Raw genomic sequence first — 288,358 nt, 5'->3', positions numbered from 1 at the left:
GTCCAAAACAAACCCATCAAATGAGGAAAAGTGTACATTCACTACAAGTACATTTACATCCAAAGCCAAAAACCCCCATCAATAACTGTAGTTGGAAAGTTGCTCTGAATTCAAGCATCTGCAGAATAGATTGATGTAAGAACTGACCTAGTTCAGGAAGGCTAGCGGCCCGACCTGGCGACACACACACAAAGACCAACAAAGTCCCCCCCCCCCACACACACACACACACACACACACACACACACACACACACACACACACACACACACACACACACACACACACACACACACACAAAACATCTCTCTCTCTCCCTCTCCCTCCCTCTCTCCCTCTCTCTCTCCAGCTCTCGGGTAAGGCTTAGACTCGGCCTCCCTGGAATACGGCGGGCGGCTCCGGCCACAACTCCCACTGAGCCGGAGCGTGGTGCAGAGATCGGCTGGAATGGGAATAGACAGTTAATGGGCACTTAGAGGATGGTGAAAACATTTTCCTCTGGAGAGGCAGTGGTTTGGAGCCATCTCAGCGGGTACTGGTCTGGCCAACTCTCTGACCTCTCTCTCTCTCTCTCTCTCTCCCTCCCTTTCTATTTGTCCTCTACCTCATCGTATGTCTCAGCCTCCTCTCCCTCTCGCCTCCTCATTATCCTCTTCCTCTTCCTCATCCTCTTCTTCATCCTGTCCATGATTTTACATCATCCTCCTGTTTGTTTCGTCTCTGCTCTTTCTACCTACTAACATTCTCTTTCCCTCACCTTGTTCACTTTCATCTTTGGCATCCTCTTACCTCCTCATCCTTTCCTCCATTCTCTTCAAAACCTCCCTAGTGGACAGTGGAGATGGGGTGCCTTGGCAGCGACCAGGCCCAGTCTGCTCATGGTTCTCTGTGAGGCGTAAAGTGGAGGAGGAGGCCGGAGCCTGTAAGGCCGATGCCCAGCAGCAGTGTCTGGTGATGGGTACTGGCTCTGCCTCAACCCCCTCCCCTCCACAGTCTGGCCAGTCCAGACATCTGAGAATGTTGTTAAAAGAACTGGTGTCACCTCAGGATAATCTGAAGTCCTGCAGCCCATTTTCCAACCCATTCACTCACTCAGGCCTCACCGAACCTGCTCCACTGCTGTCCTATTGCTATTCAACCCACACCTCATATAACTTTGGACCCAGCTTCTATTTACAGCATGTTTTACTGTGCGTTTAGTTTATATGTTTTCTTTTCTCCTCTTTCCCCTGTCTGATTTCTCCTCTTCCTCCTAAAAGGTTTGCTTAGACTCGAAGCTCCATGGAAAATGGAGGACAGTGAAGATGAAGATGAAAAAGTGGATCCTTTTCTGAGACAAGTGAGACACCAACCGACGTGACAAGAAAATTAACTCTCTAATCTAATTTAGGCTACATTTCTTTTAGATTCACTCCAGGGAGCCATGCTCTAAACCACATCTAATGTTAGTTTAAATTTCCACAAGCTCTATAGCATCATCACGACCGAGCTAAGGTCTTATAGCCAGTTTGTCATTACGGCAGTGATCACATCAAGAGCATGTTCTTCTGAAGAGGGTGCCCACTTATCCTGCTGGTCCCCCCGCAAACACACTACTGCAGGTTTCACACTTTAGAACACACACACCCCACATCACAACTCTATTGTTCTCAACATGTTGACGTCACTGGCCCAGCTGTCACGACTACGGTAGTGAAGACGCCGGTAAGTCTTTCTAGGCCTGGCTTTTCTGACACAGGCCATATGGATAAAGGGCAATGGTGGATACGGGGCAGTGATACAACTTGTGCACATTAAAGAGACATTTATTTGACAATGATGAAATGCATTTGGTAGTACCCTGATGTAGATCAACATATCTACATATATATGGTTATCCAATGCATTGCAAAATAGAACTCTACACCGGTCTCAAACTCTTGTCTGAAAAGGAGCATTACAAGTACACAATGTGATAGAGATGAGGTAATTTATATGGGACCATGGACTGTACAAGAGTAATGGAGAAGAGGTGTCTTTTCTTAAGGATGTATGGAGAGAGACAGAGAGAGATGGACATGCTCTCAGAATGAGCAGAAGGGTCTATCTGGGGGAGGGCAGTAGAAATCTGCCATGGGAGGCAGATGTGTCCAAATGTGACCCCCTCAGCAGACCCATCCAGCCCTAAAGACTATCTAATTGACTGGCTGGTCTTCCTCCTCCTCCCCCTTACCTCCTCCAAGTCCCTCTGGACTGCTGGATGGATGGTGTTAACTCCCAACTGATCAAGCCCCATTCACTGCTAATGAGAAAACGCTTAATGACCATAGAATGTGTGTGTTTGTGAGTGTGTATGTATATGCGTGTGTGTGTGTTTGTGCACTTATGCATGTCTGTTTTTGCACACACGTGTGCGATGCAATGTGCCAGGGTGAGGTTTAAGATGAGGCTTGACCTAATACCCTGTACAATTCCACCATCCCTAACTTATGTTAATTACCCCCCTACACCCCTACCCCCTACGCCCTCCACCCAATCTCACCCCAACCATGGTGAGGCACAGCATGTTCTGTACAGCTCATCAATCAGGATGAAATAGCTGTGGACCACAGAGTCCATCTGGTTCAACAGGTTAATATCATGTACCTCAGAATATTATCCCTTGGTTGAGATCAGCCAGGGATCTTTTACCATTCATTACGTGACAGTTATAAAACATTGCAATGGTTACAAAACAAAATCCTAGATCTACACAAATTGACAATTTGTCAAAAAGACAAATTGTTCCAAACAATATCTCTAAATTCAAAAATGGGACAGTTCACTTCCATGTTTGATGTCGCCACTGAGACCATAGAGGACGAACAGTACTGACGATTGTGTAATAACCAATGGGTAAAAGGCAGAGACCTCTGGGACAGTGTGTGTGTGTGTGGGGTGTGAGACTCCTCTGGAGGTACTGACTGTAGATCCTCTATGCTGCAGTGTTCTACTGTTCCATATCCAGCTCTCCCAGTGCTAGTGTATGCCTCTGCACGCCTCCACCCCACACAACACAGAGTCACCCTGGGAGGCCCACTGTCCTGGGGCTGGGGGAACCACCACAAATAACGCTCACCAGAACACGCAGAATCGTATTATGAAGTACTACATCAGTGTTGGAGAAAGAAAGAATTTGATTAACATAATCAGTGTCTATTTGTATCAAGAAAGAGTTGGCTTGACGGGAAATTAACGTCTATGTGCATGAGAGAGAGAGAGAGAGAGAGAGAGAGAGAGAGAGAGAGAGAGAGAGAGAGAGAGAGAGAGAGAGAGAGAGAGAGAGATGGTGTGTGTGTGTGGGGGGTGGGACTTCTCCCTCATCCTCAATGAAGGTCTCCTTCCCAGCAGATCTATTTATATCGGTTTCAAATTGGAAACATGGAAGTCGGTCTCTGACCACCAGAACCTAAGGAGACCCACAGGACTCCATCTAGCTCTCTTCTCTAGTTTGCTCAGTATCCCCATGAGGGAAAGGAACCAGACACCCATTAAAAAGACCCAGGACACCCAGTTAACAGCCACAGATACCCCCTTTTAGTGCTCCGGATCCCCCCTTAAAATCCCTCATTCCCTGGATGATAGTGTGTCAACTTTGGTGGAGATCAGACAGCAGGCAGCTGGTGGCGGTGGAGGAGCAGCCTGCCCCCTTCTGCCGCAGGAGAGATGGCTGAGAGGAGTCATCCATCACTGCCTGGTGCCTGCCTGTGTGAGGCCCATCCACACAGGGACCCATGGCTAATGATTGCCTGGCTGACTGGAGCTGGGGTTGGGGCTGAGGCCGGGGTTGAATCTTGGAGTTTGGAGCTGGAGCTAGGGCTGGGGTTGGAGTTGGGGCAAATCAAATGTTATTGGTCACATACACATGTTTAGCAGATGTTATTGCGGGTGTGGTGAAATGCTTGTGTTTCTAGCTCCAACAGTGCAGTAATATTTAACAAGTAATATCTAAAATTTCACAACAATACACATAATACACACATTATCTAAAGTAAAGGAATGGAATTAAGAATGTATAAATATATGGACGAGCAATGTCAGAGTGGCATAGACTAAAACACCGTAGATAGATAGAATACAGTATATGCATATGAGATGAGTAATGCAAAATATGTAAACATTAGTAAAGTGACTAGTGTTCCATTATTAAAGTGTCCAGTGATTTCAAGTCTATGCATATAGGGCAGCAGCCTCTAAGGTGCTAGTGATGGCAATTTATCAGTCTGATGGCCTTGAGATAGAAGCTGTTTTTCAGTCTCTTGGTCCCAGCTTTGATGCACCTGTACTGACCTCACCTTCTGGATGATAGCGGGGTGAACAGGCACTGGCTCGGGTGGATGTTGTCCTTGATGATCTTTTTGGCCTTCTTGTGACATCGGGCTCAGTAGGTGTCCTGGAGGGCAAGTAGTTTGCCCCCGGTGATGTGTTGGGCAGACCGCACCAACCTCTGGAGAGCCCTGCGGTTCCGGGCAGTGCAGTTGCCGAACCAGGCGCTGATACAGCCCGACAGGACGCTCTCAATTATGCATCTGTAAAAGTTTGTGAGGGTTTTAGGTGCCAAGCCAAATTTCTTCAGTCTCCTGAGGTTGAAGAGGTGCTGTTACGCCTTCTTCACCACACTGTTTGTGTGGGTGGACCATTTCAGTTTGTTAGTGATGTGTACGCCGAGGAATTTGAAGCTTTCCACCTTCGGTGTACACATCACTGACAAACTGAAATGGCAAGGGTTCAATCTCAGGCTTGAGAGGGGGGTTGGCGCTGAGCTGGGGTTCTGGATGGGAATAGAGTTGGAGTTGAGGATGGGGCTGAGGATGAGGGTAGGTTTGGAGGCTGGGGATGGAGCTAGATTTGGGTTTTGAGAATCCAGAAAATCGTGGGGGTCAAGCTAAGCTCTGGGCATGATTTAGTATTGGTAATAATTCTGTGGTTTGAGACCACTCTGAAAAAGCTACTTAATCATTCTGCAGTCTTCAGAGGTACACAATATACAGTAGATGTCAGTGCCATATTAATTTGGTTTGGTTTGAGCTTTAGTAAAGGTCCTAGGTATTTTCTAGATATGTGTTTGAGCCAATGACTATATGAGTAGAGTAGTCTATATACTCTGGAGGGTTAAGCAGTGAAGAGTGTCTCTTCTTGGAAGGTGTCCTGTTCCACTCCTCCTCTGAGGCTGAGAGGCTGAGGGGCCGTGTATAGGGGGGAGGGGAAACGGGAGATTTATATCCTCCACTGACACGCGCTGCTCTGGGTCTCATGTTAATGGAAAATGAGATGTTTAAGAGTCCAGGGGAGAAATACAGATCTTCTTAAATCCTGTCTGTCAGCCTATGTAACAGCATCATAAGTATAGCCTAGCATGTTAATGCCATTAATGCCAGTAATATGTTACATTTTCAGCACAGTTTTATCCCTCGATTTCTATATTTTACAGTCTTCTCAGCACAGCTTACATAAAGCCTTATGAATGTCTATGTCAGGTTACGTTCTCTACATAGACTGAGACTGGATGTAGGCCCTAGTGCATCAGGCACATCCATCGCCAAGAGGCCTACAGTAGCCACGGTAAAGAAGAAAAGTCTCCTTCATGTATTTGAAGTCATTGGTATGCAACTAGCGACCTGCCATTTCAAACCAGATCAAATTCATACGCAATGGATACCCAGTGTATCGCCACTCAAACACTGTCTTCCCCCTCACCACCCAAACACTGAAAGGTCTGCCAATGAAACACATTGACAAGGCTCTACCTAAGGTCTGGGGGGAAAATACTTGGGTCACAATCCTGTATTCTTTTCCCAGAGAGGTCTGATTCATATTTATTGTCCAATCACAGCCACTCTTTGTTCGTCCGAGCTGACATTCCCAGAATGCCCACATGCCTCAGATGCCTCCCTCTTCCTTGTTTCTTCAATTCTGTGTCTGTTTACTTTCTAAAGGGCTTTTTCTGCCCTCTTTTCTCAGCCCCAACGCCCAGACCTCTGTAGGAGGGGACTGGCTGGCCTCTACCTGATGCCCTGCCACTGAGTACTGTGGTAATATAAGGTTTATCTGTGTCCCTTGCACACTATGATTGAACCTAGAGTATCTAGCTAATATAAGCTAAGTTTCTCTAATAATGTCAGTATCAAGATTTGCCTCAATACAGGCATGTACATTTTAATATTACATATTCTACTGCTCTCCCCTAGATAGACCCTTCTGCTCAGTCTATGAGCATGTCCATCTCTCTCTGTCTCTCTCCAATATGCTGCTGTCATGTCAGAGGCCATACTCTATTCTAGGACCCATAAAACACACCAGTTATGTCATCACTAATGGCTAACCCTTCCGTCACCACCCCCAAGCCTGCAATGACAAGCCTGGAGATGCTTATCACCGGACGGCCCTGTTGGCCAGGCTCTCCCCCCACTAACCCCCCAACCCACCCAGACTAAACCCAGAAACCCTAAAGACCTAAATCAACAGTAGGACAGACAAACGCAGGCCTGTATAAACCAACGCAGCCTCCCTTCCTCCTGAACACAAAACCCAATGGCCTGCCTTTCCATGTTAGAGAATGCATTAGGATTTCCTCCAGGAAAGGATGAGTATTCTGTTAGCTAATCCTGGTTCTGTGGTTTTAGCTGGCTAAGCCAGGCTCTAAGTCAGGGTAAGAGTTAGCATCGTGGGGCTGTCACAGAGGAAGAGGTTGATTCTGGAATAAAGATTCACTCTGTTATCATTTTTTGCTGATTAATTCTAATAAATTGTTATAATTGCAAGAGTATCACTGCAAATTGTTTACTTCAGCCAATATATGAATGCACATGACATAAATAATAAGTCTAGCAATTAATTTAATTTAATTTCCCCCTAATTCTTTCCATTCTGGGCCAATTTTTTGTCACTTGATCTGTTAGACACAGTGGAACAATATTCAGGCAGTACTTAGTAAGCGATTTGTAACGTTATAGCCTGCAGATTATGCTGTTTGTACAGCACACAAGGCCTCCTTATTAAATCTCAAACAGAACAGCCCATATCATGTCTTCCCCTGCCTGGCACTCCTCAGAGATACACTCTGCCTCTCATATCTGGTCTGGATGGGGCCCAAAATCCTGCGGCAAACCCAAATTTGTGTAACAAGATCTGGACCCCGAGACGCACGCCTGCCACAACAAATTGGCCTCATGTATAGAGGGAGAAAAGAAGAGAGGGGTGGAGGAAGGGATGGAGAGGGGGAGGCTAGTGAAGATGTAAGCTAGCGGAGGGAGGTAATCTTAGAGCTGCCGTGGCCTGGAGGGGCCCTGCCCCCTGATGCTCCAGCGTTTGGCCCCGGCTCAAATCACAGCCCCTGTGAAGACAAACATCACGTCTGCTTCGATTAGTCTTGTAGCACAGCGCTCCTCTACTGGTAGGCAGAAGCAGAGAGTGGGGGAGCATGGCAGGGTGCGGAGCTCTGTGTGTAGAGAGAGAGTGGAGATCTCTTTCTGTTTTCTATATTTCAAAGTGAATCTTTCTCAAACCTGTACTTAGATTCACTCGCACATACACTTTGTAGTGGCGTGAGTTGAAGGTGTTTTCAAACAGTGTGGAATCAGATGAGTAAAGGGGCCACAGGGGGATAGGGGGGTTACTGTACCCATTGAGGTTTGGGTGGTGTTGTTCCTTTTATTCTCCAGATGTGTAATGAAGTAGTGTTTTTGACCTGCATGTTTAGAACAGCTCCAAACCAAATGGGCCTTTTGGGGCAAATTTGGCTACCTTTTTTGGCATATCCCTAGTAGTGTGCTTTTAAACTGACATGCACACACACACACACACACACACACACACACACACACACACACACACACACACACACACACACACACACACACACACACACACACACACACACACACACACACACACATAAATTACCTTTCTCTCTGTATTTCTTCTCTCTCTCTCTCTGCTTTCCTGTTTGTGTCTGGCAGCAGGTGTGAGTGTGAGATGTATGTGTCCCCGTAACGTGAAGCGGCGCTGCCTGCAAATGTACTGTTTCTCTGTAAATCACAGCTTTCTCTTGTCTGCCGTCCAACACACATCCACCTCCACCGTATAATGTTTTCATTTCCCTGGCCATGTTTTCTCTACAATAAAGGTGCGAATGAAATCGCTTGTCCACCTGCCAAAAGAATTACAGCAGCACTGAGAAGTACAGTCTGGATGGCATTGATTTTTGTGTATTTCTTTCCCTCCATCCATTTCTCTCTCTCTCTCTAGTTTAGTTTTTATTTTACTTCAGCCTTATTTATTTAATCATTATGTGGTGCTAATTGGCCTCAGCTTCCTGTCCCTTCATTTCAGGGGAAAAATAAAAGGGGGCTAGAAAAACCTCCGTCAGAGTGGGACTGCATGTGTGGAGACGGACAGGCTGCACCCAGAGAGGGTGCACCGTGCCAAGGCTGCCATCAGCAGCCAGCCTGGTCAACAGGCAGCTAGAGATCAACAGAACTGGTCAAAGGGGGCGCAAGCACACCTCGTTCACTTTAAATGGCTGAATCCATTCATCCATCCAACCATCCATCTGTCCATCAATCCGTCCATCAGTCCCACAATGTCACCCTTCATCCCCTCACAGCAGTAGTGTCACCAATCCCTAACTGCTCTTTATTTGACCTAGATCATGCACTCTTTCCTCACAGATATGAGACACATCTCTAGATCTGGTTCATATGAACCTCACCCTGATCTCCAAATAAGGGAAATCCTGCCACAGGAAGTGTGTGCTATAAATGAGTTGAGTGCCTGCCTGCTGTTAGGTGATTAGAAAGCCTCTTCAGCGAAACACACATCACATCTCCACCTCACTGAACTGGGTCAGGTCAACTACCAAGCACAGGAAATCAGTCATTGATTTGGATTTATTTGGTTTAACAGACATATACAACAATATGTACAACGTGGACCCAGAGGATAGCTCTTTAAAGTATTAATTAAAACATTTGTTTCCAAAGTGATCCTCGACGGTAAAAACAAATAACGCATATACATTAAATGAATTTATATTGTCATCCTAAAAAGTAGCACTAATTCCTAACTTAGGAAACAAGCTATAAATGTACTGCATATCATCCCTATCTTTCAAATAAATACAATCAGCAGCCGGTGTTATAGGACTTTGTAGAGCTACTTTGGTCACCTCAGATGACAGTCAGGTTGACTTTGACTTGTACCTTTGATAAGTCTGGCACATTACAGACTTTTATTGTAACAGACACAGACTTGAGTCATAATAAATCAGTGATTGCTCAATTAAACCAAATAGACATTCCTTGTTCCTAATTCCTTCCTTTTGTGTAATTTATTGTAGGTTTGTGTTTACATGTTCCAGTGGTGAATGGATATGTTTGGAAAGACCCAAATTGATTGAAACAACTATAAACTACCACTGTAGTAATTTTACTCTCTCAAAGGCAAACTGTCAGTACATTTTTCTATGAATTTAATGGATTTTAATGGAGGGATTTCTTTGCCAAACCAATCTAGTTTTATTGTGCGTGTATTAAAGACATAAGAGAGTTGACGCACTCAGAAACGGCTACCCATGAAATTCACAGACACAATTGTCCCAGTGACGGCAATGGCCCAACAATTGATTGGATACACACTGTACAGACTGAGCTTAATTTAGTTAAGTGATTTGAGTTTGAGAAACAAATAATATTGTTTGGTGATAATGGGCTTACACAAGAGTAAATACCCACATAAACCTCAGCATCTGTACCAATGTGACATTCTTATTGAGCGTCTCAAACTGTTAGCTTACTGTTAACCTGGTTGACACTAAACTACACACAATATGATATCACTGTAGTACACGTCACATCACAGGGGTGGAACACCCCACATGTATCATCATACATTGTATATGGCTCAGAGTACCAGTGCCAGGGTGATTTGGGTTTGGATTACAGTGTTGCTCACCCTGTTGTTAACTTTTATTTTCCCATCCATAAAGGCATCCCTCCCCCCTCTCTCCACCCAACACTGCCACCCCAGCCCCTCTGGTCCCCCCAGCCCTTCGGCCATGATCGGTCTAAACAGGATCAGAGGAACCAGAGTTGGCCATGGATTAAAGAAGCAACCCTCCCATTCAGGCGTGACACTGCAGTCTAAGGGCTAATTTAAAAAAATGATATCATAAACGTTAGTGTTTGTGTGGCCCTCATAGGCTTTGGTTTTCTCAAGTCAAGCAATGAGCTTTCAATTATACTCTATACCGGCTGTCCAATTTGTGACACTAATAACTCCTTTAAATAGGAGATCCAGAGATATCGCTGTCCTCTGTCAAATGACCCCTTGCAAGTCAATGGCCTACATGATTATCACCATTTTGACACCAATGTAGCGATACTTGGAAGCAGTTTACTCAAAAAGTAGTTGGGAAGCCATTAAACATCAAACCAACCATCTAATGTACACTACCGGTCAAAAGTTTTAGAACACCTACTCATTCAAGGGTTTTTCTTAATTTTTACTATTTTCTACATTGTAGAATAATAGTGAAGACATCAAAACTATGAAATAACACATATGGAATCAGGTAGTAAGCAAAAAAGTGTTAAACAAAAAACAAAAAATATATTTTATATTTGAGATTCTTCAAATAGCCACCCTTTGCCTTGATGACAGCTTTGCACACTCTTGGCATTCTCTCAACCAGCTTCATGAGGTAGTCACCTCATGGGGGGGGGGGGTTGGGGGTATACAGAAGATAGCCCTATTTGGTAAAAGACCAAGTCCATATTATGGCATGAACAGCTCAAAAAAGCAAAGAGAAACGACAGTCCATCCTTACTTTAAGACATGAAGGTCAGTCAATACGGAATATTTTAAGAACTTTGAACGTTTCTTCAAGTGCAGTCGTAAAAACCATCAAGCACTATGATGAAACTGGCTCTCATGAGGACCGCCACAGGAATGGAAGACCCAGAGTTACCTTTGCTGCAGAGGATAAGTTCATTAGAGTTACCAGCCTCAGAAATTGCAGCCCAAATAAATGCTTCACAGAGTTCAAGTAACAGACACATCTCAACATCAACTGTTCAGAGGAGACTGTGTGAATCAGGCCTTCATGGTAAATTTGCTGCAAAGAAACCACTACTAAAGGACACCAATAATAAGAAGAGACTTGCTTGGGCCAAGAAACACGAGCAATGGACATTAGAGCGGTGGAAATTTGTCCTTTGGTCTGGAATCCAATTTGCAATTTTTTGGTTCCACCCGCCGTGTCTTTGTGAGACGCGGTGTGGGTGAACGGATGATCTCTGCATGTGTATTTCCCACCGTAAAGCATGGATGAAAAAGTGTTATGGTGTGGGGGTGCTTTGCTGGTTACGCTGTCTGTGATTTATTTATAATTCAAGACACACTTAACCAGCATGGCTACCACAGCATTCTGCAGTGATACGCCATCCCATCTGGTTTGGGCTTAGTTGGACTATCATTTGTATTTCAACAGGACAATGACCCAACACACCACCAGGCTGTGTAAGGGCTATTTGACCAAGAAGGAGAGTGATGGAGTGCTGCATCAGATGACCTGGCCTCCACAATCCCCCAACCTCAACCAAATTGAGATGGTTTGGGATGAGTCGGACCGCAGAGTGAAGGAAAAGCAGCCAACAAGTGCCCAGCATATGTGGGAACTCCTTCAACACTGTTGGAAATGCATTCCAGGTGAAGCTGGTTGAGAGAATGCCAAGAGTGTGCAAAGCTGTCATCAAGGCAAAGGGTGGCTACTTTAAAGAATCTCAAATATAAAATACATTTTGATTTGTTTAAAACTTTTTTGGTTACTACATGATTCCATTTGTGTTATTTAATAGTTTTGATGTCTTCGCTATTAATCTACAACGTAGAAAATAGTAAAAATAAAGAAAATCCATTGAATGAGTAGGTGTTCTAAAATTTTGACCGGTAGTGTATATGCTAAATTTGCTGAATTTAAATGAGGTAGGACTTGTATTTCTTAACGTAACACACAGCAAAAACATTGAGGGGACTTCCATTGTGGAGAACATGCTGCTTCACAGCCATATATAGTCACACTGTCATGTTTTGGGTTACAATGTTTTTGTCCACAAGGAAACTCTGCACTCTATGTGGCTCCAAATGACTGTTTAACCTCAAAGTGGCTTCTACCTCAGCCACAGAATGTCTGCCTGGTCAACTGAAACACTTCAGCTTTCTGTTATTCATCACAATAGCGATATTATCTTTACTGGAATGACAAAGCCGGCCCTTTGTAACATAGTGGATATGCTCACCATCATCTACTAAAAGAGGTTTGATGTCACATTCAGTATTCTAATTATGTTATGAAGACACACACAGAGACAGTTTCGTATCTGAAATGGGTTTACAGAGTAGTGAAGATAAATAGCCAAATCGACACATCGTGCATTATGACAATCAACCCACAATGTACAGTACATGTAGCTTTTTCATTCAGCCTCACAAAAGTCTGCATCCCTCTTTGAAGCAGTTTTTCATCTTTCTCTCTCTCTCTACACACACACACACACACACACACACACACACACACACACACAACACACACACACACACACACACACACACACACACACACACACACACACACACACCACAGGCCTTGATGGTGTTAATTAATCATTTGTGACTGTGAGCATGCCAACTGAGCTATATTACAGCCAAATGGGCCAGTGCACGTCTCCAAAAAACACCTTGTGTACACATACTCACACACAATGTGTGCACAAACATACACATCTTCTAACTAAGACACATGTGCATTAAGCATCCACAGACACTTACACACCACCCACACAAGCATGAGCAAATGCACAGACACACACACTATGCTTTACCACACTATATGCTTTACAGTCACTTCATTGTGTGTGCACAGAGTAAAATATCTCCCAGAAAAGGAGCATTCAGGGTTTTCTGGCCTCTTATGTTCTGCTGGTTTTGTAATAATCCTGTTCTTCTCTCACAGGGACAGATATCATCAATCTCCAGGCCATCAATCTCTCTGCTGTATATTTTCTAAAGCACTTACGCAACTCTGAACTTGTCTCATTGTCTGTGTGAATTCTGGTCTAAGGTGCAGGTTCTTGCCACCAGCTGTAGAAGGCAAAGTGAAGTTGGCTGGGGCGAACAATGCAGTGACTGTAAGATTAACCCTTAGCCTCCTCTGCAAACCTTCCCCGCTCTGCTTTGTACCCTTGGTGCACAGGTGGGTTATTAGCTGTGTCTCTCCCCGGAGCGTTTCCAGAACACAAGGAGTTAACGAGGACACTTCCTGTGTTGGCAGCGGGCCCAGGTTCAGGACATGCCTCTGCTCGGAGAGGTGCAGGCTGGGAAACATCTGTGTGGCAGTGTCATAAAGAACACACACACACAGAAAGACACACAGATGTACGTGCGCACACACACACACACACACACACACACACACACACACACACACACACACACACACACACACACACACACACACACACACACACACACACACACACACTGTACAAATAATTTCTTTCTCTATTTTCCCATTTGAAGACGTAAAGATATGGAGATGTGTAATTCGTCAGGCTATGTCAAGTCAAGGCCATAATGTTCCAAATGTAGTACAAACTGGCCTACTTCTGAATTATTGCTGGGTTGTATGGTTTAGCCTGTTGGGGCTACAGGTTAGCAATGAACCCCGAGCCGGGATTGCTAACAAGGCTGGAAATTCAAAACATCAAAAATCTAATAATTTCAATTTCTCAAACAATCAACTATTTTACACAATTTAAATGATAAACATCTCCTTAATCTAACCACATTGTTCAATTTTCAAAGAGGCTTTACGGCAAAAGCATAAAGTTAGATTATGTTAGGACAGTACATAGCCACAAAAGTACAAACATCCATTTTCAATTCAAGGTCAGGCGTCACCAAAAGCAGAAACCAGCTTGAATTATGCACTAACTTTTGTCAATCTCCATCAGATGACACTCCTAGGACATTATGTTATACAATACATGCATTTTTTGTTCCATCAAGTTCATATTTATATCCAAAAACAGCATTTTACAGTAGCGTGAAATTCAGATTTTTTTCTTCTCTGAAATGCTTCCGGTGAACATAACAAAATTACTATTCGAAAACATTGGTAAATTATAATATTGTCATTCAAAGAATAATATATTATCATCTCGTAATTGCTACCGAATGGCCAGATCTCAAAATAACTTTACTGGGAAATCACATTTTGCAATAAACGGGGTGCTATGCTAAGAACAACAGGCTATGCTATACAGTTAGCATCATCTAAAATCGATAATAACATTGTAAATATCCCCTTACCTTTGATTATCTCCATCAGAAGACAGGCATCCCAGGTCCGGAAGGCATCCCAGGTCCGGAACAAATGTGGTTTCTTTTGACAAAGTTCATAATTTATGTCCAAATAACACCAAGTACTTAGCGTTCATTATGCTCCCACAAAACGTGGTGGGGGGCTGGTAAAATCACGCCGAAAAGCTAAAAAAAACTAGTAAATAATCTATTTATGTTCGTTCAAACATGTCAAATGTTGTTTAGCATTAATCTTTTGGTCCATTTTTAACGTTAAACATCAGTAATATTTTCACACAACCTATCCTATGTCTAGATAAAAAATGATGACAAACTCACGTTTCTCAGATTTATGCGCAGGCGCAAAAAATGAAGTGATGACATGTCAACTTCCTTGGATTCTAATTTGCTCTCTGTTTATCATAGACGCTTCAAACAACTTTATAAAGATCGTTGACATCTAGTGGAAGCCGTAGGTGTTGCGAAATGAATCCTTTCTCACTATGGTATCTATAAAACAATGACACTAAATAGTACAGTCACAAAATTCACATTTTTTTGGGATCTATTTTTCACAGGTTTTTGCCTGCAATATGAGTTTTGTTATACTTACAGACACCATTCAAACTGTTTTAGAAAATTCAGAGTGTTTTCTATCCGAATGTGTTAATAATATGCATATCCTAGCTTCTGAGTTGGTGTAGGAGGCAGTTAAAAATGGGCACATATTTTTTTCAAAATGTCTCAATACTGCCCCCGAGCCCCAACAGGTTTTAAGGGAAGACGGAACTGTAGACTGATGTCACATGTCAAACATAAAATATCCTTAGATGCTAGAACAAGTGGAACCTGCACACAGCTTTCTCCTTGGGTTGAATGAGACAGATTTTACGACTTTCCATGGCTTTGATTCAGTCACTACGACATTACGTCATAAGGACTGCATTCGTATAGGCCATAGTACCATTATGTCAACACACTTTCAACTGCATTCTACATTTTGAATTGAGTCTTAAGCTCTCAATTGCATATTCTTCTACGTTATTACTGTCTCTCAGTCGGGCCTATAATGAGTAAATGGATGTAACCCACAAAGTGTGGCCCATTCACATACCCATACACCATAATGTCTATGTAGGAGTGTAACCCTGTTTTGGAGCGAAGCCATTGGTATATGACTGGAATTGAATGGTTAGTCCCTGTAGAAACTTTACTGCCCTTCTGCTGGTGGAGAGATTTATTTTTAATATCTCTCTCTCTCTCTCTCTCTCTCTCTCTCTCTCTCTCTCTCTCTCTCTCTCTCTCTCTCTCTCTCTCTCTCTCTCTCTCTCTCTCTCTCTCTCTCTCTCTTGAATGATGTGTTGCTTGGTGTGTTACAGGGACCCTTTGTTTATTTAAGGCCTGGGTTGCCAGACGCAGCGCGGTGCGCCACACTAGACGCCTGCTGATAGGTCCATGCCCCAGAGCGGTCGACTAAATGAAAATCAAAACACTTCAAAACAGCAGGGACAAAACATCTGTTGCACATAAGCGGTGCTGTGGAGATGTGGAGAGAATCATACTGTAACTACAGAGGGGGGGTGTTGTATACAGAACAATAGAATCAGAGAAGAATAGAACAGGATTGATTCAGGCTCAGTGATTTTGATTCAGAGGAACACGTTGCTCTCTCTTTCTTTCCTCTTTCTCCTCTCTGTCCTTGTGCTAAGGTGTTGACTGTGTTCAAAGTGGTTGTGATTACAGTGGAGAGGTTACTCAGTAGAGACTGAGAGAGGGTAGGTACTAGGTAGTGCAGAGTGGTGCCTCTGGTGTAATGGCTGGGTGGGATGGATGTAGTTTACTGCCCTGTGCCCATGTCATTGTGCCCACTCATCTGCTGCAGGTGTGACTGACTCCCCTAGCTGTCTGAAACAGTGAGTCCTCTCTTTGTGTACCTCCTCCCCCCATCGCTTTGTGACTCTTCCGGCAAGGGTACGCCTTTACCAGTAAAACATCTCTTCTATGCATCACGCCCCTATCTCCCCAACTAACCCTATCCCCATCCCCCGACACTCCTAACTGTGGAGAGTGTTTTTGGTCATTAGCTATGGCAACTGCAATCCTCTAAATCAATACTGTTTTCTCTGCTTTTGCTGTCCTGCTACAGAACTTCAACTGGCAAAGATAGAACTCTTACACAAGACAAACAAACGTGTGAAAATGAGTAATACTGAGGTGTGTCAATTAACTGTATCTTCAACCATTCTTATGTCATCATCCCACAGTATATCTAAGCACACACTTCTCACACACTTCAATCTTATCAAAATAATTAGATGCAAACAAACCCATGTGTGGTTTTATTTTACCTAAACTGATGAAAGGCAGTCAGGTGACAGTGAGGTAATATTCATTTACGTGGTTCATATTTGCTCTATTGTTGAAGCCAATCTCACTGCAAAAGAGTGCAGATGGTCTGCCGAATGTTCCACATTTACAAATATCAAACTATCTATATACTGTAAATACTAGTTTACATTGCCCCTCAATCTCAGTAGAAATAATTGATCTGAACAATGGCCTGGGGGAATGATTTGAGTGTGACACCGTGTCTTTCAACCATCCCAATGACACTAATTTAATGGATCCATTGACCCTCTCTCTCCTTCATAACAAACTGACAGTTACCCCAGTTCAAGACACAGAGAAAACAGGCTGGGGAGATACTGGCCAGTGCAGATAAAGTAAAGGCAGCTAGAGTATGTAGACCTAGGCCTCTGTAGAGGGGACTTGAGTTCAGGGAAAAGCAAACCGGGTCCATATGGAGTTAATCTTGCATTGCCATACCTCCAAAATCACATTGTTGTCACGCCTCCCTTGGAGGTCTGGAGAATTTTCTATTGCAAAAACAGTTTGAATGAAGCGATGATTTTGATTGGATGTTAAATTTCAACCACCCTCCCCCCACATGCCTGTGGAAGGGTTGTTGTGTGTTATGTGCGTCACTGTTTCCCGTCCGGGTAGTTGTTGTTGCCTATGCTAGTTCAAGTGCTAATTTTCAAGTTATTAAGTGTGTGATTTATTGAAATTGAAATTGAAAGTGGATTACGCTGGTAAAGTCAAACGTCACAACACAACATAAACCGCTCTGGTGACAAACACCTTTTTTCTTGTCTCCATTCGTCCACATGGCTGCTGGCTGTGCTTTGCTACCAGTGAAAGTATTGTGAAGATTGCCCAGTATTCTGTTTTTGTAAGGACCCAAAAAACAGAGGCAGTGGGACAACATATTCAAGTAAATACATTATTTAAATGTAAAAACAACTATATATTATTAGCTAGCTAGCTAGCTGGATACAGTAGGCCACTTTGTAGGCTAACTCAACTGATCTGCTACCTAGCTCGCTAACTTTACACACTGTTTAGCTAAGTGAATTAAATGTAATCAGCTAGTTAACTTCCTATTAGCTAGGTATTTATTTGATTTGATTTATTAGTATCCCCATTAGCCGACGCCAATGGTGACAGCTAGTCTTACTGGGGTCCGATGTATAACGAAAAATACTTTACAGACAAAATACTTTACAATTTACATAGATTTAAAAACATTAACATGCAGTGTATGTGTGCATCTATCAGTTACACATACAGGTCAGTATATATACACAACAAGTAGGTCACATGGAAGAGAGGAGTTGTGCCATGAGGTGTTTGCTGTTCACTTGCGCTATATACGATGGAAGAGAGTTCCATGCACTCATGGCTCTGTATAATACGGTACATTTCCTTGAATTTGTTCTGGACCTGGGGACTGTGAAAGGACCCCTGGTGGAATGTCTGATGGGGTAAGTGTGTGTCAGTGCTGTGTGTAAATTGACTACGCAAACAATTTGGAATTTCCAACACATTCATGTTTCTTATAAAATGAATGTGATGCAGTTAGTCTTTTCTCAACTCTTAGCCAAGTGAGACTGGCATGCATAGTATTAATATTAGCCCTCTGATTACAATGAAGAGCAAGACGTGCCACTCTGTTCTGGACCAGCTGCAGCTTAACTAGGTCTTTCTTTGCAGCACTTGACCATATGACTGGACAATAATCAAGATAAGTTAAAACTAGACCCTGCAGGAGTGTGGTGTCAAAAAATCTGAGCATCTCTTTATTACGGACAGACCTCTCCCCATCTTATGTTTTGAACATGACAGTTTACAGTCTAAGGTAACAACCACACCATTCATTACCAGATTCAGCTAAGGTCTAGAACTTAGGGAATGATTTGTACCAAATACAATGCTCTTAGTTTTAGAGATCTTCAGGACCAGTTTATTACTGGCCACCGATTCCAAAGCAGACTGCAACTCTTTGTTCAGGGTTTCAGTGACTTCATTAGCTGTGGTTTCAGATGTATATATGGTTGAATCATAAGCATACATGGACATTTTGTTTAATGCCAGTGGCAGGTCATTGGTAAAAATAGAAAAGAGTAGAGGGCCTAGAGAGCTGCCCTGTGGTACACCACACTTTATATGTTTGACATTAGAGACACTTCCATTAAAGAAAACCTTCCGGGTTCTATTAGATAGATAACTCCATGACATGGAAGAGGTTGAAAAGCCATAACACATACGTTTTCTCAACAACAGGTCATGGTCAATAATATCATAGGCTGTACAGAAATCTAATAGTAAACTCCCACAATCTTCTTATTATCAAATTATTTCAACCAATCATCAGTCATTTGTGTCAGTGCAGTATAATGTTGAGTGCCCTTCTCTTTAAGCATGCTAAAAGTCTGTTGTTTATTTGTTTACAGATATGTACCATTGTATTTGGTCAAACAGAGACATTTAACTAGCTAGTAGCCAGTTAGCTACTTCTTGTCACTCGTGCTAGCCTTTACAGTCAAATATCACTTCAGATACATAAATATAAAACATTTTGATATAGCCAGCATTGCAGACCATCTCTCCCCTCTTGCTGCAGCTTTAGCTCAGCTCAAAATAACAGAGAAATACTGTGAAAACTAGAGTGCTGCAAACGTTCTAAAAGGTTTTGTCCACAGTGCTTGTTTTGTTGAAATGTTTTGTCTTAATGGTACTAATCTGGTGAGCACCATTGCAGCTCTGCCCAAGCAAGGCATTTGCTTGGTTTGACATGTTGTGAGGCGTCAGTGATTTACACTGGGTTCCGACCCCTGTTTAGCTGATTTCTGCCATGGAACTTCCCCAGGCTTCCCATTTCAGGGAAGCCTGTTTAGTGACAAGGTTAATTTGGAGTGGACAGGGATGAATGGACATGGTGAGTTTTTCAGACAATGTAGAGGGGTGAGTGATTATTAAGATGGAGTTGAACTAATGGCTGACTTAAAGTGATGCAAAAAGGTGCTATATCAAACATTAAATAAAGAAATATCAATTTTATTCAATTGATTGATTAATTGGCTGGTTGGTTGATTGAGTGTTTGTGTCAGTAAATTACAGCTGCAGAGGAAGTGTTGTGTGGTTTTAGGTTCGTAGGAATGAACAGTGTGCCAGACATTGGGGTTGTCAGCGTGAGAGAGCACAATGGGGAACCCCAGGCCCACAGGATGTTGTCAGCCCAAGAGAATGAGGATGATGTGACATCACATCCTGTCTTCCCCTCACTGCTTCAACGTATCAAATGCAGAAACGCGCACACACACACACACACACACACACACACACACACACACACACACACACACACACACACACACACACACACACACACACACACACACACACACACACACACACACACACAAAAGGATGGGTTAAGTGGTTTCCTGCTCAGGAAAACACAGATGTGTTGTCTTTGTTTTCCTCACATCCTGTCTTCTGTCTTTACTGTATTTCACCTGCTCTCTAGGCATTTCATTTCATGCAAACGTCTTTGCAAAAGCTCCCTTCGATGCAACCTTAGCTTGCTCTTTCATAGAACATTGTAGACTGTGACCCTAATCAGCATTACACTGAAGGTTAAATTGTTGCTGTCCCTCTTGGCAAGGTTGTGCTTGTAAATGAAGATTGGTTCTTAATTGACCTTCCTGCTTAAAATGAGGGATAGAGTGGATTAGGAGAAACTAATGGAAGCTCAAACGCGAGTCTGATCATGCTTTCTTAAGTCACTTTTTCCATGTGAAGTCTTAGAAAACTTAAGGCAAGCATTCCTACTCTAAAATAACAAAATTGTCCATTCTGGATTTTCTGAAGTCCAGTATCCATCTATATTTCTCTATCTCTTCCCTCTACCTCTCTCACTCCAAGTCCAGTGTAAAGCATTAATGACAGAAGTACCCCACACAGCAGCAGGAAGCCAGCAGGATAATGCACTCCCCTCCTCTCCCAGACCCTTTCTGCTCCTCCTCTCCTCCCTCTCTCTCTTCTCTCCTCTAATTGAGGAGTGTAATTTGATGGCACTCGTAACAGAGTTAGAAAGCAATTAGCGTTGGGGCCCGTCGGCATGAATGGCGCAGAGAGCCCACCTGTGGGCCACTTTTTAATTTGGTGGAGTGCTGAGTGCTTAGTGCAGGGGCCCCAGCTTTGATATACTCAGTAGATGGTAAATCCTGTTAGCGATAACTCCGCAAACTCCCCCGCCGATCAATTTCCATCTAATCCCCTGGTTAGAGACACACCATGGCGGGCAACAAATTATTAGGGTGTCATCTGGCCGAGGATAAAAAAAAACTGTCTCCTTCACGTAAAAGAGGAGAGGAGTGGAGTGGAGGAGAGGAGAAGGATGGGTGTTTAATTAAAGAGGCTGATCCATGCTGTTTGTTGAAGAACTAATTGTCTGTGCCCCTGAGGAAGCACTTTCCTCAAGGAGCCTCTCCAAATTACACTGGCGACGGTAAATCCTCACACGTTGCATGGTGGACACCACTACACTAACAGTAGACAAAATAATTAAAAGCAATATGTTTATTTAAAAAACCAAAACAGTAAAAAAATGAATATATTCTCTCTGAGGATATGTCCACATCTTGGAGTCTGTGAGTACTCGTTCTAATTAGTCTGACGTTCCCAATCCGGTCGGAAACCGGGGTGATTCTCCGTGCCCTCAGGGGAGTGTGTTTAACATGTAATCCTGAAGAATGACACTTGACCCAGAACAACCTCTGCCCCCTCATTAAAGCGGCCCCCAATTGCCCCGCCCCCCCCACATACCCCCCCAGGCCCCTCTCAGTTTCAGGCCTGGCTGCCTGGGTGTGTAACCCAACCTACTCTAGAGCATTGCTTCACGAAGCTCCTCACAGAAAACGCATCATCACACAGCGCCTACGTGTCACTCAGTAGCCAACGTGTCAGTGTACCCCTGGGGTTCCGTTTACAGGAGCTATTTAATCTATCTGATTTAAAAGGTAGTAAACTCAGGTTATAATGTTGTTATATTCTAGTCCACTCGCGACGACTACACTACGATCTCCCATCCACCAAACAACCCCCACCCCCGATATCTCCCTAGGATCTCCCTAGTTTGTAGCTGCATGGACTTCACGGCAGCACCAGTGACATAGTCAATCACTTTATTTATTACTGGAGGTCTTTGTGGAAGGGTGATTCTAAGGTAAAGGTTCTGTCTCAGTATCCTGTGCTGTGATGGTGACTCACCCAGACCCGGCGCCAGGATAAAGTGACTAAGGGGGCAGTTGAAATCGCAGAGGTGACAACATTTGGGATGGGGGGGGTTCTTTCATTTGAATTATATTCAATTCTACTTATATCATGGAATACCACAATAAACATAAAGTTAAAATGCAGAGACTCCGAGATCATCGAGTGCTTTTGAAATCTGTAGTCTCTGCTGCGTTGTAACAGCTGGTGCGTGATCAGTCAACGGCTTCATCAATGAGTGCATCGATGAGGCTATAGGCCTATCACACAGTTGAACTCAGAAAGTTTACATACATTTGGAGATATTAAAACTCGTTATTCAACCACTCCACACATTTTTTGTTAACAAACCTTAGTTTTGGCAAGTCGGTAAGGACATCTACTTTGTGCATGACACAAGTCATTTATCCATCAATTATTTACAGACAGATTATTTCACTTATAATTCACTGCATCACAATTCCAGTGGGTCAGAAGTTTACATGCCACTAAGTTGACTGTGCCTTTAAACAGCTTGGAAAATTCCAGATAATTATGTCATGGCTTTAGAAGCTTCTGAAAGGCTAATTGACATAAATTGGGTCAATTGGAGGTGTACCTGTGGATGTATTTCAAAGCCTACCTTCAAACTCAGTGCCTCTTTGCTTGACATCATTGGAAATCAAAAGAAATCAGCCAAGACGTCAGAAAAAAATGGTAGACCTCCACAAGTCTGTTTTATCCTTGGGAGCGATTTCCAAATGCCTGAAGGTACCACGTTCATTTGTACAAACAATAGTACGCAAGTATAAACATCATGGGACCACGCAGCCGTCGTACTGCTCAGGAAGGAGACGTGTTCTGTCTCCTAGAGATGAGCGTACTTTGGTGCGAAAAGTGCAAATCAATCCCAGAACAACAGCAAAGGACCTTGTGAAGATGCTGGAGGAAACAGGTACAAAAGTATCTATATCCACAGTAAAATGAGTCCTATATCGACATAACCTGAAAGGCCGCTCAGCAAGGAAGAAGCCACCGCTCCAAAACCACCATAGAAAAGCCAGACTACGGTTTGCAACTGCACAAGGGGACAAAGGTCGTACTTTTTGGAGAAATGTCCTCTGGTCTGATGAAACAAAAATAGAACTGTTTGGCCATAATGACCATCGTTATGTTTGGAAGAAAAAGAGGGAGGCTTGCAAGCCAAAGAACACCATCCCAACAATGAAGCACTGGGGTGGCAGCATCATGTTGTGGGGGTGCTTTCCTGCAGGAGGGACTGGTGCACTTCACAAAATAGATGGCATCTTGAGGCAGTAAAATTATGTGGATATATTGACTGCAAATGGGTCTTCCAAATGGACAATGAACCCAAGCATACTTCCAAAGTTGTGGCAAAACGGCTTAAGGACAACAAAGTCAAGGTATTGGAGTGGCCATCACAAAGCCCTGACCTCAATCCTATAGAACATTTTTGGGCAGAACTGAAAAAGCGTGTGCAAGCAAGGAGGCCTACAAACCTGACTCAGTTACACCAGCTCTGTCAGGAGGAATGGGCCAAAATTCACCCAACGTATAGTGTGAAGCTTGTGGAAGGCTACCCGAAATGTTTGACCCAAGTTAAACAATTTAAAGGCAATGCTACCAAATACTAATTGAGTGTATGTAAACTTCTGACCCACTGGGAATGTGATGAAAGACATAAAAGCTTAAATAAATCATTCTCTGTACTATTATTCTGACATTTCACATTATTAAAATAAAGTGGTGATCCTAACTGACCTAATTTTTACTAGGATTAAAAGTCAGGAATTGTGAAAAACTCAGTTAAAATATATTTGGCTAAGGTGTATGTAAACTTCCGACTTCAACTGTACATATCCCAACCAGAAGCTGTGGATAACAGGCAACATCCGCACTGAGCTAAAGGGTAGAGCTGCCGCTTTCAAGGAGTGCGACACTAATCTGGACGCTGATAAGAAGTTCTGCGAAGCCCTCTGATGAACCATCAAACAGGCACAGCATCAATACAAGACTAAGATTGAATCCTACTGCACTGGCTGTTCCGGGCGACTGTGTTATCACACTCTCCGTAGCCAATGTGAGTAAGACCTTTAACCAGGTCAACAGAATGATCACCACGACGTGTACTCAGAGCATGCGTTGACCAACTGGCAAGTGTCTTCACTGACATTTTCAACCTGTCCCTGACCAAGTCTGTAATACCAACATGTTTTAAGCAGACCAACATAGTCCCTGTGCCCAAGAACGCCAAGGTAACTTGCCTAAATGACTACCGACCCGTAGCACTCATGTCTGTAGCAATGAAGTGCTTTGAAAGGCTGGTCATGGCTCACATCAACACCATCATCCCAGAAACCCTAGACCCACTCCAATTCGCATACCAACAGATCCACACACACCCCACACTGCCCTTTCTCATTTGGACAAAAGGAATGCCTACGTGAGAATGTTGTTCATTGACTTCAGCTCAGCGTTCAACACCATAGTGCCCTAAAAGCTGATCACTAAGATAAGAACCCTGGGACTAAACACCTCCCTCTGTAACTGGATCCTGGACTTCCTGACGGGCCACCCCCAGATGGTTAAGGTAGGCAACAACACATCTGCCATGCTGATCCCCAACAGGGAGCCCCTCATGGGTGCATGCTTAGTCCCCTCCTGTACTCCCTGTTCAACCCAAGCAAGACTCCAACACCATCATTAAGTTTACCGACGACACAGAGGTGGTAGGCATGACAACAATGAGACAGCCTATAGGGAGGAGGTCAGAGAACTGGCAGTGTGGTGCCAGGACAACAACATTTCTCTCAACGTAATCAAGACAAAGGAGCTGATCGTGGACTACAGAAATAGGAGGGCCAAGCAGGCCCCATTCACATCAACGGGACTGTAGTGGAGCGGGTCCAAACACACCAAGACAGTCGTGAAGAGGGCATGACAACAACTATTCCCCCTCAGGAGACTGAAAATATTTGGCATGGGTGCTCAGATCCTCAAAAAGTTTTACAGCTGCACCCTCGAGAGCATCCTGACTGGTTGCATCACCGCCTGGTATGGCAACTGCTCTGCTTCCGACCTCTAGGCGCTACAGAGGGTAGTGCGTAAGACCCAGTATATCACTGGGGCCAAGTTTCCTGCCATCCAGGACCTCTATACGAAGTGGTGTCAGAGGAAGGCCCTAAAAATGGCAAAGACTCCAGCCACCCTTGTTAAATCAAATCAAATCAAATTGTATTTGTCACATGCGCCGAATATATGCGCCGAATATATGCGCCGAATATTTATTTTTCTTCTTAAAATGGCGCGTGAAGAAATGGCAGCAGTTTTACTGGTGCCCAACCAATTGTGCTATTATGTGTTTTTTTCCGCGTTATTTGTAAATTATTTTGTACATAATGTTTCTGCTACCGTATCTTACGGCAAAAAAGAGCTTCTGGATATCAGGACAGCGATCACTCACCTCGGATTAGACAAAGATTATTTTTACAACAAGGAGGATGCACAGGACATTCTCCAAACACCCCACATGGCCGACATCCCCGTTATTTGCAAGAGGAAGCGATCCAGGTTCAGAGGACAAAGAGCCGGATGCCTTGTCAGGACCCGGGGAATGCGAGTGGGAAACCTGACGTTACCTTCAATATTACTTGCTAACGTGCAATCATTGGACAATAAATTAGATGAGGTACGATCACAAATATCCTACGAACGGGACATCAAAAACTGTAATATCTTATGTTTCACGGAATCGTGGCTGAACGACGACATGGATATTCAGCTAGCGGGATATACGCTGCACCGTCAAGATAGAACAGCACACTCCGGTAAGATGGGGGGGCGGTCTGTACATATTTGTAAACAACAGCTGGTGTACAAAATCTAAGGAAGTCTCTACATTTTGCTTGCCTGAATTAGAGTATATTGCGATAAATTGCAGGCCATACTACTTGCCTAGAAAGTTTTCAGCTATACTTTTCTTGGCTGTTTATTTACCACCACAGACAGATGCTGGCACTAAGACCGCACTCAGTCAGCTGTATAAGGAAATAAGCAAACAGGAAACCACTCACCCAGAGGCGGCGCTCTTAGTGGCCGGAGACTTTAATGCAGGGAAACTGAAATCAGTTCTACCAAATTTCTATCAACATGTTATATGTGCAACCAGAAGGCAAAAAATTCTAGATCACCTGTAGTCCACACACTCTTATTTAGTACATATTTTCTAAACTTAAATGTTTCTTAAAACTACATTGTTGATTAAGGGCTTGTCAGTAAGCATTTTACAATAAGGTCTACACCTGTTGTATTCGGCGCCTGTGACAAATAACATTTGATTTGATTTGTATCAGCACAATGGACAGCGCCCTACAGCTAGGCCGTTTTAGTAATGAATATACTGTAGGCTACAAGATAGATAGGGCAATTCACCAATTACAAACAGCGTACACATAGCTGTCTTACCAAAAGAATGCAAACTAAATGCTTAAAGTTGTAGGCTAGTTATTCATGCATGCAATCCAAAATACTGAATAGCCGTTTGGCTTAGAATACTGACAACTTCAAATGCGAACACCCGTAAATGCGAACGAATGGAACAGAACAAAACAGAGATCCAGGTAGTAGGCCTAGTAAACAAAATATTAGATCCATAAAGGCATGACACAATATATATCTAAATGCTGCAAACAAAAGGCGAATGAAGATCCAAATAACCAAAACATAGCCTACAGCCTACTACAGTGAGATGCAGCCTTGCACAGCTGTCTTTCCAAATAAATAGGCCTATACAGGCCCACTTCAAACATGGAAAATCATTTCCTGAGTAATCGATCATTCCAATTCTCTCCGAAATATTCTTGTAAGGTCCCCCTCAAATGCCAGTTGGATTTATTGAGCTTCCCTCGGGTGTAGCATGCTTCTTCTTTGCTGACTGAACACGTTTGTCAAAGTGGAAAATTAGTTCTCCCATGTAGCTGTGGACGCCCCAAAAGTCAGTCCATGTTTCAGTGCAGTAAGCACGGTCGGCATAGCGGAGAGAAGTCCAGAGAATCATTGCAGGATACCAAGTGGGGTCCATTTTTCCCATCTAAAAAGTCATGGCTCTCTGGGTCAAGGGCACACAGGGCCTCCACCAGTTGGCTGTTGCGTTAGCTGAATGATTCTGACATTTCACCAAAAACAGCATCCAAAGTGCTGAAGAACAATCTTTTAAACTCAGTTTTTTCTCCTCTCTTCTGCTGGCCTGCTGTACTGTCTACCATGTATTGCTGGAGATTTGTACTTAGATAACATCGTCGTTTGCTCTGGTGGTGCATCAGTGCCACTGGCACTGCACTGTGCCCAAATGTCTTCGAACTCATTGTCGCACCTCAGCTTCTCAACACACTCCAACGCACTGTGGACCACTTTGACTCCAGTGTAAAGATCTGTTGCTTTCGCCTGGACTAATATGTTTGGAAGATGGAGAAGACTGAGGATTCTGTGCACCATAGTGGCTGTAAACTTAAGGCTGGTATAGATAAACTTAAAGAGATACATATTCCGTCACCACCTTCCGTCACCACCAGCCTCAAGTCTAACTTCTGTGTTGTAGAAATGCATGTGTTTTCCCCCGCATTTTATGGAACCAAAGGAGTCACACTTAACTGCCCAGTGGCTTTCCATAGCCCCACTACACAAACTGTGGCGTGCCCTGTCATTGTGCTGACACAGCGCAGCAGAGATACAGATTTCTAACCCTAACCCTAAAACTGAGGGGGCTAAAGTCTGAGCTGAGGGGGCTAAACCCCCTTTAGCTCCTTTCTGGAGCTGGGCCGGGCTTGCCCTTCAGTGTCCCCACATCCCGTTACGAGGGGTGTTCCTTGGCGGTCCCCTCGCTCTGCCTCAGATTGGCGCAAAGTGACAAACTGCAGCCAGGGGTAATGGAGCCCATCATCCAATGGCTGAGTAATGAAGAGGAATTATGGATAATGAGGAAAGATAGACCGCTTTACCTGAGAGGACAGATCTCAAAGGACTCTCACCTCCTCCCATCCTCACAGCGGTAAATCTAGGGGAGGAGGAGGCGGTGGTGGAAATGGGGGAATGACAGAACTCACACATGAGAAAGCACACTCAAACGTGTACATTTACAACCTCTTCAACCTCTGTTCTCTGATATTGGAAGTTATCAAGTTGCTGCATTAGAAGGAACATGATAAAATTGGTCTTCTCCACAAAAAAGAAAACAGCAAACAAACCCAAACACGGAGACAGTAACAAACCCAAACACAGAGACAGATAACAAAGATGTAGTTCCTCATACTTCAACTACCAATGCATAACTCTCATATGACTGTGCTTTTAAACCTGAAGTGAAGGACAAAATGTTTATGTTTGTCTCTGAGGCCAGTCAGTGAACTAATGAAACAAATCCGGGGGATAGATTTACTTGGCTGAACCATCAGGGGAACTTTTCATCTGATGATTCCCAGAGATGGTGTCTGATGATGGATGACCAGGGTGTCCAACCAAATACTTACACAGAGTGAGCCAGCATCCCACTGCCCTTTCACTTTGCCTCTCTGGCAGAGAAGTCACTGTCTTTGGCTGGCCTCTTATTCTGGATCGGCGCCCAACCCAAGCACAAATCCCCATTGGCTCACACAAACTTGTCGCTAGGCAGTTTAAGCCAGTGAAGTTTCTCAAACCTCCCACAACTTCCCACAAGCCCCACCTCTGGCCCCTGCTTAATCAAACAAGAGAAGAAGAAAAAAACAAATTGGAGCTATCCCACATCACTGGACAATGACAGGGGGAAGACAGATGGGATTGTCCTAGTGTGAATGTGCCAAAAAACAGGGAGCTAACAGAGCAGACGTATACATGTATTTGAATTCCCCCTCCATGTCACTATTCTTTGTCCTCTTGACATCTTTGCTTGTGTCCACAGCCAAATATATTGACCAGTATTTACAGTACATTGTCTCTGAGTGCATTGTTTCTGAGTGGATGGTCAGTTACAGCATTAATCAGCACAACACAAGTAGCTCTGATGTTGAAACGCTTAGATACTTCGCTATCAATAAAACCCTGGGCTTGTGACCCGTGTGAATACCGTAAATCTGTTCCACTGAAAGTTCTTCTCTCTCCTTCTCACTCACAGCCTCCTTTCTCATGTCCCCATATTATATATGCTGTCGTATTCCTGATTCTTGGTCCCTAGTTCCTGAGACCTAGCTATGTGTGTCTGTTTGTGTGTCTGTAAGGATGTGTGACTCTACCTGGCACCATCACAGCATTTCCAGGCTGTGCTAATGCCTTTAGCATCCAGCTCCAGCTAGACTGGGACACAACAGGAAACACACTGCTCAGCTGTCACCAAACACTGCCTCTGGTGGCCAGGGGGGTCACGCCAGAACGAAAATAAGAAAAAAGACAACGCTTTAATTTATGCTGCCATTATTTTTCATGATCCCAGAGAGCATTGGACTAGGAGGGATGGGGAACATGGGGGAAGTTGAGGAGGAGAGTGTTTCAAAATCAGTGAGGCAAAACCATTCCAGATACAGAGCGACCGAGGGGTGCTATCATGTCCTATCCTCGGCTCTCTGTTTAAGGAGTGGGAGCGGTGCAGTCGCAGTCTCGCAGATGGTGAACAAATGTTCTTTTGAGGCGGCATTGCACAAGACTTGGTTCTCTTGCGAGGCCCAGCAACGGGCTGGCCTGCTGCAGATGGCCGGGAAAACAAGAGACAAACAGTCTGTGACAAAACATGGCTGCTGATAGTGGTGCATGATGCAATGTGGTGGGAGGTAAATGATCGTACGCATCCAGCCATCTGCTTCAATGGGTTTTCCCTTTTGTTTGTCAGTGACTGTGCATTACCAAATCACTTTACGTATTGATCACTATGCAGCAAAACATTTCAGACTTGGCCCACTTCATAATCTTCAGCTTCTTTACTCGTCATTTCATCATCACTTGAAATTCCATTTAGTCTTCTGTTGTTGTCAGCATAATTGCTTGTTTCTAACAGTACTTATTTCCAAGACAAGACCACAAGACACAGTTGATGTCAGAATCACACTAAAGCCCACTTACCGTAAGGTTATTATATCTTGTTACAGTAATTGTGAGTAAAGAGCACGGAGTCTTTTTGTGTCAGAGCAGCTTGCACCGTTTTCAGAAGAAAGTCATGAAAATGAAACAAAATCTTGAGTAGAGCAAATGTTATTTCCATTACATCTGGGATATTTCTGAATTTACAACCCAGGTTTCCCTCACAAAATGGTGGTGCAGACTATTAACACATAATTACGTAGTGCGAAAATAGAAGCATTAGACCAGTGTTCACCCTCAATACTCTTTTAGTTTTATGTGCCTTAAAGAAACTGTGAAAATTGATGGAATACGCCTGGAAATTGTCAAACATAAAGTGGAGTCTCTGTACATGAGTAGACGTGAGAGATTTCTTGTCACCAAACTTCTGGCTGCCAGTTCTTAAGAAGACGGGCCAGATGTCTTCACATAACATTATCATCGCTTAGCACTTCAGACTTGAGATCACCAGTTCTCACTTTCATTAACCTTTTATTGCAGAGGGCTAAATCAGCGTCACACAGAGTGATTCATGGTAGTCTTAACAAATCTACTTTGAAACAAAAGTATATACCTCACACACGTTTAAGTGCTTAATAAAAAGAAGACATCTGTACTGTCAGATGTATTACATTTTGAGTTTGATCCCAATATTACACTTTATATACATCACAGAAGAATGAAATATAACAACACTTTTTGACATAGAAACACCGGATTTTCACCTGTTTTTTCACCTGATCTTTATTAATTATGAAATTATACCACCTATGTGACCAAAGAGGGTGCTTTTGGTCATTGACTGCAGGAAAGGGCTACCAGCTTTGTGGGTAGAGCATTGATTTGGAACAGGCACGCTTTCTCTCTGTGAACTGCTGTGTTTGGTATGTCATCTCTTAGAGTCCAAATCAAATTGAGCCTGTCGCATGTAACATGGAGCAGAGGAGAGAAATTCATCGTCATAATTGTGGGATTGCGAGAGAAAAGAGTTTCACACATCATATGGCCTCCAATCCACCCTGAACAACAAGCTCATGGTACCTATAACTGTCCCCCTTCTATTGTTTTCTCTCTCTTCCTCTCCTCTCTTTCACCCCCCATTATAATGACTATTCCATTAACGTGAGAAGTGAGACTACCGAGAACTCTTACTATTCATTGAGTTAACTTTAATAATAAGATTGGACCAGGAGCTCTGGGCGATGGAGGGTGGCCGAGAGGAGAAGGCCCAGAGAGGGTTGCCCTTGTCTGGGAACAGTCGTGTCCATTGTCTGGGGTGAGTAGGTGTTTTGGTCTGGATTGGCTGGTCCCAGTTCTGTAATTGCGGGCTGGAATGTGAGCCCGGTTAGGGGACATTTTCTGACTACTGGCTGTCATTGTTCCAGAGAGCCTCAGAGCTAGATCTCAGCGTTGAGATCTCAGCGCCACTCCGGAGTCATGGCCGGCAATTTGCATGATGTATTTTTATTAGTTCATTGAGGCCCCTCGGGCTCCATTGGAAGATAGGAGACACTGAGGATCATTTGATTGACTGGTTATCTGACTGGTACAGAGAGTACAGATAACAGCCATGTGATGGGACATCCGCCATGAGAATACTGCACATGTTCATGGGTGATTGTGTACGTGAATGTATCGTCACGCACATAGTAGGGTATACAGTTCTGATTTCAAACTTAAACCTTCCTCAATTCCTTCAGTGTATGAATGCCTGTTGAGATCTACAGGACATGCAAGGGGTACCAATATGTGCTTTGATTTGCATGGCATTTGCATGAAACAGAGAAAGAGAGCAAACGAGTAGGATGAAATGTCCATTCGGTGATTTGGGAAGGGATGGCAGCTTAGTCAACTGTCTCCAGACTTTCAGACATACTGCCAGGAGGCTGAAAGCTTGCTTAGTGGCTGTCTACCCCTCTCTTTCTCATTGATCTCCCATGCAGAACATGTTCTCTCAAGATTCACACACCATCTACATATTCACCTCACATTGTGACACTATTTTGCTGTCTGGTGTTTCATCTCGGAGTGTGCTGATTAGAATCTCCCTTCCACACCGCCCGTGTGAGGAGTCGAGAGCAGAAATCAAGGAAAGGTTCTTAGAAGTTTGTGTGTGCGTGTGTGTGTGTGTGTGTGTGTGTGTGTGTGTGTGTGTGTGTGTGTGTGTGTGTGTGTGTGTGTGTGTGTGTGTGTGTGTGTGTGTGTGTGTGTGTGTGTGTGTGTGTGTGTGTGTGTGTGTGTGTGGGACATGCCAATGGAGGACAATCATTCTGGCGATCTTATCTCACTAAACAATCATTATCTCCGAACCAATCTTACATGTAGGCCATCACATCCTGCGGATCAAGGTTTTACCTTACAACAGGACAATGGCTTTTCATTTAGACATTCATTTCCTTTTAAAATGTTCATTATCTAGTGTAAATGAGTGTGCATTGCTCTGTTGTGTCCACAGCTTCCTCAAATTACACACATTTTCTTCTGCTAAACATACACTGAGCGTACAAAACATTAGGAATACAGGGCATGGACTACAAGATGTTGAAAGCGTTCCACAGGGATGCTGGATGCTGGTCCTTGTTGACTCCAATGCTTCTCACAGTTGTGTCAAGTTGGCTGGATGTCCTTTGGGTGGTGGACCATTCTTGATACAACACAGGAAACTGTTGAAAAACCCAGCAGCGTTGCAGTTCTTAACACACTCAAACCGTGCACTTGGCACCTACCCTATTCAAAGGCACTTAAATATTTGGTCCTGACCATTCACAATCTGAATGGCACACATACACAATCCATGTCTCTATTTCCTTCTTTAACCAGTCTCCTCCCCTTCATCTACACTGATTGAATTGGATTTAACAGGTGACATCAATAAGGGATCTGTCACGCTCTGACCTAGGAGAGCTGTGTTTTCTCTGTTTAGCTAGGCCAGGGTGTGATAGGTGGGTGGGCATTCTATGTTTTTGTTTCTATGTTTTGGCCGGGTATGGTTTCCAATCAGAGGCAGCTGTCTATCGTTGTCTCTGATTGGAAGCCATACTTAGGCAGCCTGTTTTTCCCTGTGTTTTTGTGGGATCTTGTTTTTGTGCAGCGGTGTGTGTGCAGCCCCAGAAGGTCACGTTTGTTTCAGTTTTCACCTGTTTCTTGTTTTGTTCGGGTTCACTAAATAAATATATGGAACTACTGGCACGCTGCGCCTTGGCTGATCTATGACAGGGAATTTGAAGATAGCACTCGTGACAGGATCATAGCTTTCTCCTAGATTCAACTGGTCAGTCTATGTCATGGAAAGAGCCGGTGTTCCTAATGTTTTGTACACTCATTGTATATCTCTTGGATTATTGTTCAGCTGCATGTCACATACTAAACATTATCTCAAGACTTTGCTCTGCAGACAGTGATTTGCACCTCTCTCTCTTTATCTCTCTCAGTCCCCCGTACACGTGCGCACGTACACAACCACACACACACAGAGACATGCACACACACAGGGGAGACTCATTGTTCCACAGGAAATGCTCTACCCACACAGACAGTAGGCTTGTCTACTCTAGACTTAACCTTATAATAAAGGCCCTACCACTGGTTCAGCTACAGTATGCTTTATGGTAGGTCCTACTTTCATTAACAAGATATACCTTGACTATAGTCACTGGCCTGGGAGAGGAAGAGAGAGAGAGAGAGGGGACCTGATATACAGAAAAAGATTCAGTGGTCTGTTATCCACATAGGGCAGGCACATTGGTCCTATTGAGAGAGAGAGAGAGAGACCTGATAACAGATATACAGAGAAATATTTAGTGAAGGAGTCTTTAAATTACAGTTAGTCAGTACCAGAGTAAAGACAGAGCTATAGCTTCAGCCTGAATTGGCCTCTCTACCCTAGAGGTCTTTGGGTTTGAGGAGGCCAGAGGGAAAGCAGCTGCTTTCTCTGCTTCTCGTAAAGACTGAAACAAACACATACACGCACACAGAGACACACAGAGACACACACACTCACACACATACACTGGAAGGGAGGCAATGAGACTCCCAGTAATGGATGGTGCAGGTGTTAAGATGTTTCAAGTGGGAATTTCCCGAAGCCCATGAAGTATTCAGCAATGGACCACCGTAGTCCCTTCTTAACTACATGTGTCCAGGGGAAGGGTTTTTTACCGTCCAAGCCCAGCACCTGCCCTGTTAATACTGTCTTCCCTTCATGTAACCCTACCCCTCAATTACATCATCCACCCCTCAACTCATCCACCTCCCTGCAGAGACAGTAAGGATACATACATGTTGTCATCTGACAGTGTGAAACATGGAGCACTGCAGGTGGCTTGGTTTTTTGGTGGTCAAGATTCAATCATTCTATCCATTGGATATGAGATGGTAGGTCAAATTATAGTACTGTACAGTGTTCAGATCAATAGTCTAGAAGTGTCTCTACATTGTCAACTCTGCCTTCTGATATGTTTTAGTGTACAAACAGGGCTAAATTCAGAAAATAATTCTCCTTTGAAGAATGAACCTTCCTTGGTCCAAACTGTCAGAAGCAATGGGTCTATGATTCCAAGGTTCTAATCTCACTGTGAACATTTTATTTCACATATAAAACCATCTATAAAATGTCTCTATCTTTATTTCTGTTATAAAAGCAGAGCAGGGGCCTGAGTGCCAGCCCCTATATTCTGCCATGTCTACTGAATGTCTCCCCACCAGCCTACTCATTTCATTAGGAACCAGCCACCAGACACTTCAGAGAAACATTCAATTACACTCCGACTGTAATTAAATGTCCCTCAAATGAGTTCATTTAAATCATCTTCTTCATTTGGGCTTCACACAGGATTGCTTGGCTCTGAATAGGGCTCTCAAATGAACATTAAGTCCCTCACCCACTGGGAGTGTTTCAAGGGGCTATGTTCACAATCGCAGTCAGACGACATTTTCTCAAGCTAAGCAAGCTAACAATGGATGGTGGTTTAATAGGGATGGATACACACACACACACACACACACACACACACACACACACACACACACACACACACACACACACACACACACACACACACACACACACACACACACACACACACACACACAAACACACACTAAAACACACATGGATAGACGCAAAAAAACACACATGGACAGACACGAACACACACACAGAAACACACACAGGTAAATTACAGCTCACACAATGACATTAGGTTCAATATGGGTTAATTTGGTAGCCTTTGTATTTTCAACGTAGCGATTAGTCCTCTAGCACAGGAGACGTCGCGTGACATTAGCTTAAATTATGTCTGATTTAACACTCATAATGGGGCGGATCTGTGAGGTGCCAACATCTATCTCCTCACGTCCCCATGTAGGCACCAGACACAGGTCTAGGTTAACCATTTAAAGGTTTGAAATACAAAGCAATAAAAGACTAAAATATCACCTCAGATCCCATGATTAGTAAAGGTTGAGATTAGGGACAGTGAATAACTAATAGGCTCTCTTCTAGTAGACACACATGACTAAATAACACAGTGGAGCTTTAGTTGGCCTCCTCTTGAACTGTCTCTCTTTCTCTATACAATATGTCATGTTTACAAGGACCACAATGCCCACAGGTAACAGAATACAACAAAACACACAGTAAACAAAGACAGGAGTTACAGAAGTAAATAAAGTAATATGTAGATACTGTATCAAAGTACAGATCCCGGACGAGCCCCCAACAATGTTACGATGACGAAAGCATGAGTCTAGCAGCCATCTTAGCTAGAGCTGAGCTTCTGACTCCTATTCAACACATACAGTATAGGTCAATAGCAGTCTTGAAAAACCAAAACAACTTCTCTCTCTGTTCCACTCTGTTAAAAGGGTTCACCTCCCACCACACTGGCACAGCCCAGCACAGTCCAACATAATTAATATGATAATTATTTGTGTATGAAATAACTGTCAATCATGTAATGACCCCCTAGTTATTTTTAAAAGAGGATTCATCAATATTCTCCTGGGGTACATGGAGAAAGGTCAGAAAATCTCTCATTAGGATAGGAGAATGAGTGTGTGTGTGTGTGTGTGTGTGTGTGTGTGTGTGTGTGTGTGTGTGTGTGTGTGTGTGTGTGTGTGTGTGTGTGTGTGTGTGTGTGTGTGTGTGTGTGTGTGTCTGTGTCTGTGTATGACGATATCTGAGAGTACACTGTATCTCACCACCAAAGGCAAATGCCAAGAGAACCACTAAAGGGAGATTCTCTGAATGAAGGAATAGGGACAATCCATGTATTATATTTTCCTTACACAATCCAGGTAATGCCACCTCTGCTTGCCTGGCTCTTACAATCAGGTATACCTCACTTCAGAAATGTTAATTCTACACAATCTCTCTCTCGCTCTTTGTCTCTTCCTCTCTCTCTCCATAAAAGCCTTTATAGGCTAGAGATTATCTATCGGATTCCAGACTTGGACATTACTGACGACAGGGGATGCCTATGTTGCAGTCAAGCCAGGATAAGTGTGCACTTCCCATAGTCAGCGTTGGGCAGCCCAACCCCTGTTCCAGTCTGTCCATGGTTGTTATCAGCCTAGGTCTCATACAAGTGGAAACAGACAGTCAGTGCTGCTGTCAATACTTCAATGGAATCCATTGGCTGTATTGGCCTGTTAGTCAAACACATATATTGTTCAACGTAACAAGACGATCTCATTCTGTTTTATGGAAAATAATCCAAAGGTTGAAGCAATGGTTCAATGCTTAACCAAAAGTTGAAATAATCTACTCTACCTCTCATTTCAATACAACGTGCAATAACTTAAGGGACTCTTTCACAGGACCACTCTGATATGGCGCAATGATCTCCTAAAATGATCTCACAAGGATATTCCTTACAGTTGTCATTGATGATATAAGAGGTCATGAAGTCACAGAATGAGAAAACATCCAGTGGGAAAGTCATTGTTGACTCATCAGTCACAAAGACATTACCAGATAAACTCTGTTCGGTGTTGTTGACAGTGATGCTGATTTCTCACTAAGACTTACTTGTGACAGGAGGTGATGACTGCCGATGCCATGACGTCCTTCAGTATCAAGTAGCAACCATGATCAAGCAACAACAACACACACTCATGCATCGGCGGGAGCGTTCAAGGAAAGCTCTTTAGTTTATCTATCTTGCAAATTAGGCTAATGGTGAAAACCCAATGTAGATGTAAGGCCATCTTATGAACGAACCAAAAGTGCAAGTCACCAAAAAGAGAGGATATCGGTTAACCCTGGTAATATTTGTCACCCTATCCATATTACTGTAAAACGAACTACATTTCTCAGAAATATGCATCCTCCAAATGCCTACAGTTGTAAAAGTGATGTTACTGCATCTGTAACAAAACATGAGCAGTTCAATCCAATCAAAAAGATAAGCTGACATCTGAATGAAAAAATTGTCTTCAGTGAAAGTGAATCATATGAGATGACCTCAATGCCCATTCCAATAGTTAATGTGTCATACTATTGCGCTTCACATTAACCCTTGAGAATGACTAAACTAATACATCATGTCATTTGCATGTCATTATGGGTAATACACACTCTCCCCTTGGTTGTCTCTGTCTAATACGATTGCTCTACCTTTGCATGTGGAGATGTGACAGTGGACCCCGCTATCTGCAGACCAGAGGACTATCTAATTGCCACAAGTCTGCAAGGTCATATTAGGCAGGAGGAATATTCAGTTGGTAAAATATACTGAACAAAAATACAAAACGCAACATGCAACAATTTCAACGATTTTACTGTGTTGCAGACAATTGAAATAAATGAATTAGGCCCTAATCTATGGATTTCAAATGATTGGGAAGGGGCACAGCCATGGGTGGGCCTGGGAGGGCATAGGCCCACCCACTTGGGAGCCAGGCCCACCCACTGGGGAGCCAGGCCCAGTCAATCAGAATGAGTTTCCCCACAAAAGGGCTTTATTACAGACAGAAATACTCCTCAGTTTCATCAGCAGTGCGGGTGGCTGGTCTCAGACGATCCCACAGGTAAAGAAGCAGGGTGTGGAGGTCCTGCGCTTGCGTGGTTACACGTTGTCTGTGGTTGTTAGGCTTGTTGGACGCACTGCCGAATTCTCTAAAATGACATTGGAGGCGGCTTATGGTAGAGCATTGAACATTCAAATCTCTGGTAACAGCTTTGGTGGACATTCCTGCAGTCAGCATGTCAATTGCCTTTTATTGTCCCTAGCACAAGGAGCACCTGTGTAATGATCATGCTGTTTAATCAGCTTCTTGATATGCCACACCTGTCAGGTGGATGGATTATCTTGGCAAAGAAGAAATGCTCACTAACAGGGATGTAAACAAATATGTGCACAACATTTGAGAGAAATAAGCTTTTTGTGCATATGGGACATTTTTGGGAACTTTTATTTCAGCTCATGAAACATGGGACCAACACTTTACATGTTGCATTTATATTTTTGTTCAGTATAGTTTGGGACATAGATGTAGTGAAACCTGACACAATACACTATATCACTGGAACACAATGTCTATGTATATTACCTGCAACATATCCCAGGGTCAGAATGAGTATATCAGTATAATACTATGCTCCTGTTCTAAGGACAAGTAGAATGGAAAGGAAATCATGTGACTCCACTGTGCTGAACTAAGATGACTTCTCATATGGATGTGACTCACTACTCACTGGCATGGAGAAACATGACGAATTTCAGTTTCTTCTTCAATTTTTTCTTATTTTTATTTTCCATTCCTTCCTATTCCGGCCCATTCCTTGGCCTTCTGATTAGGAGGCGGGCCGCTATTCTAGTGATGGGGTTTGTCTCTTTTCACTGACTCTGATCTTTTCGACTCGTTCGCTCAAAAGAAGGAATATTTCGACTCATTACGTTCATTGGGGTCAGTAAGCCCAGAGCACGCTGGACCCCCTACTGGCCAACGATGTACTGAAAACTCGATGATTCTACGAGCCTTTCGTTCACATGTCGTTCACTATACGGGGCTTATTGGAGATGTCCTTTATGACTGAGACTTGATTGCTAGGCATACAAATATGATTATTTATTGATACATTTGAAACAAGTTCTAGTTGTGGCCGCAACCAGACTAGATTGTGAGCACAATATTGTTTGCGAACTGCACCACCCCAAACGAATTGTTCTCGAGTTCGAGTTTGTTGAGAAGAGGCTGTGTGTATGTTCTGGTTCAACAAAGCTGTGTCCATCATCACATTCAATAATCAGTTGCATTCATTCTTGCACCATGCGAGCAATTACCAGTTATCAACATGTATTTTACTTATCTATGCTGCCAGCAGCATGATTTGTTTTACAGTTGTTGGTCGGGGCACATCTCTGGAGCCGCTGAGCCGGAGGAACGAATATTAATCCCGCTGTAGTCATTGCGGACAGCAGGTCCAACGAACAAATAAAATGAACGGGTCACTGAGGAAAAAGAATCATGAATCTCGAGTCACTAAAAAGAGTCGTTCAAAAAGAACGAATCACTACTGTAGTCCAATAGACATGCATATCTGACTCAGTCTTTCACATGTCTGACTCAGTCTTTCACATGTCTGACTCAGTCTTTCACATGTCTGACTGTCTTTCACATATCTGACTCAGTCTTTCACATGTCTGACTCAGTCTTTCACATGTCTGACTCAGTCTTTCACATGTCTGACTGTCTTTCACATGTCTGACTCAGTCTTTCACATGTCTGACTCAGTCTTTCACATGTCTGACTCAGTCTTTCACATGTCTGACTCAGTCTTTCACATGGCTGACTCAGTCTTTCACATGTCTGACTCAGTCTTTCACATGTCTGACTCAGTCTTTCACATGTCTGACTCAGTCTTTCACATGGCTGACTCAGTCTTTCACATGGCTGACTCAGTCTTTCACATGTCTGACTCAGTCTTTCACATGGCTGTGATAGATTCGCTGGTTTACTGCTGGAGCCGCGCCATGCATCTCACCATGGTGTCAATGTCAAAATCAAAGCCAACAACGCTGACCCCTGGCTTCAACCCCCTGGTCTCCGTATGGCCTCCCTCGCTCCCCTGTCAGACAATGACTGTTTCCTCCTCCGTGCGCCACCAAATATCTTCCCCCTACGGTCACAGCGGCTGTCCTGGAGACCTCACAGTGGAGAGATGGTAATGGTCACCTCTGACCCTGTTTAGTCTCCTCTGCCTGCCCCTCCACTCCCTCTACCCCCTCTGCCCTCTCTCGCTGGGTGACAGATGGATTAAGGTAATTACAGCTTGGCTGTGCCCACATTCTGGTGGCAGGGTGAAAATTGAGATTCCAACGGTGGCTCTATCACTACACTGTTGATGAAACGTCTTGCCCTTCTTAGTGCTTGTCAGTTGGGGTGGAGGGACTTGTGTACTGGACTGGACACCCTATTATGAAACCGTAATGCTGCATTCAGACAACATTCATAGTACTTGCAGCAGACCCTATCAGCTCTCAGACTATAAACAGTAGAGACCTGGATAACACATTCAGATTGGTGTGTGTGAGTATGTGTGTGGTACAGCTCAGTTTTGGGACGCCTAAGTGACTGATTAAATGGCAGCTCTGTGCCTTATCAACCCCTGGCTGCCTCTCACTAAACTGTTGTTGGTTTAATTCACAACCCCTCCCCCCTTCTCCTGCCACTCCGTCTATTGCAGTCCCACAGCAAACATCTCACTGACCTGCCCACTCAGTCTCCTCGCTATTTATCACAATACATTCAATTGAAGAACACATTATTAAACAAACCACGCAAGATCTATCAAATTTATATGTCAGAAGTTATTTGTTTAACTATACAAAAACAACTCTGAAAACAACCACAAACCCCCATATCCGTGCTGTTCACGATTGATAAATGAGGGCCAGTGTGTGTAAAAATGAGACAAATACAGTCCTGATACAGTACCTGATCTAACCCACTCTGATAGTCTATGTGTAACTGTGTAACTATTCAGTGGAGCTGTTAATTCCTGCTCTACTGTGTGTTTAGGGTTAATGATGTTTAAATGTCGAAGAGAGAGAGAGACCTGATACAGGTTCAACTGTTAAATCAGGATCAGAGGGAAGATGGTTCAAGGACTTAGAATAGAACAATGACCAATCAACAGCCAAATGTTGTGCGTGTGTGTGTGTGTGTGTGTGTGTGTGTGTGTGTGTGTGTGTGTGTGTGTGTGTGTGTGTGTGTGTGTGTGTGTGTGTGTGCGTGCATGTCCTAACAGTTAGATTAGACAGGTAAATAAACAGATGATGAAATATACTTTTCCAGCGTTTAGCTGGAAGATACTGGATATAATACAAAAAAAATCACTATTATCATAAAACCCCAAGAAACATCATAGAACACACATTTGCCTTAGGAGCTAATCATGCAGTGTTAAAGTGCCCCTTAAGGCTTTAGTTCTAAGGGTCCAAAAAGGGATATGTTAATTCTCCCCATGAATAGTCATTCCAATGAGGGGTCATGTTGACATGTTTTGGTGCTTCAGAGGCTGTGCTTTCCATGACTTCTCCTTATCTTCCATTGTCTAAGACATTCCTAGAGAAACTTCTCTGTACCCAATGAACTAATTCCTACTAAATGCATTTCTAGACAGTATCTTATTGTGTGTACATACATCAAATACTTTTAATGAGCATTTAATTTAACATGCTTCTTCGTCCAATAGAGAGTAGCATTCATGTCATCGATTCTCCATAACTCACTGATGCTCTAATAAAAAGCTGGAGCTGGAGCACAATTATTTTGTGTGGAGGTGCTGACTAACAGCGAATCAACAGGGTGACCCTGAAGAAGGCCCAGTGATGCCGACACATTGGTGTTTTACCCAGAAAATGACTGTGAGTTTATATATACAGTGTGCGAATCTCTCTATTTATTTTTATAGCTCACTGATACTCCACCAAAATATATATTTTATCACACATTCATTACGCTTTTAAAATTAAGGCGTCTTCACCTGATTACATATCTCCACCTACCTATCTGTATTTCCCCTCCATTTTGTCCGGTAAGACAACCATCTTCCTCCTCTCTCGGTCTTTTGATCAGGCTACTTGCTGCACAGTGGTGCTATCCCTTCCATGTAGATCTCTTCCTCTCCGCACTGCATCATCAATAACTTCAAAGACACAAAAGCAGCTAAATTAGGTCTGGCACTTTGTTCTTTCATGACTAATGAGCTTTGCCTTCGCTTGTGTATTAGTCTCGTTGCACTGCTGTGGCTCTACCCCAGGGAACGCCACACTGCCTTACCGTGCTGTGTCTTTCCATGAGCAGGTAACCCCAAACAAAAGACTAGAGGGAAAATATGGGCATAGACTCTATACAATCATTTTTGGGTTTATTTGTATACAAGCGTATGAGCTGCTATGGATATAATGGCATCGTTTGAGATCACTGGAAACTTGTTTCAGGGTCAGATGACAGAAATCATGTTATTCTATGGGGTCCATATGCAGAATTAGAAGCTAGAGTATGTTGCTTTTGTTTTGTAGCCAGTACTCATGGCCACCACTGTGTGTGCAATTACATCTGCTAAATGGCATATACATTCTTATTATTATATACTGAATATATACGTATGGTCTCCGATCCTATGCAGGCAAGAATTCATTACTGTTTAGGCATATGCAATGTCCTGCACAATAACCCACTGCGCACACTGACCAAGAGCATCTGAACTCAGGTTCAGGCTAAGGCGAAGCATCGGAGAACAGGGTACCTATCTGTTTTCACATGTATTGAGTGGTTTCATAGCTTGCGGGTTAGCGCTTTCTGAAACTGTACCGCCTTGATCTGTTTCACCTGTCTCTACCCACCTCCAAGTGTCACTCGTTTTCACCATTAGTTCCTGGGTATTTATTCCGGTGTTCCCTGTTTGTCTGTTGCCAGTTCGTCTTGTCTGTCAAGTCAACCAGCGTGTTTTTCCGTGTGCCTGCTTTCTCTTATCTCTCTTTTGATAGTCCTTCCCGGTTTTGACCCTTGCCTGCCTTGACTCTGAACGCGCCTACCTGGTGCGCGCGTGCATGTGACACTGGTGCGCGCGTGCATGTGAAGACTCCATTTTCTATTTTCAGTGTTTGAACGAAAACAACGTCTCCCGGTTGAAATATTATCGCTATTTTATGAGAAAAATCGCATAAAAAATTGATTTTAAACAGCGTTTGACATGCTTCGAAGTACGGTAATGGAATATTTTGACATTTTTTGTCACGATACGTGCCGGCGCATCACCATTCGGATAGTGTCTTGAACGCAAGAACAAAACGCAGCTATTTGGATATAACTATGGATTATTTGGAACCAAAACAACATTGGGTGTTGAAGTAGAAGTCCTGGGAGTGCATTCTGACGAAGAACAGCAAAGGTAATTTTTCTTATAGTAAATCTGAGTTTGGTGAGTGCCAAACTTGGTGGGTGTCAAAATAGCTAGCCATGATGGCCGGGCTATCTACTCAGAATATTGCAAAATGTGCTTTCACCGAAAATCTATTTTAAAATCGGACACCGCGATTGCATAAAGGAGTTCTGTATCTATAATTCTTAAAATAATTGTTATGTTTTTTGTGAACGTTTATCGTGAGTAATTTAGTAAAATCACCGGAAGTTTTCGGTGGGTATGCTAGTTCTGAACAAAACATGCTAATGTAAAAAGCTGGTTTTTGATATAAATATGAACTTGATTGAACAAAACATGCATGTATTGTATAACATAATGTCCTAGGAGTGTCATCTGATGAAGATCATCAAAGGTTAGTGTTGCATTTAGCTGTGGTTTTGGTTTTTGTGACATTATATGCTAGCTTGAAAAATGGGTGTGTGATTATTTCTGGCTGGGTACTCTCCTGACATAATCTAATGTTTTAGATTATGAGCTGCTGTACTTCGCCCAGAGACTGCAGACAACCCATTACACTTTCTGGCGCCTTCTGAGAGCCAATGGAAGCCTTAGAAAATGTCACGTTACAGCAGAGATGCTGTATTTTCGATAGAGATGCAACTGAAGGACAACAAATTGTCAGACAGGGCTCTTCCTGTTTGGAATCTTCTCAGGTTTTGGCCTGCCATATGAGTTCTGTTATACTCACAGACACCATTCAAACAGTTTTAGAAACGTTAGAGTGTTTTCTATCCAAATCTTATATGCATATTCTTGTTTCTGGGCAAGAGTAGTAACCAGTTTAAATCGGGTACGTTTTTTATCCGGCCGTGAAAATACTGCCCCCTAGCCCCAACAGGTTAACTGGACTGCGGGTTCAATCCTGGGTTGGAGCCCGTTCTGCCATTGACATTATCTGAAGATGGCACAGCCTTCCCCGGAACGTCTGCCTCCAGGGTTGAATATGGCCTCGGATCTCTCTGCTGTTCCCCGCAGAGTACCATGACCTCCTGGAGGTTTTCAGCAAGGCTCATGCTACCTCCCTTCCTCCACATCGTCTTTACGATTGTGCTATTGACCTCCTCCCGGGCACAACACCGCCTCAAGGCCGGCTATATTCCCTCTGGTCCTGAGACCAAGGCCATGGAAGAGTACATCGAGGACTCTGGCTTTTGGGAGCATTCCTCCTTCTGCCTCTCCTGCTGGTGCAGGATTCTTCTTTGTGGGGAAGAAGGACAAGACCCTGCATCCATGTATTGACAAGACCCTGCATCCATCTCAATGATGTTACGATCAAAAATCGGTACCCTCTACCACTCCTCTCCTCGGCTTTCAAACCTCCCCAGGGGGGTCTTTTCCAAAGTGGACCTTCGGAATGCCTACCACCTTGTGCGGATACACGAAGGAGACGAGTGGAAGACAGTGTCCACTGGCAGTGTTGAAAGCTATGAGTACCTGGTCATGCCGTTTGAACTCACCAACGCGCCCGCTGTCTTCCGGGCCCTGGTCAACGATGTGCTCCGGGACATGTTGAATCATTTTGTTTTTGTCTACCTTGACGACATCCTGGTTTTCTCTCGTTCTGCCCAGGAACACATTCTCCATGTTCAGATGGATCCGGAAAAGGTGAGAGCGGTGGTGGATTGGCCCCAGCCCACAACCAGGGTGCAGCTACAGCGGTTTCTGGAGTTTGCTCATTTCTACCGGCGTTTCATTCGGGGCTACAGCAACCTGGCGGCTCCCCTCTCTGCACTCACCTCTCCCAAGGTGACCGTTCACAAGGTCTCCAGCAGCGGACAAGGCTTTTGGGGATCTAAAGCAGAGATTCACTACTGCCCCCATCCTCATCCATCCGGACCCGACTTGTCAGTTTGTGGTTGAGATTGACGCTTCCGAGGTGGGAGTAGGGGCTGTCCTTTCCCAACAATCCGTCCAGAATCAAAAACTTCATCCCTGTGCCTTCATGTCCCATCGTCTCAACCCTGCGGAAAGGAACTATGACGTTGGGAACCGGGAACTCCTAGCGGTTAAGATGGCTCTGGAGGAGTGGAGGCACTGGCTGGAAGGGGCGGAACATCCATTTTTGGTATGGACGGACCATAACAATTTAGAATACCTCCGCTCTGCCAAGCGCCTCAACCCAAGGCAAGCTCGTTGGGCCCTGTTACTTACCAGGTTGAATTTCACCATCTACCGCCCAGGGTCCAAAAATGTGAAGTCGGACGCTCTCTCCTGTCTGTACAGTTCCACTGCCAATCCCTCTGAATCTGAGACCATCCTCCCTGTCTCATGTTTGGCGGCTTCGGTTGTTTGTCTCACAGTCCTTTGTCTTCTGTTTCTAGGCCCATCCCTCCCCCCGTGTCATTGACGGTCAGCCAGCGTACACGGTGGGACGCCTCCTGAGGGTTCGACCATGGGGCAGGGGTTTCCAGTACCTTGTTGACTGGGAGGGTTATGGCCCGGAGGAGAGGTGCTGGGTTCCCGCTAAAGACATCCTGGACCCAGCCATCATCACCGACTTTCACCGACAGCACCCCAGTCAGCCAGGTATGGGTCCAGGTAGGACGCCAGGTGGCGCCCCTAGAGGGGGGGGGGTACTATCACGCCCTGATCTGTTTCACCTGTCTTTGTAATTGTCTCCACCCACCTCCAGGTGTCACACGTTTTCCCCATTAGTCCCTGGGTATTTATTCTGGTGTTCCCTGTTTGTTGCCAGTTCGTCATGTTTTGTGAAGTCAACCAGTGTGTTTTTCTGTGCGCCTGCTTTTTCTTATCTCTCTTTTGCTAGTCCTCCCGGTTTTGACCATTGCCTGCCTTGACTCTGAACCTGCCTGCCTGACCATACTGCCTGCCCTGACCTCGAGTCTGCCTGCCACTCTGTACCTCCTGGACTCTGACCTTGTTATGATCTTTTGCCTGTCCACAACCATTCTTTTGCCTGCCCCTTGTATTATAATAAATATCAGAGACTCGAACCATCTGCCTCCCGTGTCAGCATCTGGGTCTCGCCCTGTGCCCTTATAGAAGCAGTATTATAACACGTTTTGTGTAATCAATCTTTCACAATCAGTCTCATAATTTCTTTGTGACTTTCATGCTTTTTACAATTGAATCTCTATGAAAATGTCTTGCTGATAAGTTCTTGAGAAAGAAAAGCAGGCAAATGTTTTCTACAATTTGCAAAACCAACAAACTCACACACACACACACACACACACACACACACACACACACACACACACACACACACACACACGAAGCCAGCCAGCCAGCCAGCCAGCCAGCCAGCCAGCCAGCCAGCCAGCCAGCCAGCCAGCCAGACAGACAGACAGACAGACAGACAGACAGACAGACAGACAGACAGACAGACAGACAGACAGACAGACAGACAGACAGACAGACAGACAACACTAAATAAAACTGCCTGAATGAAAAAGTGAAAAACTAATACCTTCTGTTTTCAAAATCAGTTAGTGGACAACAATCTACAGAGCTAAAACCACACAAGTTTCCATGTCTCTCCTTGTCTGGATCTATGCCTGTACAGTATATACAGGGCTGTGGTGTTATCTGGTTATATCTCCACTTGAAATAACCCGTTTTGAATATTTTCAAGAGATAGATTAGATATCAACACCTTTGTCTTGGCTTGCCTTGAGTACATACTACCTTGGACCAACTAACAAAAGCTGCATGGTAACCTTTGTTAATGTGAAATAAAAATGAAATGATATGTGTGTTAGCGATAACAACATTATCAAATGACAGGGGAATAAGTCCTACTGAAGAAGGTATCTGGGGCATTGCTATATGAAATCCATACTGTCACCTATTTTAGCCTTGTAATGATTCCTATGAAAACATACACAAGCTCTGTTCATCTTGAACGATCTGTAGGGATCAGCATCATCCCACCTGAATGACGAATCAAAAACCATTGACATGAGTCGTCATAGTGATTATGAGTTAGACAGGTACAGTATGACAGCTAACAGGGGGATTTTCCATTGACCATGATCCCACAGCTATCAGGGCTAGGGGATTTCATCTCACCTTTGACCCCTTGACTCATCGCCAATAAACAAAGTTCAGATGGTAACATTCTAAACACGCATTGATCCACATCCCACAGTGACATAGCAACAGGATGAGTCCTAGGCTATCTCTACTTTACTAATTCCTATCTCCACTATTTGACTTCACTGTATTGCCAAAGTCTGTGATAGGGCCTTGTGTGTGATTGTGTTTGTAGATCATTGGTATTTCACTTGAGTAACACTGTGGTTTTGTGTTGTCATTGTCAGGTGACTAAACTTAATCAGGGATGGCGTTTGAATGACTTCAAACGCATCTCCACTCATCAAACTGGTTATTGTGCAATGAGCTTTCTCATACATTGGAAGCACTCCCACACTGAGTTTAGACAAAGACTACATTAGTGAAAATGGTGAGGAGAGGGATAGAGAAAGAGAGAAAGAGAGCGAGAGAGAGCGAGAGAGAAGGGGACAAGGGTGTGTGTGAAGAGGGTGACACATAGGAAGCTCTATAAAAAGTACCCAAATAAAAAATAAAAACAAATACCTTTATGGAAAATGACTCAAGTAAACATGAAAGTCACCCTGTAAAATAATACCTGTGTAAAGGTCTACAAGTATTTGGTTTTATATATACTTAAGTATCAAAAGTAAATGTAATTTCAAAAATATACTTTAGTATAATGTCACATTCCTTATATTAAGCGAACCATACGGTACATTTTTCTTGTTATTTTAAATTATGGATAGCCAGAGGCACAGTCCAACAATCAGACATAATTTACAAACCAAGCGTTTATGTTTAGTGAGTCCGCCAGATCAGAGGCAGTAGGGATGACAAGGGATGTTCTCTTGAGAAGTGCGTGAATTGGACCATTTTCCTGTTCTGCTAAGCATTCAAAATGTATCGAGTAATTTTGGGTGTCAGGGAAAATGTATGGAGGAAAAGGTATCAAATTTTATTCAGGAATGTAGTGAAGTAAAAGCAGTTCGGTGAAGGGGAAATTAAAGAAAAATCTGACCTGAAGTTTGGAACGGAAGTTGGGAAGAGTTGAACTCGCTGAACGGTTATAACAACATCAGACTGATTGGCACTATCCTCTTTCACATAGATTGGCGGCTGGGACGTGAGTTATTTGGCATATAATTTCACTGTGTGCACCCGGGAAGCTAAAAATACCCAGTCCTAGGGATGAGATCATAGTCTTGGAGTTGGAAAGAGACAGAGACTATGATTATAGGCTTTTTGTCACAGGCATGAAACGGCTATTTGTCAACGCCGTGTCAAAAGCGGAGAAAAAGCTTCCCTCCAAATAGTCCGAGGTATGAAGCCCGTGGTGGATCTTACATGATCACTTTATCTATGGACGGTGTTATTATGCATGATTTACCGGCACGCGTAATTAAATATTGTATCATTGCCAAATTTTGCGACAATTTCCTAAAACCAGACTTTTGACCTATAACTTAGGACATTTGCGCACCACGAAGTGTTTATGCTACTAATGTAGACGAGTGAGGCTACACTTGCAGACTAAATGCAAAATACATACAGCTAGACTTTAGGGTAGCAAATCTCCAGAGTTGATGTTAGGTGCTGTGAGTTACTCTATACGTTTAGCCTACTTTACAGGCTTGCATTTGTTGGTTGGCCTATGAGTAGCCCAAACTGTATAGGTAAACGCACAACAAACTTGTGGCAGTGGCCTAAGTAACCAGGCTGTGCTTTAGACCGGGAAACTCTGGTGAAACATAATTTGGTTGGTGAAAACAAAGTCCCTCCTATTGCAGTCAAATAGCCAATGTTTTGCTGCGTTTATAACAAAATGGGAAGGTGGTAACTACAATTGTCAAGTCGTAAATATGAGTCAGGTGCATTGAGGTTTTGATGGGACACGCCATCAAACACGGAGGACATTAGGCTTGTGATTGTTTTGCTATGTTTTGCACATGACGTCAGAGAGGTGCAAGTGGGAAACTCAGAGCACGCGGATGATAGGCCTACACGATTTTGGCTCTAGTAATTACCAGTTGGATGGGCGTTGAAGGGGATTTTTCCCAGTCGTATGCTGGTATTTACTAAATTACGAGAAATTGTGAAAGAAGCATTATATCACTGATTAGACTGAGTAAATGAGGGTAGGAGGAGAGCATTGTTAAAATAGTTGTAGGGTGGTAATTTGGCTGGATAGTGTAGTATAAAACTACATGTTTAAACTGCCGTGCGCAGCCAAGGTTCGTCTGTGCAATAGACTTCAACAAGTGAGTTGCTCATGACACACAGTCCATTAAAATCAGAGGAAATGTCTGACCTCTGAACTGTCGAGATAAAGTGCAATGTACAAGAGAGTGGTTTAACGTATGACTTTGGAGCAAGGCCCGCGGAATCACTGCTTTAGATAAAGTTTTTGTATATATAGCACTGTAGTGCAGGTAGGTAAATCTCCGCCTGGTTGGAACACATTGTTCATTACTGAATGACTCCCATGTAACCACTGCTTAATAGCAGCCTATTGAGGGGATGATGATTTGATTGGACCACTAGGAAGTACATGTTTACTTGTCTTATGTAACGAATGTTCTACACAATCTATTGTATACAGCTGATGGAGTGGGGAATGTTGTAGCCTATATTTTCTCCCCCAAAAGAACTTGCAATTGACACGTGATTCATGCGGGATATGCCAGAAATATGCACCATTCACTCCTTTGACTATTCCCCGGCCAATGTATCCATACTGTCGTTCTAAAACAAATGTACCATACCTATACATACATTGAAGTATTATTCTTTCCAATAAATAGTCTGGTGCGAAATTGTCTAATTTTACTTCCGCTGTGAATGATTCTTTCAGATGAAGCAGTTTATTTTGGAGAACGGTGCTTCGATGTCCCCAAAAGGTGGCACTGTTGAGTTTTAGAACGGCAGATGTATGTCTGCTCTCCACAAATCCTTTGTAATTTTATTTCATAGAACTTCAGCACAGAATCATATGTATTCCTGTATTCTGTCACATACTAATACTGTATGAGCCAACGATGTTGTTCATGTAACTAAGATGATCGTAAAGCATGCTTATGCATTTTGCTTAGGCTACTGGTAGATTTGACCACTTCGAATTTCAAGTAACACGAACTGTGAAAACGTGTGCATAACCATTCCCCCAATATTTGCACATTATAAATCATGAACACTATGTTTTGATACTTTTGAAACTAATATAAATCCTACCACAATACAAAGGCGTTATTACGCATTTATTTTATGACAGCAACTAATAATATATATTATTGCTTCAATAACTTCATATTTTGCATATTGTAATTTACATTTGGATATTAAAATGTTACCATTGCCACTTGCAATAACACTAAATCGAACCATAATGTGCACACAGCCTACTGTCTTTTCCCAACCATGAGCGCAGTGAGATAATTGAATGCATATTTTTTTGTCCAAATGGTAGAATAAACGCCCATTAAAATAATATACCTAAAATGGAGAGGCGAAAGAGTTAAGAGGTTGAATTGCAGCTGACAGTCAGCTGATAGCCTTTGACAGTTGAGAAAAGTTTTGTTTCTGGACTAATATGTTAATTAGCCCATAGATTGTGCGAGCCCATTGGCTCTTCGTCCGAGTCAATTTCCCATTTCCAAACTGACGTCAGGGCGGCTATAAAACTCTGCAATGCTTTTAAACTCATCTGCTGTGATCCTTCTAAAAAATCGCCTACAAGTCAGAGGCATTTTACGTGCGAGGCTACATTTACCCCTCTCCTTCGACATTTCACCCTCTCCGCTTTACGCAATGTAGGCCTATCCATGAAGAAACAGTAATGTGTTAAATGTTAAAAATACCAATTCGCCGAATTTCTCATGCTGAAAGAGGACTCCGCAACTCGCGTGCACGGCTCTGGTGCGTCTGTGCAATAGACTCTGAAAAGAAAACTATTAATTTACAGTTGGAAACACGTCGCTGCAAAAAGGACATTGAAAACCTATTTTTTAACTTTAAGACAAATACGCTTAAAAAGCAAACTGGCTCACGTTCTTCCAAACCAACCCAGTTTGACAGCTGCTCTTCACCCCCTTTGGAGGACTGTCGGCAGCAAGAGGATGGCATCAGAACTGGCAATGAGCAACTCCGACCTGCCCACCAGTCCCCTGGCCATGGAATATGTTAATGACTTCGATCTGATGAAGTTTGAAGTGAAAAAGGAGCCGGTGGAGCCCGATCGCAACATCAGCCAGTGCAGCCGCCTTATCGCCGGGGGATCCTTGTCTTCCACCCCGATGAGCACGCCTTGCAGCTCGGTGCCCCCTTCTCCAAGCTTCTCGTCGCCCAGTCCGGGGTCGGGGAGCGAACAGAAGGCACACTTGGAGGATTTCTACTGGATGTCCGGTTATCAACCGCAGTTGAATCCGGAGGCGCTGGGCTTCAGCCCCGAAGACGCAGTTGAGGCGCTGATCAACAGCAGTCACCAGCTCCAGTCCTTCGATGGCTATGCTAGAGGGCAGCAGTTTGCCGGCGGAGCCGGAGGAGGAGGCACCATGGGCGGGGAAGAGATGGGCTCTGCCGCGGCGGTGGTGTCCGCAGTTATCGCCGCCGCAGCAGCCCAGAACGGGGGGCCCCACCACCACCATCACCACCACAACGGCGGCCACCATCACCAATCACCCGGGGTCTCGTCCAACGGCAGCTCCGGAGGAAACCACCCACACATGGGACATTTGGACGACCGGTTTTCGGACGACCAGCTGGTGGGCATGTCGGTGCGGGAGCTCAACCGGCAGCTACGGGGAGTCAGCAAGGAAGAAGTGATCCGGCTGAAACAGAAGAGGAGGACCCTAAAGAATAGAGGCTATGCGCAGTCCTGCCGCTACAAGCGGGTGCAGCAGCGGCACGTCCTGGAGGGCGAGAAGACGCAGCTCGTCCAGCAAGTCGACCACCTCAAGGCGGAGATCTCCAGGCTGGCCCGGGAGAGGGACGCATACAAAGAAAAATATGAGAAGCTCATCAGCAACGGCTTCAGAGAAAATGGATCCAGCAGTGACAACAACCCTTCCTCCCCGGAGTTTTTCATGTGAGTCTCGACATTATCATGAAAACTGAGTTTGTCAGTTCCCTCATTAAAAAGTTTTCATTGTGATTTTTTTGTAATGGGGCTTACTAGACCAAGAAAACTAATTTGCAAACATTTTTTTCGGTTTTAATTTTTTTGACAACAGGGGTTTACTCAAGTCTGTCAAATAACGGCTTTGAGTTTTGGGGCTTGCAATAGAAAGATGGAACTTTGTCATAATTGTCCTTCATTTTGGAGTAGAAACTGAAACCTGCCATCTTTTTTTTTGCTACCATACTTATTATTTGATGCATATTTTTGTCAAGCTCTTTTTCATCATTGTTCATTTTACTTGCAGTGTTTTGAATATGAACTATCATTTATTATTGTTCGAAGTTGTTTTAACTTTACAATGTTGCTGTATACTATGTGTGCATGCAAGCACTAAGTATACCCCTTGGAAGTTCATCGACTTGCCTTTTTTCACCTTTCGACTTTGAAATCCGTGTACAAATACCGGTCAAAAACTGCATCCATCTACAGTAAGAAGACGTTTTTGGCCTTTTTCCCTTTCTGTTTTTGTTCTGCCAAACTCGGAGGACTGCGAGCCTGCCATTTTACCCCACCTCATCTCATGCGTTATGCTTGCTATTTTGTGTTAAGCAACAAACAGACTATATTACTCATAAGAAACAATATCCATTATTTTAAAATAGATATGTTATTGAACTGGCCTGCATGCTGGACATGTACGGGTTTTCTTTTCTTTTTGTGCTTGAAAATGTACTTTTATCGGATGACTCCAGCATGGCATTCATACTTGTTTTATGACCTGATCACTTTTTTGGGACAGCAACAAAAAAGTGACAAGGACTCTTATACCACCCCCTTCCCGTGTACGTGCATTTCAACTGTGTTGAATGATACGACTAAATGCCCATTTCTATACAGTGAATGACGCATTCCTGATGGAAGTTGTGCGGCGGGGATCCATGTAGCGAGGGAGCAAAAAGGACCTCAACTATTCTAAAAGGAATTATCTATCCCTATATGGGACTAAACTGTATGTTGCTTAAAAGCAGTTTGTGTATTTAAAAAAAAAGAAATACCCCATCCTTGTGCATTTAACAACTCTGGAATGCTATGGATTATAATTGAAGTATATGTAGACCTACAGTAGTTGGTTGTATACTCTGTAAATCTAAAAGAGAACATGGATGTGCTACACGTTGACATTTAAAGAAGAATGTGATGTAGATGATTAGGATCATTTAGCTGTAGGTTTCATAAAGTCCTGTGCTCTAAATTGTTTTCCTGTCATTGGGTAGGAGAGGTTGGGGCGGCTCCAATTTCTACAATTTAACAGTATTGTTTCCATGCATAAGCAGCGCTTTTTGCAGCATGTTCTTGCAGTTCAAGCAGTAGTTTGACAGCTGTAGTAGTGTTTGTCTTCACCTACCACTCACTGTATTTTAAACCAAAGTATTAAATGAGTAGAAACTTCAGCCTAAGTCAGCGTGAACCATGCATTTTGATAATGTATTTTGGACTGAATTGCACTAAAATGTAGTCTGCAATATATCACAGAATGGTTACTCGATTAAGCTAAATCAAAAACGCAGATAGATACCTTTTGGCATTGCTGGATAACTTAATTTTAATAGTTTGTTGTCAACCAGTACTAGATTATTTTTTGGCTCAAACAAACTCATTATTTCCAAGGCAATAATATTATTATAATCAATAATGTCTGGACATTGTTAAATAGACAGGGATTGACACCCTGCTTGATCAAAATGGGGAGATACCATTCATCAATAAATCTTTAAGACATATGTTAATTAAACTTTCCTGTTATATATTTTGCTGTGCAAAATTATTTCCCTCACTAACCATATTATGTGATGTTCATATGTGCTCTTTTTTTCATTTCTTACAATTAAATGAAATGCAATAAATGTATGTAATCGGCCTTTCATTAAGTTTCTCCGTTTTCTCTTGACATAGACCTGCAGAGATAATGATTGAATGTGAATTTCACAAACGAATTCAGAGTAGTTCATGTTAATGTGAATAGACACGAGGAGTTACATTTGGGGGATTGACTTAAAGTACGCTATATATGAATTGCTATCCATCCGTTTTCGTCAAATTTTCCTGAAGTTGTTCTAGTCTGTGGGATTTGTCTTCATCTGTGCAGATGAAAGGAGGCATGACTCATGCCAGATAATCACATCAGTAACAATTTGTTTGGCTAGGTAGCAACCCTGTCTAATATGAGCCTCATTCAAAACCTCAAATAACATCTTAAATGTGGAACACAATTTAACTTTGAAAATACATACACGTTGTATTTTTGTTAGAGATAAAATCAGTTTGGAAGTTGATGCACCTTAACATTTCTGTGAGCATCTTTACAGGTCAGTAGTAATAGTATTACTACTAAGTTATTCCTGTTTGATTTAAAAAGAAAGAAAGGTGTAAGATAGACAGTCTCATTACTAATTAGACTTTGTTTCACTCTTCAATATTTATTTGAACTAAATACAATTTCATGTAAACAAAATCCCTCAAATTGAATAAACACAATGAAAGGTATAGTTGAGGTAAGAGTCAACATTATTTGCCATGGATCAAGCCTCCTGGGTATGTATTTACATTCCATAATTATTTTCAGTATCAATCTATCATTCATGTCATTGATGTAAAGCTTAGTACAATGCCAGTAGCATACGTGTGTGCATTGTACATTGTGATTACACGTTTTATTAAAACTGAAGTGATGCATTTCATCCTCAATTTGAATGATTCATAACAAAAAGGTGAGCTTACTTTTTGTTGTGCTTTCATGCAAAACTATATTATTTGCACATTTATGATTTTGGGAACATCTGGATTTGTTGTAGTTCCACATGTTAGTAGGGCAATGGAAGTATGTCCTTGCATTCATGTGTGTTTGTCTGTGTCTGTGTGTGGGTGCACACAGTCTATATGCCAAATATGTGCTTGTGTGTGACTATTTTTGTGAGACTATACTCATATGTTCCTGTGTTTCTATAGATATCTATGTGTGTGTGACATTCCATGTGTGTGTGTATGTGTGTATTCTGCAACTGCCCAATCCCTATGTACCCCTTTTCACCGTTCTTTCCTCCCTGCCCTCCTCCCCCCTTGCATTTGGCCTAGAACAGAGAACAGACCATGCTCCGAAAGACAGGGGTACACCCAGCAGGCGAAGAGGGCTCTGTCGTGCATGTGAGGGGGCGTAGGAGATGGAGCCAGCGCGATGCATAATGAGTCACCAGGGTAGGCGTGGGCAGATGAGGCACAGTAGCGCTTCTCCCAACCCGCTGTTGGTTTGGCGTTTATCTTATGACCTTTGAGACCTCTTCTGAGGATGGATCTTAATCTTAGTGTCCCCGAGGGGACAGTAACTGAAGATCCCTCTCAATGTGTTTGTCATGTCAAACTGTCCAAGAGACTTGTGTAGGAGAATGGAGGGCATTTTGCTTTAGTGTTCTACAACAATTGGTTAATAAGGACAGAGATGTGACAGTGTGAACAAGACAGCATTTTAGGGATTAAATTAAATCTCACTCTCTTTCTTTCCTTTTCGTTTTTAGCAGCACACCAATGCAGCAGTGTGCACATTAAGGTGTGAATGGAAGGTTTTGCGGGGGTGAGGTCATCTTTTCATAATGTTTAAATCACATTTATAGTGGTTGGTGTCTCTTTTCTCTTGATAAGGGACAATTTGTAATTTACTGGGGTGGGAGGTAACTGGGGTGGGAGGTTACTGGGGTGGGAGATTAGTGGGGTAGGAGGTTAGTGGGGTAGGAGGTTACTGGGGTGGGAGGTTACTGGGGTGGGAGGTTACTGGGGTGGGAGATTAGTGGGGTGGGAGGTTACTGGGGTGGGAGATTAGTGGGGTAGGAGGTTACTGGGGTGGGAGGTTACTGGGGTGGGAGGTTACTGGGGTGGGAGATTAGTGGGGTGGGAGGTTACTGGGGTGGGAGGTTACTGGCGTGGGAGGTTACTGGGGTGGGAGATTACTGGGGTAGGAGGTTACTGGGGTGGGAGGTTACTGGGGTGGGAGGTTACTGGCGTGGGAGGTTACTGGGGTGGGAGATAACTGGGGTGGGAGGTTACTGGCGTGGGAGGTTACTGGCGTGGGAGGTTACTGGGGTGGGAGAATACTGGGGTGGGAGGTTACTGGGGTGGGAGGTTACTGGCGTGGGAGGTTACTGGGGTGGGAGGTTACTGGCGTGGGAGGTTACTGGCGTGGGACGTTACTGGGGTGGGAGGTTACTGGGGTGGGAGATACTGGGGTGGGAGGTTACTGGCGTGGGAGGTTACTGGCGTGGGAGCTTACTGGGGTGGGAGACCCTGGGGTGGGAGGTTACTGGGGTGGGAGATACTGGGGTGGGAGGTTACTGGGGTGGGAGATACTGGGGTGGGAGGTTACTGGGGTGGGAGGTTACTGGCGTAGTTACTGTGGGAGGTTACTGGCGTGGGAGGTTACTGGCGTGGGAGGTTACTGGCGTGGGAGGTTACTGGGGTGGGAGGATACTGGGGTGGGAGATACTGGGGTGGGAGATACTGGGGTGGGAGATAACTGGGGTGGGAGGTAACTGGGCTGGGAGGTTACTGGGGTGGGAGGTTACTGGGGTGGGAGTTACTGGCGTGGGAGATACTGGGGTGGGAGGTTACTGGGGTGGGAGGTTACTGAGGTGGGAGGTTACTGAGGTGGGAGATACTGGGGTGGGAGTTTACTGGGGTGGGAGGTTACTGGGGGAGAAGTGTTGTGTGATTTTTTTTGATTGTGCACAGGGGAAGTAGTGCATTTTTTCTGTGGTTTACATTCCCCATTTTGCAGGTTTTACTATATCATTTCTTCCATATAGCCACATTTCCTCATCTTCTTGCATGTGCCCCCCACTATCAAGGTTTTCTGGTACTTCCCTTACTACGCTTTTCTGCACACTTACTATACAGTCAACTCTATCCTGCCCTCTATCCATAGTGACAATAGTGGTAGGTGGATCGTTTGTCCAGATCTGCAATAGGTTAACTAGCAATCATACCACACATCAAGTCATTGAAATCTGCACCAATTTTCTACAGAAATCCACAAGAACATAGAGGAATAGCTGATAGGCATCGGAGAGGCCAGGTGCATCATTGCGCATGAAAGAACAGTAAAGCCATGAGACACGCAGTAAAAAAATATCCCCTATTGATTTTGTTTAGGCCATACAAATTTAATTTACTATATAACAGACGCCCCTCTTCACATTTCTCAGAATAGAAAAAAATAAATTGTGATTCATTTAATTCATATGAAACTATTCTTTTTAAATCATTATTTTTGACGAATTGAATGATGTGCTTTGCCATTGTAGTAGTTGTGGTTTGGTTAAATTGCGGTGAATCAAATCATAGGAATCAAAAGAATCATTTGTGAATCGCAAACAATGAAAGGAAAAAACATAGCTGTAGCGTTCCTTTCGGATTGTGTTGCTGCCAAACCCATTTTGTAGATCATTTAAGTTGATTTGGATATTCAATTATCGGGCATTGCAACTCAATAGATGTTATTAGTCAGCCTGAAGTAAACACTTCTAAAAGTAAGAGATACTGATTCTACAAAACATTAGGAACACCTGCTCTTTCCATGACGTAGACTGACCAGGTGAACCGTGGTGAAAACAATGATCCCTTATTGATGTCATCTGTTAAATCCACTTCAATCAATGTAGATGAAAGGGCGGAGACATGTTAAAGAAGGATTTTAAAGCCTTGAGACGATTGAGACATGGATTGTGTATGTGTTCCATTCAGAGGGTGAATGGGCAGGACAAAATATGTAAGTTCCTTTGAACGGGGTATGGTAGTAGGAGACAGGCACACCGGTTTGACTGTGTCAAGAACTGCAACCCTGCTGGTTTTTTCACGCTCTTCAGGTTCCTGTGTGTATCAAGAATGGTCCAGCCAATTTGACACAACTTATTTTTTCAAAAACTTTCCCAGTTAAATGCTGAATGCAAAGTAGGCCTACCTCGCAGAATGATATCATGAATATTTGTATCAATCAGGTACACATTTGTTTTGTATACTCTGCCATCTCATGTGCAGTACAGAAACCTGACAGAAACACTGCTAGCCTAACACAAATGTACTAAAACTGTACTAAAATGTGCTAAAACTGGGACATGCTTTCAGTGGTGCTTTCCAACACCTGACACCAATATAGTGGATTAGGGAGGAACCCTGACTGGGACTCAAACCCTGGTTCCTGTGACTGTCATTCCAAAACCATTATACTGTCACAATCCTCACTATATGAGCCGTGATGAGAGTGGCAGGTAGCCTTGCGGTTAAGAGCGTTTTGCCAGTAACCGAACGGTTGCTGGTTCGAATCTCAAGCTGACTAGGTGAAAAATCTGTTGATGTGCCGTTGAGCAAGGCACTTAACCCTAATTGCTCCTGTAAGTTGCTCGGGATAAGAGATACTGCTAAATGACTCAAATGTAATGATACTACTCCTACCAAGTGAGTTAACCCTATTGGCACGATGCATAGGGTGTTCATGCCAGTGACCTGGTTTCACTTCCTTGTCCTGCCGTTTGGTACACTGGTCTCAGAAGTGGGATGGTGGCCATGTGGCCAACGGCTCGGACGTGCTAGGGGCTGAGTAGTCGAAGCACAGGGACGTGCCATCAAGTACGGAGGGGGCAGTGTAGAAAACCTTGCTATATGAGCCACGTTACAATTCCCAGCATGTGGGTTAACCCTATTGGCACGATGCGTAGGGTGTTTGTCTTTCACGCCAGCGACCCGAGTTGTATTCCCTGCCCCACTGTTCGCTACAATACCAAAAGGCTGAAATCTCTTGGTGAGGTCCCTAGGTGTTGTACAAAGGTTGTTTGGTATTATTTCAAGGGGTACAACTTTAATTAGATGTTTTTATTAGGATTTTCTTTTTAATCGCTGCCTTGCCTCACTTTATAAATAAATAGATCTGTTATACAGTTAATTACATGTGTATGGCCTTAGGGACAATATAATTATCCTACCTAGACCAGCTTACAACACCACAATGCAATTCATATTTGTATTATTGTTTTCAAGTGAGTACAATTCTACGCTAGGCTGTAAACTGCAGTGAAAATGTAATTTCAATAATGCCGCAAAAGCCCTGTGATTGAATGTTTCATTCCATTTGGATCAGTTGTGTGTCTACTCTCGACAGATAATAAGGTCTAGAAAGGCACAGTACAGGACAGTCTGGCTGTATTTTTACTTCTGGTACTGATGCGCTGTCTGTTGCCGATCATCATTCTCCCAAGTCGTTCTATATAGTGTGAAGACATAGGCCTATGCTCCCAGCAGGCCCAGTTATTCAGCAAAGCTCAACACGCGTTCTGCCTAGTTTCCAATCCAAGCGGCTATTCCTTGACCTACAACCTAACGCTTCAATATAGCATAAATATTTGTTATTTCACTTTTAAAATGTATTGCCTTTTATGGGTGGCATAAACACAACCAGTCACAATGTTTTAGTCTGATTAGGTTACTTCAAAAGTATCCCGTAGGCTACCTGCGCACGTTCATCCACTCCACTCTAACATAATTCCAGCCTCCAAACCATGATGAAGCGCTCAAAGTCGGTACTAGGTATGCAATTATGTATTGCTCATGGGTTGTGTGTGGTGCATTGGCACAGAAACTTGTTAGTGAAAAATCGTTGCATATATTTATAATAGTTATAAATATAGCATCAAAACGTTGAATATCTGATTTCCCCCTAGCTGATCATTGTCTGCAGCCGGCTCTGATCATAGTGTAATGAAACAGACAGGGAGCGAGAGCTCATCCGTGGTGGTCAGAGAAACCTCAACCTTCTGGCCTGTTGCCCTGCCTGTGCCACATTGACTGTGCCACAATACCATGCTGAAGTGGACAAGTCCATATCCACAGTTATCAGCACAGGATTGCTACAGTTATTGTTATTTGTGGTGGTAATCATTGTTTTAGAGAGAATTTTATGAGGGGGGGAGGGGGTACATTTGTTTTTACAGTACAAGGGGAGGGTCATGTTGGGGAGGGGGGGCGCATATTTTGTTATGACACCTCCAGTTTAAATTCATGATCTTCTCACATTGATGAAACAGTTTGCATTGTATCTCCTCATAGTATCTGTTAAAACTAAGCAGGTGCAGTTTGATCACTGTTAAACGCATACAAATGAGTTAGTTGAAATTAAAATAACAGAATCATTGCATTTCTTCATTGATAGAAAAACGGAAGCATCCACCCTGACATAGACCCGCAAGCCGCCTGATCTCGCTTACATGAATGTTCGCTGCAAGATCAGGCAGGCTTGCGAGGCTACCCTTAACAAGCTTCTTCAATAATTTACCCAAATAACCTCCAATGTGCAAGTGATGATGTGTTGCCCTATTACACAGACGAAGAGCCTCTTTAATTCCTTCACTCCGATGGTTATGTGTGAGGAGGAGGGTGTGTGTTGCTTCTGCTGTGGTGGCTGATGTGCCCAGAGCGAGGGCCGAGAGGGGGGCGATGGAGGGGGTAGAGAGAGGGGGGGACTGAGACAATAGTTGGAGCCGGGGCTGAATGAAATGATTTTGCTGATGATTAATAGCGGAGTGGGCCAGCGGCTCCTGCGATGTAGAGATGATAAATTGTGAGTGCGGCTCTCTGCAGCTGTGCCAGGCCTGTGTCTTAGCATGCACACACCACGCAATTTACAGCCAAGCCCCTCTCCTGCTTACTTAGGAGAAACTACTCAATTTATCTAATTACATACGTGTTTGATCCCCGGCCATGGAGATGCCATGTATTGATATATTTCATATTAGCCACACAAAACAACCAACAATTATTTGCATAATTTTGGTAGGATATTATTTGGCTTTTTGCATCTGCTATTCTGTTCACTGGATTTGAACATTGACTTCTTAATATTTGGCTCTTTATCTTGGCAGAGTGTTGCTTTGTGTATAAGGAGCCTAATTCCTATCATTTTGGGGAAGTGTTTGGAGCTGTATGTTGAGAACGACTCAACCCTCGCTTTCGCTCTCTCTCTCTCTCTCTCTCTCTCTCTCTCTCTCTCTCTCTCTCTCTCTCACTGTGTGTGTGTGTGTGTGTGTGTGTGTGTGTGTGTGTGTGTGTGTGTGTGTGTGTGTGTGTGAGAGAGAGAGAGAGGGACAGCCTTCACTGTGTCTTGCCAGATATGAATCAGTCTTAGCCCCCCCCCCCACACACACACACACACTCTCTCTCTGTAATTGATTGTTCTGTTCGAATAGAATCAGATGTAGTGAGGATTAGTCCTCAGCTATTGTTTTTTGGATCATGTGATGGCCATTGTCCATAATTAATGATTGTAAATCTTTGTTTTTATATTCTTTGATTTAACCACAATATATTGAATCTTGGCACATTTGACTGAGGACTGACAGATAAGTGATAGATGCTGTTGCTAATTTCCCCTTGCTACAGTGCATGGTTATCTGAGTGATGGTTCTATCTGCTCTCACTGAGGTGTTCATTCAGAGCGATGCAACGCGTTGATGTTTTCCACCTACGGAGGTGGGAGGTGGACAGGGCGGGGTGTTCGCTCAGGGAGCAACAGATCCTAAAATAGGTAGGCAGGGTTCCCGATTCCTCCAGGGGCTCAAAAAGGGCCCCCCAGGAGAGGGGCTCAGGTAGGTTTGTGTGTGTGTGTGTGTGTGTGTGTGTGTGTGTGTGTGTGTGTGTGTGTGTGTGTGTGTGTGTGTGTGTGTGTGTGTGTGTGTGTGTGTGTGTGTGTGTGTGTGTGTGTGTGTGTGTGTGTGTGTGTACATTTGTCCATGCATGTGTCTGTGTGTCAGGCTGTCTTTCAGAGGATGTATGGAGGTCAAAAGTGAGAGCGCACAGGGCCATACACAAAGTCATTAGAGTAATCCCTAACCCAGGGGAACACACTCATTTCCTCTTCTTAGAGAGACAGCTCCGTGTGTGAGATACACACAGCTAACACTCTACATTATTACTGACTGAATAATATATACTGCCATCATAGCAGCCACTTAGCTCCAGACTGTGTATGTGTACAGAGAGCTCAACACTCACTGCAGTTTTACCGGTCTCCAAATGTGTGCTTGTGTGTTCCAAAGAGTGTAAGAGGGTTTTGCTACAGCTTGTCCGGTTAAGTCACGTGTGTGTATGAGTAAGCACAGTATGTGTCTATGTGTCATTATTGGTGTGTTAATTAGAGAATCAGGGACTGGTGACAAACCTCTCCTCTGTAACAATATTCCCCCTCTGGGTATTAATGTAATAATTCCTAAATCACACTGATTCCTATATCAACAGGCTAATGATTTAAATGTAGAACACCACACTGCCCTTAACCTGCTTTGGCTCTGTGTGTTAGAGAGGAAATGAGAGGAGATAGGGCTGAGACTGAGTGACATGCCCCTAGTTTGTCCTTTTTACCAAGAGACATTAGTGTGTGTGTGTCTGTGTGTGTGTGTATGTGTGTGCTTATGAGAGAGATATATATTGTAGTGTGTGTTTGTGTTGGTCTGCGCAGGCGTCATGACCTTTCACCTCTCTGAACGTCTTAGTTTATCTATGCGTCTGTGTGTGTGAAGGTGCAGAGACAGGGTGCAAACACACACAAACACACACATACACACACACGGACAGACGCTAGAGTGAGGAGGGCAGACAGGAAATGTGGGGTTGGCGTGCTAACCTGGATTCTCTCTGGGCCAAACAGAGTCCAATGAATAATAGAACACACAGCTTTTGTTTATGCTTTATTTAGACAGCTTAAGACGACCTACCTTCTAACAGGTAAAGGCCATCAACTCTATCCTTGACAAGAACAACCCAGGAGGGTAGACCTAATTGTTTGGATAAAACAGACTCCCCAAATCCAAATCAGACTTTTTATTCAATAGCCATGACACAGTAAAAATGTGCTTTACAAGCATTATTCATGTTGAGTCAAATAAAACAGTACACTGTATGTCATGTAGATTGTATTGAAAAATAGTTGTTTTATCCCTTCACAGAGTGAATGGTGAGGCCTATCCCCTCCCTACTAACCTTCTTATAGGGCCTGCCCAGGTTGGTAGAGGACGCTGGGAGAAAACAGGAAACAGCAACATTACTCACCTCCTATCCTCTCTGAGAAGAAAAGCTTTCTCCCTCCTTCAGGGGGATATGTGCATCAGGGATCAATTAAGATGAGCTTATTTTACTGGGAAATATTCCTCTCATTTTATCCTCTTTGGGGCAGCAGAAAGTCGAAACTTTGTGCTTCAAATAGATATTTTAAAGGGAATAGGCATGTGACTCATTAGAGAGTTGTCCTTGAGAGTGGCTGGCTGCAGGTTATGTTGATAATGAAGTGTAGCCGTACTCTGAGGGGTAATTTTATATGTCTGCAAATGGAGCTAAAGCAAAGGGACTGGGACTTAAATGAATCCAACACCAGCTCTCTGAGGTCCGGTGGCACAGAGGATGGCAGGACAGAGACAGAAAGAGAGAGAGAGAGGAGAGAGAGCAGCGGACTTCTACTTTAAAATACTTTCTCTTTCTCTCCGAATGACATCTGCTTTTCATTCTAGAAAAAAACTCACTCAGAAAATAATTCTTAAACAGTATATGTATATATATATATTTTAATCATAATAACTCTGATGATATGAATGTGTTAGGCTTCTCCAATTCCCCCAAAAGTCTGAATAATCTATACGTTTTTTTGGAAACACTTCAAGCCAAAGTAGCCTAGCGCCTCGTTATCCTCATGAGTTATTTCAATTCATTTTGGAGGCTGAATGTATGTATCTGTTTATATGCTCCTGTGTGAGTCAGAAGCATAAACCCATTATTGCCAAATATACTGTACACCGATATGAATTTAGGAAGTTATTATTAACTCTTCATTACCACCTGGTTTTTGAAGGTTGCAGGGAATCATGTTGACTAAATAAATAGCACTTCTAAATGGAAGGTCCTTGAACGTACCCATCCCCTTCTTCACAGCAGTTAGGGGCTAGTTTGGGTTGCGTTCAGGCATAACATATCTGCATCTCTCTGATAAACGTTTACACGTGCAGTGATTTAGACGCGCTGACTTTATGTCCTGCTGTGCTCTCTACATCAGCAGACTGCGTCACCGCTGTTTTCCTGGAGTTTGTCAGAGCTCAGTAAAATTGAGTTACGTGGCATTTATTTGAAAACCCAATAATTTCAGATTTTCTCCACTGCAGTGTAGAGATGAAGTATTTCTTAGACTGTCATTTTTCCACCACTGCTTATTCAGATGTTTCAATTGTAGATGGTTTGTATAAAAGTAAAAAAAAATGTCAATAATTGTGAATAATAATTTTGACAGAATAAATACGGTGGATTTCGATTTTTTTTATCCTCTACGATGCGGAGTGACACCGCTCAGAATTTTCATACTGATGAGACCCAACACACTCACACACGCACACACACGCCACACCACTCGCTGCAAGTCAAACGGACATTGATCTCTTAACCAAGCAAGGTGACCTCCACTCCTCCCAGAGCTTCCATCTCTCTTTCTCTCCTCTCTATTTCATACCCATCTCATTCCAACAATTTCTCTCTGTCCGTCTCTGTTTCTGTCTGTCTGTCTGTCTGTCTGTCTGTCTGTCTGTCTGTCTGTCTGTCTGTCTGTCTGTCTGTCTGTCTGTCTGTCTGTCTGTCTGTCTGTCTGTCTGTCTGTCTGTCTGTCTGTCCAGACCCAGCCAGTGTGAGTTTAGAGTGATGCTAGGTCCAGACCCAGCCAGTGAGGGCTCAAAGTGATGCTAGGTGTGGGCCCAGCCAGTGAGGGCTCAGAGTGATGCTAGGTGTGGGCCCAGCCAGTGAGGGCTCAGAGTGATGCTAGGTGTGGGCCCAACCAGTGAGGGCTCAAAGTGATGCTAGGTGTGGGCCCAGCCAGTGAGGGCTCAGAGTGATGCTAGGTGTGGGCCCAGCCAGTGAGGGCTCAGAGTGATGCTAGGTGTGGGCCCAGCCAGTGAGGGCTCAGAGTGATGCTAGGTGTGGGCCCAGCCAGTGAGGGCTCAGAGTGATGCTAGGTGTGGGCCCAGCCAGTGAGGGCTCAGAGTGATGCTAGGTGTGGGCCCAGCCAGTGAGGGCTCAGAGGGATGCTAGGTGTGGGCCCAGCCAGTGAGGGCAGGGCTGTGGACCTCTCCAATGGTACCAGGAGCCAAGTCACCATCATGAGCATAAGGCTGTGTACTACTGTAAATGCCTGTGTATCTCACTTTCACATTCTCTCTCTGTGTGTGTGTGTGTGTGTGTGTGTGTGTGTGTGTGTGTGTGTGTGTGTGTGTGTGTGTGTGTGTGTGTGTGTGTGTGTGTGTGTGTGTGTGTGTGTGTGTGTGTGTGTGTGTGTGTAGGTGTCTGCATTAGTACACCATATGCTGTTGGGCGTGTAGATACCCAGCTGAGTTGACTGAAAACTCACTGGCTGCGTACGTGAAGATACCGGCAGAGTGTGTGTGCGTGTGTGTGTATTCATGGTGTGTGTTTTGACTGGGTCTTCTGCTATCTGAATTTTCAGGTCATCCAGAAAATTCCTCCATCTGTGATCGAGAGCCTCGCCCCTCTGCGCCCTTGGTCTTGATGTCTGAGGTAAAACACAACTCTCTTTCTCTCGCTCTCTTTTTCTTTCACTCTCTTTCTCTTACTCTCTCTTTCTCTTTCAGTAATGATGTAGTGAGTAGTGTTGAAAAATATGATTATTAATCATATCATTATTATTACCATTATTATTATTAATTTGAAATATTTACACTTTTACAGTCGCAAAACCAGTGTTTTTAATGAATCAGTTTAATTTAATGAATTGTTTTTCAACTTTTCACTATCAACACATTTGAAACTTAATGCAATTTAACATGTATTAAACCAGTCTATACTGTATGTTATCATAACATAATGTGTGGTTCTCTGAAGGGTCCATTACAGCTATGTAATAATGTTTGTCATTCTTTATTCATGAATCTGATGCCGCCACCATGTCACCTCTACAATATCTCTCTCAATATATTTCTCCATTTCATCACTTTATGATGTTCATGGAGCAGTACTCCAGCATGTTCATGTCCCATCCTCACTCTTAATGTACATCTGAGAAATGTAAGGGCCGCCCTGGAAACGTCTGCCTGCTGGAACTATGTACTTATCCCAGCTCCTGGGTTCGATGGCACTTTCTATTCTATTCTACTGAACCTGTAGCAACACCCAGAGTAGGGTTCATATACAAAAGGGATCCGACTAAAGAACATTTCTGCACTCGTCTGTAATTGATGCACAGAGATGAAGGGAAACTGAGGCCAATGTTTATCACAAAACCAATTGATTCTGTAATGGCTTCGCTGATTGTGCCGTGCCGAAACCCATCGACTAATCTGTTAGGAGGGACGCTTCGTTCGTGACTCGTCAGCATGAAACTTGAGCTGCTCTGTCTATGTGGGTGCCCACTGTGACAGAGAAAACATGCTAGTGTGTGTGTGTGTGTGTGTGTGTGTGTGTGTGTGTGTGTGTGTGTGTGTGTGTGTGTGTGTGTGTGTGTGTGTGTGTGTGTGTGTGTGTGTGTGTGTGAGAAACAGTGTTTTAAGGAGTGTGTATTGACAATTTTATTTGGTGGTTTGTGCCGTGTTTACATTCAGCTGTACTGATCATATCCCGTTCCATCATAAAAGGAGTCACTAATAGCCCCGAAACCCTCCATACCCCTATATGGTACACTATACATTACAACCCCCTTCATACCTCCAACCATCTCCCCGAAACGCCCATGTTCCCTCTGCAGGCAGCTGCTTCTCATGCCCCCCCCAGGCAGCTCCTCAACGGGAAATCCCTCTCATCCCCCAATCCCCAGTCTGTGTCCGGGGACCAGTGACCCTACTCAGCCCTCAGTCACTGGGCTTACCCTGTCAACAGGACCAGTAATAGTACACTACCTGGTGCTCCCCTAACTGGAACTCTATTCAGACCGAGGGAGTGATTTGTTATGAGTGAGTTACAGATAGTTAACACACTGCACAAGCAGAGAAAGACACATACAGTGAATGGACAAATCATTAGGTGCTCTTTACATGATATAGAATGACCAGGTGAATCCAGGTGAAAGCTATGATCCCTTATTGATGTCACCTGTAGATGAAGAGGGGGAGACAGGTAAAAAAATTAAGTCTTGAGACAATTGAGACATGGATTGGGTATATGTGCCATTCAGAAGGTAAATGGGCAAGACACAATATTTAAGTGCCTTTGAAAGGGGTATGGTTGTTGGTGCAAGGTGCAGACATTTGAGTGTCTCAATTAACTACAACGCTGCAGGGTTTTTCACGCTCAACAGTTTCCTGTGTGTATCAAGAATGGTCCAACACCCAAAGGACATCCAGCCAACTTGACACAACGGTGGGAAGCATTGGAGTGAAAATTGGCCAGCATTCATGAGGAACGCGTTTGACACCTTGTAGAGTCCATGCCCCGATGAATTGAGGATGTTCTGAGGGCAAAAGCGGGTGCAACTCAATATTGAGAAGGTGTTCCTAATGTTTTGTACACTCAGTAATATATGTATATATATATATATATATATACAGTTGAAGTTGTAAGTTTACATACAGTTAGGTTGGAGTCATTAAAACTCGTTTTTCAACCACTCCACAAATTTCTTGTTATCAAACTATAGTTTTGGCAAGTCGGTTAGGACATCTACTTTGTGCATGACACAAGTAATTTTTCCAACAATTGTTTACATACAGATTATTTCACTTATAATTCACTGTATCACAATTCCAGTGGGTTAGCAGTTTACATACACTAAGTTGACTGTACCTTGAAACAGCTTGGAAAATTCCAGAAAATGATGTCATGGCTTTAGAAGCTTCTGATAGGCTAATTGACATCATTTGATGTCAATTAGTGTACCTGTGGATGTATTTCAAGGCCTACCTTCAAACTCAGGGCCTCTTTGCTTGACATCATGGGAAAATCAAAAGAAATCAGCCAAGACCTCAGAAAAAAAATTGTAGACCTCCGCAAGTCTGGTTCATCCTTGGGAGCAATTTCCAAATGCCTGAAGGTACCACGTTCATCTGTACAAACAATAGTTCGCCATTATAAACACCATGGGACCGCGCAGCCATCATACTGCTCAGGAAGGAGATGCGTTCTGTCTCCTAGAGATGAACGTACTTTGGTGCGAAAAGTGAAAATCAATCCCAGCACAACAGCACAGGACCTTGTCAAGATGCTGGAGGAAACAGGTACAAAAGTATCTATATCCACAGTGAAATGAGTCCTATATCAACATAACCTGAAAGGCCGCTCAGCAAGGAAGAAGCCACCGCTCCAAAACCACCATAAAAAAGCCAGACTACGGTTTGCAACTGCACAAGGGGACAAAGATCATACTTTTTGGAAAAATGTCCTCTGGTCTGATGAAACAAAAATGGAACTGTTAGGCCATAATGACCATCGTTATGTTTGGAAGAGAAAGGGGGAGGCTTGCAAGCCAAAGAACACCATCCCAACCGTGAAGCACGTGGGTGGTAGCAACATGTTGTGGGGGTGCTTTGCTCCAGGAGGGACTGGTGCACTTCACAAAATCGATGGCATCATGAAGTAGGAAAATTATGTGGATACATTGAAGCAACATCTCAAGACATCAGTCAGGAAGTTAAAGCTTGGTCGCAAATGGGTCTTCCAAATGGACAATGACTCCAAGCATACTTCCAAAGTTGTGGCAAAATGGCTTAAGGACAACAAAGTCAAGGTATTGGAGTGGCCATCACAAAGCCCTGACCTCAATCCTATTGAAAATGTGTGGGCAGAACTAAAAAAGCGTGTGCGAGCAAGGAGGCCTACGTGATTCAGTTACACCAGCTCTGTCAGGAGGAATGGGCCAAAATTCACCCAACTTATTGTGGGAAGCTTGTGGAAAGCTACCCGAAATGTTTGACCCAGGTAAAATAATTTAAAGGCAATGCTACCAAATATTAATTGAGTGTATGTAAACTTCTGACCCACTGGGAATATGATGAAAAAAATAAAAGCTGAAATAAACCATTCTCTCTACTATTTTTCTGACATTTCACATTCTTAAAATAAAGTGGTGATCCTAACTGACCTATGACAGGGAATTTTACTAGGATTAAATGTCAGGAATTGTGAAAAGCTGAGTTTAAATGTATTTGGCTAAGGTGTATGTAAACTTCCGACTTCAACTGTGTGTATATACACTGCTCCAAAAAATAAAGGGAACACTTAAACAACACAATGTAACTCCAACTCAATCACACTTCTGTGAAATCAAACTGTCCACTTAGGAAGCAACACTGATTGACAATACATTTCACATGCTGTTGTGCAAATGGAATAGACAACAGGTGGAAATTATAGGCAATTAGCAAGACACCCCCAATAAAGGAGTGGTTCGGCAGGTGGTGACCACAGACCACTTCTCAGTTCTTATGCTTCCTGGCTGATGTTTTGGTCACTTTTGAATGCTGGCAGTGCTTTCACTCTAGTGGTAGCATGAGACGGAGTCTACAACCCACACAAGTGGCTCAGGTTGTGCAGCTCATCCTGGATGGCACATCAATGCGAGCTGTGGCAAGAAGGTTTGCTGTGTCTGTCAGCGTAGTGTCCAGAGCATGGAGGCGCTACCAGGAGACAGGCCAGTACATCAGGAGACGTGGAGGAGGCCGTAGGAGGGCAACAACCCAGCAGCAGGACCACTACCTCCGCCTTTGTGCAAGGAGGAGCAGGAGGAGCACTGCCAGAGCCCCGCAAAATGACCTCCAGCAGGCCACAAATGTGCATATGTCTGCTCAAACGGTCAGAAACAGACTCCATGAGGGTGGTATGAGGGCCCGACGTCCACAGTTGGGGGTTGTGCTTACAGCCCAACACCGTGCAGGACGTTTGGCATTTGCCAGAGAACACCAAGATTGGCAAATTCGCCAATGGCACCCTGTGCTCTTCACAGATGAAGCAGGTTCACACTGAGCTCATGTGACAGACGTGACAGTCTGGAGTCTGGAGAGTCTGGAGACGCCGTGGAGAACGTTCTGCTGCCTGCAACATCCTCCAGCATGACCGGTTTGGCGGTGGGTAAGTCATGGTGTGGGGTGGCATTTCTTTGGGGGGCCGCACAGCCCTCCATGTGCTCGCCAGAGGTAGCCTGACTGCCATTAGGTACCGAGATGAGATCCTCAGTCCCCTTGTGAGACCATATGCTGGTGCGGTTGGCCCTGGGTTCCTCCTAATGCAAGACAATGCTAGACCTCATGTGGCTGAAGTGTGTCAGCAGTTCCTGCAAGAGGAAGGCATTGATGCTATGGACTGGCCTGCCCGTTCCCCAGACCTGAATCCAATTGAGCACATCTGGGACATCATGTCTCGCTCCATCCACCAATGCCACGTTGCACCACAGACTGTCCAGGAGTTGGCGGATGCTTTAGTCCAGGTCTGGGAGGAGATCCCTCAGGAGACCATCCGCCACCTCATCAGGAGCATGCCCAGGCGTTGTAGGGAGGTCATACAGGCACGTGGAGGCCACACACACTACTGAGCCTCATTTTGACTTGTTTTAAGGACATTACATCAAAGCTGGATCAGCCGGTAGTGTGGTTTTCCACTTTAATTTTGAGTGTGACTCCAAATCCAGACCTCCATGGGTTGATAAATTGGATTTCCATTGATTATTTTTGTGTGATTTTGTTGTCAGCACATTCAACTATGTAAAGAAAAAAGTATTTAATACGATTATTTCCTTTATTCAGATCTAGGATGTGTTATTTTAGTGTTCCCTTTATTTTTTTGAGCAGTATATATATATATATATATATACATATATATACATATATATAATTAATTGTGAAAAGCCTGAAATGGGATGGCACAATCTGTGGTCTCTATCTCTATACGCTATACTGCTAGATCGAGACATTCCATTATGGCCCTTAGTGTGTCCAGTGTTATTTCCCTGATTGTCTCTAAGTGGGGCCTGGGATCAGTAGCTGGCCTGTCTCCAGCTCCACTTAACTTCAGCAAAGAGGGAGAGTGAGAGAGTGAGAGTGAGGGAGGACAAAAGGCATCAGGGGAGACAAGGACAAATCATCTTTAGATGAAGTGTTTTAAATGCTCCTCTTCTCCTCCCATGTCACCATTGTGAATCAGGTGACCTCTGCTCACCTGCACAGGATATAAACAACGCCATGTCAGAGAACGGACGGTTGGCGAGTGGAAGCGAGGGAAAGTGGAAAACAATGAGGGCGTCCATCTTACTCGCCACCATGTGTTAAAACATCGTACCGCACCCTGACTACCTGCCAAACCTCTTACAGCTCGGCTTGGCCCGGTCCGGTCGATGGCCGACAGTCATCTTGGTTTCCGTCTCTCCTCAGACGACTCCGGCTAGGCCGTGTCTTTGTTTTATGCAAATCCATGCATATGAGAAGGGATGGGGGAGGAGGGGGAGTGCAATGAGCAGTCTGGCCACGTAGCTCCAGGAGGACAGGCTGAGTGATGGAAACAAAGAGCCAGGGTCTGACTGTCCTTGCCTGGGGAAAGAGAGTCCTGACTGGCTGGAGCGGGCCAGTCACCACCAGCCACCAAAACACAGGTGTCACCATCTGAGCCTCAGACACCATTGAGTGAGTGAAAGAATAGATAGAAAAAAAAGAATGCCTTTCGTGAACTAACACTCACACTTTAATTTGTATCTTTTATTTTATTGTATTAATACAGTAGCTCTGACTTTGCTGATAGCTACTTTATTGAGGAAAAATGTACTTACTATGGCTGTGATATGTGGCTGTCCCTCCTAGCTACCTTAAGATGAAGGCACTACCTGTAATTCACTTTGGATAAGAGCGTCTGCTGAATGACTAAACTGTCAAAATGTACATGTAATGAATACAGGAGGAATCATGGAATAAGGGCTACTGTGTCTGTGTGAGGAGAGGGGTCATGGCTGAGACGAGTTTGTCCTTTTTACCAACAGATGTTCTAGTGTGTCTGTGTGTGTGTGTGTGTGTTCAGACCTGACTGGGAGGACAGCAGGCAGGCACCTTACCCTAGTGGTGGCCCTGGCAGAGGGGGACTGGAGTTCAACACCCAGCAGGGGGAAAGAGACCCAGAATCTGCTGACAAGGACAAAGTGACAGGTGTGTGTGTGTGTTTCTGTGTGTGTGTTTCCATGTGTGTGTCTTTCTGTGTATGTGTGTGTGCACGCACTCCCATGCTTATGAGTTGAGGGCTGAGGAGGATGAATAGGTTGGCTTATGTGCCATTGAGTGTGTGTGGTCAGATGTGGAGCAGGGTCTAACGGACAGGGAGGGCCACCACCCGTGGCTGTGTGACCGTGTGACAGTAGGATGGCTTGGGTCAGACTCGCTGACTCAGTTTCAGCCACACACAGCACCCCTTTCACAAAGACACCCATCTCACGATCACTACAGAGTGAGTGTGTGTGCCTGTATGAGTCAGTTTATCACCCACGCCACATGCCTGATTACATGTGTGTGTATGACACAACACCATCCTCTCACCCTCACCACTTCTCTCTAGCTGCTCAGCAGTGCTCTCCTCCCCTCCCCTCCTCTGTCCCAGAGCGCTCACTCTATTTCTAGTTGCCATACAGGATGTTGGCCTCCCTAGACGAGGGAGGGCAGATGAAATCCATCCAGATTGACCTGTCACACGGAAGAGGGGAAAGTGATGGTGGGAGAGGGGGCAGAGAGGTGGGGGGGAGCAGAGCAGGGGTACGAAAACAACCCCTCCAACCCCTTTCGCTACACACGGGTCAACAGTTGAGGGTGATTTATTTACATCAGGACCGGGGCAACATGTCCCCCCCACCCCACAAACCCTATCCATCTCTCTCTCTCTCTCTCTCTCTCTCTCTCTCTCTCTCTCTCTCTCTCTATCTATCTATCTATCTATCTATCTATCTATCTATCCCTCTCTCACCCTCTTTCTCTTCCACATGCCTCTCAGAAAGGAGTGAGAAACTGGAGAAGTGTGCAGTAGGAGTGAGTCTATATTTAGCCTGGATAACCAAAGACACTGTGGTCTGGCTTTAAGGTTAAAAATATAGATCTCCATGTACAGCCAGCTGGGTACAGTAGACGTCACCCACTGTCAGGCACCATGAATCATGATTACTTTTCCCCTCGGCCCAGCCTGGCCCAGCCTTGGGCTCTGGGCTCTGTTATAGGCTCTGTGGTTCTCTTTAGTCTCTACATCATAGACTGAGAAACGTATTTTAGACCCTTGCCTTCAGACTAGCGTTTTATAATAGGCTCTGGGAATCTCTAGACCTTTATCTCTGTCAGAGAGCGCAGGGCATAGGATTTAAAGACTATAAGACTGTACTCAGTGACATTAGAGACAGAAAATGTTTGACAAAGGGTTAAGAATGTTAGCAGTGTGGCACATACACTGAGTGTAAAAAACATTAGGAACACCTTCCTAATATTGAGTTGCTCCCCCTTTTGTCCTCAGAACAGCCTCAATTCGCCAGGGCATGGACTCTACACGGTGTCGAAAGCGTTCCACAGGGATGCTGGCCCATGGTGACTCCAATGCCTCCCACAGTTGTGTCAAGTTGGCTGGATGTCCTTTGGGTGGTGGATCATTCTTGATACACACAAGAAACTGTTGAGCATGAAAACACCAGCACTGTTGCAGTTCTTGACACAATCAAACCGGTGCGCCTGGCATGCACTACCAAATCAAATCAAATCAAATTGTATTAGTCACATGCACCGAATACAACAGGTGAAATGCTTACTTACGAGCCCCTAACTGATAGTGCAGTTTAAAAACATACGGATCAGAATAAGAGATAAAAGTAACAAGTAGTTAAACAGCAGCAGTAAAAAATAGCAGTGTATACAGGGCCAGTACAGAGTCAATGTGCGGGGGCACCGGTTAGTTGAGGTAGTATGTACATGTAGGTAGAGTTAATTAAAGTGACTATGCATAGATGACAACAGAGATAACCTGTTCAAAGGCACTTACATATTTTGTCTTGCCCATTCACCCTCTGAATGGCACACATACACAATCCATATGTCTCAAGGCTTAAACATCCTTCTTTAACCTGTCTCCTCCCCTTCATCTATACTGATATGAAGTGGATTTAATAGATGACACCAATAAGGGATCATTGCTGGATTCACCTGGTCAGTCTATGTCATGGAAAGAGCAGGTGTTCCTAATGTTTTGTATACTCAGTCTATATCTTTCTACTGTAAATAGAGGCAGAGGGAAAGAACAAAGGAGTACTGTTCAGTACCACCAGGGTTTCTGCTTCCCCCTCCTCTAAGCTGGACTGGGCTTGGTTGTGAAGTGGTGCTAGATTTAGCCCAGGGCGTATGGGCATAGCTACACTTTGCAAATGATTTTCCTGTGACATAATTCTCCACATGGCACTCCTCTCTTCTTTCCCAAGCCTAATAACAAAGACTCAGCAGTAATATCCTAGTCAGCCCCACACAGTGTGTGAAGGACCTGGGTAGTGTAGTGTAGTGTAGTGTAGTGTAGTGTAGTGTAGTGTAGTGTAGTGTAGTGGAGGAGGTATGGCAGGGGTGTGGCAGAGCAGGCTAGGGAGGAGGTATGGCAGGGGTGGGGCAGATCAGTGTAGGCCCAAAGAGAGAGACACACATATCACCTGGGTGGGAGGAAGGACACAGGTGGCGGACAGCCACTGTGTCTGCACAATAACACTACCATTTGCTTGTTAGTATTGTTTTGTTTATTCAATTTACATTTACACGCAGCTAAAATAGCACCAATTGCGGATACAGTCCCTAGCATGTAGAGGACTGAGAGGGGAAGGCGTACTAGACAGATACATTTGTTTGTATCAGATCAGCATCCTGCCCAGTGGGCTAAACTGTGGAGAGCTACTGGACATCAGAGGTCTCTTCAAAGAGCACTTACTGGTGAAGGCCTTGGAACAGACACCACTATTAGTGGACACTGCCTGGAAGCCTGTACCTCAGTCTATAGCTATGCAGTCCACACATTAGCCATTGGCAAGGAAACTCTGTACATGGTTTTAAAATCCAGAAAGACGTCCTCATATAAACTCTCTAATATGAGAAGGACTCTTACCACAGTCTCTCTGTCTGTCTCTGACTATGTCTGTCGGTCTCTCTCTCTCTCTCTCGCTCTCTCTCTCTCTCTCTCTCTCTCTCTCTCTCTCTCTCCCCTCTCTCTCTCTGTGTCTCTTTCTCTCTCTGCATCTCCCTCTCTCTCTTTCTCTCTCTGTATCTCTCTCTCTGTCTCTCTTTCTCTCTGTCTCTCTCTCTCCCTCTCTGTCTCTCTCGACTGAGTCTCTGTCATTGCCCCTTCTCCTTCTATCGTTGTTACATCCTCCTCACACCTCAATGACAACCCTCTCCTTCTTCCTGTTGTGTACTTCTTTTAGAACAGTACACCCTGCCTCCTTACCCCATCACCTCCAAACGTCTTCCTTCTCCTCCTTTTCCTCCTTAGCAAACAGTACCTCCCTCCCTCTGCTCCTTCCCAGAAAACCTTCCATCCGTCCCCTCCCTCACTACCGCCCTAGACGCCACCTTTCTCTCCTTCCTCTTCCCCTCCAAACCGCACCTGCCTCCCTTGTCCTCTCTTCCTCTCCTCCACTCCAAACATCAGTTCTCCTCCTCCTCTCCTTCCCCTCTCGTTAGCTTGATGAATGGCTTCACTGCAGGGAAAGTGCTGATTTTCCTCCCTCTGTCTGATTTTTGCTGGCTGTTATTCATTTCAAACACTCAGAGAAAAGCAAGTGAGTCAATCAATAAGGAAATGAACACACTGAACAGCATTGGCTCTCACAGTTATTCCCCCTGTGCCCATGTCCTCCACAAGCCCATACTGCTGTTTACACACATGCTGTATATGTGTGTACATATATGTTTCTATAGATTCCCTCTATAGCTGCTGCACACTTCACAGTGTATTATACTCATATGAATGAGATTGTATTGGGCAGGTTGACTTAACCAATTATAAACCTCTGTACACAAGATTATGGCATGGTATTCGTGATCGTTCATAAATGTCAATGCGACTTAATACGACTGACCCAAACCTAAGCAGAGGATTTCTTAAGATGATATATACAGTGTCTGGTAATGTGGAGTTCATTAAGACACACTGAAGTGACAGAGTCCGTGTGTAGACTAGTGCATATGTGGACTGTTGTATCCTGCACTTCCAGGGAAGGAGAGGTGGTAGCACGGAGATGTGGCAGAGCAGAGCAGAGTAAACAGACATAGAGAGAGCTACAGTGCTCTCTGTCGTAGTTTGTCTTTCACACTAACACCATCTAAAGCCATCAGATGACCTCCACGCGTCACAGAAACTCCCTCAGCCATTCCTGAAGGAGGAGGACATTCAGACGGTGAAGGAAGGGAATGAGGGAGGGGAGAGAGGAAAGTCTGCTTCCAGGCCAGAGTTATTACGGCACATTAAAGGGGATGGTGTACACAATCCGGCCATAGCTTTATGTCTAAGTGCACATTAGTTATAGTCCACTGTTAATGTTTTGTGCACAATCCTTTATGTAATAACCCCAAACACATAATGAATGGCCTAGCCGCTTTAGTGTGGTCCGACATTTTTAGTGAGGTCAGCTCATTTAATGCATTGCTATACAATTTTAAAACTCTAATATGCTATTTGGAGAACACCTAATACTAGCAAAAATAACCCCAGCCATTATGACATTGATTGCTGTAGCTTCAATCTCCTCAGTCGATCTACAAACACATAGCCTGCTAGTTATACAATTAGCTTCTACACATTAACTCACATGAACTCAGCACTGGGATTAAAAACTATCATTTAAAACATACTGAGGGATCTGTTAGCAGAAAAAGTATTTTATTAACACATTTCCTGCAATTCTACACATTTTGCGATGACTTATGCCAGGTTAATATGATATCTGAGTTAGAGTGACTAATAAAATGAATGTGAACCCCCTGGAGGGCAGGGGGTTCACATTCAGGGCCCCTGGGCACGTGGCCTCCATGCCAATGTAAAAAATGTGAACTGACATGAGCTAATTGAGGGACTATCAGTGAGTGACATATAACAAGAGGAAAACTGCTGCAACCAATTGCACCTTGTGTTTTCTAGTGTTCTAATTCTCAACAGTAAATTGATAACCTGACTTAATGAAATTATTTTATACAAAATGGCCGAGGTCTGGACCTCATATGTAGCTACGGTCCTGCCTGCTTCTCATAGGTGATAGAGATTATGCAAGAGGTGAAGAGGGCATTCGTCAGCATTATTTATTTCATTTTCTAATTAACACTGTTGTCAAAAAACTCAATATTATCCTGCCCTCCGAGACACGAAAACACAACTCGACAGATATCATCACCGTATTTACAATGCGTTGAGATAAACGTAATCTCGTCGTCTGTAACTAAAAATATACGCTGTAGAATCACACGCTCTTCTCAATTGTGTGGTCTGGCTAACACTCCCATTCCGCTACCAGTCTTGTCTTTCAGGTGGTTTCTGTAATGATAACAATATTTGGTATCAAATTAATAAGCGTTCTGCTTGGTTGAAGCCAGCACTCTGCTGCCCAACCCGCTATACATTTAAAACAAACAATTCACTGGTAATGCATCTAAATGAAGTCATATTGTTATCAGCTCGTATATTTCGGAGGCTCAGCTCGTAAATCAATGTGTGTAAATTCAGCAGAATGGGCTACTGAGGGGACGGTGAACACCCCAGGATTCTAGTTAATAGAGTAAACAGAGCGAGAGAAAGAAGTGGATAGAGAGAGGGAGAGCGAAGGAGAAGAGTAAAGAAGATTAAACAGAAAAACAGAAATCAAGAAAGATTAAAAGAAAAAGAAACATCATAGAGAGGGAAACAGAAACAAGATTTTGAAATGATGACACTTTGGGTGTTCATGCAGCAGGCATTTGTGAGGGAGAGGCCTAAGAGAGGGAGAGGAGTGGGGGACAGGAGGGAGGGAGAGAGGGAGAGGAGTGGAGGACAGGAGGGAGAAGAGTGGGGGACAGGAGGGAGAGAGGGAGAGGAGTGGAGTGGGGGACAGGAGGGAGAGAGGGAGAGGAGTGGAGTGGGGGACAGGAGGGAGAGAGGGAGAGGAGTGGGGGGACAGGAGGGAGAGAGGGAGAGGAGTGGAGTGGGGGACAGGAGGGAGAGAGGGAGAGGAGTGGAGGACAGGAAGGAGAGAGGGAGAGGAGTGGGGGACAGGAGGGAGAGAGGGAGAGGAGTGGAGTGGGGGACAGGAGGGAGAGAGGGAGAGGAGTGGGGGACAGGAGGGAGGGAGAGAGGGAGAGGAGTGGAGGACAGGAGGGAGAGGAGTGGGGGACAGGAGGGAGAGAGGGAGAGGAGTGGGGGACAGGAGGGAGGGAGAGAGGGAGAGGAGTGGAGGACAGGAGGGAGAAGAGTGGGGGACAGGAGGGAGAGAGGGAGAGGAGTGGAGTGGGGGACAGGAGGGAGAGAGGGAGAGGAGTGGAGGACAGGAAGGAGAGAGGGAGAGGAGTGGGGGACAGGAGGGAGAGAGGGAGAGGAGTGGGGGACAGGAGGGAGAGGAGTGGGGGACAGGAGGGAGAGGAGTGGGGGGACAGGAGGGAGAGGAGTGGGGGACAGGAGGGAGAGAGGGAGAGGAGTGGCGGTCAGGAGGGAGAGAGGGAGAGGAGTGGGGGTCAGGAGGGAGAGAGGGAGAGGAGTGGGAGACAGGAGGGAGAGAGGGAGAGGAGTGGGCGACAGGAGAGGAGTGGGGGACAGGAGTGCAAGAGGGAAAGGAGTGGTGGACAGGAGAGGGAAAGTTAGAGCCCTGATGCCTTTTCCCCTTTGACCTACTGCTGTCCTTTCTATGACCATGACTAATGGAAAACAACCCCCTCCACTGGAATGCCTGCCTGCTACTGTTGTGGACCCTGGGGAGTGGAGAGGTAGAGAGAGATGGATGGAGGGAGTGGTAGAGACAGAGGAGGAGAAGATGAGCAGGGAGTGTTTTGTTGAGGGAGAGATAGAGAGGGAAGAAGAGAATGGTAAGAGGTAGAGAGGGAAGAGGGGAAGAAGTAGAGGGTGTGTTTTGCAGAGGAGGGTGAGAAGGAGGGGGGAGGAGAGGAAAAGGAGGGAGTGGTAAACAGAGAGGAGGAGAGGGGAGGAGAGTGAGGGGAAGGGGTAGCCTATATGAGCAGGACCAGCGGGGGTGGTGGAGCCTGTATGTCTGCTTCATGCCTCTCTGAGCCCAGACATAACCATTGTGTTTACAAGCCTCAGTTGCTCTTACTGTTAAATTATTGGTGTGAGGGACGCATGGAGGGGAGGGAGGGAGGGAGGAAGGGGGAAGGGGGGGAGTAAATACTTATCTTCTCTCTCCCTCTCTTTCATAGTTCTGGTTAACCAGGCTTAAGAATGCTCTTTGTGTTTTCTAATGATAGACTCTGGGTACTGACTGACTGAGCCTATGAGAGACCCTAAAGACCATAGAGAGACCATAGCCTCAGTGACTGAGCTCTCCAGAGAGAAGGAGGGAGAAGGAAGGCTCTGTTTTGAACAGTGGCTTTACTGGACCTCAACTGAGATAGAGGGGCTATGGAGGGCCCATGTTGTCTCCCATGCAACTAGGGCAGGCATGCCATGTAGTGGAGAAAGACATACATGTACACTAAATTACCAAAAGTATGTAGACACCTGCTTGTCAAACATCTCATTCGAAAGTCATGGGCATTAATATGGAGTTGGTTCCCCCTTTGCTGCTATAACAGCTTCCGCTCTTCTGGGAAGGCTTTCCACTAGATCCGGCCGTGATTGGGAGTCCCATAGGGTGGCCATTAAAACACATGACCAAAAAGATAATCATGGGAGACTGAGACTCAGGGCTGAAGGAAACCTTTCACTGTGTGTTTGTATCTGTCTCTCTCTCTCTCTCTCTCTCTCTCTCTCTCTCTCTCTCTCTCTCTCTCTCTCTCTCTCTCTCTCTTTCTGTCTCTCTTTCTGTGCTGGATGATGCTCTTATCATCATCTACTCTGGCCTGGACATTGACTATTAAAGGAGAGCAGTGAGTTCACCATCTCAGATACTCTCCGGTTGCGAGGAGAAGAGTGGAGTGCAGCCTAGAATGACATTTTCGTTAACAAACCAGAATGAATTCTGGAAGAAAGAAAAACAGAAGGAGATACCACTCTGGCCGAAAGTATCTCTGTCTTAACATCTGTCTGTCTGGTTGGATGACACTGATAACTCCTGACAGACCATAGTTATCTCAGCTGGTCTCTATGGATATGAGTTGTCTGTTTGGGTTAGGGTTAGGGTTAGGGTTAGCTTTATTCTTCTTTACTTGGTACGACTCCTGTTTGTAAACACAAATGCATCACTTCCTCTAGGTGTGGCCTGGAGGGAGAATGAACCACGCTCCGCACTGCTTTCTTACTGAAACAATCTGCCCCATGTCTTACACACGATACAAACTCCCCTCTTATACACACTGGTCTCCACACTTCCAACTCAACTTACACACTACCTGTTCGCCTCGCCTTGAGGGCACATTATAGGACTCTGCACAGACAATAGCCACACAAGCCCCTGTAGATCCCTCCCCCAGTCTTACACACATCCAATCTGTATACACAGACACATCCTCCCTATTGGTAATATCAGTCGGCTTCACCATCTCAGTCTTACAGCAGGGGATTGTCTCAGGACAATGAGTGCTCAATATTGCTGCTCAATTTGCACTTACTGCTAGGGTGTAGGAGAACACCACCTTGGGTAGCTAGCCATCTCTCTCTCTCTCTCTCTCTCTCTCTCTCCTCTCTCTCTCTCTCTCTCTCTCTCTCTCTCTGACTATTTAGACTCTCCCATCTCATCTGATTAGATGCTGTTGGGAGAGGCGTGTATGTCCCATCAGACATTTAGATCCTTACTGGTTAGATGTGTACATGTTGTAAACAGTTGTTGTGTTCAAGTTAGAGAGGAAGAGAGGGAGGGAGAGGGAGAACGATAGGAGGAACAAACATTTCCTCAGTTCCTGTGGCTGTAGTGTAATAGTTGTGGTGATGACTAGTGACAGCTGAAGGAGCAAGGGAGCCGGAGAGGAGTATCACTCCAAAATCCCCCAACAACAGAATTTTTTACATGTATTTTTTATTTCACCTTTATTTAACCAGGTAGGCTAGTTGAGAACAAGAAAGGAGAGGAGAAGAGAAGGAGAGGGATTTAGGCTAAACTACTCTCTCCTAGCCTGTATCTCTCTCTCATTCTCTCTCCCTCGCTCTCCATCTCTATCTCTATCCCATACGCACACATGTTCACACGTTTGTAGTTTAATACTGTTTATTGTAAAGAGTGTTTCATTTATGAGTGAGTTATGCATTATCATAGTCATCTGGCCAATCAATAATCCTGAATATTACCTCTCTGACTGGACCCTAGGTTCTGTATTAGAAGCATATTAATCACATACTGTACCTCATGCAGGGGAGACTAATGAGGGGACAACCGCTCATAATAATGGCTGGAACGGAGCGAATGGAATGTCATCCATTTGTTTGATGTATTTGAAACCATTCCACTCATTCCTCTCCAGCCATTACCACGAACCCGTCCTCCCCACTAAGGTGCCACCAACCTCCTGTGGTGTATATGTACATTCAGATCTCATCCTCCTCTTCCTCATCGTCTTCTGGTATTATCTCTGGCAGAATGTTCACCTCCTATTACAATAAAGAGAGGGTGCGTGTGCGTGTGTTTGTACAATCCGTGTGGGCCTCTTTATCTCCTGGCCAGGGTGTGAGCACATGGAGGTCAGAGGCAGGGCTGGCTGTGTCTCCATTCCCATGGCTGCTGTCTCACAGCCACATTGGTCACAGGAGGATGAAAAGACTATGGATTTTTCCTCTTCTTTGCATTCTCCGGAGCAGGCAGATTAGACAGGAGATAAGTGGAGCCTGGCCCATTCAAAGCAGCTCTAAGCTCAACACTGTAGTGCTGCCTGACCCGCCTCTCTGGTTCTGGGAGCAACACACAGGTAGGCAGGCACATCCGCAGAGCATTCAAACACACACACACACACACACACACACACACACACACACACACACACACACACACACACACACACACACACGCATGCATTCAAACTCACACACAGGTAGGCAGGCACTCATGCATTTAAACTCACACACAGGTAGGCAGGCACGCATGCATTGAAACTCACACACACACACACACACACACACACACACACACACACACACACACACATACACACACACACACACACACACACACACACACGCATGCATTCAAACTCACACACAGGTAGGCAGGCACTCATGCATTTAAACTCACACACAGGTAGGCAGGCACGCATGCATTGAAACACACACACACACACACACACACACACACACACACACACACACACACACACACACACACACACACACACACACGCATAATATGCACACACACACATGCATGGACACCACACTCACCGACACACTCTCTCTCTCTCTCTCTCTCTCTCTCTCTCTCTCTCTCTCTCTCTCTCTCTCTCTCTCTCTCTCTCTCTCTCTCTCTCTCTCTCTCTCTCTCTGTCTAATAAAGCTTACTTTGGTTCAAAATGTGGGCAAACTGTATATGGGTGAAACACTGACCTTGTAACCTTGGATGTGAATTTTTAAGTGAGGAAGCTGAGCTTGCTGTCAACACATTCACACACACTGACTGTACACACACATACAAAAATACACAAACATTCCCTAGCATACACTTATGGAGACTGACACATACTGCATGTCGGCAGACACACAAAATGGGAAAAACATGAGTTATAGAGAGAGAGAAAGGGGAGGGAGACGTATGGGGGAGGGAGAAAGAAAGACAGAAATATTGAGGGAGGTAGGCAGAGACAGAGCAAGAATTCATAGGCCCGTTGCCCTCACAAGCAATTAGAATAATTTCAAATTAATATGAAAGCATCCGCTGCAGTCTTATCTGCATCCCGAGGAGAAGGCTCTCCTCCTCCTCAATCAAAATGCATGAGTGGCCTCCCTGACGGAAACACTGACACCCTGCCATATGCTGGGTTCCTCTCTCTTTTCCCTCTCTCTTCAGCTCGCAGCTCTCGCCCTGTAACAAATACTACAAATCCATGCACATAGACAGGTTGTCATACAGAGAGAGCTAGGGAGATGCTGTAATGTGGCTGTAACTGAACTGTCTCTGAGCTGTCTTGTTCCGAATTGTATTGTTCTGTCTTTTTTGTAAATCTTGCTTTCACCTCAGCTGAAACTATTTCTGACTGCAGGCTGTTCGGTTGACCAGTGTCAACATTGTCTACATAGCATTGGCGTGTATTCATTGATGCCAAGGGAAGCCAGACTTCCCCAAAACATTGACCAAGAAAAAAAAAAAAAACATAAATAATGTATCTTTCGCCTCTGTGTTTCATAAATGACCTTAAATTCGCAAGAGGCTGAATGTATCTCACCGGAGAAAGCATCCGAGCAAACGAATCAACGCCCCTCTGTCTCAGTAAGTGTAGCGTATCTATCTGATGCTGTCTGGTCAGAAAGAGTATGACATTGTTGCTGCCTCTAGCATTGAATTCAAGGGAAGTCAGCGAGCATTAGGCCTCCCTTAAAAAAAAAAAAAAAGGTATAAAATAATAGCCAGTCAGCTTTGAGCTAAACTGAGTGAGCTCAGCTGTGAATGTCCTGGTGCACCAGACCAATCACATAACAAGCCAAACGTCATTATTGACAGAAAAAAACTTGTATTGTTGTATCTCGTTGTGTTGTTGGCCTCCGGTGGCTAGCTTGCTAGCTAAAATCGTCTCTTACCTAAATTCGCTATGGATGGAGATAGGGATTTGGACTTGTGGTTTTACATAATTATCTGTATTGGTCAGTGATTATAACAGCGATTCTGATCCAACCATAAATTCATGCACTGTGCCCTTGGCCTGAGAGGATGGAAGTTCAACATGTAGCTAGATGTAGTATGCTAATGTTAACTAGCTAGCCTGGCGTATCGTTGCCACTGAAAGGAAGTTAGGCTAGTGAGCAAGTATTTTAGCCATAGACCGTTTAGGCAACATGAAAGAGGAGGATGGTATGGCGTGATCTCTACAAGTAGGGTGAGTCAACATGTTTTTTCTACTTGCACGCACACACACACACACACACACACACACACACACACACACACACACACACACACACACACACACACACACAAATCAGTACCATGGACAGACACATCATATTTAGCTTACATTGATTGGACTAAATAATTTTGGGTATCTTTTAGTTGTCACTGTATTATACTAAGCATACTGTAGGTGATTTGATGATGTTGAAATGTTGAAGTTGAAATGGTGCTGGAATAGTGGAGGCAGCTCCTGTTTTCTTTGTGACTTGCGGTATCTCTCTGTGGTTCTAAATCAGTAGTTGTTTAGTAGTCCGAAAATGTTGGAAACTTTACCTTCCTTGACCATGCTGTAGGTCATGTAACTGTTTGTTACATGCAATATGTTTTGTGTATTTCACCGGACAGAGGTTGCTCTCCTGTTTTGTGATTAAACAAATGTGTGGTTGAATTTATTCTGCCACTGTGTCTTCTTATTGTCTCGGACTTATGCCTATATATCACGGTGTCAAGGAATATGAACTAACAGGTTATAGAGCAAACAACACAGTTATAACAACACATAGGTTGTTACAGTGAGGGAAAAAAGTATTTAATCCCCTGCTGATCCCCTGCCTTGAGATCATTGACAAGATCCTCCCGTGTAGTTCTGGGCTGATTCCTCACTGTTCTCTTGATCATTGCAACTCCACGAGGTGAGATCTTGCATGGAGCCCCAGGCCAAGGGAGATTGACAGTTATTTTGTGTTTCTTCCATTTGCGAATAATCGCACCAACTGTTGTCACCTTCTCACCAAGCTGCTTGGCGATGGTCTTGTAGCCCATTCCAGCCTTTTATAGGTCTACAATCTTGTCCCTGACATCCTTGGAGAGCTCCTTGGTCTTGGCCATGGTGGAGTGTTTGGAATCTGATTGATTGATTGCTTCTGTGGACAGGTGTCTTTTATACAGGTAACAAGCTGAGATTAGGAGCACTCCCTTTAAGAGTGTGCTCCTAATCTCAGCTCGTTACCTGTAAAAAAGACACCTGGGAGCCAGAAATCTTTCTGATTGAGAGGGGGTCAAATACTTATTTCCCTCATTTAAAATGCAAATCAATTTATAACATTTTTTACATGCGTTTTTTCTGGATTTTTTTGTTGTTATTCTGTCTCTCAATGTTCAGATAAACCTACCATTAAAATGATGGACTGATCATTTCTTTGTCAGTGGGCAAACGTACAAAATCAGCAGGGGATCAAATACTTTTTTCCCTCACTGTATATGGCTTTTTCTTCTGGATTGGCTTACCCACTCACCACTAGATACATAGTAAAGAAGATGTCAGCCATTTACAGTAATGTAACCGTTATTTCAACATATCCACCATGTAAAATGGTGACAGTCATGTGATAAAGTTGCAGGGTGAGGGTATTGTTGATGGAAAGATAAATTTTTGTAATCGTGTGTGTGTGTGTGCAGTATGTGACCGTGTGTCTGTGTTTGTGACTGTGTGAAGTGACCGTTGCTGGTTTCTGGATGTTGGGCGACGTGTGAATCACTGGTCGGATGTGTCGTTCACACACCACTCAAAACTGCCATCATCGGCGTTTGTGTGTGTGTGTTTGTGTCAGGGGGGTAGGCACTGGGGAGCCAGGCTCAACTACTCAGATTGAGCAAAAAAATTATAATATATATATATATATATATATATATATATATATATATATACAGAGTAGAGTACACACTGGGCATGGACATTACCTAGAAGTGTCAGGGCATACTGAACACAATCTGATGTCACAATCTCACCCACACACGCACACGCACACACATACACATACTCAAACCAGTGGCGTAGCCAGAAACTCGTTGGTGGGTGGGCCTGCAGAAATGTTGGTCCAGTTTGGAACAGTGACAAGTAAAGATCACAATATAAACACATGCAAAAGGCTCTTCTGAGTGTATGTCTTTTCGACTACTAGTAGACCTACACATTCTAGCACTATCTCTCTCTCTCCTGTGAATCCTTCTGTCTTTGTACCAGGGCAGGCGGGCAGGCAGGCAGCTTGTCTCCGTCTGCGTCATTAGGGATCCTGCTCGTTGTCACGGACACACAGAGGGCATTCGCTGCCATGCGTGGGACAGGAAGTGTGTGTGGCGAGAATGACATAAGCAGAGCGCAGTGCTCTTCCCTGGCACTGTCATTTCACTACACCTAGAGTACATATGAGGGGTCAAGGACGACACACACACACACACACACACACACACACACACACACACACACACACACACACACACACACACACACACACACATGCATTACTATTGATACAAGCGAATGCGATCACAAATAGTCTGTATGTGTGAGAGTGTGTGTCTGTGTATGTTTTGTCTGTGTGTATATGTCTGTGTCCACACACTCTTGGCAGCGGCGGGCACACACACTGTGTGTGTGCTGTAAATAGGCGGTGTGTGTTGTGGGTCTCTGCTGTGTTGGGGCCAATTTTAGAGCTCACGCAGGAAACCAGGCCACTCTGACAGCCATGCACCCTGCCAGCCAGTACTGAACACAACACACCAGCTCCAGAACCTTCTGTATCACTTACACCGATACATAACACACACACACACACACACACACACACACATTTTTATAAATGTTCCCTTCTACTGTACCACCGCTACTCCACAATATCCTTCTACCATTTCATTTCTCTGATATTCAATCATATATTTTCCCTGTTGCCTGCAAATGCTGTAGCATGGCTCTACTGTAATCCTGCTTCTCTGAGCTGTGCAGAATCCTTCCCTGGAAGGACCTTGAACTAGAGGCCCCCTGCTGAGCCACTCTGGGGTCCCTGTCCCCCACCTGTCTCCGTAGCTGCCTTTAGTACTGTACATGGCTTTCTGCTCCTGCCTCCCTGCCTGGGGATTTATTAAACATTTATAGCCTCGCTAGCCAGGATGCTTTAGTCAGTGGCTTTCTCTAGTAACCTACCAGACTCTACCCTCACAGTACCACAGTGAATTTGTCTGCACCTCCAGGTTTGCCAATTATCTGACGATCAGCAAAAAATGTATGTAACTTTGTATACGCTTGTAATGGTTAAAAACCATAGCTGCTAGAAAGCTGTTTTAGTTTGGTACAGCATGGTCACAGAATTTACCAGTTTTGAATATTGTTGAATATTGTTATCTTGTATTATATTGTTCCACCCCTCTAATACTGTGGCCAGTCATACTCATGTGGCCAGGACAGGCATTGTACTGCAGCAGAGAATAATTCCCTTGGAGAAATTCCTTCAGAACACAGTGACACACTGATCTGAGCTCAGTCGGATTGGGGCCTAAATGAAGCGAGTCAAAAGAGTCCCATCCTAAAGGACACCACAATGGCTGCTCGTCTACATCAGAGTTGTGGTAGCGCTAGCACACAGCTCTTCAAAGGGACAAGAAGTGGAGTTCCAGTCGCCAGCCTCTCATATTTGGGTGGGAGATAAATTCTCCTCGCCGCTCCTGCCTCTCTCTGTAATTATGTGCATGGTGATGTGCTTTTTACAGGCTGCCTAACAGTGGGAAATTATCTGGTAGGAACAGAGCCCAATTAATTGTGGCACTTTGCAGGCGTACTTGTGCGAAAACATTGTAATGACACTTACCGGGAAATTGGCTCCCGTTGAATATATTGAATAAATAAAGTCTGGAGGTTAAACAACCTTCACGACGTCACAGAATAAAACGGCTTCAGAGTATCTCTGTCTATCATTCTCTCTCCTTCTCTTTTTCTCTTACAGTCTCTCTCTGCATATGGAGAGAACACAAATCCTTTCCATTTTCCCTACAAGACTGCAGTGTGTATGTGTGTGTGTGTGTGTGCCTGTGTGGGTGTCTGTGTGTGTGTTTGCATGTGAGCGTTTGTTAGACACAGAGACGGAGATATATCTATATATATCTTCTTTGTAAAAAAAGTATGAATTGGCTATCAGTGGAATGCTTTAGGGTAACTGAGAATGATAGCAGAGGTTTATAAAAGGAAACAGGACCTGTTTGGGGGTCAATGACAAGCTATGTCACGCCACAGTGAGTGCCTATTGTGGGCCTGTGAAACAGCGATGCGTCAGCACTTTGAGAGAAAAGCACCTTTTGTTTTTGGCCTCACTGGGGGACAGTGTGGGGATCTGCCCAAGCTCACAACTTTGCCCACACTCCACAATCATCCCATTCAGAAATATTTTAATTGATCCCAAGTATGTGTGACATGATATTTAATCAACACGTCATGTGATGTCATTTTTCTCATTTACTTTTGAGATATTATTCATTTACACTAAGTGGCCTCAGTTGAAATCTCAAGTGACTTTGTTTTTTAGTATTTGTATTTGTACTCTTGTAACCATGAGACTCAAATGATGATGTTATGCAGGCTATGGAAACATTGACCTTTGGCCCTGGCCTTCTCCCACAACTACTGTACTGCCCCATTAGGTCCTTGTAGAAGTCAGTGATAATCTCTATATATGTGTGTGTGTGTGTGTGTGTGTGTGTGTGTGTGTGTGTGTGTGTGTGTGTGTGTGTGTGTGTGTGTGTGTGTGTGTGTGTGTGTGTGTGTGTGTGTGTGTGTGTGTGTGCATGTGCATATGTGTGCATGCATTTGTGTATGTGCGTGTGTACCTACTTACTGCTCTTACTTCAGCATGTTTATTAGGTGTTCATTTGGGGTATTTTGATGTGCTCGACAGCAGACGACAGATAACTGGTCAGTGTGTGTGTGTGTGTGTGTGTGTGTGTGTGTGTGTGTGTGTGTGTGTGTGTGTGTGTGTGTGTGTGTGTGTGTGTGTGTGTGTGTGTGTGTGTGTGTGTGTGTGTGTGTGTGTGTGTGTGTAAGATAAGGGCCCACCATAGGCCCATTCCGCCGATCGGTATCGGCATGGCACGTACAGTAAATGGCAGAGGAGTGGCGCGGCTGTCAGCCGGAACGTGTGCTTGGCAGGCGGCGGCTACGCTATTAACGAGCGCTAACAGTTTTATTATTAGAAAATAAACGGTGCGCTGCAAAACTCTGAATGTTATTAGCACCTCACCATCTGGGTCTGACAGCTGTGTTCAGACACCACCATGGCTGTAGTGCTGACGGTGTAGTCTGAATTTCCTCTTTCTATCTATGTCTCTCTTTCTATGTCTCTCTATCTATGTCTCTCTCTCTTTCTATCTATGTCTCTCTCTTTCTATCTATGTCTCTCTTTCTTACTGTCTCTCTATCTATGTCTCTCTCTCTTTCTATCTGTCTCTCTCTCTCTCTCTCTATCTATGTCTCTCTCTCTTTCTATCTATGTCTCTCTCCTTCTCTCATTCTATCTATGTCTCTCTCTCTTTCTATCTATGTCTCTCTCTCTCTCTCTCTCTTTCTATCTGTCAATTCAATTCAATTCAAGGGGCTTTATTGGCATGGGAAACGAGTTAACATTGCCAAAGCAAGTGAGGTAGATAATATAAAAAAATGAAATAAACAATAAAAATTAACATTACACTCACAGAAGTTTCAAAAGAATAAAGACGTTACACATGTCATATTATGTCTATATACAGTGTTGTAACAATGTACAAATGGTTAAAGTACACAAGGGAAAATAAATAAACATAAATATGGGTTGTATTTACAATGTTGTTTGTTCTTCACTGGTTGCGCTTTTCTTGTGGCAACAGGTCACAAATATTGCTGCTGTGTTGTCACACTGTGGTATTTCACCCAGTAGATATGGGAGTTTATCAAAATTGGGTTTGTTTTCGAATTCTTTGTGGATCTGTGTAATCTGAGGGAAATATGTCTCTCTAATATGGTCATACATTGGGCAGGAGGTTAGGAAGTGCAGCTCAGTTTCCACCTCATTTTGTGGGCACATAGCCTGTCTTCTCTTGAGAGCCATGTCTGCCTACGGCGGCCTTTCTCAATAGCAAGACTATGCTCACTGAGTCTGTACATAGTCAAAGCTTTCCTTAAGTTTGTGTCAGTCACAGTGGTCAGGTATTCTGCCACGGTGTACTCTCTGTTTAGGGCCAAATAGCATTCTAGTTCTGTCTCTCTCTTTCTATCTATGTCTCTCTCTCTCTCTCTCTCTCTCTCTCTCTCTCTCTCTCTCTCTCTCTCTCTCTCTTTCTATCTATGTCTCTCTCTCTCTTTCTTTTCATACCTATACAGGTTGTATTATACTCATGTATCATATTAATACATATATAAATAAATAATAACAAGAATACTACTACTACTACTACGAATAATAATTATAATTATTATAATCAGTATATTATCATTTGTATTGGTATTACACACATCAAGGCACACAGATAACAGCATTATTTTAGTAGGATCACAGAGGGATATTGGTATGGTGTAGGTATTTCGCTGCCTGTGACCCCCCAAAAAATCGAAACCAAACTGCAGGCTCTCTTTAAAAGGCCCATCGTCCTTTGTTTTTTACAGGCAGGCTGTGAAAATAGAGCGCTGTGATGTTTTGTCTGTAAAGCCCTACTAAAAACTCTAATACTGACATTTAGAAAAAAGTGAAACTGCAGAAGCAAAACCACAATAAATGATCAGGGCTGTTCCCACTGGAAGCCCCATCTGCTGTGTGTTAAGGTTACCAGTGTACCACTCTCAATAAAACACATTTACACAGACAACAAACACAGCCAAACATAACATGTTAAAGATGGGCAAAAAATGTATTTATCTTGTTTATTTTGATGGAAATGGCACCATAAACTATTTTAATCAAGCTGTAAGCAAGATGATGTTTCTTGATATGATGAAGGAGTTCAACGGTAACGACAGGTTATGGACAGGTTTTAAATGACATCCACTGTCGTCTTGACAAGAAGTTACATTCTGTGTCTGTCTTTATTGATTTGTCGAAGGCATTTGACACCGTGGACCATGCTGTATTAGTGCAAAGGTTAAAATGTTGTGGAATTACTGGTCATGCTCTGGATTGGTTTATAAATTACATGTCAAATCGTACACAATGTGTAATGGTGGATGGTTGTAAATCTGAGTCCATAGAGTTGTGCTCAGGTGTTCCGCAAGGTTCTATTTTGGGTCTACTGTTGTTCATTTTGTATATCAACAACATTGGGGATCATATTGAAACAGTGGATGTTCATTTTTACGCAGATGATACTGTTCTTTATTCAAGTGGTAGCAGTTTATCTTTAGCTTTTGAAAATGGCCAAAGGGCATTTAACACCATACAACATAATCTGTATGATTTAAGCATGGTATTTTCAAATGCCAGACATGTTACTAATAATGTCATTGCTACATTGGCTGGACATACTATAGAGCAAGTCAAAGTGTACAAATATTTGGTTGTGTGGGTTGATGATAAGCTGAGCTTCACTGTTCATGTGGAGAACTTGATAAGGAAGCTCAAGTTCAAGCTCAATCGGCATAAGGCTTGTTTTTCTTTGGAGACCAGGAAGGAGCTGGTAAAATGTACATTACTGGCGGTTTTAGATTGTAGTGATGTTATATATATGCAGGCCTCAACCACTACCCTGAGAGCACTTGATTCAGTATATCATGCGGCCCTCAGGTTCAATATTAATCAAAAACATCTAACATGTCATTGTGATCTCTACAGCGCTGTTGGCTGGTCATCATTGCCCTTGCATAGGCTTAAACACTGGTATACACTGATTTATAAGGCCATACTGGGTAAAATGCCATTTTATCTCTCTATTCAGGTCGGTAAGTAAATCTCAATTACGGTCCCATTCTCATTTGCTTTTAACAGTACCAAGAATTAGAACAGGTCATGGTAGAAATAGTTTTAGTTACTCAGCTCTACGGTCCTGGTATTCTCTCCTGAACATTTAAAAATGTGATGATCTAGTTTCATTGGTGGAGTTTAAACACTTGATCGATGTAAATATCGTAGAAGAGTGTAATTGTCTTTAGGACAGCTGTTTTTTAGTCAAGACATTCGTGTTATTTTATCGTAATTGTCACGTCCTGACCAGTAATAAGGGTTATTTGTATTGTAGTTTGGTCAGGACGTGGCAGGGGGTATTTGTTTTATGTGGTTCGGGGTGGTGGTTTGTTTAGAAGGGTGTTTGATTTATTATTTCCGGGTTTTGGGTAATGTTCTATGTTTTTGTATTTCTATGTTCTCTCTAGTTTAGTATTTCTATGTCTAGGTAATTGGGTGTTGGACTCTCAATTGGAGGCAGGTGTTTTTAGTTGCCTCTGATTGAGGGTCCTATATAGTGTTTTGTGGGAGATTGTTTCTGTGTATAGCTTCAAACCTTACAGGACTGTTATTCGTCGTTGTTTCTTTTTGTGTACGTGTTTATTTTTGGTTCACCTTCTTTGCCAACTAAATTAAAAAAAGAAGATGAGTGCACATTTCCCCGCTGCGTCTTGGTCCACTTTATCCGACGACAACCGTTACAGTAATATGTAATTGTTGTACTGTATGTGTGTCTGTAGTTTTGTTTAATGTTGTGTTAGTGTATGTAAGTTGTTTTGTCTGAAACTTGGTTCCCCATGCTGCTTTTGGACTGGGTCTCCCTTGAAAGAGAGATGTTATCTCAATGAGAAAAACCTGTTTAAATAAAGGTTGAATAAAAATACAAAAATAATATGATGACAGGTCATGACCCAATTGGGTGACTATGTCAGACGTCTGTTCGTGCAGCGTGGAAAGCCCCCCTATAGGTTCCCATCTCGGGCTCCATAGAAGAGTTGCTTGCAGTATGTTGGGGCAAACCCCTGGTGCCCTATAGTGCCCGTAGTACCCACCTGATGGTTTCAGGAAGTAAAGGCGGTAGGCGTACTATCAAACGTCCCGTTACAGGTTACACCCACAGTGGCATCACTAGTGGCCTCATCACTATCAATATAACTATCACTTCTGTTTTCTCACTCAGTGTTAGTGTGTGAGACACATATATAGTATGAATTTAAATTGCTTTTTTTTTGTCGCTCCATTGCATTCTGTGTACAGTAAGTATATTTGCATGTGTATACAAACCTGTGTCTTTGTGTGTGTGCGTGCAATGTGAATGCAACCCTGTGTGTGTGTTTGTGTTATCCCTCCCGCGCGTGTGTCCTATCCTCCTATCCCACAGCATCTCAGGGCTTTATTTAATCAGATAACCTGCTACCACTGGCCTGCAGCGAACCCCATGATTCTCCAGGCTCCTCATGTTGCCCCCCGGTCCTCCAGAGAAACCCCAGCTAACGTAGATGCCTCCAGACACACACACTCTTACTGCAGACGCTGCACAATACACTCCGTGTCTTCCTCTCTCTCTCTCTTCCTCTCCTCCAGGAGAAGAAAACACGTTTTATCTTTCTCCGCTAACTCTGCTCCCACTCCTCGTATAGGTATCGTTCTCTGCTTAATCTACATGCATAGCTGCTTACTTTTCTCTTATTTAGGAATGTCACGTCCATGTAGCGTGAAGAACTCTGGGATGCCATAGAAATCCATTTCACATACAGATGCACAGGGGTAGAGAACAGTGAAGGGAGAGAATAGGACATGAGAGAAACAGTGTATTTTCAATTTCAAGCCGACTTTTTCCTATTCTGCTGTTGTTATCGTCTTTCTGATTATATTTTTTTGATAGTTTTGTCTCTGTCTGATACTTTTGGAGTAATGCTGTATTGGTAAATCCAAAGTGGATCTGTAACAGATAAAAAGTTGAGAATACTGAAGCAGGGTTTACCCGAACAGCTTCTACCCCCAAGCCATGAGACTGCTAAATGGTTAACCAAATAGCTACCAGGACTATCTGCATTGACCCTTTTTCCACTAACTCTTTTAACTCATTACATACGCTGCTGCTACTGTTTATTATATATCCTGTTGCCTAGATACTTTACACTGTAAAACAAATCTAGTTGTTTCAACTAATTATTGTTAAGTAACTATTATTATTATTATTATTAAGTTTACTTAACCATTTGGTCCAAGTGTTACCTGAACTAAAAATTATTAGTAGCAGAAAGATCGGAACGTGATGAACCAAGAGGTTATGAGTTCAAATCCCAGGGGAGGACATGTTGAATAATAATTACTGTATACATGCACAATGTAATCATGTGTGTCAAATATGTAAGTTGAAAGCATTGTACTGTAAAATAAATTGAACACCCCCCTTCCTAAAATGATCTCAAAATAATGTTTACCACCAAAAATATGAATTACTGTCGTGACCCAGTGTTTATAAACGTCGAAATCGACTTGTCCACTTCAGCATGCTTTTGTGACACAGTCGATGCCATGCAGGGCTACGGGCCAGAATGGTTGAGGGTTCGCCAAACACCACACACGAGCTCACTCTCCCTGCCTGTTTCCTTATACTACGATCAGAGCTGGCTGCAGGCAATGATCAGATGTTCTACATTTTGATGCCATATTTATAATTGTATAAAATATATGCAACAAATTTTCCACCAACAGGTTTCGGTGCCAATGCACCACACAACCATTAAACAAAGCATACCGATTTCGGGCACTTCAATATCATGGTTTGTGTTTTCAACACCACAGTAAATAGACTATGTCAATCTCGACAAACAGGAAATACTTCCTACCTTGTAGGCTTACCCAGCACTTGGTTTGACAATCTCCTATTGTCATTCAACTTTTTGGTGTTTTGTGACAGATGTCTCTTTCCTTTCATCAATTGGCCACTGCACGGATTGGATTGATTGACAGATTTTATTTGTCAGTAAAAAAAATATGTAAATCAAATGTATATATTTTTTTACAAGTGACCAGGATTGCACAATAAAGTCGGGGACTTCCATTTTGGTCCCTATTTTGTACATAAACACATATATCATTACATAGATACAGACACATTACAGAGATAGAGACGAAAAATGCTCAACCTCCAGATGAGTATGAGGCTGGTAGCTTATTCTTTAGATGTTTGTGGCTGCTGGTGAATAAGGCATAGTCAAAGTGACACTGAACTAGCGCAGCTAGGTTGGCATCCAGTTGGCAACAGATTTTCATGCGAATATTCTAAAATCTTCATAAAAACAATATGCCATTTCAGAGTTTCCTTTAGGAAAATTTGGCGCCAGACAACATGACAGGGAAGATTTTAATTTACCGGACATTTTAGGAATTTCACGGACATCCATGTGCATTCAGATCCGACCTGGCATTTATGTGTCCTTAAAAACAGCTATAACAAATGACAAAAACACTATTCCTTGTGTTTCGATGTTGAGCATTTAGGCTACCTTCCTAAAATAATAATTGTCCACCTCATGGATCAGTTGTCAGAGATTTGAGTATTAAATAGATACTATATATATATATATATATATATATATAGAGAGAGAGAGAGAGAGAGAGAGAGAGAGAGAGAGAGAGAGAGAGAGAGAGAGAGAGAAGCTTAGGCCTAACCCTAACTATGTCAGATGGCTACTGCCTCTGCTATACAGATATACAGTTGAAGTCGGAGTTTACATACACTTAGGTTGGAGTCATTAAAACTCGTTTTTCAACCACTCCACAAATGTCATGTTAACAACCTATAGTTTTGGCAAGTCGGTTAGGACATCTACTTTGTGCATGACACAAGTAATTTTTCCAACAATTGTTTACAGACAGATTATTTCACTTATAATTCACTGTATCACAATTCCAGTGGTTCAGAAGTTTACATACACTAAGATGACTGTGCCTTTAAACAGCTTGGAAAATTCCAGAAAATGATATCATGGCTTTAGAAGCTTCTGATAGGCTAATTGGCATAATTTGAGTCAATTGGAGGTGTACCTGTGGATGTGTTTCAAGGCCTACCGTCAAACTCAGTGCCTCTTTGCTTGACATCATTGGAAAATCAAAAGAAATCAGCCAAGACGTCAGAAAAAAACTGTACACCTCCACAAGTCTGATTCATCCTTGGGAGCAATTTCCAAATGCCTGAAGGTACCACGTTCATCTGTACAAACAATAGTACGCAAGTATAAACACCATGGGACCACGCAGCCATCATACTGCTCACGAAGGAGACGCGTTCTGTCTCAGAGATTAACGTATTTTGGTGCGAAAAGTGCAAATCAATCCCAGAACAACAGCAAAGGACCTTGTGAAGATGCTGGAGGAAACAGGTACAAAAGTGTCTAAACGAGTCCTATATCGACATAACCTGAAAGGTCGCTCAGCAAGGAAGAAGCCACTGCTCCAAAACCGCCATAAAAAGCCAGACTACGGTTTGCAACTGCACATGGGGACAAAGATCGTACTTTTTGTAGAAATGTCCTCTGGTCTGATGAAACAAAAATATAACTGTTTGGACATAATGACCATCATTATGTTTGGAGGAAAAGGGGGGAGGCTTGCGAGCCGGAGAACACCATCCCAACCGTGAAGCACGGAGCTGCCAGCGTCATGTTGTGGGGGTGCTTTGCTGCAGGAGGGACTGGTGCACTTCACAAAATAGATGGCATCATGAGGTAGGAAAATTATGTGGATATATTGAAGCAACATCTCAAGACATCAGTCAGGAAGTTAAAGCTTGGTCGCAAATGGGTCTTCCAAATGGACAATGACTCCAAGCATACTTCCAAAGTTGTGGCAAAATGGCTTAAGGGTAACAAAGTCAAGGTATTGGAGTGGCCATCACAAAGCCCTGACCTCAATCCTATAGAAAATTTGTGGGCAGAACTGAAAAAAGCGTGTGCGAGCAAGGAGGCCTACAAACCTGATTCAGTTACACCAGTTCTGTCAGGAGGAATGGGCCAAAATTCACCCAACTTATTGTGGGGAGCTTGTGGAAGGCTACCCAAAACGTTTGACCCAAGTTAAACAATTTAAAGGCAATGCTACCAAATACTAATTGAGTGTATGTAAACTTCTGACCCACTGGGAATGTGATGAAAGAAATAAAAGCAGAAATAAACCATTCTCTCTACAATTATTCTGACATTTGACATTCTTAAAATAAAGTGGTGATCCTAACTGACCTAAGACAGGGAATTTGTACTAGGATTAAATGTCAGGAATTGTGAAAAACCGAGTTTAAATGTATTTGGCTAAGGTGTATGTAAACTTCCGACTTCAACTGTAGATGTACAGAAAGAGGCTAATTTGTTCATTTTCTATCAGAATATTTTTTATATAGCTAAGCATTATATTGTTAGATTGTAGGAGTAACTCTGGTAGGCCTGAAACAGACTTCCTCACCTCAAGTCCAACTGTTGGAGTCAGTTGGAGTGCTGGAGCATACTGCCTTCATATCATAGGCCTGCAGTAGCTAAAGCTTAATAAACGCCACACCATACCAAACCTTCACAAACGTCTCTAAACTTTATTAGGGTAATATCAAAACTACGAGCAGAAGATTGAATATAAACCAGGGGGAAAAAGTTTGACAACCCTCCCCTATTTTGGCCCACCCCTCCCCCCAGGTACATTTGACTGAATTTTTGCCTACGTTTTCTCAAGTTGGAGCTAGGTTTGAGCCAACTCATTTGTTTTAGTTCAGGTAACACTTGGACTTCAAAGAGGTTTATGAGATCTGTCATGATTTTCGCTGAAGTCGGTCCCTCTCCTAGTTCGGGTGGCGTTCGGCAGTCGAGGTCACCGGCCTTCTAGCCATCGCCGATCCATCTTTCATTTTCCATTGGTTTTGTCTTGTCTTTCCTCACACCTGGTTTCAATTTCATCAATTACATGTTGTGTATTTAACCCTCTGTTCCCCCCATGTCCTTGTCCGGAATTGTTTCTTGTAGTGCTTGTGTACGTTATGCTGGTGGATACTGTGTTTTGTTTGACCCATTCATTGATTGTTCTGTTTACGGTGGTTTTTATGTTTATTAAACGACACCGTTGTCAATCAGTTTTCCCTCTCCTGCGCCTGACTTCTCTGCCGCCAGTATGCACCCTGTTACAAGATCACACTGCTGCTAGTCTGACAGATCTCCAGGATCTCCCAGGCTCTCCCAGGCCCTCCCAGGCACTCCCAGGCCCAGTTTGGAGAACAGGCCAGGGGGAGCCCAGCCCAGCCCTCCACAGCTCCACTTACCTGGCATGGTGCTGGAGAACAAGTCCACGGGTCAGAGGTTATGGAGGTCAAAAGTGTGTGGGCGGGGATGGAGAGGATGGTGTGTGTGCAACTGTGCGTGTGTGTACACACATATATGTGTGTGTGTATGTGTGTGTGTACGGTACATGCATGATTGTGTGTGTGCGTAAATGTCTGTGTATGTATAAAGTGGGACTCCAGGAGGCATTGTAAAGACGCAGGCAGGGAGGCAGCCCAGGAAAGGGAGAATTCACAGGTTTGTCTCAGAGAGAACATAGACCAAATGAGTCACTCTGGCAGCAGACAAAGACAATGCAGTACCTCAGAGAATAATGGGAGATGGTATTTCCCCAAACACAACATGATAGACTGCAGGCAGAAAGGCTTTTATGAATGACTCTATCAAAACACCAACTAGCCCACCAACCACTTTCAATTAAAACACCAAAGTCATTGTGTGGTTATACAGACATTATCAAAGGCACCTCTGTGTATTATCAATCTCCATCTAATGATGGGGAGAGAGAGAGAAAACATAGTGTGTGTTTGTGTGTGTGAGTGCCCAAGCACATGCATGAGTGTGTGTGTGTGTGCAAGCTTTAACGTGCACACGTGTGTGCGTGTACTGTGTGAACTGTAACTCTCTCTGCGTACAGTATGTGTGTGTCTGTGGTTAATGTGCTTAACTTCACTCAGACCACATATCAATGTGATGGCTGGTGAATACCACATAAGAGAGGAGATATAAAGCAGATAATTGTTGAGATCAAACAGTTCTTCCCCAGGCTAGGCAGTAGACAGGCTAGGCAGTAGACAGGCTAGGCAGTAGACAGGATATACAGTAGACAGGATATACAGTAGACAGGCTAGGCAATAGACAGGCTAGGCAGTAGACAGGCTAGGCAGTAGACAGGATATACAGTAGACAGGATATGCAATAGACAAGCTAGGCAATAGACAGGCTAGGCAGTAGACAGGCTAGGCAGTAGACAGGATATACAGTAGGCAGGATATACAGTAGACAGGCTAGGCAATAGACAGGCTAGGCAGTGGACAGGCTAGGCAGTAGACAGGATATACAGTAGACATGATATACAGTAGAAAGGCTAGGCAATAGACAGGCTAGGCAGTGGACAGGCTAGGAGGTAGACAGGATATACAGCAGACAGGATATACAGTAGACAGGCTAGACAATAGACAGACTAGGCAGTAGACAGGCTAGACAGTAGACAGGCTAGGCAGTGGACAGGCTAGGCAGTAGACAGGCTAGGCAATAGACATGATAGACAGTAGACAGACTAGGCCGTAGAGAGGCTAGACAATATACAGTCTAGACAATAGTCAGGCTAGGCAGTGGACTGGCTAGGCAGTAGACAGGCAAGGCAGAGGACAGGCTAGGTGGTAGACAGGCTAGGTGGTAGACAGGCTAGACAGTAGACAGGCTAGGCAGTAGACAGGCTAGACAGTAAACAGGCTAGACAGTGGACAATAGACAGGCTAGGCAGTAGACAGGCTAAACAGTAGAGCGGCTAGACAATAGACAGGGTAGACAATAGACAGGCTATGCAGTAGACAGGCTAGGCAGTAGACAGGCTAAGCAATGGACAGGCTAGGCAATGGACAGGCTAGGCAGTAGACAGGCTAGACAATAGACAGGCTAGACAGTAGACAGGCTAGGCAGAAGACAAGCTTTAATGTGGAGTGGTTGTAAATCAGCTGACCTCAGATCAGAGCTTGGTCTTTAAAAGCAGTCCACATGGACCAGATTGAGATACACATGGATGAGGAATGGCATTGATGAGAGGTCTGTGTCACTGTCTTGGTGGAGGGCCAGGGAGTAGTGTGAATTGTGTAGTGTAACTCTGACAGGGCTGAATGAACACTGTCAGTCTGACAGGCTGTACCTTCCTCTATATCTGACTCTTTCCCCTCTCTCCCCTCCCTCCCTTCCCTCCTCTCCCTTCCCTCCCCTCCCCTCCCCTCCCGGGTAGGTCTTCCCACACAATAACCATAGTGAAGTAAATTATTCTGAGTTTACAATGCACTATTCAATCACCCTCTCAATTCCTTCTAATCTTTCTATGTACCAGCCTAACAGAAATGCCAACAGAGGTCAATATTAGGGTCAGCCAAGCACGTTCAGACTTTTATAACCCAGCTTACAAAGGCCTCTAACTAACGATGCAGTAGGAAACTCTCTCAGTTCTCTTTCAGTTCTCTCTTTCCTCTTCCTTTCCTCTCTTTCCATATCGCCTCCCCTTTTCTTTGTTGATACCCATTCTTTAAGATAAAACAAATCTTTCTCCCCCTCTTTCTCTCACTCTCTCTTTCTCTTGCTCTCTCTCTCTGTCCGTGGAACATACTTCCCCCTGTAGCTGATCTGCTGTGTGTGTGTGTGTGTGACAGTCTATTAATGATGGGGCGGCAGCTCCCCAGACAGCTTTATAACAGTAATTCCTCCCTCTCTCCACTACTGCCAAATTGTTCTGGGGAAGAAATAGGAACTAATCTTGTCCACTGTCATCACAGTACAAACTTAGCCACACAAAGCCAGGAATCCAATCTTACCTTCTACACTTGAAATAACTCTGTGTGCTATATATTGTATTAATCTCTGTGCACTTTTCTATTATCAGTGTAATACCTCAGACAATATACTTTTTGTTTCTTTAGGAGTATTTATCTAATATTTGATTAGATGGAAAAAAGAGAGGGGAAAAATGTTGCATAGAGAAAATGTTATTACATAAATGGACTATGCAAGACAAAGACATGCGTATTATCATAATTAAAGTGAAACGGGCCATATGGCGAGGGAGAGGAGCTGCACGTAAACAATCACAGTGAAAGCCTCTAAGTGAACAGAAAAGCAGGAAAGGCTCATTTTTCAACCCGGGATGGAAGGAAGCACTGATGGAGCTCCCAGAGCACAGGGAGTGGCTAACTAACCTACACTTCTCTGCAACCTTCTCCTCTCTTCCCCTCCCTTCCCCTCCCTTCCCCTCCCTTCTCCTCTCTTCTCCTCCCTTCCCCTCCCTTCCCCTCCAAGCTCCTCTCTTCCCTTCCCCTCCCCTCCCTTCCCCTCCCTTCTCCTCCCTTCTCCTTCCCCTCCCTTCTCCTCTCTTCTCCTCCTTCCTCCTCTCTCTCCTCCTCCTCTCCTCTCCTCTCTCCTCTCCTCTCCTCTCCCTCTCCTCTCCTCTCCTCTCCTCTCCTCTCCTCTCCTCTCCTCTCCTCTCCTCTCCTCTCCTCTCCTCTCCTCTCCTCTCCTCTCTTCTCCCTCCATCCCTCTGTCCACTCCTTGCCCTGGTCCCTGGGTTATGTGTGTCTCCAGGAATAGCTGCCACGTGGGCCCTGCAGCGCTGGGATCTGTTCCCTAAACAGGAAGCTGTTATATGGTTACAGTTATTTCTGTTGTCTGTCTGGGGATAGTTTTTACTGCGCTCCGGAGGATCAATAATTGTCATAAAAAGCCTGCATCACCCCGTGCCCTCTGCGAGTGGGACGGCCGAGTTGCTGTGTGTAGGTTAGGATGGTGTGTGTGTGTGTTTGTGGTGATGTGTTTGTGGTAGGAGGGTGTATGTGTGTAGGTTTGGCTGGTGTGTTGGGGAGGGTGGTGTTTGTAGCACATAAAAGAAGCAGATATTTCCTGATTTCCCCCTTCCCCGCTGATAAGTTGTCTCAAAACATGCCATGCTTTGTGTATCATGTGTATTTGTGTATCTTGTAGGCTCTTCCTTCTGCTATAGGCCATGACCTGTCTATGTCTCCTTGTCACTCCTCTAGCTCTTCTCTGTTGTTCCTTCAGTCTGCTTCTCTATCTCACAATCTGTATCTTTTCTCTGTCTGCATCTCTCTGTCATTGTCTGTCCTGTAGTTTCATGCTCCTGCCTCTCCATGTCCTGTCTCAGCCTGTCCTGTATTTATCCTATAAGCTGTCTGTATGTCTATCTATCCCTTAGTCTGTCTGTATGTATGTATGTCTATCCTATAGGCTGTCTGTATGTACGTCTATCCTATAGGCTGTCTGTATGTACGTCTATCTTATAGGATGTATGTATGTGTGTGTGTGTGTGTGTGTGTGTGTGTGTGTGTGTGTGTGTGTGTGTGTGTGTGTGTGTGTGTGTGTGTGTGTGTGTGTGTGTGTGTGTGTGTGTGTGTGTGTGTGTGTATGTCCTATAGGCTGTCTGTATCCCTCAGGCAGGGCACTGTGCTGTACTTTATCTCTCTGTCTCTACTACTGCTCCCAACACTACACATACACACACACACACACTCCACCCCCAGCACTGGGTAGAGACGATGGTCGAGGTAACCCCCCCACCAACCTCCTACTAACATGGTTCCTAATGACAGAGGAGGCCGTCCTTGGTCCAGGTAATCACAGCCTCTGGGCCTGTGTGTGTGTCGTAAAGCGGTGCATCTGTAAAAGGGAAGGGGTCCCTCCCTGTGTGGCGGGATATTAGCCTAAGGGATGGATGTGTTTTCTGGAGGTGTATTAGCCAGAGTGGTGGATGTGCTCTCTGGAGGTGTGTTAGCCAGAGTGGTGGATGTGTTCTCTGGAGGTGTATTAGCCAGAGTGGTAGTTGTGTTCTCTGGAGGTGTAATAGCCAGAGTGGTGGATGTGTTCTCTGGAGGTGTAATATCCAGAGTGGTGGATGTGTTCTCTGGAGGTGTGTTAGTCCGAGTGATAGATGTGTGGTAGATGTGTTCTCTGGAGGTGTATTAGCCATAGTGGTGGATGTGTTCTCTGGAGGTGTGTTAGCCAGAGTGGTGGATGTGCTCTCTGGAGGTGTGTTAGCCAGAGTGGTGGATTTGTTCTCTGGATGTGTATTAGCCAGAGTGGTGGATGTGTTCTCTGGAGGTGTGTTAGTCAGAGTGGTGGATGTGTTTTCTGGAGGTGTATTAGCCAGAGTGGTGGATGTGTTTTCTGGAGGTGTATTAGCCAGAGTGGTGGATGTGTTCTCTGGAGTTGTGTTAGTCCGAGTGGTAGATGTGTGGTAGATGTGTTCTCTGGAGGTGTATTAGCCAGAGTGGTGGATGTGTTCTCTGGAGGTGTGTTAGTCAGAGAGGTGGATGTGTTTTCTGGAGGTGTGTTAGCCAGAGTGGTGGATGTATTCTCTGGAGGTGTGTTAGCCAGAGTGGTAGATGTGTTCTCTGGAGGTGTATTAGCCAGAGTGGTAGATGTGTGGTAGATGTGTTCTCTGAGTGGTGGATGAGAGAGGACAGGGAAGAGGGACAGAAGGACACAGGAATTAGCCCCTCCCCTCCTCCTGTACTGTGACCGTTGGCTTCATGCCTGGACAGAGACAGCAGGTGTAGTTATGATGGTAGGAGATCTACTGTCAACCTACTGTGGTAGGAGACCTACTATCCACCAGTGTTTCATGGTAGCTAGTGGCATCTATGTTTAGAAGTAAATGCAGCTGTCTAAATGCAGCTTATTTTAGTTACTCATATTTATATAGGGGTCTTACCCCCCACCCCCCCCCACCCCAGGCCACCAGACGCCTTGTGTGACAGCTCTGACTAACCCTCCTCTCGTCACCTCGTCCCTGTGGTCCCCATCCACCTCGGTGGCTCCAGTGTTGACCCCCTGTGTCAGCCTGCCAGCCCAGGCCAGGGCCCCACAATGGCCCCAAAACATTAAACATTCATGGGGGAGAGAGTGAAGGCGAAAGCCAGGCTCCGAGTGTGGCCTGCATTGGCCTAAAGACTGCCTGTAATACTACACCTCTCCTCACACTCTCCTCTCCTCCAATCAGATAGACTAACTGTGTCTGAATGATGTCTGTGATCAATCAGAAAGAACAACTGAATCTATTCAGATCAATTGGAGGTTGATAAGTAGGTTCTTGTTGCATCCTGACAATCACACACAGGACAACGTGACTTCCTGGAACTGGCTCTGTGTGTGTGAGCAAACGTGTGAGCGAACGTACACACGAGTGTGCGTGCATGAGCCCTGTCGCAGCACACGGCTGTGTGAGAGGATGTGGTGGGAGGTAGGAGAAGACAAGTTACATGTCTTTTATTATTGGTTACCTCTCCAAAACGCTCAGAGATAAGACCAATATCACCCTTTCTCACAAAAAAGGTCTCTGTAGTGCAAATCAATTCTCCTCTTCCTGTTCTTCTCTTTTAGACAAACACACACGCACGCACGCACACACACACACCATCAGAACTACTAGTGGTTATAGTTCTTCTGTCAGTGTCTCAACAACTGGTTGTTTAGGGGACAGATTTGTTTGGGTTCAGTTCTTATACTCAGTGTTGACGAAGAGACCTTAAATATATATAGCTCACACTTTACAAGTCTATCATCAACTGACTTACGTTGAGATTCATTCAACACAGCTAATTGTTGATTTTCTGTTTGCACTCGAAGCACAGAGGAATGCTCTGTTACTGGCTTTTAATGTTTGGGATTTATTATCTAAAGGGCTTCTACATATCTGGATCAGCTGTCTCTGGGCTTATATTGCCTCCCTGCTCCTAGCTGAAACCTTAACATGTTTTATCCCTTTCATTAATTAAACTCAGTGTAAGTCAAATACCAGAACTCAGTTCAGGGCCAGCAGAATGTCCGACAGAGAGAGAGTCAACAAAAACATATCAGCTGAGCGCCAAAGAGAATTGGGCCAAGGGAATGTATTTTCCTCTCACCCTGCCCCATAGCCCTGCCCCATAGCCCTGCCCCATAGCCCTGCCCCATAGCTCGTCTCCTTAGCCTTGCGTCACAGGCCACATGTGCTGGCGTCCAGCCGTGCGAGGCCATGCCAGGATCTGTTAAGTCCATGCTGTAAATGTATTTATAGAGTGAAATGATGTGAGCCGTGCCCGGGTATCAAGCCCGTGAGAGAACGGATGACTGTAATGTGTGTGCTCCTTTTTATGTCTGTGTTCTCCATTGTTTATGTGTGGCTGAAGCAGGCTTGTGTTAATCAGGATCATGGCTGATTATGCTGCCGTAGGGCATAGTGGGTTTATGGCTAGTGTGGGGCTGGCCGTGGGTCATGTTGGTTGAGGGGAGTGTTGGGTCCTGGGAGTGTCTGCTGGCATGGGTTAGACCAGACCAGGCTCCCTCTCTCTGCCCTGCCAATGGCTATCACCAGCCACAACACCCTCAGGACTACTGCCCAGGAATACTGCTACAATGTTCTCTTCTACACTGGTCCGGGCACTGTACTTAAAACAGGGGCCACACATATTCTTTAGGGCTCATTTTACTACTAGAAAAGCTTAGAAAAGCACTTCTAATAATACAGACAAAAATATGGTTGTAATAATGAAATTGAATAGGAACTTCTGGCAGCTGGGGACTGGACGGGACGGGGGTGGGGGACGGGACGGGGACGGGATGGGGCGGGACGGGACGGGGGGATGGGACGGGACGGGACGGGGACGGGGACGGGGATGGGACGGGGCGGGACAGGGGGGACGGGACGGGGCGGGACGGGGACGGGACGGGACGGGACGGGGGTGCGACCGTTGAAGATAGATGCTATCTCAGGGGTCAGTAGGACCTAAACTAAGCAACACAGAATGTGAGAGATGAAAACCAGTACTAAAACAACTCAAACTAATCAAAAATAACAAATAAAGAGACTATATAAATATAAGTAACTAAAATAAGCCATATATATTCAAATATAAATACATTAAGAAATATCATCTCACTGCTACATTATTGTGAAGTTCCTATGATATAAGTTGTTTTATTTTATATTTCAACCAATCTGATAAAGTAATCTGTAAAAGAAACCTCTTCATTCTACATGCCATTTAGCAGATGCTTTTATCCAAAGCATTTCTGAGGTCTAATAAAACTCCATCTTTGGAAATGAGCTTGAATCCGTTTCCCCCATAACGAGCTGCGTGGAAATCACATGAGAATATCATCTAATCACAGTGCCTTATAATCACACCTCAGAGCAACACAACATGCCAGGCAGAATAAATAAGAAGGACTAAATAAATGATCAGTGATTGTTTGGCTCTAAGTGCAGTTAGCTCAGCTTCCTGATTTAGTCGAAGCCTTCAGCCATCCCTCAGCGGAGGACTGGTCTTAGCGGAAGAGAATCGGCTAAAAAGACCCATTTGTCTTTATACCTTCAATATTCGATGAGAGACGTTAATTGCACCGTGCTGAAAGAAATGGAGGGAGGAGGGGAGGGAGGGATAAAGGGAGGGAAGAGGGAAGGGAGGGATATACTGGCTAATGGTCCGTAGGGGGAAAAGAAAGGAGGGAGAAAAGAAAAGAGGATTTATATTAGAAAGTTAGAGCATATCCTCGGGAGGTTCCTTTCTCCTCACCCCGTGTGTGTTTTTCTTTTACCTGTGTGCGTCTCTAAGCGCTAATGCTCATTAGCCAGTCTGTGTGATGATAGCTCAGGATCACTGGTAGCGTCAGCTAGCGACCATCACCGCGAGCACTCTGGCTAAGGAGAGAGGCTTCCAACGGTTACGCACCACTCGGCTCTTGTCACCCGGAATTGAGCACACTCCTTAATTCAGTCTTTCTTGGGTTTTTTTGGGTGGGGGGTTTTACCTCAAAAGTTTGTTGGAAAGATATCAACGAATGAAGTCGCTCAAGGTGCACCGCTTTTCATTTTTAAGAGGAATTTAGAGGATGCATATGCATTAGAAAAGTCTTTGTGTGGAGAAAGTGCCAGCGCAGCACTTCATTTTTCCTTCTTCCCATCCTTCCTCTTCTACTCTCTTCTTTCTCTTTAATCTAGGGCTTAGTCCTGATATCTCACTCTGTAATTATCATATCTCCTGGTCCTCACTGATCTGGAAACAGTGGATAAGCATTATCAATTTGGCCTAAACGTATGCAGTGATTCCACCTGTCCAATCAGTTAGAGCAAGGACATTGGACATATTAGACAAAGGGACACCTTTCAGATATTCCGCTTCACCCAAGCGTTTTCAATTATGAAGCCCTCAGGTCCTCACAGTGCTGTAAAGGTTGGGTGCAGTCGCACTTACCGACCACACAGGGCAGTGTATCTGATCCCTCCACCCTAGGGCCTCAGGGCAGGGACTTGCCTCCTGTCAGCTCAACTCCACCCCCCACACCAACCCTACAATCAACCCTTCACTGTCCGCCTGTCTACAGCATACTACTGGTCATAAGCTATCTTCATTAATCATGTGTAGTACAGACGAAAGCTATAAAGACGGGGTCCTTACCACTAAGGGAACAGCGTTACCTGTATTTAGCTTTGAGCAGTGTGTGCGTGCGTGCGTGCGTGCATGCGTGTGTGTATGTGTATGTGTATGTGTATGTGCATGCTTGTGGTTTGGTCAAATTAGATTACAAGGCAGCAATCATGCAAGTTTGTTTTATAATTTTTTCTTCGACATACGCATGCGATAGCGATATTCATAAATACACAATCACAGCTCACAATTACACAAAGACATTCCCTTTTGATGTATGCATGAGTGTGTCCATGTCTGCTTGCAACCAGCATTCAATATCCTATTGCCTCTCGATGTGTGTGTTTGAGTCTTTTTATTAAGGTGTGTGTGTGTGTGTGTGTGTGCATGTGAGTGTGATTCTGTGTGTGTTTGTGTTTGTGTATGTTAGTGTGTGCTCACTACTGCTCCGGTTTTGTCTTTGGGGATCATTTACAACTCTCAACATTTTTATAACAGCCCATTTGGTGCTATTTATATTGATCACACAGGCTGCCAAGCACAAGTACTGGCTCTGAATACAGGCTTCTCCTGAATCACACCATTTCTCTGCCCTCGGCCCTGGACTGCACTGTTATGTTATGCTCTCTCTCTCTCTCTCTCTCTCTCTCTCTCTCTCTCTCTCTCTAAAACAACTAGCTTCCTCTCTGTTGCTTACAGCCCAGTATACACGGCTACATTGCATCACCTCTCTCATAAACCTAGTGTGTCTCCAATGGTCTCAATGACCCTGTATGTTTGTCTCGAAAGGGGAAAGGAGAACGTTACACTTTACAGATGGCAGAAGGATCGTGTTGTGGCTTGCTGAGACGATTTGTCATAGATCAGCTTGGTCTTCGTTTGGCATAGAGGCATGCATGTAGGCTGTTGCACTGTATACCACTCAGCCCTGTATCATGTTCACTAGAGGTGCTGTACGTCTGTGCCTGTCTGCCAGTGGCATGTCCGCATGTGTTTCACTCCTTCTCTTCTTTTATCTCCTTCGTTTTCTTTTTCTCGCTCTCTCTTGTTCTTGTTCTTTCTCTCCCTCTCGCTCTTGTTCACTCGCTCTTTCTCGTTCTCTCTCGTTCTCTCTCTTGTTCTCTCTCTTGTGATGGGCATATAATTAAATGTTCCACATCCATGTCCCTGCTGACATTCACTCTGGGTCTAAGTGTGGATAAGATGTACGACATCAAAAGCTCCTTTTTATTATTCTTAATTGAATTATATGTTCACACTGTTGATTGAGTCACACTCACATTTAACTGCAGCCATGTATGGAAGTTGTGAAAATAGATGTCTTTATTTGTCCGGGGTCCATATGCTGTATGAAGTGACAATTTGAATGGCATGAATGTGTTATGGTGAACTCAATACCAGTCTGGACACATACCTGTATAATACCCTTTTCCCCCTCACTAATTGGGGAGAAACCTAATACTGGGCTCTATTAATAGGACACTCTGCTCAGCTGTGGATGAGTGTCCCTGTGGTGGGGAAACAACATTCCGTCCTTAAGCCTGACCCTGGTACAGTGGTTAGTGACCACATTATAAATCCTGCACTTGGGCCCTGCTACAGTACCTTGAGTGCCATCGGACGCTTTAGCATGTGTGTGTGTGTGTGTGTGTGTGTGTGTGTGTGTGTGTGTGTGTGTGTGTGTGTGTGTCCGTTTGTCAGTTCCACTGTAACATAACCTGGTGTAGAGGGTTCTGTTTTGGTCAGGCCTCATGGCTCGCTGTGGTCCTGGTGGCCTTCGAGCCTCCTCCACTTGTCCCGAGCCGGAATGTGTGAAGAGTTTGGAGTGCCTGGAGCGGCTGGCTTAGAGCTCCCTCCCTGTTGTGGAGACACTCAAGGAGGCCCTCAATGCTCCTGTTTCTCCCAGTGGAAAAGCAGAGGGAAAACAATGAAGGGTTGGGCACCCAGGGGCAAGGCAGGGCGAGGCATCGTCAGCACTGGTGAAGGGTGTGGGGTCAAAGGTGAGGATGAGAGGGGACAGAGGCAAGGGAACAGAGGAAACTAGGTTTGGCACCCTCTTAGATCCCAAGAAGACTCTTAAAGAACAGCAACATCATCTTTGTTTCTTTCCCCTCTTTCTGGTCTCCTTCTTTACTATTTTCATTTCATCTGGACTGAGTGCATGGTGCAGGGTGTCTCTGGACTGAGTGCATGGTGCAGGGTGTCTCTGGACTGAGTGCATGGTGCAGGGTGTATGTCTCTGGACTGAGTGCAGGGTGTGCGTCTCTGGACTGAGTGCATGGTGCAGGGTGTGTGTCTCTGGACTGAGTGCATGGTGCAGGGTGTATGTCTCTGGACTGAGTGCATGGTGCAGGGTGTGTGTCTCTGGACTGAGTGCATGGTGCAGGGTGTGTGTCTCTGGACTGAGTGCATGGTGCAGGGTGTGTGTCTCTGGACTGAGTGCAGGGTGTATGTCTCTGGACTGAGTGCATGGTGCAGGGTGTGTGTCTCTGGACTGAGTGCATGGTGCAGGGTGTGTGTCTCTGGACTGAGTGCAGGGTTTGTGTCTCTGGACTGAGTGCATGGTGCAGGGTGTGTGTCTCTGGACTGAGTGCAGTGTGTGTGTCTCTGGACTGAGTGCATGGTGCAGGGTGTATGTCTCTGGACTGAGTGCATGATGCAGGGTGTGTGTCTCTGGACTGAGTGCATGGTGCAGGGTGTCTCTGGACTGAGTGCATGGTGCAGGGTGTCTCTGGACTGAGTGCATGGTGCAGGGTGTATGTCTCTGGACTGAGTGCAGGGTGTGCGTCTCTGGACTGAGTGCATGGTGCAGGGTGTGTGTCTCTGGACTGAGTGCATGGTGCAGGGTGTATGTCTCTGGACTGAGTGCATGGTGCAGGGTGTGTGTCTCTGGACTGAGTGCATGGTGCAGGGTGTGTGTCTCTGGACTGAGTGCATGGTGCAGGGTGTGTGTCTCTGGACTGAGTGCAGGGTGTATGTCTCTGGACTGAGTGCATGGTGCAGGGTGTGTGTCTCTGGACTGAGTGCATGGTGCAGGGTGTGTGTCTCTGGACTGAGTGCAGGGTTTGTGTCTCTGGACTGAGTGCATGGTGCAGGGTGTGTGTCTCTGGACTGAGTGCAGTGTGTGTGTCTCTGGACTGAGTGCATGGTGCAGGGTGTATGTCTCTGGACTGAGTGCATGATGCAGGGTGTGTGTCTCTGGACTGAGTGCAGGGTGTGTGTCTCTGGACTGAGTGCATGGTGCAGGGTGTATGTCTCTGGACTGAGTGCATGGTGCAGGGTGTATGTCTCTGGACTGAGTACATGATGCAGGGTGTGTGTGGGTGAGGAAAGGCCTTCTCTGGTTTGTGGTTATCTCCTAGAACAGCACAGTGCAGTTAGAGTGGCATCAAAGACCAAGCACCTTGACTTGAACTATTGTATCTCTGTCTCTGAAGTGCAGTGGGTTTGCACATGCTGGCAGTTTAAAAGCCCTGTATCCTGTCCTATCAAAGCTTTATGAGCCCAGGGGGACCGTAAAAAGACAAAGGCCTCCTGGCCTTGGGCTGGTCAGAGGGCCAGAGAGGGCTGGGGAGGACTTGGAAGGGTTGAGGAAGGCTGGGGAGAGCTGGAGAGGGCTTGGGAGTTTTGAGGAGGGCAGGGATGGGTTGTGGAGGGCTGGAGAAAGCTGGGGAGGGTTGGGGAGGGTTGAGGTTTGAGGAGGGCAGGGGAGGGGAGGGTTGAGTAAGGCTGGGGAGGTTTGAGGAAGGCTGGGAAATGTTGAGAATGGCTGGGGAGGGTTTAGGAGAAAGTGAGGACCGGAGAGTTCAGTCTCATCAGTCTTCCCAGATGAACTGACATGATAATGGATTGTAGGATCACTTATATAACACACACATCCAACTCCTGTCCAATCCCACACACTCCCCATAACTCTGTTGACCACCTTGAGCTTCCTGTAACATTCCCAAACTATTCTCACTTCCAAGAAAACATGCACATGCATGTGCAAGCACGCTCACACACACACACACACACACACACACACACACACACACACACACACACACACACACACACACACACACACACACACACACACACACACACACACACACACACTCTCTCTCTCTCTCTCTCTCTCTTTCTCTCTACTGTGATTGTTTCCAGCCTGAGACATACCTGTGTCCAGGTTGCTGACAGATACATGGGTTGGTGTGCGTGTTTGTTTTCTCAGTAGGGGTCTTTGGGCTGCAGGAGGAAGCCATGCTAGAGATATCTATGTTTGGACAGACATTAGTGGAGCTGAGAGAACACACACTACTCTAAAGACCACTGATATTACAGGATGTGTGAAAGGCCACAATAACATTCTCTAAAGTAGGGATTGTGCAGAGAATGTTTTTTATTCAATTTCTTTTGAGCAAAGAGAAAATGTGGTCTGTTGTGTGCACTACAGCAGATGCATGACACATCTTCACACAAATTCATGCATTTTCATTTGATCACTACTTAATTATGATTCTAGCTGGCTGACTTCCCTAGCAGGTTACGTGTAGTGTTATAGTGAGTGATAATAGCCGGCTCATCCTCTCAGCTAATGAGTTAATGGGAGCAGGGTGATGGTGATATCCATCCAGTACAGGGAGACGTAGAGCCGTGTACAGCCCACAGACAGCTTTAGACACAATGGGAACACTCACAGACAGGCCTGCCTGCCTGGGCATCTGCTTCCATAGGGATCCCACTGAGTGAGAACACACATTTAACCATCTGTAGCTCATAGACACACAGGGAACAGAGGAGGAGGAAAGTGTGGAGAAATGAGTGCTATTTTGGATGAGTTGCAAGAGGTGACGTCTTTAATCTGTGTCTGTGGGAAGAAAGTTTATGAGAGTGGATTATTGAACGTGTGGGATGGTGTGTGTGTGTTTGTCTCTGGGGGGAGGTGAAGTGTGTGTGTGAGTGTGTGTGTGTGTGTGTGTGTGTGTGTGTGTGTGTGTGTGTGTGTGTGTGTGTGTGTGTGTGTGTGTGTGTGTGTGTGTGTGTGTGTGTGTGTGTGTGTGTGTGTGTGTGCGTGTATTCCTTAAAAGTCTAAAGTTTTAGTCTCGACTTACAATGCATTTGTAGTCCGCTATGGATGAGCCAAAACTAGGTACTAAAGACACAATGACAAAGAACTAGTAAAACACAGTAGAATCACACCCAGCTGTCATGATGAATGAGATTGACCTAACTGAAACACTGAAGGCCACATGACTCAATGGCCTGTACTGAGCAGTGTGTTCACACACTGTTTCTGGAGAGGATGAGCGAGCTTTCCTTTGAAAGCCTCTGACAGTAAGATGTGAATCATCAGTCGTTTCATCAGAACATCACGCCCACCAGGGACCTCGGGAAAGCGTTGTGACCGATCCCGCTCCCTGTATTCAAGTAATCCGTGGGCCAACCAAAACCTCACTCCCTTTTCTACATGACACAGCATTGCTGCATAACTTCGGCTTCTGGAGAGTGCAGCGTTCAAGTGAAGAGTAAATGGTAAAGCCAGTTCCCTCAGTTACATTTACAGTATTTACATGATCATCAACCATGACCTTAATTATATGAAGTAAGTAGTTGTTTTTACTCTGCTTGTAACCTTAACAAAGGTCAACTCTAGCGCTCCCGTTAACCCATCTCTTTCACACACCTCTGAAGCTCTTAAATAAACAGACAGTGGATTTCAAGGTGTGTCTGTGGTGGAGGTGGTCATATAGAAGCTCAGAGGTGTGTGTGTGTGTGTGTGTGTGTGTGTGTGTGTGTGTGTGTGTGTGTGTGTGTGTGTGTGTGTGTGTGTGTGTGTGTGTGTGTGTGTGTGTGTGTGTGTGTGTGTGTGTGTGTGTGTGTGTGTGTGTGTGTGTGTGTGTGTGCGTGTATTCCTTAAAAGTCTAAAGTTTTAGTCTCGACTTACAATGCATTTGTAGTCCGCTATGGATGAGCCAAAACTAGGTACTAAAGACACAATGACAAAGAACTAGTAAAACACAGTAGAATCACACCCAGCTGTCATGATGAATGAGATTGACCTAACTGAAACACTGAAGGCCACATGACTCAATGGCCTGTACTGAGCAGTGTGTTCACACACTGTTTCTGGAGAGGATGAGCGAGCTTTCCTTTGAAAGCCTCTGACAGTAAGATGTGAATCATCAGTCGTTTCATCAGAACATCACGCCCACCAGGGACCTCGGGAAAGCGTTGTGACCGATCCCGCTCCCTGTATTCAAGTAATCCGTGGGCCAACCAAAACCTCACTCCCTTTTCTACATGACACAGCATTGCTGCATAACTTCGGCTTCTGGAGAGTGCAGCGTTCAAGTGAAGAGTAAATGGTAAAGCCAGTTCCCTCAGTTACATTTACAGTATTTACATGATCATCAACCATGACCTTAATTATATGAAGTAAGTAGTTGTTTTTACTCTGCTTGTAACCTTAACAAAGGTCAACTCTAGCGCTCCCGTTAACCCATCTCTTTCACACACCTCTGAAGCTCTTAAATAAACAGACAGTGGATTTCAAGGTGTGTCTGTGGTGGAGGTGGTCATATAGAAGCTCAGAGGTGTGTGTGTGTGTGTGTGTGTGTGTGTGTGTGTGTGTGTGTGTGTGTGTGTGTGTGTGTGTGTGTGTGTGTGTGTGTGTGTGTGTGTGTGTGTGTGTGTGTGTGTGTGTGTGTGTTTGTTGGCACACTTACATTACCTCTCCCCACATCAAAAGTGAGCAGCACCTGCTTTTGCTTTAACTGCCACTGTGCTGCCAATGTCAACAAACACACACACACACACACACACACACACACACACACACACACACACACACCTCTCTCCTTGCACAACACTACACAGGGTAAAAAAACCTGCAAAACATACTCAGCATTATTCAAATTAAATTGACACCTGCGTGTGTACCCCTTAGCTAAGTATCCCAGACAATAAAGCATGGGTGGGTTTGGGTATATTTTCTGTCTAAATATGCCAGGCTGTTTTGGCATCAGCCAAACCAATAATGTGACGCACATCAAGGATGCACCTCCCCCCATGCAGTGTGTGTGTAAATAAGAACAGTTAACATCAAGTAATGGTTAAAGGAAGAGACTAAATGAGTAACGACCACAAAAAGGAGTGCAGGTAAATCAAATCAAAGTTTATTGGTGGCGTACACAGTTTTGCAGGTGTTATTGCAGGTGCAGCGAAATGCTAGTGTTTATAGCTACAACAGTGCATTAATATCTAGCAATACAATAACAATACACACACTATCCAAAAGTTTGTAAAAAATAACAGTTGCAGACACTTGCATTGATGGAAGCCACAATCTATCTGCAAATTAGGGGTACTAGACAGAGGCCGGCTAGTGATGACTGTTTAACAGTCAGATGGCCTGGAGATAGATAGGTTAGGTAGTCATATTACAATGGATAAATAGAGAGAACTACTCTCTTCCATTCTAAAAAAGGACAAATGGGACAGATCATGATCTGATTGACCAGACAGCTCTACTCTAACCCCTATGTTCCTGTAATGTTCTAACCTCAGTGGACTGCTCAGGCCCTGCAGGTCCCCTCCCAGGCTCCCACACACTGCAATCACAGGTAGTGACAGAAATACACTCAATGCAACTGATCCATGTACTGTAGTGGTTCTGATCCCATTTCAAACCAGCCCATACAGTTACTGTATCGGATGAAGATGGAACACATTTCAAGCAGAGCCAGGTTTACTCATACAGCAGCCTAAAGCTGTTTGACTTTGCGCATGTATCGTAGCGTATATACTCCTATTACATCAATGCCAGTGTGACTGACCCGGGACGTGAATGTCCGATATGAGCAGCATTTTCCCGGAAATGCAGATGAAAAGGAATCTATTTCTGCCTCTCCTTCCTGCTATGCTCGGGCAAATGGGCACACTGATGGTTCCATAAACCCAGATCACGTCTATCTCAATAGCCCAAAGATTCATGATTTTCAAACTGTCCTTCCTGTGTGGTTTCGGTACCTGTGCCAACCCTGTAGCATATGACTGTCATTGGCTGCTGTTGCGTTGTGTTTGACCTTTGACCTCTCTCTACAAAAAAAACCCCATATATAACAGCCCTAGTCACCCCTCTGAGTGACAGGAAATGATGTGCTGCTGCCGTGGCCTCTGCGCTGCTGAGCGGTGTGGTTAGGGGTGCTGTGAAACAGGCAGCTAGGAAGAATTACCAGATAATAAACGATTATCATGGCTCAGGAGTGAGAGAGAAAGAGAGAGAGCGAGAGACAGTTGTATGTTTGTGTAAATGAGTGTATGTGAGAGAGAGTTTATATGAAAGATAGAGACTGAGACAGAGAGAGAAGGAGTGAAAAATGAGAATCAGATTAGAATACAATATGTTCATCATTATATACTTATGTTACATTATTGGACATCATTTTGGCCTTGTCGATGGACTACTTTGTGCACATTTATTTATTTGTTGACACTCAGCACTGGATATACAGATGTATCCAGAATCCTATCTATCCACTGTCACATACATTATACAATACAACTTGTACTACCACACACATATTAGAGCCTTGTCATAAGCCTCTTTGTGCAGTTCGTCTGTGGTGCCACCGATCTTCTCTCCTTCGCCCGTACATGTTTTCTGTTTGACTGTCTGTTCTCTGTCATCCTTCCTCCCTCTCTGCTCTACTCTAAACCACCACACTCCCACACAGAACACTGACTGCAGCCCAGCAGCTGAACAGAGAAACAACAGGCGACCTCAAGATTTAAAGAGACAGGAAGCTGAAGTAGCTGAGAGCAGGGTGCCCATGTAAATATGCATGTTACATGTCAACCATACATTCATTTGAGAAGTATTTGATAGCTTATGTTTTGCCTGTGCATCCTGGTTTCTCTTCAGCACCTCTCAGAAGACTTCCAGGTGAAAGGAAACTTTTCAGGTTGCTTTTGTGCTTGGTGTAATGACTCTACTGGAAGAGACAGGGACTCCCTCAGTTACTGTGAGTTGAACTTTCACAGACACCTTGCAGGGGCTAAGTCCGGGAGCTGTCTTCCAATATCTGATCTCAGAGCAGTTCATTAGCGCGGCCTGTAGTTAGCTATCCCCACATGACCTGGGTTTGACTAATATCTGGTTCTGATTTGGATCAGACATATCACACACTCAGTTTTCATCCACAGACACAGCTGATGATAACACAAGCCACTGTTGTTGAGAGAAAAAGAGACAGAAAGAGAGATTGAAAGATAGATAGAAAGAAAGAGTACGAGAGACAGCGATAGAGAGAGACAGAGCGAGACAGAGTGAGAGAAAGGGAGTTAGGGAGAGACAGGAGATAGTAGAGTATAGCTCATGTGTGTCTAAGGGAATGAGACTAGCATGGTCTCTATCACAGCCCATAATAGCAACATGCACTGTCCCATTATGGGCTGAGTTTGAGAATAAATCAAATCCCCCCCGTTCAAAGCATTACCCTGTCAAACCTAATCTAACCTGCTCTCCCCTCCCCCACTGCCCTCGCCCCCCTCCCTTGGCGGACAAAGCCGTTCGCTGCCTCAGGCAAGGGCTGGGAACACAGGAGCAAAGTTACAGCCGAGAGAGCGGTAGACTAGCTCTAGCGTTGACAGGAAACCTCACCAGTGTCTGTATCTCTAGTCTGTAGAACCCACAATTCCCATGGATAACCTTAAGATCTGGACATGTGAAATGACTGCTCCGGGGTCACCCAGCATTGCTTTGGAAGCCAATTAAAATATATTGCCCTGTGAAATGATACTGTTGTTTGTTGTTCCCAATAGCCTTTAGAAGAGGAGGGAGATTGTAAAATAGATGACAAATTCTTCAAGTATCAGCCTTTCGACTGAGAACTTTAGTGCCATTAAGAATATGGCTAAGAACAACAAGTGAATGGCCTTTTTAAAGCGACCACTGGTAAAGAGAACATATCTGTATGATGTCTTCTGCATGTCTCCTCTGTGTCTGTCACTCAATGTGGTTTCCACCACAGGACACAAACACCTATTCCCATAGGAACTATAAGGCTTGCCTCCATGACAGCACAGCTAGGGGACAAACATACCAGCAGACATTCAACACAGACCTAGAGTCAGTTGGGGGTTTTACTATGGCTTTGAGGTGTGATACTGATCTTAGAACAGTGCTTTGACTTAACATGTAAATTAATTCTAGTCTGACAGGCCTTGAGTGGGGCCAGACTCATTGTCTTGGGAAATAATTACCTCAAGCATTCAGACATGATTTAAAATAAGAAAACATCCTATAGAAATGATTAAACCTGAACCAAACACTGTGGGAAGCAAGAGTGCCTACCTATAGTTATATTGATTTAATATGCTCACAAGAAATGATGAAAATACTCCATAGATTCTGTCTGACACTAGCTGTCAACTTCAAACAGGGAACTAGTGAGCACATGCAGAGTGAGTGCACCAGAGAGGCTGTTACAGGATCTGCAGGTGTAGACATGTACAGACTCAACTCTCTCAATATCATTTATTATATGCATGACTGCACGTTTTAGTTGTTAGTGGGCATTCATCTCAACATTTTTCATCTAATGAAGGTAGCCCATTTTGATTGAGTATGACATGTTAAAATGATTACACCAATCACAGATTCATTGTAATGTGATATGCGATTCAATTTACAGTCTTTAAGGGCCATGCATCCGCAATGCATCTGTGTTCTTACCTATTTAGTAAAGATAAAAGAGTTAAGTCCCCTTCAGCGACAGGGACAGGGACAGTGACTCAGTGACAGGGCTTGTGTTACGTGAGAACTGTCTCACACCAGGTTTGTACTTCCGTTCTCACTTAAAGACAAGCCCCATTGATCCGTTGGAGAGGAGGGATAGAAGCTGTGTGTTTTTCCATGGCTCCCTCCAGTGCTGAGGCCTGCAGACTGCTACTCTCTGTGTGGAGCTGCGGCTGCAGTCGGGTGTGAGACAGCCCTGCCCGTGATGACTGACAGGCCTCGAAAAGGGATAATGTGTCTGGCCTCAGTGCCAGTGCAGCACAGTACAGCTCCAAGTGATCAACACTGGCAACCTGATCCAGAGACAAGAGAAGCCTCTGCTCTGCTCCTCCTGACACAATGCAAACGTAATGCACCTCCGCAACGCCTCACTCAGATCTGACCAGACTTGCTTAAACAGTTCCACCTTGATCTAGCCCAGATCTAGTTCACCTCAGCTCATTACAGCCCAGCCCTGTCCGATTCAGCTAAGCTCAGCCCAACTGGGCTCGTCTCGCCCCCTCAGAGGAAGCCATCAAATCTTACCACCATCTGTCTGCTGTCTCCTGCTTCACGACAGGGACTCTCCACCACTATTATTGTAAAGGCCCTCCCTATTCAATATTCCCATTCAGATGACAGGACTTTTGCATTCTCTCCCTTTAGGAATATTTATTGGAAGTTTATTTTATTTTATCTGTTTTTTATTACTCGTCTTGTGCAAATAGGCCCCCTCAGAGTGGCTGGGCCCCTGCCCTTGCCGTAATGCCAATGTAAACATGGGGAAGTAATTTGAATTCTAACAAAGTATAGATTAGCTGGTGACAGTTTGTGGCATGGGCGATTATTTCGAAAATAATCCTGTTTTGATATGCATCGGCGTCCCGGCAGGAATTTTCAATTTGTTTTCCCATTGCCGGATGTAAACAAGCTCCCAATGTCTCCTTATCACTGAGACGCACGGACGGGGAATGAACGTGCGTCTGTCTCCCACCTCTCCCCTCCCCCCTTCCTTCCCGCCCCCCCCACATCCTTCTCCTCCGCTATACTGCTCAGCATCTGGTTTGAGTCGCTAAGAAGCAGACTCGCTTGTCTGGGTTTCAACAAGTCCCTTTATCACGTGCAGGTAGAGGGGTTTATGTATGTACCTGCAAGTCATTTGCAAACATGAAGTCCTCAGAAACGCTCCTCCTGAATATGTTCTGCTTGAGGAGTTTCTGCCCATTTCCCTGTGTGAATAGGCAAATGTGCAGCCTGGCAAAATGGCCCCCTGTAACTCAAAAGAAACGGGCGTACCCACAAGCCTGGTGTATGTGATAAATGTTTACAGAGTTGATTGTCGACTGCAAGTTATGGAGAGAATTGATTGTTTATTTGAATAACAACAACAACAACAAAAAACGGTCAACTTTAAATTAAAGTTCCAAACTTAGTCAAAAAATATTGAGAAATGATGGCGGTGTAACGGCACTATTTGTGGTTCTTTGTTGCTGGTAATATCTCGCATTTGGCTCTTCGTCATACCCTCCAACTATTTAGGACGTGTTGACTCATTTCATAATTTGCAGTCTACCTGAGTGCAGGACTTAAAACCACAGACTAACAGTGTCAGAGAGAGAGAGCCACTGTGGCGCTAGAGCTGTTGACTTTAACCTTCCTTCATTTGGCAGGAATGCCAAAGGGGCTATTTATCTCGCTTTGTGATTGATTGCTCCTGCCTGAAGCTCATCAGCATGTTGCTCGTCATGTCTTAATGTTTATCGGGATTATGCGAGGATAAACATTGTAATCCTCAACGTGGTCCGGGACTTCCAATTACCCACGCTCCTTTATCAAAAATAAGGTCACCATTGATTTAACCTATTAATACAACATAAGCCAACTGGCATCCCTCTCCTGCTAATTTCACCGAAGTTAGGCCTGACTGCGGTTGAACTGCACCCACCCACCAGACACCCATCAGCACCCAGGGCTGGAGCATGGGGACTCGAGGTGACCCTCTAGATGCCCCTGCCTCATCGGGAGTGGGCGTTTGATTAGAGGTGACCAGGCACGCAAGCCTGCGGTCACTGCTGTTACCCAGCCTGGCCACCATAGTGTTAGCGATAGTGCCGGGGTGGACGTCCAGTCCGTGCTGACAGTCTGGATCGATGGGGGACAGATCGCTTTCTCCTCCTGCGATCGTTACGATCCCGCCCCTGCGCTCAGGTAGCTAGAGAGGGGAGCTGCAGGGGGTAACAGGACTGACTGAGGGACACACAGGAGACTAGAGGTGATGGAGCTGATCACCCAGACATACTGTCTGCTGTCCTTACATATTTGAATGTAACATAGTGGAGGTACAGTAGTTATGAAGAGGAAAGAGTCATCTGCCTGATGACACCGTTACCTACTGAGACTTTTGATCGTTTTTATTTAGTGATAAATCACAATCACAAAATGTATATTTTTATTCTGTTTTTAATGTTGTGTTCTATATATTCCAATCCACACTGCTGTTAGCATATTTACCCTTAGTGGGATGAATCAAGTATCTTGAATCTAATTTAATTAAACACATTATCTGTTCGGCTGAAACATGATAGAGCTTCATGGCCTGGCACATAAGTAAAGGCTACAGAGCAGACTGACTCCGTATCAGCCCTTCGTTAATCTAGTCTAATACAATCAAAGCCAAGCGCTGCTTTCACAGGCAAGAGTAAGCACGCCTTAAATTACAATACAGAGGAGTGGAAATCATTACTACCTTTAATGTTCCCAATCTAATTGAGGCATTAATTTAAGCAGAGAACTCCACTGAGGACGATTCATAACTGCTTTTTAATTTAGAGGGGCCTTCAGCAGGAATGAGGAATATCACAGGGAATAGCCAGTCAATGTTTCCCGATTTTTCTGGATATAAAAGCCCCTTGACGTTCTGGGAGGCTAGAGAGGGGAACTGCACAGCGGGAGAAAACCCTTGCCTGCCCGAGAATACGCACACATACACATACATACACACATGGGTGCGCATACACACACACACACACACACACCCACACACAGACACACACGCACACACACACACACACACGCGCACACACACACACACACACACACACACACAAAGGCTGTGGCTCCTCTGGTGATTTTTGATTTGTTTAAGCGTGTGTGTTTGTGTGTGTGAGCATGCGTGTGTGTATGTGCTGTTGGCGTGCCTCGAGGCTCCTCTGTCGCCTTATCAGTCTCAAAGTAAAAAAAACATGCTTCTCTAAGCTAGAATCAAGCGTTTAAATATATCTCAATTACTGCAGAATCACTGCACTTTCAGGGGAATGTGCTTGGGCAGGTGTAGTGAAGACTGGCTTGATGATGTCTTTACAGAGTGGCAGTCAGTATGTATCTGTAGGGAGGCTGATTGAACCTGATGTCTGACTGTTGTCTCTGAGTTGTGGTTATGAGCAGATTTCTTCTCTCTCATTCTTCTCTGATGCAGTTCTGGTGATTTCATTCACACACAGTACAGAAGAATCTAATATTCCTCTGTACGACAGCGCATCATGAAAAATAACAGTTCTAATGAGTAGTGAAATATAATGTATGACTTTTGACATTACATTTAGTAAGACATTTAAAAAAACATATCTAATCAATTTAGATTAATTATTAAGACTTGAGAATTATTTGAATATGTTTTTAGACAGGCTGCAATCTCTTGTATCAATTTCATACCCATTGCAGGGACCAGTTACCCCACAGAGCCAGAAACCTAAGGGACCCTCTCACACACACACACACACACACACACACACACACACACACACACACACACACACACACACACACACACACACACACACACACACGCACACATACACACACGCACACACACACACGGACCTCTAGGGACTTTGTCACACTGATACCGTCACGGTTCCCCTGTGGCATTAGTGTCACGCATGGCATGCCATCTGGAGTGGGGAGAAGGGTTTGTTCAAAGACTGTTTGAGCTGAGTGGTATATGCTTTGACCGTGCGGTTGACCATCTGGGTTGGCACGGTGAGTATCACTAACTTTGAGCTGCCTGTTCTGCAGAAATGGGAGGAGGGGGGAGAGCGAGAGGGAGATAGCTGCAGGGTTAAGAGCAGTCAGGAGCTTAGTGGACATATTGATGAATGTATTAGATAACGCTGGCGTTCCCTTGCCTGCCTACTGGGGTTTTTGTCATTTTCTTCCAGAAGCTGTCCACAGTGCAGAGAGATCCTTTATTCTACCTCTAGTATGAGACATAGAACAACTCTGTATCTCTTCCTCCCATACTGTACCTGTTGATTCTGCAGCAAATTTACAAAGGAAAGAAAAGGCATTTTGGGGGGGAAAAAACACATGGCAGAGTGTTTTAACATTATCAGCCTCACTGGTGCAGTCTGTATAGACGGGTTAGCTGACAACGTCACGAAAACGACATGCATGCTTCAATGGGGCAGAAATCCTTGTGTTGTTGTGATTCTGGATGGCCAGATAGCTAGCAACAATGACAAGAAGCTGCCATGTGGGGAATCCTAGGTGTCTCGTTACAGCTAGTTTTACCTTGTTCTTGATACCATAACTTGTTTTGAGGTGTTTTGACTGTTGCCACGTCTATGCTAATATGGCAAAAAGATTACTAGCTAGCTAACCAACAACTGTACCGACGTATTTGAGAGACAACGAGTGCTCATTGTGCAAACGAAATATAGTTTGCATGTTGTCAACAATCTAAGCCAACCTCATCTGTTTTGCCCCATAGTTGCGCACGACTCGGTTTTGTTGCTAAACAACCAACCCGCCTATTGAAGAGTTGTTTCTATTGTTGTGTATATTATTTTATGTGTGTATGGATTCATCCTCGTCCATGCTGATTATGTATTAGTTTAACAGCGCTGGTGAACTGTATAATAGATACAGGAGCATGATCTAAGAAGCCATCTTATTTCTTCTTTTCACTGTGAGCTGGCGATAGAAATGTACTGACATCAACACTAATAGTTCATCTTTAATTTGCATATCAAGACACCATCCGATGTTGTTTGCTCTTTTAGCGTGCGGGCAGAAAAAAGTCTGTAACAAGCCGCTTATTGGATTTAAGGCCGTTAAAAGAGGAAAGGGGATTTTTTTTAATGCTAGAGCAGGGATGATCAAAAGTAAGCCCATCTTATTATTCAGTCTCAACTGCTAAGGGTTGGTTTTACTAGCGGAGATGAAGAGGAGGATGGGGGAGAGGGGGTTGGAAATGGTAGCAGAGGAGGGTTACATCTTAGGAGGGTTACATCTTAGGAGGGTTAAATCTGTACCAAAGTCCAGGACTCATGCTTTGACCCCCCGGGCCGACGGGTGTGCTTACCCGGCAGGAACACTTATCCTGGCAGGTGTGTGTGTGGCTCTGAGTAGGGCTGTGGCAGTCACAAAATGTTGTCAGCCTGTGATTGTCAAGCAAATAACTGTCAGTCTCTCTGTAATAGACTGTTAATTAACATTAATACATTTAGCATCTCCTGGCTTCCACACATAGCCTACAAGCCGCTGATGCAGACCTTTGGAACATCTACATTTTAAAAAGTATAATAAATCCATGTAATATAGCCTACACCTTCACAATAAATCCATTATTTATTTTAGACAGGTCTAAAGAAGCATGATATAAAGAAAATGTAGTCTATTTCAGAAGAACAGAATAGCCTACTCTGAGCTGTCCTTATGTTAGGTCCTGATCTGGCTATGCCAAATGGCTGTGGGCTACATTAGTTCATTTAGCAGACAAGATTTGATTAGAATTCTGTGGCATTATTTGATAGTATGAAGAATACAATTGAACAAAGCATATTTTCCAAACGATTTGAGGAAGTGCACATTCGGCTATTCTGTGTTGAGCGGTTAACAAAGAAATAGGTACTCCTATATGCTTAATTTAGAGTTATTAATGTAACTTTAGTTGTTCTACAAACATTGGGCTGTATGTTTTGATTTTTAATACATTGTAAGGCCGCATGATGCGACTCTAATGATGATTTGAAAAAAGTATCTTGAAAGACATGAACTCTGCTTTGTTTTTTGCGCAAGTTGTACACACTACATCAGTCACTCATTCACAATTTGACAAACACTTGATAATGCCTAGAATTTCACTGCCTGGTATGGCAGTTGTGGGATGCGCTAGATCCCAAATTAATACAACCACTAGCATCCCCCCCAAAAAATGTACGCAATGTGGCTGACGCAATATATCAGAACATTTTGTTTAAAATGTTGATAAACTATCATGATATTTCTTCACATTTTAAGTGCAGCAATGCGCACATGGTAGTACGCTATAAGGGCACATTTTAGCGGAAAACACCATTATCAAAAGTGACCGCAAATGTATTTTTCCATGTAATGGTGCATTTTTATGGTGAAAATTATCTTCCCCAAACTTGAAACTCAAACGCTGCTTATGTATGCCAGTTAGGTTATACACCCCTTGTAAAGCGGATTAATGTGATTAATTTAAAGAAGTTATTTGGCCACTAGTTGTGATACAAACCTTATTAAAACCTATAGGCCTATGGGCTAGGCTACATGAGGTGTGCGACTATAATTAGAAAAAGTCGCAAAAAAAGGTATTGCTTCCTATGCTGGGCATCATCCACAAATGATAATATAGAATTCACAAGTGATAGGCTAATATTGTCACCCATCAGACTATTCTTGATTTAATATTGTCTTTACATGTACTAAATAATATATGTGTGAAATTCGCTTTGATTTAGAATGGACCATTATCATGCACCTGTATCGAAACAGGGTCAGCGAGAAAAAATACATGTAATCTATGCACTTAAATCTGGCTTTTCCCCGTGGTTTATTTTCATGCCAGCCAGCTAGTCTACACTCCTGTTGTAAATATAAGCAATGTGCTTAATATTAGGAAAGTTGAGAAATAAATATAGTAGGTCTAGCCTATAGAAAGCTGATCCTCTTATTTTTAGTAGAGGCCATCTCTCTGTTTTCTCTTGCAATTGCATAGCCTATTGAAATGTTGCGCAACATGTGCTCATGGGCTCTCATGAAGTGTTTGATTAGATTTTTGAATACATTTGCATTGATGTCAGAGTGATTAGAGGGACAATAGAGTGCTGAGTACCAAGCAGTTAGGTAGGCTACGAATGACCATCAGCAGCATCAGAGTTTGGAGAAGCCTAATTACCGTGACTAAACGGTGTGGCGGTCACGAGAGAGAGAGTGCAAGTGCTACAGGGAAAAAAGAGATATCTCACACCACTACGGTGGGTCTACAGGTGGCCAGATCAGCTCCCACCCACATGACTTTAGTCAGCCGAGAGGAGATATCCACTTCCCCTTAATATTTGATAGTTTCCTTCAAAGGTGTCCAGCTGCCTTTACTGATCTCTGCTCTCTGCTGCTGTGTCTGGGCCGGGCTTGGCGCTAGTCGTTCAGACTTCTCGCCTGTATCCTGCATGGGGATAGTGTTACACTTCTCCTCTACCTCTTCTTCTCTCCTCTCTCCTCTCTCCTTCCTCTGCTCGCGCTATCGCTTCTATCTCCCCTGGCCTTCATCGATCATCACAGAACGCACAGTTAAGCTCAACAGAGGAACGGTCGCCCCCCCACCATGCCCCTCGGTTAGCGGGTGTCTACCAAAGGGAGAGACCCTTGGCTGGGTCAGGCGTAGGGGGAATTCCCAGAGTGGGTGGATGGAGGGAACCAAGGAATGAAGGGTGGAGAAGGGCTTGTCGGGCAAAGCTACGGCTGGTCAGATCGTATTCCCGGCATCCAAGCGTTCTTGATTCCCCAGGAGGAGTTGAGTCCAACTGGCATTAACATACAGTATGAAGGCATTCTGGCTTCTCCGACCGTATGCAAAGAAAACCAATAGAAAACCAACAGGAATAAAAATATATATATAGCCAGTGTCCAATTACTGACGAGCAAATGGACGGAGGCTTTTTTGGAGAAGTGGATGAAATCTAGGAGACTTCAAAGACAAGGCAGGGTATAAAGTTCCCAAACACTTCATGAATATTGCAGTATTCCAAAGTCACTCATCCTGATCTGAAAGATAGAACTTCTGAGGATCGGGGCCCCCTTCCTTACTTACAGTAGCAGAGTGTATGGCTAGTCCATGAACTATTTAAATACACACCGAGATGTGAGGAGGCAGTGGCCAGCATGCTAATGAAAACCAGACTGGATCCATAGAGAAGCCCTCTGTTACTGATTACCCACTCCTATCCTCTCCAGCGCTGCTCTCAGGGAGTCAAGCTTGGGGTGGAGTCAGAAATATATTGATATTCTGGACTCTCGTTTTATCAGTTATAAAATAATTTTCTGGACTATTTTCTTCTTATATCTCACAGATGCACACACATAAATGTTTGTGTGTGCATCTGTTCACATACATGTATGTTTGTGTGCTTGAGTTGGTGTGTGTGTGTGTGTGTGTGTGTGTGTGTGTGTGTGTACATACAGTACTATTACGCCTTGATGTATGGATGTGTATCTGTGTATATCAGCATAATGAGCACAGCTGTTTGTAACAGAAGTGTCCCAGAGTCTGAAAGTCAAGACAAGTGACAAAGGGACTAAAACTCACTCTAGAAGTTGGCCAATACCACAGTGTCATCAACCCCCCTTCATGTCCCCAGTGAGAGTCCTCTACCATCCACTCTTGGCTGTCCTATCTTAGGCACTGTGCTAATGAGAAACAAACCATATTTTTAACACTGTGAGGCCCTGTGGAAGGATCTGGTTCAAGGCTGAAGGAGCCACTCCCAGGGCGTGATGCCAGTTTTTAGTGTGAGGGACGGGTGACAGTAGAGATTTAATATGTTTGTTTTTATGCGTTGTTTGTTAGAGGTTGGCAGGGTGTGATGGGTGGGCTATGGTGTGCTGGGGATGTTAGTGAGGAGTAGGATGTCTTGGTGACTGGTGGCACTCTCACCGACACCCTATATGGGCATGGTGGGTCACAGGGGTAAGTCAAGTCTGGAGAGACCCAAGGCCAAGGCCACCACATGGTAAATATAGAGATAATATATTTGTGGGACCAGGACTCAAAGCTTCTACCAAATTGTCCCATATATACAAAGCAACAAGTGTATTCAGTTGTTCTGTGAGACTGCAACATATTTAATTACTTATGCTATGTAGCTGGCAGTAATGAACCAGTCTGCTCCTCTTGTCTCCATATATACATAAATAATATGACTCATACAAAAACTGAACTGCAGTTGACAAATCCAGTGTTATTCCTAAGTGTTGTTGTCCTATGTGATTTAAAGCCCTGTCTTTAACTCTACAGCTCTGTATCCTCAGTCTCCAGACCTCTAGTATGTGAGACCATGTCACAACAGGCCCGTGGTACCCACAGGGAGAGAGGGCTAAGTGGTTGTGAGGACTGGGAAAGGGCCTGGGTAAAAGACTAAAGACTTTTCAGAGGAGCTCGCTGCTTTGCACTGCACTGCTCCCACTCTTCTCTTCAGATCAGCGCTCAGTCGCCCCAGCAGAGTCAATAAGCTGTTTATTTTAAGTGCCTCTCTCGCTTTCATTCTCTCTCTCTCTCTCTCTCTCTCTCTCTCTCTCTCTCTTTCTCTCTCTCTCTGTATCCCTCTATCTGTATTTGCTCTCCTCTCGCTCTCTCTCTTTCTCTTTTTTTTCTCTCTACCTTTCTCTCTCTGACTTTCTCTCTCTGACTCTTTCTCTATCTATTCCTCTGAAGCGGTGTTCAGTCTTGCACTGCGGCGTGGTGCTACAGGAAGCCGTTTAGAGTTCCCATCCTCACCATTGTTCCAGCCTGTTCTACTCAGAGGCGACTGTTATCCTTCTAACCAAGCTCTCTGCCAGGGGACAAATAAAGATTTGTTGATAGTTTTCCCGCCTCTGTTTAAAATTGCACCCGGGAGGTTTGCACGCTTAACTTGTGGAATGTGTAATAAATTAAAAACAACAATTTTGCTGACATGGTGAGATAGACGGGGAGACAGGGAGTACATGTGTGTGAGGGATGGGAGCGGGGTCGTGTGTGTGAGGGATGGGAGCGGGGTCGTGTGTGTGAGGGATGGGAGCGGGGTCGTGTGCGTGAGGGATGGGAGCAGGGTCGTGTGTGTGAGGGATGGGAGCGGGGTCGTATGCGTGAGGGATGGGAGCGGGGTCGTGTGTTTGAGGGATGGGAGCGGGGTCGTGTGCGTGAGGGATGGGAGCGGGGTCGTGTGTGTGAGGGATGGGAGCGGGGTCGTGTGTTTGAGGGATGGGAGCGGGGTCGTGTGTGTGAGGGATGGGAGCGGGGTCGTGTGTGTGAGGGATGGGAGCGGGGTCGTGTGTGTGAGGGATGGGAGCGGGGTCGTGTGTGTGAGGGATGGGAGCGGGGTCGTGTGTGTGAGGGATGGGAGCGGGGTCGTGTGTGTGAGGGATGGGATGGGAGCGGGGTCGTGTGTGTGAGGGATGGGATGGGAGCGGGGTTGTGTGTGTGAGGGATGGGAGTGGGGTCGTGTGTGTGAGGGATGGGAGCGGGGTCGTGTGTGTGAGGGATGGGAGCGGGGTCGTGTGTGAGGGATGGGAGCGGGGTCGTGTGTGTGAGGGATGGGAGCGGGGTCGTGTGTGTGAGGGATGGGAGCGGGGTCGTGTGTGTGAGGGATGGGAGCGGGGTCGTGTGTGTGAGGGATGGGAGCGGGGTCGTGTGCGTGAGGGATGGGAGCGGGGTCGTGTGTGTGAGGAGTGATGGGAGCGGGGTCGTGTGTGTGAGGGATGGGAGCGGGGTCGTGTGTGTGAGGGATGGGAGCGGGGTCGTGTGTGAAGGATGGGAGCGGGGTCGTGTGTGTGAGGGATAGGAGCGGGGTCGTGTGTGTGAGGGATGGGAGCGGGGTCGTGTGTGTGAGGGATGGGAGCGGGGTCGTGTGCGTGAGGGATGGGAGCGGGGTCGTGTGTGTGAGGAGGGATGGGAGTGGGGTCGTGTGTGTGAGGGATGGGAGCGGGGTCGTGTGTGTGAGGGATGGGAGCGGGGTCGTGTGCGATGATGGGGAGAGGGACGGGGGTGAAGCAGCTTCCTCCTCTCTCTCGTTCTGTTATCTCACGATTCCCTCTCTCTGTCTTTCCTGTCGCTCTCTCTCCTTCTATCTGTCATTCCCTCTGTCTTTCATCTCCTCCCGCTCTTTTGGAGCTCTGATGGAGGAGTACGTAACGGCTTTGCTAAATGGGTTCCCCTCCTAGCCTCCTCGCCTCACTTAGATAAAGATTGCATTTCAATATTTCAGGAGAGACATTTTCATTCATCGTCCTTGCTAAGAGATAACGATTAGATGTATATTGCTCCGGTTCACATAAATCAACTTGTTTTGGGTGCACTCCAAGTACCCCCCGCCCCTTCTTTAGGCACATTCTCACTCCTCAGCCAGCATTGTGTTCAACTGATTTTGCATTGACCATTGACTGTTGGCTTTAGGTGCAGTTAATTTAGGGTGTTGTGAATGGCCAACTTTGAAGGGCAATTGATCGTTACAATCAAACGTTTCAGTCTTATACATGATAGTAATTATAGCAATTGATAATGAACATTGGAGACTATTTACAAAAAGAGAAAGGCTGGGCCAGTTGTCTCCTTTGAATATCATAAAGTATGTCACTCAGTCCATCACAACATCCACTTCCTACCTGTCTGCTGACATGGTTTTACAGCCCTATACTTCACAACTGAAGCTCTCTGTCTCTCCACCTGCCAATATCCAGCATCGCTGTGGCCTAATGGACACACAGTAAAGACTGAGCCCATTAGATCCCATTATAGAGCCATGGGAGAGAGGAGAAGGGAACAGCCAGAAGCATCCCCACTATGGTCCTGTGATCTTTCAGGTTTAGTACCAAACATTTCAGAAAGTTTACTAATCCTGTCTTGAACATAATGACATGGTGAAACAGGTGGTAGTGATTTGTAGGGGAGAATCTGGGTATCACAGTGAAATGTGTCCGCCTCCATCACCACCACCATCTCCCTTGTGAAATATGAGCCAAAGTGGCTGTATGAGGTTCATGGAATTGTAGAGACCACAGTATGGACGGAAGTAGAACTTCTGAATAGAAGAGACTGATAGGAGGTAGGTCGATGGATAGTGACACACGCACACGCACACGCACACGCAGTTGAAGGGGGAAGGGTAAACTGTACCCAGTGAGCAAGTATTTTAGCCATAGACCGTTTAGGCAACATGAAAGAGGAGGATGGTATTGGCGTGATCTCTACAAGTAGGGTGAGTCAACATGTTTTTTCTACTTGCACACACACACACACACACACACACACACACACACACACACACACACACAAAACACACACACACACACACACACACACACACACACACACACACACACACACACACACACACACACACACACAGTTGAAGGGGGAAGGGTAAACTGTACCCAGAACAGACCTCTCCTCTGCCCTCTCTAGCTGAGACTCTAGCTGTTCCTTGACCCTTGCCAGGATAAGCTGCTTTTGGATAATCAATGGACACCAGTTAAATGTAATTGCCATGTCACAATGTCAGGGACACCATTGATTCACCATTGTAGTTGTTGTGGGGACTGTCCTGGTAAGAGGATTATGGAGACCAGATGTCCTTGTTTAGTCCTGTTACAGTCTTACTTTACCCCAGACATGTTGAGGCCAGACAGGCCAATTTAGTCATTTAACGTACTTCTGCTATTGCCAAATCCCAAATCGACCTCTAGCCTTTACCCTGTAAGAACTTTCAGTAGCTCTGAAAGGAGTGGGTAGGTGTTATCAATATTCACAATAGGATAGCCACAGCTAGGCTAGGTGTCAGTTTGCCTATAATGCCTACACATATACAACCTGAATCTAAACAAATGTATAGGGGTTAGAGGCTAGGGGTCAATTTAGGGTCTAGGGTCAGGTTTGGGTCTAGGGGCATTGGACTGTATGGGTGCATGTTTTCTGAAAAATGGAGGCGGCTTAGATCACTGGAGATGTCTGTTAGGGTCTATTAACATGGTGAGAGACCCTGGTGCTAAAGCTACAGGCCCAGATGATTACAACTGTAAGGAAACCCATATAGCAGCGAGCGAGAACATGTGTTACAGCAACATTACGTTATCATGTGAGGTTAGAAACATGGCCCCATAATCAGGAGACAGTGCTGCACTAACCTACCGCGTCGCTGTTTGCAGAACAGTTCACTATAACCTTCATGTAAATAATTGAACTGCTATTGTGAATTATTCATCAAAGTGCCTGTAAAACGAAGGTAGCAGCTCTCCATAGGGCAATATATTATTTTGCTTTTATGTTCTTTACAGTAGTGACTACATGTATTTATTGTAAATGCTATTAAGGCATTGATTTACAATATATTGTTTATTGGTGGCAGGCTTAATGCATATTGCATGTTTGTTCATGGACATGTATGGGCCATTTACATAGTCATAAAGCACATTTCTGTTGCCAGTATGTCTACAGATATGTAAATACATACAGTTCACAAAGACATTAGAAAATAAAGGTAGCCACACATACAGGACTGTATATGGTAGCAAATTACTTTGCAATGTAGTAACAACTTTTCTGTTTGGATCAATAAAAAAATGTCATAACATGAATTAATTGTATAAACCGGTAACAGGTCAGGAGAGTGGGTTTCAGTTCAGCTTCTCAGGATGAATAGAGGTGTACTGTAGTGATTGTCATCGTACTGTAACGTTCCTGTACTACAGTAGGTTGGATGTTTCTGTGCAGCAGTGAGAGCTGGTCCTCAGGGCTCTATGCAACCTGTGTCCTGTGGGGAGTGGAGCAGCACCAGAGAGAGAGGAGGTTAAGATTGATTTGCACCTCTTTATAAAGCTGCCGTGTAGGCCTCCGGCTCACACCACTGCAGGGCAGAGAGAGAGAGAGAGAGAGAGAGAGAGAGAGAGAGAGAGAGAGAGAGAGAGAGAGAGAGCTGTGATAGTGATGAAGAACCAGATAGTGAAAAGGCCATGCGGGATATGAACCAATCTGCTTCCTCTTTAAACCCCCAAACCTCAAGCTGTCAAGCTTTTAACATTCATCATAAAGCCCCTACCTGCCTCTCTCCCCTACCTGCCTGCCCCCCCCTCTCTCTCTCTGCTACTCTTCCAGGCTTTTGTCGCTGTCACCATCTCTCTTCGCCTTGACTTATGTCCCCCCAGGCATCCCAGAGATTCCATTACCTCTGCGTGCATTGTGGGAATGTTAGGTTCTCCCTGTACGGAGTGCACGCTGCCGTCACCACGCCGTCTCGGATTGATGGGCTGAGGTCCGACAGTGACCTGGCTGACTTTCACTCTTAGCAGGGACTCAGAGAGACAGATTTACATGGAAGAGAAATAGAGGGCTGATGTGGTATGGGCTAGCCGGCGCTAGCAAGGCTAGCAGACACCACATCAAATCATATTTTATTTTATCTGGGTACACAGAGAGGAATGGCTTATTTTAAGGGTTGCAGTCAGGAGAAAAGAAGATGGGGTGTTGTGGAGGTCTGGTATAGCTTGGCATGCTGTGATTAATGAAATAGTGTTTTGTTTGTATATATTTCTTTCATTTACCCAGCAAGCTTACCATTTCCGAGAACTTCTTTACACACGCCCTCGTGCACTTACTTCCAGACTCCAGTTGTCTATGAGTGTGTAGAAGCTGTTTTTCTTCACCGGGGCCCAGAGAGCTCCTCGCTTTAACGCTGTAATCAGGGCCTTGCCACTGTCTGTGTTTGTGTTAGTATTGGACCTGACAGCCTCTCCACGGGGGAGGGGCCTTGAACCAAGAGGCTCCGAGTCTCCCTCCTCGGCCTTCACCTTGCCCCGTCCTCACCCACCTCTTCGTTCTCCTCCTCGGCCGCCCTCCTCTGCTCCCTCTTCGGCCCCCTCCTCTGCCCACTACCTCGGCCCCCTCCTCGGCCCCTTCCTCGGCCCACCTCCTCACCCACCTCCTCGGCCCCCTCCTCACCCACCTCCTCGGCCCCCTCCTTGGCCCAACTCCTCGGTCCACCTTCTCGGCCCTCTCCTCGGTCCACCTCCTCACCCCCCTCTTCGGCCCCCTCCTCGGCCCCTTCCTCTGCCCACCTCCTCAGCCCCCTCCTCGGCCCCTTCCTCTGCCCACCTCCTCACCCACCTCCTCGGCCCCCTCCTCACCCACCTCCTCGTCTCCCTCCTCGGCCCACCTCCTCGGCCCCCTCCTCAGCCCACCTCCTCGACCCCCTCCTCTGCCCACCTCCTCGGCCCCCTCCTCGGCCCACCTCCACGGCCCACCTCCTCGGCCCCCTCCTCGTCCCATCTCCTCGGCCCCCTCCTCGGCCCACCTCCACGGCCCACCTCCTCGGCCCCCTCCTCACCCACCTCCTCGAACCCCTCCTCGGCCCACCTCCTCGCCCCTCTCCTCGGCCCACCTCCTCAACCCTCTCCTCGGCCCCCTCCTCGGCCCACCTCCTCGGCCCCCTCCTCGGCCCACCTCCTCGAACCCCTCCTCGGCCCACCTCCTCGGCCCCCTCTTCGACACCCTCCTCGTCCCCTTCCTCTGCCCACCTCCTCGCCCACTTCCTCGGCCCCCTCCTCGACCCCCTCTTCGACCCCTCCTCGGCCCCTTCCTCTGCCCACCTCCTTGGCCCCCTCCTCGGCCCCTTCCTCTGCCCACCTCCTCACCCCCCTCCTCGGCCCCCTCCTCACCCACCTCCTCGTCTCCCTCCTCGGCCCACCTCCTCGGCCCCCTCCTCGACCCCCTCCTCGGCCCCCTCCTCGGCCCACCTCCTCTGCCCACCTCCTCTGCCCACCTCCTCGGCCCCCTCTTCGACCCCCTCCTCGGCCCCTTCCTCTGGCCACCTCCTCACCCACCTCCTCGGCCCCCTCCTCACCCACCTCCTCGTCTCCCTCCTCGGCCCACCTCCTCGGCCCCCTCCTCGGCCCACCTCCTCGGCCCCCTCCTCGGCCCACCTCCTCGGCCCCCTCTTCGACCCCCTCCTCTGCCCACCTCCTCGGCCCACCTCCTCTGCCCACCTCCCCGGCCCCCTCTTCGACCCCCTCCTCGGCCCCTTCCTCTGCCCACCTCCTCACCCACCTCCTCGGCCCCCTCCTCACCCACCTCCTCGTCTCCCTCCTCGGCCCCCTCCTCGACCCCCTCCTCGGCCCCCTCCTCTGCCCACCTCCTCGGCCCCTTCCTCTGCCCACCTCCTCTGGCCCCCTCCTCGGCCCCTTCCTCTGCCCACCTCCTCGGCCCCCTCCTCACCCACCTCCTCGTCTCTCTCCTCGGCCCCCTCTTCGACCCCCTCCTCTGCCCACCTCCTCTGCCCACCTCCTCGGCCCCTTCCTCTGCCCACCTCCTCTGGCCCCCTCCTCGGCCCCTTCCTCTGCCCACCTCCTCACCCACCTCCTCGTCTCCCTCCTCGGCCCACCTCCTCGGCCCCCTCTTCGCCCCCTCCTCTGCCCACCTCCTCGGCCCATCTCCTCGGCCCATCTCCTCGGTCCACCTCCTCGGTCTACCTCCTCGACCCCCTCCTCGTCCGCCTTTAACACAGCCCACTAATCACAGCATAGGAAACCTGACCAACCAAAAACAAACATTCACTGCAGGAAATACTGGGAAAAGAGGGTCGGCCCCTAACGGCATAGGTCACTGGGGCTTTTTCTTTTACAGCCGGGCCTTTATGGAGTCGGATGCCAGAGATGGACAAATAGCAGGACATTAGCTGTCAGCAAGCCAGGTAGGAGCCAGCGGCTGACGGCCCGTTAATAGTCTGTTTGTTAGTAGGGAGGAAGAGGCTCGTAAAAGTGGAGACTCTTATCTGTCGAGGACCCTGTGTGTGAGTGTTTGTGTCACAGACGCAAAGCCGAGCAGTCTATAGACTGCTCAGCCCAGCGGCTGCAGTTCATTAGATCAACATAGGGCTTCAATTGCTACTCTTGGTCCTCTAGCTGGACATATCTACAATCAGATATTTTACTATCCCACTAATGGTTAAAGTTGGGATTGTGCTAGTCTAATCTGATCGTAGAGCTGTGTGTTAAAGGCCACCTCTACCTTGAGCACTGAACAACCTGCCATGCACCCAGCCTTCCCACCGGAGGCATCCATTTCATATGTGTCTAAAATACTGAACAGATGATTTGTCAACACACTAAATACATCTTCAGAGAGGGAAGTTGGGTGAAATGTGTGGGTGGGATTTTTCTGAAAGCATAATCAGTTCATCCAGCCATGTTTTATGTCCTGACAGCAACGGCGGTCTCTTTCCGCCTGAGGAGCGCCTTTGGCCACGTTCTCCTGGTCCCTGTGCACACACCTTTAACGACTTCTGAAATGTCACTGAATGTCAGGCGGAAGGATAAAACCAGTGTGAGTGTGTGTGTGTGTGTGTGCGTGTGTGTAAGCGGCAAGGACCTGCTTGCTAGTGATCCTTGGTGGGGTTTTAGTGCAGTATTGAGGTGATACTGCTGTTCAGGGTATCTCTGTTCAGGTGTGGCCCAGATTTCACCAGGCAAGCTGGTTGGCTGGGGCCATGATTGCATGAACATGCTACTAAGGAGCAGACTGAGGGAAGAGCCTTATCAGTTGTATAACAGTGAGTGAATACCGCTTTCATTTTAGCTACACAGAGGTAGTTATTGTATTTCTTCTTGTAGAGGGTGTAAAATGACCTGCTACACATAGTGAGATTTTCTAATCATATCAGCTTAAAGCTGTAACTTTTTGGGGCCAGCCAACCAAATTCACATAGAAATGTGAATTCTAGATATGCATTCTCATTGGTAGGTCTGTTCTATAGGCACTATTTCTATGCTTACCATTCTTAAGTTTAATTTTTGCGTCTTTTACTTTCAGTTTTGTACACCAGCTTCAAACAGCTGAAAATACAATCGTTTTGATAATGGAAAATATATTTCACAGCGGTTTAGATGGTACAATGATTCTCTATACTTTACTTGCTTGTTTGTCACATAAACGTAAATTAGGCAAACTATTAGAATTTTAGCAACCAGGAAATAGCAGAGCGATTTCTGCATAGTGCACCTTTAACCAATGTCCGATAAACCAACCAGGCACCCCTCTCTATCTCTTACCATCTCCTCTGTGTCTCTGTGGCTGTGATCTCGCCAGCACGCTGTGTATGATCTTGTGTGAGCTCTCCCTGTCTGTACTGTGAGCCCTACAGCTGTGTGATCTCAGGCTGTGTGCAAACACGGCAGGGTTTCTGTTAAGCCCAGCAGCGTGAGCCTGTATCAATTACGCTGCCGCAGCGATACGGACACAGCCGGCAGTTGCTCCGCTCCTCACAGACAAAGAACCAGCGTCAGTGTCCGCTCAGTGTCCACTCTCTCTCAGCTCTATGACCAAAGGAGTGGCCCAAAGACTGGCTAACCTTCAGCCCAGTGAACAATTCACTTAAACTACAGTAGGGGGGATGCGATGGAGGAGAGTGGGTATAGAGAAAGAGAGGAAAGGAAAAAGTGAGGTGGAGAGGGAGGGGGATTGGGGGTTAAATTAAATAGAGAAGGAGGGGGAGGGAGAAAAAGAGAGAGGTGGCCAGAAGAGATGAAGAGAGAGATAGGCGGTAGAGAGGAAGATGTAGGAAGGGAGGGAGGAGGAAGAAAGAGAGGAAGAGGAAAATAAAAAGAAACAGAAGAAGAGAGAAAAGCAGTGGCTTCAAAGAGGAAGGTCATGACCCGTGGCCGCTTTCACCCCGTACCGTTGGCAGTAAAACTGATAGGCCCAGTTCTCCTCAGAGAGACATAGATCTGTGTCTCAGACCAAAGCCTGGTGCTATAGATGTCCTTTAAGCCATGCAGCTCACTCTCTACTATCCAACTCAATCCAATACCTCTGTTCCTGGCCCTTTACTCAATACTACACCACTGGGCAAACTAACATCATTGAATCTTAAGAATGGATGTGTGCGTTTGAGAGAGGTTTCTTAGGAAAGCACTGTCATGCATAATATGTATGTTATTACCTTGGTGAGCTCATGTTTAGAGGCAGGGACTGGCTTATCAACCAGGCAGACTGGGGGTTTAGGGTATGTTAATGAGAGGGGTAAATGGCAGGGTTTGAAGCACTACTTCCTATTGCAATTTCACACTTGTCAGCTCCCGTGAGGAAACTTCACCTTTACTGGGGCGAGCAGAACAGAGACGAAGAGAGCAGACCACTCGATGGAGAACCCACACAGACAGTATGTCTAGATGGTGTAGGTGAGTTTTATAGTTTTCTCTCAGGTGTTTCCATGTAATTGCAGTGGATTCTGAGGCTCATTATTAAAAAGGTAGACATTTTACTGGCCAAGTATGTTTCTCTTGACATTGGAAAACATAAGGATACTGTATTGTGAGGCAGTCAATATGGCTTAGTGCATGGACAGGCATGTCAGATCTGTTATTCCTAACTGCTGTAGGTCTTGGTAAGGTCAGAATAAGGTCCATTATTCTAGTTGCCATGGTAAACATGGCAGATTAGTAGTTTATCTCTACAGTGACCTTCAGTAGTCATCTGTTGTCAATCTCATCATGTAAAATAGCCTGAGATTTTAATAGCATATGTCTAGTACATGATGAGGCTGTAAAGTCACAGTCAGGTGTTGTTAGGATTGGAAGTGTTCGTCTCTAAATCACCCCTAAATATGTGTGGGTGAGTATTTGTGCGCGTGTGTGTGTGTGTGTGCATGCATGTGTTTGTGTGTGCGTGTGTGTCTGTCAGTCAGTTCTTTTACACAGTTTGTGTCGTTAGTGAGCGGTCACCGTCAGGGTCATAAAGAGGGCGCTGTGTAAATATTACCCCTCCATGGCGGGCTGGGGAGGGGATGGAGGGAGGAGAGGGTACAGCTTGCCCTGCGTATAGATCATCCTCGGCCTACACACTACACACTACACACACACACACCGTTCCCCCTTCGCCCGGTGTCTTCGCACAGACGCAGCATTCTGATGGGTGTATTATAATTAGTGTCTGAGGTGGAGAGGTGAGGAATACAGACGCATCCTTGTGACATTCATTACACACAGCCCTAGAACATATGCTCATTATGGCCGTGATTGAATTCATTAGGCTGTGATGTGGACAACTTGTGATTAATAATTTATGTGTGTGTGTGTGAGTCTAATGCACCCATGTATTATGTGTGTGTGTGTGAGTTTGTGTGAAAGGGCAACTCCCTCCTGTCCTCACACATCTTCCTTGCACGTACCACACAAGCATATCTGTGTACGCGCACATGTACACAAGACAAACCAATAGGACACTGGGTTATTTCGAATGCATTTGTGAAGTATTTTGGGAATGTGCCAGAGCATGTTTGTGGCTTGTAGAAGGTGAGGTCTGTGAGTGCAAGTGACAAGAGTAAAATATTCAATCATTCAACACTAGTGGGAGAAATATTTGAGAACTGATTCGACCATTAGCCCACTTTTTGATAAAAAAAAAATCACATTCATATATTAACATAAATACTATATTTTGTGTCAGTCTGACACAATATGAAGAGGATTGTTGAAAGATATTATCTCATTATTAGACTGGGGTGTATCTAATTGAGGCAGACACGTTGTTTCAATAATATGTAGCCTATTTCAAACTGAAATATAGTCTTGAGTGTAGAACACTAGTCTACTCCGCTGCCTAATCCTTTATGGTACCGTTGTCCTCGCTGCTTCTATCAATGAATCATGCTCTCACTGTATTGTCTGCAGCCTAACAGGGAGGAGAGCGCATTTGTATCTGTGTTTGGGTGTGTGTGTGTGAGAGAGAGAGATGGAAAGAATAAAACAAAGAGAGAGAAGTACAGATAGAGAGCGTGAAAAAGAGAGAGAGGGAAGCTCAGGAGAGCCTTCTCGGAGGACCTTAAACAAACTGACTAAAGTAGGCCTGTTTTCTGATCAGGCACAGACAGGAGAACACTTAGCGCTGCTGGAGACACTCTGAACAGCCACTGAGGAATTACCCAGTTACTGTCTGTGGAACTGCAAGTGCTTTTGGGACTGTGGAGTGTCCCCAGCTAACAAACCCCACACTCACAGACAGACAGAGTTGCTAAATGGCATACAAATACTAGTAGTAGACACACTCTTTGACTGATACAAATGATAGGCATGGCTAAATCAAACTCTGACGTACAGATGAACACACATACACACACACACACACACACACACACACACACACACACACACACACACACACACACACACACACACACACACACACACACACACACACAGTAAGCCAGGTAGATCATGATTAGCTTTGTCTCAACCCACTGAGTGTCTCAACCAGGTAACTTGAAACAAGCACCAAACAACACATTCTCACTGGGGCGAAGCAACCACCTTATTCCTTCTACTGGTTGATATTTAGTTGTGTCTGTGATCTACGTACTGTAACCAGGTTTCCCCAAGTAAAGATGAGCTCAAAGTTAGGTCTCATGATGTTGCAACACAAACACACCCAGAAAATTCACCTTAATTAGGTATTTCCCTCCCAAGTAAAGTTCATTTCAATTAGTCCCACCTGGGCCCCTCTTCCAGCTCCCTGTGATTTGTCAATGCCCCAACTTGTATTTAGTGCATATGTGGCGGTCACAGCACCATACACTGTGTTTGTGTACATGTGTTTATTTGCGTGTGTGTGTGTGTATGTGCACGTTTGTGTGTGACCTAGGGAGAAGGGACTCCTGTGCCCTTGACATTTCCTTCTTGTACTTGTGATAAATTGCAGAGGTTATTTACTTGTTCTAGAGAAGGATAATCTTACAGTCCTGCTTTTTTCCCAAACACACACAGAAGATGCACAACGTTTCTGTTCCCCAACTGCTCTGTTCTGAAACACTGTGGAAATCCACTCCCTCTGTTTGTTTCTCACATTTCTTTTTAGATTTCAGCCATTCAGTTTTCACTAAATGTTGTGCCTTTCTAAACTGTAATTAGTTCCAAAATAAAGAAGAAGAATTCCTAGTTTGGGGAATATATTAAAAGAGACAAGAACAGACAACGCATATGATTATTTTTGTGTTCAGAACAGTCGATCATTCTGACTTTAGTCTAAATACTCTGAAGATGGTTCTGTGCGTGAAAGCGTTAGATAGCCTACAGTATGTCTTATGTTGGCCGCTGAGGGTGTACTGAGGGTGTACTGAGGGTGTCCTGAGGGTGTACTGAGGTGGTACTGAGGGTGTACTGAGGGTGTACTGAGGGTGTCCTGAGGGTGTACTGAGGTGGTACTGAGGGTGTCCTGAGGGTGTCCTGAGGGTGTACTGAGGTGGTACTGAGGGTGTACTGAGGGTGTACTGAGGTGGTACTGAGGGTGTACTGAGGGTGTACTGAGGTGGTACTGAGGGTGTACTGAGGTGGTACTGAGGGTGTACTGAGGGTGTCCTGAGGGTGTACTGAGGTGGTACTGAGGGTGTACTGAGGGTGTACTGAGGTGGTACTGAGGGTGTACTGAGGTGGTACTGAGGGTGTACTGAGGGTGTACTGAGGGTGTCCTGAGGTGGTACTGAGGGTGTACTGAGGTGGTACTGAGGGTGTACAGAGGGTGTACAGAGGTGGTACTGAGGGTGTACTGAGGGTGTACTGAGGTGGTACTGAGGGTGTACTGAGGTGGTACTGAGGGTGTACTGAGGTGGTACTGAGGGTGTACTGAGGTGGTACTGAGGGTGTACTGAGGGTGTCCTGAGGTGGTACTGAGGTGGTACTGAGGGTGTACTGAGGGTGTACTGAGGTGGTACTGAGGGTGTACTGAGGTGGTACTGAGGGTGTACTGAGGGTGTACTGAGGGTGTCCTGAGGTGGTACTGAGGGTGTACTGAGGTGGTACTGAGGGTGTACAGAGGGTGTACAGAGGTGGTACTGAGGGTGTACTGAGGGTGTACTGAGGTGGTACTGAGGGTGATATGAGGTGGTACTGAGGGTGTACTGAGGGTGTAATGAGGTGGTACTTAGGGTGTACTGAGAGTGTCCTGAGGGTGTACTGAGGGTGTACTGAGGGTGTCCTGAGGGTGTACTGAGGGTGTACTGAGGTGGTACTGAGGGTGTCCTGAGGGTGTACTGAGGGTGTACTGAGGGTGTACTGAGGGTGTCCTGAGGGTGTACTGAGGTGGTACTGAGGGTGTACTGAGGGTGTCTTGAGGGTGTCCTGAGGGTGTACTGTGTCCGCCCGTCCGTTTTGTGACACCCTCACATGGGCAGATCAATCTGCTGAAAGGAAACCCATCAGGTCACCTTTGGAATTCATCATTTTTGTGCACGTAAAACGAAACGGCCCATGATGGGGCGTATGCTAAATTTAGATTACCTATATGCTAACGTATCTCTCTCCTAAAAAAGGTTTCATGGATTATGCTGAGAGGCCAAATCCATGTTCCTGTCCTTGTCAGGTCATTTCAAAGACCCAGACTGCTCTGTACTTGGCAGCTTGGGTGACTCTCTAGTCAATAGATTTAAGAAGAATGTGTACAGTATGCATTTATAATTGTGATCCTTTAAAAATCTACAAAACATATTGAAATGCAAGTCAACAAAACATGAATGAAATAAAATACAAAACTGAAGTTCATTCATAGAGGGAGAGAGGGTTTCAACATTGGCATGTAGAGAATTGAAGTATCTCCTTTGGTTCCTTCAGAAAAAAGGAAGGAAAGAAGGCAGGATATCAAGTAGAGAAGTTTATAAGGTAAAAAAAAACAGGCATTGAGCAATCACCTGAGTTTGACTTTGTTTGTGTGTGTGTGTGTGTGTGTGTGTGTGTGTGTGTGTGTGTGTGTGTGTGTGTGTGTGTGTGTGTGTGTGTGTGTGTGTGTGTGTGCGCTAGAGCGTGATAAAAACTGGTTTAAGAGATTTATTACGTCTTGTTTGCATGTATGTATATGTGGGTGTGAGTGTGTGTGTGTTTGCGTCGCTTGCAGAGGTTTGAGATGCTTAGCGTCTCTTGTTTGCACACAAGCCCCCTGTGATTATTGTGAGCTCTAGACGATGCACACGGTGCTGCCTCTGCTCTCAAACAGATTCATTTGCATAGCTATCACTACAAAACCCTTGAGTCTTAAGTGTCACATTTGTGTTCCAGACGAGAGATCATAACGACAGATCATCTTCATTTGTGTTCCAGACGAGAGACCGTATCAGTGCATGCAGGCACAGGGTAAAAGAAAACAGCTCTACAAGTCAAACGTTCAGTACAGTACCATCAAACGTCTGTGTTTGTGAGTCCTATGGGGGTGTATTTGCGGCAGTGAGGTGACTTTTCCACAACAGTCAGGAATTTCAGAGCAGTTAGGCCCAACTCATGCCCCACCGCAATCAAAGTCCGGCACTACGATTTTTCTGCAGTTGGCACACAAAAAGTGCCTTATCCGAGCATTTGCTAAGGCGACAAAATGAGCCGTTTCTTATGTTTGTTAATTAGTTTATTTATTTATTTTGTTGTTGTTGTTTTTTTTCTGCTGAACACAGCTGGTCAGGCCCCTCCATGCAGAAAGGACCAGTATGGCTCTGTCTGTAAATGGGAGTCCAGGGGCCTGAGACAGAATGCAGGGAGAACCACCCGCAGAAATTTAGCATGCGATAGCTCCCAGCGGGTGTCATTTGGGGACCAGAGCAGAGAGTTGCTTTTTTTCTCTTTTATTTCCTGAAACTGTGAGCAGGTTGGAGAGCTCAACCCTGGCAGCGGTGCTGACACAACCACTCAGGGATGGCTGTAACAGCTTTCTTAGCACAGCACCTGCTATTGAGCAGTCAGAGAGGGAGGGAGGGAGGGAGGGAGGGAGGGAGGGAGGGAGGGAGGGAGGGAGGGAGGGAGGGAGGGAGGGAGGGAGGGACAGGTAGGGGGGAGGGAAACTCAATTGTAATCTCAGTACTGTCACGGTGCTGAACGTTGGTAATTCGGCTGCTGTGTCGGGGAGCATCCCAGACTGCCACTACCTCAAGATTGAACACGCTGTCTAACGCCACGCTATATCCACCAATACAGAGATGTTACACCAGGCTAACTGTACAGATATGTTACACCAGGCTACCTGTACAGATATGTTACGCCAGGCTACCTGTACAGATATGTTACGCCAGGCTACCTATACAGAGATGTTACACCAGGCTACCTGTACAGATATGTTACACCAGGCTACCTATACAGATATGTTACGCCAGGCTACCTATACAGAGATGTTACACCAGGCGACCTGTACAGATATGTTACACCAGGCTACCTGTACAGATATGTTACACCAGGCTACCTGTACAGATATGTTACACCAGGCTACCTGTACAGATATGTTACACCAGGCTACCTATACAGAGATGTTACACCAGGCTACCTGTACAGATATGTTACGCCAGGCTACCTGTACAGATATGTTACGCCAGGCTACCTGTACAGATATGTTACACCAGGCTACCTGTACAGATATGTTACACCAGGCTACCTGTACAGATATGTTACACCAGGCTACCTGTACAGATATGTTACACCAGGCTACCTGTACAGATATGTTACGCCAGGCTACCTGTACAGATATGTTACACCAGGCTACCTGTACAGATATGTTACACCAGGCTACCTGTACAGATATGTTACGCCAGGCTACCTGTACAGATATGTTACACCAGGCTACCTGTACAGATATGTTACACCAGGCTACCTGTACAGATATGTTACACCAGGCTACCTGTACAGATATGTTACACCAGACTACATGTACAAATATGTTACACCAGGCTACCTATACAGATATGTTACACCAGGCTACCTGTACAGATATGTTACACCAGGCTACCTGTACAGATATGTTATATCAGGCTACCTGTACAGAGATGTTATATTTGGCTTCCTATACAAATATTTTACACCAGGCTACCTGCATAGAGAAGAGACAAATCTCTTAATTTAGATAGGAGACACCAGGCTACCTGTAAAGAGAGAGACAACGCTCTTCATATAGATAGGAGACACCAGGCTACCTGTAAAGAGAGAGACACATCTCTTCATATAGATAGGAGACACCAGGCTTCCTGCATAGAGAAGATACACATCTCTTCATATAGATAGGAGACACCAGACTACCTGTAAAGAGAGAGACACATCTCTTCATTTAGATAGGAGACACCAGGCTACCTGTAAAGAGAGAGACACATCTCTTCATTTAGATAGGAGACACCAGGCTACCTGCATAAAGAAGATACACATCTCTTCATATAGATAGGAGACACCAGGCTACCTGCATAGAGAAGATACACATCTCTTCATATAGATAGGAGACCCCAGGCTACCTGCATAAAGAAGATACACATCTCTTCATATAGATAGGAGACACCAGGCTACCTGTAAAGAGAGAGACACATCTCTTCATATAGATAGGAGACACCAGGCTACCTGCATAGAGAAGATACACATCTCTTCATATAGATAGGAGACACCAGGCTACCTGTAAAGAGAGAGACACATCTCTTCATATAGATAGGAGACACCAGGCTACCTGCATAGAGAAGATACACATCTCTTCATATAGATAGGAGACCACAGGCTACCTGTAAAGAGAGAGACACATCTCTTCATATAGATAGGAGACACCAGGCTACCTGCATAGAGAAGATACACATCTCTTCATATAGATAGGAGACACCAGGCTACCTGTAAAGAGAGAGACAACACTCTTCATATAGATAGGAGACACCAGGCTACCTGTAAAGAGAGAGACACATCTCTTCATATAGATAGGAGACACCAGGCTACCTGTAAAGAGAGAGACACATCTCTTCATATAGATAGGAGACACCAGGCTACCTGTAAAGAGAGAGACACATCTCTTCATTTAGATAGGAGACACCAGGCTACCTGCATAGAGAAGATACACATCTCTTCATATAGATAGGAGACACCAGGCTACCTGTAAAGAGAGAGACACATCTCTTCATTTAGATAGGAGACACCAGGCTACCTGTAACGAGAGAGACACATCTCTTCATTTAGATAGGAGACACCAGGCTACCTGCATAAAGAAGAGATGCATCTCTTCATTTATATAGGAGACACCAGGCTACCTGTAAAGAGAGAGACAACTCTCCAAATGTCTTAATTTACACCAGCCAGGATAGAGCTTCTCTTTCACACCAGTATCTGCTCACTGTGGCTTCCTTCAAAGGCCTTTTTAATTGTTATTTTCTGCTCTTCCAATGCATAGCATTGCCTTTTCAATCATGCTTTAAATAACATGTGTATCTTTCTAATTCCCCTAAGTAGCATGGGCTCTTGGAGGGAGACTTGTCTGCAAAACTATGTTTAAAGCTGTTACTTAAGCAATGTTTTATAATGATTGCTTACAGTATCTGAGACCTTACTTTCAGATAATAAAATCTGTAGAGAATGAGGAGGAAATAATAGAAAATGTATGTCTTAAAGATGTTTTCCTCTCAGGATACAGTATCAGACAATAGTTTGCCATGTGTGGCGGAATGCCAAAGATTTTTATATGTTGATGTACTGTAATGAAGACATAACAGAGATGGGAAAATATTGAAGTAAGTAGCAATATTGTAATTCATCTCCACAGCTAGTCATCTGAGTATCGCACGCACCCACGCACGTGCGCACGCACACACACACACACACACACACACACACACACACACACACACACACACACACACACACACACACACACACACACACACACACACACACACACACACACACACACACACATACGCACACAGCATGCAGCTGTCCATTCAGCCGACACTCAGACGTCCCACTGCAGAGCAATCAAAATGGATTGAACCAACTCCGCTCCACCCCCACCCCCCCAATCAGATATGCCTGCGATTGGTGTTTGTGATGATCAATCCATAGTAAAATAACAGAGCATAAATCTGATACTGTTGTTCCAACATTTTTAATAACATAGATTTGAATATTGCCATGTGCGTTGGAGTGATTCATTGGTGAAAAAGTGCTATCAGGCTTGTATACTGTACATGTCCAGAGTCCTGGTGGCGCGCCAATAATGCCATTAACTGCATTGTTCAAACTCATTATGAGATGAGGAACACAATAATAATCACGGGACTACAAACGCATCATTTCTCCCACTGAGCTAATCACTTCTACTGTTATTAGTCTCTCTCTTTCTCCCCTTCTCTCTCTCCATCTCTCTCTCTCTCCCTCTCCTTCTCTCTTCCCTCCCTCCTTCCTTCCCTCCCTCCCTCTCTCTCTACCCTTCCCTCTCTCTCCCCCTCTCTCTCTCGTAAATTGCAGGGTGTCTGCTGTATAAATCCCATGGTGTTGAATTAGTATTGTAATTTCTGGGTATCCCTGCATGCCTTGCCAGGGCGGACCTTGGAGTTATTAATCTGAGGAGACAGGTGCCATGGAAACAATATGCTGAGCGGACGCTCGCTTGGCCAGGCGGTGGGTACTGGAATGACCCTGCCCGTGCCAAAGTCCTCAGTGCATTCAATTAGAATTACAAGGCGTGCATTCAATTAGAATTACAAGGTATGGACGCGGGCCCAGCCTCAGTGAATATAAACCAGCTATAGATCACAGATCGGCTTGCTGCTGTTCATGTTGAGAGGAAATGGTTTTAGATGAGTAGCTGATCACTGTGGCCATAGGGAAGTAGAAAGTAATTCATGTACAGTACCAGTCAAAGGTTTGGACACCTACTCATTCAAGGGTTGTCTTTATTTTTACTATTTTCTACATTGTAGAATAATAGTGAAGACATCAAAATTATGAAATAACACATATGGAATCATGTAGTAACCAAAAAATATTAAACAAATCAAAATATTTATGCCAAGAGTGTGCAAAGCTGTCATCAAGGCGAAGGGTGGCTACTTTGAAGAATCTCAAATATAATTTTTGGTTACTACATGATTCCATATGTGTTATTTCATAGTTTTGATGTCTTCACTATTATTCTACAATGTAGAAAATAGTAAAAATAAAGAAAAACCCTTGAATGAGTAGGTGTCCAAACTTTTGACTGGTACTGTATATTTCAGAATATACCTTTATAACACATTACTGACAGACACACACACACACACACACACACTCAAATACACACGCCTAAATGTGGCCCACAAGATAAGCTACGCTCACAATTGCAGCAAGCTTTAAACATGAAACAGCAGTAGCCAAGCATTAACAGTGAATCGTTGTGCTTCTGCTGCCTTCGTTGACTGCACTGAGTGTTATTTGAGCTCTGTTGTTTTCTGGACGGCCATAATGTGTGATATGGAGTGGATACTTCAGTCGTTTACCTCCTCTCTGATAGAACAGCTGTTAGAATGCACATATGGCCCACTGACGAACATGACAGATGAAACACTTTGTCTGTTTGCTTTTGTTTAAGCGACGGCTCCTCTCCTAATACCAGCCTTTTAAGTGATCAAAAAGACCCAGCGATATTTGATGTTGACTCCGGAGAGAGGGAGAGAGAGGGAGAGAGAGGGAAAGAGAGATAGAAAGAGGGAGAGAGAGAGAGGGGGAGAGAGACCGTGTCACCCATTGATATACAACTCCAGTCTTCTGTCACACAAGCGCAATGTCTGTTGGGAAATAATGTGACAGCTTGCGCGCCACACAGCTCTGTGACATGATAGAGGGAAGAAGGAAAGGAGGGGGAGGAAGAAGGGAGAGAGTGATGGGTGAGGGAGCGAAGAGACAAAAGAGAGAGAGGAATAAAGTATCAAGGGAAAAATGAAAGACAGAGAAAGAGAGAGGAAATAGAGAAAGAGAGAGAAAGAAAGTGACAGAGAGAGAGAGAGAGGGAGAGGAGCAGGGAGAAAAGACTGAATCAATTCAGTTGGCCTGTCCCTCCAGTCTCCAACATGTCATCGCCTGTCAGGATGGATTTAGAATTCAGGCTTTAGAGAGAGACCTTTCACCGATGGCCTGCATGAACACATTCACTAAAGTCTCAATGACAAACATCAGCCACGCGGTCAGCAGACGCTTCAACCCCATTGTGACCAAATCACTGGGAATTACTGTGCCACAGACCCCTGCCTAGATTGACTTGCATGTGATCTGTGTAATAGTGTTTGGTGAGGGCTTGCATGAGTGATTCAAGTACATTCGGTTTGTCAAATGTTCTATTACGGTTGAACAGATTTTGTTCCACCATTAATCATTTTGAAAATACATCACTAGTAAGTCTAACTTTTCAACTAAATTTGAAGAGTATTGATTTGAAAGACATGTCACAATATAGAACTATAATTGTAGTACTTGAAATCAGTGCTGAATTTCACCCAGGTCTGACACTTACAGTACACACAGCATGCCTTCACATCCTCCACTAGAGATCCGGGCTGAGCTGGGACTACCAGGGGAGTGTGGCAGGAGTCCAGGCCCAGAGCGGCACACTTTCTTTGGGAAGGGGAGGGTGAGGTGTCAGGCTGCCTGCCTGTAGAGGGGGATGAGTAGAGGAGAACAGAGAGCAGGGTGCGTGAGAGCTGGAGTGCCTATGGACAGGGCCATTAGGAGAGAGGAAGAGAGCCAGAGAGAGAGAGGTATGAGGAAAAGGGGAAAGAGAAAGAAGGAGAGAGAGCAGGAGAAATAGAGAGAGGAGAGAGGGATAGTGAAGAGGGAGGGAGAGAGAGAGCGGGTGAATATATCGAGTCATTAGGCATGCGTTTGTGGGAGACTGACTCCCATATGACATTGCAGGGTGGCAGTACACAGCTAGCTTCTGTTCCTCTTCCCAGTAAACAGACAAACAGATTGGTTCGTTTGCATTTCACTCCTCTGGGCGGCCCATCATTAGGGTTCTGGGGAACACTTTAGGCCTTTCTCCTAGCTACTCTCTCTTGGCTCTCCTGAGAAAGAATATTGCTCATACTGTATTTATTTAGTTTTCTGTGTTTTGAAGAGAGTTTCCGATTGAGAATCAGATACACTATGTTGCCTCCTGTCTCTGCCATTGACAAGCAGAGAAACAAAATGGGGAAATGATAATAATCATGAGAGAGGCTAGACAGGACCCAGGGCGACTGTGCATGCGTGCGTGTGTGTGCATTCGTGCATACATGTGTCAATGTGTGTGATGCACATGCATTTGTGTGTGTTTATGAGCGTCTGTGTTGAGGGCCAGAGTCATTGTTTACTTTCGTTGTGAATTTTCTCCATGACACTTCAGCCAGTATCTCTCCCCATTATGTTTTATTATGTAGTGTTTACCTTGGGCCGAGGTGTGGAGACTACAACAATAGACAGTGTAGAACAAGAGGCAGAAAGTGCTGCTCTTGGCCCAGTATCAAACACACACACACACGTCTCATTGAGGTAAGATTGGAGAGTCCGACACGTTCCACATTATATTCCTGTTCTTCACCGTCAGACATTGATGGTCCTGGCTGGCCCTATACTACATATCACCAGACTCTTCTCTTCTCATGGCACCGCTGGCTGGCTTGATTCGTTTATTTTATGAGGTGGGATTTTTTTAGTGTGAAAGAAAATATGAAATGTGAAATTGTGAAAGGGGAGGTTATAAGCTGACATATGGAATTGTTTTAAGATGGTCATGCCATGGATCACTTAGTTATTTGATTTAGAATTTTAGGACCCCTTTAGGTATCAAAAAATAATATGCCATTTCTGTGTTTTTATTTTTATAAATTTGCAAACATTTCTAAAAACCTGATTTCACTATATCGTTATGGGGTACTGTGTGTAGATCGATGAGGCTAAACATGTATTTCATCCATTTGAGAATAAGGCTGAAATGTAACAAAATGAGGAAAAAGTGAAGAGGTCTGAATACTTTCCCGAATACACTGTACTGAACAAAAATATAAACGCAACAATTTTAACAATTTGACATATAAGGAAATCAGTCAATTGAAAGCAATTCATTAGGTCCTAATCTATGGATTTCACATGACTGGACAGGGGCACAGCCATGGGTGGCCCAGCCAATCAAAATGCGTTTTTCCCCAGAAAAGGGCTTTATTACAGATCCTCCTCAGTTCCATCAGCAGTCCGGGTGGCTGGTCTCTGATGATCCCGCATGTGAAGAAGTCGGATGTGGAGGTCCTGGGCTAGCGTGGTTACACGTGGTCTGTGGTTGTCAGGCTGGTTGGACGTACTCCCAAATTCTCTAAAATGATGTTGGAGGCAACTTATGGTAGAGAAATGGACATTCAATTATTTGGCAACAGCTCAGGTGGACATTCCTGCAGTCAGCATGCCAATTGCACGCTCCCTCAAAACTTGAGACATCTGTGGCATGGTGTTGTGTGACAAAACTGTAGATTTTAGAGTGGCCTTTTATTGTCCTCAGCCCAAGGTACACCTTTGTAATGATTATGCTGTTTAATCAGCTTCTTGATATGCCACACCTGTCGGGTGGATGAATTATGGGTTTTGTGGACAAATAAGAGAAATACGCTTTCTGTGCATATGGCAAATTTCAGGGATCTTTTATTTCTGCTCATGAAACATAGGACCAACACTTTACATGTTGCGTTTATATTTTTGTTCAGTATATATATATATAAACAATTTTTTACACATATTTAACCCCATTTTTTGGGTAGGCACAAAACTACCTCCATACTTCCATTCATTTTTTAAACCGGTACCGGTTACCTCCAGACAAGTCCCTTTTCACAGTGAGGTCACATTAGTTTGTAGCCCAAATGGTTCGGACGCTACAAATAGAAGTTGGCATATCGACGGTTCCGTCTTTAGACGAGTCCCGCGGGGCTTGTGGGGATCGTAGAGCATAACGGTGATCATGTCACAGGCGTCAAAGTGAGTAGACCAAGGTGCAGCGTGGAATATGTTCATCTTGAGTTTAATGAAAGAAAAGAATGAACACTTTACAAATTAAACAAAAATTGACAGCAGACAGTTCCGTCAGGTGCTTACAACTAAACGGAAAATAACTACCCACAAAAAAACAAAGGAAAAACAGGCTGCCTAAGTATGGCTTCCAATCAGAGACAACGATAGACACCTGCCTCTGATTGGAAACCATACCCGGCCAAAACATAGAAACAAAAACATAGAATGCCCACCCACCTATCACACCCTGGCCTAGCTAAACAGAGAAAACACAGCTCTCCTACGTCAGAGCATGACAGACCACCATCGTGTTTCTAAGAGTCTCATCTTTCCATGGAGTATTAGTTATTAGTTAATAGGCTATAGCCGTTTTTGTAAGAAGACGGATTTTCAGGATGTGTCATGGTCTGACAAATATCGCTGTAGCTCGGCCACCTTCCACTGCAGATGCAGAAGACAGCCATAGGTGGATGCGGTGGATTGAGATGCAGCCCATGCACAACACAAAATGTATCTCAAGCTTAAACTTGATGGGGTCTTTTTTATTATGTTACTTAAATTGACGCACCGGTGCGTCAATAGACTCTAGGAGGTTTTACACACTTCCAGATAACGTCTAGATGAAGTTGTTTTTAGTAGAATTTTGAGCTCCATCTAGAAGTACAGTTATTGAAAAGATGATTATCGCTGGGCCTTGACACATTTGAGAGCTATTTAGGGATGAAATAATGATGGAGGAAGTGCTAAGAGGCAAAACTGCCAGTTGGGTGGAACACATTTTCCTCTGTTCTCCAGAAAGGAGAGAACCAAAGTCTGTGTCCTAAAAGGCACCCTAGTCCCTATATAGTGCATTACAAAGGTATTGCACTATATTGGAAATAGGGTGCCATTTTGGACGCATACATAGTGATTCTGTCACCACTAAGGAGAGGAAAAAACCCACCATGGGGATTAATCAGTTCAGAACCTTATCATGACCCGACTAACACTAACTTTAGCACCTACTATAACTCTCTCTGTTTTCTATCCCTCTGTCACCTGTACTCCCTCTTTTCAAGTGTCTATTCAGTTTGCTTGCTCTCTCGTTCATGTCATCTCTCTTCTCTTTCTTTTCATGTAATCTCTTTCTATCTCTCTCTCTCTTTCATATCATTTATCTTACTCTCGCTCTCTCTATCTTTCTCTCTTTCTCTCTCTCCCTCTCAGTTTATTCTATGTCTGTGTGGCTGGCTGTTGCAGGGTGAGTGATGGTGTCCATCAGTGTAGTGTGTGTGTTGTAAAACAGTCAGCCGCTGACAGATTGACTGAGACGTCCAGCCCCTCAATCACCAGGCTCACAGAGAGGGAGAGAGAAAGAGAGATAGGGAGAGAGGAAGGGAGAGAGAAAAAAAGAATGAGAGCTACGCAGAGAGGAAGGGAGAGAGAAAGAGAGATAAGCAGAGAGGAAGTGAGAAAGAGAGAATGAGAGATAGACAGAGAGGAAGGGAGAGAGAAAGAGAGATAGGCAGAGAGGGAGTGAGAGAGAAAGACAGAATGAGAGATAGGCAGAGAAGAAGGGAGAGAGAAAGAGAGAATGAGAGATAGACAGAGAGGAAGGGAGAGAGAAAGAGAGAATGAGAGATAGACAGAGAGGAAGGGAGAGAGAAAGAGAGAATGAGACATAGGCAGAGAGGAAGGGAGAGAGAAAGAGAGAATGAGAGATAGGCAGAGAGGAAGGGAGAGAGAAAGAGAGAATGAGAGATAGGCAGAGAGGAAGGGAGAGAGAAAGAGAGAATGAGAGATAGGCAGAGAGGAAGGGAGGGAGAAAGAGAGAATTAGAGATAGGCAGAGAGGAAGGGAGAGAGAAAGAGAGAATGAGAGATAGGCAGAGAGGAAGGGAGGGAGAAAGAGAGAATGAGAGATAGGCAGAGAGGAAGGGAGGGAGAAAGAGAGAATGAGAGATAGGCAGAGAGGAAGGGAGGGAGAAAGAGAGAATGAGAGATAGGCAGAGAGGAAGGGAGGGAGAATGTGATGGAGAAAACAAAGAAAACAGGTGAACATGGTCAACATTTTAATGAATTTAATTGCCCAAATAAAACGGACCTTTAAGCTCCAGCCACAATAAAACAAGTACATAAAAAAAGAAAGAATGGAGAAAAAAAAAGATTGATAGGGAAAGAAAGTGTTGTTCTGTGTCATTTCGACAGCTGTTGATTCAAAGAGAAAAACTTTATTGGGTCCAGATGGTCCCAGTCAGTGGCAGAATGAGAGAGCTGACTCCATTGGCTCCAGCCATGTGTTTCTCCTCCTGATCGAAATTAAAATGGTAGTTCGTTTGTCACCGCTCACTACACAGCTTAAAATGTAGCCCTGAAACGTTACTTAGCGATAATGCACCATTCTTACTCAAAAGCCTGTTTTTTTTACTTTTACAGTTGGAAGACAGAAGGAGTATTTCCTTTTAGATGAGATTTAAACTAAAGACATGCAGAGTTTGCCCAACTTGAAGCAATACTATTATTCTAGTTTCTGAGGCAATATAAGTATTGTTAACCATCATTATCCCTTCAAAACCAAAAAACATGGCACCTTGACCTTTTCACTGGTAATGATATCTCTGTAGTCATTGAGTCAGTGAATTGGTCTATCTATGCTCCCAATCAGAGGTAACATGCAGGAGTAGTGTGACTGTAGTCAGCCTGTATCATGGTGTGATGAATGTATTTATTGATGCCTATTGATCCTCACAGCCCCTCTTCTTAAAGACACAGTCAGAGATCAGCTCAGGACTGAAGCAGTGTGTGCTAACTAAGGCTCTGCTACCACATAACACACACACGGACACACACACAGACAGAGGCACAGACACACACCGCAAACTAGGTGATGAACACACTCACTCATCGGTTGAGGCGTGGAAAGGTTAACTGTCACAAGTCAGAGACGACACACACACACATACACCCACAAACGCACACACACCCAAACACACACACACACACACACACACAAATTAGAAAGGCAGTAGCTTACGGGAAATGAAAGATCAGACTGGAGGGTTGAGAATATGAACAGTCACAAATTTAAATGATCACAGGAATGAGAACTTGACTCATGGTGACAAAGAGATCACACTGAACTGGCCATGATCACAGTCAAACACACACACATGCACACACACACCCACTCACTCACACGGAGGGCATGTTAAACAGAGACGTGTCCGTGACCTGTGCTTGTCTCACTCTGTGGTACCTTGGAGATACCACGGCAACCTCCAGCTCCTAGTAGCGCCACGGTAACTGTGACCTTGACGACCGTGGCATCGCGTAGCGCTATGCAGCCGAGCGTGTTAAGACATATTATTAATGTTTCATTACAACTGCCCTAACCCAGGCCTCCACTCCGCTCCCAAGGAGTTACACATATCCTTTATTTTCCTCTTAATCTCTCTCTCTCGTGCTCCCGCACTCGTTCTGCTGTTCTCTTTTTCTCTCTCTCGTAGAGAAGCAGAGTGATGGATCGCTCATCCAAAACGAATGATCACATTTCTGTGAGCTCTCAATCTTACTTTCTCTTTTCCTCCTCTCTCCACCTCTCTCTTTTCTGAGCTTTTCTATTTACCCTGTCTCTCTCACTATCTCTCTCCCCTTTCATGTAATATTTGACTTTTGCTTAATTCTCAGAGAGGCAAGGGAATAGTATAATACTTTAGGGATGTTAAATGGTAAATTGTTGCATAAAAAATTGGATTAGTGTATTGTTTTTTCACAAATTAAATGAACAAAAAAAATGTCAGCAGGAATTTCATCAGAAAACAGCACTGATCCAGATATCAGAGAATGTATTATTATCCGTTTGCATAACAGTCACTCAGAATTCATGTGCTACTTTTTAAGAGCAAGGTTTCTTTTCCCACTCTGACCACAACATGCTTGGAGAATCCTCAGTAAAAGAGAAATCACTGGCCCAGATTTGACTAGCCTGTATGGGGAAATGAGGCACTGTGTGGAATGGGGTAATTGTTTGCATATGGGTCATTGACTGTGAGACTGGTTTAGATTTTCAAGAGGGCCAATGAGCAATAAGCCAATATAATTGACTTATTTCACAACGATACTCATTCTGTGTACTGGCCATGCTAACAACCTATGAGCAATCTCCAAATTATATATTTCAACAGTTTTATTATGACACGCACAATTTCATTTTAACAAAGTGCCTTTTGAGAAGGTTCCACGGTTCATGTGTTGTGGAGTTTTAGAGCTGGACGGCTTCTTGACATATTTTAGTTCCCAAATTGAAATTATAAATATTTCCACTCGGTTCAATTCAGGTGCCGGGTCACAACCATACTGTAGTATCAGGACATCAACAATAGTATTGTAAGAATGGAAATTAAGATGTAATTTCACAGATATTTTGTCCCATAAACTCCTCATCCTCTAGTCTACAGCCTGATGACGGTCCCGACGTTTGATTGAATTGAATGTTTTGTTTTTGTTAGATCTTTCGCTAGGTGAACTCTTTCAGATATGAAGTGCACTTATGGTCATCTACTTCTCAATTTTGAGATGTTTTGGTATTTAGGTTAATCAATATTAGTATTTTCAAAAAGTAGTATGATTGGATTATTATACTACCGTCATCAAAATGTCATGAATTGTAACCACTTTTAAATGGGCATACATCCATAATTTCAAAGTCTCACTACATTGAATCACAAATCATTTAAAAGCCCATTTCATAGAGAATGTTACAAACTGGACTGTATGTCAATGACTTTAAAGAGATGGTGATTGGGACTAAGTACAGGTAAATCGTTCGCGTTCAGTGTCTAAATTCAGTGTCCTTGTCTTTGACTGCCATTTCCCAAAAGTCAGACTCTTCCCAAACGCCAACAAATTTTTCTCAGACTCAGAAGCATCTGCATTCACCAAATGTTGTGTGGTTATACTTAGGCGTATTCCCCAGACGTATACTGTAACATAGGTCATTGTTGATATGTTGTAAATGTTTTATTCTATATTTACATTTTCTTCTGAAAAATGAATTATCCACAAACAGTCCGGTCCTGCAGTGTCTTAACAAAACGAAACCAAAATATTTAGTCTGACTTCATCCAGTGTCCAGAATAAAGGTATTTGCGTGAGGTGCAAATATGCGCATATTTAATTAGATGTTGCCTAATTCGCATATTTTAATACAACATTTCATGTTTTTATATACAAAAATGTATATTTGTGTCTGGTTAAAATTGACCCTATTAGGGTGTGGTGCCTGGCCTTAAACCTATGAATAAGAAAACATGATTCGGCCATTAGTTCATTTTATGCACTTTTGCAACTCATACTGTTCATCTGATGTAGAAACCACAGCGGTTGAAACAAAATGCATGAAATATGCACATAAGGTAGCATTTCTTGCATTCATTCTGATAGTAATCTTTTCCGAGTTTAGCAGAATTCCTGCAATTAAAATGTTCAAAATTGAACTTCTTTTAGACTCACTGGGCAGTAAAATGTTATTACGGTTGGAGAAGTAATCTATACTAGACGTGTACACATCAATATGAGCACATATCCATTCGTTGATTTGAGCGTATTTCGTGTGTGTGTGTGTGTGTGTGTGTGTGTGTGTGTGTGTGTGTGTGTGTGTGTGTGTGTGTGTGCATGCGTGCATGCGTGTGTGTGCATGCGTGCATGCGTGTGTGTGTGTGTGCATGCGTGCGTGCGTGCGTGCGTACTGTGTGCGTTCTTGTGAATCTGTGTGTTTATGCGTGTGTGTGTCTACATCGGTGTGTATGTTTCCGAACAGACACTGGTGAACAACTGCAGATTGTGAAACACCAAGTGGGCGTGCTACACTCTATGATCTATGGTACGGAGCTCATTGTTACTGTGTTCTAAAAATACAGGATCTGATTGGGTAATGTGTGTCTCTGCTCTCTGTGGTCTCACTAACAGTACATTTAGTCTGGCCGACAGAACCACACTTCTCCAGAGTGTTCTACTTTCAAAATATTCCTGAATTAGGGAAGATAAGTCCCGTGTAGTTCCCCCTCCCTCACCAAACATATTAGCTGAACATTTCCACACACCGAATACCGGCTGCTCTGCAAAGGCCGTGCAGAGTTTTTTGTGGGTTTATCATTGTAGTAACGTAAGATACTGTAATCAAATGTATGTAAGATTATTGCTTGAAACATTAACGTTAAGGTCATTATTGCAGTGCAGATAGATTTTATAAACTGTCAGACCTGCATAATGTGTTACAGGAGCTAATTGTATGTAGATGTAAATGCATGTGTGAGTGGTTGTGCTTTCTTCTCCATGTGTGTTTGATTAGGTCTGAGTCTCTGACACACAGTGTTTGGGTTATGTGTTGAGAGATGAGCGGACTGGCGATGAGATGGATGACTAACAGCCACACACAGGCCCACCTCGCTCTCCTCTACCTCCCATTGTACAAACACATGAGTCACACAGGACAGCGACTCAGGGCCTGGTTCACTGCTCGCTGAGCCCAGATCAGTGGAGGGACAGTCCTCTACAGTCTACCATAGCAGGGGCAGAGGAAAACCTGATTGGGACGTGGATGTGTTTTTTATGTCTCCAGAAAGGGTTTCAGCACTAGCTTTTGTTCTTTCTCCTAATAATCTCAATTTGACTTAATTGTACCTTTCCCTTCTGAGCTTGATATTTTAAAATGGAAAGTTGAGAAGTATCATAACCTTTCAGATGAACAGAGCTGTGTGTCAAACCCCTGCCATTTTGGCTTTGGCTGTGTGCAGTTTCCTTGGTTGTAATGAGCTGTGATATTTATCTGAGGCAACTCTTATCTCTGGCTGGTTGTAGGTGTTCCTACATAGGCCTCTGGGTCACTCACTCCCCAACACCTACACCAAGCACTGTGAACACAGCCACTGAACAGAGGCAAGGGAGCGTTACGGCAAAATAAGACTCAGATAAGCAGAAGGTCATCTGGAATTTTCCACAAGTCGAATCCTCTGTTCCGTTAACCTTGTAGGGTGGAAAAGAGCACAGTGTTCTCATCGCAGCCGTACGCCGGCCGCACTCGTCTATTTCTCTTTTGTTTTCTCATCTTTCAATTGTGTTTTTCTGCCTCCGGACATCACATCCCACCAGCACGTTTCATTCATCTTTGGATCAGGGACAGGAACAATGCCAAAACAGGAGAAATCATTTTATTGTACACTTCTGCAATTTAATTCATGAACAGTTTTTGTGTAGAATGCATTACGTTTCTGTATTCAAGTAAAAACAAATATGAAGAAAAAAATGCAGTTCAACTTAAAGACGTATGTAGTTGTGCTAAAACACCAGAATTGTGTGTGTGTGTGTGTGTGTGTGTGTGTGTGTGTGTGTGTGTGTGTGTGTGTGTGTGTGTGTGTGTGTGTGTGTGTGTGTGTGTGTGCGTGTGTGTGTGTGTGTGTGTGTGCGTGCGTGTGCGTGCATGCATGCATGTGTGTGTTTGTAGAGACAGAAAGAAAGAGAGAGAAAGAAGACAGAGAAACAGATGCTCTGTACTTGGTGGCTATCTGCAGTTAAACCACAGGCATTTGCATCGCAGGAAGTGTGACATCCGTGTGCATATGAGAGGGACAGTCCCAAGGCAAAGACAGTCAACAACCCACTTCGATTTTTTAAACACACAAACACATACACACGTACGTAACAATGGTGTGGGCATGATATAACACCACCTCCATGTGGTATCTGGTGCGTTTATAGTGATACAAGGTGGTGAGAAGTAAAAATGGCTTACATTACTGTGCCTAGGGCTGTTACAGTGACCGTATTACCGCCACACCGGCAGTCACAAGTCATGAATTGCAGTCAAATTCCACATGACCGTTTAGTCACAGTAATTAGGCTTCTCCAAGCTCTGATGCTGCTGATGGTCATTAGTAGCCTACCTAACTTGCTAACTGCCTGGTACTCAGCACTCTATTGTCCCTCTAATCACTCTGACATCAATGCAAATGTATTCAAAAATCTAATAAATGTGGACCGTTCTTCCAATATCTTCAATATGTACCTTGGATTTGGATAAGGACGCTCGCAGTTGCGTCCCCGATGTGTCTGTCTTCACTTATAGCCTGTGAGAAAGACCCGATCACGTGACGGAGAGCCATGTGAGGCGCTTCGTATTGCGCAGCACACTCAGGGAGAAGGGCACAAGGCAGCACTCCCGGCCGCAAAAGGCCTAGATTTTTTTAGGGTGCAATGCGGCCACAAAGGGGATGCCGCCGTGAAATTCGAGGATTATCAAGTGCTTGTCAAATTGTAAAAAAAAAACAAAGTAGAGTTCATGCCTTTCAAGCAACTTTTTTCAAATCATCATTAGAGACTCATAATGCAGCCTTACAATGTATTGAACATCAAAACATATAGCCCAAAGTTTGTAGAACAACTAAAGTTACATTAATAACTCTAAATTAAGCATATAGGAGTACCTATTTCTTTGATAACCGCTCAACACAGAATAGCCGCGTGTGCACTCCCTCAAATCATTTGGAGAAAATATTTATATTTTATTCAGCTTTGTTCAATTGTATTCTTCATTCTATAAAATAATGCTATGGAATTATAAGCAAATCTTGTCTGCTAAATGAACTAATGTAGCCCACAGCCATTTGGCATAGCCAGATCAGGACCTAACATAAGGACAGCTCAGAGTAGGCTATTCTGTTCTTCTGAAATAGACTACATTTTCTTTATATCATGCTTCTTTAGACCTGTCTAAAATAAATTATGGATTTATTGTGAAGATGTAGGCTGTATTACCGTGAAAGTGAAAGTTATTTGCATGACATTCACCGGCTGACGAAATTGTGTGACCGCCACAGCCCTAACTGTGCCTCAAGATTTCTGGTAAATGTGGCACACTGGACATGATGCAGACAAATTAATAACACATCCGGTCGAAAGAACATTTAAGTGGTTTCAATTGATTTAGTTTAAATCCTCAGACTGTGACAAAAAAGTCCAGTTCATACGTCCAGTGTTTTATGTTAGATATGATATCAAACCCATTTTCACTCCCTCCAATAATTATGTATCATTTCTCCAATCTGCTTATTACAGGATATCCCGGCCACTTGCCATCTTTCACAGATCAAGACTTTATGGACCTTTTTAGATGAAAAATTATCAATACAGGAAGAAACGTCAGCAGAAATGCGGTGACACATTGGCAACGCCGAGCCACTATCCATGCCAGCATCAATAATTTAGCCGCCAGCTCATAACTTATTTTTTTTAATGCATAATTGAATCTGACCAATGTTTTCTTCAGCCGTTAAAATGTAGAGCAATTTTTAAACAATAAAAGGAGTGCTCCATTAAGTATTTTATTGGCTTCTCTTTCTCTTTTGCATAGCATATGTACAGTAGATATATAGCGCTAGACACTGTAGCAGCCATTCCTACTATAATCTGTGCATCTTAGCCTACAGAGGTAAAAGGGGTTGTATTTATTTACAACTGTTTGCTTTCTCCAGTACCTTAACTTGCTATCCATGTAGAAAGTGTGGTGAGATAGATAGTCTGCACTCACCTTTTTATATCTGTGGTTGAAAAGGGGAAGAGGGTCTCGTTGAGGTGAAGTGTGTGGGTGTGTATGTATGTGTGTTTGTGCGTGAGTGGGTAGGTGTTTGTATGTGTGTGCACACCAGTATGTGTGAGAGCGCCTCTGTGTGTTCCTGTGTGTGTCCGCCTCTGTGCACCTGTGTGTGTCTGAAATAGGAGGTGGAGGTGTCACAGTGTTATTTTAGGCCCATTAGTCTTGGGTTTGCGTGACTAGGGCTGGAAGTGGGGCCTTGGAGGGCTGACTTAGCTGAGCTGGGTTTTGGGTACAGTAGGGGAGGATTGTCTGACCTCACCCTGGGTTCTCTCTACTGTAGTCTGCCCTGCTGTGCTCCAGACAGACAGACAGACAGACCGTGTGACAGTGAGCAGCCAGCGCTGCTGAGATGGTTTTATGCACAGTGAAGTGTAACGTGAGCAGAGTTATTCTCAGCTACTCCGTTTACAGAAGAACAACAAGCGCTGAAGGACGAGTGAGAGAGAGAGAGCTCACCTTCAAGTGCTCCCCCCCCTCGTCCAGACGCAAGCACAAACACACAGACTAAAGCATACACACAAATACAGTATAGCTATGCACACACCTGCACATACGATTGCACACATACACACACATACACACACGCACACACACACACAAATGTATTATTACATTTGTTTCAACAATTGATTGAGAGAAAGGTGATGTATGCATTTTACATTGTCATTATAAATGAAATGAGGTCATAGTGGGTGCATTTTATGCTGCAATGTTTTATATGAAGCTGCTAGTATAAGAGACAGAGAGAGAGAGAGAGAGAGAGAGAGTTGAACGGCAAAAGGAATCGTTGCTCTCTTGGCCCCGGCAGGCAGTGGCGACCCTGCAACAATTCTCATTTGTTTTGCAACAGAGCTTAATAAATATTGATTTACTATTTTAATTACATGCTAATCTCAAAACACATAGGTGCCAGCTTTATGGGTCTCTCAAGACATATGGAAAATTTCCTCTTTGCAAATATTTATTAGTGACGTGGTCCAGAGAGGGCTATAAAAGTGAATAGTGATCATTAAACAGACAGTAACTGTCTACAAGTGTCAATATCAGCCATGCCAGTGGACAGGCCAACCAATCAATTGTAACATAATTGCGCTGCCCCTTTAAGGACTATGTAAATCAAGTAAGGAGATAAAACTGCTCCAAAGTTGTTACTATGGAATAGTTATGATGATTAATAGTGAATATGCTGCATAGGTAGGTTGAAGACATTACATTACAAATATGTTTTAAAATTATGTACTGAGGAAGTCAGTTCAGCTGTGTAAAAGAATTATGAGTTTTTATCTCAGTCTAATTCCAATAAAATGCTACATTAAATAAGAAAACAATTACTAAAATACAAATATAACAAATGTGAAGTATGAAATAAATTTGAACGCAGGGAAACAAATATATTTGTTAGCAATTGTTTCTCTCCTCTCTCTCTCCTTTCTCTCTCTCTGCCTTTCTCATTTTCTCCCTCCTTTCCTAATCCTTCCATCAGTGAGATATATTGAACCTGAGACTGCATTAAGGTGATTAGAAAGCCGAGATATTAAGGGGAAAGCTTGTCTTTTTCAAAGGGGAAAAGCCATGAGTGAGTATGAGTAAACAACTTACTATTCATCTCCTCAGTGTTTCATTTGAACTAAACAAAATGGACATCAATTAGTATAGTATATAGTATTTTTGTTGTTGGTATTACGTATATGTGAGTATATTTGCGTGTGTGTGTGACGTGTGTGTGAATATGTGTGTGTTTGGGAATAATCTTTGCGCTGTGCAAGGTTTGCATGGTTTGTTCCTCAGATCAAGGTTACTAGTTTAATTGAGCCTTAACTGGACCCAAAGCTGAAAGAGCAGAGAGAGCTGCATTGATTAGCTATGAAATGGTTCCAATATGGCCGCTCAATCAGGCTTCGCGAGCAGCTCCCTCAGGACTTTGATTTCTCTGTCAAACAACAATCCTGGACCCTGGCCTTCAAAGAGAAACGCCATCTTTGTTGTTGTTTTCCCCAATGTTTGAGCGATGTCACCCGGGTCGATGTTATCCTTGTCCATAAAGACTCTCCCACACCGGAATAGCCATAGAAACAGCTCCAGCTGGCCCTCTCCACGGCAACGGCCAATACTGGTCAATCCCCCATGGTGACGGATTTGCAGTGTGCTCCTAAAGAGGCCTGTGCAACACATTGACAACATTTAATTCTGTAACGCAGCTCACATTCTACCCAGTGGCTTCAGCAGCACATCATTACATTCTGCAGCTTTCCCTCTCTCCTTATCTGAGTGTTGACCAGGACCACTCTGTCAACAGTGTCTATGACAGGACCTGGTGCAGCTTAGCGTAGTGTCAGAGGAGTGGTGCTAGCGAGAGGCTAACCGTCTAACCGTTTCTGCTAATTGCCTCATTAATTATTCGCCGGTGTGAGCCTGCTCTAGCACTTCGTTGTGGGGAGCAAATTGTTCTGATTGGTTTGCCTCTGTCAATTATTGATGAGGCAAGCGAACTCAAGTGCTAACACCTGGCTTTGGTGCTGCGGAGTGGCCCACTGTTCCCATCACTGGGTAGCTGTATTGTTCACACTGCTAGAGAATTTTGTTGCTCCCAGACGCAGCTTACCTCTTAGCCAGGGGTGTATTTAGGACTGTGTTGGTTCTCTCAGAGTGCATGAGTGTAGCCCTGGGGCAGTGACTGTGATATCTAGTTCTATGGATACAGCACAGTGAGGTTACTGGATGGAGACTTTACTGGGTGATTCCACACAAAACTAGAACAGAAAATTACTTTATTTAGGAGGCCTGGGTCAGCCCAAAATGCCACAAGTGTTCCAACTTCAGTTCATTATTTATCAATTATGCTTTAAGATACAAATGTAATATATGTCAACAATACTTCCTCCAAAGGACCTTTCTATGGGTCCTGTTTATTCTAGTTTTGTGAGGAATCACCCTTCTGTACTGGGACAAAGCAGTAGTTGTTTTTTCTGAATCTGGTATGTAAGCAGTACACACTGTATCCTCACAGGGAAGGCCACGTGTGTGTGCTGCCCTGAACCACCTGCGTATGTTGGGCCTCAGCCGGAGAAAGAGAGGCTTTGTTTGTGAACAAGTGACTCACCCGGGACATACTGATATGGTAGTACACACTGAGGCCTTACTCTCTCCTGTTTTCATGTAGGAAATCATGCCTGACCATTTTGGAAAATGTAAAGAGATGATGATGAAAGTAGATGGGAGGCAGGCAGTGATAATTATTACCACCTGAGATTAAAGCTAAATTATAAACTGGGTGGTTTGAGCCCTGAATGCTGATTGGCTGACAGCTGTGGTCTATCAGACCGTATAACACAGGTATGACAAAACATTTATTTTTACTGCTCTAATTCCGTTGGTAAACAGTTTCTAAAAGCATTAAGGCACCTCGTGGGTTTGTGATATACTGTATGGCCAATATACCACAGCTAAGGGCTGTGTCCAGGCACTCCGCGTTGCGTCGAGTATAAGAACAGGCCATATACCACACCCCCTCGGGCCTTATTGCTTAAATATCACACATGGTATACAGTAACCACATCATTATAGGTTATCATAACGAGAACAGGGATTTTAGGATCCTAGGATTTTAGCTAAGAGTTGTTTCGAATAGCTGTGTGTGTGTGTGTGTGTGTGTGTGTGTGTGTGTGTGTGTGTGTGTGTGTGTGTGTGTGTGTGTGTGTGTGTGTGTGTGTGTGTGTGTGTGTGTGTGTGTGTGTGTGTGTGTGACTTCTAATATTTTTCCACAGTGTACTGTTCTCCTGTCCTTGCATTAGGGTCAGTAAATGGAGCTCCAGTGCCAGGTAGCTGTGTTCTCTGTCTAATGGCCCACCCACACACAGCCCGTATTAATCATCCCAAACCTCTACTCTACCTGGGGGGTAGGAAACCTTTCAAGCGTTTTTTCAGCAAAATATCAACCCAAAACACTCTCTCACAGTGGCGTGACGGACTGGCTTTAGAGAGTAAACACAGGTTAGATAAAGGAACTGATGTGTCAGTTATTGATGTGTAGTGCTCCTTCACCGTGGGCCTGTGTGTAATCCCTTTGTTGTTGGTCATGTTGTTATACACTGAGAGTAGAAAACATTAAGAACACCTGCTCTTTCCATGACACAGACTGACCAGGTGAATCCAGGTAAAAGCTATGATCCCTTATTAATGTCACTTGTAAAATCCACTTCAATCAGTGTAGATGAATGGAAGGAGACATGTTAAAGAAGGATTTTTAAGCCTTGAGACGATTGAGACATGGATTGTGTGCCATTCAGAGGGTTAAATGGGCAAGACAAATGATTTAAGTGCATTTAAAGGTGGTATGGTCGTGGGTCCCAGGCGCATCAGTTTCTGTCAAGAACTACAACGCTGCTAGAATTTTCACGCTCAACAGTTTCCCGAGTGTATCAAGAATGGTACACAACTGTGGGAAGCATTGGAGTCAACATGGGCCAGTATCCCTGTGGAAAGCTTTCGACACCTTGTAGAGTCTATGCCCCGACAAATTGATAGGTGTTCTTAATTCTTAATGTTTGGTATACTCAAGTGTTTTTTTTGTGTGGCTCAATAATGGCTCAAGGACATCAGAACTGACCAAATAGATACTGTAGGATGCATTCTAGAGATGAATATCTCATAAAACTATAAACTTCATGAATATTATTCTAAAGACTCAAACCCAGAGAGTGATCTTTGACTGAGGGGTTGTGTTTAATCCAGAGGTTAGACTCATCCGTGCTGTTAGTGAGCGGCCTCTGTAGCCATCTCTGTCTCTCTGGCCTTAATTGAAGCTGATGAAGGAGTCACCCCCCATGCAGCCACCGCTGTCGCTCAGAATCTCAGCGTCGATGCAGTCAGACCGTACACACTCACAGGGTGGTCACCGGCCCTTTGTTTTTACACAGGCACCAGGAAGGGCACCACCGTCCCAAATAACAGTGAGTCAGCCTGTGTCATGGCTGTGACATGGTGGGCCCAGTGTCTGTGGAGGTTATGGTGGGGTCCCTTCGATGCGGGCCTCTCGCTCTTTCACTAACAGTCATGGTGTGTGTCTGTTTGTGTGTGTGTGTGTGTGTGTGGGGGGGGGGGGGACACACACACACACACACAAATGGGTGGTCTGACTCATACACATTTAATGACCTCTACTGTCTCTCTCTCTCTCTCTCTCTCTCTCTCTCTCTTTCCTTCTCCTCTCTCTCTCTCTCTCTCTCTCTCTCTCTCTCTCTCTCTCTCTCTCTCTCTCTCTTTCCTTCTCCATCTCTCTCTATTGTTTTCTCTCCATGTCTGCAGATAACCTGGCGACTGAACGCTGATGACTTAAGAGTGACTGACCAATGGCATGAGGAACCTCACAAAGCACAACAACATTTAAAGATGACTTCACTGGAGAAGAAGAAAAGACCCCCTAAAAACCTTGTAGAGAAATGCTTCAGAGCCTCTTCCTACTCCCACTTCCCTCTCCGCTATTTTACCTCCAGCTTTTTTGTAAGAAAACAAAAACAAAAACAAACAAAACACTGACTCAAATGATGAATCAAGATGATTGACAACATCAGAAGAATATTATGGGAGAAACCATTTCCTTTGTATGGGGGGGAATCAAACTTTGATGCATGTTACTGTAAGTAGTTCATCTAAATCCTTTTCCCCCAAGTGGGATCCTCCACTAAGAAGACTCGTCCAAATCCAGTGGTCCTGATTTAGGATAAAATACACAAGCAACCCACCTCCTCCCTCTGAAATCCCTTACTCTATCTTCCCTATCAGAGGTCATTGTAACTACCATTGACAATATGTTCCTCGTTTTAGAGAACTTACTTCCTGTATCATGTTGGAGTTAGTTGGACTGTAAGACTACTATAATGTATACTATTTGCATAATGAACCAGTCTTCCTTTCCAATGGACATGAGTGATGTACTATAGCATGGATCTGACTTTACTGTATTCCTCAGTATGCTTGTAGATCACAAAACTCATAATTGTGGATAGTACAACAATTACACCATTTTAATCCTAGATTCCTATCTTTACCAGGCAGTATTAACTTACTGTATACCAAGTAGGGCATTTTGTTGACCTGTATATTTGACTAAATGCATAGAAATGCAAGTAATAGCTCATTGTATTATTTGAATACCTGCAGACATATTAGGGAAACATTTCTGTCTATAAAGACAATGGGCCTGTGACTGAGTCATATAGCGTTGACTATATTATGAAGGTATAACCCAGAATAAAGTCTTAGAGAGTAAACATACTATAGTATCCTCAGCAGGGGCCCCGCTGCATCTATGTCATGTGTCAACCTGAGATCCGTGGGGGGCCAATCTTGTATTTTGTTTGTTTCTTTGTTGTTTCCTCATCCCTTTTGAATAGCTTGTACCAATGGCCCCTCTGGGCTCTGTACTGTGGCCTCTCTCATGGATCTCTCATAGGGCAACACATGTCCTCAGCTAAGGCAGGTGTCTCTATCTCTCTCTCCCACATCACCTGGCATGGTTTACCCAGGGGCTTCTCTGTATGACCAACAAGGAGAACGGAACATCACAGTATGATTTCAAGGTTGCAGAAACCATATTGACTTTTGACCTATCTCAAACGGTCTACTGAAGACATAACAACAACCAGACAAACTACAGCTGGTGGTGCAAGAGAGGATACTGTGCATGGAACGCAACGCACGCAAGATAACCTGAAAGCATCTTCATCCTCTTGCATCCTCTACCTATCGATGTGCTTCCAGGACAAACCTGATACCTAAACAGCCCCTCGCCTGCTCCCACAATCCTCTCTGCTCCTCCTCTCGCCCATCCCAGAGACTCGTGAGGCGAGCGCCAGTTGATCTGTTTATAAACGTTACGGATGGACGCTCATCGTGACGGTTAAAAACAAACAAACACATACACATACACACGCACATACACCCACCCACACATACATAAACACTCTCAAAGGGAGACAAGTGGAATACAGTGGTGTATGTATGTATATTCTGTATGTATAGAACCCTCAGCTGTAAGTAGTACATGTTGACATGTTGATGAAAATATGCATTGTGATCATAATACCTACCGTAGACAGGCTGGTGGCCGTTGATTCAGACAGAGGAAGAGACACTCTCTCTAATCCGATGGAAGCACTCTATCCTATGTTTTCAGGGTACATACTCTAAGTTTCCTTAATGACAGAAAATATAATGTGATGGAAATACTGTTCCTTTTAAAAAGGACCTCCTAAGCAAAACCACCGAGCTGAATGGGTTTTAAGCACTTTGATGGGATGCATAACCCCCCCCTTTGATGTCAGAAAGAACCTGGCCAGAGTGAGAGAGCAGGGGGTGTGGAGGGTGTAGGGGGCAAGGGGAGGGAGGGAGGGCAAACTGGGGCGCTCCAATTAAGTGGCAGTGCACAAAGTGGCGTGGGGCGCCCTGCCAGGAACTGTCTATTCATCCTATGTCAAAGGGATTTACACATCTCAATGAGTCAAGAGCACTGCCAGGGCCTAGCAGCATGATGAACAAGGGAGGAGAGGAATACAGGAAAAGAGGAGTGCAGAGGAAATGAGAGATAAAGGCAGAGATGTAGATCGACAGAGAGGAGAGAGAATGGCAGAAATGTAGATTGACAGAGAGGAGAGAGAACAGCAGAGATGTAGAGTGACAGAGAGGAGACAACAAGGAAACAATGTGACAATGTTGAAGTTAAATGGTTCCCACATTTAGGAATGAAGGGCAGCATTTCAGACAAAACCCAACATTCTCTCAGCTAGATCTGACCAGACAAAATCTGCTCTTCTCTCAGGTCATCTCCACAACTTCTCTCCTACCCTTCAGCCACAGAGTTCACTGACCCCTCCACCCCAGCTAGTGCCACTTCCCCACAGCCCTTTGACCTCACGTCCTATCTGGCGTTGACTCTGTGTTAATGAACAATAGCTCTAAGCTTAACCAGATGTTCAGGCTAGCCGTTAAATACCTGTTGCCCTTCCACCCCAGCGATTCCTTTATCCTTCCCCAGTGCAGCTGCACTCTCCCTGGGCTGGGCTCCACGTGCTTCAGCCCCTCTATGGAGGGGGCCTCCACACAACCTGACTCTGCTCTGATCTGCTCTGCTGTCATCATCTAACAATAGCAGTGCTCACTGACTGATGAATCATGGCTTTAACATAGGGACTGATGAGGATTGATGAGGATTCATGGGCTTCGGTGATGACAGGTCTGATGCCAGGGGTGTTGATGGTATGGCAGAGACATCATAATGAAGCAACTATTTGGGTTTACATTGGCTTATATTGTATGTTTCATAAAATTATACACAGACCAATCAATGCAAGTGAATCATGTACAGTGGCTCTCCAGTGTAAAGTATTACCAAACCCAAAACAATATTTAACAGTGGATTAAACAATGGGAAGACATCAGAGACGGAGAGGGATGGACATAGACTGTGACCAGGGACAGTTAAGGAAGAGTTGGCCCCATTAGGAAAGTAGAGTAGAGATAGAAACCAGTTCAATTTGGTAAACCATCTTCTTCCCTTCTCCCCCGTCTGTGTGTGTGTGTGTGTGTGTGTGTGTGTGTGTGTGTGTGTGTGTGTGTGTGTGTGTGTGTGTGTGTGTGTGTGTGTGTGTGTGTGTGTGTGTGTGTGTGTGTGTGTGCGTGCGCCTGCCTGCCTGCCTGCCTGCCTGGTGGGGAAGCAGTAGTAGTAAAAGGCGTTTGATGTGTGTATTAGCGCCCGTCCTTGCGGTCAGCGCGTACACAAACACAACATCAAAAGGAGGATGGGAGCGGCGCTGCTACCTGGCTCTGTGGTGATAAGTTAATGCAGATCTGTTAGGCAGAAACATATTAAAGGATGAAGATGTCAGTCACACACACGGCAGGAGACATCACGTTGAGCTACTGTTGATGTCCTCCCGAGTTTGAAGCTTTCTGATTTCGCCAATATGAAGCAAAACCATTTTTCTGAGGAGTTAAAGAAGGTATAAGTGACAGAGACAGTTGTGATCCCCCCTCGCCTGTTTGAAGAACACGGTTAGTGTGTTTTTCACTGAGATAAACTAGCAGACTGCACACATGCCGTTTTATCAGAGTATGACCCTGACCACAACATTTCCCAGAAGCCTCAGTGTTATTCACAGGTTTTTGTAGACGCTCACACAGTCACACGCATGCACACATGCTCTTATACACAAACACTTACACACACACACACACACACACACACTCACACACACACCCGTACACACACTCAGACTAATCTAAACAATCGGACTGTATGTAAACAGATCTGCAAAATAATGGATTCTTCAGTGTGCAAAAAATAAGTTGTTAGCGTATTCACAGGTCAAAGTTATGTTACCCAGAGTGCCACGCTGGGGGTATATTAACATGAGGGATATTTGGGAGGATGGACGGAGGGGGGGATAGAGTGCTGTCCTGATTCAGATTTACCCCTTATTGGGCACCCCTTACCTCTTCCTTTATTTATTTCTCTCCTCCACTCCAATACATACACAGACCCTGCATTTAATCAGGCTCACCCCTCCCCCTCTTACTTTATTTTCTCTCTCCTCTCTTCTCACTGCTCATTCCTTATTTCATATGTCTTCTCTGTCTCAATCCCCTTCCTCCTCTCTTTCCTCTCCCTCCTCCTTCTCTCTATCACCTTTCCCATTTTCTTTCCTCTCTTCGCTTCACCTCTCCTTTTCTCCTCTTTTTCTGCTCTTTCCTCTCTTCTCCCTTTCTCCCCCTATCCCAGACGGAGGCAAGCTATTGAGGTGAAGCACTCCATCAATCTCCCTGGAGAGAGAGAGAGAGAGAGAGAGAGAGAGAGAGAGGTGAAACGGACCCAGAATCTTGTTTTTGGATTAAGCAAATAGGGGAGTGGGTAATATAGGGCCATCAGGCTGCTTGGTGGGTCATTTGTCAGTCCTTCGCACGGCCACACAAACAAGAGACAAGAGGAGAGAGAAAGTCAATTACCACTGTCAGTGGAGAGGGGGAGAATGAGAAAGATAGAGGGAGGGAGCCATATCCACTTTCATTAGAAGCCTATGTATCCTCTAGCCAGTGTTCTGCAGTGACTACCATGGCTTATGCATGTGTCAAGTCACATCCACAAACAAACCACTAGACCATTCCAGTGTTGTGTCTGTTAGGATAAAGACTCTGTACCTTATTTGCTTTGGCCTCGTAGCTTAACAACTTAGCTGGCCTGTATTTGTTTTATCACCTAGCTCCTTCTCATGCCTGGTTAATAAGTACATGCCTCTCTGGTTATACAGTTCATTAGTGTGATGGCTAGCTGGCTAATGTGTGTGTAGGGTAGGCTCCTGTCCCATTGGAGCAAGTGCACATAGGGGCGGTGTGGCAGAGCAAACAGTGGGGAAGGACAGAGAAGAGGAAAACAGCTTATAAGAGAGACAATGTGACTGGTCATTTAGCTAATGGCAGTGATGTAATAGTGAAGCCGGTGCCTCCTGTGATTCTGTGGACTCTAGGGGCGTAGTGGTGTGTAGTGGTGTGTTAGAGCAGACGGTCACATAGGGGGACTGTAGAGAGACCTTCCAGTGTTGTGACTGGACATGACACACACACACATGCTCACGTTCCAACGCATGTCTGTATCTGTGTGTCATTTTTGGGTTGGCTCTGTGATGATTAGGCTTGACCTGAGACCTGAGACTGACCTTTGGCCTGAGGCCGGACAAGGTATTGGCAGTGAGGTCACAGGATTACTGTATAGACCTTCCCCTCTTTTAAGCCAGACCCCCATCTGCCTCCATGGCTGTCCCAGGTCAAATCAACCTCATAATGCTGTACCACAGTGGCAGGGACAATGAGACTACCATACTGCTGTAATGTCATCAGAACAGAGTGGTGGAGCCTGGCTTAGGCTACTGAGATAATGAACAGAGGGTTTAATATGGTGATAAAGCTCCCAAAGCCCAGCCTGACCAACCGATTGGATTGGGCTCAAGGGGGCCCACTAGCCTCACATCAACCCCCTTGACCCCTCACCGAGCTGGGATCGGCACCCAAGAAGATTTGGGGGTCTGGATAGAATCGGATTAGCCAAATGGTCCTGACGTGATGTAATTGCCAAGGGACTGACCCCTGTGTAACACCATAACCATAACAATGCTGAATCCTCAGCATCTTGCCTAGTTAAATAAAGGTTAAATAAAAATTAAAATCTGATTGGCTTACAAGGAGAATGTTGTTCCTGATTTCCCAGTAAGGTTCAGCTAGGGTGACACGGATATGTCATGTGAGGTGTCATATTTAGCTATTAGCTAAATCTGGTCTGACACATGTTTTCTCAGTGCTTTGAGACTTATGTTTTTGTTGTGTATTGTCCCTGCCAAATAAACTTCATAAATAAGAAAATAAAACATAAAAAGGTTGTTGGTAAATGCATAAAAGCCCAAACCTGGCTGAGGTTGTTATAGGGGAGGGAACTTCTAGAAAACCTGAGTTCCCGCTCGAGAAATAAATAAATTGTGGAATAATAAATCGCCCAGAGACAATGGACAGGTGGCATTTCAGGCTGCGCCGTTTAGTCGTGCAGTCTGCTTTCTGACAGCTTGATTTAGGCACCTGCAGCCGAGCCAGAATAATTGAGAGAGAGAGAGACAGAGACAAACAGAGAGACCGAGAGAAACAGAGAGAAACAGAGAGAGCCAGAGAGAAACATAGAGTGAGATAGAGAGAGACAAAGAGAAACAGAGAAACAGAGAGACAGAGGGAGAAGGAAAAAGAAAACCAAGACACACAAATCTTTATTCCATCTTCAATTCTCAGGCCTGAACTGCACTGATTGCAGAGGATACCATTCTACCACTCAAATGGCTGCACCCAGATCAGCTCAATGAGGTGGAATAAGGAGCTCTGCCCATTCTACGTCACTGTGAGTCGTGATGCCCATCTGACTCAGGGTCAGGTGCGTAGAGTGGTCACAGAAGGGATTGAGTCACCCCTCCACCGTCACAGCCACCTGTGCCTGGCCCTTTCTGAGTCATATAGGACTCATTGGGGGCAAGTGGATTAGGGTGCAGAGAGGGGGAGTTTTGGGGGAACTTTGGTGGGGGGAAGGGGGGTTGGCATAGGGTGTCCCCCACTGAGAGATGGGTGTAATCCCTCTGTATTAAAGCAGTGAAACCTTGTCAGGGTCCAGAACATTCTCCCAAAAACCATCCTCTTCACCCCTACCCCTTTTCATGCCCCCCAGCATACAGAGAGTTAGAGCAACATGGCGGGACAACCATACGCTTTCACAGGGTTTCCTAAAACAGAGTGCCCCCCCAACTCAATCAACATGTATCATTAAATTCCCACAAATAAATAATTGTGATAAAATCTTTATTACCAATTGGCTACATACTATGAAGTTCAATACACCAATATTCACAATAAAACATTTTTCTTTTAGATTGGCCTCTATTTAGTTTTAGGGGTAATATTTTGCTGTGGTTATGTCCCTCCTAATCTCGAGGTCAAGCAGTGATGATTTTTTACCCAATCTGTTTTAAAAGTATTGCCATTAGAGGACAATTAAACATTTACAGCTCCTGGTGTAAAGCTGGTTTAAAGCCTGTTTCAATAAGCCCCACCTCCTCTCGCCCGCCCAAGTTAATTTGCTCTTCCCCCTCATTTCAATTTCACTGTAGTAAACGTCTTCCTTATTCCCCATGAGGGCTTCCATGGTGAGGTTTTGATTGTCCAAGGGGGTGGGCTGTGGTGTTGGCTGTGGTGGAATCGTCAAAGGGGTCGTCAAAGCCTCGGCGATGCTTGCCGGAGTCTTATTGCCGTGGCAATCTGCCCCCTGCTACTTGGCCTGGGTGACCCCAGTCAGAGATAAGCTTTATGGGATGGCCCATTAACATGCTGGGCAGGCCACCTCCCTCGTTTATCAAAGGCGCTGCTGTGAAATCAACTGTTTAAGGACCCCCAGTGAGAGGATAGCGCTGCTGATTGCCTATATTAGGGCCTGGCTTGTAAATGAGGCGCCCATAGACAAAGAACCTTCAGTAGACTAGAGATACATATAATTATATGCTAGTGTTATTCTCACTAACTGAGCAATATATTTAATGACTACTGCAATAGCCGCAAGAGGGTTGGCATTGCAACCCCCAAACCTGAAAACTCTGGGGGAGGATGTATGTGTTTATCCACGTCTTCCATGTACAGCATGAACCCACAGAATACAACAATCAAACAACACCTATATGACGTTACACGTAATGATGTTAAAATATATATTTGTCTATGTATGGCTATATAAATGTCCACTCCCATGATGCTGTATCTAAAGAACTCAATAGTCTTCCTTTCCTTCTACCCTGTCAAGGCTTCCTATGGTCCGGTGGATTTCATGTTGTTCTGTGGCTGTTTTGTGGAGATGGACATGTTAGCCACGTTAGCCGTGGAGTAGTGTAGCCTCATGTTAGCCACGTTAGCCGTGGAGTAGCGTAGCCTAATTTTAGCCACGTTAGCCGTGGAGTAGCGTAGCCTCATGTTAGCCACGTTAGCCGTGGAGTAGCGTAGCCTCATGTCAGCCACATTACCCGTGGAGTAGCGTAGCCTCATGTTAGGGAGGTGAGGCTGCTGCGGCATGGTCCGCTTAAAGCCTGATCACTGGTGAAGGCCTTGTCAATATGTCTTCCGTGATGGATGGTGATGGCCCACCGCGTCTTTGTACACAACAGGGGGCCCAAATGTTTGTCGCCTGAGAGATAGAGGGAGGGAGGGAGACAGGGAGGGAGGGAGGGTGCGTGCGAGACTCAGCTTAATGTCCTTCACCAGTGCTGTGCATGTTCTCCCAACTCTGTGCTATTTGCTTTTCCCTTCACGGCATGGTTAACACCGTAAATTAACCTTTCCAATCACTCTGTGCTCAGAGTTTGGTGCACAACACAGACAGAGACAGAGATGGAGCGAGAGAGAGACAGAGAGCGAGAAAGACACAGTGTTACACAATGCGATAGCACTGACTTGAGAGAGAGACAGAACATTCTCTTTTATGTGCATGTCTTGTGTACTCTGCAATATGTCCGTATCAAGCTGCTTTCTCTTCACCATTCTAGAGATGTAAATGAAACACATGAAAGATGATGTGCTGTAGAATCCCTCCTCCTTGTAGCCCATGTCTGTAAATAGAATGTAAATACCAAACAGCTATGCATGCTGATATACTAGCAATTCGTTCAGGTACTTTTGTAATCCAAGATTCTCATTTGGCATGTACTGAAGAAGAAGAAAAAATCTAACAAGAAAATGAAATAAAAAATAAACTATAAAAATGGATACAGTTTGTTAAACAACTTCAAAAACTGGGGGATATATGTCTTTGCTGTTAATGTTTTCTTACTGATACTTAAAATGCGATAGCCTGCCATTATTAACAGTGCTCTGCTCATGTTACTTGTTACTTGTTATTATGTTCGTTAAGATAGGGTTGAGGCAATATAGGCCATGAACCTCCCGTAGGTTAGTGGATTGTCTAGGTCGGGGTATGATCGGAGAGCGAGGGGAGGGGTGGAGAAAAGCTCTGACTCATACTTATCATAGATTATTTCAACTCCATTGCACGTTCATATACATACTCTAAAATGAATTATTACATATCCTTAGTCGCTAATTCAGCCAATTAAATGCCATGGCCAAACGGTTTCGCTTGAAAGCTACTAGTTGAGTCGGCAGGATCTGAGAGCCAGATTGAGCTGCTTATTTGATTTATTTAACCAAAAAGAAAATTCACCAGCTTCAAAGAGTGGGCCGCTTTTTAAAAGGTACACATATGTTTCTAACACGACAACACAAAATAATACTACAACAAAGCTCAGAAGAAGCTTGGTAGAGAACAACTTTGTAATGTTGATTCACTTCACTTATAAATTGAGTGTGTAATTAATTAGTTACTAATTACTTGCAAGGAGAATTAGTCATTTAAAGCTTGGACTGGACGAGTCCTGTGTTTCCAGTATGGTCTTTGCAATGCGTGGGTATATTGAGAAACAAGCAATGATTATCAAAAATTCAAATTTGCCTCGGCCCTAGCGACTGAAACGTTCTCAGAGGATGAGAAAAGAGGAAGGTTGGTTGGATGAGAATGTTTTTGTTTTCTAAGAGTGTTTATTTTCCACCATGTTAGAATCTGAATCCCATGGCGCTCATGGTAGATGGAAGTGTCTAATTTTTAACCTGTGCTAAAGATATTTTAAATTTAATAAATAATCGTTGTAACAAGACAACTGCTGTCTGTGTCATAGTGTGTGTCATATTTTTGTGCAGGTCTAGTTAATGATGGTCTATACATATGCCAGACTGTGTGTGTGTGTAGTGTGACTTCTATAATATTTTTCCTCAGTGTACTGTGCTCCTGTCCTTGCAGTAGCGTCAGTAGATGGAGTGCGTGTGTGTGTACGTGTGTCTTTCAGAGTGTGTTTATATCTGCGTCAGCGTGTCTGCATATGTACTGTATGTACCACTGAGTGCGTACGTGAATGTGTGCATGTGTGTGTGTGAGTCGGTGCCATACTGACGGCCCATCAGGACTAGATAAACATGGACGTCAGGCTCTTTCAGGCCATCCTCCATTCAAGCGAGCCACTCAACCAGGCAGGATGGGATTTGATACATAAATAGCCAAATGGGGCCCTCAACCCTCCACTCTGGGCTAATGCTCCTTCCCCAGGGACGTGATAGTACCCTCAGCCCTCCACTCTGGACTAATGCTCCTTCCCCAGGGACCTGATAGTACCCTCAACCCTCCACTCTGGACTAATGCTCCTTCACTAGGGACCTGAGAGGACCCTCAAACCTCCACTCTGGACAAATGCTCCTTCACCAGGGACCTGAAAGGACCCCCAACCCTCCACTCTGGGCTAATTATCATTCACCAGGGACCTGAAAGGACCCTCAACCCTCCACGCTGGGCTAATGCTCTGTCACCAGGAACCTGAGAGGACCCTCAACACTCCATTCTGGACTAATGTTCAGTCCCTGAGTAATAAAGTGGACAAGCTCAGGGCGAGGATCTCCTTCCAGAAAGAGATCAGGGACTGTAACATACTCTGTTTCACGGAATCATGGCTCTCTCTGTATATACTTTCTCCATCCATACAGCCAGCTGGGTTCTCAGTACATAACATGGACAAGAAGAAAGAACTCTCTGGGAAAATGAAAGGTGGTGTATGTTTCATGATTAACTACTCATAGTGTGATTGTGGTAACGTACAGGAACTCAAGTCATTTTGCTACCCCGATCTGGAATACCTCACTATCAAATCCCAACTGCATTACTTCCCGAGAGAATTCTCTTCGGTCATCGTCCCGGCCGTGTATATTCCTCCTCAAGCAGACACTGCGACAGCGAACTACACTGGACTTTGTTCAAACTGGAATCTGCCTATCCTGAGGCCGCATTTATTGTAGCTGCGGACTTAAATAAAGCAAATCTGAAGAAAACGCTACTGGAGTTTTATCAACAAATCACTTACACTATTCGCTCCTCAAAAATGTGGGATCATTGCTACTCCCCCTTCCGAGAAGGCTACAAGGCCATCCTGCGCCCTCCCTTTGGCAAATCAGATCACACCTCCATTCTGCTCCTCTCTTCCTATAGGCAGAAACTTAAACAGGAAGTACCCTTGGTCTAGACTGTTCAATGTTGGTCTGACCAATTGGAATCTATGCTTCAAGATTGTCTTGATCACGTTCCAGGTTGCCTGAAAGAATAACATTGACGTATACACTGACTCAGTGACCCACTGAGTTTATCAGGAAGTGCATAGGGGATGTTGTTCCCACTTAGAACCTATCCAAACCAAAACAACGTGGATAGATGGCAGCATTCGCGCAAAACTGAAAGTGCTAACCACTGCATTTAACCATGACAAGGCAACTGGGAACATGGATGAGTACAAACAGTCCAGCTATGCCCTCTTGAAAGGCAATCAAACAGGCAAAACATCAGAACAGAGACAAAGTGGTTGCAATTCAACGGCTCAGACACAAGACGTATGTGGCAGGGACTCCAGACAATCACTGATTATTAAGGGAAAACCAGCCACATCGCGGACACCGTTGCCTTGCTCCTGGACAAGCTAAAAACCTTCTTCGCCCGCTTCAAGGAAAACACAGTGTCATCACCGCGGGCAACCGCCACTCACGTGGACTCTGACCTCTCATTCTACATTTACATTTACATTTACGTCATTTAGCAGACGCTCTTATCCAGAGCGACTTACAAATTGGTGCATTCACCTTATGATATCCGGTGGTGCATTCACCTTATGATATCCAGTGGAACAACCACTGGATATCCACTGGATATACATCTATATCTTTTTGGGGGGGAGGGTAGGGGGGGAGGGTTAGAAGGATTACTTAATCCTATCCCAGGTATTCCTTAAAGAGGTGGGGTTTCATGTGTCTCCGGAAGGTGGTGATTGACTCCGCTGTCCTGGCGTCGTGAGGGAGCTTGTTCCACCATTGGGGTGCCAGAGCAGCGAACAGTTTTGACTGGGCTGAGCGGGGGCTGAGCGGTGGATGAACGCAGCCCAATTCTCCGTGGCCGACATGAGTAAGACATTTAAGCGTGTTAACCCTCGCAAGGCTGTCGGCCCAGATGGTATCTCTAGCCTTGGCCTCAGAGCATGCGCTGAGCAGCTTGCTGTAGTATTTATAGACATATTCAATCTCTCCCTATTCCAGTCTGTTGTCCCCACTTGCTTCAAGATGTCTACCATTGTTCCTGTACCCAAGAAAGCGTAGGTAACGGATCTAAATTACTATCGCCCCAAAGCAACCACTTCTGTCATCATGAAATGCTTTGAGAGGCTAGTTTAGGATCACACCCTAGACCCACTACAATGTGCATACCGCCAAGAAAGATCCATGGATGATGCAATCACCATCTCACTGCATACTGCCCTATCCCATCTGAACAAGAGCAATACCTATGTAAGAATGCTGTTCATCGACTACAGCTCAGCCTTCAACAACATAGTGCCCTCCAAGCTCATCACTAAGCTCAGGGCCCTGGGTCTGAACCCCGCCCTGTACACCTGAGGCCTGGTCTTCCTGACAGGCCGCCCCCAGTTGGTGAAGGTAGGCAAACAACACCTCTGCTACACTGATCCTCAACACGGGGGCTCCACAAGGGTGCATGCTCAGCCCCTTCTGTACTCCCTGTTCACCCATGACTGTGTGGACACGCATATCTCCAACTCATTCATCAAGTTTGCAGACGGTACAACAGTGGTAGATCACCAACACAATGAGACAGCCTACAGGGAGGAGGTGAGGGCCCTTGCGGAGTGGTGCCAGGAAAATAACCTCTCCCTCAAGGTGAACAAAACTAAGGAGCTGATCGTGGACTTCAGGAGATGGAGCATGCCCCCATCAACATCAACTGGATTGCAGTGGAGAGGTTGAAAATGTTCAAGTTCCACGGCATGCACATCACAGAAAAACTGAAATGGTCCATCCACACAGACAGTGTGGTGAAGCAGGTGCAACAGCACCTCTTCAACCTCAGGAGGCTGAAAAAATGTGGGTTGGCCCTTAAGACCCTCACCGCCTGGTACCGCAATTACACCGTCCGCAATAGCAAGGCTCTCCAGAGGGTGGTGCGGTCAACCCAACACATCACTGGGGGCACACTGCCTGCCATGCATCGACAGCACCCAGTGCCACAGGAAGGCCAAGAAGATCATCAAGGACCTCAGCCACCCGAGCCACAGCCTGTTCACCCCGGTACCATCGAAGGTGGAGACAGTACAGGTGAATAAAAAAAACAAAGGAAAAAAACTGGTGGCCTGCATCTCCAGGCCACCAGTACCCTGCCCTGAACTTTAGTCACCATTACTAGCCGGCTACCACCCGTACTCAACCCTGCATTTAGAGACTGCTGCCCTATGTACATTGTCACTGAACATTGGTCACTTTAACAATGTTTACATACTGTTTTACCCACTTCATATGTATATATTGTATTCAATGCCTATCCTATTTAACTTCTGCTGTACACACCCTTTCAATCAATATACTGTCCATAATGTCTATACATCCCATCGTTTACATTTATATTACGGACACAAGCGTTGCTCGTTCTAATATTTCTATATTTCTTAATCCTTTCTTTTAATTTGGGGGATTTGTGTGTATTGTTTTGTATTGTTATTACTGCACTGTTGGAGCTAGGAGGATTTTGCTACACCCGCGATAACATCTGCTAAATATGTGTAAGTGACCAATATAATTTCATTTGACTGAATGCTCCTTCTCCAGGGACCAGAGAGGCCAGGGGCACTGGGGACCTCATAACCAAATCAATGGGTTCTCTCTCTCTATCTATCTCTATCTCTCTCTCAAATTGTGTTTGATTGTATCAATAGTCAGGCACTATTGATACTGGGTCACATTTCAGTGAAGCTCTCATCCTTAGTGTACAGTATGTGGCCCCAGTGAGAATCAAACCCACAACCTTGCCGTTGCAAGCATCATTCCCCACCCAAGCTATCAAGCCACTGCTACTCATGTTTGTTGCTTTTGTCACTATACAGCATGTCATCAGCCGGAGACGGATGGGGATGTTCGAACATAGTATTTTGAAGCTAATCAATAAGATTGCTCCTCCCCCAGCACCCCCCCTCCCTCCTTGCTAATGGTTGTGTGAAGGTTATCAGTGTCTTCATTCATTAAAAACCACTCACAGCTGAGAAGAGGGAGGAGGGGGTGGTGATTGGGTGTGTTTGTAAGTTTAAATAAATCGCTTATGAGAGGACACATTCAATTAGTTATTTCATTATACCCCTAGGTGTAATCAATCGGCAAACCCGATAACAAAGCCACATCAATTTGCCGTTCCGCTCCGGCAGACATTTCTCCAAATGATTGAAGAGCATCTCTGTTGAGTGATGCTTTCAATGAGTCCTTCTCTCTGCTCTGCTCACAACTAAGTGGAGATGGAAGTTTAGCAGCAACCAGTATCACAAGATCTGGGTTTTCAATATGATATTTAAGGTAAATCATTTAAGTTAAATCATTAGCGTTCTAATTTTCAAAGAATGACATTGAGGTTTCTAGGTTATTTCTAATTTCACTGTGAGAAAGATATCTCTCTCTCTCCCTCTCTCTCTTTCTCCCTCCTCCCCTTCACCCATAGAGTGATATATGGCAGAGTAGAAGCCTTTCTCTTTCTTTCTCTCGTTCCCCCTCTCTCCCCCTGCACCCTGCAGCGTAGATAAACAATGTGCGAGTGACAGTCTCTCATCACTCTGGTGGCTGAATCTCTGGCCCTGACCTGATAACATCGAGTGTGCGTGTCACCTGCCAAGTGCCTTCTGTCACACTTCAATGGCAACCCAACAGCCAGAGTGTGGGTAGGGTGGTGTATGTGTGTGTGTCCGTGCATGCATGTGTGTGTCCGTGCTTCTGTGTGTTTGTGTGCTTGTGCATGGGGGTTTATGTGTGCATGTTGGCATGCCAGTACAGACCTTTGTAGGCTTGAGTGAGGGTGAACGTGGCAATGGGGGTTTTTGGAGGTATGCCAGGAAACTGAGAAGAAGGGGGGAGGGGGAGGTGTAATGACCCAAATGAGAAGGACTTGTGCAGGCACTGTGAAACTATCTCATTTTGTGGGCTCTGCTAGTCTCATTCTCATGTTCAGAATGGACATGGTGATCCGGGAACGCAATTATTTTCACCTATAAAAGGAAACATATGCCAAGATCATAAAAGTTCTTATTGGACAGTAATTTATTAAAGCAAGTCGTAGAAATGGAGAGAGGTAGGGCACATAGCTTCAATATAAAGGTGCTTTTCTGCTTCTCATTACGGGCCTAAACGCCAGGAGAATTCAATAACATACTGTCTGGATGTAGAGTGAAGGGGATGAGCAAAGTAGGAGATGTATTTTCTTTATGGGGATCATGGTTGAAATGGGATGGTAATCCATAAAACATTCTATGGCCGGTCGTATCAGACATTGAGGAACAAAGTGTCCATTGTCCACGGTGTGTGTGAGGAGGTGTGCATATTTGGATGTCAGTGTGTGTGTGTGTGTGTGTGTGTGTGTGTGTGTGTGTGTGTGTGTGTGTGTGTGTGTGTGTGTGTGTGTGTGTGTGTGTGTGTGTGTGTGTGTGTGTGTGTGTGTGTGTGTGTGTGTGTGTGTGTGTGTGTGTGTGTGTGTGTGTGTGTGTTGTGTGTTAGTGTGTGCTCTAATTACTTGTAATCAACCATCACAGTTAAATAATCACCCAGACCAATGTCATAATCTGTCCCACAATCACATCCTTATTGGACTCTGAACTCCTCACCCTCATGTGTCCATTGGTTGCCTCTGCATCTGTGGGCATCTCTTCCAAATGGCAAAACGTCACTTTGTGCCAAGCTTCAATGAGGAGCTTGAGGAACCTACCCATGCCGAAAGAAACACTACACAGATACAATCTGTATTCATGACTGGATTGGATTGGAATTGCCACGTTCTCCAATATTGGAGAGTGATCTACGGTAAGTGTATGTGTGTGACTGTGTGTGTGTGTGTTTGTGTTTCTATGTGTCTTGTGTGTCTATTGTACGTGTGTAAATCAGTGTAGAGCTTGAATGCGGTGGTGAATGAGCAGTAATACAGCTTCATTGTGATCCACACAATGGGGAATGATGTGGATTAGCCAATGGGAAGCATATTGTATTGAGGAGCTTATCAGCATCTTCTCATTATCTAATACAGTAAGTGGAGGGTAGCTAATTGTGTCGGTGCATGGTTTGACACAGAACAATGGTTTCCTATGTACCACTGTTCATCTGCTGAGGAGAAATGAGCGATAAAGGAAACATGGCATTGTCTGGGTTTATTGTAATGGTAAAATTCAGTTTTTGTTAATGTAAATGATTGTAAATGACTCTGGTTATTCTAGACAAGGCGGAGGTTTTGCATCCTTTAGTGTGATAAATACCAACACAAATGAAGGAGAACAAACAAAACAAAAGCAGGAAACAGACCATTGTGTTTGGCTGGCTGGAGGGGAGGGCTTATCTACTGTACAGTGTGTGTGCATGCTTAATGATCTATTCTGTGTGTGTGTTTGGTCATTCATACTTGCTAGACGAGGAAACTGGAAACATAGAAGGTAGGGCAAACACACTAACACAAACAATGATGGCGTGTATTGAAGCTATACAAATGACCTTTGACCCTAAGAAAGGATATGACATTAAATCAGGAACACTCATTTTGTTGGCGAGCGTCTCCCTTGGACAGTCTCCTTGGGTACGCGTAGCCCCCATCCTTCTCTCTCTCTCCCTTTCTTTCTTTTAAGGAGGAATGATGTGCCGGCCCATGGAGATAATAATGATAATGGTAGTCCTTTACAGGGCTATGTCATTTAGCCCATGAGTGGCAATCACAGATCTACCATTCTGAAGACCTTGACTATGTAGGGACTTGATTACTTTGACCTTGTCTGACCCCATGGCTGTACATTCAGAAGAAGAGAGATACAGACCCATAGAAGGAAAAGGTAAGCAGGGAACACACAGAATACAATGAGATACCAGCATACTGGCTGGCTCGCTAGCTAACGCTACGTGTATGATCTGTGTAGTAATGTTATTCATATCTCAGAGCCATTTGCATTGCTAGTTATAGCCTAATGTTAGCTAACTAGCTAACATTGAACCTAGCTAGTTGGTTAGCTTTAGGTACTTGTAGATTCATGCAGGGTAGTAACGTTATGAGTTGGGATTATGGTTTATTGTTTAGCTAGCTAGCTACATGTCTAAACAAAAGACGACACTGCAAGTAACCATTTCACAGTACCGTTTACACATTCTAACAAGCTAGAAATTAACCTAAAACACTGTTTAGAAAGTTGTGTGGTTTGCTAGATTGACATATACTATATATACATGTACAGTTGAAGTCGGAAGTTTACAAACACTTTAGCCAAATACATTTAAACTCCGTTTTTCACAATTCTTGACATTTAATCCTCGTAAATATTCCCTGTTTTAGGTTAGTTAGGATCACCACTTAAGAATGTGAAATGTCAGAATAATAGTAGAGAGAATGATTTATTTCAGCTTTATTTCTTTCATCACATTCCCAGTGGGTCAGAAGTTTACATGCACTCAATTAGTATTTGGTAGCATTGCCTTTAAATTGTTTAACCTGTTGACCCCTTCGAGATAGGATCCCGTTAACGGGATCATTTGACAAAATGATCGAAATTCAAAACAACAAAAAATCGAATAATTTCATTTTCTCAAACATACGACTATTTTACACCATTTTAAAGATACACTTCTCGTTAATGCAACCACATTGTCCGATTTCAAAAAGGCTTTACAGCGAAAGCAAAACATTACATTATGTTAGGACACCACCTAAACAAGAAAAGCAACATAGCCATTTTCCTAGCAAGGAGAGGCGTCACAAAAACCTGAAATACAGCTAAAATTAAGCACTAACCTTTGACGATCTTCATCAGATGACACTCATAGGACATCATGTTACACAATACATGTATGTTTTGTTCGATCAAGTTCATATTTATATCCAAAAACGGCATTTTACATTGGCGCGTGATGTTCAGAAAATGTTTAGCCTCCAAAACTTCCGGTGAATGAGCACAATGACCACACATATTACAGAAATACTCATCATAAACGTTGACAAATTATATAACAATTATTTAAAGAATTATAGATATACTACTTTTTAATGCAACCGCTGTGTCAGATTTCAAAATAACTTTACGGAGAAAGCACATTGTTCAATATTCTGAGTACATAGCTCAACCATCAATGCAAGCTATACAGTTAGCCACGAAGTCACGGTGTCAACAAAACTCTAAAATAGTGTTATAAATCTTTTCTTACCTTTGCTGATCTTCGGCGGAATGCACTCGCAGGATTCCCACTTCCACAAGAAATGTTCATTTGTTCGATGAAGTCCATAATTTATGTCCAAATACCTCCGTTTTGTTGGTGCGTCTAGAACACTATTCCAAAGGCACGAGACGGGGGTGCAAATAAATAGACGAAAAGCTCAAAAGTTCCATTACCGTTTGTAGAAACATGTCAAACGATGTTTACAATCAATCTTTAGGGTATTTTTTACGTAAAAATGCGATAATTTTCCAACCAGACAATAGCGTATTCATTCCAGAAGAAAAAGAAGGAACGGCGCGCTCATGGGCTCGCGCATCACCAAGTGCCTTGTCCTCAGACAGGCCACTGATTGACTGAGCTCCTATATTCTGCCCAGTAACAGGAGAAGGATGAAAAAACTTTCTGAAGGCTGTTGACAGCCAGTGGAAGCCTTAGGAAGTGCAACATGACCCCTTAGACACTGGAGTTTCGATAGGGATTCAAAAGAAGAACTACAATTCTCAGATTTCCCACTTCCAGGTTGGATTTTTCTAAGGTTTTTGCCTGCCATATGAGTTCTGTTATACTCACAGACATCATTCAAACAGTTTTAGAAACTTCAGATTGTTTTCTATCCAAATCTACTAATAATATGCATATCCTACCTTCAGAATCTGAGTAGGAGGCAGTTTAATTTGGGCATGTTTTACATTTGAATGTGAAAACACTGCCCCCTATCCCCCTATGACCTTGGGTCAAACATTTCGGGTAGCCTTCCACAATCTTCCCACAATAAATTGGTTGAATTTTGGCCCATTCCTCCTGACAGAGCTGGTGTAACTGAGTCAGGTATGTAGGCCTCCTTGATCGCACACGCTTTTTCAGTTCTGCCCACAAATTTTCTATGGGATTGAGGTCAGGGCTTTGTGATGGCCACTCCACTACCTTGACTTTGTTGTCCTTAAGCCATTTTGCCACAACTTTGGAAGTATGCTTGGGGCCATTATGCATTTGGAAGACCCATTTGCGACCAAGCTTTAACTTCCTGACTGATGTCTTGAGATGTTGCTTCAATATACCCACATCATTTTCCTCCCTCATGATGCCATCTATTTTGTGAAGTGCACCAGTCCCTCCTATAGCAAAGCACCCCCACAACATGATGCTGACACCACCATGCTTTATGGTTGGGATGGAGTTCTTCGGCTTGCAAGCCTCCATCTTTTTCCTCCAAACATAACGATGGTCATTATGGCCAAACAGTTCTATTTTTGCTTAATCAGACCAGAGGACATTTCTACAAAAAGTACGATCTTTGTCCCCATGTGCAGTTGCAAACCGTAGTCTGGCTTTTTATGGCAGTTTTGGAGCAGTGGCTTCTTCCTTGCTGAGCGGCCTTTCAGGTTATGTCGATATAGGACTCGTTTTACTGTGGATACAGATATTTTTGTACCTGTTTCCTCCAGCATCTTCACAAGGTCCTTTACTGTTGTTCTGGGATTGATTTGCACTTTTCGCACCAAAGTACGTTCATCTCTAGGAGACAGAATGCGTCTCCTTCCTGAGCGGTATGACGGCTGCGTGGTCCGATGGTGTTTATACTTGCGTTCTATTGTTTGTACAGATGAAGGTGGTACCTTCAGGCATTTGGAAATTGCTCCCAAGGATGACCCAGACTTGTGGAGGTCTACAATTTTTTTTCTGAGGTCTTGGTTGATTTCTTTTGATTTTCCCATGATGTCAAGCAAAGAGGCACTGAGTTTGAAGGTAGGGCCTTAAAATACATCCACAGGATGACCTCCAATTGACTCAAATGATGTCAATTAGCCTATCAGTAACGTCTAAGGCCATGACATCATTTTCTGGAATTTTCCAAGCTGTTTAAAGGCAAGTCAACTTAGTGTATGTAAACTTCTGACCCACTGGAATTGTGATACAGTGAAATATAAGTGAAATAATCTGTCTGTAAGCAATTGTTGGAAAAATGACTTGTGTCATGCACAAAGCAGATGTCCTAACCGACTTGCCAAAACTATAGTTCGTTTACAAGAAATTTGTGGAGTGGTTGAAAAACAAGTTTTAATGACTCCAACCTGTGTATGTAAACTTCCGACTTTAACTGTAACTGTAATCCCTTGTTTGCAGTGGAATCAATGTCATATTGATCACTGAGTAATTATATAATGGTATTGGTATTTATGCCAGATGAAATTCATTTCCATACATTAATTTTCTTTCTAATAACTGTAGTTCATCTTAAGTAGTGTGCATGATCATATGAGCTGGTATAATAGAGGTAGACAGTCTTTGATAATATAAATACATTTCATACATAATAGCATTTCATTGGGAAAGGTTCCAAGTTCATCTTGTTTCTTTCACTGTGTTCTCATTGCATTAGATATAGTATGTTAATTCTGAAAAGAGCGGATAGCGGATAAATTATTTGAAGTCCAGCAATGAACTTCATTAGTCACAGGCATGCACACATGAACACAGACACACCCAAGTGCCCATACAGTAATAATGTGCATGTGTGAACACACATGTGAGCATGCAAAAACACCCACACACACACACACCCACCCACGCACGCACCCAGCCACCCACCCAGCCACCCACACACGCATGCAAACACACACACACATGCACACACACACAGGCACACACACACACACACACACACACACACACACACACACACACACACACACACACACACACACACACACACACACACACACACACACACAGCCCTTGGACATGTCTCATTAAATTCAGGTGAGCAGATTCATTAAAACGTTATTTAAATCCCTCAGGACTGTAATCTGCACCACTGGTGTGCCTGTCACACACACGCACACGCACGCACGCACACACGCACAGACACACACAAACATACACACACAAGAAAACTGCATTGGAAGGAATGGTGTTGGAAGAATTTGCAGGTAAGCAGAAACATTGGTGTGACCTGTATACACAAGCACACCAACGGGGCAGTCACCGCAACTCTGGAATACACTACCGGTAATACAGTAGGAAACACCTCCACATCTGTCATACTCCAGTCTGTTTAATATCAATACAGTGCAATCTACCCCAAGGTTTGTTCTCTCCAATGCTTTACATTCAAACAAGAATTGTGAATGGTTCGTTTTTTTCTCAATTTGCAAAACCTTGGTTCCTCCAGACTCCCCCTTGTGTGTCTCAGAGTTGACCTTGTGTGTCCCTATCCCCTTCCTCCCCCACTCTCATACCCCCTTCCTACCCTCCCTTCCCAGCTCCTATACTCCTGCACTACCACAGACCTGACCTTCAGTGGGCCTGTAATTGGTGTACCAGGGGTACGCTTTGTTAGCCTCGTGTAATTTCTGCAATAACTTTACTGATTGCCTGACACTGTCCTACACTGTGAGCCGCTCCGCCATGCTACACTGAGGATAAATCAGAGAGGAACTTAGCTGGAGCTGAGAGGAGAGGTCACACACCATGGGGCTATCTAACGACTCAGTGGAATTTTGCCACATTCAATTCACTGAAAATGTAGTATGGTTTTGACTTTATAACAGAGAAGTAGATGGGGCTTTTACGTTCAATTCTATGTAGTGTTTGGCTCTTTTCTGTTTTTATCTCGTCGTTCTTGAACATCATGTAGAGATTTTCCAGCAGGGGTTTCTAAAGGTGACACACACCTCTACAATACATTGAATCCAACACTGAAAAACAGGAGTTGAAACCAATTCAAAGAGACTATGGTAAACGTCTTTAGTTCTCACGTTATGTTTATTTTTAACTTTTCTGAGAAAGAGTGTATGACCTCCCACTCAATGCTGGGGATTCTAAAGGTGTCACCACTGACAAAGCTGATATGTACATGTAGGAGTCACGTTTCACTTATTCTTCTTATTGAACATTTTCCCACCTATTTAAAAACAATAGGATAGAAACTGAAACGTGAGGCGTGGTTTGGTACAAGATTTCAGGGGGAAATCATGAAAGACATCATGAGATGTAGAGATAGTGAGCAAATGTTTTAGCATTTTTTACCACATTTGCTTTTTGACATTTACTGATGATGGATAATATTGTTAGGTCAAAATGTTTTTATGATTTCACGGGTGAAAGAGAATATAAAAATCAAAACATAATGTAAAACAGCATGTTCTCAGTCCACCCACCCAACACAGTGAACAGGCTCTGAACAGGATATGAGAAAGAGAGAAGGTGAGAAAAAAGAAAGAATGAGAAAGAGAGAAAAAAAAGGAAAAGGAAACCATCTCGGGTGCGTGCTGCGAGGCCCTCTCCTGACCTTCACCTGGGTGCCGAGGCAAATTGCATTAGAGAATGACATGTCATTCATCTGGGCTGTACTTGGAGGATCATTTAGCTAATTTAATGATTCATAAGTTTAACACCTCTTAATAATTTCATTTGGCCCCCTCGTGATTGAAATCGTGGCGAGTGAGCTGCGTGCGCGGCGCACGGAGGGAGGCAGATGAGATGAGCTTGGCTGTCTGTCTGGATGTTGGAGGGAGATAGAGGATGGAGGGAGAGCAAAAGAGAGAGAGAGGAGAAGAATCTCCCGGAGGATGGTAGATCAGTCTATTACCAGCCTGACCTTTTCCCTCCTCTGGATCCACCATTAGAGGGGAAATGTGAAAGTAAAGCATTGATTAACACAGTTATCCAGCCTGGTAGGAGAAAGACAAAGGAAAAATATGTTCATACATTAGGAAAATTCCCTGCATTATTAATGTAAGGATTTGTGTTAAGTGGAGAGCCATGGCGATCCTGTTTTATATGGGAAGTATAGTGAGAACTCACACTGGAAATAGAGAGGGGATTCAAATAGAAGAGGACTACTGTGATATTTACTTTAAACCGTGGAGGTAAAAGGCTGTTCATACCATTTGATGATTGCAAAAATGTCCTGAACTGTTTCAGGTTTAGGAAAGTAATGATCTTTGCCTTGATACCTTGATCTGCGTGTAAAGATGAACTACATGGCAATGCGGTGGGCCCTGACCTTCTATAAACACTGTGTTATTACAAATGACAGCCGAAATATTGTACATGAAACTCTCAGCAGTTTGCAAAGCTTTACAAAAAAATGTTTTCAATGAGTCAAGTTGCATACATGCAACTATTACATAAATGTAATGAATGAAACTGCATGGTCAGGAACTTGTATGAACATTGTGGGACTTTTTGATGTTTCACGTTCACATTTCACACCGTTTCTTATAATGGTGAATGTATTGTGACATCAGCTTGGAACAATCTGTACCGCAGAGTTGTGTAAGATCACCTAACTAGGCCACAGTGCTGGTAAAGAACATGAACATATTTAATAATATGGGTAATGGTGTCATCCACTGAAACTCATCACAAACTGTCGGTTTGAGGGCAGGTTGGCATTTATTGGGATGACTCATGTACTGGAGGCAGCTCTGCATAATCTGCTAGCCAGCACAGCCACAAAGTCATAAAATCTGTCATCAAACCTAACCTTAACTCTGACCACACTGATAACCTTATGCCTATCCCTAACCTTTTATGAAGACCCCAGCAAAAATGATTGTTTTCATGAATTTTTACAATATATAGCCAATTATGACTTTACTGCTGGCCCATGTAGTGGAAAACGCTCATCTCTGCCTCCAGGACAAGTTTTATCCCAATAAACGTCAACCTGCTGTTTGTGCAACCACTGAGGACCAACCATGGTTGCAAAGAGAACAGAACAGGCCAGGGTGTGATACAGGCTGATAGTCAGAGTGAGCTGACCACAGCACGTTGACTGATACCTCGTAGGAGGAGAGGAGAACACAGAGCTGAAGGTTGAGATGGTGGTGGTGGTGACACACACTCCACTGGTCGGTAATACACTCCTCCGGTCGGTAATACATTCCTCCGGTTGCAGTTATGGTTGCAGTTTCGGCTCAGCGCTCGTGTTTGTCTCAGATCTTCTACTCTCGGTTCCCAGGGGTTAGTGACTGTGTGATGGCCTACCATGAGGTTCACACTATCAGAGCCATATCAATACAGATTTCCTGGTCTGTTTTGACCTCTGGAATGAAAAAAGGGTTCTAGTATAATTGTCACTTGAGGGGACAGTGATTGCATGTGTAAAAATGGCTCCATTGTATGATGGGTAAAATAATGAGTGTGAACATTTCTTTTTAAGATAACTTTATATTATTTCATAAACTGTTTTACTGTGACACTTTGTGCATTAATAAGTACATGAAGTCAAATCCCATGCCAATAGCTATAACAGAGCCTATAATGGCTTCACGAAAACATGCTAAAAGGCACCTTGCAGGCCCTTGGCCCCAAACATTCAGATCACAATGTATTATATCAGCAGCAGTTGCAGATGAGTATAGGACAGAATCATGTACTGCACATAGTCTAATTCAGATTGAATTTAAATGGGATTTTTCCATTTCTCACCATACGTCTCACATCTCCTTACAAGCCCACCGAAGCCTATTAGCTTTGACCTTGTCTGTTTGCCATTGACTGTTCTCTCCATACCTCGTCGCCATCTCATTCTCGATGACCCCAAAGACACAAGGTCAAGACAGACCCACCTACATTCATCTCAGTCTCTTTACAGAGACCAGGAGCTTGGTGGTTCGTTGTGTTAACACGCGGGGCTGCCATAACAGTGGAGGACCTCCAGACAACCTTGGTGGGCCCAGCTCCAATCTACCCATCCAGGACGTGATGCTTATCTCCAGTTTAGCTGGGAAGAGAAGAGAGGACTCCAATTGTGTGGGCCCTATGTTGTCATGATGGACAAAGAGAGTCTATTAAGTTCATGATTTAAGGGTTTGCAAAGATGAGATGCTGAGATGCTATGTGTCAAAACAAACCAAGCCACAGCTGGCACCTGTGTGTGGCCACGTAGACGCACACATGCTCACATTCCATCTGTCAAGGCATCAGATATCCCTTTCACCATAAACATCTGCTTTATAGCAATGTATCTCTCTCTCACTCTCTCTCTCTTGTTCTCTCTCTTTCTCTTTCTCACTCACACACACATACAGTACGTGTATGATGCAGAGACAACATCATCTTTATATGATTCTCATAGCATACTGGCTTTTGGTTGCGTGTTGGAAGGTATGTGAAACAAACGAGACCAACAACCACACTTTAGCGTTTTCAACTTAAACTTTATGAAGCATTTAGCTCTGGATTACAGAACATGCAAGTCCAATTCACTTTGAAATCCACCCAAATGTTCTTTTTGTAGGGAGATCAAAAAGCACTGTAGCAATTTATTTGCAATAAACTTTCACTGGGTCCCACAGAAATGCAGCTCCGCGGACCTCCGACTATTCATCTTCAAAACAACCTGGCGTGTCTATGCTCATGCCCACAGAGGGAGGGAAGCACCAGAGGGGAAATGGCTGAGAACTCTGTAGTGGTTTTGGTGGGAGACCCTCGTGTAGATTGTGTATGCACTTAAAATGCATCTGTGAAACTCCAACCTATGTAAACGGCTCAAGAAAATAAACACGTCTTCTATTACAAATAAACGTTGGTATGGAATACAGACGCGGGGCCGCAGTCTTGGCTTTGGTGACTACCTGGGGAGAAAAATGAAGTACAATTTTTATAAATGGAGTTTTCTTGGAAGTCAGGGGAACTCAGGGGATTCTCACTTTGAGGGTCTTGGACATCAAGGGTGTGTCTGGCCTGTTTATTAAGGCAGGTTCCCAACAACCACAAAACCCTAGCCAAACACCCTTTACTCAACAGACCAAGCCCCCTAACTCAACAGGGTGCACCTGGAGGACATAGAACCCTGTGTTTAGCTCAGATGTATCTGTAGACCTTTTTTCAACACCTCCTCCATGGTGCATGTCGTTTCTCTCCCCCCTCAGAGTATGCCTAAGCAGGGCTGGAGAGCATGGCAGAGTTAAGCTCAACAGTGAAAAGCTACAGTGTTAGAGAGCACAAAGATGATAGACACACACAGACACAGACAACATTACAAACACGTATACACGCACTCCTTGTTGATTAGTGCTAATTGCTGTTTAGCTGGGATGATTATTGCTTCTGTTTAAGTGAGTGGTGTTGAAGTAGAAGCTTTTGCTGATTTGATGGCTGTTTATGGGTGTATATATCCAGGTCTGTGGTTGGCTGCAGCTTTGGCCAGTATTTAGCTACTCATTTCTGTTTTAATTGCTTCATCTCTTCCACCTGTACATGGAAGAAGAGATGGAAAGGTTTCTCCCCTCTCGCTGACGAACACAGCAGGCTTTGAGATGTCAGCCGGTCTACTTTAACGGGCCAGTGACAGCTTCCTCCTGTCACAACTCTGACTTCCTGTACAAACAGTGCCTCATTAAAATCACCACCCTGGTCTGTGGGCGGGTCTCCTGGTCCTCCCCTCCAATTAAGCGCAGTCAGGACTGTCGCCGTGACGACTCCCCACTTTGAGTTAAAAAGCAGGCGCTCTGGGAGCTAACGCCGTGTGTCAAAACATAATTATGATTTCACCCGATACCCCTGTCCAAAACTAGAGGGAGGGAAAGAGGGAGAGAGAGAGAGGAAGAAAGAGAGAAAGAGAGAGAGCAGAGAGAGAGCAGAGATAGGGCAAACTGGACTGGTGGGTGGAAGCAGTGGAGGGGATAATGAACTCGGAGGGATAATGAGAATATTAGACCAAAATGTGCATGTCGTTCCTCCCCCCTTCTCCCCGGGTTTGTCCTCCAAAATAACTACATTATTTATTCTGTGTACATCTGGCCAGGGCAAGGGTGTGTTTTCCACGTGTCTGTTGACGCTTCGCCTCTCCGCTCTCCGGGGCTTAGTCTAGCAGCAGGGGTTAGGGTCAAAGGTTAAGAAGTCACAGCCTAACGCTGTAAAGGATTCCAGGAGATGACAGAGCCTACACGTACCTATTCACCCTTGCACTCACAAATACAAATGCAGACAAACACACAGCGTATGCAGGTACTATACTCTGGTGTCATATGTGAATTCTAGGTCCTGTCGACCCCCAGATTGAGCGAGGGAGGAGAGGGAAGAGAGGGAGGGTGTGACGGGTCACAGATTACCCTGATATTAAATCCCCCCCCTCCTGTCTGCATCACGTAGTGGCCCAGTATGGTCTCACAGAGGTCCAGTGACCTACCCACCACTCACTGTGAGATCACCACTGCAGCTGGCACTCAGTCTGGCTTGGTGGATGTCAAGGATGGCGGTCTATGATGGCTTTCTAGGATGCCTGTATGTGTACCATCTTTAGGATAGTTGAAATGGTGAAATGTACCATTAGCACTCATTCTCAATAATGATTCACATCAGACTGGTACGCAAATATGTGTCAGTTGAGTTTCTCTGTCAGTCTGGAGGTTTGGTATCCTCATGAAACAAGGACACAGTCCCTTCCCTCCTTTCCTCCCTCCCCCTTCCCACAGTTTTGCCCTTCCCTTCCCCTACTCTCCTCTCCCTGGTTGGGGTGGTGATGGTGGAGGTGCTGGTGGTTTTCGACAGAAACAGACAGGTGTTCAGGTGTGTGATGTTCACACAGCGTGTGTTCATCACAGGGAGGAGACATGTTTGACAGGCCTGACTCCCGCCTGACTCCCGCCTGACTCCCAGGCCATGATTACATTATCTCTGTGTGTGGATCTGAAGGTCAGGGGAGAGAGCAGGCAAACATACAGGCAAACAATGATGCAAGGCTGGGGGTGTGGCAAAAACCTGAACATAAAACATGTCAGTAAAAATCCTATTTTGTGTTTATTTGCAAAAACATATTTTGGAGTTTGAGTTTCAGATGAGAATCTGGTCACCCTGTTTAAAGAATGAGTGGTTGTTGTTTTGACAAGGAAATGCAAAACAGCGTAAATTAATGGAAAAAAAGAAACTGAACGCACACACTCACACATGCTCACACACGTTTACCATGAGGTTTTTACCACTCACTCAAGTCACTGTAAGGTAATGATTTGACCTTCGAAGACAACATGACAAATATTTCATTTTGGGCACCAAATACTTTAGGGACACAACACACTCCTCTTGTGGAGGGATTGAGGAATGACCCTAACACCTTTACCCATTGACCCAGCACACCTCTAAATAAATGGGATTGAATCAAGATTCTTTGAATTTAATGTAAAAAATGGCCATGTAATGTTGAAATTCGGGAGGAGGACAAAATCAAGGTGATTGTTATCACTTTCACTGTATTGTTAGGCCCACCCCCCCCCCCCCTTCCACACACACACACACACACACACACACACCTCTCCCTTTCTCCCACCCTCCCTCTCTCTTCTACTCTTCACCTGAAAGGCCGGGGCACTCCTCTGCCACTGCAGTGACATTAAATGTGACAAGGTTATCACTTCATACACTCACACCTAGCATATGATTTATGAGTGGGACTGTGTGGTGTGTGTGTGGTGTGTGTGAGGCCTCATCCTCCTTTAACAAAGGGTTCTCTCTGAATATGATTGCTGTGTATCTCTCTCTCTCTCTCTCTCTCTCTCTCTCTCTCTCTCTCTCTCTCTCTCTCTCTCTCTCTCTCTCTCTCTCTCTCTCTCTCTCTCTCTCTCTCTCTCTCTCTCTCTCTCTCTCTCTCTCTCTCTCTCTCTCTCTCTCTCTCTCTCTCTCTCTCTCTCTCTCTCTCTCTCTCTCTCTCTCTCTCTCTCTCTCTCTCTCTCTCTCTCTCTCTCTCTCTCTCTCTCTCTCTCTCTCTCTCTCTCTCTCTCTCTCTCTCTCTCTCTCTCTCTCTCTCTCTCTGTGTGTGTCTCTGTGTGTGTCTCTGTGTGTGTCTCTGTGTGTGTCTCTGTCCTGCAGCCACTCCCCTGCTCTGTGGTGATACACTAACTCTACGGGGCATAAGGACAGGATAGGAGCAAAGCATTATCCATAATTAATACATGACTGAGTAATGAGTGATTATATTTGATCTTTTTACGTTTCAAACACGTTTGGCTTTTTAGCCACTTTAAAGGCAATTATGTAGTGCCTCAAACATGTACACTTCAAGTCGTTATGAGTTCATTAGTACTGAACTGGTAGGAACACAGCAGTAGTGAGAGGTGAGAGAGAGAGCAAGAGAGAGAGACAGAGAGATAAAGGGAGACAGAGATAAGGAGAGAGAGACAAAGGGAGAGAGAAAGCGATAAAGGGAGAGAGAGAGAGATAGATAAAGGGAGAGAGAGAGATAAAGGGAGAGATAAAAAGGTGAGATAAAGGCTGATAGATACAGAAAGAGAGAGAGAGAAAGAAAGAGAGAGAGAGAGACAGAGAAAGGGAAAGAGAGGAGAGCAAACTCAACCAAGCTTCTCCAAGGTTACTGACTGTGGCAGAGACAGTGGCATTCCGTGTTGCTGCCATCACTTCACCCCCTACTCCCCCACACTGCAGACCTCCCTGTGCCAACGTGAAGAGCCTTCAGAAGAACAAACCTCCACTCTACTGGCCAGTATCACGGTGAACTCTGGATAACTTCTCAGTCTAATATGGTTCCAAAGATATAAAGCGAGAGACTGAAACAAGGTTATTCCTTATATTTTTGTGCTGTTTCACCTCTACTTTACTGGGCAGTATGACAATGAAGTCTGCCTAGTAACAGCAGCACATTACTCATGTCTTTTCTGTTCACTTTGTCTAGAGACCTATGATACATTGTAGCATCACAGGGAGACAAGACAGAGAGAAACAACATTTTTCTACAATCTTCTGGCACTGCTGAACTGCCCCCCTTCAGCACCAACAACAGGGAGTATGTACCATGTTGGCCAGAAAATCTCTATCTGAACAGCAACAAACAATCAGTGCTGAAACCGGCCACATTAAGTCAATGGAGATGTCAGTGGTTTGAGCAGAGCCATACTGTGTACTTCCCTCAGGACTGCTGTTGGACTGAGAGGAGACTGAGAGGGGGACACATGGATAAATGGGCCCAGTGTGTGTAATGGAGAGGAGTGTGGCTGCGGGCCAGGCCTTTGAGTTAGCAGGCCTGGAAAGGAGTCCCGCACACACTGCCAACTGGGTCTGCCATGCAGAGAATGGCAGGGGGAGACCTCTGTGTGTGTGGGTGCGTGTGCGTGTGTGGTGCGTGTGTGTGTGTGTGTGTGTGTGTGTGTGTGTGTGTGTGTGTGTGTGTGCGTGCATGTGCATGTGTGGGATTAGGGAACATCCTGTGAAGCATGCTTTAACTGAGGCCTCCTCCCTGATGTAAGCCCACAAAGGGAACGCAGCTTAGGACAGTTCAGAACATTGCCAGAGTCATCTCCAGGGTAGACATGGAGATTGCCTGTTCAAATTCCTTAGCAATAGTTATGTATGTTGAGAGGGTGCTCTTTGGTAGAGTATGGAGTACAATCCAATATATTTTAACCCCTTGCTTTTCAGAAAATAAGATATTGGAACACAGACGGTCACAGAGTATGTAAACCTACACACATACTGTAGACAAACACACACACACACACACACACACACACACACACACACACACACACACACACACACACACACACACACACACACACACACACACACACACACACACACACACACACACACACACACACACACACACACACACACACACACACACACAGGGTTGGGGAGTAGCATATTACATGTAATCCATTAGATGTAACTGATTACAAAACATCTGTAACTGTAATGTTACCAGCAGAAATATTGTAATCAGATTACAGACACATTTGAAAAAGTAGATGATTACTTCGATGATTACTTTTAAATTCAGGAAGGATATTTGCAAAACAATACTTTATGAAACCTTTCTGTTTTCTCAATGTCATTCAAATCAGCTCTGAAAAGGCTCAAGTTTAAGTTTGTTCCGCCAAAGCGAGTCTAACCACAAGTTGTTGACCACTATGATGTCACCAAATTAGTTTGATGGATCGTGGGAAAAGAGCAGGAATGTAAGGCTCGGGCGTCGTGGGTGAGGAATCAAAACTCAGGAAGCAGCGAGCACAGGGTAGTGGCTTTTTAATGGGTCAAGAGGCAAACACACACAAGCCACCCCAAACAGCGAATAGCGCGCACACAAAACAAAGTGCCCCAAACACAGGGGAAAACACATGCGGCGCAAAACTAACGCACAAGCGTAAACACAAACAGGAATGACAATCCCGCACAATGAAAAGGCGGACCAGCTAATAATTATAGCCCCGCTAATCACCCCCACTACGAACAGGTGCAAACAATCACAAAAAGGGGGGAAAACAAAAAAGGGAATCAGTGGCAGCTAATAGGCCGGTGACGACAACCGCCGAGCGCCACCCGAGCAGGAGGGGGCGCCACCGTCGATGGGAATCGTGACAGTACCCCCCTCCTGACGCGCGGCTCCTGCAGCGCGCCGACACCGGCCTCGAGAACGACCTGGAGGGCGAGGCGCAGGGCGATCCGGACGGAGGCGATGGAAATCCCTCAACATGGATGGGTCCAAGACGTCCTCCGCCGGCACCCAGCACCTCTCCTCCGGACCGTACCCCTCCCAGTCTACGAGGTACTGCAGGCCCCTCACCCGGCGTCTCGAGTCCAGAATGGCCCGTATGCTGTACGCCGGGGACCCCCGATGTCCAGAGGGGGCGGAGGGACCTCCGGCACCTCATCTTCCTGCAGGGGACCAGCTACCACTGGCCTGAGGAGAGACACATGAAACGAGGGGTTAATGCGGTAATAGGAAGGGAGTTGTAACCAATAACACACCTCGTTTATCCTCCTCAGGACTTTAAAGGGCCCCACACACTGCGGCCCCAGCTTCCGGCAGGGCACGCGGAGGGGCAGGTTCCGGATCGAGAGCCAGACCCTGTCCCCCGGTATGAACACGGGTGCCTCACTGCGGTGGCGGTCAGCACTCCTCTTCTGCCATCCACTGGCCTCCTTCAGGGATTCCTGGATGGCTCTCCAGGTCTCCTTGGAGCACTGTACTCAGTCCTCCACCGCAGGAGCCTCGGTCTGGCTCTGGTGCCATGGTGCCAGGACCGGCTGGTAACCCAAAACACACTGAAAGGGTGACATGTTAGTAGAGGAGTGACGAAGTGAGTTCTGGGCTAACTTCGCCCAAGGAATGTACCTTGCCCACTCCCCTGGCCGGTCCTGGCAATACGACCTCAGAAACCTGCCCACCTCCTGGTTCACCCTCTCCTCCTGCCCATTACTCTCGGGGTGATAACCGGAGGTCAAACTGACCGAGACCCCCAGCCGCTCCATAAATGCTTTCCAGACCCTGGATGTGAACTGGGAACCTCGATCAGAGACAATGTCCTCCGGCACCCCGTAGTGCCGGAAGACGTGGGTAAATAGGGCCTCCGCAGTCTGCAGGGCCGTCTCCTCCCGGGCAACGGGAGGAGACGGCAGGACTTTGAAAACCGATCCACAACCCCCAGAATCGTAGTGTTCCCCTGAGACGGGGAAGATCTGTCAAGAAGTCTACAGACAGGTGCGACCATGGCCGTTGCGGAACGGGGAGGGGCTGTAACTTCCCTCTCGGGAGATGCCTAGGAGCCTTACTCTGGGTGCACACCGAACAGGAAGAGACATAGAACCTCACGTCCTTAGCCAAGGTGGGCCACCAGTACTTCCCCCTGAGACTCCGCACTGTCCTCGCCACACCAGCATGACCCGAAGTGGGTAGCGTGTGCGCCCACCGAATCAATTGATCACGAACACCGAGCGGCACGTACATGTGACCCACGGGACACTGTGAAGGCGCAGGTTCCAATACTAATGCCCGCTCGAAGTCCGCGTCCACCTCCCATACCACCGGTGCCACCAGCCTAGACGCTGGAGTTGGATCGATGGGCCGGTCCTCCGTGTCATAAAGACGGGACAGCGCGTCGGCCCTCGTGTTCAGGGAGCCTGGTCTATAGGAGATCGTAAACCTAAACCGGGCGAAGAACATGGCCCACCTTGCCTGATGCGGATTCAGTCTCCTAGCTGCCCGGATGTACTCCAGATTTCGATGGTCGGTCCAGATGAGAAAGGGGTGCTTAGCCCCCTCAAGCCAGTGTCGCCACACCCTCAAGGCTTTTACCACTGCCAGCAACTACCTATCCCCCACATCATAGTTACGCTCTGCCGAACTGAGCTTCTTCGAAAAGAAAGCGAGGGGCGGAGTTTCAATGGCGTACCCGAGCGCTGTGATAGCACGGCACCCACCCCAGCCTCAGATGCGTCCACCTCCACTATGAATGCTAGAGACGGGTCTGGGTGCGCCAACACGGGTGCTTCGGTGAACAGCACCTTCAACTTCTTGAAGGTTCCGTCCGCCTCCGTCGACCACCGCAAACGCACCGGCCCCCCCTTCAGCAGTGAGGTAATGGGAGCCGCTACCTGGCCAAAACCCCGGATAAACCTCCGGTAGTAATTGGCAAAGTCTAAGAACCGCTGCACTTCCTTCACCGTGGTTGGAGTCGGCCAATTACGCACGGCCTTAACGCGGTCGCACTCCATCACCACCCCCGTGGTGGAAATGCGATAACCCAGGAAGGAAACGGCTCGTTTGGAAAACACACATTTCTCAGCCTTAACGTATAGGTCATGCTCCAGCAGTCTCCCAAGCACCTTGCATACCAGGGACACATGCGCGGAGCAGGTGGCGGAATATATCAGAATATCTTCGATATAGACAATCACGCCCTGCCCGTGCAGGTCCCTGAGAATCTCGCCTACAAAGGCTTGAAAGACGGCTGGAGCATTCTTCAAACCATACGGCATGACGAGGTACTCATAATGGCCCGATGTGGTACTAAATGCGGTTTTCCACTCGTCTCCATCCTTAAAATCAATTTTTTTGCCATTTTTCTCGTAGAAAAGCGATAATATTCCGACCGGGAATCTCCTTTTCGGCAAACAGAGGAAAAAATCACAAAGACGGGGGCGGCCAGGTCACGCGCCTAAGCCCGCAGTCCCTTGATCGGCCACTTGAGAAAGGCGATAATGTGTTTCAGCATGGGGCTGGTATGATGACATTCTGTTCTTTCCCGGGCTCTGAGCGCCCATGGACGACGTAGGAAGTGTCACGTTAGAGCAGAGATCCTTTGTAAAAGATAGAGATGGCAAAGAAGTTCCAGAAATGGTCAGACAGGCCACTTCCTGTAAAGGAATCTCTCAGGTTTTGACCTGCCATTTGAGTTCTGTTATACTCACAGACACCATTCAAACAGTTTTAGAAACTTTTGGGTGCTTTCTATCCATATATAATAAGTATATGCATATTCTAGTTACTGGGTAGGATCAGTAACCAGATTAAATCGGGTACGTTTTTTATCCAGCCGTGAAAATACTGCCCCCTAAACCCAACAGGTTAAAATAGCTTTTCGGTGAAAGCACATTTTGCAATATTCTCAGTAGATAGCCCAGCCATCACGGCTAGCCATTTAGACACCCACCAAGTTTAGCCCTGACCAAAGTCAGATTTACTATTACAAAAGTTTGATTACCTTTGTTGTCTTCGTCAGAATGCACTCCCAGGACTGCTACTTCAATAACAACTTGTCAGACAGGCCACTTCCTGTTCAGAATCTTCTCAGGTTTTTGCCTGCCATATGAGTTCTGTTATACTCACAGACACCATTCAAACAGTTTTAGAAACTTTAGGGTGTTTTCTATCCAAAGCCAATAATTATATGCATTTTCTAGTTACTGGGCAGGAGTAGTAACCAGATTAAATCGGGTACGTTTTCTATCCGGCCGTGTCAATACTGCCCCCTAGCCCTAACAGGTTAATACACACCAGGTTATACGCGCTCCTGAGATCCAGTTTTGTGAAGAATTTTGCTCCATGAAATGATTCCACCGCCGTAGCGATGAGAGGTAGCGGGTAACTAAACCCCACCGTGATAGCATTTAGACCTCTGTAATCAATGCACGGACGCAGACCTCCCTCCTTTTTCTTCACAAAAAAGAAACTCGAGGAGGCGGGTGAAATGGAGGGCCGAATGTACCCCTGTCCTAGAGATTCCGTGACATATGTCTTCATAGCCACCGTCTCCTCCTGTGACAAGGGGTACACGTGACTCTTGGGAAGCGCAGCATTAACCTGGAGATCTATCGCACAATCCCCCTGTCGATGAGGTGGTAATTTGGTCGCCCTCTTTTTACAGAAAGCGATCGCCAAGTCAGTGTTTTCAGGGGAATGCGCACGGTGGACACCTGGTCTGGACTCTCCACCGACGTGGCACCTATGGAAACTCCTAGACACCTCCCTGAACACTCCTCTGACCACCCATGGAGAACCCCCTGTTTCCACGAAATCCGGGGATTGTGATCAGCCAGCCAGGGGACCCCCAGCACCACCGGAAATCAATAAGAAAAAAACGAATCTGTTCCTTATGATTCCCCTGCGTTACCATGTCCAGTGGAACCGTAGACTCCCTGACTAGCCCTGACCCTAATGGTCGGCTATCTAGGGAGTGCACGGGGAAGGGGGAATCTATGGGCACTCGTGGAATGCCCAGCTTAATGGCAAGTCCGCAATCCATAAAGTTCCCAGCTGCGCCTGAATCGACTAGCGCCCTATGCTGGGAAGAGGGGAAAAAAATCTGAAAACAAAATTAGTAAGAACACGTGACCAACAGGGGGTTCTGGGTGAATTTGGTGCTGACTCACCTGGGGTGACCGAGAAGTATTCTGCCTGCCCAGACTGACTCCTCCAGCACCGGTAGGCCGTGTGTCCTCTCCGACCACAGCTGGTGCAGGAGGAGCCACCTCCTCCGGTGCCCCTTGGCACAGCCCCCCCCCCCCCACACCTCCATAGGAGTAGGGGCGGGGGTGCACGAAGGTGGACCGGACAGGACCCTTTCTGAACACCCGCGGGCAGCCAGCAGATTGTCCAGACGGATGGACATATCTATGAGCTCATCAAGGGACAGAGCGGTGTCCCGACAGGCTAGCTCCCTGCGGACGTCCGCCCAGAGACTACACCGGTAATGGTCTATAAAGGCCCTGTCGTTCCACCCCGCCCCAGCAGCCAAGGTCCTGAACTCCAGCGCGAAGTCCTGCGCGCTCCTCGTCTCCTGCCTGAGGTGGAACAGCCGCTCACCCGCCGCTCTTCCTTCCGGAGGGTGGTCGAACACGGCCCGAAAGCGGCGGGTGAACTCTGGGTAGTGGTCCCTCGCTGAGTCTGGACCATTCCAGACAGCATTGGCCCACTCCAGAGCTCAGCCCGTCAGGCAGGAAACGAGGGCACTCACGCTCTCCTCTCCTGAGGGAGCAGGTCTGACAGTGGCCAGGTACAGCTCGAGCTGGAGCAGAAATCCCTGGCACCCAGCCGCCGCTCCATCATACTCCCTCGGGAGCGCCAGACGAAGCGCGCTAGAGCCAGACGCAGTGGGAGGCGGAGGTGGCTGCGTCGGAGGAGCCGGAGGTGGAGAGAGGAGACAACTCCTCTCCCATCGGTCCATCCTCTCCATCATCTGATCCATCGCGGATCCAATTCGGTGAAGGACAGTAGTATGGTGGAGCACGCGTTCCTCCATCGAGGGAAGGGGGTTGGCCGCTGCTCCTGCTGACTCCATAGTATTGTGGTGCGGGATTCTGTAAGGCTTGGGCGTCGTGGGTGAGGAATCAAAACGCAGGAAGCAGCGAGCACAGGGTAGTGGCTTTTTAATGGGTCAAGAGGCGAACACACACAAGCCACCCCAAACAGCGAATAGCGCGCACACAAAACAAAGTGCCCCAAACACAGGGGAAAACACATGCGGCGCAAAACTAACGCACAAGCGTAAACACAAACAGGAATGACAATCCCGCACAATGAGAAGGCGGACCAGCTTATAATTCTAGCCGCGCTAATCATCCCCACTACGAACAGGTGCAAACAATCACAAAAAGGGGGAAAACAAAAAAAGGGAATCAGTGGCAGCTAATAGGCCGGTGACGACAACCGCCGAGCGCCACCCGAGCAGGAGGGGGCGCCACCGTCGGTGGGAATCGTGACAAGGAATAGGTTGTGTAGGCTACAGTGCAACTACTGTATGTCAATTATTTGCAGCTTACGGATTGTGGTTGTTGTGGATGGCTGTTCACAAATGTATAGGTGTATTTTACCGAAGTAATGGTTTATTTGAAGAAGTGTAGCCTAAACTGCCTATCAATCATTATTAAAGTGACCCGTGGATAGCCTGTGCAACAGCTGCAAAGTGCGGATCCCAGCCTATGGAATAAAAGTTTAAGGGAGTTCCTCCCTTGTAAACTCCTCCTTGGTATTGTGTTCCACATATACTGTCAAAAACCAGTTTAATTTAAAAAGACCACATGTAGGGCTTTTATTGTTCAATATAATTTCTGCTGATTCAAAAAATCTGGTCTAATGGACATATGCTTAAACTCGCGCACTTTTGATAGACTTCAACAGCCGCAAATTATCCAATATCAATGTGTCACCCATAGAGATCCAATTAAATTAATTAAAGATGTACTCTCAAACTTTTGCATAATTTCAGTAGTTCAGTAGCCAGTAGTTTTGAATGTGGTGCTCACGAGCCAAATCGGGTCTCCGTTTTTTGGTGTACTAAGTCATCCAACTGTGTACTACGTCATCTAATTCATGTGATATGTAAAATCAAAATCAAATCAAATTTATTTGTCACATACACATGGTTAGCAGGTGTTAATGCAAGTGTAGAGAAATGCTTGTGCTTCTAGTTCCGATCATGCAGTAATATCTAACAAGTAATCTACCAATTCCACAACAACTACCTTGTACACACAAGTGTAAAGGAATGAATACGAATATGTACATAAAAATATATAAATGAGTGATGGCCGAACGGCATAGGCAAGATGTAATAGATGGTATGGAGTACAGTATATACATATGAGACGAGTATTGTAGGGTATGAAAACATACAAAGCAGCATTGTTTAAGGTGGCTAGTGATACATTACATCAGGATGGCATAGAGTACAGTATATACATATGAGATGAGTAATGTAGGTTATGAAAACATTATATAAAGTGGCATTGTTTAAAGTGGCTAGTGATACATCTAATACATCAAGATGGCAAGATGCAGTAGATGGTATAGCGTACAGTATATACATATGAGATGAATAATGTAGGTTATATAAACATTATCTAATATAAATAATATAAAGTGGCAAGTGATACATTGATTACATCAATTTCTCCATTACTAAAGTGGCTTGAGTTGAGTCAGTATGTTGGCAGCAGCCACTCAATGTTAGTGATGGCTGTTTAACAGTCTGATGGCCTTGAGATAGAAGCTGTTTTTCAGTCTCTCGGTTCCAGCTTTGATGCACCTGTACTGACCTCGCCTTCTGGATGTTAGCGAGGTGAACAGGCAGTGGCTCGGGTGGTTGCTGTCCTTGATGATCTTTTTGGCCTTCCTGTGACATCGGGTGGTGTAGGTGTCCTGGAGGGCAGGTAGTTTGCACCCGGTGATGCGTTGTGCAGACCTCACTACCCTCTGGAGAGCCTTCCGGTTATGGGCGGAGCAGCTGCCGTACCAGGCGGTGATACAGCCCGACAGGATGCTCTCGATTGTGCATCTGTAAAAGTTTGTGAGTGTTTTTGGTGACAAGCCGAATTTCTTCAGCCTCCTGAGGTTGAAGAGGCGCTGCTGCGCCTTCTTCACCACACTGTCTGTGTGGGTGGACCATTTCAGTTTGTCCGTGATGTGTACACCGAGGAACTTAAAATTCTCCACCCTCTCCACTACTGTCCCATCGATGTAGGGGGCTGCTCCCTCTGCTGTTTCCTGAAGTCCATGATCATCTCTTTTGTTTTGTTGACATTGAGTGCGAGGTTATTTTCCTGACACCACACTCCGAGTGCCCTCCCTGTAGGCCGTCTCGTCGTTGTTGGTAATCAAGCCTACCACTGTAATGTCGTCTGCAAACTTGATGATTGAGTTGGATGCGTGCATGGCCACACAGTCATGGGTGAACAGGGAGTACAGGAGAGGGCTGAGAACACACCCTTGTGGGGACCCAGTGTTGAGGATCAGCTGGGTGGAGATGTTGTTACCTACCCTCACCACCTGGGGGCGGCCCGTCAGGAAGTCCAGGAACCAGTTGCACAGGGCGGGGTCGAGACCCAGGGTCTCGAGCTTAATGACGAGTTTGGAGGGTACTATGGTGTTAAATGCTGAGCTGTAATCGATGAACAGCATTCTTACATAGGTATTCCTCTTGTCCAGATGGGTTAGGGCAGTGTGCAGTGTGATGGCGATTGCGTCGTTTGTGGACCTATTGGGTCGGTAAGCAAATTGGAGTGGGTCTAGGGTGTCAGGTAGGGTGGAGGTGATATGGTCCTTGACTAGTCTCTCATAGCACTTCATGATGACAGAAGTCAGTGCTACAGGGCGGTAGTCATTTAGCTCAGTTACCTTAGCTTTCTTGGGAACAGGAACAATGGTGGCCCTCTTGAAGCATGTGGGGACAACAGACTGGGATAAGGATTGATTGAATATGTCTGTAAACACACCAGCCAGCTGGTCTGCGCATGCTCTGAGGACGCGGCCGGGGATGCCGTCTGGGCCTGCAGCCTTGCGAGGGTTAACACGTTTAAATGTTTTACTCACGTTGGCTGCAGTGAAGGAGAGCCCGCAGGTTTTGGTAGCGGGCCGTGTTAGTGGCACTGTATTGTCCTCAAAGCGAGCAAAAAAGTTGTTTAGTCTGTCTGCAAGCAAGACATCGTGATCCCAAATGTTATGAATTTGTTGTGCTTTAGATCCGGGAGTTCATCTTTAAGTATTCTAATTCCTAATTCTATGGTCTCACCAAGAAAAACATAAACAATAGGCCTATAGAAAATGCAGCATGTTAGATTAATTTAGCAAATTTTTGGTAGTGCTCAAAGCATGCCATTCCATAAGAGTAACATTTCTTTTGCAACCATGTTTTGAAGCAATGAGTCCAATCAGTCATCCATGACAAAAACAAACAACAGAGTAGGCTATTAAGTCCTTCATTTTTAGGTTATACTCAGGTAAAACAATAAGACTAATGTATATTTCCATATTTCCAAATCTTATTCTTGAAGAGCAAGGGATATATCATTAATTGGAATGACTGGAAATCTGACAGACTTTGGTTATTAATGTAAATATATAACCTAATCGTTTTATTATCTGCAGTAAAGTAGAAAGCAAGGGGTTAGAATCCTGCATAACCCATAAAGTAAAATACAACATACATTTACTGCCAGCTATGTAAATTCTAACATTAATTTATCTTGCAATAGATCGTTCAATTGTTAATATACATTTTTGTCTTCTGCTAATTCCTCTTAAGGTGAAAGTAATCTAAAAGTATCTGAAAGTAATCATATTACATTACTGAGTTTGGGTAATCCAGAAGTTACGTTACTGATTCCAATTTTGGACAGGTAACAAGTAACTGTAAAGGAATACAATTAGAAAGTAACTTACCCAATCCTGCACACACACACACACACACACACACACACACACACACACACACACACACACACACACACACACACACACACACACACACACACACACACACACACACACACACACACACACACACACACACACACACACACACTAATTGCTGTAAGTGAGTGAGTGTTTGGAGCGGGTGGACAGGTCTGGCTGAGTGGACGGTTTCACGCGTTCATGCACTGCTGCTGCTGCAGCATAATGAGGTGTGACGCATCAGACTAAGTGGCTAATGGGGTGTGAAGTCATTAGAACAGTGCCTCTATCCCTCCCTCTATCTTTTTATCGCTATCCCTCTCTCTCTATACAACTCTCTCTCATTTAACTCTCTCCATCCCGCCTCCCCTTCTTTTTCTCCTCCTCCACCATTTTACTCACTTTCTCTCCTTCTCCACCCTTTGCCCTATCCTCCAATCCATTTTCCTGGTTGTCTTTTTCCCACTCTTCCTTCTCTTTCACTTCTTATCCTCTCTACACCTCTTTCAGCCCTTTTCTCACACTTCTTCTTTTCTATAACCCTTCAATATCACCTCAATGTTTCTCTTCCCCCCTCTCTTCCCTGGCCAACTCTCTCTGGGGCTATGAGTTGTGTGGTGAGTTCCTCTGTGTGGTCTGACAGAGAGCCAATAGCTCTTTTACAAGCTCAATTAATACACATATTGTGGATTGCCCCTCAGCCCTCAGAACAATGGTGTGGAGGATGGACATAGAACATCCATTGGGGTAAATCTGAACAGTCCCATACCAGTGTTAACATGTGTGTCAACTATTTTGAGGGGATTCCTGCTGTCGTTAAATGAGAGGCGTGTGAGTGACGGGTATTGATGTGTCTGACCCTCTTGTCTCACCACGCCCACTCATTCACGCACGCCCACTCACACACACACACACACACACACACACACACACACACACACACACACACACACACACACACACACACACACACACACACACACACACACACACACACACACACACACACACACACACACACACACACACACACACACACACACACACACACACACACACACACACACACACACACAAAACCAGCTGTCCCTTGGGGGATCAGACCCGCTTGTATACATCTTTAAGAACAGAGAGCACATTTTAGAGATGGGATATTGTGAAAGCAGATCTCTCCCTTCATCTGTCACTCCTTTTCTCTCTCTCTTCTTTTTTTCCATCTTCTGTTCTCTGAACAAGAGCAGGACACAGTAAGGCACAGACCAGTCATCACTTTGTGTCCTCTGTCCCATTGTGAGCTGCACACCAAAGCTGGTATGAAATTACTAAGACCAAGACTGCTGTCCTGCAACAGGTGGACTTTAATAAGGGTTGGTACATGTCATTCTGTATGGGTTAGCCACAAAAATAATAATTCAAGATATTCTTTTAATAAATATTTAAGCAATAAGGCCCAAGGAGGTGTGGTTACATCGTGCCTATGAACAGCCCTTAACCGTGGTATATTGGCCATAAACCACAAACCCTTGAGGTGCCTCATTGATTAATTATAAACCGGTTACCAATGTAATTAGACCAGTAAATAGTATTTTTTTGTCATACCCATATACCACAGCTTTCAGACAATCAGCTTTCAGGGCTCGAACCACCCGGTTTATAATTAATCAATAAGGCCCGAGGGGGTGTGGTATATTGGCAATATACCACAGCTAAGGGTTGTTCTTAAGCACGATGCAACACGGAGTGCCTGGATACAGCCCTTAGCCGTGGTATATTGGCAATATACCACAAACCCCTGAGGTGCCTTATTGCTATTATAAACTAGTTACCAACGTAATTAGAGCAGTAAAAATACATGTTTTGTCATACCAGTGGTATACGGTCTGATATAGCACAGCTTTCAGCCAATCAGCATTCTGGGCTGGACCCACCCAGTTTATAATATGTGTTATACCATGGCATTGTTGAATACTTGTTTCTTGTTTCTAATTGGCATTAAGGGCATTTTAGAGCATGCATTATTTCCATATATTTGCATGGTATAATTTAATGGCCATATCTTCTATGTTTGAGCTGCTTTTAAAAGCAAAAGTCGAATTGAAAGCATTATTGGCATTGTTGAATTTGATTTTCATAATGGCAAGCGGGGACTCATGGTTTGGTTAGCTAAACTAGCAAGTCTGTTTGGTTACCACGGTAACTAATGTAGCACTCTAGTAAACCTGCTTGCTACTTCAGTGGATGTTGAACACATTTCTAGCTGCAAACGTGTTAAATTGTTAAATTGTAGCCATGATATAAAAGGGACAATCAACTCAGGGCTCTATGCGTTCTCTGGAAAATAATGCAACTCTGTGGAAGGTCAGTTCCACTCCGCTAACACGTTGTGGACCACACCTTCCACGTCATTCACTATTTTCCATAGAACGCCTAGTTGATTATCCTTTACATATCAACATGTAAATATTAAGTCATAAGTAAATAAGGAAATTCATTTGATTTAAATTATTTGTGTCATTTTACTCTGGAAACTAATATTTGAGCCTAAGTTTATATCATGGATCATAATGTGTTATGTAATATTTAGACAAACGACACTGAATTATAGCAAATGTTTGTGACATATTTTTCACTAATACCACAATAAACATTCTTGGATTACTAGAAAGCTTGTTGTATGACAACATAATACCCCCTTATTATTGAATAAAAAATACTATTCTAAGAAAATCTGATACTCAGAAATGTGAAAATCTCATTAGGAATTTATTCAAGATGCCAAATAGAACAACAAAAGCTAAGACACATGAGAAAACTAAACTTGTGTGACTCCATCATATCTATAGAATGAAACAAAAAGATCCACTCTGGAGCTCTACCACATCTGTATGCCTACACTGCACAGCTGCATCCACAACCAATCTATGAGTGACAGGGCCTAACTGAGGTACAAGGAGAAGCTTACCTCGACCCCACAGATATTCTTTGAAAGGGAGTGGTGTTAGGGATGGGGGAGGTTGTGTGTCTGTGAGGTCCTAAGAGATGTTCTGAGCAGTGGAGAGGCCCTCTACTGCTTGAGTACGGGAAAAACAGCTGTGTGAGTAAGGGAAAGGGGAAGAGGGTGGTTAAGAGGGGGTTAACACGGTATGCCCGACACACATATACATGCCCACACACACATAAACACATTAGAGGATCTGTCAGCACCTGGACATGGACCCCTGTTGAAGCTCACAGACAGCTGAGCAGTCCACTGTGCACCCTCTGTGTACCCTACCCCCCCCCCCCCAAACTCCTTAGGCACTAGTGACAAGGGGCAGGGGCAGGCGAGCAGGACTAGTTGGGGGGGGGGCTGTGAGAGGGGGTCAGAATCCAGCTGAACATAGAGGGGTAGATGGAGAAGGAGAGGAGAGCACTCACAGATGGTCCAGACAGAACGATAGCACCAGGAGAGGGGACTCGACCGTCACCCTGTCCACAGAGAGCCTGCCGAAGGTGGGCAGAGCCTGGATATAATGCTAGTCCCTGGCTATCGAGAAAGGCAGAGATAGGCTACGTTGGTTTACAACAAAAGTGGCATTGTAAAGAAAGAGCTTCTCAATGTGGTTCCGATAAATGTGTTTTGCAAGCAAATTCGGAGAATACCTTTGCATACCTTTATACTGTAGTTCTCAATGACAAACACGATGCTTGTACCTCTCAATACCATTATCACTGGGAAATATACAGAGCTGTATCACGCATGCAGTTTAGCCACTCCAGAGCCTGTTAAAGCCTGTCCTCCTCAGGTTTCTGTTTCCTCTCTGTGTGTCTCAAGCCTGCAGCCTGCAGCCGTGGTGCGGTACGCTACATACCCCTGTGTAATTTCATTAACCTTTAGACAGCTAAGTGTGCATGTTCAGATCCTCCCAGTGGACCCTGAACACCGAGTCCTCCCACACATCTGCTGAGGGTTACAGCCCAGTGCTGTGTAAACGTTTACCTGTGTTTTGCGTGTGTGTGTGTGTGTGTGTGTGTGTGTGTGTGTGTGTGTGTGTGTGTGTGTGTGTGTGTGTGTGTGTGTGTGTGTGTGTGTGTGTGTGTGTGTGTGTGTGTGTGTGTGTATGGGGGGGTATCTGTGTGTGTGTGTGTGTGTGTGTGTGTAAAAGAGAGAGAAAGAGACAGACAAAGAGAGAGACAGAGATTTCACCTGCTGGGACAGCTCTGTCCTTGCTCCGGCAGTACACAAACACATATAGCCACAGTCTAAATATGGGGGGGTAGAGGAGGTTTGAAGCAGGGAGACGTCTATCATCTTGAGATGCCCATTGCCTCGCTTCTGTGTGCATCACTTCACTTGACCTTATTACTCTACAAACCAACATCTCCAGACAGCAGATCTGTCTCTAGCCTTGGGAACCCTCCCTATCAGTATATCTCACAAGGAGGTGTGTGTGTATGCATGTGCGTGTGTGCGCGTATGCATGCATGCATACGCACATGTGCGTGTGTGAGGTGTGGGGAGACTAGGAACACAGTGAAACACCATATCCCCCTGGTATGGGCCCAGGCTGCCCTTAGGCACTGATCCAGGTTAACTTTCACATTCTATCATATAACAGTGTGGTCAGGCAGTGAGATAAGAAAATCTGATCCTGAACCAGTGCATTGCGATAGCCTCTCCCTGGAGCCTCTCTTCTCCCCTCCGAGAGATAACGCTGACAGGCTGGGAGTTGGAGCACTCAGAGTTTGACGGGTCTGGTTGGAGGTATCGACATTTTAATGCTGCTGACTACTCTTAAGATCTCCCCACTGCCCCCCATAGATCCCAGGGTAGTTGTTTTTTAGGTTATAGCTCACCCCATAGACATACCCTCCTCACCCACTATGGTTAACCCATAATAACAAGTAGAAGGGGTCGGACATGGGAATGTATGAACTAGCATTGCCTCTTCACAGAGTGCCTATTGATTACAGCTAGCAGGCAAATCCCCAATCAAGTGCTGGTATGCAAAATGTTCCTCTTAGAAGTACATGTCTCAGAAAATCTAAATCTTAAAATCCCCAAAATTAAGTGTGTCCTATATTAAGCCAATTAGCATTTGAGTCTCAAGTTGTTCATTTGGAGAGGCATGCTTCTCAATTGGCTGTGTATGTACAGTGTATGTGTTCAAGCATGTAAGAGCAGGATTGTCATGCATGTATGTCAGTGTGTGTCGTTGGAAGCTAATCAGAACAATAAATCAGCTAATGCTAAAGGAAACAGTCATATAGAAAGGGAAATCACCTCCGAGCAGGTTGTTCTCTGCACTGAAGTCCAACTCCACAGACAAACTCACTCCTTGCTCATTTGGTGGTGGCTCATTTTCACTGCCATCAGCGCCTTCAGTGAGACATTTGATAATGACACACTTCTTAATCATCAGGTCATCATGCGGATTCCGGTAAGAACAAAAATTGTTCATTATTTATAGTCTCTACAAAACCCTGAATTTCCATAATGTTTACCACAGAACTCTCCTTTCTCTCTCTTATCATTTTTGTTGGTCACTTGCTCACACCCACCCACATCCTCTCAACCCCATACCCTGCTTGTGTCCCTTCTCTAATCTAGGCTTCAGTCTTACCTCCAAAAAGTGAAAGAAAGAACTGTGGGAGGTTAAAAGTCATACATGGCAGGAAACTGATATTTTTTTTAACTAGGCAAGTCAGCTAAGAGCACATTCTTATTTACAATGACAGCCTAGGAACAGTGGGTTAACTGCCTCGTTCAGGGGCAGAACAACAGATTTTGACCTTGTCAGCTCGGGGATTCGATCTAGCAACCTTTTGGTTACTGGCCCTACACTCTAACCACTAGGCTACCTGCCGCCCCGTATCAAGTCATCTCTAATAGAATGTTTCTTTGAGATAGCTTTATCTCTTATGAGCTCTGCACATTAGGTTTTCAGCCTTCCTGCAGAGATCTGGAGGTTCTAAGACAAGGGTTGAGCCGTGTTTCAATATTTTACTTCACAAATGTAGATAATGTTTCCTTTTATCAGACATACAGCTGTGGAATTCCTATAAGCCAACCCCATATGTGCCTGGAAACCTGACATAAGCACAAAAATGTAAGTGCAAAACAAAACAAATGAGCATTTCCAGCTCAGTGCACTGCAGTCCATTGGGTAAATCCTACTCGTTTGGCTTACATGTTATGTTCCACTTTCGTTTTTTTAGACATGTTGAGTGACAGAGCATGGTCTGTGGTGTGGTCTTTGAGTACCTCCAAAGTACATACAGTCCTATAAATAATGACATTCGTGTTATCTTAAAGTTCTCTGGGTCTCTGGACCATCGCACAGTGTCCAGTCATCATAGTAAACATAGTATAAAGCCTATTGATATAAAGGTTGCATTGCTGAATAGTGATGCAAGACTGAGTCACACTATGTGAGGATGTCAGAGAGATTTGCTCCTCCCTAACCACTGACTCACCCTAACCTCTAACCTTTCTGGACAGAGTTCTTGACTTCCCCTTACTGGGGGTAGCATGCATCTCAGATCTGAATACATCTGAGGGACAGACTGTATAGTGAAATAAAATGACAGACACTTGAACACTGCCTTGTCTCCTTGAAAGCTGCCTTGTTAGATTACTGTTAGATATTACTGCACTGTCGGAACTAGAAGCACAAGCATTTCGCTACACTCGCAATAACATCTGCTAACCATGTGTATGTGCCCAATACAGTTTGATTTGATTTATTTGCTGCTCATTCTTTTAAATGCTATGTAGGTATTCTATGTTTGCCCTCTTGAATACATATTCATTTTGACATGCAGAGCAGGGACGATATCGGATAGATTATTTATGCATCAAAAAGAGAGAGAAAAAAACAATGAGATTCTAATGGAAATCCTCATCACTCCAAGTGGATTTCGTAGCTTTCCCAATGCCTCTAACAGCATCCAAGAAAATGGAATGCACATTTAATTTGCTGCCGGCGCAGGAGTGATCCATGTGTAATTAGATCAATATTCACATTTGACTATTTAGCTTTTAATATGAAAAGATTAGAGGTGCCCCCAGAAGGATTAGGCGTTCATTTAAGGACTGGCGGTGTGTGGCCACTACCCCTGAAAGGATTAAAGAAACTAATTAAGCACAATTTGCATCTTGAGCTAATTGGGTGTACACACTTAGAGAGAGAAGGAGGGATCAGGAGGTTCAAGGGGTTTTCTCTCCAATCAGATTTATCCCACTCTCCCAGCACTCTGACAGAACACATTGGAACCCATTTGCATATTCTGGTTGTAATTTGCCAGAGAGATGCTTTCTATTAGCATGGCAAATGGCATCCAGTAGAGATAGAGGATTGGATAGAGAAAACGAAGCAGAGGAGAGAAAAGAATTAGAGAACAGAGAAGAAGAGATGGGGTAAAGCAGAGGAATAAAAATAAATAAAGCACATGAAAGGAAAGAGGAGATCGGGATATGGAAGAGAAAATGGGAGGATAAGCGGGGCCGGTGCTGAACCCTGTCTGGTCATCTGTAAACAGACACTGCTGTGGACCAGGTGTGTGACCATATGTACAACACTGCTGCGGTGCACCCTGATACAGAAAGAGGAGGCCACTCCGTGGCCGCGCCAACCAGCCAAGCGACAGTAAACAATGGAGTAAGACATCAGAACAATAAGGTGCTGGTGCCAAAAACAGGTAGCAATTACTGATGCACATATTATAGGCCTTATGGACTCCTTCTATTCAATACCGTAATGTTTCTATCCCATACTGTAATGTTCACGTCAGACACATAGCAGCTGCTGCATGGACTGTTTGGAAAGATGTGCCAATCAGTGGAGGCTGGTGGGAGGAGCACTAGGAGGATGGACTCGTGGTAATGGCTGGAATGGAGTTCATGTAGCAGTATCAAACACATCAAACATATGGAAACCACATGTTTGACTCCATTCCATTTATTTCAGTCGAGCCATTACAATGAGCCCGTCCTCCTATAGCTCCTCCTCCCACCAGCCTCTACTGGTCTTAATGCATCTGTCTGTCTCTCTCTGTCTCTTCAGTCATAGCTACAACCTCTAACCCAGAGCAGCAGCAGGGATAGTGAATGAGCTACTCTAGTAATAACCATTAGACCAATGGTTCTCCATTCTATTACATGCCATTCCAGTGACGCTCATGGTCATAACAGCTTGAGTGAAATTCACCTGCCATGACAGTCTAACGGCAGCACATTATGTCAGGAGGGGGAAGCTTCATGCTCCACGGTCCATGGGACTGCAACGATGGGGTCAATTCCTCAACCTCTAATGGATCTCTATGGGTCACGTGAGAGCAGAGTGCTATGGAACACTCGTTACTGCAGATAGACCCAGGAAATGATTATCAGGAGGTCAATTTATGCGAGGGAGAGTCGAGATGACAGAGTGAGGGGTCAAAGCCTCGTCCATATCTCTGGGCATTAAAGATTGACATGCAGTGATCGCCGAAGGCCTCGGCAGTCTGTCCTCGACACACACACATACGTTTCCACATTTAAATATCTGACAGATGATGAAAGTGCAGCCATTAAAATGTCTGCCGCGTGTTTCAGGAATGAAATGGGGGAGATAAAAGAATTCCCTGGGGTAATCAATGGGCCTATGAATTAGCCCCGGGTTTAAGATGGTGGAGGGGGGAGGAGGAGAGGAGGGTAATGTTTAACATTTTCCGTTGTTCGTTTGCACTGAAAACATCCGCTTGGAGAGGAAGCCAAAGTAGTTGGTTTATGTCCTCCATCTTATGCTTGAGCAGCCCAGGTAGGAAAAGAGTGTTTAATTAACCTGTAAACTGGGTTTTAGAGAAGCCTCTGCCATTTTCTTTACGTGGCGTAGCATAGTTAGCCATATAAAAACACACTCGATCAGATGCTCCCAAGCCTGTTCAACCTCTGGTAAGTAAATTAAGATATGATACAGTTCTCTCTGCCACTCACACATAAACACACACCGCCCACGTCCCTGTATTCTCCAGCTGAGAGATTAAACTGCCAGTTGTTTGACGCTAGGCTGAAAATGAGTCTGTCACACGAACAAGGCCAAGGCACTCAGGCAGGAGATGTCAGCTGAAGGGCCAATGAAGTCACTCATGGAGAAAAAGAGAAGAGAGAGGGAGATGATGGGGAGAGAAAAACACACACACACACAGTAAGAGATAATGAGAAAGATGGAGAGATACAAAGAGAAAGGGAGAGACAGGGACAAAAACTGGGACTGAGACAGACACAGAGACAGGACAGGCAGAGATTATAAACAGCAACATTGAAGTGTAAATGCAGTGCTCCCAAGCACCAAAGAGGCTGTACAGTATTGTCTGCTCTAGTCCAAAGTCGCTGGTACAAAGCCAGGTTTGACCTGCCATTCTGGGGACATAAAGCCCTCACTTGAGATTCAGAGAGCTGGGCTGATGCTATCACCCAGGTTCATTATCTCAATGTCAAGGTCAGGCTAACAGGCGAGGAAGCTAGCTACTTCACCTGATTTCAGCAGGCTCGAACTCTTCCAAAAGTCCCTTTCGGAATACAACCTCAATTAAAGGACATGACCACAGACGTGCTAGGAAATGTCTGTGTTTCTCGTTACAAATGTGCTATTTCTGTGTTACCTCCAAAGGGATGTTCATTAATGGGTAAATGTTTTGATATTATCAACCCAACACTCATTATGTAAAAAATAGTACTGTCACTACAATAACCAGTGTTGTTTGAATGAGTGTGAATCCCTTTTATAGAAGTATCTATTCTCTCCTACGACTCATGGAACCACCACTTGTGTATAAGCAAGCTAGGCACAGGACAGTGACACACTTATTTGGAGACTTTTCTTAGGTTAATCCTAACAGGTTTTCTTAGAAAACAGTGGACGATTTTGCCTGTGACTTATCAGCCCCTCCATTCCTGGATGAGTGTGAAGGGATGGGTAGACCAATAGAAGAGCAAGATATATTAGGATCCACACCACTGTATCAAACCATTTACTGTATACATCAGGGAATGGGGGAAGGCTCTATGACACAATCTTGGTGAAATGAATGATGGTACTCTAAGATCTTTCAACACACACACACACACACACACACACACACACACACACACACACACACACACACACACACACACACACACACACACACACACACACTGCTCTGTGTTCAATAGGCTCTCAGTCGCCAAGGCTACCCTTAGCGCAGAGCACCACACACCATCCATTACTTTTAAGGGCTCATTCGCTACAATTTCCTCAGCTTGTTTTCACTATGTACAGTGAGAGAGAGAGAGAGAGAGAGAGAGAGAGAGAGAGAGAGAGAGAGAGAGAGAGAGAGAGAGAGAGAGAGAGAGAGAGAGTGCGTGTGCGTGTGTGTGTGTGTGTTTGACTCATTGTCTACATGTATTGCAGAGGGATTAAAGGGAAGAAGGATGTCACTTGTGGAAACCATAACGTTTTATCAACAGCGGCAAAATCAAAGTGTTAAATTTGTCCATTTTAGAGTTTATGAATGATGACAAATACATACTTTAGCTCGAGGATTTTGGCTTTCTGGAATACAGTATTACAAAGGTCCCTTGGTAGAGGTTCCTATCTTGGTATGTTGACACATGGTATGGAGAGAAAGAGGGACACTGTTAGTAATGGGGGAAATATGGCTATGACATCAGGAGGAGACAGCCCCTGCTGTTTGAATTGTAATAGAGAATATGCTTGTCTGGATTGTAATTTCTCCACTGTGTTGGAGGGGGAGGGAGTGGGCGTTTGGGGGTGGACACAAGGAAAAGTCTGGCGTGCGTCATATTTGGAAAATGTACACCACAATCCCTTACTATCTATTAGCACCATCTCTTAAACATAGACACACTTCCATCAGATTACACTGGCTGCAAGTCTCCTTTCAAACCAGGCGTGATATCATACCACCACCAGTATGAATATAAGCATTGTGCTCAGTTAAAATAGACCCTTAATGGCCATTCAGTATGGATAGATTTGCTTTAATGGAGTTTGTGTTCAAAATGGCTGTCTCGGAGGCAGAAGCAGAGAAAGTGGAATCGACATCTACTGTTTACCATAGGGAATAATGCAGTAGATTCAAAGTGAGATATGCTTATGGGGTGTTCATGTGGACAGCCTGCTGGGAGGAACAGATAATTTAGTCATTTAGAAAAACATGATTTCGAGCGAGTTGATTTAAATATGTTGCACTCTACTTAACTTTAAGACGAAAGAGAGCGCAGAGAGGTTGGTACATGGGCTGACTTGACTGTTGTTTGCAGGAAGATATGGCCTCATTTTCTACCCACCACGGTTCTATAAATCTCCTATAAGAAATGCGAGACACAACTTCAACATTTAGGAACAGTGATTTAGTTTGATTGACCAAAGTGAGGGGGAAATTAATGTTATTCCATGAAGCAATTGCCATAGATGCATGATAACCAAAGTGTGGAAAATATAGGTCACTTCTAAGCAACAGCCACATGGACCGTAGCTTACACTTTATATAAAATAAGCCTTTAAAAGGCCAATAAACATGTTAGTGATGCTTCGTTGAAGGTACTTATGCCACAGAGGGAGGTCTCACTATCTATCAGAATTAAACTCACTAGCGTGGAGGGAAACAGTAACTACTTGGTTCTCCCACAGGGAAGCACACATACACGAGAATGCACACACACACACACACACACCATACGCACACACACATATGCGCATATGCACGCAAATAAGCGTACAAGCATGCACCTTTACACCCACATGCACGTACACACACACACAGTGTACACCTGCTATGTCTTGGCCCTGGTTAAATTGCTGGTCATAGAAAGTGGCATCTATTTATTGGACTTATACTCTCCTGGCCTGGCCAATACATCCACCCCAGTATTTCCCTGGTACTGTCATACATGAGACTCTGAGGGTAACACCAGTTGGTGTCACTGAGCTCCTGATCCACATACAGTAGGAGACATTAACCAACAGACCATCTCACGCCAGAGACCCCACCACCGCCACACACTCTCTGTGTGCCTCAGTGTGTGTGCACCACAGTCTGTGGTGCTCTGTGAGTCTAGTGCAGTATCTTATGAGAGATAGAGTTAGTCTGAATGGGTTATACAGTAGCAAAACCTGAATTTACAGGAACTATGCCACCGAAGGTGAGCTCACACTCCAAAATGACGAAGTGGGACAAATCATTGAAATAAAAGTGTTGCCAACTAAGCCATACCTCCTGTAATTCTCCCTCTCAGTCCCCCAGCAGTGGCCCAGAAAATACCTTTTCAGCAGGAGCCAGGAGCAGTCGATCCAGAGGCCTGTCTAAACAACAGCACATAAAGGGTTAAAACTGAAGCGCCTCTCTGGGGTGGGCTTGACTGAGGATGGGCGGGGGAGGGGTAGTGTGGGGTCAGAGGGTTAGGAGAGGGGCGCTGTGCGCTACAAGGCCCTCTGTCCCAGGCCAGGCTGAGAGCCTTAGCCCCTCTGCTGATAAGACTGTAATAGTCCTCCTTAGAGGAGCCAGGGCTCGGCTCCCCTTATTAGTCATTTATCACACCTGGCAGCCTCGCTGAACCATAATTACTCTTCCCTTATCCCCCCACACTGTCATGTCCAGGAGAGAGGGAGGAAGGGAGAGGGAGAGGGAAGGAGGTGGGGGCAGAGGAGAGGGAGAGAGAGAGAAAATGATAGGAGAAACCGTGTTAGGAAGTCAGGACAGAGATGGGAAGAGAAGGTAGAAGAGGAAGAGAAGAAAGAAAAGAAGGAGGAGGAAGAGGACTATGACGAGGAGAAGGAGGACGAGGAAAGGGAGGAAGAGAAAGGGCTAGAGCAGACAAGGAGAGAGAAGGACAAACTGTAAAAAAGGATAGAGGGGATGGCCAGCAAAGGTCCATGTTATTGTACGACCTTCCATGCCTGACTATCAGCTGGACAGAAATGAAATTAGGATTTTCAGATATTCTGAAATATATATATACTGCTCAAAAAAATAAAGGGAACACTAAAATAACACATCCTAGATCTGAATGAATGAAATAATCTTATTAAATACTTTTTTCTTTACATAGTTGAATGTGCTGACAACAAAATCACACGAAAATAATCAATGGAAATCCAATTTATCAACCGATGGAGGTCTGGATTTGGAGTCACACTCAAAATTAAAGTGGAAAACCACACTACAGGCTGATCCAACTTTGATGTAATGTCCTTAAAACAAGTCAAAATGAGGCTCAGTAGTGTGTGTGGCCTCCACGTGCCTGTATGACCTCCCTACAACGCCTGGGCATGCTCCTGATGAGGTGGCAGATGGTCTCCTGAGGGATCTCCTCCCAGACCTGGACTAAAGCATCCGCCAACTCCTGGACAGTCTGTGGTGCAACGTGGCATTGGTGGATGGAGCAAGACATGATGTCCCAGATGTGCTCAATTGGATTCAGGTCTGGGGAACGGGCGGGCCAGTCCATAGCATCAATGCCTACCTCTTGCAGGAACTGCTGACACACTCCAGCCACATGAGGTCTAGCATTGTCTTGCATTAGGAGGAACCCAGGGCCCACCGCACCAGCATATGGTCTCACAGGGGGTCTGAGGATCTCATCTCGGTACCTAATGGCAGTCAGGCTACCTCTGGCGAGCACATGGAGGGCTGTGCGGCCCCCCAAAGAAATGCCACCCCACACCATGACTGACCCACCGCCAAACCGGTCATGCTGGAGGATGTTGCAGGCACCAGAACGTTCTCCACGGCGTCTCCAGACTCTGTCACGTCTGTCACATGTGCTCAGTGTGAACCTGCTTCATCTGTGAAGAGCACAGGGCGCCAGTGGCGAATATGCCAATCTTGGTGTTCTCTGGCAAATGCCAAACGTCCTGCACGGTGTTGGGTTGTAAGCACAACCCCCACCTGTGGACGTCAGGCCCTCATACCACCCTCATGGAGTCTGTTTCTGACCATTTGAGCAGGCCCGCTGGGGGTCATTTTGCAGGGCTCTGGCAGTGCTCCTCCTGCTCCTCCTTGCACAAAGGCGGAGGTAGCGGTCCTGCTGCTGGGTTGTTGCCCTCCTACGGCCTCCTCCACGTCTCCTGATGTACTGGCCTGTCTCCTGGTAGCGCCTCCATGCTCTGGACACTACGCTGACAGACACAGCAAACCTTCTTGCCACAGCTCGCATTGATGTGCCATCCTGGATGAGCTGCACTACCTGAGCCACTTGTGTGGGTTGTAGACTCCTTCTCATGCTACCACTAGAGTGAAATGTATTGTCAATCAGTGTTGCTTCCTAAGTGGACAGTTTGATTTCACAGAAGTGTGATTGACTTGGAGATACATTGTGTTGTTTAAGTGTTCCCTTTAATTTTTTGAGCAGTATATGTATATATATATGTATATATATATATATATATATAGAGATATATATATATATATATAGAGATATATATATATATAGATATATATAGAGATATATATATATATATATATATATATATATATAGAGAGAGAGAGAGAGAGAGAGAGAGAGAGAGAGAGAGAGAGAGAGAGAGAGAGAGAGATTTGTACATCATTACAGTACTGTATATATACTGTACATAATGACATTTGTAATGTCTTCATTCTTTTGTAACTTCTGTGAGTGTAATGTTTACTGTTCATTTTTATTGTTTATTTCACTTTTGTATATTATCTACTTCACTTGCTTTGGCAATGTTAACATATGTTTCCCATGCCAATAAAGCCCCTTGAATTGAATTGAATTGAATTGAGAGAGAGAGATGCGAAATGAGAGAGGGAGAGGGAGAGAGAGAGAGATGCAAAATGAGAGCGGGAGAGAGAGAGAGAGAGAGTGATGAGAAATGAGAGGGAAAAGGCTAAACGACCGGCCTACCTTTAACTCAATTTAATAGCCTAAAAAGGTGTTAGGATTTAAGGAAATGTAATCTACAAACTGCCCTTTGTGCCTCAAATAGGAAACCAGTGCAGAAGGTTCTGGCAATAGCCAACCTGCTGGCTTTGTTTGACAAGATGGGGAAAGACTTCCTAGACCAGCAGTGATGTTTCACCACTAGCCTCATACCATGTATTTAAGACAATAGATGATGAGGGCAGAATAATATCAAATCAGTACCATTTTGCTTCATAATGGCAATGATTACTCTGTTCCTTACTCTAGTCAGAATGAGCACAGTTAAACTCTCCACACCCTCTATTCTTTCCTAAACTCATTGCCTGCCTGCTGTTTTGCCAAGTTTCACTCCTGGTTGTTATGATTGTTTGCCATGCCAACGTTTTTCTAGTGAATTCTGGGGCCTTTTCCTGGATTTTTTTTTGTTGCCACGACCTGGTAAGCACATACAGATGTGGAACACATGGTTTTAATCTCAGGTCCATGTTGTGTTCACTACCAGAACAACACCTAACCCTTATCGGTCAAAACCAGGTCTGACAGACGGATGATTGGCATGGTACAAGCACAGGGGTTTCACCTGATAGAAATGTATAAACACAGACAGACAGACAGACAGACAGACAGACAGACAGACAGACAGACAGACAGACAGACAGACAGACAGACAGACAGACAGACAGACAGACAGACAGACAGACAGACAGACAGACAGACAGACAGACAGACAGACAGACAGACAGACAGACAGACAGACAGACAGACAGACAGACAGACAGACAGACAGACAGACAGACACTTCAATATGGTGTCTTGTAAAGATAATAGTAGTCTCAGACTGTGTTGTGACTGGTTTTGTATCAAACATCAGTTGTATCCTTTGTTCTGACAGTGCTAGCATATTCCCATATCATTCTTGACCCCATTGGTCTGGAGGGCCAGCCTAGCTACGCTCCTACCCAGGCCCCCCTCTCCTCTCCTGGGCTCAGCCTTTGTGAGAGCCGTGCCTGTCCTGGAGCTGCTGGAGCGGCTGCTATGCTTTGTTGCTTTCTCACAGATGGGGAAAACACCAGGGCCCAGACAGCCAGCTCCAGATGTGTAGAGAGGGAGGAGGGATGGGAGGTGGAGAGGGAGGAGAGGGGGGAAAGAGGGAAGAGAAATGGAATCGCATGAATTTTGCTGTCATTAACAAACCTGACAGATGTGTGAGCCCCACAGGAAAGGACAGCTGGCTTTAGAAAGGGTGTAAAACGTCCCTCCCTCTCTTTCTCGCTCTCCCTCAATCTCTCTTTCCCTCAACAGGCACGTAAGGTGGGAGAGTGAGGAGAGGAGGCTCTTGGCTTTTTAAAGTCTGTATTGCTGCGATTCCTCCATTTTAACAGGGATTTTATGGAGCAGCTTCCTTAATAGCCACTCACTTATAAAACAAAGCTGTAATGACATGCAAATGAGTCACAGGGAAACGCTGTAAAGAAGACGTGATGTATGGGCCGTCTGTGCACCGTACACTGGGCTTAGCACTACCTGAGCTGTACAAACTCTATCTCACGCACACACACACACAACACACACACTCACATACACACACAGTGTTCATGCCAGATCTGAATCAAAGCTTGGAAACTGAGAGCAACCTAATAACAGGCCTGGTCTGAGCGAACAATAGAGTCACCCCACACACACACCTCCCCTTGAGTCCCTCTATACACACACACACACACACACACACACACACACACACACACACACACACACACACACACACACACACACACACACACACACACACACACACACACACACACACACACACACACACACACCTGCCTGTGTGTCTCCTCCAAGACAAAACATCTCTGTCACACAAACAAAAGATAACTAATTAAAGCCTGCCAGGGACTGCCAATAGTCTGCCCCTCAACAAGATTCACACACCCACACACTCTCTTTCTCTCTCTCTCTCTCTGTCTCTCTCTTCCTCTACTCATTGTATCTCTTCTTCTCTCCTCCAGTATTGCTCTCTCCCTCACTCCATTCCTCCATTCCGTACCCCTCAGGAAACAGATAAACCCCTGAACGCTGCGAGAGGAAATTGAAAACCCAAGCAATCTAAGGCAATAATGAGGACCTGGGCCTGTAAAGCCATGTTTTCTGAGAGTCTTTAAAAGAAACAATGAATGCCCTATGAATAGGGATGTATCTTTGCATTGTCATAAATCACCCTCTATATCATTAACCATGTAAATCAAATCAAATGTTATTTGTCACATACACATGGTTAGCAGATGTTAATGCGAGTGTAGCGAAATGCTTGTGCTTATAGTTCCGACCATGCAGTAATATCTAACAAGTAATCTAACAATTTCACAACTACCTTATACACACAAGTGTAAAGGAATGAATAAGAATATGTACATAAAAATATATGGATGAGCGATGGCCGAACGGCATAGGCAAGATGCAGTAAGTAATGCAGTTGAGATGAGTAATGTAGGGTATGTAAACATTATATAAAGTGTCATTGTTTAAAGTGGCTAGTGATACATTTATTACATCCAATTTTTTATTATTAAAGTGGCTAGAGATTTGAGTCAGTATGTTGGCAGCAGCCACTCAATGTTAGTGATGGCTGTTTAACAGTCTGATGGCCTTGAGATAGAAGCTGTTTTTCAGTCTCTCGGTCCCCGCTTTGATGCACCTGTACTGACCTCGCCTTCTGGATGATAGCGGGGTGAACAGGCAGTGGCTCGGGTGGTTGTTGTCCTTGATGATCTTTTTGGCCTTCCTGTGACATCGGGTGGTGTAGGTGTCCTGGAGGGCAGGTAGTTTGCCCCTAGTGATGCGTTGTGCAGACCTCACTACCCTCTGGAGAGCCTTACGGTTGTGGGCGGAGCAGTTGCCGTACCAGGCGGTGATACAGCCCGACAGGATGCTCTCGATTGTGCATCTGTAAAAGTTTGTGAGTGTTTTTGGTGGCAAGCCGAATTTCTTCAGCCTCCTGAGGTTGAAGAGTCACTGCTGACCTTCTTCACCACGCTGTCTGTGTGGGTGGACCAATTCAGTTTGTCCGTGATGTGTACGCTGAGGAACTTAAAACTTTCCACCTTCTCCACTACTGTCCCGTCGATGTGGATAGGGGGCTGCTCCCTCTGCTGTTTCCTGAAGTCCACGATCATCTCCTTTGTTTTGTTGCCATTGAGTGTGAGGTTATTTTCCTGACACCACACTCCGAGGGCCCTCACCTCCTCCCTGTAGGCCGTCTCATCGTTGTTGGTAATCAAGCCTACCACTGTAGTGTCGTCTGTAAACTTGATGATTGAGTTGGATGCGTGCATGGCCACACAGTCATGGGTGAACAGGGAGTACAGGAGAGGGCTGAGAACACACCCTTGTGGGGCCCCAGTGTTGAGGATCAGCGGGGTGCAGATGTTGTTTCCTACCCTCACCACCTGGGGGCGGCCCGTCAGGAAGTCCAGGACTCAGTTGCACAGGGCAGGGTCGAGACCCAGGGTCTCGAGCTTAATGACAAGCTTGGAGGGTACTATGGTGTTAAATGCTGAGCTGTAGTCGATGAACAGCATTCTTACATAGGTTTTCCTCTTGTCCGGATGGGTTAGGGCAGTGTGCAGTGTGATTGCGATTGCGAAGTCTGTGGACCTATTGGGGAGGTAAGAACATTTGAGTGGGTCTAAGGTGTCAGGTAGGTTGTAGGTAATGGTTGTAGGTAATGTGAGGTAGGTAATGGTTGTAATGGTAATAGTTGTACTGAAAGAAGCAGGGGTCTTTCTTCTGACAATCCCAATGGTGTCCATGCACACCGGTTTAGCACTCAGTAAAGAAGAATATACAGTATTTGTAGATGTAAATATAAACATATATACAAAGTACTTGGTAATTTAGTAAATTATACGTTATCAAGGATGACATAATGTGATTGTTGATGATTGGTTGGCTTTGTCGATAGACTGAGGCAAAGTCAACACACATGCACAAACTGCCAAGCACACACACACACACACACACACACACACACAAATGCTCCCTTAGACAGTTGGGCCTTAAAGTCACTCAAAGCTCAGGGTCCTATACCAGCAACTGACAACAAGGAGGAAACATAAAGAGGACTCTTCTCATTCTGAATGGTCTGTTTGTTATCTAAAAGTCACAGTATACTGCTTGCTCCCTACAATAATAGGCTAGGCCAGGTGTTGCTGCGTGTTCGTGTGTTGGTTGGTGTGTGTTCGTGCGGGTGCATGTGCTTGGGTGTAGGTGTGTGTTGCACAAGATTAGCTCCTGTCTTTCTATCAACCTCCTTGCAGGTGTTCCTGTCTTGAAGTATGGTATGACCTCAAAATGGAGGTGCTGTTTGCATGTGGTCAAGATTGTATCAAAATCACTCCACACATCAAATGCAAACACTTAATCATGTGTGGTCAGTGGTTTAAACCCCCCTGGTGTTTCACTATGGACTGTGCTGGAGTTGGTTTGATTCATAAATGTTCCACTAGATCAGACAACTCATTTCAGATTGCAGGTCAAAGTAAATTGTTGTCAAAGCACTCATAGCACGCCTACACGACTTTTGAGAAAGTGCTTCTAAATATTCATCAAGAATAGTGTGACTGTTTTGAGTACAGCATTTTTATTTTATTTTTTCACCTTTATTTAATTAACCAGGTAGGCCAGTTGAGAACAAGTTCCCATTTACAACTGCGACCTGGCCAAGATAAAGCAAAGCAGTGCGACACAAACAACAACACAGAGTTACACTTGGGATAAACAAACGTACAGTCAATAACACAATAGAAAAATCTATATACAGTGTGTGCAAATGTAGTAAGATTGGGGACGTAAGGCAATAAATAGGCCATAGTGGCAAAATAATTACAATTTAGCATTAACACTGGAGTGATAGATGTGCAGATGATATTGTGCAAGTAGAGATACTGGGGTGCAAAAGAGCAAAAATAAATAACAATATGGGGATGAGGTAGTTGGGTGGGCTATTTGCAGATGGACTGTGTACAGGTGCAGTGATTGGTAAGCTGCTTTGACAGGTGATGGTTAAAGTTAGTGAGGGAGATATGACTCCAGCTTCAGTGATTTTTACAATTCATTCCAGTCATTTGCAGCAGAGAACTGGAAGGAAAAGCGGCCAAAGGAGGAGTTGGCTTTGGGGATGACCAGTGAAATATACCCGCTGGAGCGCGTGCTACGGGTGGATGTTGCTATGGTGACCAGTGATCTTGCATCATGCTATACTTTCAAAAGATAGAACGTACACAAACCTTATTTTGGTAGACTTTACTAGACCATACGCACCTTTTGCCATTACATGCAGAGGATAAAACGTCTCCAAAATTAATCAAAATTATCTCAGACAAAAAGGAATCAGAAAATGTTAGTATCCTGTCATTAGTCCGTGTATATAGGTGGCAGGGAAGTCAGGCGCAGGAGAAAACAGAGTGGTTTAAAAAATGGAATATTTATTTCCAAAAACCAACGTAGAAAAGAATCTGGGTAAAACAATAACCCGTCGCACACCGATACAGAAACAACACGTACATAACAAACAAACAATCACCGACAGAGAAATGAGGGGAATCAGAGGGTTAAATACACAACATATAATTACTGGGATATGAAACAGGTGTGTAAAGAGACCAGACAAAACCAATGGAAAATGAAAAACTGATCAATGGTGGCTAGAAGGCTGGTGAGGTCGACCGCCGAACACCACCCGAACAAGGAGGGGCATCAACTTCAGTAGAAGTCGTGACATATCCAGCCATAAGTTAAATCAAGCCATCAGGTATAGTATAACATGTTCGTCTGCACAGTCATTGTGTCCAACAAGCCAGTTCAACCCTTTTGTTCAAACACAGCCACAAGCATCCTTAATGACCACCAAGCACTGTCCAACAACAACAACTGTCTGTCCAGCCACACCACTTATCTACAAAGGAAAACAGAACTAAACAATGTGAATGGCTGGTCGGTGACTGCGCGGCTAACGGCTAATATCCTTTTAAACTCTAGTCTCAGTGAGGGACTGAGTGGGTTGAATGATAGCGAGCCGTGGGTAATGGATTTATAGGGCATGGTGGAGCAGTAGACCCTCTCTTCATTATGATAAGGAGGTTATCTGATGGCAGGCTCCATGGCTCCGTTGCCGTTTGGTGTTTTGGTGTGCTGGGCCCGGCTAGCTCAATGGTAGAGGGAACCATGGACAAGAGGGGTTCTATGAGGCCAAGTCTATGAGGACAGGTTATTCAAGGTAAGGCTTTATCCACCTTTACTAAATACCTCACCACTCCTTCGTTACTGACTTAGGGAGTCAAATTGTCGTTGTTTCATGCAAGTGACTGACACCTCGCTATAGCCACAGGAGAATGGACCTTCGCCAGATTAGTGAGATAATTCAATCAAATGACTGAAAAATATGCTGTGGATTTAAATTGTGTCATATTTTGATAATATAAGTTGTATCCATTTTCATATGAAAGCTTGGAGAACCCCTATACACTCCTTCTCCCCTCTCTCTGCCTCTGAGTTGGTTCAGTCCCAGTGGAAGTGTGCTGCGTCTGCCTGTCTCAAGCTGCCGTGGCATCTGCATCCTGACTCCAATTAGGGGAACCAACCGCAGGGAGGAGTACCCACCGCCGGCAGTTCAAAGGTCACCTGACAGGAAGTGGGGACGAAAGGGAAGGAGACAGGCGGCAGGTTGAGCAGCAGTAGCAGCAGCCGGAGCCTCCTCGCATCACCAGAACCTGACTGGAATAATTACCTTCTTTCTCTTTCTCTTTCTCTCTCTCTCTGGACTATTTCTACATTTCCCTATCTTTTCCTTGGTTTTCTTCATTTCATGACTTCCTCTGAAATCTCAGGTTCCTGCACACTTATGTGAGGTGTAAATCAGCCATTGAGAATGACAGTGGACAGGAAGGAAGAGAGAGGGAAGTTAGGAGGGGAGCTAACACTGTACTCTGAGCACCCATTTAAAGGCCCACATGAGAGCTCTAAAGCTGGGACCTGCTAGAAATATTATGCAGGAAGACAGGAGTCTCACCAACACAGACAGTGAGCAAATGGCTCTGTGAAGATATACTGTATCACTATCTGTTTAGCCCTGACAACAATAGCATACACAAGTGCTGTAAAGTCAACGAGCAATAACAAACCAATAACAAACCGTTTCAATGACTTATAGTCAAGTGATTTGGTCGTGATTTGCTTGATGACACTTGAAGCATCCAAAAGTGTCTTAATACGTATGTTGCATTGGCCACAGATCCCAGTGTAAGTCCAGAGCAGTTCAGCAGATGTTTGTAACTGTGTTGTATGGGACTCTGGGGTGATTCGTTTTTGAAGTGTGTAGTAAAAAGCTATGAGATCCATAAAAAGGAGAGGGTACAATAGGCAGTCCCTAGGTAGTGATGGCCACTGTAGAGTTCAATAAGCACCATGGGATCTCACTAAGCACCATGGGATCTCAGAGTCTTTTTAAGAAGAATCTGGTTCTGACAAACCTCATCTGTCCAATGTTGTCTTTTGTGCGAATGTCAGTCAATTTCAGTCTAGGTTGTTATGATTTACCATTGAACTTGGATGACTTTTGAAAATATGGGCTTTAAGTTAAACAGCCATAATACATAATACACTTAATTTATGATTGCCCCCCCACCTCCAGAGACATGCAAATCACACCACTAATATCAACAGAAGATTATAGAAACTAATATCTAAGATCATATCTATAGCTAAGTTAAATCAGGAGTCTTGTGTACTACAGGTACCCCTTCCCCCTCCATATACACTACCGTTCAAAAGTTTGTGGTCACTTAGAAATGTCCATGTTTTTGAAAGAAAAGCAATTTTTTTTGTGAATTAAAATAACATCAAATTGATCAGAAATACAGTGTAGACATTGTTAATTTTGTAAATGACTATTGTAGCAGGAAACGGCTGATGTTGAATGGAATATCTACATAGGTGTACAGAGGCCCATTATCAGCAACCATCACTCCTGTGTTCCAATGGCATATTTTGTTAGCTAATCCAAGTTTATTATTTTAAAAGGCTAATTGATCATTAGAAAACCCTTTTGCAATTATGTTAGCACAGCTGAAAACTGTTGTTCTGATTAAAGAAGCAATAAAACTGTCCTTCTTCAGATTAGTTGAATATCTGGAGCATCAGCATTTGTGAGTTTGATTACAGGCTCAAAATGGTCAGAAACAAAGAACTTTCTTCTGAAACTCGTCAGTCTATTCTTGTTCTGAGAAATGAAGGCTATTCCATGTGAGAAATTGCCAAGAAACTGAAGATCTCGTACAACACTGTGTACTACTCCCTTCACAGAACAGCGCAAACTGGCTCTTACCAGAATAGAAAGAGGAGTGGGAGACCCCGGTGCACAACTGAGCAAGAGTACTAGTTTGAGAAACAAACGCCTCACAAGTCCTCAACTGGCAGCTTCATTAAATAGTACCCGCAAAACACCAGTCTCAATGTCAACAGTGAAGAGACGACTCCGGGATGCTGGCATTCTAGGCAGAGTTCCTCTGTCCAGTGTCTGTGTTCTTTTGCCCATCTTAATCTTTTCTTTTTATTGGCCAGTCTGAGATATGGCTTTTTCTTTGCAACTCTGCCTAGAAGGCCAGCATCCCAGAGTCACCTCTTCATTGTTGACGTTGAGACTGGTGTTTTGCGGATACTATTTAATGAAGCTATACATAATTGCAGAAGGGTTTTCTAATGATCAATTAGCCTTTTAAAATGATAAACTTGGATTAGCTAACACAACGTCCCATTGGAACACAGGAGTGATGGTTGCTGAGAAATGGGCCACTGTACGCCTCTGTCGATATTCCATTCAAAATCAGCCGTTTCCAGCTACAATAGTCATTTACAACTTTAACAATGTCTACTCTGTATTTCTGATAAATTTTATGCAATTTTAATGGACAAAAAATTTGCTTTTCAGCTGTGCTAACATAATTGCAAAAGGGTTTTCTAATGATCAATTAGCCTTTTAAAATTATAAACTTGGATTAGCTAACACAATGTGCCATTGGAACACAGGAGTGATGGTTGCTGATAATGGGCCTCTGTACGCCTATGTAGATATTCCACTCAAAATCAGCCGTTTCCAGCTACAATAGTCATTTACCATTAACAATGTCTACACTGTATTTCTGATCAATTTGATGCTATTTTAATCGATCAAAAAATTTGCTTTTCTTTAAAAAACATGGACATTTCTAAGTGACCCCAAACTTTTGAACAGTAGTGTATATATTTGGCAATATCCATTGACAGTTGCCACCTTTGCGTCTCCTTTAAAACAACAGTGCACTCATCCAAACAATGCCCTGCTAATCTCAGGAAGAAAACATTGAAAGAAAGAGAGAGGGGAGAAAAATAGAGATTGTTCTGTTATTAATGTACCTCTGAGAGAAGCTAGGACAGTGGCAGAAACAGTGGAGGAAGGGGGAAGAAGGTGTGTGTGTGTCTTATCAGACCTCATCTCTGAGGAAAGCCCCCTCCAACCCTCTCCTCTGAAGCGTGCGTTCATCAGGCCTCATTACTCTAATGCTACTGGCAGTGATTAACGCTTCCTGGCTGCAGACCCCTTTGTTTGTTCACTTGTAACTTCCCCTCCGTAAAGGGCCAAGTCCTCAGGATGCCTGTGCCCAGCTCCCCCCTCCTCTCCTGGGGCTGCGGAGCTGGCCGGTTCCCCCTGGACCTTGGAGTAATCTTTTGGGGTTGGGACAGGTTATCACAGAAGGAGAGAAGAAAGCCAGGAACCGTTGTGGTCCTGCACACACACTGATAATATGGGCAGCCGGTGGGTAATTAGTGGTAACAATGCACTGGATGTCTCTTCCTCTGAGTGTGTGTATACACAATTATACACATATATTAACACACACACACACACACTCTTCTTTTCTCTCCCTCTCACACACATTCTTTCTCCATCTCCCCCAGAGAACAAAGGAGAGAGGAAATCTTAGCTCCTTCAGTGGTCTGTGTTAGGCATTACTGAAGCAATCCTGTCCCTAGTCTCAGTCAAGTGTTCAGTGACATGAGGTACTCCGTCTGGGCTTCTTCAGTTACACTTCGATTCACTTCTCTCCCTCCCTGGTTCATTCATAATGGATGGAACTTTGGGACTCTCTCACCAAGACTGAGTCGATGAGCAAAGACCCACTGTGGAATTCACAAAGAGAATTGTTACCATGTTCAGTTAAGTGCTGTTGTCAACCTAAGGTTAAAACGTCAAGCTAATTAGGGAAACAAAATATCTAAAAAAATCTATGAAAAATACTCCGTTTGTGAAGTACTCTAACATGCAAAACATACCTCAGGAGGCCATTTTTCAGTTGTCACATGGTTTTGGAAAATATACGAAATGACAACCAAGCAAAATGTTGCCGAGTGACTGTCACGGGAGACCAACAAAAGAAACACGTAAACAAAACAATGAGCAAACAAACACAATATTAAACAAAAGACCATGTGTAAACAAAGAGCGGTGTGTGTCGCTAACGCGTCTGGGGTGAGAGCAGGGCAAAGCGGTGGAGCTGAGGACCAGTGAGCAGCTGCTGTCTGTGGGCTGGGGTGTTCTGTTAGTAGGCCTCACCAGGCCCTGGAGGTCCCCATGGTGGGGGGCTGGGACGGTCTGGCTGTCACATCTGGACTACACATGAGGGAGGACTCTCTCTATGAGCTGCCTCAATCACAGATCTCTATCTCCACTGTGGCGGAGTCTACAGTCAACAGTCACAGGGGAAGCGATGATGAACAGCTCTACAACAGCCAGATGACTATAGCAGTGGGATCTTACGCTCCCCCTCCTCTCTTCCTCCCCCTCTCTCTCCCTCCCTCCCTCACCTCAATCCACCTCTCCCCCACTTCCCCTCTGGCGGTGGCACGCGAAGGAAGGAAACTGGGATGCTCAGAGGGGGCAGGTGTGTGTGTGTGTGGGTGTGCGCATGACTCTCGTGACGTCCTTCAGGTCGTTAATCACTTCTGTGTGAGTCGGAGTGTGTTAATGTAACATTTAATGAAATGTACAACCTAATCCACTTACTTGTCAGTTGATATAACCATGCACACAAGTCAGATTGATTGTGATATGGCAGAATTTTTAAAGACCCCAAAATTGTTTTATCCAATAACCGGATTAACATATTGCTTAAATAAAAAATATAGTCATAAAATCCTGCTGTTCTAGTATAATTTCTTAGTGTCCCATATCCACTGCTAAGCTGCCATCCATTCTGGCTCAGAACATTCAGAACATTCAGTCATTTTTCTAGAGAGTCCCCCTAGATCTGCTTGATGTCTCATCCATGTTCTGTGTTACTCTACTGGGTGATTGGGGATGGACTCCAGGGCCATTAAATGACTGCACCAGGGCTAGCTGAGCCACTCAGTCCCCTGGCCCTCTCTGGATCTAAGCCATAGTCACTGTAACTCTCAGATATTCCAGTGCTCTGGTCTGTTGCTGGCATACTGAGGATTATTTATTTGATATTATTATAGTGTCCATATTATAGTGTCCAAGTTTCTCTTGTTGAGAAAAATGTGTTGTTTAAAAGCAAACTGGTCTAAATTCAAACCGTGGTTGATAGCTTTGATAGAGAAAAGAAAGAAGGGGGGTTATGATCTATATTTTTGTAAACAAAAAGTAAACAATTTCTAAAGAAAACTCACACCTTCAACCCCAATACATCGTGCTCTCTGTTTAGTCCAAAGTTGTACCAAAGACGAATCGTCTTAGTCAGATCTTTGTCCTTTATGGAGCTCTTCGTAAAGGTGCACACACCTCAGCTCTCACTGAACACACTGCCCCTCATCTACTCAACACTTACAATAGTAAGACTGCCATCACTGACTACAATGACTGTGTTACCTTCACAAGAAAACTTTTACCTCAGAAATGCTTTCATGATCTGCCATAACCTTTTGTTATTCAGTCCCTTCTTTGTTCTCATCCCTCGTTCAATAAAGGTATACCAGCCTCCAAGGTCAGAACGAGGGAGAGGGTAGAGAGGAAGAGAGGAAAGGGGATGGGACGGTCCTCTTGTGGAAAGGAACATCAAGAGAAAATACCTAATCAAAATCTCTCTCTCTCTCAATTCAATTCAATTTCAATGTCAATTTAAGGGCTTTATTGGCATGGGAAACGTGTTAACATTGTCAAAGCAATCTCTCTTTCTCTCTGTCTCTCTTGAGTGCTCTGTCTCTTTCTGTCGCTCTCTCTCTCTCACCCTCACAAAACTGGCTGCATTTAAGTTGGATGAATGAGATTTGTCAGGCACAAAATCATAATTACGAGCCCATATTCCACTCATCGCTGGAGGATGACTTTATCAGGCAGACACTGGTCTGTGATGGTGGTGTCGGCTATGGGAGTATCCTCTCCTAGACCTTCTCTTGTCTGTAATCTGTGATTGTTGTATTCCGATGGGGGCGGGTTCAGCCGGCGCTGAAAGGAGTGAATTGAACCAACGTAATTATCATGCCTTAATTAGTATCAGGGGTAAACCTCGGTGGGACACCTGCAGACTTAATTTATATCCTGACAGGCTAGGAACAAGTGTTAATGCGCTGTATTTATGTGTGCATCAGGATGAGGAAGCTGGAGGAAGAGGCTCAGCTCACCTCTGCCACAGACGTATACACACACAGAAGAACAGTGAGACAGAGCCAGGCAATTACAGTAAAGGGCTAGGAACCGTTAAGGGATGCTGAGACCCAATGATGATGCAGTGGAGGTGCAGTAACATTAAATGCAGTGTATCTACAGCACTGAAACATGGTCTAAATAGGGCCCTCAGCTATTTGGAACCAGGATGAGGAAATAAAATACAGTTTAGATTTATGAACATTGTCTTGGTGTTGGGATTTGAGACACATAAATGCAGTGCTGTATTTACACTGAACAAAAATATAAATGCAAAATAAATTAATTAGGACCTAATCTATGGATTACACATGACTGGGAATACAGATATGCATCTGTTGGTCACAGATACCTTAAAAAAAAAGATAGGGGTGTGGATCAGAAAACCAGTCAGTATCTGGTGTGACCACCATTTGCCTCATTCAGCGTGACACATCTCCTTCATGTAGAGTTGATCAGGCTGTTGATTGAGGCCTGTGGAATGTTGTCCGACTCCGCTTCAATGGCTGTGCGAAGTTTCTGGATATTGGCAGAAACTGGAACATGCTGTCGTACATGTCGGTCCAGAGCATCCCAAACATGCTCAATGGGTGACATGTCTGGTGAGTAATCAGGCCATGGAAAAACTGGGACATTTTCAGCTTCCAAGAATAGTGTATAGATACTTGCAACATGGGGCATGCATGCTGAAACATGAGGTTATGGCAGTGGATGAATGGCACAACAATGGACTCAAATTGCCCTAGATAAAATGCAATTGTGTTTGTAGCTTATGCCTGCCCATACCATAACCCCACCACCACCATGGGGCAATCTGTTCACAACGCTGACATCAGCAAACCACACACGACGCAATACATGCTGTCTGCCATCTGCCATCTACAGTTGAAACCTGAATTAATCCGTGAAGAGCACACTTCTCCAGTGTGCCAGTTGTCATTGAAGGTGAGCAATTTCACACTGAAGTCGGTTACGATGCCAAACTGCAGTCAGGTCAAGACCCTGGTGAAGATGACGAGCACGCAGATGAGCTTTCCTGAGATGGTATCTGACAGTTTGTGCAGACATTTTTCGGTGTGCAAACCCACAGTTTCATCAGCTGTCTGGGTGGCTGGTCTCAGACGATCCCACAGGTGAAGAAGCCGGATGTGGAGGTCCTGGCTTGATGTGTTTACACGTGGTCTGCGGTTGTGAGGCTGGTTGCACGTACTGCCAAATTCTCTAAAACGACTTTGGCTTATGGTAGAGAAATTAATATTCAATTCTCTGGCAACAGCTCCGGTGGACCTTTCTGCAATCATCATGCCAATTACACGCTCCCTCAAAACTTGAGGCATCTGTGGCATTGTGTTGTGTGACAAAAATTGACATTTTAGAGTGGCCTTTTATTGTCCTCAGCACCTGTGTAATGATCATGCTGTTTAATCAGCTTCTTGATATGCCACACCTGTCAGGTGGATGAATTATCTTGGCAAAGAAGAAACGCTCACTAACAGGGATGTAAACAAATTTGGGCACAACATTTGAGAGAAGTAAGCTTTTTGTGCATATGGAAAATGTCTGGGATATTTTATTTTAGCTCATGAAACATGGGACCAAGACTTTACATGTTGCATTTATATTTTTGTTCAGTGTAGATATGGACACTTAAGGGATAGTGGTAAATAGGCTATAAAAGTACTTATTGTGACACAATTTGTTACAGATCCTATACTGCAACGAGTCGCGACTGGGAGATGCTAGCATTCAGAAAAAAAGTGAAACTGAAGAAATGGGACAATTGTGGGCCTATTAGTCACAAATAGAAGTGCTGTCTGTTGTCTGTTGCCCTACCACCAACATACCTTTGCATTCAATAAAATGGGTTAGCAGGGCATGGAAGAAACCTAGAAAATGGCAAGCGTACATGCGCTTTCTGTCTCTACCTATTATCTCTAACTGCTACGGACTTCCATTAGGCCTCACAAAACCCCTGTTTGTGGATGAATTGAGATAGAGGTCATGAACGATTATGTTGACAATCTCAATCATGCTCTGACAATCTAGTAAACTTATTAAAATAAGCTTAATTTATAATTGTTCATGAGAGACAAATAAGTGGTCAATTTCACATTGTTTAGTGGTACAAATATAGGATCTTCATTTGAACCAGTTTGCTACAGCAGGAAAATAATCTTGCAGCAACAGGAAATGTGAATTATTATGTGGATTATAAATAATGGGGTTTGACTTTTCGTAAGGGATAATCAAATCTGACACTTCAAATTGGAAATTCTAAACTTCAGAAGACTTTTTAAACCACAAATACAAGTTCTCCTGCAACAGGTTGATCAAATTAAGATCCTATAACTAAGTGTGATTTTTAAGCTTTTCCTTTATGGTGAAATGGAATCTTCCAATGACTGTGTCAAACAGCAAGCGATAGAAACATAGACGTTCTGTTAAATTTACAGAGACGTATCGTGACATCAAGTGGTTTCACTGATTATTAGAAATCTGTCACATTACAACCTGAGGTGACGCTTATTTAATCATTTCGGAACATTTGTACACCTCTATTGTCACGTCACAAGTAAAGGATCATGGGACCTAAAACAAGATGAGCGAACGGAAACACTGTTATTTACTCAATGACATCCGCCCTGCCTTCCAAGAAACTGATGACAGAGCTGATCACAAACTATACTTTTTTCCAAAACGGAGAGCACAGCCTTTTCAGCCCAACGAGAGAGGTGCCACGCCAAACTCCACGTATGTGACAGGAGAAAGGTGTCAACTTTCAGGTATAAAAGTCTTCCGATGCATTTTGAATCGATTTGTGTGTTCTCACTAAATGCCTTCCGTTCAGCGCAGGGACCGTGTGTGTGTATGTGTGGGCTGAAGTGTTAATAGCTGCAATAACCTAACCATTGGGGCCCACACAGATTATGAGGTGTTTGTAGTATCTGAGAATCTGACACCTATGATGGCACTATACAATTCAGTGTACTGTATGTGTGTGTTTCAGTCCTTTGGGTTTTCATGTGGGTGTTATAAACCGTTGCTCATGCTCTTTCTTTTCTTTCATTTTCAAACTTGATTACCTGGAAGTCACATGACACATCATGCATGCAAGATCCAAATAATCAAATACAATTGCATTCAATGATGCTTATTTAACAATATTTCTGGTGAGTATCACTGATGCCCGATTACATTGCCCAGTCCAAGCATGCCTTACCTTGGGTTTAACCGTCCTACCCTGAAGTAAGTGTCTCTTTCCTGGGCAGGAAAATGGATGCCCAGGAGGTGTGGATGATCCATCATACGCTGAAAGCAGAGGTCATCAGCGAGATGATCACAAGCAAGTGTGTGGGGGGTGTGAGGGAGAGATGGAGTGTGTGTGTGTGCGTGTGTGCGTGTGTGTGTGCAGGTGCAGGTTTGTGTGTGTGTGTGTGTGTGTGTGTGTGTGTGTGTGTGTGTGTGTGTGTGTGTGTGTGTGTGTGTGTGTGTGTGTGTGTGTGTGTGTGTGTGTGTGTGTGTGTGCGGGTGCAGGTTTGTGTGTGTGTGTGTGTGTGTGTGTGTGTGTGTGTGTGTGTGTGTGTGTGTGTGTGTGTGTGTGTGTGTGTGCGCACAGAGGTCCAGTTCCAGAAGATAATCCCAGGTAAGACAAAGATGTCCTCTATATTCTGTTGGGACACACTCCCCCACAATGTAGAAAACACTGAGGTCAATTTCAAAACAATAATGTTAAATCTTGCCGTCAACTTCCCTATAGCTAGCCGAGCATCCTAATGAAGTTGTAGAGTGTGCAATGTCTTTGAAAATGTGGCTTATATTCAATGGTCGTTTGGACTTACTGTTGCGAATCAGCAACAATATTTGTTCAAGCCTGCTGTGGGAGAAAAACAATTACACCATTACACCATTACAGGCCTTTAATTCCTCCATCTGCTTGACCCCCTGTACCCTTGGAGCAGCACGGTGCACTGTATCCCTTTTATCTGGGTCTGATAGGCCGTCTCAGTCCGTTGGCCTTGGGTCACAGACATCATAACCCAAAGCTAGGGGCTGGCTGGATGCCCTCAGTGTAATGGCAGCATTGTTGAACTATCTATCTTCAACAAAAACAGAACAGCTAAATAACAAGGCAGTATGGGTTACTGCAATTCAATGATATACTATTTGTGATCAATTGTGAACATCGTTGTGTGGAAACCATGTGTTTAATGATATTATAATTTTTTATGAATTTAAATCAGTTGTTGTAGGCATTGTAATTATGCAGTTAGTGAAGCATCTGTGTCATGCTAGTCAACAGGGACATTTTCCTATTTAATTTCACTTCTGCTATCAAAAGTTAAATAAAGGTTAAATAAAATGAAAATATAAATTATATCAGTTTGACCCTTGCTGATTTATAATTTTTTTCTGCAAGTGATTGTTTTATTTCCAACCGTATTGAAAGGTATAATGTCATATAATAATATTTAATTAGGCATGGTGCAGTCAACATTATGTCTAAAATTGAATATAACTTTGTCCTGTGGGTATTTAAGTAGATAAATTGAGATGGAGTCATCTATTGAAAGCAGCCTATAGTGAGTTTTCTCTTTACTTTCAGTGTCTTCCATATGCCTCCATATTTAATACCTTGTTATGTTGACTTTGGAGGCCTCCAAGGTTGGAAAACAATCAATTTCATACAATATATTGAGTTGTGCTTACTAAAAGGAGTGTGAAAGTTAGAATGAGACAAAAACAGAACAAATCATTTACTGAATATACTGTAGCTATGTTTCTTTGTATCTATTACTGTGTAATCGCTTCATACTCTGACAAGGTCACTGAGTACAGTGGGTTTCACCTTCACACATAATCCTTTACACTACAGCAAAAACCTACAATAACACATAGTATACATTCCAATAATCTTAAGAATACTGTCTTATCTGCAGTAACCTTCCCTGTATCAGATATTGACAGGTAAAACGGAGGCCGTCCATGGGAGTCTAGTGGGTAGACTGTGTGGAAGGAAGGAGAGGAAGGAAGAGAAGAGAGAAAACAACACAACAGAACAGGGCAGAACAGAGGAGAAGGTTTCAGCTGGGTCTGTATTGAGTAATCAGGCAGTTGGCAGGCAGACAGAAGCCCTCCAGTCGAGCTGAACTGCTTAAGGGGCCCTATCTGCTGTTGTTCCTCTTTGCGCTGGCAGCTTATCACCCAGACGGATTTCAGAGGCCATGAACCGTGCAGGAGAGTCCGTCCACGTGTGAGAAACCCCAGTGCTCTCTCTCTCTCTCTCTCTAAGAGTAGCCTACCCCCTGCCACGGAGAAACAAAGATAACTCCTCACAGCCCACGTCACCGTGAGAAAAACAAGTGAGAAAATAGTGTTTTTCTCCTCCTGTTAGTGCCAGGAAGGGAGGAGGGTAAGAGATTGTCTTACCAAAAACATGCATGGGTATGTCTTCAGCCCAGGGCTGTGAGAGATTATCCCCAACGGGAAGAGTCACGATCACGACACGTTGACTGGCTCCATGTCAATAGTGAAAACATGCACACACACACACACACACACACACACACACACACACACACACACACACACACACACACACGCACACACACACACACACACACACACACACACACACACACACACACACACACACACACACACACACACACACGCACATGCACACACACAGACTCTCACTCATTCACTCAAACACACACACAGACACACACACACCTTGAATGGCTCCATGTCAATAGTGAATACAAGCACACACTCACACACGCATGCACACACACACTCTCACTCACTCACTCACTCACTCACTCACTCACTCACTCACTCACTCACTCACTCACTCACTCACTCACTCACTCACTCACTCACTCACTCACTCACTCACTCACTCACTCACTCACTCACTCATAAAAACACACACACACACACACACACACTGTACACCCTCCTAACACCTGCCCTCTGAAGGTGCTCTCTGATTAATCCCAACATTAATTATTGACTGAGTTTAATTTGAAAGGCAGGAGGACTGTAAGCCAGGAGACCCTGCTTTAAATAATGTATACGGCCCATTCAGAGGTAATCATATTGTCATTGATTAATATACATCGGTGCAGCCGAGCATGCTTGATGCGTGTGGGAGCTAGGATTGAGCTAGGAGCTAGGATTGAGCTAGGAGCTAGGGTTGAGCTAGGAGCTAGGGTTGAGCTAGGAGCTAGGATTGAGCTAGGAGCTAGGCTATGGAGATGGATATGATAGAGCTTAAAGCAAGGAGCTACGGTGTCAAGCCGGGGAGCATCTCCAGGGTCCTGTCCTCCTTGTCTGATGTTTCAATCACAGTTTAGAGCAGGCGATGCATGGATGCACTCCACTGCTATCATCTGACTGGATAACACTAGGAGCCCTGGAGAATGACAATAACCAGAGAGGAGATGGAGGGAGTGGAGGAGGGAGAGGGTGGGATGAGACAAGGAGAGGAAGGAGGGAGAGAAGGAGAGTGAGAGACCAGGAAGGGTAGGAGAGGGAAGACTTGAAGGAGCAGAGATAGCGTGAGAGAGAGAGAAGGGTGAGGCAAGGAGAGAGAGTTGGGGGAGGGAGAGAGATGAGGCAGACACTAAACAAGAGATATCATAGTTATACACTTACTATGAAGTAGTAATGACCAGATGGCGAGAGAAAGCAACAGGACGCCACCACTGATATAACATTCCAAATCAGTATATTCTGTCCCTGTAGAATTTCCCTCTAAATGTTTATTTGTTTTACCTACAGTACATTTATCTACTCCTCAAAGGAGAGAAACTTTTCCAATGGCAGGGAGAGAAAGATAGTTCACAGAAGTGCTAAGTAAAAGCCCAGTTGGATTCATAGGGGAGTAGTGAGGTAGTGTATAGTAAGAGAGGATTCTCTGCCTGCCAGACTGAGGGATCAACATGGTAATATATTCCTGTGCTCCGGCACTCCCCTGCACTCCTGCTGACGTCCAAATGCAGATGTCATGTCACCTACGTTTAGTTTAGACAAACAGAGGTGTACTTGGAGAGGAGAAAGAGGAGTCAGACGCTGAGGCTGTGCTGCTCAATGAAAAATTCATACGCTTCTCGTTAGTGAGACGCCAGTCAAAGTATACAGGGAGTTTAGGACATGAAGCAATTATAGACCCACAACTCAACTGTCTGGACACAGAGCACAAGAGTATTCTGACAGACATAAACATACACACACACCTAGGTACCGGAGCACCAAGTCTAGGTCCAAAAGGCTCCCTAACAGCTTCTACCCCCAACCCATAAGACTGCTGAACAATTAATCAAATGGCCACTCAGACTATTTGACATACGCCCCTTTGTTTTTACACTGCTGCTACTTGCTGTTTATTTTCTGTGCGTAGTTACTTTACCCCTTTTTGGGGGGTTTATTTAGTCAATATTTTCTTTACTCTATTTTCTTAAAACTGCATTATTGGTTAAGGGCAGACACACACACACACACACACACGCATACACACACACACACACACACACACACGCACACACACACACACACTGACGCACACACACTCACACACTCACTTGGAAGAACACTACTCCATCAAGCAGACAAAACCCACTCCAGTGGCCCCTCCATCTCCCTCCAGGAGATTGTGAAAGCTTTGGCAAGCCTGAGTGAAGATGTTGTTTTTGTTAATACATAAAGATTAGGAAACAGACTCCAGTCTAAATCCCCCCTTCATTCTCTTTCTCTACATCACTCATTCCCCCTCTCACTTTCTCTCTCTTTCTCTCTTTCTCTTTCTCTCTCACCCTCTCCCTCCCTCCATCTATCTATTTCCCTGGCAGGAGAGTTAGCCTAGTAAGACAGCTCTTCTTCCCCAGATGAGCTGATGAGTTCTGAGAAACATGAAGCACACTGAATGTGAGATGCCCCCCCCGGTTTATTTCCTTCCCTCTCCTTCCTTAAACTGTAAGTAGATTCTCCCTGACAGTACGTGTTGTGTTTTACACTTGACAGAGGCATAAGAACAGCATACTCTGGATTCACAAAATGCCAGAGGAACAGAATCAGACTCTTACCCAATCTGAGTGCACTAGACCTGTTGAGCAACATGCCCATGACCCTGCCAATGGCTTCAATCACTGTCAGTGAGATACGTATTTCTGTGCTCACCATCTAGGATGTCAGTTACATAGCGCTAACCACACTGACAACATGTTAAGAGGTGTGCAGTTTTCAAGGAGGGTAATAGCAACTGAAGTGGGAGGTTTAGAGAAGGGCCTCTTATCTCCATCTTGTGGTGTTTGGAGATGAGGCGTGTATGAGATGGGGGAGAAGTAGATTATCACCTATGACTGAGTGAGGCCTTATGTCCTTGATTAGATCTGTTCAGAATTGAGGAGACGTTAAAGAAAGTGTTTGTGGAAAAAAGTTCAACATAGACAGCTGCTATTGAAACCATTATCAATAAAAACAAATTGTTAGGGATGTCTGACTAAATGTTGTCTAGTATACTAATGTGACTGTCTTGGCAAGTCATTCATACATATAAAGAGGACAGCGGTAATTTCCCCCTTTTGGCTCTACCCACAGCCAGAGCATCAGTGGTCGTCCCCTTCTCTCCTCATACTCTTTCTTCCATCATCACAGCCTTAACCTTCATCAACTCTCCTTCTACCCACAAGCCTCGGGGCCATCCAGCCCGCCCCTGGACGGAGGGAAGGTTTTTATCATCCAAAGTGAGAAAGAGAGAGAAATGAGGCAGAATCACATCAAAAGAAACAACAGCAGCACATCAAGAGATTCTGAGGCAACAATGGGCCTGCCATAAGCACCACCTCCATCACCCACCTGAGTCACAAAGGCACATCTTAGACAATCATGGGCTTCAAAGCAGCCTTGCGGCGGACCAAAGTGCAGCTGGCATAATCTAATTGTCATTGTATTGCCTTCTGATGTAAAAGGCTACTCTTTTCAGGGCTTCTGAAAAGGGTGGGAGTATGGATGAATAGGTCTCAGGCATCTGCCGGAGACCTTAACCTGATTTAAGAGAGTTAAAAGGAGTCTGGTATGGTATTAAGCTGCACTTTGGGGTGACCGTGTTATTCAGACTTCACAATGGGCCTCTGTTAGAGTGGTGGCGCACTGTAGTTATTATCATAGCCTTGGAAATATACCCATCTCATCTCAGAGGAAAGGTGTTCCAAGCCAAACGAATACAGGCTAAGAGACACACACAGACACATGCGCACGCACGCACACACACACACACACACACACACACACACACACACACACACACACACACACACACACACACACACACACACACACACACACACACACACACACACACACACACACACACACACACACACACACACACACACACACACACACACACACACACACACGTTGGTATGTTTCTAGTGTGAGGGGGACAAGTAGCTTCTCTTCCTTGGTCTCTGACTGAGCACTTTAATGGTATTCAGCACGCTGTGTATTTCACACCCACCTCGATTACATATGAAAAGGAGAACATTCACTGAGCTAATTCCAACACGATGGACTGTTAGACGTTCAGATTAATTCATTATTTCATTGGATTTGAATCACTCCCGGATCCTTTGTAGGTCATGCCTGTATCACTGATTATATGGCTATATCTATTCCTGGCATTGGACATATGATCTTATAAGAAGGACAATAATGGTTGTAGTAACTGTTATCATCATTGCATTGTAATACATGTAATAACCTTTATGATAAATCATTTCTGATCATGATAGATACATCACATCATTTTAAAGGACTTTCAACATGTGGCCCTCTGTCCATCCATCCAACCATCCATCAATTCATTATTTAATTAATTGTTTCATTTATTTACCCTTCTGTCCATCCTTCTGTCTATCCTTCTATCTATCCACTCTTCCATCTATCCATCCATCCATCCATCCTGTGCTCCTCTATATGTGAAGATAGATCGTGTTTTAGTAAAGGACAATAATTCCTCCCTGGGTAGACAGAGTAACAGTGTCAGGCTGCTCTTAATGCTCAGGGAGAAAACACACCTGCATGTCTGACTCTGTGCTACAGCACTGCCCGCATCCATCTGCACTTAGCCATAGCCTCCTCCTTCATTAGCCAATGGCACCTTTAGCTTATGGCCGGGGCAGCGGCAATGTCTATATCATAATGAAATTTATGAAGAAGAGCCACTTGGTATGCTAGCTGTGCGGCAGCTAGGTCCCCGCGCTCAGAGAAACCCACACGCTCTCTTTTATAGATTGCATAATGGCTTGCATGAAAATGGTTTCACACTAACATAAATCAAATGTCAAAATACAACCGGAGCAAGACAATTCCCATGGCGTGCATACACACACATAGAAACACAAATACCTGTACATGTGCACACACACACACACACACACACACACACACACACACACACACACACACACACACACACACACACACACACACACACACACACACACACACACACATGCACTGAAGACACACAAAGGAGCCAGCCATCCAGAGAGCTCACTGCCCCTGCTTATGCAGATCCATGTAGTACTTAATAGCATACATAATAATTTATTAAGAAATGTTAAATATTCATCAATATTAAATTAATCATTTATAGCAGATCTTTAAATTAAAGGGTGTCCTTGAAGTTGCAGATGTGAGGAGTGTCTTCTGCAAAGAGGCAATCCCCCGCGGACATTTTATATCTCTGATGTACAACACTGCTATTGTTTAATGAGTATCCCACTTTGATACATCCAGCCCTTTAAAGAAAGGAAGGGAAACACACACATGCACAGAACAAATGTCACAGTAAAAGTCATTAATCGCTAGTGCAATAATTAACATAATCACACTGCGTAAAAACACACTGTTTTAAATATAGTGTGTATCGGTCTGAAATCAGAAAGAGAGAAAGAAGAAGGAGAAGGAGGAAGCCAACTTCCAAATGGTAGTATGCTCCCTACTCCTGATCTTTCTTCCTCATCCCCTTCTCCCCCCTATACCTCCCTCTCATTATACCCCCCCTTCTCTCTCGTTCTAGCTCGATCTCTCTCTCAAGGTTACTGATGATTCTCGTCATCCTGCTTGTTTCCATTAAACCGAGTTCACAGGACGAACGGCATTGTAGTCATACATGTATTTGCAGCAGCAAAGAATTGAATCCACTTACAATAGTCAAACAATTCTTAAATCAAAGTTAGAGTACCATTATTAAATACAGTATGACCTCTGTATGTTGAAGAAACACCAGCCCCATGCGGTGTCCATAGAGTCATGAAAGCATGAGAACATATGTGTCCATACAGTGTCTTTAGAGGAGTTGAAGGTAAGAGAGGGGAAGGACGCGGCGCTCTGCCAGGGCACGCCGGCTGGTGAGACCTCGTGAGACACACTGTTACACAGCAGCCTAGCGTCATGTCACACCTTTCCCCACACGCTAACCACAACCTGCCATGCACCGGGTCACCTGAGCCCTCTCTTTCTACACCTATCCCCACACGCTAACCACAACCTGCCATGCACCGGGTCACCTGGGCCCTCTCCTTCTACACCTGTCCCCACACGCTAACCACAACCTCCCATTCACAGAGTCACCTGGGCCCTCTCCTTCTACACCTATCCCCACACGCTAACCACAACCTCCCATCCACAGAGTCACCTGGGCCCTCTCCTTCTACACCTATCCCCACACGCTAACCACAACCTCCCATTCACCGGGTCACCTGAGCCCTCTCCTTCTACACCTATCCCCACACGCTAACCACAACCTCCCATTCACAGAGTCACCTGGGCCCTCTCCTTCTACACCTATCCCCACACGCTAACCACAACCTCCCATTCACCGGGTCACCTGAGCCCTCTCCTTCCACACCTATCCCCACACGCTAACCACAACCTCCCATCCACAGAGTCACCTGGGCCCTCTCCTTCCACACCTGTCCCCCACCTCACCCCCTCACCCACAGGTACAGCTGGACCTCCTCTATAGGCGCAGCAAGGTTAGAACATAGAGATGAGCACTAATGTCAAGGTGGCACATGTGCAGTACTGTAGGATAGCCAAGGTAAGAATGGAATACCTCAGGTGAATCACATTGGCTTGATAGGAGTTTTTTTCGTACACACAGCGATATTCCCCCATTACCATTGGTGTAAAGAACTTAAGTAAAAATGCTTTGAAGTACTACCTTAGTTGTTTTTTGGGGCATCTGTACCTCACTTTTATTCCACTACATTCCCAAAGAAAATAATGTACTTTTTACTCCTTACATTTTCCCTGACACCCAAAAGTCCAAAGTATTACATTTTGAATGCTTAGCAGGACAAGAAAATGGTTCCATTCACACACTTATCTAGAGAACATACCTGGTCATCCCTACTGCCTCTAATCTGGAGGACTCACTAAACACAAATGCTTCGTTTGTAAATTATGTCTGAGTGTTGGAGTGCGCGATCCGTCAATTAAAAACAAGAAAATCGTGCCATCTTAATATAAGGAGTTTGAAAGCATTTCTACTTTTGATACTTAAGTATATTTTAAGCAATTACATTTACTTTTGATACTTAAGTATATTTAAAACCAAATACTTTTAGACTTTTACTCAAGTTGTATTTTACTGGGTGACTTTCACTTTTACTTGAGTCACTTTTACTTGAGTATGACAGTGCGTTACTTTCCACCACTGCCCATCTTCTTTCTCAGTAACTGCTCTCCGGCTCAATGCCCCGGGCCGGAAGGTTTAAATAAGCAGGCCTGTTGTCTCAGTATGGGGTTATAATAGTGAGAGGTTCGGCCTGAGGTTAGTCAAAAAGCGACTTATAAACGATTACACCTCCATGATAGCAACTCATCAGGAGATAATTAATTGTGTAGGCCTCGCTCACCACTCCATAAGCCTGCTTATTAGAGGGCTTACATTTACATCAGGGCTCATCTCTCCCATTTACACAGTACTGAGATAGAGGAAGACTGCACACTCATGTTTGATTCTGCGCTTAAACTCCCACAGCTCTTGATCATTGTGGTTGAGATGCAGTGAGAAAGGCACACTAAACCCATGGCCTAAGGGATTGAGAAGTTTTTGTCAAATGTATTACTCCAATCAGAGGATTGGAGTAATACATTTCCTTTATTGATGAAAGCCAATAACAGGCGAGTAGTTAGATAAAAGGGGTCTTACAGGCCTGATTGGTTTTGATGATAAAATCCTGATTGTTTTTGGTAGAGATTAAGATCATTTCATTTAACTGGAGATAACTGACACAAGGTTCCCTGTTCATGTAGTATCACATAATTTCCTTGTGCACTTAAACCAACTGCAATATTGTAATAGATCATCAAACAAAATACAATGGCATGTTTTAGCATGTCATTTTTATTGTTTAACTGAATGCAGTGTGACCACCCAAAATGTTTGGGTATGACAAGAGAATATGTAATGATAGTTCAAACACTGATTAAGGGCCAAGCCATACAGAGTAAGGTCCTACTCTATGATTAAGGGCCATACCTTACATAGTAAAGTCCAACTCTCTGATTAAGGATCATATCATACATAGTAAGGTCCTACTCTCTTTTTAAAGGCAATACCATACACAGTAAGGTCCGACTCACTGATTAATGGCCATACCATACATAGTAAGGTTCTATTCTCTGATTAAGGGCCAAATCATATGTAGTAAGGTCCTACTCTCTAATTAAGGGTCATACCAAACATAGTAAGGTTCTGCTCTCTGATTAAGGGCCATATCATACATAGTAAGGTCCCGTCTATGATAAAGGGACTTATTATACATTGTAAGGTGCAACTCTCTGATTAAGGACCATACCGTACAAAGTAAGGTCCTACTCTTCAATTAAGGGCCATATCATACATGGTAAGGTCCTACTCTCTGATTAAGGGCAATACCATACATAGTAAGGTTCTACTCTCTGATTAAGGGAAATATCATGCATAGTAAGGTCTTAATCTCCTATCAAGGGAAATACCATACATAGTAAGATCATACTCTATGATTAAGGGCCATACCATAAATAATACGTTCCTAATCCCTGGTTAAAGTTAATACCATTAATTGTAAGGTTCTACTCTCTGATTAAAGGCCAAACCATACATAGAAAGGTCCTACTCCACGATTAAGGGTGATATCACACATAGTAAGGTCCAATTCCCTGATTAAGGGTCATACCATTAATAGTAAGGTTAAACTCTCTGATTAAGGGCCATTTCATACATAGAAAGGTCCTACTCTCTGATTAAGGGCCACCATATGTAGTAAGGTCCTACTTTCTGATTAAGGGCCATACCAAACATAGTAAGGTCCTGCTCTCTGATTAAGGGCAATACCATATATAGTAAGGTCCTGCTCTCTGATTAAGGGCCATATCATACGTAGCAAGTTTCCACTCTCTGATTAAGGGCCATCTCATACATAGAAAGGTCCTACTCTCTGCTTAAGGGCCATATTATACATAGAACGGCCCTACTCTTTGATTAAGGGCCATACCAAACATAGTAAGATCCTATTCTCTGATTAAGGGCCATATCATACATACTAAGGCACTACTCTCTGATTAAGGGCCGTACCACACAGAGTACCTACTCTCTAATGATTAAGGGCAATATCATGCATTGTAAGGTCCTACTCTCTAATTAAGGGAAATACCATACATAGTAAGGTCCTACTCTCTTTTTTAGTGCCATATTATACATAGTAAGATCATACTCTATGATTAAGGACCATAACACACATAGTAAGATCCTATTCTCTGATTAAGGGCCATATCACGCTTTTTAACGTCCTACTCTCTAATTAAAGGCCAAACCATACATAGCAATGCCCTACTCTCTGATTAAGGGCAATATCATACAGTGTAAGGTACTACACTCTGAATAACGGCCATATCATACACACTAAGGTGCTACTCTCTGATTAAGGGCCATACCATACAGAGTAAACTCCTACTCTCTGATGATTAAGGGCCTTACCATACATAGTAAGGTCCAAATCTCTGATTAAGGGCAATACCATACATAGTAAGGTTTAACTATCTGATTAAGGATCATACCATACATAGAAAGGTCATATTCTGTGATTAAGCGCCATATCATACATAGTAAGGTCCTACTCTTTGATTAAGGGCCATATCATACATAGTAAGATCCTGCTCCTTGATTAAGGGTCATACCATTAATAGTAAGGTTCTACTCTCTGATTAAGGGCCATACTATACATTGTAAGGTCCTACTCGCTGATTAAGGCCCATATCATAAATAGTAAGGTCCTACTCTCTGATTAAGGGCCATACCATACATAGTAAGGTCCACATCTCTTATTAAGGGCAATACCATACATAGTAAGGTTCTACTATCTGATTAAGGGCCATCTCATACACAGTAAGGTCCTAGTCTCTGATTAAGGGCCATATTATACATAGAAAGATCCTTCTCTCTGATTAATAGTAAGGTTCTACTCTCTGATTAGGTGCCATACCATACAGTGGGGAGAACAAGTATTTGATACACTGCAGATTTTGCAGGTTTTCCTACTTACAAAGCATGTAGAGGTCTGTAATTTTTATCATAGGTACACTTCAACTGTGAGAGACGGAATTTAAAACAAAAATCCTGAAAATCACATTGTATGATTTTTAAGTAATTCATTTGCATTTTATTGCATGACATAAGTATTTGATCACCTACCAAACAGTAAGAATTATGGCTTTCACAGACCTGTTAGTTTTTCTTTAAGAAGCCCTCCTGTTCTCCACTCATTACCTGTATTAACTGCACCTGTTTGAACTCGTTACCTGTATAAAAGACACCAGTCCACACACTCAATCAAACAGACTCCAACCTCTCCACAATGGCCAAGACTAGAGAGCTGTGTAAGGACATCAGGGATAAAATTGTAGACCTGCACAAGGCTGGGATGGGCTACAGGACAATAGGCAAGCAGCTTGGTGAGAAGGCAACAACTGTTGGCGCAATTATTAGAAAATGGAAGAAGTTCAAGATGACGGTCAATCACCCTCGGTCTGGGGCTCCATGCAAGATCTCACCTCGTGGGGCATCAATGATCATGAGGAAGGTGAGGGATCAGCCCAGAACTACACGGCAGGACCTGGTCAATGACCTGAAGAGAGCTGGGACCACAGTCTCAAAGAAAACCATTAGTAACACACTCCGTCGTCATGGATTAAAATCCTGCAGCGCACGCAAGGTCCCCCTGCTCAAGCCAGCGCATGTCCAGGCCCGTCTGAAGTTTGCCAATGACCATTTGGATGATCCAGAGGAGGAATGGGAGAAGGTAATGTGGTCTGATGAGACAAAAATAAAGCTTTTTGGTCTAAACTCCACTCGCCGTGTTTGGAGGAAGAAGAAGGATGAGTACAACCCCAAGAACACCATCCCAACCATGAAGCATGGAGGTGGAAACATCATTCTTTGGGGATGCTTTTCTGCAAAGGGGACAGGACAACTGCACCGTATTGAGGGGAGGATGGATGGGGCCATGTATCACGACATCTTGGCCAACAACCTCATTCCCTCAGTAAGAGCATTGAAGATGGGTCGTGGCTGGGTCTTCCAGCATGGCAACGACCCAAAACACACAGCCAGGGCAACTAAGGAGTGGCTCCGTAAGAAGCATCTCAGAGTCCTGGAGTGGCCTAGCCAGTCTCCAGACCTGAACCCAATAGAAAATATTTGGAGGGAGCTGAAAGTCCGTATTGCCCAGCGACAGCCCGAAACCTGAAGGACCTGGAGAAGGTCTGTATAGAGGAGTGGGCCAAAATCCCTGCTGCAGTGTGTGCAAATCTGGTCAAGAACTACAGGAAACGTATGATCTCTATAATTGCAAACAAAGGTTTCTGTACCAAATATTAAGTTCTGCTTTTCTGATGTATCAAATACTTATGTCATGCAATAAAATGCAAATTAATTAGTTAAAAATCATACAATGTATGAAGTGTACCTATGATAAAAAGTACAGACCTCTACATGCTTTGTAAGTAGGAAAACCTGCAAAATCGGCAGTGTATCAAATACTTGTTCTCCCCACTGTACATAGAAAGGTCATATTCTCTGATTAAGCGCCATATCATACATAGTAAGGTCCTACTCTCTGATTAAGGGCCATATCATACATAGTACGATCCTGCACCTTGATTAAGGGTCATACCATTAATAGTAAGGTCCTACTCTCTGATTAAGGGCCATACTATACATTGTAAGGTCTTACTCTCTGATTAAGGGCCATACCATACATAGTAAGGTCTTACTCTCTGATTAAGGGCCATACCATACATAGTAAGGTCCAAATATCTTATTAAGGGCAATACCATACATAGTAAGGTTTTACTATCTGATTAAGGGCCATCTCATACACAGTAAGGTCCTACTCTCTGATAAAGGGCCATATTATACATAGTAAGATTATACTCTATGATTAAGGTCCATACTATACATAGTAAGGTCTGACTCTCTGATTAAGGGCTATATCATACATAGTAAGGTCCAACTCTCTTATTAAGGGCAATACCACACACAGTAAGGTTCTTCTATTTGATTAAGGGCCATCTCATACATAGTAAGGTCCTACTCTCTTATTAAGGGCAATACCATACATAGTAAGGTCCTACTCTCTCATTAAGGGCCATATCATACATAGAAAGGTTCTACTCTCTGATGTATGGCAATACCATACATAGTAAGGTCCTTCTATCTGATTAAGGGCCATATCATACATAGTAATGTCCAACTATTTTATTAAATGCATTACCATACACAGTAAGGTCATTCTATCTGATTAAGGGCCATATCATACATAGTAAGGTCCTACTCTATGATTAAGGGCCAAAACATACATAGTAAGGTCCTACTCGCTGATTAAGGGCCATATCATACATAGTAAGGTCCTACTCTATGAAGCCTGTATCAATCAGGCCAATATCCCTAGAAAGAGGAACATAGTAGCCTATATCCACTGCTAAAATAGCACCCAGCCCAGGGCTAACTCTGATTGAATGTTTTATCACAGACAATCCTGAGTGCTGGAAAAAATAACTAATTCATTAATCCCTGTTCAAGTACAGCACTGTAACAACCATGTAATTCTTCCCAGATTTTCCCTTTCATACTACTTTGATTTGTCATGTTATTTTGGTCTGTTTAATCCCTCTTTCCTCCAACCCTCTTTTCTTCCCTCGTTCACAGAATGCTTGATATCAGTATGCAGTAATTCACTTATTGAGTATCCTGCCTCAGTCGTGTCATGGCAGGGCGACGGGAGTAATTCGGCGCTCTGCCGCGGTAAAAGGATACAGTAAGTAGGTGTCCGGGGCAGCTTAGGAAGGGCACGGAGATCCATCAGAGTGGCGTATATGATGGATCGCGCCAGCGTCCGGGATGAATAGACATGCAACGCAAAACACACGGAGACCAAAATAGGAGGAGGAATATACATTACATCCATTTAATCATCCACTGCCACGCGTGTGTTACTGTAGCGACGCAGGCAGGCCACGCTCTGCTCTACTTTCCCTTTCTACCTCACTCTCTCTCTCCCTTTCTCTCTTTCTTTCTCTCTTTCTTTCCCTCTCTCTCGCTGCCTTCAAAGGCCTCAGCCAGATTGATTATGTACAGGAGAGCAACAAGCAGAGACGCAAAACACCTGCCAAGGAGAGGATGCTGCACGCTTTTTCACCATGCCACAAAAAACCTACTGTAAGACGACAGTGAGAAATAAGAGAAAGAGAAAAAGCCGTTGGCTTCATAACAATACTGGGTAGAATCTTGTGACTTAGTAATACAAAATACATCAAGGATATTCTCCTCTCATAATCATGAACCTACAATTATAATTCCAATATAATATCCAATAGGCAAGGGCACTCCAACCCTGTTCCTGAAGAGCTACCGTCCTGTAGGTTTACCCTCCTGTAACTGTAATCTAGCACACCTTATTCTAATAATTAGCTGGTTGATAAGCTGAACCAGGTTAGTTCCAATTGGGATTGGAGCGAAAACCTACATGAGCGTAGCTCTCCAGGAACAGGGTTGGCGTCCCCTGCAATAGTCCTACATGCTGTGTGTGGTGGTGTATGTGTGGTCTGGTGTGGTGCTGAAGAGAGATAGGAGAACTCACACAACAATTTTTTTTATTTTTTATTTAACCAGGCAAGTCAGTTATGAACAAATTCTTATTTACAATGATGGCCTAGGAACAGTGGGTTAACTGCCTTGTTCAGGGGCAGAACGACAGATTTTTACCTTGTCAGCTTGGGGATTCAATCTACCAACCTTTTGGTTACTGGCCAAACACTCTAACCACTAGGCTACCTGTCGCCCCAGCATGACAAACGAGAAGCGTCAGTGTATTGACACGTCGGAGGACCAGAGAGCTGAGAGTTCAGTGGGGAATTGAGGTGAAATGTCAAAGGATATCTAAGTTTACACAGCTGCAGGGCAGAGGATCCCAGAATCCCTCGCTACTGTCTGACGGAGGAGGGTAAAGAAGTGGAGGCCATTAGGAAGGAATACCAAAACATGGAAAAGAGATAAGGTGCTGGGTGGGTTGGAGGTCTCATCACCATCTCCTGCACGTAATTGCCTTCACACCCAAGACCTGGTTTAACCTCCAGGTTGAAACACTCAACACCATTTAGACTGCCGTATAAAACAGCCCCACCAAGGTCAACCTGAAGAAATGTCTTCATGCTCTGAGATTTACATGAATAGGAGAGAAGATAGACGATTAGGGCGACAATACAGCAAACTCTTCAGATTTTTCTCACAACAAAATCTGTTGTGCATGACTGGCATTGTTGTCAGTGTGTGTGTTGTATGCTGACAGTATTCGTTGTTTGTCTGATGTAGCGTATGTCCTAATATTTTACACCGTACTGCTCCTATGCATTCAGCGCTATCAATGCAAACATCTCACTCTTGGCCCATTTTGACGAGAGCTGTCCTACATGTCAAGGCTGACACCAAAGTACAGGCCTTCCCTCCTCTCCCGAGACCAACAAAACACTGAACGTTTCAACTCACTGTGTTCCCTGTTTAAAGTTGGGATTTTGAAGGACTCCAGCCTAACTCAAGATGAATGGGGAAACAGCAGATTGAGGGAAATGGGGAGGATGAGAGGAGATCAAGACTGTACGACTTGAAAAGACACTTTCGATAAAGGAGAGCAAAGCCCCTTTTATGTTTCTTTCATGAGAGGATGAAGACATAGGAACCACTCAGATATTCCAATATACATGGTGAGGTTGTGGTGCTCTTTCTTCCAGATTCAATAACCCTCACCACTCATAAATATACATGAGACATATGTAAATTATATTTCACAGTACCTTTTTTTAATGTGTATGTTGCATTTAGCCATGTGTTATTCAACTTTTATTTTCATAGTATATTATATCCAGTGGTAAAGATAGAACAAATTAATCTGTGCATTTTTGGGGATCTACAAAGCAAAAACATCCTGTTGAAATTACTATGAAGGAGGTTAGGTTATTTTCTACACCAATAAGCTCTGTAGTATCTGAGGTAGTGGTGGGTTAACCGTCTTTTGACTCCAAGGCATGGTGGAGCCTCTCTGCCAGCCGGACCCACAGACTCCCCCTCACCTCTGGTTGCTCATCTGGGGAAGATCTGGGACCTGGCCAAGGGAGGAGGGAGATGGGAGAGAGGGGAGGGGCTGGATGAAAAACGGGAATGTCACAACATTGTTGCAAGGTTAGCACTGGCGCTAATGGAGCTGTGCTGGGGCAGGGCGCCCCGAGGATCGACCCCACCAAGGGAGGGCATGTACGAGTCCAAGATAAACTACTGTTGGGGGCATGGCACTGCCCCAAGTCCCACCACTGCCCGCTAAGCTTGCACACATGTACGCAGACACACACACACACACACACACACACACACACACACACACACACACACACACACACACACACACACACACACACACACACACACACACACACACACACACACACACACACACACACACACACACATTTATCTGACCATCACATCCAGCTCTGAGATATCCCCTTTGTTCATAAAGGATGGAGTTTGACACAGCACTATTCACTGTTAATATTAACACTCTTACTTGCTTCTTACAGGGTTAGGGTTAGAGTGGAGGCCTATCTACCAGGGGATCGTTTTGATATTCTGTTTGACCCTGTCACATATTTTCATTTTGGAACTATTCCATCTAACACTCAGAAACGTGATGCTTGAGGTAAATGATCGATCATTGGACAAAAACGTTGTTTTTATTCCACTCACCCTTTAATCCATCTGTCTGACAAATCAAGTGAGCCCTCCTGTAGTGCTGAAATAGTGCTATAATAGCAGAAAACCTCTCACTTAAACTGGCAAACCTAATTGAACTATTGATCTAATTGCATATCAGGAGACAGAGAGCGAGAGGAGACCACTTTACGGTTCACATTTCAGGAACTCTCTGCCAAGCCGTTCTGCTGCTGCTGTCTAGCCTCATCATCTACATGGGAACATGCTTGCTGCAGTCCTCCCCAGTTCAACTACACAGATGATTTTAACACAGGGAGATGGTTCCTGAAGAGAAGAGCTCGGGGGGTGCCACAGCAGACAGTCATGGGAAAAATGAGAGAGAATAATGAAAAAGACTTGCGATTGTATAACATGGCGTTCTCCTACAGTGTTGAGGTAGACAGATGAAATGAGCGGACAGAGGGTTAAAGGGATAGGGGGACAGGTTTAGGGGTGACACACCCCGGAACCTGATGGTCCCCCTGTCACATCGGATTCAGCTTGGACTCAACTTGGACAAAGATGGCCGTGTTTTGGCAGTGCAGTGACAATATTAATGACTAGTTTGTGTCTGTTTGGCTATGCTAGTTCAGAGCCAGAGAGGGAGAAAAGGAAAAGAGGGAGAATCTCTCCCAGCAGAGCTTTAAGGAGCTCCACTTCCTGCCAGGAGAGGAAAGGAATGCTGACATCTCCCTGTTGGCAGCTCATAGGCATTTTTGATTGGTCAAGAGGGGATATGGAGGTCAGTACAGTATGCTTTGATTGGACAAGGAAGGATATGGAGAGGTCATCGTGAAGTGTTCTCATGCCTTTTAGGAGCCGAGGTAGATGGGTGACTGGAGATATGACAATAATTAGAAAAGAACGGAGGGAAGAAGGGATGAGGGAGGGAAGGAGGATCATATGGCCTTAGAGGAGAAAAGCGAATGAGAAGAGTGTATGCATGAGTGCTTTGAGTTTGGCTCTAAACAAATCTGTGGAATCTCTCTCTTTCTCTCTCTTGGTCTCCTCATATATTATTTTCATTACTATAATATATGATGTGAAAAAAACAGCTTCAGATACATACACACTACAGGACCAAAAGTATGTGAACACCTGCTCGTTGAACATCTCATTCCAACATATTGGGCATTAATATGGAGTTGGTCCCCACTTTGCTCCTATAACAGCTTCCATTCATCTGGGAAGGATTTCCTCTAGATGTCATTAAAAAAAATTCTTGTAAAACATTAAAAAAGTTATGCTTTTTAGAAAAAAAACATACAAAATATAATCACGTCACCAAATAAGTTAAAACACACTATTTGCAAATAAGGTCTACAGTAGTCTCAACAGCACTCTGTAGGGTAGCACCATGGTGTAGCCGGAGGACAGCTAGCTTCCGTCCTCCTATGGTTACATTGACTTCAATACAAAACCTAGGTGTCACGGTTATCGTCGGTGAAGGAGGACCAAAATGCAGCAGGACTGTGTTTGTTCATTTTCAACATTTATTAAATCAAAATGAACACAAAAACAACAAACAAGAGAACGAACAGACAGTCTGGCACAGACAGTCTGGCAAGGCACAAGGCTAAACACAGAACAATCTCCCACAAACACACAGACAAACACACCCAACTAATATAGGACTTCCAATCAAAGGCAACACCACACAGCTGCCTTCAATTGGAAGTCCACCCCAATTAACTCTACATAGAAACACACTTACTAGACTACACATAGAAATACATAAACATAGACCATAAACCAAAAACCCGGAAATACTAAATCAAACACCCTTTTACCAAAACACCACCCCGGACCACATAAAACAAATACCCTCTGCCACGTCCTGACCAAACTACAATAACAATTAACCCTTATACTGGTCAGGACGTGACAGTACCCCCCCCCCCCCCCCCCTTAACCTGTTATGGCTAGGGGGCAGTATTTTCACGGCTGGATAAAAAACGTACCCGATTTAATCTGGTTACTACTGCTGCCCAGTAACTAGAATATGCATATAATTATTGGCTTTGGATAGAAAACACTCCAAAGTTTCTAAAACTGTTTGAATGGTGTCTGTGAGTATAACAGAACTCAAATGGCAGGTCAAAACCTGAGAGATTCCTTTACAGGAAGTGGCCTGTCTGACCATTTCTTTAACTTCTTTGCCATCTCTATCTTTTACAAAGGATCTCTGCTCTAACGTGACACTTCCTACGTCTTCCATGGGCGCTCAGAGCCCGGGAAAAACCTGAATGTCGTCATCCCAGCCCCAGGCTGAAACACATTATCGCCTTTCTCAAGTGGCCGATCAAGGGACTGTGGGCTTAGGCGCGTGCCCTGGCCGCCCCCGTCTTTGTGATTTTTCCTCTGTTTGCCGAAAAGGAGATTCCCGGTCGGAATATTATCGCTTTTTTACGAGATAAATTGCATAAAAATTGATTTTAAACAGCGGTTGACATGCTTCGAAGTACGGTAATGGAATATTTAGAACATTTTTGTCACGAATTGCGCCATGCGCGCGACCCTGATTTACCATTTCGGATAGTGTCTGGGACGCACGAACAAAACGCCGCTATTCGGATATAACGATGGAATATTTTGGACCAAACCAACATTTGTTATTGAAGTAGCAGTCCTGGGAGTGCATTCTGACGAAGACAACAAAAGGTAATCAAACTTTTATAATAGTAAATCTGATTTTGGTGAAGGCTAAACTTGCCGGGTGTCTAAATAGCTAGCCCGTGATGGCTGGGCTATGTACTTAGAATATTGCAAAATGTGCTTTCACCAAAAAGCTATTTTAAAATCGGACATATCGAGTGCATAGAGGAGTTCTGTATCTATAATTCTTAAAATAATTGTTATGCTTTTTGTGAACGTTTATCGTGAGTAATTTAGTAAATTGTTAGCAAATTCCCGGAAGTATGCTAGTTCTGAACGTCACATGCTAATGTAAAAAGCTGTTTTTTGATATAAATATGAACTTGATTGAACAAAACATGCATGTATTGTATAACATAATGTCCTAGGTGTGTCATCTGATGAAGATCATCAAAGGTTAGTGCTGCATTTAGCTGTCTTCTGGGTTTTTGTGACATTATATGCTAGCTTGAAAAATGGGTGTCTGATTATTTCTGGCTTGGTACTCTGCTGACATAATGTAATGTTTTGCTTTCGCTGTAAAGCCTTTTTGAAATCGGACAGTGTGGTTAGATAAAGGAGAGTCTTGTCTTTAAAATGCTGTGAAATAGTCATATGTTTGAAAAATTGAAGTTTTTGTATTTTTGAGGAATTTGTAATTCGCGCCAATCATTGGATATTGGAGCAGGTGTTCCGCTAGCGGAACGTCTAGATGTAAGAGGTTAAAGGTGCTAACCCCGGAAGCACCTTAAAACAAAAAAAACAACAACCCCAAACAACAAAACTAAAATTCCCCCCTACTAAAGGGAGGGAAGGGAGGGTGGCTGCCGTCAACGACGGCACTGTGCTACACCCCCCCCCCTCCCCAACCCACCTATATCTGGAGGTGGCTCCGGTTCTGGCAGCTCGGGACAGTCTGGGCAGTCTGGCGGCTCGGGGCAGTCTGGCCACTCCGGCGGTTCGGGGCAGTCTGGCCACTCCGGCGGTTCGGGGCAGTCTGGCCACTCCGGCGGTTCGGGGCAGTCTGGCCACTCCGGCGGTTCGGGGCAATCTGGCCACTCCGGCGGTTCGGGGCAGTCTGGCCACTCCGGCGGTTCGGGGCAGTCTGGCCACTCTGGCGACTGTTGACTGGCGGGCAGCTCTGGCGACTGTTGACTGGCGGGCAGCTCTGGCGACTGTTGACTGGCGGGCAGCTCTGGCGACTGTTGACTGGCGGGCAGCTCTGGCGACTGTTGACTGGCGGGCAGCTCTGGCGACTGTTGACTGGCGGGCAGCTCTGGCGACTGTTGACTGGCGGGCAGCTCTGGCGACTGTTGACTGGCGGGCAGCTCTGGCGACTGTTGACTGGCGGGCAGCTCTGGTGACTGTTGACTGGCGAGGCTGGGTTTACGCACTTGAAGCCTGGTGCGTGGTGCTGGTACTGGGCGTACCAGATTGTGAACACGCACCTCCAGGCTAGTGCAGATTGTGAACACGCACCTACCAGGCTGGATGCCCGCTCTAGCACGGCACCTGCGAGGGGCTGGAATAATGCGCACCGGACTGTGCGTGCGTATGGGTGAGATAGTGCGCTCCTCAGCGAAACATGGCGCTCTCCACCTCATACGCTACTCCATATAACCACGGGTAGCTGGCTTCCGGCTCTTCCTATGCCTAGCCAAACTACCCGTGTGCCCCCCCAATTTTTTTTATTGGGGGTGCTTCTCGTGCTTCAACGCCAGTCGTGTTCCTCGGAAATGTTCCCGGTCCATACCAGCCTTTCGCCTTTCCTCTCTCTCTCTTACCACCTGTCCCCATGGAAGGCGATCTATTCCTGATTGGATCTCCTCCCAAGTGTAGGAGCCTTCTCCCTTCAAGATCTCCTCCCAAGTCCATCTCTCACCATAGTCCAACTCAAAATCCCACTGCTCCTTCCTCTGCTGCTTGGTCCTGGTATGGTGGGAGATTCTGTCACGGTTATCGTCGGTGAAGGAGGACCAAAATGCAGCAGGACTGTGTTTGTTCATTTTGAACATTTATTAAATCAAAAACCCGGAAATACTAAATCTAACACCCTTTTACCAAAACACCACCCCGGACCACATAAAACAAATACCCTCTGCCACGTCCTGACCAAACTACAATAACAATTAACCCTTATACTGGCCAGGACGTGACACTAGGAGGCTCATGGAGGCTACTCCTTCCATAGACTAACACAGTAATTATGACTACTTCCGGAGGACATCCTCCAATCTATCAGAGATATTGCAGCATGAACTGCCATGTTGCCCACCCAATAAAAGGGTCAGAGAATGAATCTAGTACTGAAAGTATAAGCTACAGCTAGCTAGCACTGCAGTGCATATATTATAGTGAGTAGTAAACTCAAAGAGAAAGACAATAGTTAAACAATTTTGAACAAATTAATTTCTTATAATTCCAAAATGAAGGAGAAGCAAGAGAGAAATAGAGGGAGAGAGATATTTCGTAATTTTTTTCACTTTCAGTTTCCAATAGCTAGCAAATGCAGCTAGCTAGTTTAGCCTACTGAAACACCCTGCTCAAACAGAGGGATGCTATGTAAGTTAGCTGGCTATGACTATCCAACACAACACTGGAACTCTTCCATGTCAAAGTAAGCTTTTGGTTTTAAAAATGTATTGCCACCGAGGCCTGCCGGTGTAACTGATTACTGACTGTACATTGTAACGTTACTGTATTATTGTAGTGTGTATACTAACGTGTTAGTTCTATTAGCTATGCTGACTATGACGTTACTTTAGCTAATATGGTGACAACGATGTGTGCTGTGTGTAGCGGTTTGGCATGGAAAGTACACTGCTCAAAAAAATAAAGGGAACACTAAAATAACACATCCTAGATCTGAATGAATGAAATAATCTTATTAATTACTTTTTTCTTTACATAGTTGAATGTGCTGACAACAAAATCACACAAAAATACTCAATGGAAATCCAATTTATCAACCCATGGAGGTCTGGATTTGGAGTCACACTCAAAATTAAAGTGGAAAACCACACTACAGGCGGATCCAACTTTGATGTAATGTTCTTAAAACAAGTCAAAATGAGGCTCAGTAGTGTTTGTGGCCTCCACGTGCCTGTATGACCTCCCTTCAACGCCTGGGCATGCTCCTGGTGGCGGATGGTCTCCTGAGGGATCTCCTCCCAGACCTGGACTAAAGCATTCGCCAATTCCTGGACAGTCTGTGGTGCAACGTGGCATTGGTGGATGGAGCAAGACATGATGTCCCAGGTGTGCTCAATTGGATTCAGGTCTGGGGAACGGGCGGGCCAGTCCATAGCATCAATGCCTTCCTCTTGCAGGAACTGCTGACACACTCCAGCCACATGAGGTCTAGCATTGTCTTGCATTAGGAGGAACCCAGGGCCAACCGCACCAGCATATGGTCTCACAAGGGGTCTGAGGATCTCATCTCGGTGCCTAATGGCAGTCAGGTTACCTCTGGCGAGCACATGGAGGGCTGTGCTGCCCCCCAAAGAAATGCCACCCCACACCATGACTGACCCACCGCCAAACCGGTCATGCTGGAGGATGTTGCAGGCAGCAGAACGTTCTCCACGGCGTCTCCAGACTCTGTCACATCTGTCACATGTGCTCAGTGTGAACCTGCTTTCATCTGTGAAGAGCACAGGGCGCCAGTGGCGAATTTGCCAATCTTGGTGTTCTCTGGCAAATGCCAAACGTCCTGCACGGTGTTGGGCTGTAAGCACAACCCCCACCTGTGGACGTCGGGCCCTCAATCCACCCTCATGGAGTCTGTTTCTGACCGTTTGAGCAGACACATGCACATTTGTGGCCTGCTGGAGGTCATTTTGCAGGGCTCTGGCAGTCCTCCTCCTGCTCCTCCTTGCACAAAGGCGGAGGTAGCGGTCCTGCTGCTGGGTTGTTGCCCTCCTCTACATCTCCTGATGTACTGGCCTGTCTCCTGGTAGCGCCTCCATGCTCTGGACGCTACGCTGACAGACACAGCAAACCTTCTTGCCACAGCTCGCATTGATGTGCCATCCTGGATGAGCTGCACTACCTGAGCCACTTGTGTGGGTTGTAGACTCCGTCTCATGCTACCACTAGAGTGAAAGCACAGCATTCAAAAGTGACCAAAACATCAGCCAGGAAGCATAGGAACTGAGAAGTGGTCTGTGGTACCCACCTGCAGAACCACTCCTTTATTGGGGGTGTCTTGCTAATTGCCTATAATTTCCACCTGTTGTCTATTCCATTTGCACAACAGCATGTGAAATGTATTGTCAATCAGTGTTGCTTCCTAAGTGGACAGTTTGATTTCACAGAAGTGTGATTGACTTGGAGTTACATTGTGTTGTTTAAGTGTTCCCTTTATTTTTTTGAGCAGTATATTTTTTGCCTGGTCACATACAGGTGATGTGTTGTGCATTGCTGTCCACAAGCGAAGGCAAAAGGTGAGAGGAGGAGAGTTCATAGATGCAAGAAGGAATTCAACGTGGCTGCTATGGAATTAAACTGTGTTTACGCCTGATCGGGGTGTATTCATTCCGCTGATTCTGTAGAAAAGCATTTCTTAAACAGAAGCAAATGGAACAAAATGGGGATAAACATTCCTGAATTTGTCGAATGGAAACTCTCGTTTGCAACTGTAAAGAGAGAGAGAGCGGGAGAGAAACCCTTGCCTATAGATGTATGGTCCTGTCAAGAGAAATGATCTGGGCCACTAGAACAGCATAAGTACTATGAGTAAGCTGGAATCATTATCACCGATATTACCACTTCAACACACACTTCAATAAAGCCATGGGCCACCAGCTTTCACAAGGCTTTAAATGATGCCCAAACCCTTCTTCCCTTCCCCTGCCTCCCTCCTCCCTCTTCGTCAGACTGAAACCTCAGATGATCAGGCCTGGCTGGAAAAAGAGCCTGAGGTTTTGTGGGGTTCCCTCCTGAGCCGTGATATCACTGATGCTGTCTCCACTCCTAATCTCACCCATGTCTCGCTACCCGCTCTGCCTGGCGGGTAGCGAGAGAGTGACTGAAGGGGGGGGGGGTGTATTTGTACATGCATATCTGTGTACAAGCTTTTGTGTGTGTGTGTGTGTGTGTGTGTGTGTGTGTGTGTGTGTGTGTGTGTGTGTGTGTGTGTGTGTGTGTGTACTTTTGCGTGTGTGCGCAATGGCGGGATTAACAGAGACGGGGGCCCTTACACAACCCCACAGAGACAGCCCTGTCCAACCTTCTCCAAAGCCTCCACCACTGATCTAACAAAGCCCCTCTTATTCAGGGCAGCAGACTGAAGCCTACTGGGAGAAAACCTCAAAGACTTTAACAACACCTCCAATGTCAGCCACCATGAAGGCTTGTTTCTTTCATTATTCAGCTCAAACAGGGGGCTCTGTGGGTGCCAGTGTGGGCATGCCCGTATTAGAGAGAAAATAATCCTATGCCCACACACTATCAACTTGCATAGCATCGGCGCCCACAGGCCTTATTGCTGGGAACTTTCCACTACCAGCATCATCACCCAGCGTAATATGTTTCCATGTGAGGTGGCAATTATAAGATCCCAGCACAGAGGTGTAATAGGAGCCATGCTGGCTCTCCGTGTGTAGTGCACAGACCACAGTGGCTCACACGTCCCTGTAAAACCACAGGGGTACACTGTGACTACTGTACACGGGGCCTTTGGTACAGATGTAGGATATTCATTTGAGGCAGTTTGCTACAGCAGGAACGTAATACTGCAGCAACAGGAAATGTTAATTATTATATAGATTATAATTAATATAATTCTTGTAAATTATAAACTTTAGAAGCCTTCTAAAACGTCAAATAAATGACATGTTGGCATTTCCTGGTGTGCAGGAAAATTCTCAGCAACAAAAGAGAGATCAAATTAAGATCCTACATCTATAGGAGAGATACTGGCTCATAACCTATGGTGTTTACTTGAATAACCACACTCTGAGCTAAGGTAACATCTCTAGTTGAATTTTGATTCCCATCTACATATTGTCTAGTTCGTTTGTACATTCTGGAGTTGGGTTGGGACAAAACCTCTCAGTTTAGGACACAAATGATCAGTGTGAGAAAATTATTGAGTTTGGATGGTCTTCAGCAAAAAATGGCCAATCAAAACCATAGCTTTGGGGACTTTATTAACCTGTTTAGGGTTTCCTGGCCATTTCTCAGTTCAGTGTGGGAATAATGATGTTGAACAGTAGCTGTGGAGTAATAGAGCATGAGATGGAGATTTCCTTTGGCAAAGATTCAGCCTTTGGTCTATCCATTTCTCTCTCTCTATATCTCTCTCTCTCTTTCTCTCTTGCTGCCATCCTTCCCCGAAAACTTTTCTTTATGGCAAGAAGGGGGTGGATTTAGGCATGAACCACTGGCTCCGTTTGTATTTTCAGTAACATTTGGACGTCCCATCACAGAGCTGGAACCCACTAGACTGCACATAAAAGTTGTGCTACCAAGGTGAGCAACACAAACAGACCATTTGAACCAAGACACAAAGTACAGTAAGCATTTCCCTTTTCCATTACATTAACATTGTGACCATGCAGGTTCCCATTAGGAAGGTAATGGTCTGATTTGTCAGATGATGATAGATGATAGCGCCTCTGATCTGTGGAGGCTGGATCCAAATCTGTCCATATTCATGCTGATCCAAAATACAAAACTGATCTGTGATCAGTACTCTGAGAAGCTTTTTGAATATGGGCCATGGCCTTGTCCTTTTGACTGTTATGGTTTTATCTGCAGCGGCTTTGGACCATCAATAGTCCTCAGAATAAGCTGCTGATAGGAAGCGAGGATTTTATGATCATGGCCTGCATCTGATTTTCCTCTCTCTGAGTCCCTGAGTTTCTTTACGGTTCCTGAGATGTTGTTTTATCGTTTTATGGCTCTAAGAGGTTTTGCAGCAGTTGTATGTATTCTCTGAAGACAAGAGCAGAACGATGACCATCTCCCTGACTGTCTTTGCTTGTTGCCAAAATGTCTCCATAATCCTATACATACAAACATTCGAGGAGAGGGGAATATGAGAGGCTGGACTGACATACTTGTTGGTTATTCTCATCACACTTGTATGCCATAAGTACAACAGGTAACTCTAATCCCAGGTGGTTTACTGGCTGTTTGGGTGGTTTGGGTGTTCTGTTTCTATGTTCTCAGTGGTGAACAGAGAGACCCATATTCTAAAAACAAAAGGTTGTGCTATTTTCAAGTAACTAAGGTACACGCTGAACAAGAACACCACCCACGGAACCGCAACAGGACATTCTCAACTGTCACCTCCTCCAAGCGTCGCTTTTCCGATAACCATCACCTACATACAGAAACATCCTCTTCCACTCACCTCATCAACCCACAGTGCACTCAACAGACAGAGTCAGTGTGCTATGAGCACTGAACCTTACCAATAGAGAAAATGGACAGTTATCTATCATAGGCCACCAGAGCTGAGAAGCTGCACTCTCGGTACACCGACGATTCTCCACTGAAATAAGTGCAGAGGCTCCAGAGAAGCATCATCGGTCGCCTGTCACTCAACCCTCCACCCATCCTACTGCCCTCTGACCCTCAATACACTGATAGGGTGGTGCTTCATCATATCTCTGACAGAGGAGAGGGAGAGAAAGAGGGAGGGAGTGCGAGAGACAGAGATATAAAGAAATAGGGAGGGAGAGAGAGAGAGATAGAGGAGAGGGCAGAGAATGAAGTAGAGAGAGAGAGAGAACGACAGAGAGAGATAAATGGAAAGGTAAGGAAAGTAATGAACAAGCACACTGCAAGTTTGTTAGGAGTGAAAAATGGGGGTTGGCCAATTGAAAGCCTCAGTGAGAATACGTTATACTGTATACTGTAGGACAGAGAGGGAGATAATTGAGTGGAGAGCTGGAGCTTGGAGAAAGAGAGAGGAGAGGCTGATTGGTGTTATGGTATTGAGGGGCATGGGGAGAGTGCTTTGGGGACAGTGGGGTTAATAGTCCAGGGGAAGACAGACCTGGCACCAGCATGTTATAATAATACACTTGGCAGGCCAAGTGGTGTCAACTCCTGTCATTCCCCTGGGGAGGGAAGGACACAGCCTAATCTGTATTCAGTCCTGACATTGTCCACATCTGATATGGAACATTAGCCCCTAACTCCCTCTATAGACTAGTGTCCTTCAGTTTATATTACTTTATGTTAATAGAGAGAGAAAAGTCGGCAAGCCGTCGTTTGTCATTGTTAGTGGGGTTGCTCTGTGCGCCTGTTTTAAATGCATGTGTTTATCAGATAGAGAGAGGTAAAGGGGGAGAGGGGGAAGTAGACGTGACGGGGCAGGGAACCTCCTTGTTTTTCCATCTTTATTGATCTTTGATCCAACTAAAGAACAACCCCCCTTCCTCCCTCCATATCCCTCTTCCCATCCCTCGTTTGGCTATGTTACGTTCCTCTTTGACCGTCTATTTTCCGTTCCTACGCTGAGCATCCACGTCTGAGTGGCGCCAGGCAGGAGGAACGTTGTTAGAGCCATGTGAAACAGTGAGCAGCGGGGAACTTGCTCCTCCACCTGGATCGTTTGGTTCCCATTATGTTCCTCCTGGCTATTCACTCAGGAAAGTACTCTCTACCAATGGGGTTGAAGCTTAGGGAGAAAAGCAGTCTTAATACGTTACATTTGGACCCAGTGCCTTGACGTGTGGTGAGAAGATGTCTGATTTGAACAGGCAAACAGCTTAAGTAGTTTAACATTGAAACAGACATTAGGGATCTCAATGAGCTGTTATGAAACATAAAACAGTGACAGGAAGATTGAAGACTTGAAAATGAGGAGTCAATTGTTTGGGAGAAAGCACAGACATAGTTCTGAAACTGATTCCAACCCTCATCTTTCTCACCCCTTACACTCATAATCTGATAATCCTATGAATGCATCATGTTGTAAACTACTGGCCACTATAATTTGTCTAGTAATACCCAAATATATAGGCCTACAGTAATAAATAATGTTGCATGGGGATGTATTGAGTAGCGAAGCAACCCTACCACCTACTACAAGTACACTACTATACTGTATGTCAACTAAACATCCTACATCAGCGTCTTGTTTTCTCAACCCCATTCACATCTGCAGACCCTTGTATAATCCTTGTAGAACTTTGTTTTGTTGTTTTGTGTACTTCAGAAAAACAATGATCTGGTTAAACAGAAGATGTTATTTACAATACAATTGAAAAGCACAACAGCAACACTAATGATGATTCCACCAGTCAAATGCAAAACAGAACACGAACAGTGCTACAATTAGAACCCTGCTTAACACACCGCACATCATCTCATTTGAATAAAATAAAACGAGAGTGAGCGTCTGATGAAGTCAGTCGAGGGAATATTGTTTAAATCCGACTCTATTCTCTGACTTCTGTTGGAATTAATGCGGCTAATTGTCTTCAGCCAATTAGGAGTCTATTCCCTGCTGCCGTCTGGTGAAACACTGCCAGCTAATTGGATTAAATCTTTATCATTTCCTGTGAAACTGGGAGCGAAAGGGGAATATGAAGGAACGCTATCGCCTTATAATTAAAATCCCAACCTAATGACTGTGTTTTTATTAACATCCAACATCCAACCCTCTTTTCATGTGTATCTCTTTGCCTTAAATAGGGGTGGAAAATCAAGCTGCCTGACGATGCTGGGGATCTTAGACTACATGACCAATTTGATGACATTGAATCATTCACTGTAGGGACACTCCCTTCTGCTATTTCCTATTACTCTGAGTGCAATCCTAGTCTTTGTTTCAATGTCCATACTATTTTAGAATGCATGCCCAATGTATTGGTTTGTTCTAAGGGGTACACTAGTTTGTGCCCATATTAGAATAGAACCATAGTTTGTGTTTACACAGGTAGCCCAATTCTGATCTTTTTCTAATAATTGGTGTTTTGACCAATTAGATCACATCTGCTGCCAATAATTTGGCAAAATATCAGAATTGGGCTGCCTGTGTAAACCCAGCCATATAATCCCATAATCCAAGTTACATATAATTAAATGAACAGGTGTCCTAATGTCAACAGCTGTTTGAAATCACTCCATAAATATCTGAAGGACATAAAGGATCTAGTTTTGTTTTTGAGAATGTATTTTCCTCTGTAACTCCCACCAGCTGTCAGAGATCTCCCATCATCAGCTCTGATGGAGCAGAGAGAACAGAATGATACTGATCATCACACACTTGGTCTTTGTTCTCTACACACCGCCATCCTCCATCTGGTCACCAATGTGGAAATAATATAATGTGGACATAAGACATTGCGTTACTTTCCTTATAGTGACAAGTTGATGTTCAACTTGATTATATTGATCAAATGCTTACTACATTTACATTTACATTTAAGTCATTTAGCAGACGCTCTTATCCAGAGCGACTTACAAACTGGTGCATTCACCTTATGATATCCAGTGGAACAACCACTTTACAATAGTGCATCTAAATCTTTTTTTTTGGGGGGGGGGGTTAGAAGGATTACTTTATCCTATCCTAGGTATTCCTTAAAGAGGTGGGGTTTCAGGTGTCTCCGGAAGGTGGTGATTGACTCCGCTGTCCTGGCGTCGTGAGGGAGCTTGTTCCACCATTGGGGTGCCAGAGCAGCGAACAGTTTTGACTGGGCTGAGCGGGAACTGTGCTTCCTCAGAGGTAGGGGGGCCAGCAGGCCAGAGGTGGATGAACGCAGTGCCCTTGTTTGGGTGTAGGGCCTGATCAGAGCCTGAAGGTATGGAGGTGCCGTTCCCTTCACAGCTCCGGAGGCAATCACCATGGTCTTGTAGCGGATGCGAGCTTCAACTGGAAGCCAGTGGAGAGAGCGGAGGAGTGGGGTGACGTGAGAGAACTTGGGAAGGTTGAACACCAGACGGGCTGCGGCGTTCTGGATGAGTTGTAGGGGTTTAATGGCACAGGCAGGGAGCCCAGCCAACAGCGAGTTGCAGTAATCCAGACGTGAGATAACAAGTGCCTGGATTAGGACCTGCGCCGCTTCCTGTGTGAGGCAGGGTCGTACTCTGCGAATGTTGTAGAGCATGAACCTACAGGATCGGGTCACCGCCTTGATGTTAGTGGAGAACGACAGGGTGTTGTCCAGGATCACGCGAAGGTTCTTAGCACTCTGGGAGGAGGACACAAGGGAGTTGTCAACCGTGATGGCGAGATCATGGAAAGGGCAGTCCTTCCCCGGGAGGAAGAGCAGCTCCGTCTTGCCGAGGTTCAGCTTGAGGTGGTGATCCGTCATCCACACTGATATGTCTGACAGACATGCAGAGATGCGATTCGCCGCCTGGTTATCAGAAGGGGGAAAGGAGAAGATTAATTGTGTGTCGTCTGCATAGCAATGATAGGAGAGACCATGTGAGGATATGACAGAGCCAAGTGACTTGGTGTATAGCGAGAATAGGAGAGGGCCTAGAACAGAGCCCTGGGGGACACCAGTGGTGAGAGCGCATGGTGCGGAGACAGATTCTCCGCACCATGCGGAGAGAAAAGAAAGAAGGGATACTGGTCTGTAGTTGTTGACATCGGAGGGATCGAGTGTAGGTTTTTTCAGAAGGGGTGCAACTCTCGCTCTCTTGAAGACGGAAGGGACGTAGCCAGCGGTCAAGGATGAGTTGATGAGCGAGGTGAGGTAGGGGAGAAGGTCTCCGGAAATGGTCTGGAGAAGAGAGGAGGGGATAGGGTCAAGTGGGCAGGTTGTTGGGCGGCCGGCCGTCACAAGACGCGAGATTTCATCTGGAGAGAGAGGGGAGAAAGAGGTCAAAGCACAGGGTAGGGCAGTGTGAGCAGGACCAGCGGTGTCGTTTGACTTAGCAAACGAGGATCGGATATCTTCAACCTTCTTTTCAAAATGGTTGACGAAGTCATCCGCAGAGAGGGAGGAGGGGGGAGGGGAGGAGGATTCAGGAGGGAGGAGAAGGTAGCAAAGAGCTTCCTAGGGTTAGATGCAGATGCTTGGAATTTAGAGTGGTAGAAAGTGGCTTTAGCAGCAGAGACAGAAGAGGAGAATGTAGAGAGGAGGGAGTGAAAGGATGCCAGGTCCGCAGGGGAGGCGAGTTTTCCTCCATTTCCGCTCGGCTGCCCGGAGCCCTGTTCTGTGAGCTCGTAGTGAGTCGTCGAGCCATGGAGCAGGAGGGGAGGACCGAGCCGGCCTGGAGGATAGGGGACAGAGAAAATCAAAGGATGCAGAAAGGGAGGAGAGGAGGGTTGAGGAGGCAGAATCAGGAGATAGGTTGGAGAAGGTTTGAGCAGAGGGAAGAGATGATAGGATGGAAGAGGAGAGAGTAGCGGGAGAGAGAGAGCGAAGGTTGGGACGGCGCAATACCATCCGAGTAGGGGCAGAGTGAGAAGTGTTGGATGAGAGCAAGAGGGAAAAGGATACAAGGTAGTGGTCGGAGATTTGGAGGGGAGTTGCAATGAGATTAGTGGAAGAACAGCATCTAATAAAGATGAGGTCAAGCGTATTGCCTGCCTTGTGAGTAGGAGGGGAAGGTGAGAGGGTGAGGTCAAAAGAGGAGAGGAGTGGAAAGAAGGAGGCAGAGAGGAATGAGTCAAAGGTAGACGTGGGGAGGTTAAAGTCACCCAGAACTGTGAGAGGTGAGCCATCTTCAGGAAAGGAACTTATCAAGGCGTCAAGCTCATTGATGAACTCTCCAAGGGAACCTGGAGGGCGATAAATGATAAGGATGTTAAGCTTGAAAGGGCTGGTAACTGTGACAGCATGGAATTCAAATGAGGAGATAGACAGATGGGTCAGGGGAGAAAGAGAGAATGTCCACTTGGGAGAGATGAGGATTCCAGTGCCACCACCCCGCTGGCTCGATGCTCTAGGGGTATGCGAGAACACGTGGGCAGACGAAGAGAGAGCAGTAGGAGTAGCAGTGTTATCTGTGGTAATCCATGTTTCCGTCAGCGCCAGGAAGTCTAGGGACTGGAGGGTAGCATAGGCTGAGATGAACTCAGCCTTGTTGGCTGCAGACCGGCAGTTCCAGAGGCTGCCGGAGACCTGGAACTCCACGTGGGTCGTGCGCGCTGGGACCACCAGGTTAGAGTGACAGCGGCCACGCGGTGTGAAGCGTTTGTATGGCCTGTGCAGAGGGGAGAGAACAGGGATAGACAGACACATAGTTGACAAGCTACAGAAGTGTTGTTTCTTGTATTATTGTCTCTTGTGTCTTTAGAGAACTGTTTCACTTTGATATCCTTTTTCTTCTGTCCTGATTTTCTCTTTCTTTTCTTCTTTTTCTTCTACTACACTTACCAACCCTTACTATACCATATTTCCCTGCCTCTTCAACTCTACTTCATTCTCTTTCTTTCTTTCTCTCTCTCCCCCTCCTCTCTCTCTCTCTCTCTCTCTGAGCTTGATAATCAACGTGTGAGCATGCTGTGCAGTAAAACCTGTCCCTGTCCACCCATGGGCCCTGCTCATCCTCTTAAATGACAATCAGAATGAATGGTATGACAGGGAGGGGGGGGGGGGGGGTACTTCGGAGCCTCTTAAACCTGGCTCCGTTATTGGCCTCTTGATTGGCAAGGCGCGGCTAGATGCACAGAGATTAGACTCAGAGGTAATGTATACTGGGTTTCATATCATCAGAGACAATAGAACGTATAAGGGTGTATACCACACAGGACAATGCTATTGCTAAACGATTATAAAGAGAGAAAAGGGAGGCTATATGTCATTATTATTGTCATAATCATTAGGTTCCTGACCTCTCCACATGACAACATATCAGATTTATTATGACTACTTTATGAATTGGCACAGAGACATTATGAAAAGTCACCAGTTTGGATTGGAAAGCCTGATAGTCCACTTAAAACACACTGAGCAAAGCTGAATAGCTAGGTTGTTTTTATTGGCCCATTACCTGATTGGTTGTTATGAAGGTGTGAGGGGATATTTTTGTACCACACTTAATAGATGTATTTCCTCCCCAGTAACAACACAGATGCTGTTGCTCACCAATCCTGCAATCCCATCCACGGTGACATCATAGTAATTTCATCACTGGCCCATGGCTCAACCAAACCACTGGTGCGGACATCAATTCTCTATTAGCACACTGCTGTCAACATAGAGGCAAGCTACTTACTCTGTGGAGTGACTACTGTTTACGTTTCTGGTAATAATGTGTTTACTTAAGCTGTCCAGGGAATCAGAGCCAGTGACAAATCCTTCCTCAAGGATAAACTACTTATTCAGAATTAAAGAGAGTTCCTCGAAAACAACGATTAGGAGAAACAGAGAGTGAGCGTGTGTGTGTGTGTGTGTTTTTGTGTGTGTGTGTGTGTGTGCGTGTGTGTGTGTGTGTGCGCGTGTGCTCATGCACTTACTTGTGTATTAAATACACAATTCTAGTAAAGGGTCTTAACGATATCTCTCCCTTCTGCTCGAGGATAAGCAGAGATTTGGACTAATGATGTCATTTAAAAACAATAACAATTGGGAGTAAAACAGACAGACAAACAGACAGACAGAGACAGACAGGCCACTTAGCTGATGGCTAGTGGTTAGAGTGACAGCAGTGACAGCCAGCTAACCTGGAGAATGTCAGGCAGCTTGGCTCTAAGCAGCACTTGAGTAATATGGGGATGAGCTGCTTAGCCATGGTTGTTACCATGATGATCCTGTAGAGAACAAAGCTCAAAAGCTGGATTTCTTAGAAACATCAATACACTTTCAAGTAAGCAGGCCCTTTTCAATAGTTTTTTCAAATGGTGAGTGCATTGTCGTATAACCTCTTAAAGGTGCTGGTTGAATTATTTGAAACTACAATATCAATTAAATTCTATTCAAATAACTTTTATGAATGTGTGGGATGAATGATACATACAAGACGCATAACAACATAGAAAACAAAAACATGAAGGCTATAGTATAAAGGACTAGAAGCATTATATGAAATCCCAGGGAACATACACATACAGTATATACAAATACAATTACAAACTTAAAGAGTTAAGGAGTTTGATATGGCCACATGTCAGCTCTTGCCAGGTTGTGAAGTACTGCATGTGTAAACTCAGGTGTCCTCTCTCAATGCATGCAGTACCTCCGCAACATAGCCACTACACGACACTACACACCAATTCCCTGACCATTCAGTTAACCCTTCTCTACATTGGCTCCACCATATTGATTCAGATAGAGCTTCCTCCTCCTTCCTCTGAGGGAGCCAAGTTGTGTGGCCAGCTCCTCTTTGCAGCTCCGCTCCTAGTGTCGTTTCCCTGCCGACGCAGAGGGACAGACCAGGGATGAGGGAAAGCATCTGGAAAAGCAAACAGGAAGCCCGGAGAGAGGAATCTTGGGATGAAATACTGCCGAGTTGGACGACTGCAGCGCTCTGCCATAATACGGGGGGTTGGAGGTTGAGGGGTGAGGGGGATTGAGGGGCCAAGAGGGGCTTTGGTCCCATTTGTACTGCATGCCTCATGAAAATATAATGAACAGGAGGTATTGACCCGGGGCACACACACACACTTTCGGATGTACACACACACGTACACATGCACGCATTAGGTACACACATGAGCACACACAAACGCGCACATGCTAACACACACGTGTGCACACACACACACCCAAACACTGTACGGTCCAGCTCAAACACGCTCTAGGCTGCCAAGAGATTTGATAGCCGTTATTGACATGATGTTCTTTTTCATTGGTCTTACCGTAGTGAGAGTTGTTGTTAAATTCTTTGTGAGCCGATACTATCAGAACAAAAGAAATGCAATATAGTCACTTAGCTCAAGAGCAATGGACAGTCATGTCTGATGTCATTTTAGTGGAACATGATATATCTAAACCATGTTATTTCATGCCTGTCTACACACACTCTTCATCGTGGAAATGTCTCACGCTGACATCTCAAATAGAATTTCAAGGATCTGTTTTGCAGCTGGGAGAATGGCTCAGTTTTACTGAAAAGGACTGGAGAGGTAAATGGATGTGTATCTGAGTGGTGGAAATGACATTGTGCAGAGCATGGAGCAGAGGGAGAGAGATCAATGACGATCATAAACAAAATACAATAAAGTCATCTAATGCCATTATGAGCAAATCGGCATTGTATTGGAGGCCATGTGCGGTTTGAAACATGTAGCGTTTAGCATTGCCAAGAAACTTGGACGAACACATGGAAAACAATTGGCGTGTTATGCAAAACAAATGCACAGATGAATACGCTCTGTGGACCTCTTCACTCTGCACCTCTTCACACACACGCACACACACACATACAAACACACAAAAACACACTCTTCCCTTCACACACACTGACAGAAAATCGCCTAGCACGCGTCAGAGAAACTCGAGTGCTGTTTTGTCACACGCCAACATCTGGATCTGCAAAGGAAATTAATGGCCGTTCTCCTGTCATTTAACCTGCAAGCTATTGACCCACGTGTTGAAAAGTTTTCTTGGATACTTAAAGAAGCCTACTAAGGATACAGCCCCGCGCAACATAAATCATTGGATTCCCTCCTTCCACGAGGAATTCGGCGTCTGGTTGAAATTTTTGAGTTTATTTAGGAAACCTTTACAGTAGTGCACAGATTACCGAACTGCCGTTTCAAATCCGAGGCAGATGCTCCACACAGAAAGCTGTAAAAGATGCTTGCGAGGCGGATTGAATATGATCGTATACAGGCACGAGAAACTATATACCCCAGAGTGAAATCCAAATGTCTGGAATTTATTTCAGTTTCTGTCATCCTTTCTGTTTTTATGATACATTGATTAAGAATAGATGGTTGATAATAATCCATAGATACGCTCTGGTGATGGGGCAGTTTGGGATGGTTGATAGTAAACCAGAGATATGCTCTGGTTATGGGGCAGTTTACGATGGTTTAAAGTAATCAGGAGATATGCTCTGGTGATGGAGCAGATTAGAATGGTAGATAGTAAACCAGAGATATGCTCGAGTGATGGGGCAGTTTAGGATGGTTGATGGTAAACCATAGATTTTCTCTGGTGATGGGGCAGTTTAGGATGGTTGACAGTAAACCATAGATTTTCTCTGGTGATGGGGCAGTTTAGGATGGTTGATGGTAAACCAGAGATACGCTCTGGTGATGGAGCAGTTTGGGATGGTTCATAGTAATTTGGAGAAATGCTCTGGTGATGGGGTAGCTAAGGATGGTTGACAGTAAACCAGAGATATTCTCCGGTGATGGGGCAGTTTAGGATGATTGACATTAATCTGGAGATATGCTCTGGGGATGGGGCAGTTTAGGATGGTTGATAGTAAACCAGAGATATGCTCTGGTGATGGAGCAGTTTAGGATGCTTGATAGTAATCCGGAGATATGTTCTGGTGATGGGGCAGTTAAGGATGGTTGATAGTAAACCAGAGATATGCTCTTGTGATGGGGCAGTTTAGGATGGTTCATAGTAAACCAGAGATATGCTCTGGTGATGGGGCAGTTTAGGATGGTTGATAGTAAACCAGAGATAAGCTCTGGTGATGGGGCAGTTTAGGATGCTTGATTGTAAACGAGAGATATGCTCTGGTTGTCGGGAAGCTAAGAATGTTTGAAAATCATCCAGAGATATGCTCTGGTTATGGAGCAGTTTAGGAGAGTTGATAGTAATCTGGAGATATGCTCTGGTGATGGGGCAGTATAGGATGGTTGATAGTAAACTGAAGATATGCTCTGGTGATGGAGCATTTTAGGATTGTTGATAGTAATCCAGAGATATGATCTGGTGATGGGGCAGTTTAGGATTGTTGATAGTAATCCAGATATATGCTCTGGTGAAGGGGAAGTTTGGGAGGGTTGACAGTAATCCGGAGAAATGCTCTGGTGATGGGGCAGTTTAGGATGGTTGATAGTAAACCAGAGATATGCTCTGGTGATCGGGAAGCTAAGAATGTTTGAAAATCATCCAGAGATATGCTCTGGTTATGGAGCAGTTTAGGAGAGTTTATAGTAATTGGGAAATATGCTCTGGTGATGGGGCACTTTAGGATGGTTGATAGTAAACCAGAGATAAGTTCTGGTGATGGGGCAGTTTAGGATGCTTGATTGTAAACGAGAGATATGCTCTGGTTGTCGGGAAGCTAAGAATTTTTGAAAATCATCCAGAGATATGCTCTGGTTATGGAGCAGTTTAGGAGAGTTGATAGTAAACCAGAGATATGCTCTGGTGATGGAGCAGTTTAGGATGGTTGATAGTAAACCAGAGATATGCTCTGGTGAAGGGGCAGATTATGATGGTTGATAGAAAACCAGAGATAAGATCTGGTGATGGGGCAGTTTAGGATGGTTGATAGTAAACCAGAGATATGCAGTTTAGGATGGTTGATGGTAAACCGGAGATATGCTCTGGTGATGGGGCAGTTTAGGATGGTTGATAGTAAACCAGAGATATGCTCTGGTGAAGGGGCAGATTATGATGGTTGATAGAAAACCAGAGATAAGATCTGGTGATGGGGCAGTTTAGGATGGTTGATAGTAAACCGGAGATATGCTCTGGTGATCGGGCAATATAGGATGGTTGATAGTAAACCAGAGATATGCTCTGGTGATGGAGCATTTTAGGATGGTTGATAGTAAACTGAAGATATGCTCTGGTGATGGAGCATTTTAGGATTGTTGATAGTAATCCAGAGATATGCTCTGGTGATGGGGCAGTTTAGGATTGTTGATAGTAATCCAGATATATGCTCTGGTGATGGGGAAGTTTGGGAGGGTTGACAGTAATCCGGAGAAATGCTCTGGTGATGGGGAAGTTTAGGATTGTTGATAGTAAACCAGAGATATGCTCTGGTGATCGGGAAGCTAAGAATTTTTGAAAATCATCCAGAGATATACTCTGGTTATGGAGCAGTTTAGGAGAGTTTATAGTAATTGGGAAATATGCTCTGGTGATGGGGCAGTTTAGGATGGTTGATAGTAAACCAGAGATAAGCTCTGGTAATGGGGTAGTTTAGGATGCTTGTGTCACGACACCGACGGATGGTGGCGCCCCTCCTCGGCCGGGCGGAGCTCGGCGGTCGTCGTCGCCGGCCTACTAGCTACCATCGATCCTTTTTTGTTTCACTTTCTGTTGGTTAGGTCTAGGTAGGCACACACCTGTTTTGGGTTAGTCATTAGTAGGGGGGGTTATTTAGTTTAGCGTAGGATGTCTGTGTTTGTGCGTGATTGTGTTTCTTGTCCGGTTTATGTGCTTGAGGAACGTGTGCTGGTTTTCCTCTGCCTGTGGTTGGTTCATTGTGTACACCACCGCAGAATTATTTAAGGGCTGCGTCCCTATATTTTTGGCGACCACATCCAGTTTTCTTGAATAAAGAAGTGTGGTCAAGAACTCTCTGTCTCCTGCGCCTGACTCTACCTCTCCTGTTTTTTTCGAGCCAGCCCGTGACAGAAATCACGCACCCAAACTTGATGGAGTCAGCAGGAGCTTCAGCGCCAACCCTGTCCATGGAGGAAAGAGTTGACCAACACTCCACCCTGCTCCACCGTCTGGGGAACGCCATGGATCAGGTGTTGGCGCGCATGGAGAGCTGGGACCGAAGCGCTCTCGGCCCCCTGAACGCTGCAGGTCAACAGCCCCCACCAGCACCCACAGCACCCAGTACCAGTGGGGTGAAACTCGCTCCCCCCAGGGAGTACGATGGGATGGCCGCTGGGTGTAAGGGCTTCTTACTCCAGTTGGAGTTATACCTGGCGACCGTTCATCCCTCTCCCTCGGGGGAGGAGAGCGTCAGCGTCCTCGACTCCTGTCTCACAGGTAAGGCCCTGGAATGGGCAAACGCCGTGTGGGACAGTCCAGACTCAGCCAGGGACAACTACCCAGAGTTCACCCGCCGCTTTCGGGCAGTATTCGATCATCCCCCGGAGGGGAGAGCGGCGGGTGAGCGGCTGTTTCACCTGAGGCAGGAGACGAGGAGCGCGCAGGATTTTGCTCTCGAGTTCCGGACCCTGGCCGCGGGAGCAGGGTGGAATGAGAGGGCCCTTATAGATCACTACCGTTGTAGTTTGAGGGAGGACGTCCGCCGGGAATTAGCCTGTCGGGACACGACCAACACACTGGACCAACTGGTGGATCTGTCCATCCGACTGGACAATCTGCTGGCCGCCCGCGGACGTCCGACCCAGGACCTGCTCATTCCACCCTCCAGCCCTCCTGCTCCCACGCCTATGGAGATAGGGGGGGCAGCAGCCAGGAAGACTGGAGGGGGAGTTCGCTCCTGCACCTCATGTGGTCGCAGACGGCACACTGTAGACCGGTGCTGGAGAGACTCACCTGGGAGTCCAGAAGGCAGGCAGAGCGCTCCTTTGACACCTTAGGTGAGTCAGCACCAGCCTCACCCAGAGCCCCCTGTCCGTCACATGTATGTGTCAGTGTCTTTTCCTTGTTTCTCCCCTCACTCCCGGTTTAAGGCGCTAGTCGATTCAGGCGCGGCGGGGAGTTTTATGGACCGTGGGGTCGCGGCTAAGTTAGGGATTCCCAACCCTTCCCCGTGCACGCCCTAGACAGTCGACCACTAGGGTCAGGGCTGGTCAGGGAGATCACTGTGCCACTGGTCATGGTAATGCGGGGGGGTCATGAGGAGCGGATTAGTCTTTTCCTCATTGATTCCCCAGCGTTTCCAGTGGTTATAGGGATTCCCTGGCTAGCCACTCACAACCCTAAGATTTCGTGGGGACAGAGGGCTCTTAAGGGGTGGTCAAATGAGTGCTCGGGCAGGTGCATAGGAGTTTCCATCAGTGCGACTACGGTGGAGAGTCCAGACCAAGTCTCCACCGTGCACATTCCCTCAGAGTATGCCGATTTGGCTATCGCCTTCAGTAAAACGAAGGCGACCCAATTACCACCTCATCGACGAGGAGACTGTGCGATAAACCTCCAGGTGGGCGCTGCACTTCCTTGTAGTCACGTTTATCCCCTGTCTCAGGAGGAAACAGCGGCTATGGAAACATATGTCACTGAGTCTTTGAGGCAGGGATACATTCGGCCATCTAACTCACCCGTCTCCTCGAGCTTCTTTTTTGTGAAGAAGAAGGAGGGAGGTCTGCGCCCGTGCATTGACTATAGAGGTCTAAATGCCATCACAGTGGGTTTCAGTTACCCACTACCTCTCATCGCCTCGGCGATGGAGTCATTTCACGGGGCGCGCTTCTTCACGAAATTGGATCTCAGGAGTGCATATAATCTGGTGCGTATCCGAGGAGGGGACGAGTGGAAAACTGCATTTAGTACCACTTCTGGCCATTATGAGTACCTCGTCATGCCGTATGGGTTAAAGAATGCTCCCGCAGTCTTCCAATCCTTTGTGGACGAGATTCTCCGGGACCTGCTCGGTCAGGGTGTAGTGGTGTACATCGATGACATTCTGGTCTACTCCGCTACACGCGCCGAGCCTGTGTCTCTGGTGCGTAAAGTTCTTGGGCGACTGGTGGAGCATGACCTATACGTCAAGGCTGAGAAATGTGAGTTTTCCAAACCAGCCGTCTCTTTCTTGGGGTATCGCATTTCCACATCAGGGGTAGTGATGGAATGTGACCGCATCTCAGCCGTGCGTAATTGGCCGACTCCCACCACGGTGAAGGAGTTGCAGCGGTTTTTGGGATTTGCCAATTACTACCGGAGGTTTATCCGGGGCTTTGGGCAGGTGGCGGCTCCCATTACCTCACTGATGAAGGGGGGCCCGGTGCGGTTGCGGTGGTCCGCGGAGGCGGACAGGGCCTTTAGTCGTCTGAAGGTTTTGTTCACCGACGCTCTGGTGCTGGTGCACCCGGACCCCTCTTTGCCCTTCATAGTGGAGGTGGACGCGTCCGAGGCTGGGGTAGGAGCCGTGCTGTCCCAGCTCTCGGGCGCCCCCCCCAAGCTCCGCCCCTGCGCCTTCTTCTCTAGGAAGTTGAGTCCGGCGGAGCGTAACTATGATGTGGGGGACAGGGAGCCGTTGGCTGTGGTCAGAGCCCTGAAGGTGTGGAGACATTGGCTTGAGGGGGCGCGTCACCCTTTTCTCATCTGGACTGACCACCGCAATCTGGAGTACATCCGGGCGGCGAGGAGACTGAACCCGCGTCAAGCCAGGTGGGCGATGTTCTTTACGAGATTTCAGTTTAACATCTCGTATATCCCAGGTTCCCGGAACACTAAGGCCGACGCACTGTCTCGCCTCCATGACGCCGAGGAACGGTCCACCGATCCTACTCCCATACTTCCAGCCTCCTGCCTGGTGGCACCGGTGGTCTGGGAGGTGGACGCGGACATCGAGCGGGCGTTACGGATGGAGCCTACTCCTCCGCAGTGTCCAGTGGGTCGTAAGTACGTTCCGCTCCGTGTTCGCGATCGTCTGATTCGGTGGGCTCACACGCATCCCTCCTCGGGTCACCCAGGGGTTGAGCGGACAGTGTGTGGTCTTAGTGGGAGGTACTGGTGGCCCACCTTGGTGAGGGACGTGAGGCACTATGTCTCCTCCTGTTCGGTGTGCGCTCAGAGTAAGGCTCCCAGGCACCTGCCTAGAGGGAAATTACAGCCCCTCCCGGTTCCACAACGACCATGGTCCCACCTGGCGGTGGATTTCCTGACCGATCTCCCGCCGTCTCAGGGCAACACTACGATCCTGGTCGTTGTGGACCGGTTCTCTAAGTCCTGCCGTCTGCTTCCGTTACCCAGTCTTCCTACGGCCCTGCAGAACGCGGAAGCCTTATTCACCCACGTCTTCCGGCACTACGGGGTACCCGAGGATATCGTCTCAGATCGAGGCCCCCAGTTCATGTCCCGAGTGTGGCGGGCGTTTATGGAGCGACTAGGGGTTTCGGTCAGTTTGACCTCGGGGTTTCACCCCGAAAGTAATGGGCAGGTAGAAAGGGTAAACCAGGAGGTGGGCAGGTTTCTGCGGTCCTACTGCCAGGACCGGCCAGGGGAGTGGGCAAGGTTCGTGCCATGGGCCAAAATGGCTCAGAACTCTTTGCGCCACTCCTCCACCAACATGTCACCATTCCAATGTGTGTTGGGTTATCAGCCGGTCCTGGGGCCATGGCATCAGAGCCAGACGGAGGCCCCTGCGGTGGAGGAATGGGTTCAGCGCTCAAGGGAGACCTGGGACGCTGTGCAGGAATCCCTGGAACGAGCCAGGGAGCGACAAAAGGCGAGCGCTGACCGGCACCGCAGCGAGGCCCCCGTGTTCACCCCAGGGGAGAGAGTCTGGCTCTCGACCCGGAACCTGCCCCTCCGCCTGCCCTGCCGGAAGCTGGGTCCGCGGTTTGTGGGGCCATTTAAAGTCCTGAGGAGAATAAACAAGGTGTGTTACAGATTACAACTTCCTTCTTATTATCGTATTAACCCCTCGTTTCATGTGTCTCTCCTCAGGCCGGTGGTAGCTGGTCCGCTGCAGGAAAATGAGGTACGGGAGGTCCCTCCACCCCCCCTGGACATCGGGGGGCCCCCGGCGTACACAGTCCCGGTCCATCTTGGACTCCAGACGCCGGGCGAGGGGCCTGCAGTACCTCGTGGACTATGAGGGGTACGGCCCGGAGGAGAGGTGCTGGGTACCGGTGGAGGACATACTGGACCCAGCGCTCATCCGGGAGTTCCACAGCCTCCATCCGGGTCGCCCTGCGCCTCGCCCTCCGGGGCGTCCTCGAGGCCGGCGTCGGCGCGCTGCGTTGGCGCGCGCGTCAGGGGGGGAGTACTGTCACGACACTGACGGATGGTGGCGCCCCTCCTCGGCCGGGCGGAGCTCGGCGGTCGTCGTCGCCGGCCTACTAGCTACCATCGATCCTTTCTTGTTTCACTTTCTGTTGGTTAGGTCTAGGTAGGCACGCACTTCTTTTGGGTTAGTCATTAGTAGGGGGGGTTATTTAGTTTAGCGTAGGATGTCTGTGTTTGTGCGTGATTGTGTTTCTTGTCCGGTTTATGTGCTTGAGGAACATGTGCTGGTTTTCCTCTGCCTGTGGTTGGTTCATTGTGTACACCACCGCAGAATTATTTAAGGGCTGCGTCCCTATATTTTTGGCGACCACATCCAGTTTTCTTGAATAAAGAATTTTTAAATCAATTTTTCGAGCCAGCCCGTGACAGCTTGATTGTAAACGAGAGATATGCTCTGGTGATCGGGAAGCTAAGAATGTTTGAAAATCATCCAGAGATATGCTCTGGTTATGGAGCAATTTAGGAGAGTTGATAGTAATTGGGAGATATGCTCTGGTGATGGGGCAGTTTAGGATGGTTGATAGTAAACCAGAGATTTGCTCTGGTGATCGTGAAACTAAGAATGTTTGAAAATCATCCAGAGATACGCTCTGGTTATGGGGCAGTTTAGGATGGTTGATCATAAACCAGAGATATGCTCTGGTGATGGGGCAGTTCAGGATTGTTGATCGTAATCTGGAGATATTCTCTGGTGATTGGGCAGTTTAGGATGGTTGATAGTAAACCAGAGATATGCTCTGGTGATGGGGCAGTTTAGGGTGGTTGATATTAAACCAGAGTTATGTTCTGGTGAAGGGGCAGTTTAGGATGCTTGATAGTAACCCAGAGATATGCTCTGGTGATCGGAAAGCTAAGAATGTTTGAAAATCATCCAGAGATATGCTCTGGTTATGGAGCAGTTTAGGAGAGTTTATAGTAATTGGGAGATATGCTCTGGTGATGGGGCAGTTTAGGATGGTTGATAGTTAACCAGAGATATGCTCTGGTGATGGGGCAGTTTAGGATGGTTGAGAAATGCTCCGGTTATGGGGCAGTTTGGGACGTTTGATAGTAATCCGTAGATATGCTCTGGTGATGGGGGAGTTAAGGGTGGTTGATAGTAAACCAGAGATAAACTCTTGTGATGGGGCATTTTAGGATGGTTGATGGTAAACCAGAGATATGCTCTGGGGATGGAGCAGTTTAGGATGGTAGATGGATAACCAGAGATATGCTCTGGTGATGGAGCAGTTTTGGACAGTTGATAGTAATTTGGAGATATTCTCTGGTGATGGGGCAGTTTGGGATGGCTGATAGTAATCTTGAGATATGCTCTGGTGATGGGGCAGTTTAGGACAGTTGATAGTAAACCAGAGATATGCTCTGGTGATGGGGCAGTTTTGGATGGTTGATAGTAATCCGGAGATATGCTCTGGTTATGGGGGAGTTTAGGATGGTTGATATTAAACCAGAGTTATGGTCTGGTGATGGGGCAGTTTAGGATGGTTGATAGTAATCCGGAGATATGCTCTGGTGAAAGGGCATTTTAGGATGGTTGATAGTAAACCAGAGATTTGCTATGGTGATGGAGCAGTTTAGGATGGTTGGTAGTAATCCAGAGATATGCTCTAGTGATGGGGCAGTTTATGATTGTTGATAGTAATCCAGAGATATGCTCTGGTGATTGGGGAGTTTAGGATGGTTGATAGTAAACCAGTGATATGCTCTGGTGATGGATTAGTTTAGGATTGTTGATAGTAATCCAGAGATATGCTCTGGTCATAGGGCAGTTTAGGATTGTTGATAGTAATCCAGAGATATGCTCTGCTGATGGGGCAGTTTAGGATTGTTGATAGTAATCAAGAGATATGCTCTGGTGATGGGGCAGTTTGGGATGGTTGATGGTAAACAAGAGATAAGATCTGGTGATGGGGCAGTTTAGGATGCTTGATAGTAAACCAGAGATATGCTCTGGTGATCGGGAAACTAAGAATGTTTGAAAATCATCCAGAGATACGCTCTGGTTATTGGGCAGTTTAGGATGGTTGATCATAAACCAGAGATATGCTCTGGTGACGGGGCAGTGTAGGATTGTTGATAGTAATCTGGAGATATGCTCTGGTGATGGGGGAGTTTAGGATGGTTGATAGTATACCAGAGATATGCTCTGGTGATGGAGCAGTTTAGGATTGTTGATAGTAATCCAGACATATGCTCTGGTCATAGGGCAGTTTAGGATGGTTGATGGTGAACCAGAGATATTCTCTGGTGATGGAGCAGTTTAGGGTGGTTGGTAGTAATCCAGAGGTATGCTCTGGTGAAGGGGCAGTTTAGGATCGTTGATAGTATACCAGAGATAAGCTATGGTGATAGGGAAGCTAAGAATGTTTGAAAATCATCCAGAGATTTGCTCTGTTGATGGGGCAGTTTAGGATTGTTGATAGTAATCCAGAGATATGCTCTGGTGATGGGGCAGTTTAGGATGGTTGATAGTAATCCAGAGATATGCTCTGGTGATCGGGAAGCTAAGAATGTTTGAAAATCATCCAGAGATATGCGCTGGTTATGGAGCAGTTTAGGAGAGTTTATAGTAATTGGGAAATATGCTCTGGTGATGGGGCAGTTTAGGATGGTTGATAGTAAACCAGAGATAAACTCTGGTGATGGGGCAGTTTAAGATGCTTGATAGAAAACGAGAGATATGCTCTGGTGATCGGGAAGCTAAGAATGTTTGAAAATCATCCAGCGATATGCTCTGGTTATGGAGCAGTTTAGGAGAGTTGATAGTATTTGGGAGATATGGTTGGTTCGGGGCGTAACCCCCACTCCGCCCGCTGATCCCCCCGCTTCTGTGTCGCCGGAGGAACCAGACCGTTGATCATCGCCGGAGGCTCTGAACTGCCGACCGCCGCTGGAGACTCCGGGCTGCAGACCGGAGTCTGGGTACTCTGCTGACATAATCTAATGGGTACTCTGCTGACATAATCTAATGTTTTGCTTTCGTTGTAAAGCCTTTTTGAAATCGGACAGTGTGGTCAGATAAAGGAGAGTCTTGTCTTTCAAATGGTGTAAAATAGTCATATGTTTGAGAAATTGAAGTAATAGCATTTCTAAGGTATTTGAATATCGCGCCACAGGATTCCACTGGCTGTTGACTAGGGTGGGACGCAAACGTCCCACCTAGCCCAGAGAGGCTAATCCAACCACATTGTCCGATTTCAAAAAGGCTTTACAGCGAAAGCAAAACATTAGATTATGTTAGGAGAGTACCCAGCCAGAAATAATCACACAGCCATTTTTCAAGCTAGCATATATGTCACAAAAACCCAAACCACAGCTAAATGCAGCACTAACCTTTGATGATCTTCATCAGATGACACTCCTAGGACATTATGTTATACAATACATGCATGTTTTGTTCAATAAAGTTAATATTTATATCAAAAACCAGCTTTTTACATTAGCATATGACGTTCAGAACTAGCATACCCACCAAAAACTTCCGGTGAATTTACTAAATGACTCTTGTTAAATGTTTACAAAATACATAACAATTATTTAAAGAATTATAGATACAGAACTCCTTTATGCAATCGCGGTGTCAGATTTTAAAATAGCTTTTTGGCAAAAGCACATTTTGCAATATTCTGAGTAGATAGCTCGGCGATCAAGGCTAAATAAACAGACACTCGCCAACATCGAGGCTCAGTAAACTCAGAATTACTAGTAGAAAAATTGGATTACCTTTGCTGTTCTTTGTCAGAATGCACTCCCAGGACTTCTACTTCAACCACAAATGTTGTTTTGGTTCAAAATAATCCATAGTTATGTTCAAATATCCTCCGTTTTGTTTGTGCGTTCAGGTCCCTATCCGAAGGGTGACGCGCGGATGCATGTCGTGACAAAAAATTTAAAAATATTCCATTACCGTACTTAGAAGCATGTCAAACGCTGTTTAAAATAAATTTTTATGCAATTTTTCTCATAAAATAGCGATAATATTCCAACCGGGCGACGTTGTTTTCGTTCAAAGGCTGAAAGAAAAACATGGCCACTTCTCGGGGCCGCGCATCTCCTGTCTCTGAGCCACCAGCCTGACCACTCACAAACAGCGATCCTGTACCTAGCCCAGAGACAGCAGAGATCTCATTCCACTTTCTGGCACCTTCAGAGAGCCTATGGGAGCCTTAGAAATTGTCACGTTACAGCAGAGATCCTGTATTTTCGACAGAGGTGCCACAGAAGCACAATAAATGGTCAGAGAGGGCACTTCCTGTATGGAATATTCTCAGGTTTTGGCCTGCCATATGAGTTCTGTTATACTCACAGACACCATTCAAACAGTTTTATAAACTTTAGAGTGTTTTCTATCCAAATCTACCAATTATATTTCTTGAACTTCTTTTCCATCTCTATCTTTTACGAAGGATCTCTGCTCTAACGTGACACTTCCTACGTCGTCCATAGGCACTCAGAGCCCGGGAAAAACCTGAATGTCGTCATCCCAGCCCCAGGCTGAAACACATTATCGCCTTTCTCAAGTGGCCGATCAAGGGATTCTGGGCTTAGGCGCGTGACCTGACCGCCCCCGCCTTTGTGATTTTTTCCTCTGTTTGCCGAAAAGGAGATTCCCGGTCGGAATATTATCGCTTTTCTACGAGAAAAATGGCATAAAAATTGATTTTAAACAGCGGTTGACATGCTTCGAAGTACGGTAATGGAATATTTAGAATTTCTTTGTCACGAATTGCGCCATGCGCACGACCCTTCTTTACCATTTCGGATAGTGTCTGGAACGCACGAACAAAACGCCGCTATTCGGATATAACGATGGATTATTTTGGACCAAACCAACATTTGTTATTGAAGTAGCAGTCCTGGGAGTGCATTCTGACGAAGACAACAAAAGGTAATCAAACTTTTATAATAGTAAATATGATTATGGTGAGTGCTAAACTTGCCGGGTGTCTAAATAGCTAGCCCGTGATGCCTGGGCTATGTACTTAGAATATTGCAAAATGTGCTTTCACCAAAAAGCTATTTTAAAATCGGACATATCGAGTGCATAGAGGAGGTCTGTATCTATAATTCTTAAAATAATTGTTATGCTTTTTGTGAACGTTTATCGTGAGTAATTTAGTAAAATGTTAGCGAATTCCCCGGAAGTTTGCGGGGGGTATGCTAGTTCTGAACGTCACATGCTAATGTAAAAAGCTTGTTTTTGATATAAATATGAACTTGATTGAACAAAACATGCATGTATTGTATAACATAATGTCCTAGGGTTGTCATCTGATGAAGATCATCAAAGGTGAGTGCTGCATTTAGCTGTCTTCTGGGTTTTTGTGACATTATATGCTAGCTTGAAAAATGGGTGTCTGATTATTTCTGGCTTGGTACACTGCTGACATAATCTAATGTTTTGCTTTCGTTGTAAAGCCTTTTTGAAATCGGACAGTGTGGTTAGATTAACGAGAGTCTTGTCTT

General features: G+C 44.9%; 1 protein-coding gene across 1 annotated transcript; it reads left to right on the top strand.

The window, feature by feature from the left end:
- Positions 1-51,212: 51,212 nt before the first annotated feature.
- On the top strand, positions 51,213-176,505 carry mafa (MAF bZIP transcription factor a). The gene is made up of 3 exons (XM_014175861.2): positions 51,213-52,607; positions 66,202-66,272; positions 166,541-176,505. Exons 1-2 carry the CDS (start codon positions 51,640-51,642, stop codon positions 66,227-66,229), a joined length of 996 nt encoding a protein of 331 aa, XP_014031336.1. The 5' UTR covers positions 51,213-51,639; the 3' UTR covers positions 66,230-66,272; positions 166,541-176,505.
- Positions 176,506-288,358: the final 111,853 nt, after the last annotated feature.

The sequence above is a fragment of the Salmo salar genome, chromosome ssa26, assembly GCF_905237065.1.
Source record: "Salmo salar chromosome ssa26, Ssal_v3.1, whole genome shotgun sequence".
NCBI lineage: Eukaryota > Metazoa > Chordata > Actinopteri > Salmoniformes > Salmonidae > Salmo > Salmo salar.
Note: the sequence above shows the minus strand (reverse complement) of the source record. Positions and strands in the feature narration are given on the sequence as shown.

Coding starts and splice junctions, on each gene's coding strand:
- mafa (XM_014175861.2), top strand. CDS start 51,640: ATGGCATCAGAACTGGCAATGAGCAACTCCGACCTGCCCACCAGTCCC. Junction 52,608..66,201: donor TCCTCCCCGGAGTTTTTCAT/GTGAGTCTCGAC, acceptor CTGAATTTTCAG/GTCATCCAGAAAATTCCTCC.